The 288,358-nt window shown below is 36.4% G+C and overlaps 5 protein-coding genes and 1 long non-coding RNA gene across 10 annotated transcripts; 3 read left to right on the top strand and 3 right to left on the bottom strand.

Moving 5' to 3' along the window:
- Nucleotides 1-1,591: 1,591 nt before the first annotated feature.
- LOC116168794 (retinol dehydrogenase 11-like) lies at nucleotides 1,592-18,703 on the bottom strand. Of its 4 annotated transcripts, none has more exons than XM_031484779.1 (5): nucleotides 18,571-18,703; nucleotides 18,380-18,527; nucleotides 2,287-2,616; nucleotides 1,929-2,236; nucleotides 1,592-1,889 (listed from the first exon to the last, which is right to left on the bottom strand). In XM_031484779.1, exons 2-5 carry the CDS (start codon nucleotides 18,510-18,512, stop codon nucleotides 1,803-1,805), a joined length of 858 nt encoding a protein of 285 aa, XP_031340639.1. In that variant the 5' UTR covers nucleotides 18,513-18,527; nucleotides 18,571-18,703; the 3' UTR covers nucleotides 1,592-1,802. The 4 variants fall into 4 exon arrangements, with proteins under 4 accessions (XP_031340639.1, XP_031340636.1, XP_031340637.1 ...); XM_031484776.1 differs by having other exon boundaries at nucleotides 1,592-1,873; XM_031484777.1 differs by having other exon boundaries at nucleotides 1,592-1,873; nucleotides 18,574-18,703.
- A 10,508-nt stretch (nucleotides 18,704-29,211) lies between these two features.
- On the bottom strand, nucleotides 29,212-58,714 carry LOC116169739. The gene is made up of 3 exons (XM_031485896.1): nucleotides 58,456-58,714; nucleotides 39,879-39,990; nucleotides 29,212-31,004 (listed from the first exon to the last, which is right to left on the bottom strand). The coding sequence occupies exons 2-3, from the start codon at nucleotides 39,985-39,987 to the stop codon at nucleotides 29,362-29,364; spliced, it is 1,752 nt and encodes a 583-aa protein (XP_031341756.1). The 5' UTR covers nucleotides 39,988-39,990; nucleotides 58,456-58,714; the 3' UTR covers nucleotides 29,212-29,361.
- Nucleotides 58,715-69,866: 11,152 nt separating this feature from the next.
- On the bottom strand, nucleotides 69,867-71,021 carry LOC116169788 (coiled-coil domain-containing protein 97). The gene has a single exon (XM_031485959.1). The coding sequence runs from the start codon at nucleotides 70,985-70,987 to the stop codon at nucleotides 69,950-69,952; it is 1,038 nt and encodes a 345-aa protein (XP_031341819.1). The 5' UTR covers nucleotides 70,988-71,021; the 3' UTR covers nucleotides 69,867-69,949.
- A 37-nt stretch (nucleotides 71,022-71,058) lies between these two features.
- LOC116169787 (multidrug resistance-associated protein 7) lies at nucleotides 71,059-95,956 on the top strand. Of its 2 annotated transcripts, XM_031485957.1 has the most exons (17): nucleotides 71,059-71,200; nucleotides 71,324-71,966; nucleotides 72,014-72,305; nucleotides 79,843-80,106; nucleotides 80,157-80,380; nucleotides 80,427-80,664; nucleotides 82,928-83,196; nucleotides 83,247-83,504; nucleotides 83,550-83,667; nucleotides 83,714-84,675; nucleotides 94,154-94,286; nucleotides 94,335-94,508; nucleotides 94,568-94,774; nucleotides 94,830-95,052; nucleotides 95,096-95,287; nucleotides 95,339-95,582; nucleotides 95,629-95,956. In XM_031485957.1, the coding sequence occupies exons 2-17, from the start codon at nucleotides 71,328-71,330 to the stop codon at nucleotides 95,869-95,871; spliced, it is 4,680 nt and encodes a 1,559-aa protein (XP_031341817.1). In that variant the 5' UTR covers nucleotides 71,059-71,200; nucleotides 71,324-71,327; the 3' UTR covers nucleotides 95,872-95,956. The 2 variants fall into 2 exon arrangements, with proteins under 2 accessions (XP_031341817.1, XP_031341818.1); XM_031485958.1 differs by lacking the exon at nucleotides 71,059-71,200 and having other exon boundaries at nucleotides 71,314-71,966.
- Nucleotides 95,957-114,558: 18,602 nt separating this feature from the next.
- LOC116169766 lies at nucleotides 114,559-264,675 on the top strand. Its single transcript, XR_004145065.1, has 3 exons — nucleotides 114,559-114,728; nucleotides 214,568-214,677; nucleotides 264,550-264,675. It is a non-coding gene; the product is annotated as an uncharacterized LOC116169766 (long non-coding RNA).
- LOC116169765 (facilitated trehalose transporter Tret1-like) lies at nucleotides 256,784-258,417 on the top strand. Its single transcript, XM_031485931.1, has 2 exons — nucleotides 256,784-257,039; nucleotides 257,087-258,417. The coding sequence occupies exons 1-2, from the start codon at nucleotides 256,979-256,981 to the stop codon at nucleotides 258,388-258,390; spliced, it is 1,365 nt and encodes a 454-aa protein (XP_031341791.1). The 5' UTR covers nucleotides 256,784-256,978; the 3' UTR covers nucleotides 258,391-258,417.
- Nucleotides 264,676-288,358: the final 23,683 nt, after the last annotated feature.

The following is a 288,358-nucleotide window of genomic DNA, read 5'->3' as shown; positions in this document are numbered from 1 at the left end:
ACCAAAAAGAACGCAAATTTCTAAAACCTCAAGATTTCAGTAGGCCTAAAATTTTATTCCTATTAAAAATCCCAAAATTTCAAAATCCCAAAGTATATTTTCAAAATCTCAAATTCACTTAGTTAAAAAAATTCTATTTACCAAAATTTCAAGTTCTCATACTTTCGGTAATCTGAAAATTTCTAAAACCTTGAATATATATAGTAAATAAGCAGGGAGCAATATAGCGTGATGCGCACGACGCGACTACACAGACGCACTGAAGAGGGATCTTGAACTGGTTTCCAGAGGACACAAAAAGCATACAAACGACCAACAAGAGGGAGGGGGAAGCCAGAGGCCCCTTTCTAAAATAAGGACAAAGAAGCATCCGTTATGACCGGGACCGAGGCCGCCAGAGATACCCGAAACTGCGCGTATAGCGCCTTATGCCAGTGCCGTCGCGCGGCGCCAGGAAGAGAGGTTTTGCGCTCGCCCCCTCCCCCTCCTCCCCCCCTTCATCGGCTCCGCACACGTGCACTTTCCGAAGTAATTTTTCGTCTACTTTCATTTTGGTCCTTTGAGTTTTTTCTCTAAAACCAACATTTAGCGAGTTATTCAGAGAAATTCAGTTTTTTTCACGTTTTCCAACAAAGTACCCTTTTTTGACCCCCCTCTTATCTCCGCCCCCGTTGGTCCTAGACCAAAAGTGTATATATCACTTTTCCTGCAAATTTTGTGTACTTTAATTTTGAACTAAGGTACTTTGGGCCAAAAATCTAAATTTAGCGAGATTTTTCCAAAATTCTGAATTTTGGGCCGAAATTTTGGGGTTTTTTTGCATTTTTGGGGGGGTTCCCACCCCCTAAGGTTGGTGGGAGATTAAAAATTCGGAATCTACGCCAAAAAATACATAAGAATCAGTCATAACCTCTTGGACACCAAATTTTTGACTAAACTTTTCTCTATTGACTGGACTATGTGGGCCTGTAGTCGGTTTGCACTTGGAGGCATGACCAAGCAAAGGCGGGTCCATATATAAGGTGCGGACCCGTGTTCAGCGGCATAAGTGGAACACCTGTAGTTACGCCACTGGGCACAATACTGGGTGATCAAATCATAAGCAAACGATATATGAAATTGCAGTGGCGAAACCCTGTGCATTTGTGCAACCTAACTTCGGGATCTCTAAATTCGCACACATTTGCAAGAAGTATCGTTATATTCTCTTTGGTATTAGTCGATGGTATTACCATTGTTTAAATAGTATTTAAACAATGGTATTACTGATAAGAATGATAAATTGTTGAGATGCTTCATCAAACAGTTGTACGCAAAAATAAATAATTGCGTCATATTGCAGATTAAAATACTGTGATTATATGCTGTCCATATGTAATAACATTGAATTGGATAGTTATAAATTCAATAATAATAATAATAATAATATACAATTTATCACTGGAAGGATTACAAACTACAAGAAATAATGGTGTTAAACCACTTCGCAGCATCTACTGGAGACCCCGTCAATTTGGAACGAGATAATTGAAGTCAACTTTCTATTATTGCCAGCCGCAACTTGCAGATGGCGCTAATAAATACACGGGAATCACTATATTCCAATTTTGTATTCAAAGTCAAGTATTTTACACAACACAATAAACTACCTACATTTTACATTGGAACCTTTTTTATTTAGTTAAAACTTTTGCGTATAATTCTTCATTACTAACTGTTCACTCAAATTCCAAACCCGTTTAGCTAAATTTTCGTCGCGAGCCAATCGCGGCATATATCCGATTCCGCAATTAACGAAGTATTCACCAGAGACGTTCTCTATTTCCCGAGAAAGCGAAACGTATATTGAAGTTTGGGCTCCTTCTTCTACAGTCTGCAAATAGGTAAATCTAAACGAATCTCAAAGAGTTTAAAGTATAGGTACCTACCTTCAATGTTAAGAATGAGAGGATTTGGTATAGGCATTTGACTAACGTATTTGTGTCCCTTAAAAGATCAGTATAGATTATACCGGGATGAAGGGAGTTGGCGGTCACACCGCAGTTCTTCAACTGCCTTGCCAATTCATTGGTCCAGAGAACTACACACAACTTGGCATTACCGTAATTCACGTAGAATGTTTGTGACAAAAACGACGTTGAGAAATAATTTAGGTCGTCGGGATTAAGGTTAGCCCAATGGGCAGTTACCGAAGCTAAATTGACGACTCGGCTTGGCGCAGATTTTTTTAATAAATCTAAAATTGGCAGACATCAGTCAATCATTACTGCCCCTCGATGCGCTTACCCAGAAGCAAAGTTGTAAGTAGAAAGGGGCCGAAATAATTCACTTGCATCGTGGTGCTAAGACCGTCGACGGTTGTGCTATCTTCAAGGAAAATAGCACCGGCGTTATTAACGAGGATGTCCAGCCTTTCTTCTTTAGCGAGAATTTCTTGCGCAAATGTTCGTACGGACTCAAAAGATGAGAAGTCCACAATCTCGACGTTTACGTTCGCGTTACCGGTTGCAAAGACGATTTTTTCTTTGGCCTCTACGGCCTTGTTCCTGTTTCGGCACGCCAAGATGACTTTCGCGCCCCTCTTTGCAAAGTCTTGTGCGGTGTAGAACCCGATACCTAAAAAACATTACATGCGGCAATATTATTGAATTTAAAACACGTTTTTTTAAATATTATATTGAATTATTGATAATACTGTCTGTTAAAGTAAATCTTAAATTCAAGTGAAACGGTTTTCGCGCGCGCGTATGGGAAGGAGAGTACGGGTGGTGATAGAGAGACGACGAACGGAACGTGCCGCGTGCGTGTGTTTTACCGGAGAAATGACCATAAACATTTTATACAGACATTAAGTTTTATATTATTCATTTTACATGCATTTAGTGTTATCATTGTTAATAGTGTTAAGGGATGGCCATCCACATTGGTAAGTTTTTATTAGCAATTTCATTCTTTTTCAACGTGTCGTTCACATTGCAATTTATTCCTACGCCGCCCAAGTGTCATACGTCGAGTCATTCGCAATACTGTCGACCAGGTCGAAGCAATATGGTAGTGAATACTATTTATCACTCAACGGAGATGCCCAAACTATTAAGCAAATCCATGGGTTAATCGAGACCAAGTGAGAAAATCTTTAGTGACATGGCTAGTCGAGGAATAATTGAATCGTTTTCCACCGTAGATATGAAAAGCGGTTACTGGCAAATTAGTTTGGATTCTAAACAACGCGAGAAGGCAGTATCTATAATGGAGTCGGGTTTATGGAAATTATTTATTTATTTATTTATTTATAGCCGGCAATATGCTCGAAACTGATCTAAGGAAATTACCACTCTGCCACAGATGAAAAATTCTTACCTCAGCCCAGGTTTGAACACCCGACCTCCCGACTATGTAGCCCAATGCTCTACCACTGAAACTCACAAACGACAAAAAACTGGTCTGGAGAAGTCTGTCCTTGAAGACGTGCCTTGTGTAATTGTGATTGGCACGACAATAAGGGTGCACCTAGTGGTACCGGAGAGCGAAACAACCTGAAGTACTACGACGGATGCACGATGGTATATCGGGAGGACGTCTAGGAGTGATGAAAACGCTGGTGAAGATGCGGGAACGATTCTACTGGGTAAATTGCAAACGAGATTTGAAGGAATGGTACAATACAATGCGGGCTGTCCATTTGGAAGAATAGCTATAGATATTGCAGTCCCCTTCCCAGAGACAGCTTCCAGAAACAAATAAATTTGGTGTCCATGGACTACTTCAACAAATGACCTACCACATTAAGAAGCGACAACTATTGAAAAAGATCTGGTGAAATATCTTTTTTGATCATAGTGGGAGCGGCTCGTGATAAATATTGGTATTATTCGGCATTTCGTATTAAAATTGTGCCACTTGGAACACATGTTCCCTAGACCTATTGGAGTGATTTGAGTCGCAGAGCCGGAAGTTCCATCCCTTAGGATTGAAAATGGCGCCAATTTTTAAAACTTCAGGAAATATATGTTTTTAGAGCGATTTATACGTTTGGGGTGACGTTTACGAGGTTTCCGACGGTGAATATGACAAAAATAATATCCAAAGCTAATTTCTGTGTGGGAAGCATGTTTCATTTATCATATATAGGCCAATTGTATGATATCTTTAACGTCCGACAAGATTCAAAGGTTTTGACCGATTTTCGTAGTTGAGGTGGCGTTTCTGAGATTCTTTTGGGTGAAGATTACCAAAAAAGACCCATTAAAGGCCTTTTTTATAAATTTTTATGTATTTTGAATAAAGAGATCGAGGTTAACTAAGTGCAAAACTGAAACTTATTCATTGAATCCTGTTTTTAACTAAAAATTGTTGATTATTGAAACATATTTACAAGTAAAAAGCCATGAGTCATCAAAGGGGAATGCCTCATCATCGCTCAGATCTCCTGTTGCAGTCGAGCTATAAAAAATATGTAGTTAAAATCATTAAAAATAAAACGCTGACAGTCATGTTTATAATAGTCATGTAGGGTGCAGGGAAGGCTGTTTCGTAAGCATGAGCACCTCATGGTCTCACAAGACTTGCAGCCACATTTTCCTACGATTGAGAACGCTTTCCCTTTTGATGGGATACAAGTTACGCAAGAAGAGGCGGACGGGCGAATCATCCTCCATGCGAAAGATATGGTGGAGCATGGAGCCCAGAACATCCTCGTCCAGTCTTGAGATACTGACGTTCTGATGGTCATATATATTTTGTTTTTTTTCTGAAAGAACTCGGACTGAAAGAAGGATATCTGTCAGGTGTTGGGGCCAAGCGTCGATATATAGCGACCCATTTGATTGTATTAGCACTTGGAGAAGAAAATTCACAAGCCCTACGAGGCTTTCATTGTTACACAGGTTGTGCCACAACGCCCTGCTTCAATTCTATTGGAAACAAGAAGGCGTTTATGACTTGGATGAAACGCCCGGATGTGACACCAGCTTTACGTGAACTCTCCAATTCACAAAGAGGAATAACAGAAAAAAACAATTAATATTTGGAAGAATTTACTACCGTTCTCTATGACCCCGAAGCACAGGAGAAATCCACTACTATGTGGGAAAATATTTATTTTGTACCAAAAATAAATTACTGCAGTTCTTGTCCCCAATCAAGCAGGTCATGTGTTGTGGGGGCACTGCTTCTATCCTACTGAATGCCCTCCACATCCGTCAACTTGAGGATGGACACGAGGCAAAGTGGGCTGGGAACCAAACTGGACCAAATAAGTGTAAATATGAAAGGAGCTCACAATCCTAGGGAAATGCGGCTGCAAGTGAACTTGCCTTCAGGTCCATGTTCCCAGCCCCCCCAGTATTAGAAAAAATGGTTATGACTAATTTAAAGTATTGATCACGTTTTGTACCGTTTAGTTCCAATAACAAAAAATTTTGTTCTAAGCGTAACATTAGATAAGAACAAGTTGAATTTGGGTGGGGGGGCCGATAACACGTCATCCCCCTGTGATAATCCACCCTGATGGTTAGGCAACACATTTACAGCTGAAACAAAAATATAATATGCTCTGTATATAACCAACGTCCGTTTTGCGCAGATGCCGAATACTAGGGGATTTTGGTAACGAAGCTAGGAGAGAATGGAGAGAAGATGACGGCGAGGTCGACGGAAGGCACACGCTTTCCCGGTTTTTTTTATTATTCTTGATTATTTTTGGTGGTGGTGTTTTGAAGATGTATTTACAGGTAGTAACAATTTTATTCTTTCTTGTACTAGCTATTGACAATTGAATTTCTTGCCACAATTTGATATTATTTACATTTTGCTGATTTTGCATAAACTACGATATCTGAATCATGGCGTACTCCATGCATTTGTTTCATGTACCTTTAGATGAATCCTGGTTGTAGTACTGTACATATGATTATGCCATTATTTTGTTTAATTAAGTAATTTATTTCTGTTATTCATGAGGAGTTGATTATCGGTGTGATGTTGCTCTGTTCGATTGACCCGTAACTTTTCCGTGAGGGAAGTACCTAATACAGTTTGATGGTTCGCTGTATCTGTTACTTGCTGATTCGTGGCGCGCTGCATTTCTGTGCGTTAGCTATACGAAAGGGGGGCTCTCTTATTTGATGTTTCGATGTTTGCGTGTGCGAGTGGGTTATTCTGTCTCCGTGGAGTAGGTACCTAATGCAGTTAGATCTTTCGCTGTATCTGTTGCCTACTCGTCTCGTGCGGATTGTAGTTCTTAACATCTTAGCAATACGAGTGGGGGCCCTCTCATTTAGATTTCCTCTATTTAAAATATGTTCTGTTTGAGCGATAATCGATTTTCACCTGAATACTTGCTATTTGGCCAATGGCATTCTCACATGTACTTTTCGTGTTAAATTAAATTATGTTAACTGAAGGATGGAGTAGAGCCCCACCATTTACATGTTTCATATGTACATGCAATTTGTTTATTTGACGAGTTGTGTTATTTCTATTGATCGTACAGGTATTTTGATGTGTTTTTGTACTGAATTGATTTATCATGTTTTCCACTGCACTTATGATGTCTTGTGTATTTTGATTTTATGAACTTGTTTCTGGATTCTGGATTACGATAGGAGGGTGAACAGTGTCCACGCGTACTTAGGCCTCAAATTCGGGCCCTTTGTACTACCTCCCTGACTAGGGTCGCCCGACCCCTCAGCATCACTCAAGCCATCCCACACGTGAGATGAACCTTAGGACGCTGGAAGGGGAGGCGGCTCTAATCGTAGCCATGTCCGGCCAGGATTCCCCCAACATGGATCGTCTCAGTTGGACTAGAGCGGGACATTCACAGAGTAAGTGGTATGCCGTCTCGTCGTCTGTGTAACATCCTCTACAAGATGGTGATTCCACCAAACCCATGCAGTGCATGTGCTTGTTTAGTTTACAGTGCCCAGAAAGTATGCCCACGAGTAACCTCAGGTTCTTCCTTGATAGCCCTGTACAAAAACGCGCCAAGCTACGAGATGGTCCTCTGAAGGCTTCTCTCGCATGGCGACAATCTAACATCAAGTTCCACCTAGCCCTGTGCTGGGTTTGGGTGTCTTGAGTTATTAGGTTGTTTACAGTTTTAACTGTAAGTGGAAGAGCCGGCTCTGGACCATAAAACGCCTGTTTTGAGGCCAGTCGGGCTAATTTATCGGCTTTCTCATTACCTTCCGTTCCAGCATGCCCTTTGACCCATACGAGCTCAAGGGTGTTGCTGCTTGCTACTTGCTCTAGTACGTGGTGACATTCGGAAACCATCCTAGAGGTAATTTTACAGTGACCAAGTGACTGCAAGGCAGCCCTGCTGTCACTTGAGATTCTGATAGTTTTGTTCTTTATGTTATGCATAAGAACTGTTCTTGCACTAAGCGTTAATCCTACCAACTCTGACTGGAATACAGTAGGAAGTTTACCTAGTGGTTGGGTGACATGGAAGTTCAGTTCTTTGGAGTAAATACCAGTGCCTGTACCTTCCATTGTCTTAGATCCATCCGTGAAGATGAATATATCTGGTTGGGATGCCATATTCTCATCAAAGAAGATGTGATAGTTTTTCCCTAATATGAATTGAGGAGTGAGTGAGTCCGATCTCCCCTCTAGGATAGGCAGACGCTTGATCGCCTCGCCCAGAATTCGGGAGTGGCCCCCCTCAATGCCTCTGCTATTCAACAACCCCTTATTTTTCAGACGCAGGAATGCCAGAATGGCCTGCTCTCTCACGTGGAGATCTAGTGGAGGCAGATCCAAGAGGGCCTCCATGACGGCTGTGGGGGTCGTTCGCATCGCGCCTGTGCAGGCAAGGCACGCTAGTCTTTGCACATGATTAAGGAGTGCTACAGTTGTGGAGAGTCTGGTTCTAGGCCACCAGACAATTGCTCCATAACAGAACATAGGTCTAATCACGGCAGTGTACAGCCACAGGACAGCCTTCGGGGATGGTCCCCAAAGTTTGCCAATAGCGCGGCGACTTTGCCAGAAAGCCCTATTTGCTTTTTCGGCTTTAAGCTGGATATGTTTGCTCCAATTCAGTTTTTTGTCGAGTGTGATTCCTAGATATTTCACTGACTCTGAAAATTGGAGGTGTTTTTGGAATAGCAGGGGAGCTCGAATACCCTCTACCTTTCTTTTTCTTGTGAAGAGAACTAGCTCCGTTTTTGTCGGGTTGATGGACAAGGAGTGTTCCCTACACCATTCTTCGGTTACTGTAAGAGCTGATTGCATCAGTCTGCATAAAGTAGCCTCAAATTTGCCGGTTATAAGTATGGATATATCATCCGCATACCCCAGCGTATAGTACCCACTGTCATTAAGGCGACAGAGGAGCCTGTTTACAGTCAAGTTCCACAGAAGTGGTGATAACACCCCACCTTGGGGGCATCCTCTCACTACTGTGCACCTTAGTGTTTCGTCGCCAACGCTGATGTGCACTGCTCTGAGATTCAGCAGCTGCGCAATCCAGCCTCGTATGACGTTCGGTACGCCGTGGTGACATAGAGCCATTTCTATTGAATCGAAGGTTGTTTTGTCGAAAGCCCCTTCTATATCTATGAATACTCCCAGTGCGGACTCTTTATAGTGCAGCGATCTCTCAATCTGCCCTACAACGCAGTGCAGGGCTGATTCCGTAGATCTTCCTGGGCAGTATGCGTGTTGGTTAGGATGCAGCGGAAACCGTGTTAGCGCCGTATCCCTTATGTATCTATCGCACAGTCTTTCAAGTGTCTTAAGAAGAAAAGACATCAAGCTGATTGGACGATATGCTTTAGGTGTGGAGTAATCACCTTTTCCAGGTTTGGGGATAAAAACAATTTTTATCTCCCTCCATTGTTTAGGTATGTATCTGAAAGCGATACAGCCTGTATATATTCCCACTAGGTAGGTAGCAATAACATCCAGTCCCCATTGCAGGAGAGCCGTATTATGCCGTCCAAACCGGGTGACTTGTATGCTGAGAACGATTTCACCGCCCAGGTCACCCTCGCCACGTCCACCACCTGACAGGCAACCGCCCAGTCATTCTCCGTGGAAGTGAAAGGGATTGTCTCAGGCCAGTTGGGGTAAGGCGTGGTGGTGGCTCCAGGAAAGTGAGCGTCTCTTAGTACCTCAGCTGTCTCTGTGAGGTTGTCCGTATAGGAACCATCCTCTCTTCTGAGGCTAGCTGGGTTGTGGTATGAATCTTTGGTAAGGATTTTATTTAGGCGAGATACCGAGGAGGTGGATTCTATAGAGCTACAGAAATCCCTCCATGCCTCTCTCTGACGCCTTCTAATGTCCTTCTTGTATAGCCTTAGGTTTGCCTTGTAGGCTCTCCAGTCGGCTGCAGCTTTGCTCTTCCTTGCCTTATTAAACAGTTTGCCCAATCGAGTTTTCTGCTTTTCGAGCGCCCTGCACCACCAAGGATGGTTATAGGGAGTCTTGGCAGTTCTCAGAGGACACGCCTGTTCAAATGACTCCACAATAGAGTTGGTAAGGAGATCTACTACGTCCTGTATGTCGGCAGGATCAGAGAGACGTCCCCCGAAGGGGTGCTCTCTAAGTTTTTCTCCAAGGAGATGTTTGTAAAGGGGAATATCCGTTACCTTGGGGTTGCGATAGCCCTTTTGAACGGTTCCTTTACAGATGAACTTGTTTAATTGCATTTGATTTGATTATCTGATTTTTATCAGACAATTTGAGATGTTTTATTTATGTGTATTTTCTTTTGCATTTTATTGCTGTAGGTGATTTATTTCATGTATTTGTGTGGTCTATGCCAGGGTTTTAGTCCCGGAGAAGGTTTCCCTGGCATGGTCTTGTGTGTGCGTTAATATATTTATTTGATCTTGTCATTTCTTACGCACAAAAGTTCTGTCTTTTATTTAATTCCCTTCCGATTATGTCTCACGGCCCAACACATAAAGGAACCGATTACACAACGTAGGAGTCCATTCGTGCCACTCATATCGAGCCGGCCATCCAAATTGAAAAGCGCCGCGAGACTACCATCGTTTCGATTTGAAAGGTAGGTGGCTCTGCTTGTAGTTTTTGCCAGAGTTGCCAACCGTAAGTATAGGGTAAGTCAACGTCTTCCGTGTCGGCTTGATAGACCCCCCCCCCTAGGAACATTACACCCCCAACTTGATATTTTACAACTTACAACTTTGAGGCAAAAATTTTGTATCGCTTTTGTGCCGTTTTGTTCTTTTCTTAGAAAGTTTTGTTCTTAAATCGTTTGAGATACGAAAATGAAATTGGGGGGGCGGTAAACATGTAAGCCCCTCCACATTGTTTTTTAAATATTGTTATCAACGCAAGGTTTTGTTCTAGTTTTGTGCTTTTTTGTTCCTTTATTAGAAAGTTTTGTACTCATACCGTTTCATAGTAAAACGCAATTCAAATTGGGGGGGCTGCAGACATAACCTCACTAACATTCTTTTATTTTTATTATACCCATACTTTCTTCTAGTTTTGTACAGTTTTGTTCTTTTATTCAACAGTTGTTATTAATCCATTTGAAAAATATATCTACTTGATCGTTCTGGTAAATTTAAAAAGTGAGTACTCAAGTAAGTACCAATCAATGCTCATTCACTGCTCTTGTATTTGATGGACCTCTTTAGAACATCCTTTGATTTAGGGTATATCGCCAAACGTTAGAGAAATGTAATAAGGGTTGTGTACCTACTCAAGCCAGGTAGTGCCAAATACGACACCGCGAAGACCCATAAGACGATCATCGTGTTACGTTCACTTTGAGCAAGCTTAACAAAATTGCCTTGAGATAAGCATACGGTAAGCTCAGTCAAAGTAGTGGTGGGTCGGGGTGAATCTTCGGGGTTCTTATACAGAAGCAAAAATAAACATAATGCGTCTTTTAGAGGAAAAATATCGATGTCTATGATGATGGCTCTTACAGTGATCACTCGAACCTTAGTGTTATGAGCAAGCTTTCTTCTACTTTCACACATCTTCTATAATTAGTGTTTCTTTTTGCAATTCATCGTCGAGCAAGGTCAACCAAAAGGAAAAAAGACTATTTTTAGCGCATTTCCACAAAAATAAAAAAAAAAATGCGCTATTGTGGCCACTTTGTCCGTCCGTCCGTCCGTCCGACCGCTAACTTTGCGACGCTACTAGTTTTTTATCTTAAGAGCTATTGTTCTACTTTTTTCGCTATTTGGTTCGTTATGGTGTCGAGTCTTGTACCAAGGAAGGAATTTTTTCTGTACCGCTTACAAAAAAAAGTTATTGTAAAAAAAAACAAAAAACCGTTTTTTACATGTTCCATAATTTTACACTTTTGCCGTTTATTAACGATCCTAGAGATCGTTTATAATTTTGCATTGCTATCTGTCGCCTGCCGGTTGGTCTCTCCGTCTGTTCCTTTGTCTGTCTGTCCATCTATCTGTCCGTGTGAACGATAACTTTTTTTAGAAATGTTCGATCGCTTTTACATCTCCGTTAGTTATGAACTGAATTGCATGAAATTCAATATGGGCATAGATTTAGCCATATAATACGCAATGCCAAAAGTTGGATCGAATCGATTCAAAATTCACAGTGCCCTTTTCGCATCTCGACCATTTATAAACCGAATTGCAAAATTTTTTACTTATAAAAGTATTTGAATGAAATTTGATACATAGGCACTTGGAATAAAGGAAAATCAAACGCCAATTTCAAAATTTGGTTTTGCGCATGCGCAGTGCCAACTTTTTTTATTTATGGAAGAATTTAAACGAAATTTGATACATAAGCACTTCGAATAAAGGAAAATCAAACGCCAATTTCAAAATTTTGTTTTGCGCATGCGCAGTGCCAACTTTTTTATTTATGGAAGAATTTAAACGAAATTTGATACATAGGCACTTGGAATAAAGGAAAATCTAGCGCCAGTTTCAAAATTTTATTTTGTGCATGCGCCGTGCCAACTTTTTTATCTATGGAACTATTTAAGTGAAATTTGATACTTAGGCGCTTGGAACAAAGGAAAATCTTAGTTTATTAGTTAGTTATAGTAAATTAGTTTTAAAATTTAGGTTTGCGCATGCGCAGTTCCAACTTTCTTATTTAGAAAGCATTGAAATGAAATTCTTCTCATAAACTGAAATTGAAGTAGCACGTCAACAATGGATTGCTCATGTGCAACGCTATATTTGTGGCCGGATTTTTACGATTTTAACAGAAGTTGCATCTTACAAATGGGAAATGAATGCAAGTGGAAATGCGCTTTATGTAAATCGTTTACGATTACTTTTTAACTTGTTGATCATGCAATACATAGATTTAAATTTTTGTTCATAATAGGTAAGTTCACGGGTACAAATCAAAGCACCTCCGTTCCTATTCCTTATGTATGGATGTACATACATAATAGGTTTGGTGGTGAATTTTCCTTCTTCTGTGGTACCTACAAAAACAGAAGTCCTTCGTCTTCACTTGACTTCTCATCGAAGACTAATGTCAACCCGATCAAAATCATAAGAAAAACGACCGTCCTTAGGACACGAATTGCCGGCTTTAATCAGCCCGATCAATTTGGATAAACGATTCCAGTTGGACCGATATTCGTCGCCCCGATGCGGGGCACATCCGGCCTATTTGTAATATTATTGAGATCATTGGATTAAATCGCTATCCATTGTGACGTCAATTTATTATTATTTATGTTCTATTTTATTCCTTTAGCCTAGCACGACCAGAACAAGGATCTCATAGTCTGCCTTGTTTCCCTCTTTTGGTAAGTAAGTATGTCCTTTTCTTTTGACATTTACTTTTCCATTTATGCTATTTTTGCTTCTGTATAAGAACCCTGAAGATTCACCCCGACTCATCACTACTTTGACTGAGCTTACCGTATGCTTATCTCAAGGCAATTTTGTTAAGCTTGCTCAAAGTGAACGTTACACGATGATCGGCTTATGGGTCTTCGCGGTGTCGTATTTGGCACTACCTGGCTTGAGTAGGTACACAACCCTTATTACATTTCTCTAACGTTTGGCGATATACCCTAAATCAAAGGATGTTCTAAAGAGGTCCATCAAATACAAGAGCAGTGAATGAGCATTGATTGGTACTTACTTGAGTACTCACTTTTTAAATTTACCAGAACGATCAAGTAGATATATTTTTCAAATGGATTAATAACAACTGTTGAATAAAAGAACAAAACTGTACAAAACTAGAAGAAAGTATGGGTATAATAAAAATAAAAGAATGTTAGTGAGGTTATGTCTGCAGCCCCCCCAATTTGAATTGCGTTTTACTATGAAACGGTATGAGTACAAAACTTTCTAATAAAGGAACAAAAAAGCACAAAACTAGAACAAAACCTTGCATTGATAACAATATTTAAAAAACAATGTGGAGGGGCTTACATGTTTACCGCCCCCCCAATTTCATTTTCATATCTCTCTCAAACGATTTAAGAACAAAACTTTCTAATAAAAGAACAAAACGGCACAAAAGCGATACAAAATTTTTGCCTCAAAGTAGTTGTAAATATCAAGTTGGGGGGGATGACGTGTTATCGGCCCCCCCAAATTCAACTTGCTCTTATCTAATGTTACGCTTAGAACAAAATTTTTTGTTATTGGAACTAAATGGTACAAAACGTGAACAATACTTTAAATTAGTCATAACCATTTTTTCTAATACTGGGGGGGCTGGGAACATGGACCTCTTGCCTTCCCTGCACCCTACATGCTTCCAAATCTGTTCCACTTTTTAATCGCAGCATTGCTTTAGTTTTGAATGAATGCACCAAAATATAGAAGATTTAAATACCTTTGACATTTCCTTCATATATGCCAGCATTAGGGATGCATTTAAGACTCTATTCGTAAGTAACTTCCTATTCGTCCATGGAAACAACTTTTCATATTCTTTATAATAGGCTTTACTGGATTTGGATTTTACACCTACCAAAGTTTGTTTAGATTTTACAACAAGCGATTTAATGGACGGTGTATTATCTTTTTCAACGGAAATCGTTTTATTTACAAAGATTATGATGATTATAAGCAAACGGTAAGTGACAGTTCCATGGCAATCGTGAAATTTCGAATACCCAGCCCACTTAATTAAACATGTATTCGAGTATAACGTCAATATGACTTCATTGTATTTCCTATTTTTAAATTATACTGCAGGTATAATAAAAAATACTATAAGATACACCTGTATAATTGGTCTTTAAAGCACTTGCAACGTTAAAGGCACTCCGCTTTGCGTCGTGCCCTTAAACTCGTTGCGCGTGCTTTAAAGACTTGATTATACACTTGTATCTTAATATACTATTTTATATCTCGACTGCAGCAGGAGATCTGAGCGATGATGAGGCTTTCCCCTTTGATGACTTATGACTTTTTACTTGTAAATACGTTTCAATAATCATAGTTAAAAACCGAATTCAATGAATAAGTTTCACCTTTGCACTTAGTCTACCTCGACCTGTTTATTCAAAATACTTAAATAGTATATTAAGATACAAGTGTATAATCAAGTCTTTAAAGCACGCGCAACGAGTTTAAAGGCACGACGCAAAGCGGAGTGCCTTTAACGTTGCAAGTGCTTTAAAGAACAATTATACACGTGTATCTTATAGTATTTTTTATTATACCTGCAATATAATTTAAAAATAGGAAATTCAATGAAATCATATTGACGTTATACTCGAATACATGTCTAATTAAGTGGGCTGGGTGTTCGTAATTTCACGATTGCCATTGAAATGTCACTTGACGTTTGCTTATAAAAATCGTCGTCTTTCTGAATAAAACGATTTCCGTTGAAAAAGATAATACTCCGTCCATTACATCGCTTGTTGTAAAATCTAAACAAACGTTGGTAGGTGTAAAATCTCAATCCAGTAAAGCCTATTCTCAAGCATATGAAAAGTTGTTTCCATGGATGAATAGGAAGTTACTTACGAATAAAGTCTTAAATGCATCGATAATGCTGGCATATATGAAGGAAATGTCAAAGGTATTTAAATATTCTATCTTTTGGTGCATTCATTCAAAACTTCACTTATTGCTGGGACTAAAAAGTGGAACAGATTTGGAAGCATACCCTAAATTACGCGCGTTTGTAAAAGCTTCAACCAAAAGATAGGTACAAGCCAAAGAAATGTTCTGCATTTACAGAAAGCGACCTAAGAGGATTTTTTATTTCAGCCTCAGATGACAGTTTCAAAAGTCATACTTGAAGTATCGTTACTTAGCAACTTTAAAGCACGTGTGTTTTAAAGGCCTTTTTTCGCACGCATTTGAGTGTTTAAAACGGAGATTGTGATTCAGGTATAATAAAAAATTCATAAAAAATAGCTATTTGTGTACTAAGAGCGCAAAATGATATATTGATTGATTGAAAGAGACATTTGCCGCACTAATCTCTTGAAATCAACATTCATTTGCGCTCGAATTACACATAAGATTTTTTCTACAATCGAGCAGTTCACATATTTCCAAAAATTTAAATTTTTCACTCAAATATAGATTATTAAATGTCATTTACTCGTTGTCATTGGATACTCTGAGCAATGTATATTTGATTTATAGCTTATAATTGGGAGAGCGAGCGTTTTTTTTTATTTTGTCGCTTATAAACGACAAATTGACATTCCTCGAAAAATATGACGTTTGCGTTGTCAAATAGGAGCGCAAATGCCTACTTTGGATATCGATTGTAGAAAAAGGTCTTTAATGGGTCTTTTTTGGTCATCTTCACCCAAAAGAATCTCAAAAACGCCACCTCAACCACGAAAATCGGTCAAACTTTCCAAGAAACTTTTGAATCCTGTCGGACGTTAAAGATATCATACAATCATGCTTCCCACACAGAAATTAGCTTCGGATATTGTTTTTGTCGTTTTCACCCTCGGAAACCTCGTAAACGTCACCCTAAACGGAAAAATCGCTCCAAAAACATATATTTCCTGAAATTTTAAAAATTGGCGCCATTTTCAATCCTAAGGGACGGAACTTCCGGCTCTACGACTCAAATCACTCCAATAGGTCTAGGGAACGTGTGTTCCAAGTGGCACAATTTTAATACGAAATGCCGTTTGTTCTCACGAGCCGCTCCCACTGTCAGATTCGCAGTAGGTACCCCTGGAACTACATTCTGGCAATGTACAAAACTTTGGCCCGGTGCTATTCCAAAGCCTGTGGGCATTGGCAAGACCACTGCCCTATCAAAAGTTGTGTCGTATCACTAGCGTGATTGGATCCAATATCTACATTCGTAATGGCGAACCGCTCTGTAGTGCAGGAAATCACAGGGCAGAGCTCGTCTTCCGTGTGATTTAAAATTTAGAACAAGACCTGATTTTAAGTTGTCAATAACCAAATAATGATTGAAAAGCAATCATATTATGGGACTCGCTCAAGTAATAAACAAAAAACCCTGTGGAACATTATAAAATATAGAAATCAGTCAAACCCCCAAACAAAAATAAGTGAAATTAAACTAAGTGTACCCAATTTGTACCCAAAAAGTGTGTGCAATAATGTTCAGCAGTCACTTCTCAAACCGAGTGACGATTTCCAATCGGGAGCTTTGCACTACATCCAAGAAGAAAAATAGTGAAACTATCTTCGCATCTTCAGTGTATGAACGCGAAATACTTGATATTATACAGAAATTGCCCAACAAAAAATCCTCGGATTATGACGGTATAACCCCAAACGCCCAAACCATCTCAAGACCCCTAGCGGATTTAATCAACGCCTCAATGTCTCAAGAAATATTCCCAGCACACTTAAAAGTGGCATTAATTACACCCATATACAAAAAAGGTGGCTCGACCCTGGTCGAAAATTACAGACCCATCTCCGTACTGAGCATCATTGCTAAAATATTCGAAAAAGTCGTTAGCGGCAAATTATGGTCGTTTCTTAACAAACACCATATCATCTCTAACAGACAACACGGTTTCCGCCCTGGATTCTCTACAGAATCCGCGAATTTGCAATTCATTCAGCATCTCTACGACGAGCTAGATAAATCTTATCACACTACAATTTGACCTCACAGGTGCATTCGATTAAGTGGATCCTGCTATCGTTAGTGAAAAAGCAGAAGCGTATGGAATTAGAGGAGTTTTTAATGAGTGGCTTCAATCATATTTGACGGGGAGAAGCATCCGAGTGAAGGCTAATGGATCGATCTCCAATACGTACAACCCAGATATCGGCACACCGCAGGGAGGTGTATGCGGACCCCTAATTTTTTTATTGTTTATCAATGACCTTCCTCAATTTATTAACTTTGGTGAACTGTTTATTTACGCCGACGACACTACAATCGTCATTAGTGGAAAAACGGTAGAAGAAGTGAGAATAAGGCAAAATCTCTAGGCATAATAGTCGATGAAAAACTGACATGGATGGACCAGATTTCAGAAGTATGTAAAAAGCTAAATAAGTGGTACTATGTACTACTAAATCTAAAAAGCACCTTAAGACAAGATGCAGTGTTAAACGCATATTATGCACTAGCATATTCGATCTTAACTTATAACAAAATTATATGGGGAAACTCTGTTTACTTAGACCGAGCATTCGTACTACAGAAGAGGTTACTTCGGCTGATATTTAACTTATCATACAATCACACGTGCTGCAATGTATTCCGTGACCACAACATACTGACCGTGTTTTCAATATATTTACACAACTGCCTTATCTACACGCATCAAAACAAATTACACTATGACCTGCACAGTGATATTCACAATCATGATACGCGGAACAAAAATAAAATTTATTTGCCCAAACCGAAACACTCTTTTTTAAAAAATCACCGACATACCGCAGTATATTATACTATAACTTATTAACCCAAACAATATAAAAAGTAGCCGATCACTGAAGCAGTTCAAAACTAAATTCGACGTTTCCTAGCGGCCAATGTTATTTACAATGAGGGCGAGTACCTCTCTGTATGTGAAAATGTTAAATGTTTGTTAGTCTGACGTTGTAATACAATTGTACATTGTTTTTTACAAAAAATAAAAATGAAATGAAATGAAATGATTAGTGATCAAAAAGAAACTGCGGGAAACGGACAAGTACGTCAGTACGTAGAAAACCTTCGCTAGATCGCTTTAGCTTCAAATTTTCAGGATTTGTTCTTGTAGCTGATTACTGTTTCGAATATAAGCACAATCCCTCCACCACAATCCATAATCAAAATTAATGTTGGTTAGAGAATAGAGTTATTTGATGAGATGTATGACACGTGCCATCATGAACCGTTTAAGCATCCCTGTGAATCCCCTTGAACAACTCTGCCTTTTTTGGGTAATATTCGTGATATTGGGTTATTATATGGTGCAAATTATAGTTATGTTATGACATCCTGTATGTCCACTTACCAGTATTGGCACCGGTCACGATGACCGTTTTTCCTAAAAGGCACACATAACTTCTATTCCATTTCCTATGCATATTCAAACCCATTCGTGCCAGCAAAAGTAGAAGGAGACACGTAATAATATACAATACCATCTTATGTCATTTAATCTACAAACTTCCTTGAATCACTGATCACTGAAATGGTACTTACTACTGTTGCGCGAAAGAGCAGGGTTAGATATCAATAAAGAACCAACATACGACATTGAACGTAATTTAAAACTGTTCACCAAAGTCACCCGCTAAAAGGACACCGTCCGGTAAGTTGCCTACTTCCTGCAACGTTATAATAGGATTTAATTAAACCGATTAAGAATAATCAGCCGTCTTGAAGTAGAAATGTAAGAATAAGAACTGTGTCAGGTATCTGCTTCAATAGTATTTAATTTCGCGTTCGCGTTATTTTTCACAATTGTTTGCTGTAAGATCTTCATCCGGAACTTTGTTCATATTTTCATAAAAGATATTCAGGCTCGCCTCACGTCACAAAAGCGGATTTTGACGTTAGATTTTCTTCACTTCGCTAAAGATTACTTCGCTTTTATCACATAAAAATAGAATCTTTGTTTAGACTTGGAATTCATTATCATACTTACTTATCTGCTATTTTGTGGATTGGCAAATTAATAGCTTGGTTTAATTGAAGTACTAATTCATATTTATAAAAATACGAATTGAAAGTAGGTAACAAAAGCACCGTCATAATCATGGAAATGTCGTGCATCATACGCGGATGGTAACATTTTATTTTTATAGGTTGTTGCTACCCACCTAAGGGAATGACGTGTTCAAGCATTGAAACTTAGATTAAATTTAATATCCACCGGTTTAGGAGAATCTCTAGCACTGTAATTGAGAGCGTGTATGTCCTTGGTTTTCCTTCGAGTATCATAGTCTATTAAACATACGCTGTTCAGTGCCCATTATTTTTCATAGTTCTTTGTTTTACCTATGTGCAGATTACCCCCGAGAGTTAAATTTAGGTACTACCAAAATGCCTCGTAGGCGTGAACCTTCAATGCACAAGCTGTAAGATAGATTGTCGGTAAAGATTTCACTTCTTAGTTTCTTATTCTACCGCTAGAAGTCACGCACAGTATCATTTTTTATTGAAGACTTCTCTCTTCTGTTTCATTTCTCGTTGTTGGGCAGAACGATCCCGTTTACCTTTAGAAGAAGAGTTACACGGTTTACTTGTAAATTAATACCACGTCATTTTCTATATGACTATTCCTTTTGAAGGATTTAATGGTATTGTTACATTGACATACTTAGAAATTATTAATCCTTGCAGACTTATTGATTGTTCCTGAATTATGACTACAAACCAATTAATTTCGATGATACCCTTCATTGGAATACCATGAAGGGTAGAACATGTGTTTACAACCCCCCCCCCCCCATTTTCTAAAGTTTAATTTGGCATCACTAAAGGCATGCGTATGCAACATCTGAGACTAATTCGTCGTATGTAAAAGTTATACACGTTTCTCAGGAAATTCGTGGAGGAGGGGGGGCTTTTAGAAAGCGAAATTTGATGGCCGTCTAGCACACCTTCAAAGTATAGGCTACCTACTGCACAAAATTCCAGGACTCTAGGACCATTCCCCTAGGAGTGGTTCAAAACGGCAGAAGTGGGTTCGGACGGACGGACAAAACGCAAACAACACATTTTTTTTAATTCTTAAAAAATGCGCTAAAAATACTGGAAGAGATCAAAGCATTGGAGGTAGAAACAAGGATAGATAGGAAATTGATTTAAAAGGAAGATAAAAAGATTAAGAAATGGAAAAGATACAAGGACGACGGGTGATTATCAACAGGAGACACTGTGGAGACATCAAAGGAAACTACAGGAATAAGTTTGCTCCCTTTTTGTCAATGAGCGATATTCTGGTATTTAGTTGCCCAGTTTTGCGCTCTTTGCAAATCGTTTAAAATTTTGAAAAGTATGCCACAATATGAACATCCATAAAATTGGGGAACGAGTAGTTTTTTGACTAATGAAGGCAATTGAGAAGGAACTATAAAACCTGCATCTAACTTTTCTCTCATTTCGAGTAGGTTCACGAAAAAGCAAAAGTTTATCATGACAAATTTCACTAACGTGGTCGTGAAGGTTAAAAGTCATATTATTTATACAAATGTGGTTCCGAAGTTTCTTTAATGTACGCCACAAAGAAAACTGTTATTATAAATCACTTTCTAATACGTGCTAATTGCCTAAGAATACTCCACAGTCTATTATTTTTGTAACAGATCTTTTGCAGGACCTCAAAATGTAGCTGAAAGTTATCCTTTTGTTGCAGGACAATGAAGAAGTCCACTAATGCGCGAGATAACTGTGTACACTTTCTAACATCAGAAAAAGAAATTTGTTTCATTGAAGAGTGACAATGTACTGGTTCCGCCTGCCCGATTCCCAAAATCAAAAGGATTTCCACGAAAAAAATAATTATTTTATTTAATGAACGCGAGAAATAAAGTTGAATGAAATCTCGCGAAATATGTTGAACTTAAATATTTCAACTTCTTTCTAACAACTTTTTTATCGTACGATCGAATTGTCTCTCAGACTACTACCGCATTTCAAAGGGCAATTATTGCGACTTGCTCAAATCGAGTTTAAAAAGTTAATTGTGGTACATCACCGACGAACAATGCAGTTCGACCACCCCGTCGAAATGTTAAAATATTTTTCTTCCTCTTTACAGTTTTATATTGGTATATACGCATGCATAGTATGGCGATAGATCAAAAAGTTGATTACAAGGTTATAAATTGCCGGCAATTCACATGCAGCGGTATTTAAAAGTCCTTCCATTTATTTTCTCTTATTTAAATTGACGTTTTTTATTTTGATTTTTATCTCTGGTTAAAATTCCGCGTAATCGGTTGTGCCTATTAATTCAACTCAATTTTGATATGACGTTCTCCTACGTCAAATTTTGCCTTGTTGGTAATGGGTTTAGGGGTAATATCAAAGCGTGATGCGTTTGAACAGATGGAAATGGATCGGTAGACGCTTTCAGTAGGTAGGTAGGTACTGTTATACAATAACATTACGGGCCGCAGGGCTATAATTTAGTAAATGCACGCAGTGGAGGATGTAGAGATATCGGGGTGGCCTGGTGCAAATACTGTGGGAAAGCTCTTCAGTTATACTCTCAGAATAAGTGGACAAACCTTCCAGATTACGAACACCTCTTAAGTTGGTTTTATATATCATCCCAATTTAATGTAGGTTGCTGCAGAAGAAATCGTGATGAAACGTAAACGTGAATCAATACCCAAAGCGGCGCTTTACTTTTGAATACAAAAAGATTACGTATACCAAACGCAAATTACCTTCTCTTCTCTTCTACGCTAGCAATTATAGGTACGTCGTATTGGTACTTAGGAAATGTCAAGTATATACGATGCATAACAGCACCACCAAATTAAATCCTAGGACTTTCATTTCGGCATTCAGTGGCGATGAGCAGGAAACGCTTTTCTATTAGTATCTACTAATGATAGCTTCTGCATCTGATGTTCGTTATTAAAACGATGGTGTCATTATTAATTATTGTTTGATTATTTGAAACTTACAAGCGACTATTTATGAATACGTAGGTGATTCCGAAAAATTTATGAAAACTATCACAAAAACTCCTCAGATATCAGATAAACTGATTTTATTGTTTTCCAAAATATTCTCCTTTCAACTCCGGTACAAAGTTTTGAAACGGTTGGATGGGACCATTTGGGATTAAAAAACGATGACCGTGTAATTTTTCTTTAAGTTTATGAAGTTATGCTGGTACAAAGAACGGACAGGGTAGGACAAATTATAGAGTCTAATCCCGACTTACATCTCGGGATTGTAATCCAGGTTCTGAAAACATTCCCCCAAAGGAATATTGTTCATTGTAGCTTCAAGTTTCATTTTGACAATTGGAATAAAAGTGAGAGTTCTTCCCACAGTTATCAGTAGGGTAATTGTTCCAAATTACTAGTGGTCGCCTCATTGTCTGATCTGGTTTTAAATTCCACTCTGTAAATTAGCCTTTTTTAGTTACTTTTGCAACTCAGCTAATTGGCAATCAAGCTGTGAGAAAATGCTAGTTCTGCAAATTTAAGATTCAGCCCCAACAGCTGTTTAGTAATGGTGGAAATCAAATGACTAACCAATAGAAATTAAGCCTTGGGCGTTAAGTAATACTGAACAATTCAGAGAAGAGATTTTTTGCCCGAAATTAATTTATTAGCGATCTGGCAGTCAAGTTGTTAAAAGTATATTATTCTTTTTGATCGGGCGTAGAAGTTTCGATATAAAAAATTTAATCTCCGGTTTACGATAACTAGAATAGTGATTATTTATTCTACTTACACTAAGGAATATTTGTGTGTCTAACCGTGCGAACCGTTCGAAATTATAAATTTATTTAAAAACACAATCATCAATTCCGTCGTATTCGCGCAGCATAATTCAGTTGCGGAGGAAGTCTAACTAACCCACCTTATGTAAAGAAATTTTTAAAAAACTGGCATTCAACAAGTAAAACCAAGTCAATCAAAGTTCATTGTTAGAGACCATAAATGGCAAATTTAGTGCAAGCGCAAGTGCGTAAGCGCAACGCATCTTTAGACCAATTTCCATTTTACCACTAAATAAGCCACACCAAAAGCAGGCCTGTAGTATCCATCAATATTCACATTCAACCCAGAATATCGTCGCTCGAAGATTTCCATTCCGTCGTGTTTTAAGTATACAGTTCTCTTAGAAACCAACTGATATCAACATCCAAATTGCCCAATAGTAATTAGCAGTAAGGATTTCTATCGGGTCCATCCACGAGATGAATTGTAAACAAAGGTTAGTTGTATTTATTTCTGATTATTTCGCAAAGTTTATTGGATACTGTCAGAACAAATATTAATCTGTAGAATATTTGAAGCTAAAATTTTAGTTAACGGACCTGAAAGGATTCAAATAAGTTAAAATTTTTGTATTTTCAGTGTATTTTACAAGTAAAAGAACCTGTTGAATTTGGTGTCAATTCTTAGTTTCATTTCTGTCAGGAATCAAAAAGGAATTCCGTAAAACTTTTATATTGAATCTCACCGAATTTAATGGTTTAATAATTATATATTTTGTCTAAAAGTTTAAAAATTTAGTTAGGTGTAAACGTATTTGCTTGTATTAGTCGAAATCAAAGTTAAAAAAATTAAGGTTATTAAAGGTAAAAAATTAGATGACCGTTTCAAAGTAAATTTTATTACCCAGATTGTAACAGGTATAAATATTAGACAATGAAATTTCAATGTAAAAGATAGATGCATTCTTAAATAGTATTTGACATTTTTTGATTATTTTTATAATAAACACTTATACGGCCTTCTAGTGATTCCAGCTTTATTGAGCCTTATTTTTGGTTTTACTAATTAGTCACTTCACATGTAACTTATAACGGAAGTTGTCCAACACGAAATAATAATATGATTCACGAAAGAAACCAAAATACAAATCAAAATTGATGTAATTTAATAAGGGAAACAATTCTCAGATTTCGCAATCCATGCAACCATCGAAGACATTGGAAATGATAAAGAAGAAGAGTGAAGGAGAGAGGTGTACAGGCTATTAAAGAAGCTAGTGTAGATATAACGAGGGAATGAAGATTATCAAAAACTCCACAAACCATCTTCAAGACCGTCTCCCGTGCTTGCAAGGGAGGATGCAGCACTGCAGGTTGCTCCTGCAAAAAAGCAGGATTGAAGTGTTCCTCAGTTTGCAAGCACTGTGTGACACTTGAGGGGACAACGAATCCAGAACAGGACAACGACTAAACGTGCGCTCATGAAGAAATTTGCACAAATGTTAAAAGTTATTCTTGTATAGAAAAAAAAAGTTTAATTAAAATACAGGATTAAAAAAATGTTTACTTTGTTTACTTCTCCTTTATAACTCCTGGTAAAGAAACTTTCCATATTCAGACCAAGTACTCGAGCCAATAAACTATGTACCTACTATTTTTTTTGGATAAACTATGTCTACAAATTCGCCCAATTAAAAAATGTTGGTAATAGTTGAACTTTGGTTGATGCTCTATAGCCAGGTATGGGCAACCCACGGCCCGCGGACCTGATCCGACCCGCCGATATGTTTTGTCCGGTAACATAATTCATAGCTACTACTTCATACGGCCCGCCAAGTTACATTAAAAATTTGAATTAATTAATTAATATGATTATGTTACACGTGCAGCATCTAGTAGACACGATCCGAAGCTTCCAAAACGTTTGAAAGCCACTTTGAAGATGCATTTCTTGTTTCAGAGATATTTCAGGTTTTTCGAGAATTTTCGTCGCGATATGTACCGGGTGGGGCAATAAAACGACACGTGTTTTGGGATTAAGCAGCATTTGGAGCTATATATTGCAACAAATCTTAAGAGCATAAATGAAAATTTGGATACAAGTTGAATATGGGGATTGATTATCCACATCTGGTACATTTTGTATGCAAAATCGTGTCAATTTTCAGGAGTACTTGTTTTTTTTTAAAATGATTTTTACGAAAGCAAAAATAAGTCAAGCTCAAGACCAAAATGAAATAGATAATTATTGATTTCTTTAAACATACTTATTTTTATTTGGATTTTCAACTGAGGCCCGTGGCTCATATAAAAATTTTATTTTGCCCCATGTCTGCTCTATACGTATAGTTTAGTGTCAAAATATAAACAAAAAAACCACCTCTAGAGCCAATTTGGTAAAATCCCATTTTTGAAAAAGTGGTAACTAGTGGTACTTTCAAAAATTGGTCCAATTTTAAATTTTTGGTACTTTTTGAACTCTCTGATTTATGTTCTACAATCTTTAAAGAGGGGGTAGTGGATTTTATAGTTAATTTAGGAGCCACAGCGCATTAAAAAAAAGGTCAACTCAGTTTTTTAGAAAAAAAAGCCTGTAAATATTTTTCTATTGGACCGATTGTTTGTTCATCTTTTGGTCGACGCAGAATGTTGTTTCCCTTAATTTACTAAAGAAGTATTATTCATAAAATAAAACGGTCCGTTTTTAAGTTTTAAGCGAAAAACTGAAAAAAGTCCAAACATGTTGTGGTTTTTTGGCTGCCAAAAGTTGTGCCGGGAAGAAATTGGTATGCACTCTTCAAATACATGTTATTGGGACCCAAATGGACCATTTAAAACAATAAAATCTTTTACACCACCCTTTGCAGGTCAAAATTATCTGCATACTGCACTAGTAGACTAAATGCAAAAATTATAGTATTTTACATTATTAGCCAGGTAAGTGAATTTTTACTGGCGATAGGAGAAGTTGACTGGCGAGCCGTCAGGCGAGCCTGTCATCTCCTGGAGCCAGTAAAAACTATTACCTGGCGTATAATGTACAATATTTTATTTGTTACTCATTTGTAAACAATACTAAACGTAAATAATTAGTTCTTAAATTGATCTCGAAGAAATGTCTAAAATATCATGTTATCCATGTAACAGAGACTTCGCATTAATTCTGGCCAATGAAATGACTAGATTACTAACTTGTAAAATTTTTACAGGTCAGCTGTCAGTTTTACAAGTCAGTAGCGTTTAAAGATGACGTTTACCCGTTTGCGTTTTGTCTTATTAATCAACGTTTACAACTGAGTAACAAATAAATAAATTTTTTTAGGCTATCATCACAAAAACGTTGATTTTATGGTCGCTTTTGCGGCCATAAAGTTTCACTTTATTGTACGCTTCTGTCAAACTTTACTTTATTGTACACATCTGTCAAACTGTACTTATTTGAAACTGATGTGTGGGAAACACTAAACAGTAATCTGTTTGATACAAAGCGTCTATCTGGTCTCGCCCCATCAAGGATTGGGCCATCCACGTGCGTTTTTTTCATTTTCGGACTTGTAGGAATGTTTCACACCATTTTGCATTAATCACAATGTTCACATTTAAAATTATAGTTTGACGTTTCAATCTTTGCTGCTTGCAGACCTTTTTGAAGTGTAGAACCAAAACATGAGGAAGATGTTATTGCTTACATTATTATACGAAGAATCACCAGCAATTAACCGAGAACACAAGTAGCTATACCTATACCTACCATCAAAGTAGGAAATCAGGTTTCTAATAATTGTACAGCATGTTAACTATAAGGTCTTGGAAGCCACAGTTACGAAGGACCTATCGCATTTGACATTATTAAAATCTTGTGCAGCGGAGGAAGTTGCGATTGTACCTTTACTCTCAAACGCCTGCTCTTATATCACATATGACTTAGGGTCGCAACGCTTGCAGCTTCCAAAATTTCATTTTTGGTATCGGAACTGTCGCTATCACCCATTTTGATACGCACAAAACACACGCAAAGGTGCTAATTATAATTTATTACATATGACAGGAAATGCTTTGTTTTTAATTAATAAACATATTTTTTCTGAAAATCATAGTGATCTTAGACAATTAAAAACAAAGCATTTCCTGTCATATGTAATAAATTATAATTAGCATCTTTGCGTGTGTTTTGTGCGTATCAAAATGGGTGATAGCGACAGTTCAGATACCCCAAATGAAATTTTGGAAGCTGCAAGCGTTGCGACCCTAAGTCATATGTGATATAAGAGCAGGCGTTTGAGAGTAAAGGTACAATCGCAACTTCCTCCGTTGTACAAAATTTTAATAATGCAATAGGTCCTTCGTAACTGTGGCTTCCAAGACCTTATAGTTAACATGCTGTACAATTATTAGAAACCTGATTACCTACTTTGATGGTAGGTACATGCAGCTACTTGTGTTCTCGGTTAATTGCTGGTGATTCTTCGTATAATAATGTAAGCAATAACCTCTTCCTCATGTTTTGGTTCTACACTTCAAAAAGGTCTGCAAGCAGCAAAGATTGAAACGTCAAACTATAATTTTAAATGTGAACATTGTGATTATGCAAAATGGTGTGAAACATTCCTACAAGTCCGAAAATGAAAAAAACTCACGTGGATGGCCCAATCCTTGATGGGGCTAGACCAGATAGACGCTTTGTATCAAACAGATTACTGTTTCTCACACATCAGTTTCAAATAAGTAGGTACCTACAGTTTGACAGATGTGTACAATAAAGTAAAGTTTGACAGAAGCGTACAATAAAGTTCAACTTTATGGCCGCAAACGCGACCACAAAATCAACGCTTTTGTGATGATAGCCTAAAAATAACTTATATCGGATGGACGACGTGTGTGCAAATACAGATCCTAAATTTGGTTTTCGAACCTGAAGGAAAATTTTAAGCCGTTTTGCTAAAATTGAAATCTTTTAAAAATAAAGCGATGCTCAGTATTAACATCCGTTTTTTAACCACCATTTATTTTAATCTTACAAAATACATATTATAGTTATTATAGTTAACAAAAATGCACCAAATCCATGTCATGGGCATGAGAAAATGCCCTTAGTCTCTTCCCCAACAATCTTGGTGCATGAATAACGTTTTGACATATTTTGATCAAAATCTATGTGGTCTATAAAAATACATCAAAGTCGTGTCTTGGGCATTGAGACAATGCTCTTGGTCTTTTTCCCAACGATCTCGGTGCAAGAGTAACGATTTTTACATGTTTTGATCAAAATCCACGTGGTCTCAGAAAAAGAATTGAACATCTTTGAATCACAGACACGCGGTTATCATTATCAAGACAATGCGCTTGAAAGCTTTTACAAACTCCAAATTCATGTGTAAAAAATAATTTTGAGTGCATTTTGCTCTAAAACTTTTGACCTAGACTACAGAGAAGAATTACATATACACATCTAAGGGTCATAGGGTATAATCTACTGAACATGCGAAGTCGATACATGACCTAGGGAATGAAATATGTTGATTTCTATTGTAGTATTGAACTCGCAGTTTTTCCTGTTCCCAATTCACTCCAAGTCCTATAACTTTTGTTCCTGTTGAACCAGCTTCCTGAAAACCAATAGCATCCGTGCTTAATGCCCAAAGTACCCGTGCATCAAATTTCAACACAATCGGCCACATTTAAAAAGAGTGATCATGATAGCGTACACGGGCGACAATACAAAACTATATAATTGAAAGCAAAGTGGCAGCACAGGTATATCTGTGGTGGTAGCATAAACCTGGTAGATATCGTGCACGTTGAATACCTATATCCGTGAAAAATTATATGAGCGTTTATATAAAAACAAACATTTCCAAATGTGTTACTTCCCGTGGTGGAGCAAGGAAATCATTAGTTATATTTTTTGTATCGCGCAGAACTAGATTATAAATTAAAGTCATAAGCGTGCTTAGCATTAGATTGAGTTTGACATACTAACACACACTAACTTTCATTGATATATCATTTTATTTCGTTCACTTCATTTGCAATAATGTAACAAAAAATACGCCGTTTACCTACCTACCTTGTACGCAAGTTGCACTTTTCTCAATTTGGGGTTTAGCGACTTTTGGCACAATTCCTTCTGAAAAAGTATTACGCCTTCGTAATACCCTGGAACGCTTATGAATGCGGTTGATCAAATAAGGAAGATAATATGACAACCGAGTTTCTTCTTTGACAGATGAGCTCTTATATGGCAGTGTCGTGTCATCAGCACTATACATCCGACAGTATTCTATGTTTTACACTAGAAATTAATTCTCGGAATTTGTGATTGACGTGCTGTTTTCTTCGAAAGCTTTTTAGAATTATTAGTAACTGGAATCCTGAGTTAATTGATCTTGAAAACGTATTTAATATTACAAAAATAAAACAGACGAGACGGCGACGGTTTTTTCCTTAAATTTATTAATAAACAATTTTTATAAATAATTTATTTTTGCTTAATTAAAGCACTTTATAGAAATGATTTTGTAACCTACATTTAACTTAATCTATGCGTAAAAAAATGAAAATCCTAATATTTAATCAGAACATTACCTCTTACCTATTCCATTCTTAATATTTCTAGCCATGTCTCCAGCCTCCACGATTCCCTTGTAGTATCTTTCGCTTGTAACGTCCCCCTGCGACGAGACGTCATAGCTGACGACAAATTCAGTTTCCTGTACGTCATTTTTCTTGCGATTCGCCTCGTTTTCTGAGAAATCTATGGCACCCAGACCAGTCTGGACGACGTGCGACAGCGTTTGTAGCATGCTAGATCTTCCTTGTCGCAGTCGACCTTCGTTGGATTCCTTTTTATAACCGTGTAAGTGTTTCACTACGTACTGATCATCCGACGTTGGAATTTCGTTTAATTCTTGAACGGAAATGCCGTGCAATTGCTTGCTGGGGCCGTAGGTTTTTACTTTTGAATGGCCTTGTATGATTAGATACATGGGACCTCTGAGTGGCTCGTTCGGTTGCTTGTAATGCTTAAAAAGTGGGTCGGTGGTTAGAGACGTAGTAGTCGTAACCGGTGGAGAGGAAGTTATGCTTGAAGGCACCCTGAATGGAGTCGCTTTAGGCGTATTTGTCGTGAGTTCGTTTTGCAATAAACTATGCAGTGAGTTTGAAAATACTGGAGTGTGTACGACTGGCGGGGGGTGCATTGTTTGCATGGTGTGGATAGTTTGCATGGTCATAGGCGTCGGTTTGGAAATGGTCATGTCTGGGTTTACTAGCTGTAACAAGATCGGCGAGTGCTTGTAAGCCCTGGGCGGCTCAACCGACACACTTGAAATCTTCATGTCAGATGGCGAATGCATTTGAGCTTCCGGTTTTCCAATATTCACGTATGTGTTAGCGATATCAAGATCGTCGTCGCTTACTTGACCCTTGTGCATCACTTGGGACGTATCGCGCAAAATGGGCACCACGTTGTCTATTATAATATTTTCTTTATACGTTACGCTATCGTTTTGTTGCGGATTAAAGTTCGCAAGTGGGGACCTCCAGGTAACCTGACTGCTCGACGCGCCGGCGGTTCCAAAATAATTTTGATCTCGAAACTGATTTTGGTCTCCCACTGTTGTGGAGTGGTACAGTAAATTGGATTGTTGCACTGTAAACCCGGATGGGCTCGTAACACTAAATGTGGTGATGGGACCCTCCGTTACTGGGGGCGACGTTAGTGTTTGAGGAAATATTGCCAGACTCGACTCCTTTGGTTCTACAGGTGGTGGCATTAGAAACGTGTACGGAATACTACGGTCATCTTCGCTTGATACCAAACCTTCAATCTTGTTTTTGGTTTTGAAGCTCGGCTGGTGGTAGTAGTTGTAGGTGGGCTTCGACATCCTCTGGTAATTGGTTTGAAGTCCAAATTTAGGTCCTTCCACAAATTTCAAAAAAGGATCGTAGGTGTCTTTTCGCGAATCCGCAGATATCGACGTGCCGGTGCTCGGTTTTTTAGACGACACCCCTAAAACGAGTATCTCTGTCTTCTGGCTTTCGCCTGTTGTTATAGAGTCTGGCTTTCTTGAGGATGGTTCTATCCAGTAATGAACGCGGTCTAACACCGGTGGAACGTAATCGTACGTGGGATCGTTTTTTAGGGGATCCCCTCTCCCTAACGGCGTCCACTGATCGTAATCCATGCGAGGAGTAAAAATACCACGCGCTTCCTTAGAATGATCTGCAAAAACGTAAGTCACTATAAACCCAGGCAACAGAATACATAAGTGTTAGTATAACAAAACTCGAATTAGTATCAATTAGTACTCTTTATTCAATTCTCGGTTGACACACTAACCCATACGTAGACTTACAGTTTAACTGCTTCTTCCCATTCAATGTCAACGGCTTCTTAATAAATCAACACGCAACCTTTAGATGTGGGAAAGTTTTTTTTATGGTATTAAAGCTGTCGATACTTACATATGCGTGAAATTTTAAAAGTGCGTCGAAACGGACACCTGGAAAAATTAGGTGAAAGTTTTTCGGTGACATTTAAGCTTACTTTTGTTAACATGAAAACCAAATTTTCTATCTTATTAAGATAACTGTTTGAATAATGCAAAATGTAATCGTTTCCATCGTTAAGGGCTTTGTATCGTGTTAGGGAGTTTTACCCAATCATGCTTGTTAACGACTTTCATTGTACCAAGAACAATGCACCAGTAGTTTCATTAGTAGATTTTTATCGTGATTCCACTTTCACGTGTAAAGTGCAGTCAAAATCGAATTTGTCCTATGTCCACTAATCCACTCATGAGGTGAATTTTGTCGCATTATAGCTAGATAAAGCCGTAAAGATAGGTAACATCAAAGAGTGACATTGTTGTATACCTTTGCACAGCATTTGTGCGATGGCCCAAGCACCATTGGTTTTTCGACCAAAAGTGTTTTGTGTATTTGGAGGACGTGGATATCCCTTCTATAAACACAACAAGAAGTTGTTTGCAAACATGTTCCGAACGAAATCCACAAGATAAGTGCCGATAGATGAGGTAACAGGTTAAAAAAACCGAGTGAAAAAATTGTTTTGTGCTCTTTGGAGAGCAAATTAGGTACCTGATGAGATGCAGTCAAGGTATGTTCCTGAGTAGTCCAGTCAAAGAAGGAGTGCTTAGGTAGTGAACATACAAAAGTCCTGACGCCTAGGTGGCTAACCGAGGGGTGGGGCAAGCTACAATTTTTGAGTTGTTCTTATATTCAATAAAAGTTCATTAAACTTGCTACTTTTGGACTTTTGGTAGTTCTTCATGGGCGGCCTCGAAAACAGGGTTACTGTTGAAACATTTTCCTTGAAAGTGGAGGCACGCCGCAGAACAGTTAAGCAATCACATTTGGTACTGACACAATCATTAATGCAGCGGTAAAATATTATTTTCTCTAGGAGCTTTGGTGCTGGTGGTTTTTCTGTAGTGCGAAATTGTCACTAGGGCACCTCCTTCAGGATTCCACCCCCAATCTTATGGAGGCAGCTAATTCTCAAGCGTGTCGGGAATGCTGCTTAGCTTCGCCTTCTGTTGGTGGGAGGAAGCTGATGTCAGGCTTCATGTTTGCCTCTGACCTCGTAAATGATCGGAACGGTATACTGACTGAGGAAGGTCTGTGTTGATGGCCCCGCAGACCATTTGAGGAAGCATAGTTTCCCAGCCTTAACAACATAACATCTGATTTCAAATACAATTTTAAGAAACCCCACTTTGCTCCTCTTGTAAGATGCGAATGTTGTGTCGCCACCAGTGAATAAATGTCAAAATGTTAAAACAAGATGTGGTGAAATCCAAGATGCTGCATCTCTTGGCTGAATAGTAGCATTGTTTTGGTTTTCCCTAGGCCAGGTTTTAGCAGGGAGGTAATTAAAAGTACAGCGAGATCCACATCATATCCAACGATAGTCACGGTCATTATTGCATTCTCCTGGAGCTTTGTACGTAGCATGGAGAAGCAAAATTGAATTCATATGTTCAATTCTGCTTATTTGAAAATCCGGATTTACACATTGAGATACTTACCTACCTGGCGCGACTCTCTGATTGATCGTTCCTGGGATTATTCTGCGGTGCAGCATAATCATCGGAGTCGGGCTCAATGTAATACCTACAGACAATTAAATCCTTTCGGCTCACTCGATGAACTTGAAAAAACTAGTTTGGAACCTCGTCGTGTGTAATTCTGTGCAGGTTTAGATACCGCAGTCGTATTAGCTGAGGTATCAGCAGCTTTTTTTATATTATAATATATAACATTTTTTGACAAAAAAATTAGTGACCGATTAAAAACCAGGTTTTTCATGCAGGTGAAATGATTCGAAATTGGGAAAAAATAATTAAAACAGCTGATTTTTTCCGCGGGTGAAATCCCGGGGTTGAAAGTAGTATTTTGCAATTTGTGGCAAAACTATTGCTCTGTTATTTCGTCTGGCAGGACAAAATTTTGGGATTCATAACTAGGATGGACAAGGGCGGTTTCCTATTTTCTATGTAATTAATTTTCATAATCTAAATTTTTGATTTGTGTCGTTGGTTAAGTACTTCAACAAAAATTATTGTTACGAGAAAGAGGTCAAGGTTTGTTTTTGTGTACATTTTTAAGTTCATTTTTAATTTTCTTTAACGTAAATTTCCGAGAATTTTATATCGCTTTTATTCTATTATCATTGTAAACGCTTAATTTGATTGACAGGTGGATGTTATTTATCGCCTTTTCATTGTATTTAAAAGAAAGAAAATTTTATTTTTTCTAGAATTTTAAGCTTTGTGTTATCTCTTAATGTCGGTTAAAAATTGATTATAAAAATAATTTTCTACCTCTAGTTTAACGTACGTTAGGGGGTAAATTTTCTGTTGTCAACTGCCTATCATTGGCTATTTTAATTTGTAATTTTGGAAGAAGTGTTTCCACTTTAAATAGAACGGACGGAGAAGAGGAAGGGCTTTTTGCCACGTTGAACGCAGAACTACGTTTCTTCGAAGAAGTGATTCAGCTTTTTGCCAAGTTCAGAGCGGCACTACGTTTGTTTGAAAATTGAAATCAGCGTTTTGCGAGATTGAGAGTAGATCTACGTCTGCTGAAGTTTGAAGTTTTGTCTTGGAGCCTTGAAGTTTAATCGTCAGTTTTATTGCCAGTCAGGGCAGTTTTTGAGTTTAGTGAAGAAATTTATTTCGCTTCGGCGAGTTACCGCCGTATTTTGTATTGTGTTGAAGCCAACCAGCTTTGAAAGTTAGAAGAGGTTCCGTTGTACGGAGTAACAAATCGAATTCGCGGCAAGTTTGTGTTGCGGCATTTTTTTCGAGGAGTTTTTGGAAGTTTGGGCCTTTAATAAAGTGCGTCACTAAGGTGTTGTCGGCGCCGACTTAAGTTTTTTTTTGTGTAATTTGAAATTTGTTGTTTTTGTGTACCGTATTTGGATTAGCAGTTCTGGACATGTACCTAATGTAAGTAGATAAGTTTTAATTTTAATTTTCTTTGTCATAATTGTTTATTTGTCTTGTTGTTTTTTTTTATTGTGTGTAACCATTAAAACTGAAATTTGTAATTCTCACATTAATTTCTGTGTATGTCGTTCGAACGATTTCATTTCCTTTAATTTAATGTTCTCTTTGGATGCTTGCCCAAGGTCCATTTTATTTATTCAAAATTCTTAAAGTTCAAATTGGAATTTAAGGTATTTGGTCTAACCCACTGTCTGGTAGAAGGTAATGGTTTAACTGAGAAAAGAGTCGAATTCCTCCTCTGTGCTGGGGAGAAGTTTTGTTCCGAGAAGGATAAAGGTTGAGCTAGTTAGGTTTGTTTTGGTGTTTTGTGTACGGTGCACACAGCATTTTTAATTGGCGCCCAACGTGGGGCCACAGCACTATCTATTAATTTTAGGCCAAAATGTTCAATATATATGTTATAGAGAATAAAAAAAGGAACAACTTTTGTATCTGCACTATTTTCACATAACCTCCAATTTTCCTAGAAAAACCGGAAAAACTGTTTTTTTCGTTTTTTGTTATTATTTTTGTGAAAAAAGTTGTAGGGGTTTGAAATTCGGAGGAAACATAGCTTGTTTTATCATAAAAAAGGAGACAACGGTAATGTTGAACCGTTTCCGAGATCTCACGATTTCTGAAATTTCAAGGGGATGAAAAATCTATTTTTTTCCTCGTACATCGATGCGCGTGGTAGCAAAATTTTCGACTTCTATTTTAATAAACAAAAATTAAAAAAATATTATTCCTATAGGAAAACTTCGAGAAAGTCGCCACGTGTTAAATCAACGTGTGGTAATAAAGATTTTTTCGAAATCTGTCTTCTTGCTTCTCTTTAATGTTTGCTACAATGTTGTCTTTTGTTTCCTTATGCTCAACTGTTTTAGTTAAAACGTCTTTATTATTTCTTTTTTCTGCATTTTTACCGGAATAAAAGCAATTCGAAGTAAAATCGAATTATCTTGCTTCCTGAACAATTTGTTTTTGTTCACTACTCTTCTTCCTGACTGTTTTACAGCTGATGTAATTGCGTTGGGCCTGTTGATAAACTTGCAAAATCTGCAATAAGGATGTTAGTTTTACCGGCCAAAGAAATAAATGATTTGAGGTATAAAACCTGGACTAAACTTCATGAGGATTTTATTCATAATTCCTGTAAATTAACGATCACCAAGCCCACGCTGGAAGAAGAGTTAGTGAACAAAAACAAATAATTGTTCAGGAAGCAAATGAATTCGATTTTACTTGCTTTTATTACGGTAAAAATGCAGAAAAAAGAAATAATAAGTTGGGCACTAGGAAACAAAAGAAAATATTAAAAAGGAGAAAGAAGACAGATTTCAAAAACTTTTTATTAGAGCGGATCCAATAGTAAACGCAAAAAAAGCTGGACATTTACCACGATACGTGTATTGTGGTATTTACTATGTCAAAAACCTTGTATATCTTAAAACTATTCTCCCAGTTTTTGCCGCTTTTCTTGAAATTTTTCTATTGGAATAATTTTTTATTTTTGATTATTAAAATATAAATCCTTACGAAAATGTTGCTACCTGGAACAACTGTGTACGATAAAAAAAATACATTTTTTACCCCCTTGAAAAAGTGGTAGTTTTTTTTCAGAAATCGCGAGATCTCGGAAACGGTTCAACTTTACGGACTCAAAAAATTATTTCCTTTTTTATCATAAAACAAGCGATGTTTCCTACAAATGTTTCGCAATAATAAAAATAAAAATCGAAAAAAACAGTTTTTCCGGTTTTTCTAGAAAAATTGGAGGTTATGCGAAAATAGTGCAGATATAAAAGTAGTTCATTTTTTTATTCTTTATAACTTTTAACATTTTCGTCTAAAATTAATAGGTTTGCCACAATTTGCAAAACACCACTTTCCACCCCTTTCAACCCCTGGGAAACCTGTGGAAAAATTCAGCTCTTTGAATTATTTTTCCCCAATTTCAAATAATTTCACCTGCCTGAAAAACCCGGTCTCGCCTGGTAACCAATTTTTTTTGAAAATAAATTATTTTAGAGCTATTTAGCGTGGACTATAAAAGCCTTATATACATTTTCCATCTAGAAGGTTTGTACTTGTTTATGTATGTAATATGATACACTGGAAAACAGAAATACGTGTCTATACCATAATCGATATTTCCCTATAATTTCCGCTACATTTTTATATATGTATTTGCGAAATATTCGCATATTTGTGCCATATTTGTGTTATATTTCCATATTTGTACCATATTTTTGTATTTGCACAATATTTTCATTATTGTGCGATATTTTCACTATATTTCCATATTCACCCTTGTGTAGATTGTAGACCATATTTGTCACCTTGTTAACCCCTCGCCGTGCCGTTACCTCAACGTCGTTGTGTTACGCTAAAAATCAAATCTACTCTAGGTTGGTGTAACCCTAAACAAGGGTGAAAAATCTTGCGTGTGACTCGTTTTTCGGTGTGCACTTTCTGATTTTGTAGCTCCCACACGAAACATTCTGACGTCCAGTTTACTTAAAACAATTTTTTATTTGGGTCTTTTCTATACCTACTACTCAATTTTTTCACCTGTTTTGTACCCTTTGCAATTGAGTAACACCCTATAGATATGAGCCAACTCGGGGCCCTTATAATAAAATTCTATTTCCCCAGTGGCGTAACATTGAAGTAAAAAAGGGTATCAAATCTTTATTACTCAAATATTTTTTGACAATTGTTCATTATCCTATCAAGTTTATTACTCAAAAAGGGAACATAGTTTTGCCCATGACTTGGCCATTGGTGATCACCGTTAGGCCATAATTTTTCAGTATGCATAGCATTCGGTTTTCCCATTCAAATTTGCGAATAAGTAACGATATTTACATCTTTGATCTTGTTTTTTTGTCTACTAGGTCATCCTTTGGAGAAAAATATATTTTAACCCTCTAACAAAGGACCTATCCCACGATACCCATATTGCTATTATTATGCTTTAAAAACCAATCACAGTTTAGTTTGGAAAAAGGGTCTCTGCTCCAAAATAGTTTGGGAATCCCTGCTATAGATTGTCAGTAGAACATTTTTCACTTCAGCCTTTGACGCCATATACTAGAAAATCGCGAAAACAAATTTCAAAAAGCGTCCCATAAGCGCTTCTTCCAACACAACAAATGTTTCTATGGCTATCACAGTTCACAGAAACCAGCCCCACACAATATTCTACCCAAAAGCTTTTCAGCCCTTTAGTTTATAATATGTTTACCAAATTTGGTTCCAATCGGTTCAGCCGTTTAGCCGGAAATGACCGAACAGACCGATAGACTTCAAAATTGTATTTTCGTCAAAAAAATGGGGGGTCATTTTTTACACCAATGCAATACCTCACTTACTAACGTGCGGGTGTTAAAAACAATTCGGGGTGTTATTTCCTCACAATGTGATTCACAGGGTGGAATCAGCCCTCAACTCTTTGAAAATTGATAACAGATGTTTGCATCAAAAGAAGACATTCATACTTAGCTATAAAATTGCTTACTCTCGCGAAACGACAATTCGGAATGAAATCGACCTTGCAACCCTCAAAGGAAGTCTTAAAAATAATGCAATTATTTTAAATTTATATACCTGGGTGTTTATTCAACTTCAACAAAATTGTGAATCTAAAGTTACATTTTGAAAATTTGAGAAATCACTTGAACTCCAATAATTGGATGGACAACAAGGAAATGCCCACACACAATGTTTGGTAGATACACTGTTTACGTATTTGCGCCTAGTAAGTGGTTGCAACAATGTGCAAATCGAATATATGCTTACGTTTTTATGTGTGTACATAAATAGTTATTTATTATCATACAAGACGATAAAGGGATATTCCCTTTACAATACAATTATATTGTATTCTGTTGTGAACTTCATTTTATTTCGTGCGCCGCATATCATTTTTAATAAGAATGATAGATGTGAATGCACAATGATTTCTTCCACTTTATCTACCCTTACGGTTAAAAAGAGCTACTCATTCAAGCCTAATGAAATGTCAATTTATATGCTAAAATTATTATTTTGTACTTATTATATTATGAAATTTATTCTGTGCATTGAAATAATTTTATCATATTTTTATTGTTCGACCAAGACTTGTAAAAATTTTCTCCGATTATGAACACACCACATTAAGGTAGGGATCTTCTAAAACTAATTACAAAGCTATTATGGTTGTAGAAAAAAACATAAAACAAACAATTTGGGGCCTTTGGAACCTGTTACAACAATTTTTAAAGTAATCGAAACCCATGGGTGGATACTGCGAGTGCCTAAATGTTACTCATCAGGCAGACACGTCTCGTTCATATCCTTTCTACTTTACCCACTTTCGATACTTTGTTCTCGAGATATTCGCAGGTGAAGATTTGACACTAATCTAAAAGGCAGGCTACGGTAGGAGAACCATCAAATTTAGTTCTCACTTATCGAGATACGAGTTCTTTTTTCCATTTCCTATCGTGAACAAATTTCTCTCACCTTATGGGTAGCTACCACGTGACAAGAGTCCGCATTGTCATTCGCGCCGAGGAAACCAATTTTTGCATTATTAAGCGGCAGAGCAAAGCGATGCAAGCTTTATAGGGGAGTCGATGGTGTCCGTCTATCCGTCCGTGAACACGATAACTGTCACGCCTCTCGGTCTTTGGCAAACGCTTGAACCTATTCGGTTCAAACTTTGGACAGTTAACATATATACCACATGTAACAATCCAATTGAAAATGGGTCAAATCCAGTGACGCCGTAGCCAACAGACCCCACATCGTCATTTCATGTTGCAGTATGCAATTATAGTCAAGTATGAATGTTCAAGTCTTCCATGCAAATCTTTGAATTTTTGAATGATTTAGGGGTTCATATTGCCCTGCATTTCATTGCAGCACGATTGTACCCTCAGCTCCTTGGGTACATTACGTTCCCCCATTCTTGCTCAGTTTTTAAGGGAGGGTTTGATGCAATTATCATCATTTTCTGTACGATTTGATAACTGCTTTATTAGTAGGTACAGTTAGATAACTCAGATTTAAATTTCCGTGTTAGCATATAAAGTACCTTTAGCTGTGCATTTCCGCACGCTTATGGCCATTCGGTTATCTTTAGAGTTTTTATAGGCTGTATTTATCTGCTGGTCAACACCTAAACAGCACAATAAAATATGCGATTTTTTTTGTAGTGTATGGTGACAAATTCCCGGACCTTATTTTTGCCTATGTACAATAATAACTCCAAATCTGTTCTTCGACAATCACTGACAAACATGCCTTAAGAGTTAAGACGTGTTATGCAGTAGGTAATCAAAAATAATTTAATAAAATAGCGTGGGCTTAACTGGTAGCGCCTTTGGGATGCCGCTCTGATCGGATTAATTTACGGTATCCGTATCGTTAATAAAATCAATAAAACATCCAAATAAAGTAACGCAAATTGTCACGTACGTTTTATAACCGTTATATCGAATAGTGAGAGTTATTGTGTTAATTAAAGGTAATATTATGATGAGGGTAATTCCCGTCCATGTTAATTTATAATAATTAACGCCTTTATTTATTACTTTTTGATGCGTAATCGTGCGGCTGGGTGGCGACCTCGTATAGCGTAATGTAAGGGAATAGGGATGACAATGTCCATGCCAGCAGCCATCGTCGATTTCTGCTTCTCATGCTCTGAAACAGAATAAATAAATATTAATTTAAATATATGCCTGTCGATTTATGCAATCATTAAGTTGCCTCGTTCAGACAGAAATTTTAATTAACATCCGTCAATGAATTTAACCGCCAACATAATTAGCATGTTGAAGATCAGAGAAAGTAGGTGTAAAGTTGATGTAATCGGTTCTTGATAAGTTTAGAATGCTGTCAAGTTTAACTATCGAGCGAAAACAATTTTGCATTAAAATTCCGTTTATCTTTATATTCATATGAATTGATTTCGACTGTTTTATTACAACTACCTTCAAGTTATGTTCATGCTTTTTTTACATGTGTATGATGACTGTAATTTGCTTTTTCTTTGTCACGATTTCGTGATGTTAAAGAGCTGTGCGCCTAACATCATATTTTGCAGAAATGAAACAATACCAAACAAGTTCCCATCATTTTCTGATAAGACAAGATGTACTTTCTAAATTGTTCTTCATTTACTATTTTCATCCTATAGGCACATCAAATTTTAATTTTCTCCCGGTTTCGTTTCAACTATTACACCTTCGAAAAATGTACTGAATCACCCGATAAGAATAGTCAAATTAATTTTTATAGCATTAACGGTGTATTTTTATATGACTGAAGATTCGCCCGAAGCTAATGTAGTAACCTAGACTGCATGACGCCAAAACATACGAAAACCAAGAGGCAGGATTAAGAATTTATGATAATGATATACTTTCGCACGATTAAAAAACGGCCTGTCTTATTAAGAGCGATGCTCTCGTATCGTATTAATTCACCGCTGTTTATATGTCTACGTCCAGGGGTCAGCGAAAATTGCCACGCCAATTTTTTGTGTACAAAATTTGTATTTCGATTGTGTGGCTTAAATACACCAAAAAGAAAGTCCGGGCCACTTGTAACGGCACTTTCCAGTATGGTCCTAAATTTTTTGGCTTTTGTATATAATTTTAAACGCGTGGGAGCGGGAAGGAAGAACCCTATAGCAGAGGGCACTGCTTGTCGTAGAGGGCGACTAAACAACAGCAAATCAGCGCTGGAGTTTAGAGGGCGAATTCGGGATTAACGGAAATTTGTGACGAGTTTGGACAATGATAGTCTTACACGTGGTAGTACCCTAGGTGACGAGCTCGAGGATTACTCTCCAGCTTGGGAACCGTGGTGCGAGGAGACACGGGTACTGGTGATATGTAAGGTTTTTTGTGTAGTATGCCACCTGATGGAACGATTAAGACCCTGGCACCGCCTGTAGGGGATGTAATGGGAGTTTAAGGATTCAGACACTGCAGGATAGAAGATTGTGTTTTAAGATGACGTAGTGATGACTTTTAGGTTCTATCTGTACGTTCTTCAAATCTCGACAATCGAGAGTAAGGTTATGTCATGCCATTAGTTTGATTGTTGAATTTATGTCGAATGAAGAGTTTCTTCCGGTTGAAGATCTGAAGTTATTTTTATTTTGTAGTCCTGAAATACTTTTTGAATGCGTGCAAAAGCTGGCGGCGCCAGTGAGTTGTGGGACATGACGCGAGTAGTTCGAATTATAGGAAAGACGTCTGACAGAAATATATCCATTGGTGATGTGAAAACGTTAAGAGCGAATACTATCAAAGGCAAAATGAATGGCCTAGACGAGACATACTTATTAATTGGCGACACCAAAACTTTCAGCGTAAATGTCTGCAGAACGGAGTGTTGGAGGAGTATCACAAAAAGCGGAAAGATCGTCTAGACCAGGGTTTCTCAAACTTAATTGTTCCACGTACCCCTATTAGACTGTCAAGCCCACGGCGAACCCCTTTAAAGAATACAGACTACAGGTAGGCATTTTATTAAAAAAATCATGTTTTAAATTTGGGAAAACAAATAAGGTATTTTCTTAAAAAAAACAAAAGAACTATTTTTAATAAAAAATAAAATAATTTAAAAAATAACATAAGTAGCTACTAAAAGGTTTATTTTTCTTTCGGCCTTAGGTGGTGTTGAAGTGAAGGTTTGTAGGGTGAGTAGGTTCAAAAAAATTTGAGCCTACTCACCCTACAACCCTTCACTTCAATAAGTAGCTACCTTATACCTACTGAAATTAATGTGGTGGGTGGGCTTGTTTTTTTTCGCAAATGGAGTCGATTCTCGGAGCAATTTTGCTCAATTTTTTAGTCTTGATTGATATTCGGCGTTCAGTCGATTCCTATACGTCTTTAACATGACCAGGTGTGAAACCCCACTCTCACATAAATAAGTGCGATTTTGCCCGTGCGCCGTCACGCTTGTTGTAAGCTGCCACCATTACGTAAATTTTTTCGCGTACCCCCTATCATTCAATGGCGTACCCCCAGTGGTACGCGTACCCCACTTTGAGAAACGGTGGTCTAGACTAAACATATCTACTGGCGATGTAAAAACTTAATTGTAAATATCTCAAAAATGTTAAAAGAAGTATTCAATATTTCAGAAAATTTCTCTAGGGGCTTAATTCTTCTTGCATTATATAGCGTAGATTTAGAATCTATTCCAGGCGGCCTTTAAATGTTTATGTGTAAAGAGCCCCCCTCCCCTAACTACGAGTGTCTGCCAAGAAAGATAAATCGATAAATATAGCATGCCAGTACCTTTTTTTTGTATTCAAGATAGGGATAAACCGATTCCTTTAAGATTGTTGAACCTTAAATTTATTTCATCAGTTAAATATTAAAAGAGAGCTGTAATAGTGGTCCCGGCTAGCTGCGAGGTTGCGTAGAATAATTTGGGGACGGGTGTGAAATACGGGCAGATTTTTAGATCACAACGTGCTTGATTGCTTTGGTTTCCTTTCGCTATTGTACTCGGGCAACTACATATAGACAGATTATTAAAGGGAGAAGAGGGAGTGTTCGCGGAACACATATAAAGCTTCTATGACTCTGAATTGTAGTAGGGCCTAGTTAAATGCTTGTATAAAATTGTGCGAATATTCGAAAATAGAATACGTAACGCAGTTTTAGTGTTCAGCCTAAGAGCGATCCAGTTTTCAATTTTTCATGCAGGAGGCCTTTTTCAAGGAAGAGCCGTACCATTTACAAACCACAAGAAAAACACTGCTTCCAGCGATATCTATAAGTTACACTACAAATTTCTATTGAATTTATTTATTATAATTGGATTCGTACAAAGAATAATTTGGTTATTTTTTCATTAGCTGGGAATTTTATTTCTTTCAGGTGATAATATTCCTTTCCGTTAATGCAAATTTGATTTAACTATAAGGCGTGAACAGATATTTTGTGTAAAAAATTGCTTGGAGTGTATCGTGCATAAAATATTTAGTTACGCGGAAAATTGGTATTTTAATTTTAAATCAGAAAAGAGCAGATATCACTCGAACTCGTTTTTCAGTACTTCCTATACTACAAGGACTTAGAGGTTCTACGTTTATGGGAGAATATAAGAGAAGCTTACAAATAATAGAACGAAATCAGGAAGAAACCAAGAAGAAGCAAAAGAAGAGCTGCAAAGCTTCACACTAAAGAAATGTGGGAGGCCGTGAAACATGAATTCAACGCGAGCGAAAGAAAATTGGAAAAGGGGTTGAGAGATAAAGAGGGTCAAGTGTTATAGGGAGTACAACCGGTCCCACAATTCTGTATAAAAATAAGAAAGTTAGAGAGGATTCTCTCAGCTTTCATTTTGCGACGCATCGTTTTGGAAATATACTTAAGCGAAAAACCAAAAAAAAATTTCTGATCTCATCCTAATTTATTAGTTAAATCTTAGGCCCCAATTCATATGTTCTACAATATCTATATTGACTGGACGATAGTAATAAAATAAGTTGCTCCACTTCAAATTTGTAATGTGAAAATCCGGAAATCGGTACATTAATGAATGTTCTGGCCTTTGAATAATAATAAAAGGTTCTGACATCAAATTTTCACTATGTAACTACAACTTAAGCCTTACTGTTGAAAAATGAACTCAACGGAATTTTTGTAAGTGCGATGAAGAATAGTAGTAGGAGTCGTAGGTACAAGGATGCAAATAACTTAAAACATCAATATGAGAAATTTGAAGAAAGAATATTAAAATAAATTTGAATACGAAATTTCATAAAATCAAGAAATATTAGGTATTAATTGATTATACGACGATAACATCAAATGTGCTACAGCTGCTAGTCTTCGCCTGTTCAGGTCAGCTGTTCCTTGAACCTTATGAATTTTTGTCTTATAACTTAACAGAAGTATTGAGAATCTCCATACACTTGCCTATTACCATACTCATATATACTTCTCTTATATATATGACCATACTGCATGCCGAATTTTGACAGCTATAACAAATTTTGCAAGAAGTTCATTACGAGATGTCACATGGAAACGACACAAAGCTATTTTCGAGTTGTTGAAAGTAAATTTTAGAAATATGCCTGGATAAAGTTCAAATCTCTAATATATTTCTAAAGTAAATAATTTGTTTACAAAACTTCGTATCAAAAGTACGCTTTTTTTATTACTAAAATTTCCACAAACATTTTTTTTTTAAATTGACTCTGTACCTCCCTACAAAACTAAGTGTTAGCAAGGTATAGGAATTCACTGCCATTGTAATAATTTTAAGGGTCACAGTGTAACTGTATTTAATCCAACTAAACGTTTCGCCCAGTTTGCATTGTTTCTACCACCCGCGCGTTAGTAGGGAGGTATTTTATTGGGGTAAAAAAAAGTTTTGGAGTCTCGAGGCCCAATTTTTACGCCTGAACAAGAACAAGAGTTGGTACAATACATTTTAGAACTGAAAATGCGATTTTAAGGATCGACTTTGAAGGATGTAAGGAAATTGACTTTCCAGTTCGCTGAACGCAATAAAATGAAACACAATTTCAACAGAGATACTGAAATGACCGAAAAAGCATGGACTGGTACTTTCATCAAGCTTAGGTACATTGGAATGAATGCACTACCCGACCGATAACAAACTTCAATTTGAAAATTAATGTTGATATTTCATCCAAAACAACGGTACTTCATTAATATGACCACCCATCCATGCTCGTTGCGTGCACAAAAAGATACACCCAAAAAATACCAATATCTGACTAAAATCAAGTTAATTCAAACTTACGTACCCATTAATAATTGGGTTTCGGATTGCGATATAGGTAAAGGAAAGATAGGATTAAAACTTAGAAGAATTAGAATAGAGCTACCTCAGTAAGGATACCAATTTTTGTAGGATTTAATCACTAAATATTTTATTTAATTGTTAAACATTCACACCACAAGAGCATGGAAATAAAATCAACCCGTCCACCCAAATGGCCATTCCCTACAAAATCTAAACACATGCCCCTTAAATTTGAATTCAAAAAGTGGCACTTACGTTAGTTGTAAACAACGCTGTGACCTGAAGTACAGTATCAGCCATATTATGAAGAATGTAAAAGTTCGGGGATTTCACTCGAAATTAATTACATTGTAAGAATAAAATTTGAAAATGGTAAGTCACCAAATACAACTAAAAATAGGCTGGGAAAAAAGAACTTACCAAGAAAAAAACCAGTCGATAAATTAATACTAAATTGTGTAGCAAGATTTTTGCAATAATTTGAATGCATAACATAAAATTGTAGCAACAAAATATGTAGCATGTAGGTTTTGGGAACAATTAGTGAGGTAAGCAGGTCCAAGATTCTGAGAAAGAGCAAAATACACGGGATGTGACCTTAGACCATATAGTACATGGACTGCTATTATCCCTATGCTTTCAATACAAAATGGGTGGTCACGGATAGAGGGCACTGTAGTCGTGGGTATGTGAATCTCAGGGTAAACTAAAGCCGTATGAACACCACTCGGATCGCGTAAAGAGTAGCTTTTATGGGAACCGCGTAGTACGGGAAGCTTTAAATACTCTTGATTATCTTCTATACGTCCACAAATACGGATAGGTTTGCTTTTTTGGCATATCTAGGCGATTAATTAATTGACGTTTGTTAATTTATAGGTTGCCAGTCTCAAATCGTATCTAATCGGACAACTTCGGACAGACTCGTGAAACTCACATACCCAGGCGATGTCCTTGACCATATTTTCGTTACAATTAGCAGTCCATGTACTACATGGTCTAAGGATGTGACTCATCGTTGGCGCAATATAATTCTTGCAAGGCAAATTCAATGTTAGGATAAAATATGTGAATAAACCCCGTTCCTCTTTGCAAGTTTTTGAGTTTTTAGGTTTTTGAGCGTTTGAGTTGATGAGTTTGAGTTTTTCAGTTTATGAGTGTGAGTGTTTGAGTTTTCTTGTTTTTGAGGTTTCGGTTTTTTAAGTTTTTCCGTTTTTAAGGTTTGAAGTTAAGTGCTTAAAAATAGCCTGATTACATTTTGTCGTTCTCCGTCAAATTGTTCTACTTAGAAGCAATACTCTCAACAATTTTCGTGCTAGGCACTCGGGATTTTATTACGTGTTAAATTGACTCGACGTATTTCTAAGCAAAACATTTGACGAAAACGTCAATCGGCTATTTTTATACACTGGGAATAATACTGTTTCAGTTTATTCTTATTTCAATTCTATTTTCTTATTTTTATTATTTTATTACAAAGTATATGCAAGTATAAAAGTGCAGTCAAGGTTTCGATTATTGGACATAATAAAATCGACGTATCATCACCATTTTATTGAGTTAATCGTCTTTTATACAGTTAAATTAAGATCGACTGTCGATAAATTCTTTGTATAAGTCTTGTTTTAATTCGATTCTTAAGGTCACAACTGATGGATCCGTAATTAAACTAAGCATGACAGGACACTTCCGAATACGTTAAATTACAATCAATATAGTGATTTTATGGCTGTAAAATACCTAGGTAGAAATTCGCAAAGTATAAATGTTAACAACCCTTAGCAAGTTGATGAAACCAATTTTTGAGCCATCAGGGGCATATACCATTTACGTTTTATGAACTTATTAAACAAGAGCAACTTAAAGCTCTAAAAAAAAATAAATACGTGGTTTTAATGGGTAACTGATAGCCATCGAAAGAGTAGGAAAACTAATAAAAAATGCATAAAATGAAGAATATTAAAATAATGGCTCTCATTTTACGTTTATAATCTAGTTTATAATTGTAAGCAACAGATGGGAATTTATATAAATTTATGCATGTGGCAATCTTGAAAGCTCCGTCGAGTGCAAGGTTTCTGTATTTAATTTTCGACAGCACCCTTGTATGGAGAACAGCAATTCAATGTCGAACATTTCTGTAATATTAATATTGTAATATTATATTGATTTTCAGTTGATTGAAGTATCCATAATTGAGAAATGGAAAGAGGCAACCTTATAGTTATTTAATATAAGACGTTAATGATATAATGATTTTTTAACCAAGAAGTGAAAGACTTTCACGCCGTGCGTATAATACAAAACTTCATTTTGTACACAGAAGCCATATAAAGCATTGTAACGCTTCGGACAATTCTGAATTGAATTTAGACGTCAAAAATAGCAAGCTTATGATCCTGCCGACGCGGTCTTTCCATAGACACAGCATTGTCATATGTCATGTGTGTGACTTTATAACGTGCTTTGCGATCCATTTGAAATAAGGATGACCGCTGTCATTAGAATGCACAATCATTTGTTTCACTTTATATCCTAGTGATTAAAGAGATCACTTTCTTTACCCTCACGGTTAAAGAGCCTACAAATTCAAACCTATTAAAATGTCAATTTAACTATGTTATAAAATAAACTCATTTTCTCTGCTTAGATCATTGCCTTTTTAAAGGGCAATCGCGCCCCATTTCAAAATTGTTTACCACCTCCGCAGATCTAATTCTTATGATAGCCTCGACCTGCTCTCCAACATCACCACTGTGTTCATACCTATGCCTTTGAAATTTCCGTTTCCTAAATGTGCAAAAATGGAGACACTAAAGATTCTCCTGAGAGTGAACTTTTTCATAACATAATATTTGTCACCCCGACTGAAAATTCCTCTCTGTTTCAATTATCCGCGTATTTGATTTGACTCCATAGTAGATGTATTTGCACGGTAATTGAAGTGCCAAATTCGTTGACCAACCACGATTCTTATTATTTTTTGGGGGATCCTAGTAACATCATTTGAAGTTGAACTTTCTTTATGGAACACCCTTTATTTTATTTCTTATTTATTCTTCCAAATAGTACCTTTAAAAGTGTATAGTCGACGGTTTCTGGGAAAATATTGACAACTTTAGGATGAAATGAACATTGTTTTTATTGGATTGCACACTTCCTTGAATTATAATAGAAATAACCAGTGTCCCCTTTACTAACAATGTACAATCTTAAAAATAGAATGAACCAAGTTGGAGGTTTCTCGTTTTTTAATTCAATGCAACAATTTAATACAATTTAATTTCTTTTTGAATTTTCAATCCGGTTTAAGACGATAAGAGTTCCTACTCCCTTACTATTAAACTGATAAAAATTTGCAAAACTCTTAAAATAAACGGTACTGCTTTGAATACAAATAAACGGTTGCCTTATTCAGCAATACTAACGGCGATATCCTTTGGTCGTTCAAACCGATTGATCCAAAGGAGTGATCCAACTCTTGAAAAGGAAAATCGATGCAAATTCCTAGGTCTCATATAATGAATGGCACCTTTAATTGGTTGTTCAAATATTAAGGTCACTATACATTAGGTGGACAGACGGCAAAATGTAGATATTGTATAAAAAATATTATTTGGGCACAACCGACCTCTTCAGATACGCGGAAAATTAAACATAAAATTTATAACTTCATTCTTCTAGTTGTCAGAATAATAGAATTTAATTTCGTTCGTTTAAAACTTCCAATATTGTTCGTATTTACAGTAATTTATTTATTTTTTATTTATTATCCCTCTCCTGTTCTACGCCCTTAACAGGCCTGCGCCCAATTACAAAGTGACCCGCATAATGTAATAGTTTCTAAGTCGCAAATTATCCCTTGTATATGAACGAACCCCGCTATTACTTTGTTTAAAGAGAGAGGGGCGAAATGTTTGCGTTTTTCCACGTACGAAGTCTCCAAACATTTATCCGGGAAAATGCCAACTCGACGGCGCGAGAGAAATTTTTGAAGGGGCTCTGGAGTTGCATTGGCGAAGCTTTAAGAAAATTGCTAACGCTTGGCACCCGCGCAAGCCAACGTTTCAGATCGTCCATGCACAAGATGAAATTTTTTGTTAATATGTTTTAAGTAACCAAAATTGTACTGTGCATGTACAAAGCATAGTATATTGATGGAGAGGTTTTGCTGAAAGTTTTATTATAGGCCCCTCCAATAAAAATACATAAACAACATGGAGGATAGAGGAATTTGGTTGAAATTCGCACGATAAGCTCCAAAGCTTCCATCGTGAAACGTAAAAATCGGGCATATTAGACGGATACGGATACGACAGGGTGGTCCAAAAACCGCCATATTGGAAGCCATCTTGAATATCTCCCTTCCGGTCCATTTTCAGACTTGCCAACAGGCAGAATCGAATTAATCGAGGTAGAAATATAACTCAATTGTTACAGGAAAGCTTCTTGCATGAGCAAGGAGAACTTTTACTGACGACGATATTTGCAACGTTTAATGCAAGGGGTAATTCCTGGAGGCGGTGTGGAGTGAGGTGAGGGCGCTAGCTCACAAACATCGAAGCGTCACATGCAAAGCGAGGAGAGAAGGCGCAACCATCGATGCCGAAGCCGGTAGCGCAGTGCCCAGTTATACATAGATGTGTACCAGTCGAATCCAAGGAAGAAATACACGAAACGCAATAATCTGTCCCGCTGAGATGAGACTACTTGCATTCGTTTTAGATATTTTCTAAATTAAAGTCATTGATGAGAAGATGCTATTTCGACCCACTGATTACATTAAAACAAATTTATCAGAAACATTAAGGAGCATTACGAAAGAATCTTTCGAGAAGCGAAACACTGCTGTAAATTGCATGAACAGGCCTGGTATATTTCGTATATTATGTAGGGTATCTACTTCATTCAAGATCTTTCACTTCAGCAACTAGCTAACTTGACTTTGTCCCCTCCAGGGAAATGTTGGGTCTCGATTTGCACGTTGTATGTTTGCAAGAAATGCGTAACTTAGGAGTATCACCGTATAATTTCTAGCTTCCAATCTAAAAGCTCGTGATTTATGAAACGCCAAATGGATAGGTCAGCATGGGATAATTTATAATCATTAATTTAATATATCCGACTTGGTTTTAAGCGAATGAAATACTGCCCAGTCGATCAGTTGCAATATCTGTTTGGTGATCAACGATAAACTCGTGAGCATACCTACAGTACGTTCAGGAAGTGCCAATTGATGGTACAGATCATATTTACGAGTTGACATCACTACTCCCTACCCACATCAATTATTCTCACGACACCTATAACTGCGCTTTAGAAGTTCCGCCCGTGCAACTCTTCTGACCTACGTGCACGTCCATTTATTATTGCCATCAAAGATTGTGGCTGGTCCATTTGTTTCTGACTAGAGATAAGCGATCTATCGCAATTACCATTCTTCATTACTCTCGTGCATATATTGACAAAAACCGTTTCCACTACTGTTTGGAGGTTACCTACTTGTATTAATTCGTTATCGTTTCGTTTGATCAACAAACTTTTTTATGCATGTTATCAAAACCTACACTTTTGATACCTTGTTAGAGAATTATTCTACACAAAGTGTCGTGATCCGACCGTGTCTCAACTAATTTAGATCTTCGATTCGCAACTAAATTATCATAATTAAGCGCTGTAGGAAGTTGTTTTTCGATGTTCGCCCTTCTAACGAATTAAAAAGTGTATTTGATTAGGTAAATTTACGAGACGGTTTTCATCAAGCACGGTTTAATTACGTGGGCACTAACTGCTTGTCGGGACAACATCAATCACTTGTTTTACGTTGCCGATTGAGGAATCAATAAGATTTAGACCAGATTTCTTTGCGGTTTCTTGTTATGTGGGATTTTATGCAACTTATAAGTGATTGTTAGTGTTTTAACCGTTTTTACTATCGATATTGGTTATCTCTAAATGTTATAAGATTTAAAATTGATAGCGAATTAGCATACATTAGATGCAGCCTAAGTTTCATTACGTCTACCATACCTTCAACTTATATGATCGATTCTTGAAACTCATTGCATTATTGTGCTATCAATATACTAGCATTCGTGTAATTAGTAAAAAAGCAACCTAGGTATTATTGCACGAAACAAATTTACTATTTTCTTGTATGATGAAGGAAATAACGAACGTAAGTATATATTGCGTGATCACATTCATTAGATTTGTAAATTAACGTATATTTTGCTCTCGATAAAGATACAAAATACCATGTGAAGTGCGGCATACGTGTTTTGTTCGAAATATTGCAACGCAATCATATATGGCACAAATGTTTATAACCGTCATTATTACTCTTATTCTCGCTTTATATTCAAAACCACAAACATAGACTAATGATTATATTTTTAAGCTAATGTATGTAAACGCATGTTTCTAATCCCAATTATTGTAACGAACAATGTTAGGCCCTGAATTCTACAATTTCGTTAAATAAGCAGGAAGTTCCTTTATCAGAGCAATTCGATACCTTCAGTCAGTTAACCAAGGAATCACTTCTGCCATTATCCAGCAACTACAATTACAAAATAACAGTTTTGCTTGAAAAAGTGGTACAAGATGTTCATCAGGAAAAAGTAAAACTTTCTACCTTCCAGCAGCTCAATGTAAGTTAAGCCCCATTGAATTGATATGGGCGAATGTTAAAACAAGTTAAGTCACTCGCCACCGACGAAAGCGAATTTTCCGCGCACAGAATCAGTAATAACTCGGGAAGGAAGTGACCAATCCAAATAAATTTTAGTCGTTCTGGTCTCTGGGCTGTACTACACAGTATAAGAAATAAACCACAACAAAAAAGCTTAAACTGGAGGACTAGTAGTGGTACAGACAGACAGACAGACAAAGTGCGAACAATAGCTTTCATTTTCCTTTTGGAAAAATGCGTTAAAAGGTGTTTGAGCTAATTGTGTTGATCGTGGCAAGAAGGTAGAGATATGTACCGAGAAAAAATAGAACCTTTTGTAATAAATCTGAATGACGATGGTGGATGTTACGAAGAAACTTTGGTGACTATGAAGATCTCGAAGAGGATATTGAGAGGGAATGTGTGGTCGCTTTGCAGATTCAAAAATTTGGTTTTAAATTTGAATTTTGTTACCGCTCCATAGCGAACGTGAACCAAAATGTGTGGAAATAAAAGGCAATAACAATGTGTACCTACGTTTTTAATAAAAGTGCTCTTTTCGAGATAAGGGAATGAAGGTCCCGGATTGTATGAGGGCTTTTGGCAAACGAGGTTAAACTTTTCAAGAGTTATATTAGTGTGTGAGAATTTTATTTTCGCATAATGGCGCGTATTTCGTGGCTAATTTCGCAAACGCCTCCGTACCTATGTATCTTCGTTTGTGAAAGTTTATCTGGTAGCTGCAAGGTTTGACCAGCTTATTTTGAGTAAAAAATTATCTAAACACGAGCGTTGTTGCTATTTTTCAATCGTGTCGTTAAGATGCGCGTAATCAGATTCGGATGCGAGTTACCTGGAATTCTACATGTGTGCGTATAGGCAAATTACAGTACCTATATTTTGGACGAAGACGGAGAAAAGTTGCTTAGCAGCCTAATTCATAGCAAGACCTTTTATTTACGAATGGTAAAATATACGCGAAGCACCATTTTCGAGTCGGAAAACCGCTTTTCAAATTAAAACCGGGATTAAATAAACTGACAACTTAGTCACGCCTTGAATAGCTCATTGGGCATGCGGCAGGAAATTTAAAGACAACTAATGGGTGCATTTATCTGATTTATCTGTAACAAAACCTTGTTAATAAATTGGCCAAACATTAATATCGACACAGCGGAACATTAGCTTATTATTCTTTTGCATAATAATAATCTCCAGTATTACTTTGGCGAAACTGAAACCGGTTTGCTTGGAAATTAATCGTCTGAACCAGACATACAGATTGATGAAGTCGAAGCTAATCTCTTGAAAACGAAGTGTCGGAAGAGGTACTCACAAAGAGCAAATGGAACATCAGGACGAGATATATCTACTGGTGATGTCAAAACTTTCAGGGCGAATATCTGCAGAACGGATTGTCGGAGGAGGGTATTCTCAAAGGCGGAAGGATACTTTAGAGTTTTAGACCATACATATCTACTGGCGATGTAAAAACTTAATTGTGAATATCTGGAAAATGTTGGAGTTGGAGGAAGGATTTCGGAGAATTTCTCTAAGGACTTGATTCTTCTTGCATTTGATAGCGTAAATTACGAATGTATGCAAATCAGCTTTTAATTGTATATCTATAAAGAGCCTCTTCCCCATTAATAATCTACAAATAAAGTAAACATCAATAAATATACCTTGCTACTGTCTTATAACCCAACCATCGACTAAGCTATTTCGATTTAAAAGAGTTGTGTGCCATTTATACATGCATATTAAATTTGTTGGAATAATTTTAATATTCCTAAAGGAATTGGCCCGTGAGAATTATTCGCATAAAACAGATTTTGTATTATATTGATTGTTAAGAAGCCAATCCGGACAAAGAATCATTCAGCTTTAATGATTGGGAACGTTGTATTATATTTCAGTGATACTAGTTCGTTGATTGGATTAATATTTTGTTCAGCATTCAGAGGTCAAGGCATTGCATTTTTATGAAACTAATATTTTACCTCAAGAAACGTGTAAAGGAAAATTGAAGTTGATCGTCCTTATTTTCATTGATATATTTAATTAACTTCCGCAGAGTAAGAGGTATAAAAAACAATTTTTCGAAATATCGAGCGAACGCAACGTTGGGTGGATTCTCATTGCTTGTTAATATTTAAGGCATGCCGTGTGCGCATTTTCCATTCGGTAGATTATAAATTTGTTCATGGATCTAAGCCTATTTGAAGTCGGTAATATAGTCAAAATTTTAATTTCAGTTCTAACCTTAAGAGAATCCGGGACATTTATTTTTCGCCATATCAACGTAGTGGAGGTTAACACAGAATTTAAAGCATTTGCTAACAGGGTGGACCTCAATTTTGATACCATCTTTCCACTTTGTGCTAGATTAGGGTCCTTATTTTCTTTTGTTTTCTCTTGATCGTATCAAGTAGGTATTACATCACCACTACTATTCGCTACTTAAACGGTGGATTTAATTTATTTCAAAGTTATAATTTGCATTGTTTGTGCTGGATTAACTAAAGAAGGTATAATAAACAGTGAGCCTAAGCACGAAAATTAAAAGCATGCAAGTAGCCTATAGTAGGAAATGCTTATTAGTTGCTTATAGGAATATTAGGTATGTTGTAGGTGTAACAAAGAGATTATGTGATATATGAAATTATATACCTACAATATAATGCTCACCTAATAATTAATATACAATGAAGTAATTCCGAAAGTAATACCACTTTGAGCTTTATTACACGATAATAAGCAACTTGCCACTTTGAATATTAGTCTTTATCGAATAGTCTTAAATTATCGTTGTTAGTGATAATTTGATTCAAGTTTTTATGTGGTACTACCTAAGGCAATATATTAAATTGTCTGGAGCTCATGTGCAGAATACTTTGTCTAACGTCTTTAAATAACTTTAAAGAGAGCCAGTTATAATAGGTACAGCGTAGATTAACATTATGATGCGGTGGACATTCGTATAGGTATTTCATCTTTATTCTGGTAAATTATGGTTGTAAATATTTATAGTCAAGAATATGGCTATAATCTAGACATTCTGAAATAATAAAATTGATTATCTTCGTTTGCAATCTTTTTTATTTGCTAATGTGAAAGAAGAATAGGCACTAATTGTTATGAGCTTTCAAAATTTTCTTATATAATCACATTCCAATATTTATATCAATTTAATGTAGGTGCGCGTGATTTTCTTATGATCAACAGCAAGAGAAATCTGCAGATCTAACAAATAGGTACAACGATATCGAGGCATAGAACTTTCATATTTACTCAATGTTAGGCTGTAATTGATTTCAGATTGTGGCCAGATTATAATATAAACTACATTGCAAAGATGCTGTCCAAAAGGGTTATCGGATTATAGGGACTTTCGTGAACGTCTTTACTGACAACGTCCTAAAAACCTAACGAACGGAGAGGTCCTTTAACATGTTGGGAGATCATCAAACAGCCTTGCTTAGGCGAAACCCAAGCTGGAGCTGAGCCTACAAACTTAAATATTTAACTGCGGAAACATAGGGAGCAGATTAAAAGGAGCTATAGAAAGAGATTTTGTAGCTCAATCGATTTCGCTTCCCCTGTGTCTCACTAAACAAAGATTATTACTATCCGGCCAATCCCAGAAGAGTCCGTAAAATCTACATGGACTCTTTAAACTCGTTGCACGTGCTTTAAAGACTTGATTCTACACTTGTTTCTTAAGTATACTATATTGATCAAACTTTTTAACATTTATACATGGCGAAACATCGGTAATTTATTACTGCAGATAACTCAAAGTTCGACCAATTAAATCAAAGTAAGCCTAAACCATCTGTCGAAATTAATTTTTGAACAAGCAATCCACAATTGAAGAAAATTTCCAATCATCTCTAAGAGTAAATTATTTTTGAATTTTTTTTATTGTATACAAAAATAGAAGTCCAGATAAGTACAAGTAAAATACAAATGTATTAATAATATAATGCTTTAGCTTGAAAATTTAAATCCGTTCCAGACAAAGTGGATTAAGAATGATCAAAGATCTGTTAAATCTGATAAAATGTAGCCAAGCTAAAGGTTTCGCTACTTAATATATACCGAATTTGTAACTGCACGAACGAATATCACATAATAGTATCTAAATAAAAACGTAATTTGAAAGAGAATTATACGTTTGTAAATGTTTCTGTTGTAACGGGAATCCGTTTAGGGGTTAGGAATTTTCTATCTACAAAGAATGGTTACCTTTTTGTTGCCATTCCGTTTTCCGCTGCCTTCAAGAGTACCTGACCAAGAATGTTCTAATAACAAAATTGCAATTGCAATACTATAAAAAAGGTTTAAGTATAACTTACGTCCAAAATAGAGGCCAGAGCGACTCTTGAGTTCTTAAATTCTCAAAAGAAAACTTCTGATTTCAGAAGAGCAGCAAGCCTCAATAAGATACTAGAAGATTTAGGTATAGCAAACGTGAAGGCATTGACTGTTCCGGAAACTATCGTTTAAATAGTGGAATATAGACCAGATATTAAATTATAATCAATTATAACGATATTCAATGAGTAGACATTTCCTAAATCTTACTAGTTTGAGTACAAGTAGATTACCTTAGTACACTTCAATAAAGATAAATCATTTTTACCATTATTTGATTCCTAAACTATTGGGGTTAGAATGTGATAGGATAGGCCCTATTGTATTGAGCAAAGTTCTAGGTAGCACTTTCTAATCAAAAGTTGTCTTTCAATGAAACACAAACCTCAAGACCTTTAAGACTTTCTTAAATTAAATTAAATTAAATTAAGTTAAATTCCTCACTACAGGCCCACATAAAAAAATCGTATACAACTTAATCATTTTCAAACTATACTGCATTCATTATAAGAAGGTAGTAGATGGCGCTGTGTTTGAAGATAAACACACACAGGAAAAATATAAAACGGCACCAAATTATTGTAAAGTAGAAATATTCAGCACTCCCGAACAGAAATAAACCTTTGACAATAACAGCTAATGACACTTCGGCAGTTTAGTTGGCAACATAAACTACCACCTTACAAAATTCACCAGTCGTTTTATGTTTCATTGTAATACTGACTCGTGTTTTAACCAATCACAGTGAAGATCAAAGCTTCCCTATGCTTTCTACCGCTACCTTCTTAAAATGAATACAATATAGTTCAACTAACTTTCGGAATCTTTAAGAATTCTTCTTGTTCTTGAAATTCAAATGATCAAAAATAAAATTTTGCAACGCGCTAGTGAAGTCGGTTCCTTGCTGTTACCAATACAATAAAAAAAATTACAGTGTCTTAAACATACATAAATGCTAACGTCTATATTCTTCACTCGTTCAACCTCAACATAGTGATTGATCCAGTTCTTGAACCGGGAAGATCGAAAAAACTTTCTAGATTTCATATAAGGAATTGGGAGTTCAACTCCTATACAGAGGTAAGCCGGCGCCCCGGTGGCAAAGGTCAATAACGTATGAAAATGTTTTATTATTCCCGAAATCAGACAGTTTCAGAAATCAAAGGATCATATAACACGAAGTTCATGCTCAACCTTATCCCGTTACAATATAAATGTCAATTTATCTAGTAAACTCCCGTAACAAAAACCTACTAGCTACTACTGCTGTAAACGAAAGTCGCAGACTTGCTCTTCCACAAAATTGCAACATCTGATTAGCAATTACAACCTACGTACACGACATTACAGCCATTGTCAAGAAACTACCCTCTCAAATTCCTTCATCCCGCATATCTCAACAATACTAAAAGTGTTAGTTTGAACCGGCACAGGAGGTGACGTACAAAAAGTGTAGTAAAAATTGGACTGTCGGCTGGCTTCGTTTGTAAGTCATATACCGTGTGTTCCAGGTTGAACGCGCCATAGGCAAACCGAGTGAATGTATTTTGCCGCGAAGGATCCACGAGGTTTGTGTTTGAAGTTAGCGTTCAACGTACGTTATTGCGCTTGCCTGATGCTAGAAAGAGATTGGAGTAGTACGTAGGCGAAAAAATACTTTGCCGTTTCCCTATGGTGCGTTCTACCTGGGATACACTGTATGTATTTCGATATAAGATATCTCTTTCTATCTAAATTGGGTATTTTATCTGTGCCTCTAGGTAGGTACTCAATTTATTCAATCTTGGAAGCCAGAAAAAGACAAATGTTGGCGGTGATATTAATAACGATCTATAGTTTTTGCAAAGTTCCATGAATGACGCCCTTAAGCCAAAGTTAAATGGCAAGCTCATCGACTCTTTTAGGAAGTTTTGGTAAGTATTCGGAAATTACCAATTACGTTTTATGCGAATTCTTCCGCCGATAATTTTTTTGTAAACTTGAACGTTTTTCAATTATAAATGACTGTTTTCTCGTAAATTGGCGTTACTGTTACTCAGTGAGAATCAAAATTTGCAGTATAATAATATTAACGGGATTTAAAATTCAACCACCTATCAGTTGCACCTACAGGGCTTATGGAAAGACCACGTTCAACAGTTTAAAGTTTCCTCTTATAATCCTTATTAAATATGCTATTGAGACATGAATACAAATTAGGCGTTTAATTTATGGCAATCTATAATGAGATATTGTATAGTAATTATCAAAATCAATCTAGAACGGGCAAAAAAAGTTGAGACAATAAAATTTTTCGCGATACTTACCAGTGGTATTTTTCTAACAGTATCTTCACAGGTGTCTTTAAATTGTTAATAGACAAAATCTACCAAGTTAACCACTTACAGTAATCCATAAATTATCACCAAAAAAATTTAAGCACATCTTCAATAGCACTAGTTTATATTAATTTAGTGATGTTAATGGGTTAGAGCGGCGAAAAACGAAGACGGCTAGACTTTGACTTGAAGAACGATTGAGATAATTAGTGTGATAATTATTTAATTGTGACCACTTCATATACAATCTATGTGAAGACTGAAGATCCATGAAGGTAAACCTATCGGCATGACCCCCTCCCACTTTTCTTTATTTTCTCTAAAAGCACGCTCCCCCCAGTTCATTCATATCTTTGTACATTATTATAATAGTAATTCATTTGTTATGCTTTCTCCGGCACATTTTATGCACCTCCGATGTGACATTTTACCAATAAATCCTAATTTTTATAAACTGGCGATTGTTTCCCCATTATCATTAGTGATTCTAGTCTCCTCCGATCGTTGTAATTACAAAGCTTTTCTTATGCATACGAGTGTAGTATAGGTGTGTCTAGGTATAACTGTGAATATTTGATGTTTCTCATAAATTTCAAGTTAAATACACTTATAAGCTTTACATTCTAGCACTACAAATCAAAAGTGTTCACCGAAACACAATATATTTGTAGAGGAAATTAATTGTGACGGTAACCCTTACGGTCTAACAGCGATTGTCAATAATATAAGAAATATGTATTACAAAATCTTCGCGGGACATAGAAGTCATTAGGTATATGCAAATTTAAGAATAAAGATGTCAAAAGTATCGGTTACATCTGTTTTGTATTAAATTTCTAATAAATATGAAATCTCCCCACCAGTAAGTACAATAAATTACGAAACTACCGTTTAATGCTAAACATACCCAACACCTACGTTACCAAAATTATTGCATTTTCTTACCTAAATTTGACATGCGAGCTATGCGTGTATAAATAAGGCTACGAGAGCAAAATGTTACGCGGTGGAATGCAATTTTTCTAAGGAATTTCATTATTTCCACAATTAGTGATTTCCGCTATCATCGCACAAGAGTCGCTTCCGACGTTTCTTCTTGACCCATTCTCTTACACTTTGTATTCTAATCTGGTATAGACCGATTAAGAGTTATCTTCGAATGCTTTAGCTGCTTTCTCCTAAACCGATCGCGTCTTCGGTAAATGGAATGAAGTAAAAAAATGTGTACCTACACCTACCGGTTGAACAAAATTTGAATGTTAGGCCATGGTATCTATTAATGAATAAACATACTCGAAGGAAGATATTGATCTTGTGCGGTAACTCTTTTTCCTTGCAAAAAATATGCGCGAGAAGACGATTTCTGGTATGCAAAAAATGCCAACATTCTTTTCGGTAATAAGTTACGCCCATACCATTGACATCAACTTATAAAAACTGATTCGTAATTAGAAGCCGTTTAGAAAATCCACACTTCCCTGCGGGGAAGACCTCTTAAAACCACTACATACGCCGACTGTGAAAATTACTGAATTTGCACGCGTCCACATTTGACTTATTGAAATCTCAGAAATTCGAACTGCCGGTACTAAAAACTTTCTTGAAATTATAGCATGTACTTTATTTATGGTTAAGTGCGCCATTTATATTTAATGGGCTCTGCCTATTTTGTAATTTAAACTGAAAGAATTTTAAACTACAATTTAATAATACAGGCACGCACTTTTCGTCTATTATATAAAATGAAAGTACTTAACTTTCATTGACTTTTTTTATCAAAGTAGGAAGGTACTGCAACAGAATTTTAAACGCGTTCAGATTTTTGGTGGTACTTCAATTTAATTGAAAGTGAAATTGTTACCTAAGTGAACGCTATATTTCTTGATCAATGCGTTATCGATGCTTAGGTTAGCTCTAACACTTTTTTTTAATGAATACGTCTGATGGATTTTTTTAATTACATTTTGACATTGGATCAGTGTCCGATTGTTCAGAATTTTTCGATACAATTAGTTTTTGGCCGTTTGTTAGTCCTATAACGGGTGACCGTTGAGCGAGAGTTGGAGAGATTTTTACCTTGAGATATTTAGCCGCCTTATTTAATTAGTATTTAGTTAGTACGCCGTTATTTAGAGCAAGCGAGCAACCCGTCTCACTAGGGTAATAATGAATTATGCCAAGTGTTTTCAGGTGTATTTTTCAAGGAAGTGTAACGGTTTATTACATTTAAAGGGGTTGACAACCTCACCTGCATAAAATAAATTCTAATCTCGACGACACTGGTAATTTACTGCAGAATTAATTTTTTGGGAAATTTTTTGAAAGAAAAAAAATCCTCATGTGTTTTTTCCGTCTATCCGTCTGTTCCTCGTCTAACTCGAGAACGAAAAGAGACAGCGTAAAAATTCCCCTATTGAAAATCGTATCCGATTCTTCGTATCTTGCTCGTAATGAAATAATCCACGGATAGCTCAGTAATAAAATAATGAACTTTTAACGACTCTTGCATTGTAGAATGTTGGTTCTTTATTTCTCCTTACGATCTCAAAATCAAAACCTGATGATCTGATTTGACCACTCTCAAATAAATACTCATGTAAATTAACTTATTTGAATATATTGATGGAAATAATATTATTCCAACTCCTCCATTTTTTTTACATTTTTCATGTTGATGTAATTCATGCAACAAATACAAAATAAAATTTCTTTTCCTGCTCGTGATTACGTTTCAAATCTAATTAATTATCTAGATCTTTTAAAATTCGTAATTAATTCAACGCCTAGTACATTGTCCTATTCAAAAGATTTACACACTTCTGGATGCTAATTAAAATGTGACCCACACAAAAGAATGGTATCAATGAACTCAAAATTCAGCTTAGCAATTAATGAGAAAAACCACCAAAGTCTATTGTTTTGGTCCCCTTATCATTCATAAAAAATATGCAAATCTGTTCACCGAATAAGCTTCCGTGGGTCGATTTCTTCAGGAATGTTAAAATAACTTTAATCCCCAAAACGATTGACTGCTGCTTTTATACAATGCATAAATTTCAAATAACTTACATTTGTCGATAAGTCGAAGTTTTCTCATAATTGCCGTCGATCTTCTTCTTTCGAAAGGTAGCAGCAATTCGGAAAACTGAATGGTGAAACACATAGTGCAACAGAAATTCCACATTTTGTATCGCACGGTATGGTAAATTTGCCTATTCGTTGAAAGTGAGTTTTGAAAGATGGTTGACGATTTGGATCAGGGGCAAACTGGGCGTTTAGGTTTTTGAAATTTAGTAATAATTGAAATTTTTTCCACAGGAATAATGTAACAATGTCCCGCAGTATAGGAAGCGTTCCCCTTCGATACCTTAGGTTTTGACAACTAGGAAAAGCACTAATTAATTGCCTTTAAACTTTTTGCCGGTTGTCGTTCAGTCCAGAATCATATTATTGCCCCGTATACACAAAAGAGCCGCAGATTTAGTTAGTCAACTTCTTTTTTATCGTAACTAACCACTCTAAGTAAAAACGCAATAAAACGTTCTGTACTTTTGACCACAGTGCTTTCATGGTAAAAATTTATTTTTCTATTTCGATGTTGAAACAATACCGAAACCGTACTTGATTGGCCCAGTTTGCGTGCGTTTCTAGACAGAAATGATGCCGAAAGAAATAGAAACGCATTATTTTTTTATTTTGTTGGATTGGTACCCCTCGCTTTTTTGCTGTCAACGGTATCCGTCAAATCAAAACTAAACATAACCTGTAAAGTGTAAATAACGTACGAGGAACTTGACCGATTGTATTAATTCCGATTAATTTTGAATATATACTCCAAAGGGTAGAACTTTTTTTATTTTTACTTAGCGTAGTAAAATATGCCAGCAGTACATTCTTGCTTACTTTTTGAACTCCTTCTCGGCCAGCCAGTTTTCAAAAATGTTGTACTCCTCGTACTTTACTTTCGATTTTACAGGCAGTAAATTTAACGTCGCTTCATTGGCAATCTCTTGGATCTCTGGTGGGGTACAAGAGACGTGTTTGTCATCCGTATTCATCATAACTGCCGCAAAATGGAATTATGACCAAATAATTAAAAGTTTGAAGTTTGAAAATACAGGAATCAGGTTAGCCAATTTTAACCAAAGATTCAAGACAAACATATCGCATATTTTAAACATCAGGTATTCGCATGCGGAGACTGCGCAATGCTAGGTTTCTTATTTATAAGAATATTTATTCATAAACTTATTTTCCTTTTTACGCATAAATCGCCCGTTATTATATAGGTAACCTTTCGGGAAGTACTGATCAATGCATGGATTTTCGGTTAGAATTGGAACTACATGCGAATATCTCGAAAACGGAGTATCGAGAGTCGGCATACACAAAGAGTTGCTGTTTTCAGAGTCCCTTTGAATGAAACAACGTGGACGTGTAGCCTGTAGGATACTGAGACAGTTTTATGAAATATAATAGACTTTCGCTGCCACAACGCAAAGTAGTTTAAAACAATAATTGCTGCATGTAGCTAGATTAATGGTTATTGGCCAGTAGAAATATTACTTTCTATTTCTATATACCTACACCGAAAACTACATTTTCGGTTTGAATCAGGTTAATGGGTAAAGAGACAATGTAACTTGGACATCGTGCGCAATCAGTCACATTTTATACTAATGGGAAAGTACCTACTCTTTCATCCAAAAATTGTTACTTACTATTCAAAACGTTCAACTAAGCTGCAATAATGGACGCGATCGTGAGCTACATAGCCAATGGAATTTCAGTGCGTATACACTTGCATCCGCTATCCATACATTAGCTGTAGTTAAATGTAGTATGTGAAACAGGTAATTACGTTTTGAAAGTAAATTTTTAAGACATTATGAAGAAAAACGGACTTAGCAGTTAGCAGTCTACTTAGTGCATATAATTATCATATTGCTGCGCATACTTCCTCAGTCAAAGGTTAGAAAACCTATTTTTTCGGCATTGGAGGATAGCAGATGCCTCTAATAAGTTATCCTCCGATACGTATATTTATCTTGAATAGTGCCAATTAATACTGTATATACCAGACGTCAGCTCTCCTTTAATTCAAATTACATAACGATCTAATAATGACAAGATCAAGGGATAATCAATCACAAATTGCGTTTTAAGTCGTAGATCCAAAAAATACTTGACTGATAACATTGCATCAAGTCATTTTGAGTTTTCGGTCCAGGTTTCTTATTTGTATCTTAATTTTCTACATACATTTGAACTTGTTTCTCTCTCCCGTGCTACGTAGAATTGCGACCACCGTACGCATTTAAGCATTCCGTATTTATGTATTTCGGACCTAGGGTGATGCAATTGGTCAATTTCAAGTCTGCAGCCAATTAGCATCAAGAGTGCGAGACGGATATACGGAATGCCATTTGGTGAGTAACTCAAGCACGGAATACTCAGGCATATATATGATGTTTTGATTTTCTCAAATCTTCAATTAGGTATATTAGTAAAAAATATGGCACCATAGGAAGCCTAAACACACAAAAATTCAAACGTAAAGAAAACTTATTTAATAATTTTTATCTATCATGTTTCTTTGTTTATACACATTTAGTTACCTCATACCTCAGTAATCAAAATAATAATAAATAAATTAAACAAATATAGCAAACGAGCTCTTGGGTATGGCTATAGCATGTGCAAAACCAAAATTTAAACCCGATGTTAGTTTTGCTTTTATTTAAAGTGTATAAAATTTCATTTAATTCTTCAATAAATAAGAAAGTTGGCACTGCACATCCTATACAAAACAAAATTTGGAAAATGGCGCTTCATTTGCTTTTATTCCAAGTGGCTATGTGTCAAATTTTATTTGAATCCCTCTATAAATAAGAAAGTTGACACTACGCATGCGCAAAACGAAATTTTAAAACTGATGTTATATTTGCTTTTATCCCAAGTGGTTATGTATCAAATTTCATTTAAATCCCTCCATAAATAAGAAAGTTGGCACGGCGCATGCGCAAAACCAAAATTTGAAACTGGCATTATATTTGCTTTTATTCCAAGTGGTTATTGTATCAAATTTTATTTAAATCCCCCTATAAATAAGAAAGTTGGCACTGCGCATGCGCAAAACGAAATTTTGAAACTGGCGTTAAATTTGCTTTTATTCCAAGTGGCTATGTATCAAATTTCATTTAAATACCTACCTTCATAAATAAAAAAGTGTGCAATTTGGTTTATAAATGGTCGAGATGCGAAAAGGGCACTATAAATGTTGATCGATTAGGCTCAATTTTTGGAATTGTGTTTTACATGGCTAAAGCTATACGCATATTGAATTTCATGCAATTCGGTTCATAACTCACGGAGATGTCAAAAGGGCCTTCCTTATTTTTTGGGCTACATTGCTAATTCACGAACTCCGATCTACAAATTTGATAAAGAATCTACTAAATTTTATCGTAATCGGTCCATTCGTTATCGAGATATCGTGCTAACGAACGGACAGACGAACAGACACCGCAAAATTATAAACTCGCTAGGAGCTCGTTAATAAGTATGTAAGTTTAGTATTGTGTGCCATGTTTACTCGCATTGGGCTTATTGACTTTTACATTTGCCGCCAAATTTCGTTGTCCGTTCCTTCTCACTCACTTTCAAGTCTTTAAGCAAAGTCATTTTTGAGAATTTTTTGCGAGCTTATAATATTCACATAAACAGTGACTGATAACAAGAATCATGCTCATTTTGCGCTTGAGCATTCCATGTCTGAGTTTCGCACTGAATGGCATTCCGTATGTGCGTTTCGCACTCTTGACGCTGATTGGCCGCAGACTTTAAATTGACCAATCGCATCACCCTATAGGTGCGAAATACATATACGGAATGCTTAAATGCCCACCGGACCTACTGTTCCGTGTGAAATAGACGGATGCATCAGCGTAACCGCTGATCGTGGTGCTCATCGATGTAACAATGTGGAGTTTTACGACTCGAGCTCGCTACGCTCATGTGTCAATTGATCGAGAGTTGGAAAACACCTTTTTCTGAAATTACTTTAGAAACAACTACTTTCGTCTCTAAAATGGGTGAAAAAATGTCATTTTCTTTTCTAGCGAGGAGAGTAAAAAACAAATGCGCGCTAATCTTAATAATGACATTTAAAATTGAAACATACCCGTATCTAGATCAACCTGATCATATATTGGATACGATAATTTTTCGATTTTTTCAGAAAAAAAATTGTGTAAAACTTGAGAAAAAAGTGTTTTTCAAGTCGAGTTCAAAGTTACGCTCATAATGTGTCAATTGAACACTCTTCTCTAGTTGTATAAATAATTACTATGGTTCTCATGTTTTACACATAATTATTTTCCTGAAACTACTATCAAAATTGAAAAATTACAGTATGCAATGGGTAATGAAGTTTGATACATAGCAAGCTGGTGTTTCAGTCTTAAATGTCATCATTAAGATTAACGCAGCAATTGCTTTTAGCGCATTCTTTTAAGACTAAATAAAATTTATAAAAATATGTGCTATTGCTTGCGTTTTTGCCGTCCGTCTGTCCGGCTCCACTTTGAACTACTTCTACGGTAATGGTCCTAGAGTTCTGGAATTTTCTGCAATAGGTTGCCTATACCTTAAAGGTGTACCAGACGACCATAAAATTTCTCTGTCTGAGGGACATACTGTTTTCGAAAGTAAAACGTGCATAACTTTTACATACGACAACCAAATATTACCAACTTGTTGGTTGGAGAGGAGTGGAACTGGTTCTATCTTTCATAGTACTCTAATGAAAGGTCTCAGATTGTCGGTAGAAGGTACTCACAAAGAACGTCTGGAAGAAATATATCAATTTGTGATGTAAAAACTGTAAGAGCGAATATCTCGAAAGCGGTCATCTACCAAGAAAGTAAACATTGATAGCATGTTACTACCTTACAACCCAACCATTTACTAAGTTATTTCGGTTTAAAAAAATGCGCTTTATCTACAAAAGAGTGGTACCTACACAATTTATACTTGTTTACTTTCCTTACTAGAGAGAAAAACATTTCTTCACCCTTTTTTGAGATGAAAGTAGTTGTTTCTAAAGTAGTTAAAAAAATTTTAATTTTACATTAACTTTAATTAATGGTTACTCTGGACTTAATTTTTTTTAGGCAACCCACTTCTAATGTGTTTGATTAGGTACTAAAAAATGTATTTCACTGGGTAAACAGATGGGCGAAGGTTCACCTTATGTGGAATCTTAGACTAGGTATATGAAGCATCTTCTGCTGAAATTTCAAAAAAATTGTCTATAAATTAAAAAAATACGTCAACAAATAAGAAAGTTAGCACTGTGCATGCACAACCAATTCTTTGACACGTCATTTCAATTTATAAGAAGCGTCTTAGCTTAGAATTTATAAGCACAATAAACGGCAAGAAAACGCAGAAAAATTCCTTCCTTAGTGCAATCCTCGACACCATAGCAAACCAAATAGCGACAGACGGACGGACAATAGCGCAATTTTTTATTTTTGTGGAAATGCTCTAAATATGTGGCACAATAAATGAAGATTTAAACAGATAAATATAGTAGGAAACACATCTATGATCAATCTAGATTCTAGACAAAACTCGTAAAATGAGAGAGGTAAAGTGAGTTGCCTAACCGTAGGGGTATGTTACACCAATATTGTTTAAAGTTTTAAACAATGCCACCATGCGCAATAACGGTGGCGGCACTCCAGCTACGACTTGAATACCATGATCCGACATATCGAATTTTTTGTGATCATTTAATCATAATATCGACTTAAATCGTTATTTTTTTGTTATTTGCAACATTTTCAATTAATTACATGCGAAATTAGATCACTCACTAGTAGACGGGGGTCACTGTAACCCGTAGGCCCAATCTTAAAATGAGTATAACTTTTGTTTTAAAAGTGATTTTTAAAAAACTGTTCGGCAATTTTGTTCCTTATTAACTCATCAAGTACCTATGTACACAACAAATTTCGTGAAATTTTCTCCATTTTCGTTGTCCGGCCAAGACTTGCAGTGGAACTTTTTTTCGAATTTTCAAAAACTAATTCAAGATTCGTGATTTCCATGTTCAAAAACCACCAGATATACCTTGTTTCTCACCCTCAAGTATAGGGGTGCGCCCTTTCGTGGTAGGAATTTAGAAAAAAAATTTTCAAAATCAGATAGGCCATATCCGAAAATCTATTCAAAGACGACCCATCTTTGTAACTCTTATGGTTGCAGAGAAAAAAATTAAATTTCACCACTTCTTAGGGGGTGGCTCCCAAACGAAGTACGTTGCACCCTCGGTTTATTTGGAAAAAGTGCTTGTCTTGATCTCCTCTATCACCTAATTTTTTTTATATACGGTCATAACACCCTGTATGTAGGTATATGACTTAAGTAGTGAACTAATGATATAATTGTATAAATCCACCATTAGGTTTTTACTGTAATTGTTTAAGGATCATCTTTAATTGTTTTTGAGATATTACGTAAGCGATAATTTTTTTATGGAAATACTATTTTTTATGTTAAATTCGAACACAGCATGAAATTCTAAGACCAATTACGCTAAAAATGTATGATAAGTACTGTATATTAAAATATAGGTAGGTATTCGAGATAATTAATAAAACCAAAAACTCAAAAACAATCAAGAGTTTTAATTTAAAAAAATCAAGTAGCCATATGTAACAATTGCGGTGCCATTAAAATGATGACAGTTCTTCATCCGATTGTTTATCTGTTTATGGATAAAAGTAGTCGATTTCCACAGTTGTAGGCAGTATCTTTCGTGTTTTTGAACGACGTTTAAGCATCACACCCCTCTCACTGGGACACGGTCAACTCGCCAACGGACGACTCGCCACTGCGACAACTCGCCAACGAAATATTTTTCCCTGTTTAATGTGTCATAGAAATGCATCCCACAAATGCAATAGTCAATTTCCCTAATTTTGTAAAGAAAGTTTATCGAAAAATTGTAGTCAATATTTGAATGAAGACCCAACCGCCTATACCTGTTTCTATTACTGCATTTTGATTTAACGACATCTACTGCAAATTATTATTTGAACAGAAAATTTGACAATCACATCTTTATTTAAACGACACATTAAACAGGGAAAAATAATTCGTTGGCGAGTTGTCGCAGTGGCGAGTCATCCGTTGGCGAGTTGTCCCGTTGGCGAGTTGTCCCGTTGGAGAGTTATTGTCGCGTTGGCGAGTTGTCCCGTTGGCGAGTTAGTCGGTGGCGAGTGGTCCGGTGGCGAGTCACCCTTGGCGAGTTGACGCGTACCGCTCTCACTGTAGACGGTATGAGGCGCAGGAATATATGTAAGTATTACAATTTTACATTATTATAGTTGGGCCTCTTTACTATTTCTTACTAATAATAGCGTCATAACCAGGTCATAACTTAAGATGCGTACTTGTCATCTCACAGCCTGCTGTGCGTAAAGGATAATAGCATTGTATATACAATGATAATAGTCACCAAATAACTTATACAATATGTGCTTGTGGTAGTACAGAGTAACGTAAATTAAACAAGTATGCATCTGATGGACTTTCCTGTAACACCCCCCTACACAAAGAATGTAACATTACAGAGGAGCAACGGCCCACCACATTCTCTGTGAATGGCTGTCACTCGCACAACAGACTAGAAAATTCATGCTGGAGGATCAGGATTCCTGCTCAGACATAATGAGGTAAGATTGGAGATGCCTACTCCGCCAGTCTCAAGTTTGCCCCGAGAGTGAAGAGGCTTCAGTTATGATGTCAAGGACAAACGACTAGAGTTGCAAAAAAAAGCAGTAATTATAATGGGACCTGGACAGTTCATCTGTGATATCATATTGTACGAGATATTGTAAATAGGTACTTACCTGTCAGTCGTTTTAAGTAAATTTTTGTTATACCTACGCTATATGAAAATCAATATAATGATCATAAAATATGGTGCCAAACCAATAATCTTTGTGGTCAGAATGTACATTTCATTAGAAGTTTTGTTGATGGGGTCCATATTTAGTTATGGACAAAAATATAATGATCGCCAAATAGGTACTGCAGCACACGCAACCAACATTTGACTACATTGTTCAATTTGAAAATGCAAACCAACAAATTAAGGTATCTCCTCCTTGAAGAAACGGTCCGAGTCCGATTGATAGGCATGTTGATTGCTTATGCTTATTACCTTTGTTAATGATAGCACATTTAAAGGTGCCCAATGGTATTTGATATTCCATTCTCACCTTTATTCATGGGCGGAAAAGTGACACTTTCCACTGTAGTACATGGAGTGGGTAATATAGAAATCTTGAATTTTGAATTGGTAATTAATTGCGAGATTTATCAATACATTTTTAATTCTTAAAGTGCTACTTATTACAAAAGTACATTAAAATCATATCACATTTTACAAAAAGTAATTTTGTTGCCACTACAGTTTTTTTATATCCTCTGATAATTGGCAAACTGAGGGATGTTGATTGAGAGCACTCATATAAATGTCTAATTCATCTTCTGAGCTTTCTTCTTTAACATTCGCTGTATTTTCAACGTTCATACTCACATCCTCAGGTTCCTCAGAATCAAAATATTTTTCTTCTTCATCATTAGTGATGATTTCCAAATTATCATATTCTTCGCTGTTATCCACAGCATTGTAGTCAAAATCATCATCTTTGCCCTCTAAGAATTGTTCGTACATTGTGCTTACGAATTCCTCCTTCAGTAATTCTCTCTCTTCTGAAGTAATGAAAAGATCAATATCTTTGGTGGTTCGTCGTGGTTTTGTCGGTTGATTATTCTCCTCGCGAAATTCTCCCCACAGTGTATGCACCGGTTTTTCAGTACCAGTGTCTTCCTCACTGTCACTACTGTCTTCCTCCTCGTCCCGCTCTTCCATCTCTTGGACTCTTCGTTTGGCTTCCATTTGCTCCTTTTCAATGCCCCCCATAAGAATGCTCACAAAACTGTTCACGTCTGAGCAGCCTGAGCGATCACGTAAACGCTTTTCTCTTGTCGACAAGTAGCGTCCGACCAATTGATCGTACAGCAAAGGATTTCGTTTCATCATTTCCGTTTCCGAGAAATAGGCTCCTGTAGACACCAGCCGTTTTAGTGCAGCAAAACGTTTATTCCGTAAGCGTTTACTTGTTTTGAAACTGCTCTCTTTTAAGTTTTTTAAATGATATTTAACCTCGTAACCGTCTTTGGTGTCTTCTTCAAATTGTTGGAAGAGATTAATTTCATCCGAATTTAGGAACCTACCAAAACGTGACAAAAAGTTGGCTTTACTTTTAGTGAAAATTTCCGTGAGAAATTTAAGTTTTTCTTCCGGCGAGCTGTCCATTTCGTCTCTTTGTTGACTCTTACATAAAACTTCGGGGTTGTTTGATAATTCTTCCAACAATTTATCGAATTCATCTTTGCTGGGGGGTTCATTTAAATTTTCCACCAAACATTCCATCGCCATGTTGCGACATCTATTAGAAACTTTGGTATCACCTTTGAGAACTCTACCTTATGACCAGCCAGATGAATCACTGTTCTGTTTATTACACTTTCTGTTGGAAAGATAACCTAAAACCGAAATAAAATACTTCGCCTTTGTGAGTTCTCTTACCAATATGTTTGCAATAGAAGCTTCCACACCATGAAAAAAATCACTGACGCATAATACAACCACGTAAGTAAAAGCAGCACTTTTCTACTGCACCCCTCGCTATTTTCCTTACGAACATTTCCTGGTCCCAAACTTGGTTTTAAATATACAAAGTGCACAAAAATTCAGGCATTTTATTTCTTACAGAATTATGGATATTTCGAGAAGCGTGAACGACACCATTAGAGGGCGCTGGAAGTGGGAGGATTTGTGTGGCGCGGACGGATTTAAATTTTGGTCCTCAACAACACGCGATATCGGATTATGTTTTGAGCAGCTTTGCCTTCAAATACCCACCCTAGCAATGCTCGCGACGGTTTCCGCATTTTACTTCGGTCGCCAAATTCACTACGTAATCAGGGGGAAAACTCAGTTGCTTGCGATTAAAATTCGATGCATTATTGTTTCACTTATGGTTGCATTACCTGTACTTCAAACATACATCGACCTAAACAAAAGTGAAACGCAGATTGAGAGAATTACGTATTTTTTAACAACAGTGGACGGAATCGCTTGGTTAACGCACTTAGGATTTCTCCTCGTCCTAAGGAAACGTTTGGGACTAAGCCCTCGCGGTCCACTTTTTATGTGTGTACTATGGTGTCTAATTGCAGTTTTAAGCGTGCTTTCCTTGCGCACTCATTTTCTTATATACGAAGTTCAAGATCCGAAAACATTCAGTGCATCTTTGGCTTACAGCTTCAGTATTGTTCGTCTTATTCTCCAGCTTTTGTACGGATTAACGCTCATCCCAGGTGAAGGCGATACTGTTTACTTAACCTACACTCATGTAAGTAAAACTCGATCGAATGCAATTGGGCTACCATGCACTTTTAGGATGACGAAACTCAGGCGTTACTCACGACTAGCCCCTACAGCCGTTTTGTAGAGGAACGTGATCCTCTTTACCTTGGAACCGCTATGGAAGATGATAGTTGGTTTTCGAAGTTAATATTTCACTGGGTCAATCCTTTAATGAGGAAAGGGGTGGATGGGCGCCTACATCATCCCGATGATTTATACGATCTTCCAGATTCGTTAAATACCACTACTTTGGGATTGAAACTGGAAAAGGCGCTTCTTGGAAACATCGATGATGTTCAGAAGAGAATTGCGGAACATATTCATGGTACGTGTAACATACAGGGTGCGCCAAATTAGATGTCTTCTTATGTATAAAAAATAGTGATCTTTTACTCAACTCATATTTTACAATGAAGTCAATAGCACAAACAAAATTTGATTATTTCAAAGGTTGCCACTCGGGTTGTCATATATTTTTGGCCACTAGAGGGGACATTTCTCAAATTTTCACAATTCCATTTTTACCTTTTTGTTGTTGACGGTAATTGATTTAGGAAAAAACTGCCTCATTAGTGTTTTTTATACAGTAAACAATGAGACAATCAGTAGGTATATTTTGTTTACTTACAGTGTGTCTTAACTAGTTGAGTCAATGATAATACAGATATATTTTCAAAATTTGACACTATTCTTATAATAAGACGAATTCATTTGAAACGTATTTTAAGTGGAATACCTGACATATTATTTTATTTTTAAATTCTTGCCCTATACCTAAGTACTTAAGTTTTGCAATTTGCCATTTAATGTCACTTGCTGCCTAAATCATAATCGCCATTTTTAGCGAATTTTCCAACTCATTTTAGAAGGCGCTATTGTGGCCACTTTCTCCTATTGCTCTTCTGGTATAAAAATAGTCACGTTAATCATGCAGATAGCCTCCCACTGCAAAATTGGTCGCCTGTGAGTTATACACAAATTATGCTATTATATTTTCTCCTCTATCTAGCCCATGCGAAGAAAAGACATGTGTTGCAGTGGGCGGAGACCTGCGACTGTTCTTATACTAAACGATGTATAATGTGCGCATGCGCAGATTGCGCAATGTCACTTTTTGTAGTTATTGAGATATTTGTTTGACATTTTAACCATAAATGCTTCTTGTAAGAGTAAGCGTATGGTATATAATAAAAATCAGGTGCACGCGTCTCCTATTTCGTGATGCTCTATTTCCTTTTGTTAGGAGATCTACAGTGACTCAAGAAATGTATTATTAAGATTGGATTGCACATCTACACTCGAATCTACACTATTTTCATTGCTCTCTCCAACCAAGTTCTAAAGCACATTCCCTCAATTATTGATACCCTCCTCTTTTCTAATCACAATTTGTTTTTTTGGTGTGCAGTGCACTAACATGCGCAACAATTTGCTACTTTCCCGCACCCATATATGGATAGGTAAAGTATTGTTTTCATCTCAGAAAAAGTACATTGTTGTAGTTGTTATCCAGCTTGTTACCATGATAACTCAAAATCTACTGGGACAAATTGCGTAAATTTTTGTAGGCGTATTACTTGCTGGTTGGATAAAGGTAAGTTCATAGCTCTCCGTTCATACGTTTCCGTTTGTCCGTTAGCCAATCAGAAGACAGCAAATTTTTAAATCGTACGTCGTCCGTTTACGACGGAAAAGTTGGTTGAAGTTGAACATTTACGTTTCCGTTGGTCCGTTTTTAACAAGAGTGAGGTTATGTTTGGTATGTTAACAGCGTTCGCCTATTCGTTCTTCACGGTAATAATCAGATAGCAATGTTTTCTTACTTTCGTACCATTTTCACATACTGAAAATCACGGAGGGTACAGTACAAAATAAAGTTTAGGTTATGGTTATACTTGCAAATGTACAATGTGGATGGATTGCTATAAACCTTAACAAAACGTACTATCCGTTTGACGGATCAACGCAACGTATGAACGGAGAGCTATGAACCCACCTTAAGACAGACCGGTAAGGCATATCCTTCTGCACGTGCGCATTTGTAACTTGCTTATTTACGAACCGATCTTGCTGAAATTTTGCCAGTAACGCCTTTTAATAGAGGCAAATCGGATGACTATAATAAACCCATGAAAAACTGCGCGCGTATGCGCAGAAGTAAGATGACAAAGCGAAAATGTTGGAAATTATTTTTAGTTTCATATCCCACTCCAAAAACAAATGATACTATTGTTAACTGTGGGAGGAAGGGAACAGGATTAGATGAGGTGGTCTTTGGTTTCATAAATTTCAAAAAATTTGTATAAAAAATGTACACCCGTCCCATAATCATCTCTAATTCTATACAGGGTGCAGCACCCCTCAGATCATAATTCCTTTACCATAAGATATATTGTAGCGAATATTCTAGAAATCCCGATAAAATATGAGTAGGTAATCGGCATTAAGAAACGAAAGCAGAGGTGACGCATTTTTTCCGGGAAATATGACGTTCAAGAACAGTCTAGAATATTCAAGAATTCACATTTGAAATAAGTTTCTTTGGGAGCAGGCCGGGAGTAGATACAAACATAAATGTGACGTCACCACTAAACTGTACAATACTACACTACACAATTCTACTTCTAGATTTTTTCAATATGTTTTATGGTAAAGGAATTTCATCCGAGCGGTCTTAGGTGCTACACCCTGTATAAACGCATTGAATTCATTTGTTTATTATTCAAGGATGAGTTTTCCCATTTTTGCTATGGGGATCTCGTAAACTGTAAGAGATACAAAGTCGTTTAAATGGGCAAAGTTGTGCAGAATGTTATGCTGATTAATTTTTCCCTTTAAAGTTCAATGTAGCTACAAATAGCAAAGTTATGACTAAAAAACCGAAACATGCATTTTTCTAAGATACAGTGCCCTTCATTTATTTTCAAAGGTATCAAAAAGTAGTGAATTTTCTCAGCTTTCTGATGGTGCCAAAATAAAATTTTTGCGACTTGTAGGTTATACATAAGAAAGTTGCATTTCTGCGCATGCGCAACACGATTTTTGCGCATGCATTTTGTTTGCTTTTATTAGAGGGACCTACCATCCGAAAATTGCTCCATAAATAATAAAGTTGGATGTTGCACATGCGCAACTCGATTTTTTGCGCATGCATTTTGTTTTCTTTTATTAGGAGGACCTACCATCCAAATTTCGTTTTAATTGTTCCATAAATAAGAAAATTGCATTTCTGCGCATGCGCAACACGATTTTTGCGCATGAATTTTGTTTGCTTTTATTAAAGGGACTTACCATAGAAATTTCGTTTAAATTGCTTCAGCAACAAGATCGTTGCGTTTTGCACATATGCAACACAATTTTTTGACTTTGACAATTTTTTTCTCTGTTTTTTGATAATATAACCCGGCCCAATTTTTGGTAGGTTATACACAGGAAAATAAGGTCTTCCAAATAATAAATAAATTTTAGGTTACTATTTGAAAAAAAAAGTTCGATGCCGTTACGGCGCTCCAAAATTTCGGTATGCCTAAAACATATATACAAAATTTCAACAAAATCCGTCGAGCCGTTTTCTCAGAAAATTGCCAACAAACGTACGATGTACGTACATACAGACGGAAAAAAATTTTATTCTTTAAAAGTTGCTTAAAATGGTCTAAAACGTCGACATTTGATGAAATTTTGAAATGTTCAAAAAACGGCTATCGCAATAGCTACCTAGCACATGCTAGGAAGCTAAAAATTACACTGACACTAAGTAACACTTAGTATTTTATTTGGGAATTAAGCTTTAATATTTGCCTTGAAGTTTACAATGTATTTCTTATGGCAATAATTCCATAGCTTGCTGGAAATTTCGTTTATTGTCCTATATTAGGTAATATCGGCATATATTTTGGCAGATACATTCATACAAAAAACTTCGATTTAATATGTCTAAGTGAGCATTGGTTTATCGACAGCGAACTACTAGTATCTCTTAAACTTGGTGACTACTCAGTGTCGTCCTTCCATTGCAGATCTTCGTTGACTCATGGTGGAGTGGTTATTTTAAATAAATCGTGTAGTTCTTATAAACCTTTAAAATTTATTAACGACTTGTCTGTTGATATGCACTTTGAAATCTGTGGCACTCGCATTAACTCTTACACTGCTGTAATATGTATTTATAGGTCTCCTAATGGAGAATTTGATACCTTTATGAGTCTACTTCAAAATATGCTCGACAAATTAGTTAATTTTAATATTGTTCTGTCAGGTGATTTTAATGTTAATTTTGGTAAAGATTACAAATCACAACTGCTCTGCGATTTTCTGGAAGCAAACGGCTTTGTTCAGACAATCTTCACTAGTACTCGTGGAGAGAATTGCCTGGATAACATTTTCATTAATTTTTCATGCTTTAGTTATAGAAGTAAGACCATAAATACTGGTTTGTCGGACCATTTTGGTCAACTCATCGAACTTAAAGTTGAACGCATCAGCAGTGAAATAACCTGTGCCAAGCTATACCGTCCCTTATCGAGTACAGGTATGTATCTATTTTTTTGTAAATTACAAACGTGTAATTGGAAATCAATCATAAACTCTGACGCAGGCGACTGTAACGCAACATGGACCGATTTTATGAATATGATTTGTAACTTCTGCTATACTTGTTTCCCTGTTGTAAAGATTACAAAAAAGGGGACCGCGAACAAAGTCAATTGGTTTACTGACAAATTACGTAAGCTCCGATCGAATTTACAACTGATCAGTGAACTACATTATATATATAAATCACCAAATTTATATCATTTAAAGAAATCGCTCTCTTTACATTACAAAAAAGAGATTCGACTTGCCAAAATAAAAGCCAACGATAATTTTATTAGAAACTCTGGGAATTCCAGCAGATCTATGTGGTCAATAATAAATTCGCATAAAAATTGTAATATTGAATCACATTCGTCTTTAACATGCAATGATTTTAACAGGTATTTTAGCAGTATCGTTGAGGAGATCTTGGGCAATTTGCCTAACACTGTCAACGACCCCGTTAGCTCTTGTAATTTAAAGATTTCCGATAATTTGCTATTCGACTTTAAATTTGTTTCGCAAGTCGACACACGTGACGCAATCAAAAGTTTGAGAAATAGCAGTTCAAGAGACATTTTTGGTTTTAGCGCGGCCTTAATAAAACGTAACGTTAGTGTTTTCGTCGAACCTTTAACTAAATTAGCAAACATCATTATCAAAACAGGTATTTTTCCTGAAACCTTAAAAGTTGGTTTGGTTATTCCACTTCTTAAAAAAGGAATGGATGGAAAGAGTATTAGCAGTTACAGGCCAATCTCTATTTTGCCTGTTTTCAGCAAGGTCATAGAGAAACTTCTGTATAAACAAGTAATTGACTTTTTTGAATCTAATAAGCTGCTCTATCAGTATCAATACGGTTTCAGGAAAGGTAAATGTACTTCTGACGCAATTATTTCTTTCACCGCGAAGGCTTTACACTATTTCGAAAATAAGCAACACATGATAGCTGCTTTTGTTGATCTCACTAAGGCTTTTGATTGTGTATGCCATGATACTTTAGTCCGCAAGCTTAGTGAGGTGTATCACTTTAGTAAACGGAGTTTGTCATTAGTGTCTTCATTTTTGTCTAATAGGTATCAATGTGTCCTCTTTAACAACGCAGTATCTAACAAATTACACATCAAATACGGCGTACCGCAAGGCTCTATCCTTGGACCCTTGCTGTTTTTAATTTATGTTAATGATCTACCGTCCCATTTGCCACCGCAGACGCAATGTATTTTGTACGCAGATGACGCTACACTAATATCGAGTAGTATGTGTTATGATTCGGCTTATGCCAACATTCAAGACGGCATCAAACTTATTTCTAGATGGTGCACTGATAATACTTTGAAACTAAATCCTGCTAAGACTACTATCTTGCCTTTATCTTTAAGAAAAGATAATATCGTCTCTAATGGTGCTCATTTCACATTTCTGGGTTGTGTGATTGACAGCAAATTAGACTTCAAATATCACTGCGATAATTTGTCCAAAAAATTGAACACGTCGATATTTTTACTTACTCGGTTGCGCAACTGCACATCTTTAAATACCATTAAAGCAGCATATTTTGGTTTTGTGCATAGTTCTCTCTCATATGCCATCCTCGCTTGGGGACACAGTTCTCATTGGCAATGCTTGTTCAAACTACAACGTAGAGCTGTTCGTGTTCTGGCATCTTTAGGTTATAGAGACGATTGTCGTCAAGCATTTATCGATCTCAGAATCTTAACACTTCCTTGTATTTATATTCTTGAAGCCCTGTGCTATGCTAAACGAAATATATCTCTTTACACACAACAAATTGACGTACATACTCATCACACAAGAAAAAAAAACAATATCCGTACTGATCTATGCAGACTCAAAATCACAAGAAGGAGTACAGTACCAATGCAAACATTTATACAACTGCCTTCCCTTAGATATAAGGATTTTAGACTACCCCATATTTAAGAGACGCATAAAAAATTTTCTTCTATGTAACGCATTTTATTCTTTTAACGAGTTTGTGGCTAGTGGTAGATTATGTAATTAGTTAGCGTTTTTATTGCGATTTTACTGTTTTTACCTGTCTGTTTTTAGTTTGTTTGTTATATTGTTTGTTATATACTATTATTTTTAATGTTTAATGTAATTTCCCGTTTCTTTTGACGAGTGTAAGTGTAATTCACCTTCTCACAATTAAATATTATTATTATTATTATTATTATTATATAATTACCAGGAATGGTCAGGGAATTTTACAAATTGGAAGTTGTCAAGGAATTTAATGATTCCCGCATATCTTCATGTAAGAATCCAAAAAGTGGCTGGTCGCGCCTTTTGTCCTATTTTTGTTGAGACTGTGGGGTATCTCAGCTGTTTTTAGTGATAGAGACTTGTGATTTTCGTGACCGGGGTGTCACTTTTTTGTGAAATTACGACCTGTGTAAGATAGAAAAAAGGTAAAACTGTATATTTTAGATAATTTTACATAGATTCGAGTAGCGTGGTTTAAAAAAATGTTTGGGCCACCACCGTAACCCAATATAGGTATTTTTAAATGCAAAACTCTATACATCTTTTTTGCATTCACAACCTGTATGTTTTTTATATACATAATTTCTATAAAACCATGGCCTACTATTTAACAACCCTAAAAGATCAGGTTTTTATTTTTGGTTCATGGCCAAAATTAACAAAAAATATAGGATGTATAATCAGGAAAAATAATTAAAAACAATTTACGTTAAGATATACAGGGTGTTGCATTTCAAAAATACCAGCTTTGAGTCAAATCTCAGAAACGGTGGAATACAATTATTTTTACTATGCCACTGCTTACTACGTAAAAATATCTAAAATATACAGTTTTTACAGTAAAGCCAAGCAAACAAGTCCGTCAAGAAGGCGATCGTTTGGTGTCGCTGTATTTTAGAAGTACAGTCTGTGTTTGGACGATGCTGAAATTCCATATTTACTGTCGCCAGCACAAACCTGATCAATACAATTGAGCATATACCTAAGGTGATACAATAGAGATCAAAGTCAGAAGACCACTTCCACAAACCACTACCCGCGTTAATTGAAGAATGGGACCAAATTCTCCTAGAAAAAATCTCATGCATGCCTTGACGTTTAGAAGCTGTTATTAGAAGTAGTGGCAATACTCGTTACTAAATCCAGTTTTAGAACAAGATACAGATAGATAGTTGCTCCTTGTTGGGAAACTTTACACTTTTCACTATGTTTGTTGTCGGTCTTTTTATATGAATGCAAATTTTGTGATTGTATATTAGTAACCACTTATTTTTTAGAGCCATCTTCTGCAAGTCTCCCGACAACATCAGATGTTTTCTACCAAGGCATCACAAGACCAAACGTATCCTTATTGAAAGCTTTACATAGATGCTTTTGGATTCAATTCTACGGTATTGGCATTTTAAGACTAATTGCCGATTGTGCCGGATTCGCGGGACCATTACTCTTGAAGAAACTCGTCAGCTTTATCGAGGACCAATCCGAAGAGATGTACTTCGGATATTTGTACGCGTTAGGATTATGTTTAACCACTTTATTAGGTATGATTACTCGTATTACTGTACCAATGCTAACAACGTATTTATTTCAGCTGCATTTTGTGATACTCATTTTAATTTTTATATGGGCGTGGTAGGTTTAAAAATCCGAGCTGCTTTAGTAACGACGATTTATAGAAAGACGTTAACTGCTTCGGGAACTGATTTAAATTTGTCATTCTCAGTAGGAGAGATAGTAAATTTTATGTCGACTGATACAGATCGCATTGTCAACTCCTGTCCCAGCTTTCACGCATTTTGGAGCATTCCATTTCAGGTAAGCTTCAATTTATAATATGCAATATTTCATGGAGGTATTTTAGTTGGGAGTTTCCTTATATTTACTGTACAATGAAGTGGGATTCGCTTTCTTAGCCGGGCTCGTGTTTTCCGTCTTATTGATTCCTATAAATAAAATGATAGCCAATAAAATTGGACAGTTAAGTACCAAAATGATGGAACAAAAAGACAGTCGCGTCAAACTTATGACTGAGATACTGAGAGGCATACGGACAATTAAAATTCATGTTTGGGAGCAATACTTTCTTAACAGCATAACACGTAAGATATTAAATTGGCTTCATTGTTATTTTCTATGGTACAGTTTTATCAGTACAGAAAACTGTTACTTATAACACTTGGTCTGTATCTAATCAAAAGCGCAGCTTTTATAAAGTTATCAACGTAAACTGCAGCCACGCAAACATTTTTTATGTGTGCTTTTCTTCAAATAGAGCGCCACCTACTTACTACCTTCTAATAATGAATGCAGTTTAGGTCTTTTCTGTATAACACAATAGACACCCCACATCCTGACAGCACACAGCATGCTAGATTTCTAAATATTGAATTAGGAATTTCTCTGCGTGTTTTTTTATACATAGGTAGGTAAGTATAGCAGAAATTGACCCCCTCATGCTCTGTCGTGAGGGCTTATAGAGCCGGCAACACTATAACGTTTCGACTCTTATGTACTTAAACTCTTGTTTCTTATCTTAAAACGCTTTATTTTCTTCAAGTTCTGTTTTTTTCCCTATGGAGTGGTACACATATAAAATTTCCTATACCAGAAAATTTTGTAAATTTGACACAAAAATCTTTAAAGCCGAAAGCAGCAACCTGTTGCAGGTTCTACTGTATATGGACATATACAGTGAATTTTTTTTAAATGCGAACATAGGAGTTTGTATGTAATGTAATTTTCCTATGTTCGATTAAAAAAAAAACACATCAATCTATTGAGTAGTAGACACAATTGACAGCTGTCACATTTTTAAAAATACCGCCGTCCAATTTAATTCCGAAATCGGTTAGGTTATTGCTTAGAATGTCAAGGAGGACACTTCGAACATTTATTGTAATTGTTTTCGGTATTTATTTTCTTATTTTCTTCATTTATGTATTGAATAAATCAAATTAGTAGAATACCAGGTGCACATGACCTACAAATAATTGAAGGTTGGTTCACAATGAATTGTGATGTCAGCGCGTGCCATGTGAAGTCAAGTTATCGTAAGTTTAAGAAAAATTTATCCTAAAGTTGCTATGGCCTCACATGGCTTAATTAAAAAAATCTTACCGAGTGCTCTTCATCATAAAGACTATGAATTGCTGTTCATAGTCACACAAATTGCGCGTTTTCGGAATGTGAACCGCGCACATCTCATAGATTGATGTGTTTTTTTTTAAATCGAACATAGGGAAATTACATTACATGCAAACTCCTATGTTCGCATTAAAAAAAAACTCACTGTATATCAAATATAGGACATTATTAATGAAAATTAAAAATTATTGAATAAGTTAGAGGATGTGTTTTGTAACTTTACTATTAATTATTATAGTTATTTATGTATTAAGGGCAGAAAAGTGACGTTTATATTCTCGGGGGCGATGAGTTAAAAAGCTTGAGGGCCGACAAATCCGAGAGCTTTTTAGTCGCTCCAGAGTATAAACATCAGTTTATTCCCGTAGTACATACAAAATTTTATCTTACAAATAGTTTTCTTCGTCATATTAAAGGAATTTATAACAGTGTTTTCACACATTTATTACATACAAATGCGAACTTCATTAATAATCATTTTGGCACCAATACTGGAACTAACATTAAACACATTTCAATTTGCTTATATAGCAAACGAAAAGTTTCTAGAACAATGGCGAAACTTCTTAAGAATTCTCAAATAAGCAGCTCACATTTCCTGAAAAGAACGCATCACATCCGTCTTCGTTCCTTATCACAGATGACTGATCTTTTATCGACTTGATGGCACCTCGATGTCGGTCGGTGGCGCCCGATGTCTCTCTGAATTATGTTGAGAAAGCAGCGTAACCTCCAAACTGCAATGGAGAATTTCTATCATATATAAAATGAAAGAAATTAAAATACCTCGACAAATGAAAAAGTTATGAGACATTAAAGTTGCGTTTGGAAAAATAATTTCGTGTCATAAGCGTCCCGCGTGTGACGTCATACCACGGTAATTAAAATCCCAAATAAATTTTGTTTTTCGTATAAATCGAATAAAAGGAAGTTTTTTTTCATGCTGGTAATAATTTACATTTCCAGCCTTATCTGTTGGAATGGCCCCGTGTGATATAATATTTTCTTCGGTAACCAAGGGTTGAATTTCAAAAACTGTGGTTTGGTAATTCCAATTTTGGGTAAATACCGTATCACCATCCTGCGCAATAGAGCAACAAAAAAGAAATATTTTCTGCGTATAATCTATATATAAATAATAATACTTAACTCCATGTGCTAAAATTTCCCATCAGCGAGTCATATAACCAAAACCCTAATTTCATTTATGCATTTTAGGAATGAGAAATGGCGAATTGAAATACTTAAAATATCGAAAATATTTAGACGCCCTTTGCGTTTATTTTTGGGCAACAACGCCCGTTGTAATATCGATTTTGACTTTCGGAACATACGTACTGTTAGGAAATAAATTAACTGCAGCAACAGTCTTCACCAGCATGGCATTAATCAATATGCTAATAGGTCCACTTAACGCCTTTCCTTTTGTATTGAACGGGGTGACCGAGGCGTGGGTTTCAATTAAGAGAATACAGCGATTTTTGAACGTGAGAGTAACCACTTTGAATTTGCATATTTTGTTACTCTGTATTTTTAGTTACATGACTTAGATGTAGAATCGTATTATACAAATGCAGCTTTATTGGAACATCCGAATACGAGCTTAATTTTAAGAAATGCCTCCTTTGACTGGGGGAAATCTCTGTCTGCGGAAGAGCGAGCAGCGCTTCATCATACTCCAAGGAAAAGCGTTAAGGATAAGGGAATCGGGAAAAAATCAGATAGGGGAGAAGGTAGTCCGCAGGAAACATCGGGTGTTTTTAAATTGAATAACATTTCAATTACAATTAGGAAAGTATGTGAAGTATTTTAAGGTAGATGTGCTTCATTTTTGATGTAGGGTGAGTTTATAGGCATTATGGGTGTCGTTGGTAGTGGAAAATCGTCAATTTTCGCTGCTATCCTAGCGGAAATTTCTAAACAAGATGGCCTTATAGCTGCAATTGATTTAGATCAAGGTGTGTTTACCACATCTTAATGGATTAAGTATTTAATGTGTTGCAGGATTTGGTTTGGTGAGTCAACAACCGTGGTTACAACGAGGCACAATACGAGATAACATATTATTCGGCAAAACGTTTGATAGAGAGAAATATCGGAACGTAATTTTCGCATGCTGTTTAGAGGAAGATTTCCTACTTCTACCTGCTAGTGATTTTACAGGAGTTGGCGAAGGCGGAGTGACGTTATCTGGCGGCCAGAAGGCGCGAATTGCTTTAGCAAGAGCCATCTATCAAGATAAGTCGATTTATTTACTAGATGATGTAGTATCAGCGGTTGACGCAAAAGTGGCTAAACACATTTTCAAACATTGTATTATGGGTCTTTTGAAGACAAAAACCAGAGTATTATGTACCCACCATGTGAAATACCTTGCACAGGCAGATTCTATTATTGTCATGGAAAATGGTTCTATTAAGCAGCAAGGCAAACCGACAGACGTGTTGCCTAATATAGATGAATTTCTTCCAATAGATTTAGAATTGGGTAACAACAGTTTCCAGTCTGATAATTCAAGCTCATTTGTTGACAGTATTGACAGAGAAACGACCAGTAGGGAAGATAGCCTACTGAATGAGGAAAACCGCGAATATGGAACGGTGAAAGTTGGAGTTTACATGGCGTATCTGTCAGCAATGGGTTCTATACTGTCGGCATCTATTATATTCTCGCTAATTTTAATGCAGACATCTCGTAATGTGACTGATTGGTGGCTGTCATATTGGGTCTCTAACGATGAAAACTCAAACCACACCAATTCCACTAGCTTTACTACCGATCGCTTAGTTCTGAGCCATCCGCACTTGAAGTTGTTCAGTGCAGAAGTTGACGACTATTTGATCGTATATGCTCTGTTAGCCATATTCAATTCATTTTTCACGTTACTTAGAGCCTTTTTATTTGCATATGGTGGAATAATTGCTGCAAAGAGCATTCATAAGTCATTATTACAATCTGTGATATGGGTAAGTGTCAAGAATATCATCTAATTATACACACAGCTCATTTATAAGTTGTTTTGTGATACACCCAACTCGAAGGAATTACAGTAAACTAAATAAGTACGTAGTTCACCTCAGCAGTCCACCAACGTGGAGTTTAAATGGACGTCATCTAGAACCGACCTTAATTCACCTCACTTCATGAACAAAATATTCAGCGCAGTATCTACTACTGATCCCTAAGCTTTTTTTTTTTTTTTTTTTTTTTTTTTTAGGCTTTTGCCTGCTCAACAATTTACTTACACTGTTATACAAGGCATTGTTAACAAGGATGTGTTTAGTATATAACTAACATGAGCGGTATGTATGACCGCAAGAATGTTTAAATGTTACGTTACGTTCACTTGTGAGCACTGGATTTGTTGGAACTGGTCACTGGTCGCTGTCGTCGCTAAGGAATATATCTTGGGGTAGTTTACGCTTGAGTCGTACATGGATACCTCGTCGTCCCAGTGTGTAGTGAGCTGCACTACTGCAGTTGTTGAGGTTGGCGTGAAATTTTTTAGTAAGTTTCGCTATATGCTGCTCAACTGTATCGATGCCTAGTTCGTAATGCAGTTGTTGGTTTGTGATGAACCAGGGGGCGTTGAATGCAATTCTGAGGATTTTGTTCTGGAGTATCTGAAGTCTTTGAAGATTTGTTTTGGCTGTGTTTCCCCATACCACACACCCATAGAGGATTAATGGACGTATCAGTGCTTTGTACAGGATAATAGTGCATTGAGGAAGTAAGGCGGACTTTCGGTTTAGAAGTGGATACAGCTGGATTAGTCTCGTGTGTCCTTCGTTTAGTTTTTTGAGTATATGGTATTTCCACGTGAGTTTACTGTCAAGGTATATACCTAAGTATTTAACGGGCTCCTCATTGGCGTTCCATTGAATGATGTGACCGTTAATGTTGATGTTTGGTGGGTTATTAATACGTCGTAGTGTGAATATTTTTGTAACGCATTTATCATAATTAATGGATAGGTTCCATTTCTTGAACCATCTACTGAGAATAGTGCTGGCGTCTTGCAGTTTGGAGATGGCCATTTCCAAGCATTCATCTTTGGTTATTATGACTGTGTCGTCTGCGTACATTGCAAGGTCTGCATTGATAGTAGGGAAGTCCCGCATGAAGATATTGAAAAGGATTGGGCCTAGGATACTCCCCTGCGGGACCCCTGATTGTATGGTTTTGGTGGGGGAAAGGGATGCGCGAATTTTAACGGCGAAGCTGCGATTTTCTAGAAAGGAGAATAGAATGGTTTTGATGTAATTGGGTATTTGGAGAAGTGAGATTTTGTATTTCAGACCATTGGTCCATACCCGATCAAAGGCTTGGGCAATGTCATTGAACAGGGTTGTTGTAAATTGTTTGGATTCGTATCCTCTTTCAATGGTCTCGACGACGCGTTGCAATTGATGATTGGTGGAGTGACCTTTTCTGAATCCGAATTGAAAGGGTGGTATAATGTTCAGTCTTTGCACTTCTTCATTTAGTCGAGAATAAATTACCCTTTCGAGGAGTTTCGAAATAGTTGATAGTAAGCTGATAGGTCTATAGCTGTTGATATCTTTCTTTTCCTTTCCCGGTTTATGGATCATAAGTATTGTTGCGTGTTTCCATATATTTGGGAAGTACCCTAATCTTAGGCATGCGTGGAAAGTTGTTGCCAAATACGCGCGTGCTTTTTTGGTAAGTTTTTTTAGTACGATATTGGGTATTGTGTCGTTGCCTGGAGATTTCTTAAGTGATAGGGTTTTGATAATTAGGTCGAGTTCTTTGGGTGTGGTTGGTTTAACGTTTAATTCTGGGATTGGTTGGTGTGTTTCAACAAAGTTGTTTACTAGGTTATTAAAAACCCGATCGGTGTGGTTGTGAGGATTGAAGATTTTCTCGAAATGGTCTGCGAAGGCTTCACTTTTTTCTTCGTCCGAGTTAAGTATTTGAGCATCCGTGATGATTTGTGGAATTTCGTAGGGCTGACGTAGTATCCGCTTAGTGGTTCTCCACAGTCCTGGATCGCCAGGTTCAAGATTACTGATATGTTTTTGGTAGGAGTAGATTCGGTACGCGTCAAGCTGGTGTTTGATACGGTGGGATAAATTATTTACAGCGTTTTTTGTTGCGGGACTTCTAGTTCTCTGCCATTCTCTTCTCAGTGCATTCTTTTGCTTAATTAAGTCGAGTATATATTTAGGTGATGCATTATCATTTGTGCGTTTTCTGTTTACCGTCTCTTTGGTAGCTTTGCGAACGCTATCGGTGACGCATTTTGTTACATGTATAATTGTTTCGTCTATATGAGTTGGGGTTTGTAGTTTGTTGGGATACTTAAGTTGTTTGTCGAGATATTCGCCATAAAGTTCCCAGTTTACTATTCCATTGATTAGTCTGGGCTCGGGGGTGTATTTTGCGGGCGTTATTAGGAATGTAATGATGACTGGTAGGTGGTCCGAGTCCAGCTCGGGGTGCACCTGTTGTAGAAATTGCTTATTAAAATTCTTGCGAGCAAGAATATCCAGTTTGTCGGGTTGATGATCATATCTGTAGGGTTGGTAAGTTGGTTCGTCCGGGGCTTCAATTGGAAAAGCATAAGTTGATGATAAGTCGTAGAGTTTGCTGCCGGCTGGGTTTGTTGCTCTGCATCCCCAAATGGTGTTTTTGGAGTTTAGGTCTCCAATGAGTAGTGTGGGTTCACTTTTGATGAAGATTGCTGAGATGTCTTGTTCTAGAAGCCTTTTGTTGGGTTGCTTATATCATAGACCAAATACACTAGACTGTGCACGGCGTAATGAATCATTGGTCGCATAGATGGCGCACACATTAATTACGATGACCTCAGTAGCGTTTCAAATTTTATTTCGCGAATCGTGATGCTGTTTTCCGTTCATGCAAAAGCGTTGGTTACTCGCCTTATCATGTCAGCTACAGGAAATGTTTTTGCAGAGTCAAATTTCACAGTGTAGAAGCTACCGTTATATACAATATTTTTTCTACAACTGAACCGATTGCTTTTAAGTTCAACTTTGTCATGTGTGCGAAATACTTTTTTTCATTGTTGACGGTTTCGCGCACGTTGTGAAGAGCAACCTTACTTATTAATTAACCGTTTAAAAATCTAGTACTTCGCGTTTCGAAATTCGTCAGAAAATGACAGGTTTTTTTGACAGTTGTAGAAAAATAGGTTTTTTATAATAAAATAAAACAAAATGGAAAAGTGTAAATTTCAAACTGAGTGGTTGAAGAAGCTAGATATTATCTTGGGGTCGAAAATTTAACGACGAGAAGGTGTTTTGCGTTGCGGTAATAAGTATTTTAAGAATGTATCCATTTTATGTTGTTACGTTGTTTAAAATGTTATTAAAATTGCAACGTCTATGCAGTTACGTTTTAACGGTTACTTTTTTTTTTAGATATATTGCCGTTTATGTATCTCATCATTTTCATCTATTACAAAATAAATATTTTTTGCTTAATTTTGTATGGAAATTGGTTCTCGAAGGTCTCGAAATGGTCTCTATTTTTAAATATGTAAATACGTCTCTATGTCTCTATTTTTTTGCTAAAATCAGTTGCGAACCCTGTTTTCAACGAAAACTGTTGATAAGTACTGGCTCCAGTATAGTTGTAAAAAAAATTTGCCAATTTTTTTCCAAAAATATGTTTTAAAGGTTTTCATTAAACGAAAATGCCCGCATGTAATAACACATCAACAATGTTTGGAGCACGTAAAATTTTTATTGATCAATCTAATAACTTTACGTAATTATTACAGTTCAGTTCAGCGTTACGACAGCCTCATCGTCGAATTCATCCTAAAATGTTGATCGTCAAAAATGTGTAAATAATTTATTTGTTTGTATTAGCCTCTATTAGTGATTGTGAAATTTAATTTTACTTTATTGGCAAAAATTTATGTATTGGACTTTGGTATTTACATGGCGTTATTTTATATTCTGTTTAAATGCTATAGAAAAAATAATAAAAAAATAATTCGCAAGTATGCCTTCAGAAGCCGCCAGATTCTGCAAAGAAAGTTATTCAAACTGCGGTTATAAATTTATAATGTAGATGCAAACTTCTTTGAAAACGAGGTACCTTAAAAAAACACTTAAAAACGCATATGCAGCATTTTACATTCCTAAAACGTTACCACTATTTTGGCCCCCGTCATGGCGTAATCTCCAATGTAAAATTCGTAATTCGAAAGAATGTAAGTATATTTTTAGCAAATGCAGTCGCTATAAAACCGGCGCAAACATCAGCAAATTCCTCTGGTGTTAGGTTTATATCGCGTATCTTTATGAATGGAGTAGGCAATGCAATTACGCGGGAGAGGTGATTGTATAATCTTCAAACGGTTGTCGTTTCCAAACGGAACTTCGCGTCGTCGGCATAAGCTGCCGCGGACTTTTTTGTAGAAAATTTCATTGCCCTTTAAAAAAGTCCGCATATATTTTCGTCAATCTCCTTTCGGTTTCTGAGCGTTTGGAAGAATTGGTCAGAGAACACAATTTTTACAACTCTATATTAATAATTCAAAAATCGGACGATATTACACAGCATACAAACCAAAATAATCATATTTACCAATCAAAATAATAATATTGACCACGCAATCTGCCAAATGACGGGTTTTCAGTTGTATAAAATTATTCAGTTTTAAAATTTCTGACGTTAATTCAGTGCGCCACTGGTTGCTGGTAAGCGACTTCTGTTGGTCCAACTCCATCTATACGTATTGGTCCACATTAAAACCGGTGCTCAGTCTATTGTATTTGGTCTATGCTTATATGCACATATGATGTTTACGGAAGTGCCGTCTTGTGCTTTGATTCGAATTCCAACAGTTTCAAGATTCATAGTGTTGGGTGGTTGACATTCGTGGTGTATGATTTTGTGCTTAATAATGATGGCTACCCCTCCTGATGCAATGTTCGCATTTCTATCGGTGCGGTAGATCCGGTATCCAGATATTTTGAGTTTTTCGGAGTGGCCCAAGTGCGTTTCAGAGATGCATGCTATGTCGATCGAATGCCTTGTGAGGAAGCACTTGAGTAAGTTTAGTTGCTTTTTGATGCCATTTGCATTCCAGTTTAGGATTTTTATTTGAGAGATTGTGTTAATTTTATGGTCCATTGAGAAGGGAGGGCAAGAGATTGGATAATATGAATTGTTTGATTTGTTCCATATAGGGTTGGATTAGATTTATGAGGGATGATAATAACGTATTAAGTAAGGAGGATGTTTCAGGTGCAGGGGTGTTTGTTTTGGGTTGCCACGGGTGGTTGGTTTGCGAAGTAGTGCGTGGGAGTTGGGGGAAGTTTATTGTGTTATTGGCGGGTACCTGTGTGTTTTGGGTTCTTGTTGTTTTATATAATTCGTTGCGGGGACGCCTGTCTCGGTTGTTTATTGATTCAGCGAAATATCTGCATCCTCTGAAGTTTGCTGGGTGATTTTCTCCGCAATTGATACATGTCGGGGGCTCTTGTGGAGGTTTGTCGCAATTGGTGTATAAGTGGTGTCCTTGACATTTGACGCATCGTGGTTCTAGTTTGCAGTAGTTTTTAGTATGTCCAATGCGTTGGCATCTGTGGCATTGAGGGGTTTTGTTGTTGTTTCTTCTTGGTTCTATGATGACTGTTGTGTAAAATATGCTGCTGATGTTAAATATTTCGTTTGCTTTTTCGTTGGCTGTTAGTAGCACTGCACACACTGGCATAGGTGTTTTGTCTTTATTCAGTAGTCTAGTGATCCGTATAATCGGCAGGTTGTATTGTGCAAGTTCTTCTTCAATATCTTTCTCGGTTAAAGAAGGTGGGACGTTTTTTATAATTACTGAGAGGGGTCTGCTGTTTGGGTCTTGGAATGTGTGGTACTGTATTTTATTATCAGTGTAATGTTTAGCTATAGTTCTGTAATCTTCCGAGGTTGTTACAGTAATTTTTAACAAGCTGTAACACATAGTTATCACTAGTTTACTTTGTACGCAGTCGGCAGTTAATACCCTTTACATATTTTTGTATCTTTTGTTTCACATCTATATACTCGTATATTTATAGTATATACATATATCTATTTTGTTCTTGGTTTTGCGGCCTTATACTTTAAACAACTACCTATTTGCAATTATATAGTCGGACTGACGACTCACATAATTACGATTTAACGTCTCAGGTCTACTATTGTAATAAAATATGGAGAATTCCATTTAAAATATCAAAGTTGTGCCTAACACCATGTTTATGAAGCACCATGTTTATGGAGCACCATGTATACACTGTGCTCGAGATAAGGAGCCCACTGTGGCATTCTAGAAACGGCAGGAGATACAAATTTGGTTAATAGGATGAAAAGTTGCGCTATTCAAGGTTTAAGAAGATAGCGTGTAGAAAAATTTGTGGTGTTTTGAAATATTTTGAAAAAATCGATTTTTTTGATTTTCCGAACTATTTTTTTCTAGCGTTAATATTTGACATAGAGAAAAACCAATGATACTTCTCCACAGCAATTTTTTAGTACTCTTTTTCTTTTGGCTTGTAAACTTTTTAATTCTACCTTTCGTCTTTGCCGAGCCATCAACTTAATTTTTTTAAAATATGGCCTTGATATTCTAACATCATATTCTTAAAGCCCTTTTTGTTCTGAATTCTATGATTTACAAACTGTTTCAGAGTAATCTCCTATTTTTTTTCAGCCACACTATGGATACTACATTCAAAATATTTTGGGACAATGGTCATATTAGATTTTCAATTAAGTAGACGAATTATTTCAAAATGGCGACTTTCAACTTTTTTTTAAGGAATGCTATCATTTATTAGCGCATTTCTACAAAAATTTAAAAAAATGCGCTATTGCGGCCACTTTATCCGTCCGTCCGCTCGTTCGTTGAGACGCTACTAGTTCTTTATCTTAAGAGCTATTGTTCTACTTTTTTCGCTATTTGGTTCGTTATGGTGTCGAAGCTTGCACCGAGGAAGGAATTTTTTCTGCGTTTATTGCTAAAAAAGTTATTGTAAAAAACCAACAAACCGTTTTTTACATGTTCCATAATTTTACACCTTTGCCGTTTATTAACGATCCTAAAGATCGTTTATAATTTTGTATTGCTGTTTGTCGCCTGTCTGTTGGTCTGTCCGTCTGTTCCTTTGTCTGTCTGTCCCTCTATCTGCCCGTGTGAACGATAACTTTGGTTAGAAATGTCCGATCGCTTTGACATCTCCATTAGTTATGAACTGAATTGCATGAAATTCAATATGGGCATAGGTTTAGCCATATAATACGCAATGCCAAAAGTTGAGTCGAGACGATTCAAAATTCACAGTGCCCTTTTCGCATCTCGATCATTAATAAACTGAATTGCAAACTTTTTTATTTATGGAAGAATTTAAACATAGGCACTTGGAATAAAGGAAAATCTAACGCCAGTTTCAAAATTTAGATTTTCGCATGCACAGTTCCAACTTTCTTATTTAGAAAAGCATTGAAATGAAATTCTTCTTATAAACTGAAATTGAAGTAGCACGCCAAAAATTGATTGCACATTTGCAACGATATCTTTCATATTTGAGGCCGGATTTTTACGATTTTAACAGAAGTTGCATCTTACAAATGGAAATGAATGCAAGTGGAAATGCGCTTTTTGTAAATCGTTTACGATTACTTTTTAACGGGTTTTATTATTGCGATCCCTGTTGAGATCCTAAAAAGATGGTTGTTAAAATGCTCCATTTTTTATTTTAAAGGTTTGAAGTTGTGAGAAAAATTGAAGGTCTTCTCACTACCTAAAAACATTCTTGTCAGGATAGTATTTCGTTTTGCTTGAAAATTCATTTCTTTTTCTATGAAAAAATAAAGTAACATTTTAATGTAGTAGCGTATCAATGGTTTATACTCGATGTTATTTGTATCTAAATATTCAAGTAGCGTTATTGTTTATTTAATGTTTCTTATGTGTCTACCTCTACTTGATATTTGGACAAAAATAACATCGAGTGTATAACATTCGTGCGCTACCAAATAGATTAAAATGTTAGTTTACAATGTCAATAATAAAAAAAAATGATGGCATATCATTAAAAAAAAAGTTGAAAGTCGCCATTTTGAAATAATCCGTCCATTTGAAAATCTGATATCACCATCGTCTAGAGAATTAATACACTTTAATAGAAAAAACAAAAAACCATCCAACCAAATTAAATTACCAGAAGAATTAACAAGAACCAAATTTAAATAAAACAATTAAATTTACAGCATATGTGTGAAAAGATTTCTATTATTTACTAAACACAGACGCATCATCTCACTGTCGATTCTAACACCCTAGTCAGCATTTGCGGAATAATGCTAGGAAAATGCTTCCGAGTGACTCCCTCAGTTCTTCAGTTTCAAAATTTTACTAATAAACATGATCCTTAATGAACACCCATACGAAACAATCAAGCGGGCGAGGATGTTTCCGAATGCGTGATTATTCTCAAACGGCTCTAGAATTATGTGCAGGTACACCATCTTACTGTGTCTAACAGTTGCGATCTATGGCTAGGGGTATGTTATCAAGAGCAACCTCTAAGTCGTTTTACAGGAAATGTAAGTAACGCTCTGATGGTGGTACATAAATGGTCCTACAATTCTTGTACCGACAACACCAGCCCGCATGTTAAAACCAAAACGGTGTCGATGCCTTTACGTTCTATTTAAACGTGGATTTGTTCCCGGCTAATAGTGTACAGTTCGTCTATTGTAAATGCCATTATTCGTAATCATACTTTTATCAGACCATGTTATTTGTTAAGGAAAATTCATATTCTCTTGGCGATTTCTTTTGTACCATTCGCAAAATGGGCGATGTCTTTCTAAATCGCCTGGTTTAGCTTCACCTTAAGTATTTTATATTATATATTAATATATATTTTATATTATTGGTTTTGCTCTAGGTCAAATGTTAACGGCTGAAAAAAATAGTTCTTAATATTGAAAAATTCGATTTTGCAAAAATATTTTGAAAACGAGCATTTGAGAGATTTCTAAACACTATTTTCTTAAACCTTTGAGTACGCAACTTTTTTAACCAAATCCGTATGTCTTGCAGTGATACCATTGAATAAAAACACTATAAGAAGCCTAACCCCGTGGAAATAAAGCGCGACAGAGTTTGAACTGAGAATATAATGGGAACACTGTCAATAGAGTCGATTCTTGAACTGAGAAGAATGAGAATTTGCTTTCCTCCTATTTACCGCAAAGAGAGTTCGGCGGTCACAACCAATGCGGGTGCAAGGGGATTTGTGAGATTTGTCGCGCTTTCTTCCATAAGCGTTAGGCTTCTTATAGTGTTTTTATTCAATGGTGATACTGAATTCTGACATGAGAAAAAATGAGCTGTGTGTGTATACATTTTTGATAGACAAAACATCCATTGTTTTCCATTACGTATGTTTTTTTTTCTAGGCCAAAGTGACATTCTTTGATGTCTCCCCACTTGGTAGAATAATAAATAGATTTTCTAGTGATACATTTACAGTAGACGACTCTCTACCATTCACTGTTAATATTTTACTAGCGCAATTTGTTGGTGTAATTGGTAAGACTTTCGCAGCATTAAACAAAATATATTTTAAACTTTTTTTAGGGTCAGTTATTCTCACGATTTATGGACTTCCATGGTTATGTCTAATTTTAATTCCGTTAATTCCTGTTTACCATTGGTTACAATATTATTATCGCTTAACGTCGAGGGAATTGAAGAGACTATCAAGTATTACGCTATCTCCTATTTATAATCACTTTACTGAAACACTGCAAGGTAAATTTTAAATTCTTGCATATCATCAAATCAAATTAATCCAAAAAATATTGCCTTAGGTTTAGTTACGATTCGCGCACTTCGAGCAACGCACCGATTTCGACGAGATAATGAAGACAACATCGAGGGCAATATGAAGGCTCAATTTGCTAGTCAAGTCGCAGCGCAGTGGCTGAGTTTACGACTGCAATTTATCGGTGTAGCAATGGTGAGCGGAGTTGGATTCATAGGAGTGATACAGCATCAGTTTAATGTGGCAAATCCAGGTTCGTGCCAAGACACTCAACATACAGTAGAGTTTACAACACCCTAATTCTTCAGGTTTAGTTGGTTTAGCGATTTCCTATGCCTTGTCCGCCACAAGCTTGCTTAGAGGCGTTATAAACGCCTTTACAGAAACAGAACGGGAAATTATTGCAGTAGAAAGGGTTAGCCAGTACATCGAGGAAGTAGAACCGGAAACCACGACCTCAATAATAGATCCACCGTATGCATGGCCCATTCAAGGTGTCGTCAGCTTCAATAAAGTTGTTTTAAAATACAGGTAGGTTGATCACGAATCGCTTGAGTTAAACATTACTTCGTAGGGATCACCTGGCGCCTGCATTAAAGGGAGTTACTTTCGAAACGCGGCCGGCGGAAAAAGTAGGTGTTGTGGGACGCACAGGTGCCGGAAAAAGCTCTTTATTCGTGGCTCTCTTTCGACTATCTGAATTACACAGTGGTGCAGTCACAATAGATTCAACAAACATTTCCCACATACCGATATCCGTTCTAAGGTAAAATGTAATGTTTAATATCGTGTTTTTGCATTCATCACAAAATTATAGATCTCGCCTTTCTTGCATACCTCAAGAACCGTTTATGTTTAGTGGAAGTTTAAGAGAGAATTTGGATCCCTTGTGCAACTTTCCCGACTCCGAAATTTGGGCGGCTTTAAGTAAAGTAGATTTAACGCGAACTGTCAAAAGGCTGGGTGGATTGAATTATCAAGTCACATCTTCAGGATCAAATCTGTCAATAGGTCAGCGACAGCTGTTTTGTCTAGCCCGAGCAGTTTTACACAACACCAAGGTAAAAATAACGCTTCTACTTATATTACTTCATTACTATCCTTTAGATTCTATGCGTCGATGAAGCAACTGCAAATGTGGATCAAGCGACAGATAGGCTAATACAGCAAACCTTACATACTGCATTTCGTAAAAGCACTGTCATTATAATTGCGCATCGTATCGACACAGTGTTGGATTGTGATAGGGTGCTTGTAATGGGAGATGGTCAGGTTCTTGAATTCGATTCACCAAATGAATTATTAGCTGATCCATCTACCCACTTCTATAAGTTAGTGAATCAAGAGTAATTTTTCTATTGTGTATATTTTCAAATGTGAATTTTAATATATTTTATATGTAAAACCAGTATTTATTATAAAAGTGTTACATGAATTTTCTAATTATTCTATGAATCTGTATGGTTTCTTTGCCAATTTGATGATCCAAAACTGAAATAAGCAAACTGGCTCAAATATTCATATCCCATTTTGATTGGGGCAACCTTTGACAAAGTAGCCAATCTGTTTGAGATTCATCACTTCCTGGTAACATTTAGCATATTGTTTGATGATTTCTTAAATTTACATTGCATCGCAGCATAGCGTATTTGCATTTAAAAAATTCACAATTTTCTGGATTCGTTCGCCTATCCGTCAGTCTAGACTATTGCGCCTAGGAAGATGCACGCCAAATGGCATCTTGTTCTTCATCAAGGCGTGCAGTTACAGTTACTATAAAGAAATATCCACATTTCATCTCTATGGTTTTTGATTTGGACAATGTTATCAACGCGGGACGATAGATCAAATGTGGATGAATTTAGGTCTTGTGGATCCGAACGATTTGACCAGCAACGGTGACGTCGCCGTAACATGCTAGGTTTAGGTGGCGTTGTGCTAGTTTCACGTCAAGGAGTTGATCCTGCCTGAATTGTTATGGTACTCCCGCGCCAGTGAGAGTGATCACGTTCGATCTGTCATCTCTTCTGTGCGAAGGCGATGGCTTCCGCCTTGTCGGCGTTGAACCTCATGCGCCAGCGGTCGAAAGAGGACAGGATATCGTTTTCGTGACGTTGAAGACGTCGGATCGCACCTTCCGACACCCCAGGGCCTCTCTTGTGGCGCGGACGACCATCTCTACGTGTTTGAGGACAGAAGGGAGATAATAATTAAAGGGCGAAGTTCACCTAGGGCAGTGGCCAGTTAAACTCGGGGGGGGGAGGGGCGCACTGGCACATTGTGAATATAAAAGCCTTAGTAGAAAATTACTGATTGATTGATACATATAGATGGGGTAGAATTTAGGATTCCATTTCAAACAATAAATTCAGGTGTTCGATGTCCACATACAGTACCAGCTGTTGCTACCGGAACCGAAAAGAACCAATTACATTTATAAGTCCTTCACTTTGTACTGAAACCGTTATTTAACAAGTTATGATATCCGGAACCGATACTGCGGTACCGTTATTATTATTAGTCCCAAAGAATTGGTATTCTTCGGTTCTCTCTCTGTTGCGCTTTGTGAGAGGGAAATGCGTTTTTTTTGTTGGTCTTAAAATTTGCTTCTGACTTCTGACTTGCTTTACTTTTCCTTGTTTGAATCATCACTATTTACTTAGTTCTGTAGTATCAATAAAAAAGCCTTGATTATTAATATTCCTTATCGCCGAAGACTGATCCGGTATCCACTAGATGGCCCAGAATAAAATCTTTCCTTCTGAATTACCTTGCTAGAAATTTCAACAGCCAAAATTTCAAATTCTCACTTTTATTCAGAGCTGCCCATTAATTTCTACCATTGAATAAGTAATTATACGAGTACTTATTCAATGTTTCTACCAACTTAACCCTAACTAACTTAATAGGTACTAAACAAAATACAAAATATTTTAGAGTGACCAAAAATGAATAAAAATCAGTAAGAGAGTTTATTTATGTTGGAACTCTTAAAAACCAAAAAAAAACTGGAACCGGAACCGAAAACTACTGATGCCACAGAACCGGAACCGGTACCAGAAATAATTCTACCTAAATAGTGCGGAAACGTAACCTATATTTCACATGGGTTCCAAGCCCTGCATAGTACCTACCTACCTACACATTTTTATAAAGATAGAACGTGGGGAATGTAATGGAAACAATGTAAATGAAGTTGCTTAAAAGAGGGTCTTTTTCCTTTTCGGCAAGCTTTTTTGGGCTTGTCGGAGGGGGCACTTGCTCCCTGCTGTATCCGCCACTGAGCTAGGGGCATCATCGCCACCAGGTGTTCTTCCGCACTTAACCCATTGGAGATTGGAGGTGATATTTTCCTGAACCTTGAAGCAAAATATTCACGTATTGGATTTTGCTAGTATGGTCAGTGAGATGTGCGAGATCGCTTTTTTTTGCAGAGTGGATAAAACGTTATTAGTTATTTCATTTTGATTCCGTGTTCTCATCACGGACCAAGATCTTTAGCACGTCTTGTTTATTGTAGTTTTATTGTAGTTGGTGGGCGGATGGCGCCGTCAAAAGAGAATAGGTACTTCATTTGGCCTTCGTTTACAAACTATAGTTTTTATCATACTTCTTATGTATGTATGTACACTGTACAGCGGCTGATGTTACCAGAGTTCCTTGTTGGTGGATTCCCGCGTGTCATTATGTTTTGGATACGTTCGTAGAAACCCTTCTCATTTGTCTTGCGGCGATTTCTTGTGGGATAGGTACCGTGCGACTAATTTATACTCATGACAATGAGGATCCTAAGTTGGCCTAATCATAAAATCCTCCACAACATATATTTAAGTTTGGAGTTGTAGGGTCTCGTTCATAGAGTGAAGAAGTAGGTAATAATCGTCTAGCGGGGTGTCCGTGGCGCGTGATCCCCACGGTTGATTTATTGTTTAGACCACCGACGAGAAGTATTTTGTTGTTTAATTACGGAGTAGGCGCCCTTCGGAAATCTACTTTGGAGGTGAAGCGGGTTAGCGCAAATAACGTCAACGTTGATCAGCGATAAGAATCGAGAAACTCATGTTGCTTTGCAGATTTCATCAATGGGCTTTAAACCAGAAAATCGTTCAGCTGTTTTAAAGGGTTGAAGAAACGTCAAAGATTATCAATAGTCCTAAAAGTGTGTGTTAAGTAGGTATATCAACTCATCACAAGGTCCGGTGAAACGGTGTCAACGTATCAAGTCGACTTCTAAGAAGTATTATTATGAGACCATGGAACAAACACACATAGAGCACGTGTCCGTTTCAGACTGAATTATTTGTTCTAAATGGTGTTTGTATCACCTCGTTGTCTGGCTTTGATTTTCAATTACACGCTGGAAATAGATCGTGTTAAATTACCTGCGCAACTCTGTAAATTAAGCACGCTAGCAAGTAGTTAGAGAGGGAATTATTTCGCACAAGATCAGGGAATTCTCGTTTTGGCAGTCGAGCTGAAACCAGATTCGATAGCGGCCGTGGGCTGGTAGAGAAAATAGGAGAGTAGAGGTCCCAATAGATTAGCGTTCGGATAACCGAGCTTAGGAGGCGTAAACAAATTCCTAGCGATATACTGGTCCAGTTGTAAAGTTTTTGAAAAATCGGCATTAGTTGTCAACGTGAAAAAAATAAGGTGCCTAGAAAGCGTTAGTTAACGAGTGCTAGTTCAAGAAAAAATACAGTTTTGCTAAGGGATATTTGTGTATTCCACTGTGAGCGTTCGAAAAGCTCATGAATGTAGTATCCATTCAGTCAAAAGATCTCGTCAGGCGTTATACAATGGTCAAAGATGAATATTAATCTGTTGCATACTTAGTAAAAATGTTAAACTAGGATTCAAATCAGTTTCAAGAATTAGCAATTTTAAATGTACCTATGCTTTAATCAGAGGAACCAACTGAATTAGATCTGTGTTAGATCTACTTTTTTTTTTTCTGGGAGTCAAAAAACTTCGTGTATGTGCATTACTGTTTTTTTAATCATTGTTTACATTTGATGATCATACAAATTACTGTGTATTAATTAAAGGTCAATATTGTCGAATGCATAATATTTTACCACGACATGTTCCATTGTTTTGTTGTAATTTAATTTATTTGATACTCAGTTGTAAACGTTGATTAACAAGACAAAACGCAAACGGGTAAACGTCATGTTTAAACGCTACTGACTTGTAAAACTGACAGCTGACCTGTAAAAATGTTACAAGTTAGTAATCTAGTAATTTCATTGGCCAGAATTAATGCGAAGTCTCTGTTACATGGATAACATGATATTTTAGACATTTCTTTGAGATCAATTTAAGAATTAATTATTTACGTTTACTATTGTTTACAAATGAGTAACAAATAAAATATTGTACATTATACGCCAGGTAATAGTTTTTACTGGCTCTAGGAGATGACAGGCTCGCCTAACAGCTCGCCAGTCAACTTCTCCTATCGCCAGTAAAAACTCACTTACCTGGCTAATAATGTAATAGTTATTTACCTAACAAGTTCGGTAAGTTAATTTTCCCGCATGAGCACTTTGTTTGCAGCACGACCGTAGGGAGTGCTGCATTTAGTGCGAATGCGGGAAAATTCTTTCCGAAAGAGTTAGGTACAATATTTTTTGTAACGAATTACGTAAAAAAAAGGTCAAAATTAATAGTTTTGTAAATTAGTTTTTTTTTAATCATGAGTTGGTAACACAATCATATGTTTGGTTGGTAACATAATTTTGTAACTACCATTGCACTGGTCACATTTAAAACTTCCACATCTTTGGTTAATACATATTTTGCCTTTGCAATGAGTGCTACTACTGGTCACGGCATTGCATCGTTTGCACTGAATATCCTTGGAAGTCGTCAATGTTAACAAATATGCTTTGAAAAGAGTGCTCTTATTGGTCGCGTAAGTGTACTGATCGTATTTAATATTCCCAGAAGACATGTGTGAAGAAATGTGTTCTCAAATTTGATTTATCTTGAGTTGCGTAAATACACTCGTTACATTTAAAATCCTTGGAAGCTTTGTGTGTGTTTATGTGCTTTCTTAAACTGCATATGCGAATAGTTGCAGAATATCACTGGTCACATTTTAAGACGTTTTAACAATAAATTTTACTTTTTCTTGAGTTCCAATTTTGAAAAATAATTTGATTGCGTTATAAGTTCTTGTTTATATATTTACGTAAAACTTAGTGTACGTCTGTTTCCGATTAATCGCACTAAATACCCTCAACCAACGGTTTAAGGGGGGATTAACACCAAAATGTGAGGTTAATATAAATTCAAATTTCAAATGTACAAATTTCAAAATATTTTTACTTTTTTCGTAAAAGATCATTCGTAACACCTTCATCTGAGACAACTACGTGATGAGATACATATTTCGCATTAATACAAAAGAAAAAAAAAGATACGTAACCTTTAAAAGTACACCACTAAATAAATATGAAATATTGTAGCAAACTATTAGTGTCTTGTCACAAGTAGTACCCTGAAGAATGATGTAGTATTTTGGTTTCGGATGAAACTTACTTATTTTTCGTTTTGTACATTTTAGTGCCTGATCGCTAAAATGTGAGTTACCGCCATCAAATTCCACATGTTTTTCCTGTAATTTAATTTGTGGATTTCGTGTAAGATGGCGCTGTTAGCGTGTAGCTAAAGTCTGTATACAGTGTGGACGTTTAGGTAACGCAGTAATATAATATACTTACATCAATTTATCACAGGGATATTATCGCCAAAGACTGACCTTGTTCTTAGAGATAAAGGTGGTGTTTGTTTGTTATCGTAATTAGATACGTCCTACATTATGCTACAAACAGGATTGTAATTTATTCCACAGACCTATTCTTGCTCTGTCAAATTTTCAGGTATACAATACATCACCTGAACTGGCTTTGTGTTTGAATTATGATCTATTTTGGGATTCTTATCAATACACTTGATTTATAGTGTGTATAATCAATGTCAATACTTATAGTTAAGTATATTATATATACATAATATATTGGTCAACTTTTAATGTGCTGGTTTTAAAAAGGTCCTTGGGTTTTATAGAAATATTTTATTATTAACGACCCTCGCGATCGTTTATAATTTTGTATTGCTGTCCGTCTGTCTGTCCCTGTGCACGATAACTTTGTGTAGAAACGTCCGATCGCTTTGAAAATAGACACACATGTTCTTCAGGATATAAGAAAGGTCCCTATTGTTTTTTGGCTATGTAGACTAACGGGCCAAAAAGTTACAACCCAAAAACTGCCCAAACCTACAAAAAAAAGGGTTCTGTTATAATTCTTGTTACAAAGAACATATGAATATCCGGTTTTCTGTGTTAGTAGATGAATTTTTAAAAAATTGCGCATGTGCAACCCAACTTTTGTATTTGAGCAATCCCAATTTTTTAATTTGTTATATTTAAATGAAATTTTGTATGTATATGCACCTCCCACCTCGTATAAAAGTAAAAGTAATGCTAATTCAAAAATTTGTTTTACAAGCTATGCTGATCTGGTGGAACAGAATCAATCCCTGCGTTGTAAAAAAGATGCATGTGCGAAGATCTCAAGAATCGTTCGGTATTCAGTTGTATCGGATTTTTTGGTCTAATATTGAGGCTAGAGTCGGGCTCTGATATGTACCACAATAGCGATAATCGGATCTCATAAAACACTTATGTTTTTTACCTCTTAATAATGCCACAGATAAAATGTCAATCCCCTAAGAACTTGATTAAGGGTGGTTAATGGGGGTGGGGCTGGAAACAAGTTTTTAATTAAAAAAGAGGGACATTTTTAAAATTGCAACCAGTACTTGCACGACGCAGATAAAATGTGTCGCTTTGGACATAGATTTTTTAATCTATGTCTTGGGCGAGCTACACCCCCGAACGGTACCAAATTTGCGTTTTTAGTTACATTTTCTTCTTATGAACACAACAAGTAAGACTATCTGGGATTTTGAATGTATTCTTTCTAATTTTGTATTTCCAAAGATGCACCCTTAAACGGGCGTGTGAAAAGTCTGGTCCCCACAAAATGTTATATTTGGAACTGCAATTGCGGACAGTTTCTTCATGTGACTTTAAAAAAAATTATGCGCACTTCATCGTTGAAATAACCTAAACATATTGCACCAAATGTTCGTCTTACAAAAAAGTGGTGCGCATAGCAAATATGGCAGAGGGCAGTTCTAGCGCATTTTCCAATACATGTTGGAAGGCGCTGTTATTGCCACTTTCTCCGTCCGTCCACTCGAAGCTGCATCTACTCTTACAGTTTTCAAGATATTTAGTTCGTTCTGTTTGCATTCGGTAGCTTAGGGTAGGTATAGTAACAACCAAGAACCAAGAAAATTTACACCAATTGCTTGCTCCTGCGCCTGACCAGCGGCTGGTAAAGTTAAAACCAGTTATGTAGGTATTATTATTCATCATACTTTATATCTCTTTTCTTGTTAGAAACAATACCTACTAACCTGGTACCTACATTTAAAACATAATATGCGTATGGTCTGCGCGTACAGAAGACAACTGTTGATTTATTAAGATATTCGCATGCATTTATTACCAATGGACACACAACTAGTAGAATCGTTACCAAGAATATGTTTTCCGCTTGGCGCATACGCATACTGCGCAATGTGCCAACTTTATAGTCATTTCTTTGAAATTAGTAAAGAAAAACAAGGCACATAGTAAAAATTAAATGTGTCATGCGGAAGCTGAGCGATATCATCTTTCTTAATCGGCTATTTTTTTGAAATTTTAACCATATGTGCTTCTAGTAAAGGCAAACTTATCGCAGCATTTACCTATACTACCGGCATATCTGCACATGCGTGATTCTACCCAAAAGCTTTCTGCTCTTTCTTTTATGTATGTCTAAACATATATGTACCAAATTTGGTTCCAATCGGTTCAGTCGTTTACCTGAAAATGATAATACCGACAGATAGACAGATAGAGATAATCCAGATTTTGTTTGATTTGGCTTCGTGGTGCTTCAAAACGTGTATTTTTTATTATTTATGCTTCTCAGGTATAAATATTGAGAAAGGTACCTACACCATATGATGACCAATATATATTATAAGTCTTAAATCAAATGTCATTTATAGCGCAACGGATGTTGTATTGAGAACCGCTGACTCCGTACGGCTGGTTTTGAGAAACTTTCACTCGTAGGGAACGGATTTTTACATTGCATTTCAGGTGCATATTATTAAATACAACTATTGGTGGCGTTATAAATGACGTTTCATTTACGATTTAATAATTTATGTTACATTGCTGCGCATATGGACTATAGTTTACTAACGATATGTACTATATCTTGTCATAGAGTAGTATACTTTAAAAGTTGTGCTGCGTAAGGCGGTAGTGAGATTACAAATTGTGCTGTGTAAAACTGGCTACGTAAATACTTGTACACGTGCTGCCATCCAGTGATGTATAACTTCATTTATTGGGTAACAAAACAACCTTAATTGATTTTACAGCAGATGACAGTTAACCATGACATGACGTTCGTTGACTTCAATAAGTACTACCAACCGAAGAACGCGCATAACCCCTTCTCTCCAGCGGAAACTAAAAAACACCGCGATGCGGGAAAGTCGTTTTCCCGTGCATCGAGGATGCTTGGAAACATTATCTTTCCATTCAATGAGTACAAAAAATACTATAACGTAACGCTCCTTGTAATATTTGACCCGGGTAATAATAAATAGGTATTAATTCAGCAGGGTGGCTAGTTTCGAATACCTATGTGATATAGGTACCTACTCGATTTGAACGCCACGCCAAGGATACGAGTATGTATGTGTACCTATTTGTTTGTATGTGTCTTAGAAAAGGGTCACCTTGCAGATATTGTTAATCGTCCTTTTAGTTGCCCCTTGACATTGACATTCAATGAGATAGTGGTTTTGTGTTAAACTTATGCTAAGTCGATGCAAATATGTCAGTCACCAGATTGTTTAGTCGTCTCTTGTAAAAGACAACAAAAGTGGAATTGAATTTTGAGCGTCTGGGGATCGGCCCTACTTGATGGAAACATAATTTGTGACATAATTTTTGTTTCCAAAAACCATGTGTTTCTTTGAAATTTTCAAAAAGCGTTTTTTGCTAGTGCTCTTTGGGGACGAGCTACGCACAAATGTTATTAAGAAAAGTTTTTCAACGTGCAAAATTTCAGAATCCTAGGCTTACTTTGATTTTTTGATGTTGGAAATGTTTATGGTTTCGTATACAAAGTTATGACTTATGAGTTTCGTTCAAACTGCGTAAAGATAGTTTTTAAACTTACTTAAATGGATTGTTAGAAAAGTGAATTAATAAATATGATTTTAGCTTTGATCGAGGCAGATAAAAATTGTCTTTTTTTTGCATGGCCGCCTCACTATTATGTAAATTACATAGAACTTATTTAAGATTAGAATATGAAAACCAGGAAAACCAAGATATTTCGAAAACTATCAGAGAAATGTATAGGACATTATCATCAAAAGTTGAACGTTTTTGTAGGAGCTAAAAGATGACAGAAAAATATACAGGGTGTTCCAAGTAAAGAAGTGAGATTTTTTAATATGAAGTTTTGTAACTTTGAACTTTGGACAAAAAACACACCATGTAAGCTATTTTTTAATGTTTCATAGTAGATGTATTTATTTGACTTTTACGTTACCCATGATAAACGATATAGAGACTGGAATCAAAATTTAAGTCATAATTTTGGCAATAAATTTATTTTACTTCTTTACTTTATTATAATTCCAAATATTTTTAAAATGTGAAGAATATTCAACCATACCATCAAGTCAAATCCATACATTTAAATATCTTTACAAGCAGCTTTTATTTAGTGCTCAAACGTAAATCATGTGCTGCTAAGTGCTATGTATCTAAACTCTTTTTGTAACTTCAATTCTTTTTTTTTTTTAATTGTCGCTTTATATTTTCACTTCTTAGTTCTTACGTATACGCAAAGACGCAAAGTATTATTTACACATGATACTATTACTCAGTTCTTCAGGATTAGAACTTAGATCAGTTTTAACTGTCTTCTAATCCTTTTTTTGCGTGATTCTCTCTATAACTTTGAATTTGTTTTTTACCAGCTTGCAAAAAAATAAAGCATATTATTATTATTATATATCATAATACAAAAGCACTATATCGAAAAATCTTATCTTCATGGCATTTAGTCACTCCGCGCAATCGTTGACTCACCCTGTACAGATAGTAAAACAAAGTAAATAATAAATCCGGTAATAAATACGGTTATGATAATTGATAAGGACCTAATAGGTAGTAAGTATGTACCTACATATAAATAGTAAACCGACATATGATTTTTGGCTAATACGTAATTTTTTGAAATACCTATAGGTACAAGAAATCGGTATTTGAACCATATAGAAAGTTCAAAAAGATGTATTTGGTAGGAATGATAGGTGCAGTCTTTGATAAGTCTTTGGTAAAGTTAAGAAATAAATCGTGCAAAAAAGTCGCGGATGCAGAGGTACTGCGGTACACATGTAACGAGATTAAACGATCTACCTATGGATTAATGAAGAAACTAAAAAAGATTCCTTTAATCTTGAACTGAAAAGCAAGGTATGTATTTATAAATACGACAGGAAGAACTCAAAACAAATTATCTTACGCTGCCTTCCTGTTTTCGTCACGACTTTAAAAATGTTTAAAATAAAATACCACCTAAGTTCTGCATCATTGGATGGAATGAATTCTGTTTAGATTTACACTACTAATCACTACTAAAAATAGGTAGATCGTATAACAAGACTGCGTAGGTAATTAATTTGGGAAAATTAACTCGACATGGCTTTTACCCTAATCTGATATTAGGGATAGTAAACGTATAACATGTCGTAGGTTTGTACGCACTTAAAGGTTTTCGGTTGTAAAACTGTATAATGTATCGATATCGGTTTACAATTCGCCTTTTGGGTGAATGCATACAATTATTATGAAAACTAATCAATGTGTGAAATTTGTCCGTTGACTGTAGTTGAGAAATTCATTATTACCCCAACGAAATAACACGCTCTCATCAGCAGCTAACAATCCATTAGAGTGGCACTCTTCATCTCGCCATTGTTGAAATAATTTTTTATGTACGAAAATTACGCAAGTTACGTCAGTAAGGAAGACGGAGGGATTGCACGTTGAATGTGAGTCCTTTTTTAAGCAGTCACAAGCACGTTTCACCCTTGTGTACCCGCCTATTTTACCATTGTTAACATTGCGAAAAGTCCGTGAAGTTGCTTCGTAAAGTGCAAAGGAACACGTTGGTAGGACTTGATTATAATACTATATCGTACGCTTGTTGAAGGCCAATATTCGCTTTTTTGTAGGATCAATTTGAAACAATCCACTACACGTACCTACTCATGTAGCTATTACTTTAAAGAAATTGAGACAGAATCCAACAAGGGTGGAAATAGGTCAAATTAATTGCAGGTTCCATTATGAAGTATTTGCCATTATTAACCCGCTAGACCGAGAAGTTACAAGAAAATATGACACACGCTGGTATTCTCATTACAGTATGTTTCTGACCGCGCAATTTAATTTCATTATTAATATTTGTGTCATCTTCCCTTTTCTGTTGTTTATTAAATTACTCTGCCTGCGAATTAAATTGATCATCGTCTGGGAATAAGCGCAGAAACTATGTACCTACTGTCCTACTTTATACAAATTATACAATTACAATTTTTTTTCGCTCGGTTTTTAGCGAGGTTTTAGTGAAAACTTTACAGACAAATTTGTACTTTACTTATTTGGTATAAGCAATAGTTATTTACATAAGAGTCAGGAAAATGATACCTTACTGAGGAGGTAATATTGAAGCGCGAGGCCCCTTTGGGGCCGAGTACTTTAATTTCCGTTTTTTAATCAAAAAAACCACAGAAACCCTTAATTTCACATCGATTTTTGTGGTCCGACCAAGAATTAACAATTTTTTTAGAATCTCCTGAAAAGTACTTAATGTCTGTTAAAAGTTATTAATTTATTTTTTATAATTTTAAATTTTTTTAAAAACAGTTGTTCTCCAAAAATATGTTTGCAAAAACGTTGCCCATGTATTTGTAAGAATAAATAAATCGTTTTATTTACATTTTGCGTTACAGAAATCGTATATATTAATATAGCATTATTTTGATAACATGATGGCCGCCCATTTAATCACACAGTTAATGTAGGAAAGGTAGGAAATATGGCGAAGTCGGCATTTATTACCTAATCTAACTTGGTTGGTTATCGAAGTCGAACCAACGTCCCCCCAAAACGGTACCAGACTGATTTAGTCGGACGCCGACGTCACCCCGACGACGGTACCTGACCGAAACATACCTAGGCCTACTTTAGAGGTCGAAACGACGTTGGTCCGTCTACACATCATAACCTTTACCTCTAAGTCAATACCCAATAAGTAATTGTAACTATTCCGACGTCGCGATTGGTAAGAATTTAGTCGGTAAAATGTTACTTGGGTAGTCACCGGCTGATACGGAGAAGGCGTTGCAAAGATAAGCAGCGGTCGCTAGCAAAAAGGTGGTCTATGGAAGGTGCGAAAGATGTCCCTTCCCCTTTCGAATGATAAGGTGGTCGATGCTAGTCACCGGCTGATATGGAGGAGGCGTTAGAAGTGAATCGGCTAGTAAAGACGCGGTCTATCACAGATGCGAAAGATGTCCCTTTCGCTTTCGAATGATAAGGCGGTCAATGCTAGTCACCGGCTGATACGGAGGAGGCGTTAGAAGTTAATCGGCGACCGCTAATAAAGACGCGGTCAATCGAATATGCGAAAGGTGTCCCTTCCCCTTTCGAATGATAAGGCGGTCGATGTTAGTTACCGGATGATACGAAAAAGGCGCTTGAAAGATAATCGTCGGTCGCTAACAATGAGGCGGTCTATATCTAATGAGGTCGATCTTAAAGTTAAATTGACATACCGTAACAATCGTAACGTTGATTCTACCAATTGATTAAAAGCTAATTACCGGACTATTAAACATGGCGTGAACGCGACAATGTTGAAGTGCGTCATAATCCCTGGAGTGTATTATAATTTACTATTTACAAAAAAATCTAAATAAATATAGTTAAATGTATGATGTGTCGCCTACCCTCCGTCTTTAACACATTGGTTTCTGAGCTGCACAGGAACATTTGGATATTCATTCTCCAGAGCGTTATTTGTTCGTATGTAACAGCATAAGAGTTTTCAGTACAATAATAAAAGTTGGATAAGTAGTTTTTTCTCACAACTCGTGGTAAAGAGTATACGCTAAAAACAAAATGAACTGAGACGCATATAAATATGCCTGAACGCATTTGCAATACTTACATAGTTAATCATTGTCAGTGGGGGGTGGTACATCCTGTATAGTAATTAATCTGCCATCACAGGTATATTAATGGCGTGCATGCATGGCGTTATTATGACTGTCAGCACACAGCACAAAAGAAACGACTTAAATGTTTAATGTCGAAGAACTGATTTTTTTGACGTAGGTATATTAACACAAACATGCATTTCGTTGCGTGCAGTCCCCATTTAACGCGTTTCCCCTCACAAATGCATTTCATAACTCACGACGGTTGGATTAGTGTTCGTGTTTGTTGAGATTTCTCTGTTGGAAATAGACACAAATGTCGCTTTTTTCGTTTGATATCTCTGGCCTACCAAGCTGAGCACTGAGAATCTATGGGGAAAATTACTGTGAATGTTCATTAAACTAATTACACAAATTATCTACATCATATATTATTTTCTTTTTGTGTACCGTGTCGTGAAAAGCCGATCGAATAGATAAAAATCTGCACGACAGAAGCTTGCATTTGATCCAACTGAAAGGTGCCGTAAGAAACAAAATGAATAGGTATTTTTGATAGTTAGATGCAGAACTGAAGTGTGACAATCTGTGAATGTAAATTGAAGTGTAACACAACTGTATTCCTATTCGCAGGCATACAATGTTTACAGAAAGCTGCATCGATGCCATAAAATACGTAACATCAATCAATCTGCCAGAGTTAATATTTACACCGTTATAGTTTTTCTCGATATCGATTAATCCAATTTTTCAGAAAACACCCTGTATATGCTCAATTTAATTTTCGGTCAGATGGCTACGTAAATTCCCAAAACATGCGGGTTATGAAGGGTAGGAGTATTCGAGGCTATCTCAAGACGAAGATTAAGTGGGCCCATTTTCATTCACGGTATACAAGTATCAAAAATCCCCCCTTCCTCCTCCACCCCACTAAACACTACTTGTTGTTCAAGAGCTTTAACAGTTGCAAGATATCGAGAGATTTTATAGCAGTTTTTTCAACAGTTGCATGATGAAATTGCGGGCGGATAATATTAGTGCAGCCCAATAGGGAATTTTGGGATTTCCCCAAGCGCGGCAAGCGAAGCAACCTGCTAAGTACCCTTCACCACATATATAGCCCTTACTACAAGATCGTGGATCTAGGGCACCCAATCAGAAAAGTAAAAAACTCGATCGTTAGGAATACTCGAGCGCATCAGATTCAACTAAGGTGGGTTGACTACGTGTTGTAAAGTGTGCATTTTAATAACATGACGATTTCAGCGTGACGTAAAGGAGTGAGAAGGTCACAAACTTGCAAAAAAAATAACGTTACCTTGACATTCTCCAGCAAGTTGGAATTTTTGTTGTTGAAGGAAATTATTCAAGAATAGCAGAAGAATTTCGTCTCTCGTAACCGTAAAATGTGTTAAATTACCTCGGATGGCCTTGAAAATTTACGGGTTCAATGACCTCCGCAGACTTTGAAAATGTATAGTCGATGACTTCGGATGACCTTGACAATGTAATTTGACGCCACAAAGGACGATGACCTTGGATGACCGAAAATATATGGGACAATTACGTAGGATGACTTTGAAAACGTATTACCTTAGATGACGACCTCGAGAATGTAAATTGACACCTCAAACAATTGGTTCGCTGACATTGAATTTCCAAGGTCACATTCGCTAACCTTGACCTACTTTACAAGGTCCCCGCCAGATGGCGAACTGGTCCAGGATCGGCTTTGTTTATCTACTCGTGTGTACGTCCCGAGATTGGGCGCTTGTTTACCTGTACCAGTGCCTAACTCTTACTTTTCTGATTACTCTGTATCGGCACCTTTTTTTCATGCGAATTTAGAATTTACTTGCCATCATTCTTACCGTTTTAACCGTTCCGCTTCCCAGTGTCACTTTCGTTAACCCGCATCCCGATTATCCCTCTGTGTAAAATGTGTGCCTGCTCACCGCGCCTTTGAGTTGAGTGCGTGTGATTTAACGTCAATAAAACAACAACCCCCTTGCGAAACTTTATTCAACTGTATCTCCTCAACCTGTCCGTTCTCCCTGCCGGTAATTCTAGTTCCCAGATGAATTCCCTAGTAAAGAGATTACTGTAACAAACAACTACCCAAGTTCATCTAGCTTTACACCTACACCCGTTCCATTAATACCTGTTCCGAGTATGTCCAGAATTGCGAATAGCTCTCCGGTTTGACCTACACCGCCTTAGTAAATTTCTGCCGACGTGCCAGGTATGACCTATTGGCATTCTCTAAATACTTTCATTCATTTTAGTTGTGGTTGTACATACTCGCCGAAATGGTTTTGCTGTCCCTGCTCGGGTAGTCCAATCAAATTACGGTTTGGGCTGGATGTTGTCACTTCACTCAACGACACCAAGCCAATCCTATGTAAAAAAATCCGCTGATTCCGAAAATCATAGTCCCCCTGGCCGGAAACGCCCGGAACATATTGTTATAAACAAAAAACGAAGAAAAAATGGGAAAATGTCGTGTTTTTTCACATTTGACTTCAAATATCTCGTTAACTATTGCTCGGAGGGAAAAATGAATAGAAATGAACTTGTTTAGAATAAAATTTTCTATAAGATACAGTTGGTCCGGAACGCTCATTTTCAACTGTTATTGTTATTTATGGAAAAATGTAAAAAAGTAATCTCGAAAATTAACACTGTTATTACTATGTAAAATTCATTCGATCTTTTTGAAAATCCGTATTTAGTAACTTCTTTTGATAACAAAACAATATGACAAAACCAGATCACCGTAGGTTTCATACTCATTGATTAATTAAATAAACAAGTAGAAAAAGGGATGCTTTGTCTTTCAAACTGGGGGAGTACAAGAGTGTTCCCAATTTTGTTATACATAGTGGAACCGTAAAACAATCTTTTCCAATAATTGTCCCGATCATTTTTGCAAATCAACGGACTGTGGAATTTTTTTAGTTAACTAACAAATCGAAGAGCTTTCGAGATTTAACAAGAAAAGTAACTCTATAATCGGCCCTTGGCCCTCGGATTAATAAAAATCATTCATTTTGGTGAAATAGAGCTCATTTCTCGTGAACTATTAATCGGATTTGGACGTATTTTTTTTTAATGTACGGCTTTCCGAGAGCTTTAAATTCGCCTATTATAGAGTTATATTTTTTTTGTTATATTTCGGGAGTTATTCCATTTGTTAACTTAGAAAATTCTTCGGATTTTGAAAAAAAAATTGCACAGTCCGTCGATTTGCAGGAATCATCGGATCAATTATTGGAAAAGATTGTTTTAGGCTTATAATATGTATAAAAAAATTGAGAACACTCTTGTATTCCCCCAGTTTGAAAGACAAAGCATCTCTTTTTCTACTTGTTTATCTAATTAATCAATGAGTATGAAACCTACGGTGATCTGGTTTGTCATATTGTTTTGTTATCAAAAGTAGTTACTAAATACGGATTTTCAAAAAGATCGAATGAATTTTACATAGTAATAACAAAGTGTTAATTTTCGAGATTACTTTTTTACATTTTTCCATAAATAACAATAACAGTTGAAAATGAGCGTTCCGGACCAACTGTATCTTATAGAAAATTTTATTCTAAACAAGTTCATTTGTATTCATTTTTCCCTCCGAGCAATAGTTAACGAGATATTTGAAGTCAAATGTGAAAAAACACGACATTTTCCCATTTTTTCTTCGTTTTTTGTTTATAACAATATGTTCCGGGCGTTTCCGGCCGGGGGGCTATGATTTTCCGATTCAGCGGATTTTTTTACATAGAATACACTTGGTTTCGTTCAGTGAAATGACAACATCCAGTTTATACTACTTTTAGAGCTAATTTGACTGGACTAGGGCGCCAAATTATGTGGAGGTCCGACTGTTGTCCACTGCATCTGGTGGCTTCAGTATAAATAAGTTGGAGAGCAAAATAAATTGTAATTCTATTAATAAATAAATATAAAACAAAACTAGTATATCAATACAAAAATAAATCGGTACTGCGGTTTCACGTGCAGCCCTCGTATCGGCCGGTACCTCCCTCTAGCGCCCTCAGGGGGTAAAAAGTCGGTGGACGGCGAATCGGCCGGCTGTCAAATTAACGGAACCAAGTGATAGAACAAAAAATAAATATTATTCACTCGCTCTCAACTACTCGATGGAATTTTTAGGCCTCTGAGTTACACTGACGGCCATTTCATTTAAAATGACTCTCTTACATAAAAATCACAATAATACAAAACAAATGACAACTTTGGCATTCCACAAAACGGAAGAAATGAAGGCAAAATATTATGTTGATGATTTCTTTAGTCTTAAACCTAAATAAATTAAAAAAATTCAAGTATCGCCGAAGGATAATAAGCTCCTATTTGCACATGAGACGTGTAACCATGGATGAAATTGTATCTAATAAAATGCAGTCAAAAAGCTTCTCTTGATCATTGTCCTGACTGGAAAATGGTGGGTAACCGCATAATAAAATATGTAAAATAAGTCCCGCTGCCCAAACGTCAAATGTTAAACCGCAAGTATCTCTGGGGCAACGTATGTGGATGTTCCACACACTGTATATAAAGACCCTGTAACCTGACAAGCTAGCCCAAAATCACCCAGTTTTAAACCCCTAATTTTGGACCCATCGATATCCACCAGTGAATTTTCAGGTTTAACATCTCGATGCACAATATCAAGGTTGTGCAGATACACTAATGCCGAAGTTAAATGGTTGATCATTAGAGATGCTTGTTTTTCGGAGAATTTCTGGGCCATCGAATAAATCGCCACCGTTAACTAATTCGCAAACTAAATGCAACATCGGCTTAGTATCCTGCTCGTCTACAAGTCTCATGATATTCGGATGATTCAATCTCCTAGGTATCCGTACCTCATTCTCGTTCATATACCCCCACGCCCACCCAATCAAACCGGCAGATTAACATACCTCCAATATCAGAGGTGCATATTATACACTGTCGATATATGGTGCTCGAGTATTTTCATGTGACTATTTTTGTATACAGTATTTAAAAAGGTGTAGACGGCCGTAGAAAATACTTATTAAAATCAATTAATCTTGATAGGAATCGGAGTGTAACTAATCATTTGTCAACAGTTATTAAATATTGATATAATTGTTGAAAACTTCTGCAAAATGCCACAGGTCAAACTGGCGGCGAACGTATTTCTGGATAAAATATAATTTGTCGATAAAATCAATGTCAGAAAACAATAGCCCTTGAAGAAAGTCTATTTGGATTTAAGAAGCGCGAACAAAAGATTAAATCTGCTAGAAATTATTCCCTTGTAAGCACTTTTTTACATAGAAGGAACGAATAAAGGAATAAAAAGTGTATTAGTGGATTAATCATTAAATTTATCATCTCTGCATAAGCTCGCATTGCTTGCTTTTACCCTTTACATTCAGGCGCCGAATAACTTGAGCAAATTACGATTTGAAAAAAAATGGGGGTTGGATCTGTGCGCTTTGGTGTAATCGTCATCGAGAAAGAAAAGCAGAATGAAGGGCTGCAAATCCGACGACCGCCTTCGGCTTCGGTTGTTGACGAAGAGTTGGCGGTGCCCTTACCATGTGCCGGCAAACAATGTTGTGGTGGAACCCTCACAGAACGTTGTTTGACGTGCGAGTTGATGCATTTGAATTGTGCGTGTCGTATTTTCGGCGCTCTTCGATTCGATTAACTTTTTTTGTGCGTGCTTTATTAACTTTATATAAATATGATGTGTTTGTGTATGTGTTTCGTACTAAATTCCTAAGCAAAATGTGATTACATCTCGGAAGATCCAGTTTACTAAATCGGTAAGTTTAATGTTGTCGGGCACTAAATTGTTATTGTTTATTGTACCAAACAGGTGCGTAAACTTGTTATAATTGACCCACTTGAAATGCCGTTAATTGTTATGTTCTTGTTTTTCGAGCGAGGAGGACGTGAACTCGACTTGCTACCTTCAGTTTATCGGATTAACTTTTTTTTATTTATTTACTTCATGGTTCACAATTGAAATTTACTTTGGTGCAACCGGAAATGACCAACGCGATTCGCTTTAATGTTGGTAAAGTTGATTAAACATGTATTGTGATTGCTAGCCCTCCGCATGCCAGAAATTACGTGCTCGTTTGTGTATTATTGTCTAACGAAACACAAAAAAAGTTGTTCGGCCAATCTTGATCCAATGCGAAAAGTGCATCTTGAATACAGATTGATTGCAAACAAAGATGATTATTTGCAGACAGTCGACGGAAATGCAAATTATAACCACATTTAGTGTATAATGAGTGACGGCCGTAACGAGTATGAAAACTTGTATTATTTTGCCATCATTAATTATGCTGCCGTTTTTCTTAAACATCTTTAAAAGCAAATTTATGCTCGCCTCTTTTTTTGTGTTGACAACCATCCAGCTTAAAAGGCAATAAATCTGTTCTCTTGACCGTCCTGAAATCTCTTCCAGAGACTCGTTTTAAACGATATTTTGATTAGACACGCACAGGCTATATTAAAGTCAAATATTTATTATTGTAATTGTGTTGTTTACACTATTCTGGCATTCTTATGCGTTTTAATTAAACGTCATTAAAAATGATGGTTTAAATGGAAATTTATTCAATTAGGAATGGGTTCGTTCCGTGCTTTTAATATTTGGTGAGGGGTACGAGTACAATGTAGAGCACAAACTATCAGAAATTACGGAAAGGTTTTGGAAATGATTGTCGAAAGTGTTTTGGGACTGTCAAATGTTCAAAAACTGTTTCGGGCGAGGGGTAGTTGACTATTGGTATTAGGAATTAGAATTTAGAAATACCTGTATTATCTATGAAATTAGAAGTAAACAAACTGAATCAATCGTACCAATAACAATAATCTCGAAAAATTGAACAAATGACAATGGTAGTTGGCAAGCGTGAAGGTAGCCAGTACACGATAGCCAGTACGCCCCAGTACATCAGTACTCTGTAGTACCGTTTGAGTACTACATCTTATGATGACAAAGACAGAAAAAGTTTGCTACCTACAAAAAACGCCGATATTTGATGTATTGGCTGACGGTATTTGACAGCTAGCCAGTAACTGGGTATCGAAAACCAGCACATTAATATGCAACAGTACTATTTAGTACTTCTTTGGATTGCCAGTACACGAAAAATTGATAACTAGGATATAAACAAACAGCAGTATTATTTAGCACCGCTTAAGAACTGATTAAATGTGCGTTCACTTTTCTGATCTTTGGGACTGTCTGAGTGTCTACTTTGTAAATATCGCCACCAGTATAGGGGATATTGGATGTACGGTACATAAATAAGCAGATGAGCGGAAGTTAGAGAAGGGAAGGAGGACGAAACAGACGTGACACGTTGCTTTTTGGTGGTCATTTTTAGTATTTTTTAATATATGACGGTCAGCCGTAATCAAATTTGTTTTTGAAAGACAGTCAGTCTTGGCGATAGTAAAGTTGATGTTGAAGGAAGTTGGAATGTTGTATTATGAGGTGCAAATCGTTGTGATATAAGTGAATAGTCTGTTTCGAGTTAAGTTCAGCAGTGCATCACGTGTTCAAAAAATTAGTTTGCGTGTTTTGTCGTTCTTGCAGTAATCGCATAAGTGAAAGCCTCGGTGAAAGCCTTTATTTAAGGTTATCTAAGTTACCTGTTAGAGTTTTACCACAAAAAATCCAACATTACGTCTAAATGTGTCAAAGCTAGTGGTGTTTATATCAAGACTAAAGCGAACTTAACGAAGTGCAGTTATAGAAGCCTCATCGGCTTTGTGTTTGGGGGGTGAATCGCAGTGGACCAGATGTTAAGGTTGTTAACTTTAAGATAATTAGAATTTTCGTTTAAATTTAATTTGTTTCTATCGATCGCTTGTACGTGGTATTTGATCGGTGACTACTCAGTTGACCCTGAGTGCCTATTTTTCTTTCAGCTATATTTATTGACTTATGTCGAATAAATTTGTTTTATCCGTAAGTGATTACCTTTGTGTTATATCGAGTCGAAATTACGACCTAGATAAGAGATCTCATGTCAAATTTTCCCCAGGATTTTGCCCAGGATTATGCCAGGAGTTAATTAAAAATTTGTTCAATAATTCTTTGTAATTGTGAGAGTGGACAAGGCTGCTGAGTTTCTCAAATTGATACAATTAAAATCTTATTGGTTTTTTTTTGTAATATCAGATGCCGGACCTGCTTTCGGAAATGTTATAGTCCACATTTTCATGTAGGTAAAAGGTTTTGTTAGTACCTACTTGAGCCCAATTGAGCTAGCTGGACAGGTGTTTATATGGGTTATTGACCGTTTACCATTGCACATAGCAATATATAAGCATATAAGCAGTGGCGGACCGGCGGACTAGGCACACCGAAAGATATGCGCCCCAAAATAATCTTTAAATTGCAATAAATTTTAAGATGCTAATAAAAATCAAATTATAACTTGAAATTTTTAAAACTAATATTAATGAAATTCGAAAGAAATACAGTATACCTAAGATTAAGTTTTCACACCCGTCAAAACTTGGAATTATCGATTATCGTTCTTACAGTTACAGTTTGCTTAAACTATCTACCAATTCCAATTTATTTCATAATTTTACTTACAGATTTTGGTCATTTGTAACTTGTTAGGGGATTTATTTTAAAACGAGTTTTAAAACTTAAAATGTTACCTAAAATAAATATAGTGCAAAAAATGCCGCCCTCTAAAGCTGCCGCCCCTAGGCACATGCCTAGTGTGTCTATATGTAAATCCGGCACTGCATACAAGGTATCTCAACGAAAATTCTACCCTCCTTATCTGGAAAACCAAACATTTGCGGAGAATTTCCAAAACGGTTCAAATTTTTTTTTGATGGGGAAGATATATTCTATAAATAGAAATACAATTTTTTTTTAAATTAACCAGCTTCTAAAAACATACGTTGAGAATTACGTTCATACAGGTCGAAAACGAGGGGTCTCTCACTGCCGGCAATATGTGTACACATTTTGTTTTTGCACTGTACAGTGTCTAGCAGTGTGTTGCAGTGTGCCAGGGTGCGTCACAGTGTGCCACAGTGCGTCCCAGTGTGCCACAGTGCGTCACAGTGTGCCACAGTGCATCACAGTGTGCCACAGTGCATCACAGTGTCCCATGTTTCCCTCCACAGTGCCCTTCCGAATGCTGCAGTGTAACGCAATAAATTTATTTTATGATTGTGCGCAATGTGCTGAATTTTGCGTAATCGACCGTTATCGATGTGTTTATTTTTGCGATTGCCTTTGAAGGGCCAAGTGTATATAGGTAATTCACAACGTTTTCGTTTTTATTTTTAGTGCACATCTTGAGGAAGGTCAGTAAATCTTAATTTATAATTAATGGTTCTAAATCAATAATAATAAAAAAAAAATAAAGCTGGGGATCAAGTTTATAAAGGGGCAAAGTGTCGCATTATTAGTGATCCTCGTAGTGATCCTAGAGATCGTTTATAATTTTGTATTGCTGTATGTCTGTCTTCGTGTCTGTCCGTGCGCACGACAACTTTGTTTAGAAACGTCCGATCACTTTGAATATTGGTACACACGAGGGTACACATATATTCTTAAGGATATAAGAAAGGTCGCCATTGTTACAAAGAACATATGAATGTCTGGTTTTTTGTCTTAGTACACATTCTTTAAACCTCATGCAACTATGCAAATGAAAACAAAAATTGCGCATGCGCAACCCAACTTTTGTATTTGCGCATGCAATGTTTTAAATACGATGCTGATCTGGTGGAACAAAATCAATCTCTTAAGGTGTGTTGTAAAATTTATGGCTGCGTGAAGATCTCGAAGATCGTTCAGTATACAGTTGTATCAGATTTTTATCAATATATTTCTTTGTGCGACATGGTAACCCTTTACATCTGGAATATATTAACAGAGATTAACTATTTATTTTAAACTGGTTTTACATCAACAATAAATCGATCAATTTCTTGAACTCAATTTCTTGTCGGATTAGCTCAAGTTCTATTTTTCTCACAATTTTTACTAAAATGAATGACAAATGATACACTGACTGATGCTGATGTACAAGAAGAAACAAGTAAAAAGGTTTTCGTCCTAAGGCACGTGACTAGCGCATTTTCCATGCATGGACATGTACTCCCCAAAAGACCATAGCTATCTTTTTTTACTTTTTTTCCATTTACGGAATGGTTAAAATTTCGAAGAAATGTCTCCATAGATAAGGAAGTTGGCACTGCGCAATCTGATTTTCGCAATAATATGCGATAGATAGCATTACTATTATAGCAGCATCTGTGGTTAAAATTTCAAAGACATATCTTTATAAACATGGCAGTTGGTACTGCACATGCGCACATCCAATGTTTACAATATGACATGTTGCCTTTAAGAGAAGCAGCTGTGATCAAAATTTCAAGAAGATACATACCTCGATAAATAAGACAGTTGATTTCGCTCATCCTGCGCATGCGCTAATTAATCTGATGTTTAAAATATGCGATACGTTTGCCTTTACTAAAATCATGTTTGACGTGCTACTTCAATTTCACAAGAATCCTGCCCTAAGATTTTAGAAGGATTGGTTCACAAATAACGAATGTGGGGCTGGGCATGCGCAATAATTGTTTTACGTGTTTTTAGTCGCATCGGGTTACGCATGCGCAAAACACATTTATTTTATTTGGCCTTAGTTTTGCCTTTATTCGAGCCTACATACAAATTTCATTTTAAGTATTTTAATAAATAAAATTGAATTGCGCAAATACAAAAGTTATCGAGCACAACTGCACACAGAAAGACAGACGGACGGACAGACTGACGGTGACAGAGTTCAAAATTATAGACGATTTCGAGCATCGTTAATAAACGGAAAAACTGTAAAATTATGGTAGGTACATGAAAAAAATTAAGATTTTACAATAACTTTCTTCGTAAGCGACGTAGAAAAAATTCCTTCCTTGGCCCTTGGTGCTTGCCTCGACACCATAACGAACTAAATAGTAAATAGCGGAAAAAGTAGAACAATACCTCTTAAGATAAGGAACTAGTAGCGATCGAACGCCGGTAGGACAGACAGGCGGATGGACGGACAGTGGCCACAATAGCGCATTTTTTTAAATTTTTGTGGAAATGCGCTAAAAAGGTAAAATACAATATTGGAATATTGGTGTTTGAGTAGTCTTATTTTTTTATTATCTTCATTTCTTTTAACAGAAATACCAAAATATGCAATGCGTCGCAGTGCATCACAGTGCCCCGCAATGCATCGCAGTGCCTTGCAGTGTTTCCCTTTTTTTAAAACACTGCGGAGCATGTGTACAAATTGTTTTGAGTGAGAGACCCTCGGTCGAAAAGGTTTCGTTTATTTTTTTTAGCACTTCTGCCTATGATTTTGGGTATTTACTTTCCAATTTTGTAAATTGACAAACATTTCAAATGCGTTGTTTAGTCACAAAACAGGGCAACGTTTCCCCCATTTAATCTACACTGTATCTATTAACGTTGCTGAGATCCCAACGGTGAGCCACGAATTTGAACCACCTTGTACATGCAAATAATTTGCATTTTGAGCATGTTTCTTTGTTAAACAGAGCATTTGTTTCTGACATTTTTTTTTGAGATTCATTACTTGCACATTCAAAAATCAAATCTCTTTGACAAACGAAACTAAACAGTTTTGACTTATGACATAAAATTAAACATTTTCTGACTGTGTAGAAATCGTGTTCCAGGTTTTTATTGAATCTACCGTATATTTTCAATTCGAAAAGCCAATGTCAAATATATTTAGATTGCACGAACAAGATTTATAAGTTGAGATCCCGCACACTCAATTTTCTAGTAGCTCTACACCACACTATAGTAGTCATTAATTCTTTCTTACTAGATAAGTAAGAGTATATCCCATTCCAGTAACGAATATTATTTTAATTATATATAAGCGAGTATATAAGGGATGTGACAAGTAAGTAAAAGATCACAATGATAACCCTCTAATGCTAAATGTATAATTTTTGTTAATTACGAAAATTAAAAAATATGGGCGAAGTTACAAAGAAAGGTATTAATTACTGTCACGAAACATAGAATGCTATTAGAGTAGTCTCACGTACCTAACAGCGAAGCACTTGTGAACACACCCCATAACGGTCCACTTTTTATAGGCCGTATGTGCTATTTTGCAGTAATTACACGCCGATGTTACATAATAATTGTATGTTGAATATGACACCGTATCGTATTTAGGACAGTACGCGAAGTGTCATCATCAATCGTTCATACGTCAAGCCGTAACATCCGCACTAAATACTCAACATTTTATTAACAATATTAAAATATTTGGTGGCGATACTACAATATGAAGAATCAAATTTTTTAAGCAGTGGTTCAATCCGCAACGACATAATAGTAAATTATTTTACCCTCGATTTTACCTATAAGGTTTAAAGGTGCCACATATACTGTGGTGGCAAAAACACATAAGCCACAAAAAGGGACTTCTAAGCCGATTGAAATATATTTTTTCTTCAAAGGTATAGATTGCATTTAGAACACTATTTTGAAATAATACATTACGTCAATGAGTCATTTTATCAGTTAACCAAGAATTTTCACGTGTAAGATACGATGTATTTATTAAGAAGTAGACATAGAGATTTACGTGTATTGTTTTTCCCTATGTCTACATTTAAATAATAAATTTTTTTTTTGAAGGGCGCCTAATTTTAATCAACCAAAATAACTTCTTGAAACAAATAGATAAAGATCTGGCTGCCATATTAATTAATTTGAATATTGTTGCTTTGGCTTCCGTATTTATATTTTCGTTCATGTGCGATGTATTAAACTAAAGAAAAAATTGATAATGTCAATTGGTATAATTCCGGTAACAGTTTAAGGAGTGTAAGACATTTCTTTTCTCTGAAGCCAGAGAAGTAGACATAGGGAAAAACAATACAGTAAATCCCTATGTCTACTTCTTAATAAATATCACTGTATGGTTACAACCGTACAGATACAAATTCCCTCCAAATTTCATTGCAAATTTGTTGAATTTTGAAAGTAAAATCCCTCAATTCAACACAGGTGCCCCTTCATACTATTGTAATGAAGGCTTTCATTTCATTTCAGCGATGGTGTTTCCTACATTATAGGTAAGGTTTTTATATTGTTACTTACACCTCCATCGAGACCTCCATCATCGATGCGAATTTTTGCTCGTGATCATTTTTTGTCTTTTGGGAAATTATTGTGAATTTTGTAAATTAACGTGGTCGATCATTATTGAATTATGGAATTGAGGAATTATATTCAATTTTTTTCCTGTGTGATCGTAAAAATTTATTTCCGGTCTTTGCAATAAGAGTTCGTTATCATTGCGTAAAGTTAATTACTTTCAAGATAAGCAGATTTTTTTACCGTAGTAAACACAGGTGTTCAATTTATTCGAACGCGCGCAGTTTTTTGTTACATAAGGAGAAAGGAAAGGAAGGGAAGAATGTTTTAAACAGCGAGGCTGACGGGAAACGAAGCTTTTTGGTGGGCGTTTTTTTTTATTGTGTGTAAGGCGACTAGCCGTATTTGACCTTGATTTTAAAAGACAGTCAATCTTGGTGATACTAAATAGTTGCTATAAAAGAGAGTTCGTTAGCCTTCTAAGAGATTTTATTAGTCGTTATAAAAGGGAACATTCCAGTTCGAGTGTAGCTCAAGTTTGCGTCACGTTTAGAAAGTAGGCCGAGTTCGTGTCCATCGAGCAGTTTTGTGCTTAGTGGAACCTTTCTATAATTTCTTCAGGAACCCGTTAAAATGAAGTTATCCAGTGCAAAATAAGCCACCATTACATCTGTCCATACAACGAAGCCAGTTTGCGTAAATCAAGTGAAGTAGAGAAGCGAAATTTCTAAAGCAATTTCACGTGGTGTTTTGTGTTTGATCGTCTGTTTAACCAGAATCGCAGTACTGACTGGATTTGAAGGATTATTCACTTTAAGGTAATTAGAATGTTCTTTTAAATTTAACTTGTTTCAATCGATCGCATGTGCGCGATATTTGTCTGCTGGCCTTGAGCGCTATTCTCTATTTCAGTCTTATTATTGATTGATTTATGGCGAATAAATTTGTTTCATCTGTAAATGATTAGATTTGTGTTTAATCGGGCCCAAATTACGACCCATAATATAAGATAAATTCTATATTCGTGTTCAGGATGATGTTAGTTGTATTAGATGGGAAAATTTAAGTACATTTAACGAAGTTACATTCATTTTTGTTATGGATTAATGTACCAGTAGCCATTTCCCAGTTTTATACATTGAAAGTTAAGCATTTAAAGTGCGACGTACTTAAATGTGGGAAGGAAATCCTGAACCTCCCAACACGGCAAACTCGTCTGATAACGCTTAAACATTAAAACTTCTTTAGTTAATTGTGCGGCCTGCTGACGTCCTAAAACCAGTAATTGGTCTTAAAATTTCAATTAATTAAGAGCACTTCTTTTAAGGCCACTGCAACTCATGTAATTAGCAACGGTTAATTATATGGCCGGATCAAAATTTCCAAATTCGGTAGTCCAGAAGTGTCCATTCTTACCTGGAATTTCGGGTCAAATGTAAAAGGTCTGCGATAATCAATAAACTTCACGACCTGTACGCTGTAATGCTCGTTATCGTTTATCTTTGGGAAATTAAAATCCAAATATTAATTCTCTTCCTTCTTCATTGGCAAGAGAGTTTTGGAACCCTACAAAAGCAATTAAAATATCTCTACGGGAACGGCTGCAAACAGTAAATCAATTACAGTAGAACACAATTACAGAAGAATTTGTAACATTCGTTATACTGTGAGAGTGTGAGGTACAGAGTTGCTCACTCCCTCCGTTAGTAATGTGCCTCTGGAGAGTAGACATTTTTGCAGAAGCAAAGAAACATACTCAAAAACCTAATCAACATCCCTGTGCACCATATTGAGAAAAAGTTTTAACTGGTTTGTGAAGGTACTGACCTTATTAGGTAGAACGTTTTCACCCGTGAGCATTTTTATCCTTGGGAAATGCCCTTAACTCAACATAACTGCATGTAATAATAAATTTTATTCCGTGAACTAAAGAAATTTTACACCTTTCTGTATAACATAGGAAGAATTGTGTACAGACCATTCTTAAGATTAAAAGTAGGTAATGCAAAAATAAGACAAAAGCAATGAGTGCCGCCGCCTCTTCTAGAATAATGTTTCCTTAAACAGCCTCAACCAAGTCGTCTTGTAAAGTTCACGAGGTATTGAAAAACTTCCATATATTTCATTTGTAAGCGTACCTACTCTTCAACTTTTTCAACAATTTTCCAGCTGTGCCTTAATGCGAAAAGCGTAAAAACCTATTCATTCGTATTTTTCACTTACCCGAACTACTCAAACATGGAAATGATGCATGTGTTTAATAGCTGCTAAATCAATGCCATATTTTAGTTGGTTTTAGGTTACTGTGATTATTTACGAGTGTGCACCAACTTGCTTTGAAAGGATTCAGCAATTTGTAACATGACGATTTAAAATATCAGAATAGCTCGCCGCTTATTAGCTCCTTGAACATATCGTCGAGGATTTCCATAAGTGAATCGTCCTGTGAGAAATAAATTTAATTACAAATCGGTTACACTTTGCTTAATATGCCACGAGAATTTGGGTTAAACCCCATTAAGTGATCTTGAACCTTGTACGCGGCCAAATTAAAACTTCAGCGTGTTTACACAGGCGGAATGGTTACGCACTTCACATAGTCTTGCACTTAATCAAAATTTATAAAACTCATCCCAAGTAAACATATCATAAATGTGTCTCGGTTAATGACGATGAACAAAATTAAGTGCATCGTCCGATTTATAAATTACATTTTTAATCTATTTCAAAGGGTGATACTTTATATTTTTTTAAGCATAGTAACCTTATAAATTTATGGTTATTCGAAGATTTCCTAAGCTAATTAAGAAAAGTGCCAGAACTGTATTATTAAAACTGACAGCTCGCGTGCTCAGATATGCAAAGGACGCTGCTGTTTGAGATGTTATTTTCGTGTTCTGGAATACGATTTTAAATCTAAATCTTTATGATAGTTCGATTTTAAATTAATGAACCTCTTCCATAAACAATGAAGAGTCAGTGTACTTGAGATAAATGTTTACAGTGTAGATATTTTAAAGTAAGTTTATTCACATTTCTTGTTCATATACCTTATACGTAAATAAACTCAATTCTAAGATTAGTATAAGAAAGTACTGCACCATGCAACGTACGATGCCGATGGAAGTGTATTAAATTGGAACATAAATCGACCTTTTTTAAAACATGCATATCTTATCTGCCCGAGGAGAATCAAAAGAAGCACTATCAACCAAAAAAGCAAAAGAAGGCGATAGCAGATTGCCAATGTTCTATCTAAACGCCTACAGCCAATTTCATTGTGGTAGTGCAACGTTTTATTTGTTATTTATGCTAATTGAAATCTTTAATCGTTTGTATGCTATTAATTTCATTCTCAATTCGTAGCCAAAAGGTTTTTGAATACCTCACCCACACACTACAAATGCATGCCGAATTATCCACGAGAGAATTTCGCAAGAAAAGTTTACATGCACTAGCGCAAACGGCACACGCACACACACACCTAAACAATAAGCAAGTTATGGCCTTTCGTGAAGAAAGCATTTTGCTAACTATATTTACACTAAACATAGGGGGAACATCAGAATGGTATATTATATCTTTAAAGTACAATTAAGACGCACTTTGTCCTGCAGTACATTCGCTATTTTTTGGGCTCCGGTAAAGTACAAATTCAAAAGACAGAATTTTGCTAGATCGTAGAACCAAGATATCTTGCAATATTCCCAAATAAATGTCCATTCAAAAACACAATTGTGCATTTATGAATATTCAAAATGGCACTGAAGAAGCTGTGGGATAATTACTACTTCTTATAGCAGGCATGGGCAACCTGTTTTTCCAAGGGGCCAAAATAAAATTTTTCATATGCACCACGGGCCACAGTTGAAAATACAAATAAAAAGTATGTTTAAAGAAATCAATAATTTTCTATTTCTTTTTAGTCTTGACCCATTTTTTGCTTTCGTAAAAATCATTTTAAAAAAAAACACTAAGTTCTCCTGAAAATTGACACGATTTTGCATACAACATTTTCCAGATGTGGATAATAAATCTCCATATTCAGCTTGTATCCAAATTTTAATTTGTGTTCCTAAGATTTGTTGCACTACCTATATGGCTCTAAAATGTTACTTAATTCCAAAACACGTGTCGTTTTATTGCCCCATCCGGTATATATCGCCACGAAAATTCTGGAAAATACCTGGCGATATCTCTAAAACAAGAAATGCATCTTCAAAGAGGCTTTTAAATGTCTTGGAAGCTTCGGATTGCGTCCTCTAGATGCTGCACGTGTAACATAATCATATTAATTAATTAATTCGAATTTTTAATGAAATCGGCGAGTCGTATGAAGTATTAACTATGAATTATGTTAGTAGGCCGGACAAAATTTATCGGCGGGCCGTGGGTTGCCCATACCTGTCCTATAGTAAGTGTAAAATGGGTTTTGAATATTATTGTCACTTTTAATTCAAACATGACTTTTTTACACCCTCAAATAAAATACACATACAGAGATCTTGAAGACATGTCAGTAGCTGTCTAAATACGGGGAAAAACCGAGGGAAAAACGATCAGCGCCTTCATTGACGGCTTTTTAGCGCATTTTTGCAAAAAATTTTTTTTGTAAAAAGTAGCTTTTAATCTCACTTTGGCTGGCTGGCTGGCTGGCTGGCTGGCTGGCAGCAAATGTGGGCGCGTAGAAGAACTCTTGTAGAAAGGCAACGGGTGTACGTGTATCTACAGGGCCGTGAAATTTGTCAACCTTAGGGACATGGCTACATGATGTGGGGTTGGCGACATCTGGGCGTCATCCTCGAGCGTAGTATACTAACGTGAAGGTTTTTCAGTTTTTTCCTATCTTCTACTACAGTTTTGGTCCGATTCTTTTGAAATTGGTGTCGTCGGAAAGATGTTGTAAACGCGCACAACTCCTGCGTGGCGGAATTTTGTTTTTTGTCATAGGGGCGAAATTAACGACCTTTTGCGAGGCGGCGCGCGCGTCTTCGAGAAGTAGTCAGGCGCCTTTTACCTTCCGTTGCGAACTCACGCGGTTTAACGTTTCGTGAATCTCGAATCGCTGTCTCTCTTTCTCGTGTCGCCAATAGAAGTGAATTGCGAGTGAACGGGACGTCGGAAGTGGGTACCGTAAAAGAGAATGTGGTAGCCCGCGACACGATCTCACTGATGGTGGAGTCAAATCTTCAAACGCGAATTGCGAGTGAACGGGACGTCGGAAGGGGGTACCGTCAACGGGAATGTGGTAGCCCCCGACACGATCTTCCTGATGGTGGAGTCAAATCTTCAAACGCGAATTGCGGGTGAACGGGACGTCGGAAGTGGGTACCGTAAAGGGAATGTGGTAGCCCGCGACACGATCTCACTGATGGTGGAGTCAAATCTTCAATCGCGAATTGCGGGTGAACGGGACGTCGGAAGGGGGTACCGTCAAAGGAAATGTGGTAGCCCCCGACACGATCTTCCTGATGGTGGAGTCAAATCTTCAAACGCGAATTGCGGGTGAACGGGACGTCGGAAGGGGGTACCGTCAAAGGGAATGTGGTAGCCCCCGACACGATCTTCCTGATGGTGGAGTCAAATCTTCAAACGCGAATTGCGGGTGAACGGGACGTCGGAAGTGGGTACCGTAAAAGGGAATGTGGTAGCCCGCGACACGATCTCACTGATGGTGGAGTCAAATCTTCAAACGCGAATTGCGGGTGAACGGGACGTCGGAAGGGGGTACCGTCAAAGGAAATGTGGTAGCCCCCGACACGATTTTCCTGATGGTGGAGTCAAATCTTCAAACGCGAATTGCGGGTGAACGGGACGTCGGAAGTGGGTACCGTAAAAGGGAATGTGGTAGCCCCCGCACGATCTTCCTGATGGTGGAGTCAAATCTTCAAACGCGAATTGCGGATGAACGGAACGTCGGAAGTGGGTACCGTAAAAGGGAATGTGGTAGCCCCCGACACGATCTTCCTGATGGTGGAGTCAAATCTTCAAACGCGAATTGCTGGTGAACGGGACGTCGGAAGGAGGTACCGTCAACGGGAATGTGGTAGCCCCCGACACGATCTTCCTGATGGTGGAGTCAAATCTTCAAACGCGAATTGCGGGTGAACGGGACGTCGGAAGTGGGTACCGTAAAAGGGAATGTGGTAGCCCGCGACACGATCTCACTGATAGTGGAGTCAAATCTTCAATCGCGAATTGCGGCTGAACGGGACGCCGGAAGTGGGTACCGTCAAAGAGAATGTGGTAGTCCGCGACACGATCTTACTGATAGTGGAGTCAAATCTTCAATCGCGAATTGCGGCTGAACGGGACGTCGGAAGTGGGTACCGTCAAAGAGAATGTGGTAGTCCGCGACACGATCTTACTGATAGTGGAGTCAATCTTCAAACGCGAATTGCGGGTGAACGGGACGTCGGAAGGGGGTACCGTCAAAGGGAATGTGGTAGCCCGCGACACGATCTCACTGATGGTGGAGTCAAATCTTCAATCGCGAATGGCGGGTGAACGGGACGTCGGAAGGGGGTACCGTCAAAGGAAATGTGGTAGCCCCCGACACGATCTCACTGATGGTGGAGTCAAATCTTCAAACGCGAATTGCGGGTGAACGGGACGTCGGAAGGGGGTACCGTCAAAGGAAATGTGGTAGCCCCCGACACGATCTTCCTGATGGTGGAGTCAAATCTTCAAACGCGAATTGCGGGTGAACGGGACGTCGGAAGTGGGTACCGTAAAAGGGAATGTGGTAGCCCGCGACACGATCTCACTGATGGTGGAGTCAAATCTTCAAACGCGAATTGCGGGTGAACGGGACGTCGGAAGGGGGTACCGTCAAAGGAATGTGGTAGCCCCCGACACGATCTTCCTGATGGTGGAGTCAAATCTTTAAAAGCGAATTGCGGGTGCACGAGGAAAGTGGGAAGCGGTTAGTGAATGTAGTAGCCTTCGACAAGATCTGTTATTGATGGTTGAATCGAAAGTGGCTAATAGAATACTGATCTGCCACACAAAAATGCGCTGAAGTCCCTTCGATCTCAAACGAGGACTTTGATAATTTTTAAATATAGTTCCATATCACTCCGGAGTTAAAAAATACGCACCCTCATAAGACAAGAGCTAACATTGACGTTCTGGCATGGCCGCAGTATAGTTTACCATATCTACCGAACGACGGCTGCCGATTTAGGGAGCTTAGAATGAAATATCACAGAGAGGGATTGAAAGCATGACACGCCGTCGAAATAAGTGCATAACAACTTGTGGTAAAGTAAATTTTTGAAAACACACATGACACAAGAAAAACGTTGTTTTGAATTTTTAGAACAACAATTTTCAGTTTAGCTGTTTAGCAGGGAAATGCGGCTTACCGCCACAAACAGCATTTAATGAAATTTTTTATATTTTAAGTATACGGTAAATTTTTTTTTTAACAATTTTATTTGCAATATGTTAATGTTGTAACCTTTTGTTAAATTCATAAATGTAATATTTTAATTAAAAAAAAATCCATAAAGGATAAAATCAGTCCTTCGTTACGGTAGTCGGTAGAAAACTTTTTCTTTCATTGATACCTTGAATTAGAATACCATGAATTATAAAACCTCTAACAGCCACCCACTCATTTCGAAAAAGAGTTGCGGAAGACAGGTATAATTTGTAGACACCAATTCCTATCGACGAGGCCTTTCATTAGAATACCAAATTTGAAAACCGTGTAGCACTTCTTCCTATACTTATGCCCCTATGTATAGGCTACCTATTGCAAGAAATACCAGGACTCTTAAACAAATTCCCGTAACAGTAGTTCACACCCGCAGAAGTGAGTTCGGACGAACAAAATGCAAAGAATAGCAAATTTTTTTTAATCACTAAAAATCAAATAAACAATCTTGAGACTTTTTAAAGAAAACGCGCTTTTTGTATAAAACTAATATCGCATGACAAAATGCGACTACACTAGTCCTATGTACCTTAACAAACCCCATCCTTCAAAACCAACTAGTTTAAAGGTAAAATGTAAACAGCTAGTACGCAAAATTATTAACTAGGCGACAATCTACAAAGCGGCTCTAAAATTTAAAGGAAAATTATTTCGTTCTTAAAAATCTCTTCAAACAAGTGAGTCGCACCTAAAAGGAATGCCATCGTTATCTATTAATGAAGGCATCCGTAATTGACAGTAGTACGACCAGTGATGCTGATTTTTGAGTGCATGTCTTGCTCTTATATGGGTTCTCGGTTTGTAAGATAAGAACGAGACCTTATCAACTGAATAAAGTCTCTTCGAATATAAAGAGCTTGCTACGAGCTTTGACAGTTCAACATTGGGGCAAGAATGAATCTGATGACTTCCTTCTCATTTTAAATAAATTTGCGACCTTATCTTTCTACTTAAAATATGGGTGGCTACTGGCTAGCATAAAGAGTGATAATTAAATTGACTATGTACAGGGTGGCCAACTAAAAATGCGAGGTACTGTATCTGGGAACCTGTCCATCGTTGAGGCTTGCAGTAAAAAAATTTATTACTAAAACGGCCACGAGCAAAACCTGGATAATATTTTTGTTTCGAAATGACCGCTAGGGGGCGTAACTGCAATCTGTAATCTAAAAAAGTGATGTTTCTGTGAATTCCGCTATATTAACCTAACAAAAAAATGTCCGATCTTTGAAGTTGATGATAATCTGAACAATTTTTGTTTGACAATTTGTCCTGTATCTCTAAAAATGAAGTGGTGGGGGTATTCAAAGGTTTCCGTAAAGAACACCCTATATCTTCGAAACCGCTGAGCCGATTTAAACAAACTCGGGTTAGTTCAAAAGAGCTATTATTCAGCTACAAATATTATACTATTTGAAGTTTTGTTAGTTTCACATATCACCGCTTGAGGGCTTTTTTCGACATTCCGACAGAAATGGTTAATTTTCTAAAAAAAATTAAATGCATTGGTTTGATTTTTTTCATGAAAAAGTATCTAAATGATGCCTAAACAAGCTCGCGAAAACAGCATCACAGCTTCCTTTTTTAAGTCGATCCACCTTAGGGCCACAAATTATATAATAAAAATAATTCCGGAAAAATTAGCTTAAAAAAATAAAATTTTGAGGGTATAAAATTTTCTTTGGCCTAAATTTTAGGTTAGGAACAAGATATCGAGATGCGGTTTTCGCGAGCTTGTTTAGGCATTATTTAGCTACTTTTTCATGAAAAAAATCAAACCAACGCATTTAATTTTTTTGAGAAAATTAACCATTTCTGTCGGAATGTCGAAAAAAGCCCTAAAACGGCGACATGTGAAACTAACAAAACTTCAAACAGTATAACATTTGTAGCTGAAGAATAGCTCTTTTGAACTAACCCGAGTTTGTTTAAATCGGTTCAGCCGTTTCGAAGATACAGGGTGTTCTTTATGGAAACCTTTGAATACCCCCCACCACTTCATTTTTAGAGATACAGGATAAATTGTCAAACAAAAATTGTTCAGAATATCGTCAACTTTTAGCGCATTTTTGCAAAAATTTTTTTTGTAAAAAGTAGCTTTTAATCTCACTTTGGCTGGCTGGCTGGCTGGATGGCAGTAAATGCGCCCCCGTAGAAAAACGCTTGTAAAAAGACAAGGAGTGTACATGTAACTATCGGGGCCGTGTAATTAAGAACGTTAGGGATGGGGCTACAAGATTTGGAGTCGACGACATCTGGACGCCATCCCCGAGCGTATTATACTAACCTGGAGATTTTTCAGTTTTTATCTATCTTCTTCTACAGTTTTTCTCCGATTGTTTTCAAATTGGTGTCGTCGGGAAGATCTTGTCAACGCGCACAACTCCTGCGTGGCGGAATTTTGTTTTTTTTCCTAGGGGCGAAATAAACCACCTTTTGCGCGGCGCGCTTCGAGGGGTAGTCGACTTTGGGCGCCCAAAAGTTTCTTACAGCGCGAATCGCGGTCTCTCTTTCTCGTGTCACTAATAGAAGGTCGAGCTATGTGAAGTACCCAAAAGTTGAATACGATTTTATGCCGGGATTTTAGCGAAATCTACCAAAATGTGAATTACGAATGAACGGGACGTCGGAACTGTGTATCGACAAAGGGAATGTGGTAACCCCCGACGAGATCTTACTGATGGTGGAGTCGAAACTTCAAATCCGAATTGTTGCGGGTGATCAGAAGTGGGTGTCGACAAAGGGAATATGGTAACCCCCGACGAGATCTTACTGATGGTGGAGTCAAAACTTCAAACGCGAATTGCGAGTGCACGGTAAGTGAGAAAATGGTACCGACAAAGTGAACGTGGTAGCTTTCGGCAAGATCTTATTGATGGTGGAGTCAATATTGGCTAATAGAACACTGATCTGCCACACAAAAATGCGCTGAAGTCCCTTCGATCTCACACGAGGACTTTGATCATTTTTTTGTTAGGTTAATATAGCAGAATTCACAGAAACATCACTTTTTTAGATTACGATTGCAGTTACGCTCCCTAGCGGTCATTTCAGAAACTTAAAAATATTTTCTAGGTTTTGCTCGTGGCCGTTTTAGTAATAAATTTTTTACCGCAAGCCTCTACGATGGGCAGGTTCCCAGATACAGTACTTCGCATTCTTATTTGGCCACCCTGTACATGAAAATTGTTACGAAAAGGCAGCAAAAGCGGCGCCTGTCGGTAGTCGGACCTCGGATCGGGCTGTCAGAGAGTGTCATGGATAAGCGGGAGGGTCGGGCATTTATCTCGTATGCGTCAATACTGTAGCGAATTTTCCAGAAAAATCAAGGCGCCATTAAGTCGATAAAAGGTTAGTCGTCGGCGACAAGGAATGAAAGAGGACGTGACGCATTCTTTCTATGAAATGTGATATGCCGACTTTCACAGATTTTCCGTAATTTTCTAGAAACGTTTCGCTTGCTAAATCAGCAAATCGAATTGTGTTCATTAGAAGTCCCAACATCGACGCCGAATTGATAAGTACTGATTTCGCCGTTTACGATGTATTCCTCACGGCAGTAATTCCATACCTTGTTGAAATTATTTAACATTTTTCCCTTGAGAGTAGTTTATACCCAAGTTTGGATCGCCGAAAATACTGTGCTACATACAGGATGTTCGAAAAACCGCGAAAGTAACGTTGTTGCAGTTTCCCCTTCGCAAACAGAGCATACGATATAGAACTTGAGCCTTGCCTTTCTGCAACAACACGACCCTTAGCACCCTTTTTTGCCACCATCGTTAAGCAGGATCTGAGGAGTGGAATTTGCCCACATCTTGACGGGCATGAGACCTTCATTGGTGATGGTCGGTCCTCCAAGAATGATATTTTGCAGCGTCTGTGACTAGGAGAAGGCGGTCAAGGTTGACTTTGATCGTTGCTGCCGATTTTTTAATGTTTCGTACCGCAGGACGTTCACCGTTCCTTCATTTCTTCCGTAGAGGATCATCAAGATCTCCTCGCCCTTCTTCTTGGTTTCAGCTTGGATGAAGATCTACCCAGCCGGTTCTTTCGGAAGAGTGCACCACTTCATCATGCCTTGCCAGAAAATGGCAGAGTTGGTGTCACATTCACTGATGGCACGCAGGAACAAAACCATACCGCCTGGAACCTGCACTAGGATTTATTAACATTATTTTTTGAAGTTATCGCCAGGGCGTATTCTCGAAAATGACATTTTTCGCTTTTTTGGCCATACCTTCGCTATTTGTAGAGCTACAAGAAACTTTGAAAAAGGGAAAATTATTCAGCATAAAATATTGCATATCTTTGCCTATTTAAGCGACTTTTTTGTATCACGGTTTCCAAGATCCCGACAGCGAAATGAAAAAAAAACTCATCGTGTATATTTTTCGCTCAGACGTTCCATTTTTTGTGAGTATAACCGATTTCAATCAGGGGTAAGAGCCGGTAGTTGGTATGGTAGACATCAAGTCTTTTTAACTCTTCCGCCCAGTTCAAAAAATTCCACCGAAACAGAAGGAAAATGATCGGCACCACCAGAGGCATACGTATGCAAAATTCGACGCAAATTGGTCGTCGTATGTAAAAGGTTTGAACGTTTTACGTTACAAAGCAGTTTATCCTTCATGATGGGGCAAACAAATTTTAAGGCAAGTCTCACCTTCAATGTATAGGCTACCTCTTGCAAAAAAAGTTTAGGACTCTAGGAAAGTTCCCATAAAAATAGTACAAAATCGCATAAGTGTGCCCGTTGACAGACATAAACCGTGGAATTATTGTAATTATTGACCAGAGACGAGTATCCCCCAGAAATAGCGGTTGGAGAGAAAAAAATCAAAAAACGAATACATAACGTCGATATCGCATTTTACATAATAAGACTCTTCTGATTTTCGTAAATTGCACTAAAAAGGAACTTTAGGATAAAGTGAAATGAAGTGATTTAATTTTGTATTACTTAGACTTCTGCCATAAGAAATCATATCATATCATAGGGTTAGGGTGTCTTTGCATATTAAAAATGACATTAAAATTAACGTTTCAATTATGTACCTTGTAGCACCCACCTTTTTTATTGTTCAAACAATAGTTCAGTGTCATGAACAAAATGCATAGATTTCCAATATTTTGTGCTGGTAAGAGACTCTTTCACTAGAGGAATTTCGCTTAAGCGTTACGAAGCGTAGTGCTAAATTGACTGCTGATTATTAGCATCCTAAGGCAGATTTTGACCCTCAAGTCCCATTGGACGAAATGTTTAAAGAGGCCAAGATAAAAGTGCAATTCTATTCTTTTACATAACACAATATCAACTGCCATAAAGATCGTGTTCAACTAATTAGTGTCGATTTTGTAACTCATACTGTAAACCAATACAGCAATGATACCCTTCACAACAAATCTGAACAGCACTTTTTATCCCTGTCAATTTGTTCCGCATGATAGATACCTTTCAATTCAAGCTATAATTATACAGGTAGTTTCCTTTTGATTGGACCACTTCTGTTCACTCTTTGACGTTCACTAACACCAATAATGGTGTAAGATAATTATATCGGTAGAAGGCTCCCTTTAGAGTATTTTCTAATAGATTTTTTATTATATAACGTTCATTATTATTTCTAAAGAAATTCTATCCACTAACAAGAAACTATTCAGCTCCGTAACTAGAACGAAGGTATTTAAAGTAGAACCCACGAATATAATAGATACCTGCCATGGAAGGTAATTAACTTCATAATTACCGAAATAACTAAGGCGAGTATTTCAAAGACGTCATTAGGCGGAGGAGAATATAAAATTAAAAAAGAAAAGTATCTTGGAGATTGTCGGTAAATATTTGCAGTTATAAATAAAAATAATGTAAGTGTAGACAGAACTCTTTAGAAACGATGACATATTGAGAAGCATTTTAAAAGCAGACCGTCTAACTGAAACATATCCCTTGATAAGATCAGCATTGAGGTTCATTCAACGGTGAATAAGTGCAAGCTGAGAGTACCATGACTGTAGTCCATTCATGTGCCCTTCTGTCTGACATAGACCTTATAACCTATCGGTTATTACTACTATTAGCTTAGTTATTTTCGTCCGTCCGGCTTTTAGTATTGTGTATCTTGATGGTCTGTGTCAGATTCATCAAATAGGCACGAGGCGGGTACGTTTCAAAAAAGAAGAGAACTCTGGTATATTGAGTTTAGTTTAAATGCGCCGGCTAATATTTTATTCGAGATCAGATTTAGCCGGTATTTATAGTCGTAATATATTATAGTGCATTAACTGCATGTAGGACAACGTTTAAGCCTTTAAATTCCTGGGTAATTTAGTACGTCTATGATTAGTTTCATTAATAAAGCGCGACTCCGGACTAATTTAATTTTAAAGTAGAATATTAATCGAATTATTTCATTAACTAACAATGAAAGCTTTTCTAGTCTTATTATTTATTACTTCTTTTCGTTCATCACTCTAATTAAATTGGGGGGGGGGGAATTATAAAATTATTCATTGGCATGTAAAACACCCCTTGTTAGTGACAATTGTTTCACAAAAGTATGATAAAGTCAGAGAGAAACCTCTTTATAACGTTGCTTTGGGTAGTTTAAACGGTAGGTATTATTAAACGGTAGTATAGGTATTTCATAGGAAATCGTTTATAAACATTTCGGATCAATTGCTCTGACCAAACCCTCTTTCCCCTTCTCTTTTTCTCAAACAAATGGCGAGCCTAGTCCAAGGCTCTCAACTTCAAACTCTTACCTCGACAGAATTGCAGGTAAAACACCTCCGAAATTTAAGCTTGTCCTTACAGTTGAATTAAATTGAGTTTGTAATGATTCTTTAAACTTGTATCAATTAAAATAGGACTTGAACCAACACCACTTGAACTGGTACCATAAATTAAAACCCTAAAAGAAAATCAAAGGTAACCTCTCTTTCTTGATAAACAAAAAAACCTGAAACATACTTCTTAAATAAGAGGGCTAATTATAGATGAATCCAACAATCATCGATAGAAATTGTAATATGTTAAATATCAGCCGAAACCTAAAGAAAAGGTACACTTCAATTACCTACGAAAAATGCAAATGACGTGCTTACAATAAAGAAAAACACAATTATTAAATCCTTTTACGGAGTTAAAGAGCGAATCCGTTCACTAAAAGTATTTCCGGAATCCCCAAATTAATGAATCCAATCGTCAAAGATTACTATAGGTATATTGATGATGGCAATTAAAATTCCAGGCGCTCTCAACTAACGCCTCAGCTGTGCACTCTGTTACAGCTTACAGAAGAAAAAGGAAGACGAAGGTGGACAAACGAAAAGCACGACACTAGCAAAATGCGCGCTAAAATTGAGTGGTTCAAATTCCAACAATAGATGGAGTCATTTATTAAACGGATGCCCAAAAGGTACGAGAATCTTTCAACAAAAACTACTGTGAACAATTATAATGCTTTGCAATGAAGAAAATAATCCATTACAAGTGTTCAGAACGAAGATTGGTAGTAGATAACCGATAACGACAAAAACGTTAAGGCTGCACGTTCTACATTCACTGCAGTCGACGAGGTGACATGGCGCTTTTTAACAGCAATGTCCTTGTTGACGGTTTTGGATGAATTCTAAGTTGTCAATGCGAAACGCGCTTTCCGCGTTAAAGAGTGAGAAGTGTTTCTATCCACACATTGCAATCACATTTGGACTATGTTAAGACAAAGGTACATCATTAAACTCTTTTGTTCTTTGCGGTATTGATTTTCACTATCTTTTCTGTAACCATGGACTAATTACACTATAGTCTGTAACTAAATTCCCCATGCTTATTTTATTCCCTATTATCCTGATTTCTCCCATATCTGTTATATTATAGTTATTCCTATTACCGATTACTTCGGTAGTTGTTTGCTTCTCTCGTCCTTGCGTAATTAAATTGTTTTTGAATTTTTTGAGTTTATTTCGGGTAGCTCAGTATATTGGGAGTTATTCCAAAATATTGTTATTTTCAAAGTTTTAAAAGTCAATAGCTTCTGAATTAATTATGCGATCTGTAATATAATAAGTTGTTGGCTTCCGCATGCGTAGTGACAGGTCAATGGCTTAGGAAAGTAACCGGCGCAAGTCGGTCGGGCGATAATACAATCTTAATAGTTTTACATGCGCATAACTGCCTAGTCACGATGACGCGGAAACCCTTTTTGGAGGTTTGGGCTGTAACTTTTTGACCCGTTGTCTACGTAGCCGAAAATAGGAACCTTTCTTACATCCCGAAGAACATGTGTATCAATTTTCAAAGCGATCGGACGTTTCTACACAAAGTTATCGTGCACACGGACAGATGGACAGACAGAGAGGAATACAAAATTATAAACGATCTCGAGGATCGTTAATAAATCAATTACCAGGAAATGTGCACTTCAAGGCATTCCCTCCCTTTTCATTCATGAGATTAAAATCAACCAGTTCCCCAATTTGTTCAATGACTGCGGTGCTAACGGCGGTTTAACACAAATTCTAAAAAATCGTTTTCATAATATTGTGCTTTCTTTACGCGACACGGTTCCGCTTTGTACAAAACCCACTATACGTTTATGTTAATAGATGATAATGAATATGGTTACACATAATAAATTATTATTTCTCTTTTCAACGCCATGTAAGTAAATAGCTTCAAAGTTCCGAATTTCCTGTTTCTTAAATTTTTACGCTTTGACAATTTATGGCAAATCAGACGTTATAAATTTCCAAGTCACATTTTAATGAAAAATTGCCTTTACCCGCGTTTTACGACCGTGAAGAATTAAAATTGATAGGTAAGTTGATTGTGAACCCTTTCTATTATAGTCCTCGACCATTCACGTTTAATAAGGCATATGATTTAATTCTGAAGCGTTTTGGTACGTGATGAAATCGACTTTAAATTGCAGTTTATCAAAAAGAATTTCCTGCTGTAAAGTATCCAAGTTGTTTATGCATACTATTGCTATCGTAACGTGAAACAAGTCGATTTTTATTCTAAATTTGACAATTTTATTGATAGTAAAAAATGTTACCTCATTCACCTCTCTAAACACTCTCTCATACGCATCCCTTTCGAAAATATTAAATTAACAAGGGTATCGTGTGATTTTAATTCTTTGTTCCCCAGTTTTTTTTTTAAATTTGGATCAATCTTGAGAAAATCAACGTTAATTTTGATAAATGTCTCCATAGTCCATCAGAAAAGTTTACGTAGAATAAAACAATTTATCTAGCACCCGTTTTGCGCCTTGAAGTTACCAGTTTTAGTAATCGCTCTGTAGATGAACACTCGGTATCTATAATTGTTTTAAGTTTGGGCGCTTTGTTACGAAAAGTGTAATGTTTGTGTTGGTACTAGGAGGTAAAGGTAAATTGATTTAATTTATAGAGTTGTGTTTCAGTCGCCGTTATCGTAAACAAAAGCTGTAATTAATTCGCCGTTTGTAACCGTTCTGGTCAAGATATTTGAATTAGCTTAAGACCAGCCGAGGCCGTGCAGTCTACCTGTTTATCCCTAGTGCCTGGTAATTGGAATTTTTATCCTGTATGGTGTCTGGTTAAACAAATAAATAAATAAATAAATAAACGAAACAAAATAGAAAACGAGCTCCTGGGTATGGCTATAACATGTGCAAAACCAAATTTGAAACCTGATGTTAGTTCTTCTTTTATTTAAAGTGTAATGTATGAAATTTCATTTAATTGCCTCCATAAATAAGAAAGTTGGCGCTGCGCATGCGCAAAATAAATTTTGAAACTGGCGTTAAATTTGCTTTTATTCCAAGTGGCTACGTATCAAATTTCATTTAAATACCTTCATAAATAAAAAAGTTTCCAATTCGGTTTATAAATAGTCGAGATGCGAAAAGGGCACTGTGAATGTTTATAGGCTCAATTTTTGTGTGAAACACAGAAAGCAGTTGATGAATTGTAAGAACTAATATATGGAAAAGTTGGAAAAGTGCAGGAAAATGTGAAAATGTCTCTGAAATATTTAAAGAATTATGAAAATGCTTCAAAACATTTTTCAGATATGCTTCGGTAATAACTAATAAATAAATTTAGTAGATTTTACAATGTTTAAAACATGTTGGAAATGCTTCTGAAATTATTGAAAATTTGTAAGAAATTATAAAAATGTTGGAAAAGTGCAGTAGATGTTTCAGGAATTTTCAAAGAATTTTGGAAGTATTTTAAAAATGTGAAATATATTTTGGAAATGTATTGAAAATGTGTACATATTTTGATACACTTCCCAAATTATTCAAAAGCAAAAGAAAACTTAAAAATATTTCAGGGATTCTTAGGGAATCTTGGAATCGTTACAGGAACGTGTAGAAAATTTTTAGGATAGTGTAAGAATGGTATTTTGGAAATATTTCGAAGAACTCAGAAATATTGCAGATGTGAGCTACCGTTTTAGAAATATGTAGCAAATTTTTGAAATGTGAGGCAGTTATGGAAATGTTTAAGACATTTTGGGAAAGCTTTCTAAATTACTGAAAATTGTATATAATTGTGGAAATGTTTCAGAAATGTTGGAAAAATGAACTAAATTCGAAAACTTTTCAAGAAATTCTAACAAATTTTGGAAATGTCTTAGAAACGTGTAGAAGATTCTGAAATGGTGTAAAAACAATATTTTGGAATGCTTAGAAAAATTAGGCAATATTTTAGAAGACTTTGGAAACGTTTCAGAAATCTGCCTCGCGCGAGGAAATGTGTACGAAATAAAATGACATTACTTGACTCGGAAATTCAATATTTCCTCGCCGGTAAATGTGTCATTTGTGTTGGCACACCTTTCGCCTAGTTTTCTGTTAAACAATATGTCGGAATCCTGATTGATTTTCTTCTACAAAAAAAGGTGCACAAAACTGCGACTTGCTGCACATAGCTAGTACCATGTTTTGGATATTTGGAAAAGTGGCGTATTAGATTAGTGCATTTACATACATACAGAAGGTACATTTTATTATGCCGCAATTTTATATCTGAGGTTTTAACTGAAGACGCTAAAACGATTGGTTCGGTCAACGAAACAGCAATTAGTGTTTCCATTTCCAACAGGATTTTTTCGTGTTTAACCCGAAATAGGAGGCGATAATGGATTCCATGTTAAATATCCATTAGCATTTATAGCGGACCAATTGTATAAACATTACAATGGCGAAAATGAATGCCATTAAAAGGGAATGGAAGTCCCTAAATGCTAATTCTTAGTCGGCATAAATTAGGTTGGACAATTTAGACCTGTAATGATTCTATTACGTACTATAAACAAGAACAAAGCTACTTCCCTAGTGTACTTAATTGAAACTTCACGAATATAAAATTAACATCACCCCAAGTAGGTAGATAGATTACCTCTTGTAAAGTAATTTCCACATTAGGTTTGCTCGTAAAAAGTGGTAGGTAACAAGGAGATTATTTAATTTGATTAAATGTCTTAAGTGAACAGAGGAATTTGGGGATTAGATTTCAAAGAAAACCCACCAAGTTTTCGCTCAGACGTAAATTTCGTGGTAGATAAATGAGCAGTTAATTTAGTAAACAAAGTCTGTTCTTAATCTTTCCTAAGTATTCATATATCATCTTTAATTGCTTATCTATATGGTCTTAGACACAAACATTTAGGGTTAATTGATGCTGATTAGTGTTAAGGACTGAAGTCAATGTCGTTAGACTCTGATTTTAGTTACGGCATGAGCCGCTCTTATCACAAAAAAAGGTGCGCTAATGAAATCGAATTTGGAGCTTTGTCATTATATTCCCGACTTCGTGGTAGGAAGTCCACTCAATTATACTAAAACAGTTACAGATTACAAGTATTTATGTCAGTCACATAAACGTGAGTAGTATGTAGCTTTGAAAAATGTTTGGAATTCCTACACATAACATTGACGTTGAAGCATTAGCATTAGAGGTACAGAAAGTGGTTTTTTAGAAGAAGTGCCGCCTATAAATTTTAATTCTAATAAATGGTTAAAAATAAAATTAAATTCGTGGGAAATCTTAACTGTTGTATTCCACGTGCGAACATTCACTACTGGCTAATAATAAGTATTAATTTCATTTATTGGGGTTTGGACCATCGATTTCCAATCCTTTTTGGTATTGAATACAAACATTTCAAGCATGACTCCCAAGATATGGTTAATATACGAAGACCTTGTAGTTGTAATATGGCATTTGCAAGCGCCAGTTTATGGTCAAAATTACTACTTACCTACATTTTGATTCCAGTCTCTATATCTTTTATCCTGGGTTTAATATGAAGTTTTGTAACCTTGGACCTACAAAGAAAACACCCTGTCAATTTATGTTTAATTGTTTCATAGTGTAATGTTTATTTAATTTGTATTAATATCAAATTTCTTACTTACAGATATTTTTTTGAACCATAACTGGTAAACGCAGCAACATATACCAAGATTTTTTAAACTTTAACTACAGATGTTTCTAACAAAAGCAAAAATTTCAGTGGTGTCACTAGAGGGGGGCAAAGGGGCAGTCTGTCCCCTCCGCTTTTGGACTGCTTGCGCCTTTAGCGTTTGTGTTGCATATTATAAATTATTATTACTTACATTATTTTTAAATTACATAAATGGTAAGTATAATTATTTTCACAAATTGGGATTGAGGTAAAAATGTAAAATATACCTATTGCAAATTAAGCTATGAACAAAGTACCCCCGCCGTTATCACAAGCTGGGTACGCCACTGCTCCATGTTTAAACTCAAATACGTACATGCCGTCATCTTTCCTATTTGTCAAGATAATAAAAATACTTGTCCATATAGCCTTTCGGGACTTTAAAAAAAAGGAAAAATGTTATTTCAAAAACACGGAGTAGCAATACCAGATGGAAAAGTGTCATGTACAAACGTCAAACAAATGCATTGAAAACAGTTCTTTGCAACCTTACTTAATGTATATGCATAGAATTTGGAATGTTGAAGTTTACACAACGATTCAACAATTTATGCATCGATTATATTGTCATTTATTCCCACACAATCACATTGAAAACGTATAAATTAAAAGCCGAACACAGGAAAAGAAAATCTATTGTTTTTCATTTCTAAAACACGACGAAACATGTAATTTATACAGCACATGCCAATGATCCTAATCGGAAATTCCTTCGGGCCAGTAATAAAAGTAAACAATATTCAGTCGGCACTATATCATCTGCGGCTACAAATTCGAACAGGAAATATTGAAATCCTTAGAAAAGCCGCTTAATAAAATAAACATAGTAGAATGTATTTACCGACATTAGTCAGAAAGTAGTACATAAAAATAGCAATAAATCATGGTCCGTACGTACAGCGTTACAATGTATACACATACACACTAACCCTATTTTTAAACCAAATGGCTCCGTGGATAGGGCGTCCCCCATTTTATTGAGGAATTAGTTACATGTGGGAGTTTATAATGTATACCTAAGCCTAAATGCGATCGTTAATAACGAAAAGGTAATTTCAGTTTAAATCGGAGAGGGCTTAACTGTATGTGTTCATGGGATTTTGTATTAGAAATTTTGCCCTTAGTGTGTGCTATTGTCCAAATTTTACACTTTGCTTGCAGAATTCCCGCTAAATATTAGGAAATGTAATGTACCTGTATAGACAATGAAGCTGGCCCCCAGTTACCGTCAGATTAACTTTTCTTTTTCATGTGATATTCAAGTATTCAAAGTCGTTACAGATTAGGGTAATGTATTAGTTAAAGATTGTCCATTATAAAGACATATTGTCTTAAATGTGCAAAACTTAATAAATGTGAACTGGATCGTATACTGCCTGCAAGATACGTACGATTTATTTAAATGAGTAGAGAAACAAGTATAAATTGTGCCCAACTGTTGTGCAGATAAAGCGCATTTTTTTAACCGAAATAGCTTTTGTTTTGACATCACCAATGGATATATTTCTTGCAGATGTCTCAATCGCCCTTTGTGAGTACCCTCTTCCGAAAATCCGTTCTTGAGGTATAAGGGAATATACTCGATCACGATAAGAGGTCGAGGAGGAGGGCTATGTTTGGTAGAAATTAATTCCTTTCGTTGAGACCTTTCATTAGAGTACCATGAGGGATAAAACTAGTTCCACCCCCACCCCTCTCCCCTCCACCCCTTACTTTGATAAGAGGACAGAAAGAAGGGCAGTAGTTGGTAGAAAACGCAAACAATAGTACATTTTTTTTATTCTTAAAAAATGCGCTAAAAACCACCGTTTGGATCTGAAAAATAACTACTGTATTCATATAAGTGCAGTCAGTTATGTGAAATACATATTGGGTTTGTGAAGTAAGTTTATATTAGCTTTGTAAGTACACTAGTCCTTTTTATGAAAGAAACCTTAAAAGATCTTTGGAAATCTGTTTAATATTTGGGAGATTCTGTAAAATCTTTTGCTATTTTTTGAGATCCTTCGAAATCCCAGATTTCCAAATATTTCTATTAAGTTTAACATTTCATCTGCCAAAAGTAGGATTTTTAGATATATAAATTTTCACGAAAATTCCAAGAATTTCAAGATTTTAAAAACTTATAATTCAATATTTTTGAATCTTAAGTTCAAATTTTAAACAAAAATTCTTAATGATCTTCAAATCTCACAACTTCCATCTGTTAGGATTTCACAATCATAAAATTTTTTGGTTTCAAAACGGAAATTACAATTTATTTTCCTTTCAAAGCTGCAAAACATCAAATATATTTTTGTGTAAACAACGTCATGTAGTCGTTATTTCGGTTTAAACACCAAAAATAATGACGGGGCACGCTGTATTATGAGATTATTTCAATTTTTAAATATAAATCGGGGAGGGGGATTACGTACGAATAAACACAACGTTGGTTTATTTTACTTGAATTTATGCCTCAGTGTTATTTCTCTTTTTAGAATTATGTATTTGTAATTACGTATCATTTTCGTGTGTAAATTTTTGTTGCTTGTGTAAATTGTTTATTTATATTTGTGTATTTAATTGTAAAACTTGAAATTGTGTGTTAAAATGTAAGGTACATCTGGTCGTTTTGCGTTAAGGAGTGTTTTCGGAAGAAATTTAATTAACGCCCGTGTTCTTATCGATTACAGGAAGGAGATTATCGTATGCTAGAAGTGGTATTTCTTTATATACAGGAATCGATGTGGAAACGTGGCTGCTACTGCTGCCAGCTATCAGTTTTTCCGACAGTAAAAAGAGCGTGTATACCTATGTACGAGAAATCCCATGCAGTGCGTACTATATTGGTCTAATTGATGACGCTTTTATTAGAGGAACCTACCACACAAATTTGTAATGAATTGCTCCATAAATACGAAAGTGACGTTTTGCGCATGCGCAGTAAGATTTTTGCGCATACATTTTGTTTGCTTTTATAAAAGGAACCGACAATACAAAATTCGTTCAAATTGCTCCATAAAGTTGTCTATTGCACATGCGCAGTACGGCTTTTGGCGATGCATGTATAGGCATTACATTCTAAAACGTGACCGATGGATATAGGAGACCAACGTAAACAAGTTGTAAATCAGCATACGCATGATGAAAGCGTATTTTTGGTAATACAGATCAGTATTTTATCAACAAGGTTTAGTATTTTTTTTAAAATGCGCTAAAAATCGCATCGTTCTAGCTCTCGGCGGGCGTTTCCGAATACACTCCAAAATATGCCAATGAAAGGCAATTGGGGGATGGGGTAGAGGTTAATAGATGATTCGATTATAGATGCCACGTTGTCACATGTTGGTACTGGACCGTTGGCGTAATGCCGGGTTTCACTTCGCATATTAAAATACACAACCGAAGGCACCGTTCACCTCTGCGCCGCCTCGCCTCACACATTTACTCTCATTCCCGTCGATTTTAAAACGCGACCGATCGATTGGGAACAACGACATCGTTCTAGTCCTCGGCGTTTTCGAATAAACGACAAAATATGAAAAAGTGCCATTGGTCAGCAATTGGGGGTGGGGGGTGGATGAACCAAATGTAAACACCACCTCTCAAGTTGGTATAGAATGGTTGGCACATTGCTCGACTTTGCGGCTGCACCTCGCCTCGCGCATTTAATCACCGTGGATTGTAGAAGGCGACCTATGAACATAGGAATCCAACGTAAAAAACCGCATTTTTATCCCTCGGCGTTTCCGAATAAACGCCAAAATAGGGAAAAAGCGCATTTTTTTGGCAAATCGGTAGAGCGCTTGACTACTGCGGCTGCATCGCCGCCCCTTCCTCGTTATTCAACTTGCGGTACAGTCTAGAACTCTGCAGGTCGATATGCAATACCAACATAAAAAGCCCTCGACGTTCTAGCCTTCGGCGTTTCCGAATAAACGACAAAATATGAAAAAGTGCCTTTTTAAGTAAGGGGAAGGGATGGGGGGGGGGGTTGAGAGGGAGTTGTTGTGTTGGAGGGTACGAATACGATACCAATGTACAAAACCGCATCGTTGTAGCCCTCAGCGTTCTCGAATAAACGCCAAAATATGAAAATGGGACATCTAAGATAAGGAGGGGGGGGGGGCTTAGCTGGTCTTGGTTGTGAGCTGAAAGGGTACGAATACCAGATGAACGTCGCAGGAAAGGCGTCGGCTACTTCTTCAAGACTTACCCTCCCCGATGCGGCTTGGATGCCGTAAACATTTTTTTTGAGGATTATCGAATTTGGTCATATTTTCGGAGGCGGGTGGTGCACCGTTTGATGGGGGACGTTTTGGGCCGCATTTGGGCAAAGGAGGTTTTTTCTAGGTCCTCCCGTTTTTGCGCCGCGAGGGATAGCGTTTCGAGGGGTGGGGCACAGGTCTATTTTTTGAGCAATTGTGCGTTTTTGGCACTCTAGCTTTTACTAGCGTTTACCCTCTACGAATTTTTTTCGAGTACGCGCACCCCCGGAGGGACCACGCGGGGGGGGGGGGAGGGAGAACGAATTTTTTCGGGATAGCGGACCGTAGGAAAATATACAGGGTGTTGTATTTAAATAAATTAAGTAATATTTTGTTGAAAATAGGCAATTTTTTCCCCCGTCCTGTATAGCTAGGACATTTTTTTATTCTGGTTGCGAAAAAACTTTATGATACTTGAAACTCTTTTGCAACCGCAATTTCTTCTTGCTTCGTTTAGTCAATAATTACGTTTAAAATGTTGGTACGAATAACTGGGTATTTCGGGCTCAGAAACCCTTCTTCACATCGAAAACGAACTGTAAAAATTGCGTAAGTAAGTATTTCATCGAAGAAATCTCTCTATCTCTATCATTCCTTAGGTTGATTATACACGATGTGCATTTATTATTGTATCTCGTTCCAGTGTGTGAGGTGTGTAGGATCCCTATGATGACCAATTCAAACGGCAAAGTATCTTAAAATTGTAATAAACCGATTCATAAACTCGATTCAATCAAATCGATTGACCTACATCTGAAATAAAAAGAAAAGGTCACGCACGACTGATCTGAAAACAAAGCCCATTATTTGTAAAACCAAAGGAAACCAAATTCACATCGTAAACCGACACGTCGCCCCCACACGCGTGAAGCACGTGACTATCGCCGGTGTCTTTCATCGAATGAATAGAGATTTTATAGTAATTGTCAACACCCGCCGGGGAGCGTAATGTACTTTCAATTCACAAAATATTATTAGTTTATTAGTTCCGACGTTTCTGAATCAATTTAATTCGAGAAGTTCAAGATTATTAACGCGAAAATTAATTAGTGGTTTCATACATTGTGTATTTCGAGTTCAATTCGAATGCTAAATAAACTTTACATAATTAGTGAATATTACAAAGTGGGATGATTAACATTCATGCGATAATTCTTAGAATAATTTTATAATATTTAATAGGCTCTTCATGTTTGCAAGATGAATATGCGAATGAGCAACGATAATAGTTCTTTCACGCAAATTTTTAATGAAATTTAGATCTTCCAAAGTAAATCTCGGCCATAGAGTCTACGTGCATGAATGTCAATAAAATTCTATAAAACAATGCGCAATTCATTCCGAAATCAAATAAGCGGAAAATGGAAATACTGGACATTTTTCTGTACTCATCGATCATCGAGAGTTGGTATCATTGAAAGTTATCAGTTAGAAAATCGCTTTTGAATCTGAAATAGTCCAATTAGTTCCAGTTTTACAAGCGAAGGTTTTTTGTGGCGTTCATTTTTAAACATTTGCCTATCGAAATTTCATCATTTGACTTGTGTATGACATGATTTTTTGTTCAGATTTTAAATGTCGTTTAATTGGAACGCATCCAGTGCAGCTGTCATACAATGTGGATACAAAGAACTGGTGCAATTCAATGTGAATAGGAATTATTCGTAGAGCATTTCAATCTTCGGGTACGATTGTTTGTTGTCCGTGTTAACCCTAATTTACAGGTCTGGGGTGGAGGCGCACCCCACAGCCACTTTCAATGTTCATAAGTTTTTTTTCTTTCAATATTTTGGCCTGGGAGCTCGAGTACCTTCCAAGTTTAGTCTTTTCTATAGTTTTTGGCGTTCTTAGGATTTGAGTTTTTATTTTATCACTACTTTTAGAAAAACTTTCAAGTTTACAGGTCTGGGGTGGATCGCACCCCACAGCCACTTTCAATGTCCATAAGTTTTTTCTTTCAATATTTTATATGGGGGTTCGTTCCACCCCACGCCCGTAAACTTGAAAGTTTTAGTGGCCAGTAAACTAGGGTTAATAAAATCCTGCAATGACCTTATTACGAGGCAGTTGATCTTGATGATATTATATTAGGTAGGTAGCAGGTCCATATACGTGTCTGACGAAGTAAGGTTGGGTTGCGAAAAGAGAAAGTCCGATCACTCAAAGCAAAGAGTATCATACTTTTTGCTCAAAGTGAGTTTGAGTTGAATTTATAACTCGGATTGGATCGTGAAAGGATTGTAATAGAAAAATGTAAAACTAAAATGAGAAGAGGTCTTGAGAAATCTAAGATCTGGGTTTGAATCAACGTTGTATTATTGTATCAAAATTAATGGAGGTCGTTTCAAGCTTTATTTTCGGCACTAATCGATCTCTTGTAAAAAAATACAAACGGTCGTGTAAATAATCCCTTCCAAATAATGATTCATTTGCCCCTTGTTCCATTTAAAAATATGTGAGGGTTTGCAACTTCTATAGCAGAATTAAACTTGCAAGAATTATTTGGTTATCCCCATAGGTTTTTTGATTTTTTTAAAATGTGACTGGTTTAACATAACTTTTATTTAATTTCCCTTTGTTGCAGGTGAGTACAAGGATAAAGGACAACATAATTCATCACATTATGGAGAAGGTTCCTCTACTCTAAGCATAGTGGAAAAACTCTGAAAGAACATTTTTTATATCGCAAGTCGATCACCGTTCCTACTTTTTCCGTGTGGGGTGACAAAAGCAGAATTGATTCTATTTCTTACGTTCAAGCCATAAATATTACAACTCCTCGGAGTCTGACTCCAAATTAAGTAGGCATCAGTGGCTAGTCCCTGGGGCCGCCATTACCCAGAACTCGGGCCGATAAAGAGTCATTTATCACCTTTAACGAGTCATGGTCCAATTCGCCTTCTCGAAACTTCTGTATCGACATGTGGCAATCATTTACCAAAAAAGCTTTGAATCAGTAGCTGATCAAATTTCGACCTCAGGATCGCAACGTACGGGAGAATGTAATAAACTAATAAAGCATTCCTGCTGCTCATGTTGATAAAACTGTTGTGATAACAGGTTTCATTAGTAACTGTTGAGTATACTTTCCTTAATCCCCTCCTCCATGAAGCATTTGAATGGTACGGCATCCATTGAACCAGATTTACTGGAATTGGGTAGCTCATGCACCAAACTTTATGGGTAAACGCCATGGATTCTAGCACTTAGGTACCCAGTTAGGTACCCACTTGGGTACTTAGCTTCGCCACTGAAAATTCCGGTTCACGCCCAGGGGTGTTTTTTGGATCTTCTTTCAAAATAGATTGTCTCGAATTGTATATTATTACGATGACAGAAATTTGTTTAACTTTTTCTTCTTGTAGGTAATTTCGTATTCGGTTTTCGCTCGAAAATGCACGTCACTTCTTTACTTCGCGTTTTAATAACTTTCCTTCCGAATTGTTTTAAGAAACATCGGAACTATTACTTTTTGGTCCCAATTACGACACTAAATTTTTAACTCAACTTTTTCTAGGCTACGTGATTAATACTTTGACTGGCAGCCGATGACATACTATAAATGTTAATGGTTGAATCCCAGAAAACAAAATGGCGAGATTAATTGAAAATGACTACCTCTAAATTCCCTAGTGGTTAGTGCTTTCTTTTCAACCAATCCTGAACTAGCTCTAGGGCCCTTAATTACTCCCATCTTTTTCACAGAGAAAGCTGCCTCCGAAATTATGCGTTATGCTGATCTAAGCAAAGCAAATCTTCGATAAAACGGTTGTAACTTCATAACTTGATACAAAAAGTAGATCTCCTGCCGTGAACCCATTGAAAAACAAACGCAAAATCATTTGCTCGAAGGAACAACACGATCCATATTCATCTGGGAGAACATTCTAGAACCTTGACATTTTTGTACTGATAAAAACTGCTTTACGTATTTCTGCGGGAAAAATTCACAAATTTAAATCCGGATCAAACGGTCTCCTTACATGTATCACTAAAGATTTTGAATTTCATGTAATAAAACGTTTAGATGCCTAAGCACATACGGAGTGGATATGTTCAGAGAACTGTAACTTAGAGTCAAATATATCTCCAAGATCTTTAACTAATGAAAATCTAAACAAAGTGTCAATCGAATATTTATACAGAGTATTTTTGCGTTTTCCGCTCTACATCATTACCTTACCTTTAGATATGTTTCAATTGAGGGAATTGCATTGCAATTGCAGCGAATGTAATCAAATATACCTACTACAAATTTGTGTATATATTGCAAATCAACTGCAAAAAGGAGATGACTTCGAGAGATTGAGTCCAATCTTTTCAATTAATAGAAGAAATAAGAGTGGTTCCGGATTCGGTCCATGGGGTGCCCCAGATGATGCAATAAACGAATCCGGCTGCAATGAATTCATTAAACGCGACGAGTTAATATGTCTGTTACATATATACGACGAAAAGAAAATGAAAAGCGAGCAAAGACCATAGTTTTTTTTAAATAGTTTGATGATCTGAACAAAAGCGCATTTTTACTCATCAAATTTTAACTCTTTTATGAAAAGTGCAGTAACAGTGAAGCGATCTAATCAACCAGCTCTTCTAATGTAATGGGAAATTCTTTCCCTTCTTCTGACGCCTAATATAAACTCCAGACAACCGTTTCGAACTATTCCAATTCGTCTTTTTCACAGGAATCCAACTAGATACATATACGACATCACTATAGTTCCAATTGGATAAAATATCACATAGCACCTTTGAATGCTGGTTTAATAATGAGTGTATGAAAATACACCAATTTCAGTGTACAATATGAATTTTGGATTAATTTGGCAATATACAACATAAATTGCCAATCTGAATCCATAATGAGTCCAAGATTCTTATAGCACTAACGTATAGGTACCGTTCATGGATACTCGAATGAGATTTTTTAATGACAATTTATACTGAGTGCTATTATACAGTGATATTTATTAAGAAGTAGACATAGAGATTTACGTGTATTGTTTTCCCTATGTCTACATTTAATAGACAAAATCTTCTGAAGGGCGCCTAATTTTATGCACCCAAATTATCCCATACAGGGAAAAATAATACACGTAAATCCCTATGTCTACTTCTTAACAAATATCACTGTATGTACTGAGGAAAGGGTAACTATATTTCAACAGTATTAAACTGATATCGTGAACGTCAGTAGCAAAATAATTTCCGTAATATGGTTAGGGATGTTCAGATAAACAAGAATCTTCGTAATTAAAAATTGGTAAGTGGAGTTACAGGTACTAAGTCAATTTTTTTGGTGAAACCAAATAAACCTTATAAGTTCATATGCATACTACTACGAGAAATGAAAGTTCCTTTATATCTAATTAATCGTTACGTTAACTACAGGATTCAACTACTTCTTTCTAAAACGCGCAAGGAACAAAAACGGATTTTGTGCGAGGCCATTTTAAAAAAAATGATGAAGATGATTTAACTCCAAATATGTGAAATAATGTCAAATATAAACGTTCTAATTTTCATATCTATATCTCAAAAGGTTTGCGCGTGAGAGCTTTGGTTCCATCTTTAATAGCCACCCTGTATATTAACCGAGATTAACTTATTGTGCACCATTACAGTACTCTCTAAAACTTTGAGAGAGAAAAGTGTGTAATGTGTATATTATTTAGGTAACTATTTTTGATTGTATTATTCTATGAATAGAAAGAGATGCATGATATAGTGAGCCCTATATACAGATCTTGATGGTAGGTAAAGCAAAAACCAAAGATAAACCTTGGGGGTTAAATTACAATCCCAAATTTTGAAAAATAGTTTAATATAATTACCAAAATGTGTCTTATTCTTTCTCCAAATCTCCTAGATTTTCTGCCTGAGAATGTTATTCGGGAGATCCCACTGGGGAGTTAGAGTGGAGACGGTAGTAGCATACAATTCCTTTCAATATGGTACCGTGAAAGCCAAAAGCAACCTTCCCTCCCCCCATTTCCAAAATGATCATGAAGCATCAGTTATTAATTCAATACTGCAAAGTCAAATTCCTTGCCAAATACCGGGAAATAGTTCTTTGGGTTACAGAAAGGAGGGTAAGTAAGAAAAATGAGATTTCGCATGTGCGTGCAATTAGTTCGTCATACAATGTAAAAGTTCGTACCTCAATTGATCCAAATTTGGTATATTAAAGCACAACAATTTATGATTATTATTATTAAATTGTATATACTTATGGCCTGCTAACTTTTTGGAAGCCTTTGGGAGGACAGCTACGGTTAGAAAACTTTGTGTACTATAATTAGTAAATATTTGAGAAATCGTGCGTAACTCACATTTAGCCATTAGTTGCAGACCATTAACGCCACCAGAGCGTTGGTGTCTCTAGCATAACAAACGGTATGTCTTGATTTATACAAAAATGAAACCCGTTCCTTTGAAAGAAGTAATGGTAGATTTCTATGTATGAATTCAAAATTTTGGGAACCCGCGAAGCATTTTATGTGCGAATAGAATGACGATATTCATTAAGTACCGGAAATAAAACTTTACTGTCGCATTCGACGCCATGTCCTACCGTTAGATTTTTTCATAACACAAAGAAAATCAAATCTTTACATTCACGACGGCACTCGTTAAAATTGTATTAGATCGCTTAAGATTACTTCCAGCGCATTTAATCTTGATTCGTATAGATTCATACCAAATATGGTAACTCGATTCAACCCAGTGACATCCTAAATTTATAGATCCTCCTTTGCATTGCCAAATCTGGAAAGGAATTACGCGGTCCGGTTCGCATAAATTCGTTGCTGCTGCTTTTGTTCTAGTTGTGTATGCGAGAAACTTTTTACCTGCTGAAGAGCTTTTGGCAAACTTTTTTTGCCCACGCAATCATTATACTGTTATTTTAAAACGACCGATCTGTTATCCTACTCAAATGCTCAAAAGAAGTGCGTAAAATTGCATTTTTGTCTATTGGACCGTTTCTTTAATCCATCCTTTGTGTATATAAAATCCTCATTGTAACAACATGCGTAAATTACATAGTGAGGGTACGACGCGTTTTTCGTACCCCGAAGCATGCCGCTCATTGTTAAATGACGAGAATCTAATTTACAATAGCAGATACCCAATAACCCATCTGTTATTAAAATAACGTTTGTATTCCTTCTACTCCGCTGACGGCGATTAGTAATTCTATACGGCATATTTCTGTCTTTACATGAGCTGTAAATGATTGCGAGATTCGTCTTAAGAGACAAGTTAATACCATTTTGATGAATGGTGCGCATAGCTTGTGACTTTCGTAGCGCCTTGTGGCTTCTTCCAGCTAATTAATTCATAAATCAACGCTCCTGGGCTGTTTAACTTTTATGCATATACTTACCATTTTATTTACCAGCTGCGGCAAATATGTCATTTACATTTTAACCACGATTAATGCAGTGCAGCATACAATTAATTGCACATCCGATCGTGTACTTATGAATTACGTGTGTAACGTTATCATATGCATGATAATGTGACATAAACCCAACCATTATTTTTAGCCATGCTCTCTCTTGCGCTTTTGCGAAGAAAATTGGCTTTCTAAATTACGCATAGTGAAATTGCCTCCACTATTGTTACCAAGAGTGTTCTCTGATTAATCTAACACCAAGCGCACATTATTTATTGATTTGTGATTTACTTGTTATGTACACTTATTAGAATGTGGGTTTTTTTCTATTAATTAATTAATATATTTATTTATTTATTTATTTATTATTCCTCTCTTGTTTTGGGACCTCATCAAAATGATGTCTACTTTCTTCTTTGTTATTGGCGCCATATTGGTTTTTTGAGAAATTAAATAGAGGACAAAAAGGAAGGAAGGAAGGACGATGTGAAACCGAAATTTCCGTTTTTCGGTGATATCTCCATTACTGTCAAAAAATTGATGCGTTTTTTTGACCACAAAAAGGGACAACTTTGCCTTGCCCCCAATTAACCTACACTGAATCTCTCACCGTTACGAAGGTCCCAATGGTGAGCCCCGAATTTGAACCACCCTGTATACATATTTACAAGAATTGACTTTCATTGTCAAATACTTTAACAAATTGTATTAAAAATGTATAAAAGAAGAGGTTATGTATACAGGGTGTAGCACCTAAGATCCCTCGAATCATAATTACCTTACCATAAAAGATACCGAAAAAAGTTTTAGAGCAAAATTGTAGGCATAATTACCGTCACTATATTTCTAAGATATTTTTGATCACCAGGGGCGCGCCGTATTCCAGTGGCGTATCAAACTTGCGTTTTTTAAATGGAACACTCCATATTTTATGTAACATGTTATACCCCTAAATTTAACGATTTCGCTTTTTTTCGTCAAAATTTTTTGGGGAGAAACTAAATCGCGTAGGCGGCTAAGTTTTGTACTGAAGCATAGGTTTAGACCTCTTCTACAAAATTTTATTTTTTTATTTATTGTCTCTCCCTCAACAAGCTTGTTCAAAATTACAGAGTGGCCCGCCTAATGCTTTTTAGAGGTGCCTTTGCAGAAGGTCTTAAGGTGTTCTATACTACTCCGGTACTTACCTTACGAATTAGGAAAACTGCAGGACAACCTAATTCGGAGTAGTCGACAGAATGCTTGAAACTGATCCAAGGAAATTCCCATCTTTGCCACAGATGAAAAATTCTTACCTCAGCCTAGGTTCGAACACTCGACCTGCCGGTAGCCGGTAGCCTATACTGTTAATTGTGAGAATTGAACATCTTTTGTTTCATCATGGCACACTTGGGTTCGGAAAAGAACGTTTTTTTTACAAATTGACGTTTTGACTTGGTTTTTCTCTGAAATTTTCCTATGGAATGTGTGGTTTTGTTTATATCAGTGGTAAATTTATAGTTTTGGCTACCCAGAGGCATAATTTGTTTAGAGTAGTGTCGTTTGAAATTTTAAACCAGGTGCCAAATTCTTGACAGAACAGGTTCCTAGCTCAAAACCAACATTTGTTTGTGTTTAATAATTATTATAATTATTCCTAATAATTATTCATTTATTTGAATTTATTTGAATGGGAAACGCTCACGCATTTTATTTGCTTTTATTAGAGGGACCTACCATCAAAATTTCGTTTAAATTACTCCATAAATAAGAAAGTTGAGTTTGGCCCATGCGTAACGCGATTTTTTCGCATGCATTTGATTATTAGAGGGACCTACCAAAAATACATTTTGCGAAGGTCAATCAAAAATTTTATTTCTTCGAGTACCTAGAAAAAATTATGGGACTGTAGAAGAGGTCCTAACCTATGCCTCAGTCTAAAACTTAGCCACCTACGCGATTTAGTTTCGCTCCAAAAAATTTTCGAAACACTGTCAAATTTTGACGAAAAAAGGTTATAACAGTGAAATTGTTAAAGTTGGGAGTATAATTTGTTACATAAAAAAATAATTAATTTTCAAGTACGTTCCAAATCAGTAATAAAATATGGGGTGTTCCATTTAAAAAACGCAAGTTTGATACGCCACTGGAATACGGCACGCCCCTGGTGGTCAAAAATATCTTAGAAATATAGCGACGGTAATTGCGTACAATTTTGCTCTAAAACTTTTTTCGGTATCTTTTATGGTAAAGTAATTATGATCCGAGGGATCTTAGGTGCTACACCCTGTATACATAACCTCTTCTTTTATACATTTTTAATACAATTTGTTAAAGTATTTGACAATGAAAGCCAATTCTTGTAAATATGTATACAGGGTGGTTCAAATTCGTGGCTCACCATTGTGGTCTTCGTAACGGTGAGAGATTCAGTGTGGGTTAAATGGGGGCAAAGTGGTCCCTTTTTGTGACCAAAAAAATAAATTTTTTAACAGTAATGGAGATATGTATCACCGGAAAACAGAAACTTCCAAATTTCGTTTTCACATCGTCCTTCCTTCCTTTTTTCCTCTATTTAGTTCCGCAAAAATCCAATATGGCGCCAATAAAAAATAACAAAGTAGTAGCCTATAGCTTTTACATCTAGCATGTTATGGAAATTCTGGCAACAAATTCAGATTTTCAGAAAAAAAGTGCCCTTAGAAGGTGCTAACGGGAACCGTCCATTTCCAACCGTTTAAGCTAGGGAAAATGAAAACGAAATTTGACATTTTTGGTCTTGCGGTGATATCTCAGTTATTCTCAAAGATTAAAAATGTCAAACTCACACTGTATCTGTCACCGTTACGGAGATCCCACTGGTGAGCCACGAATTTGAACCACCCTGTACATAATATAAAACTCATGTGCATAACCTTTCGATCGAATAGTTGCATGTATTGATTTCAGTGAACATTTTACGTACGTAGGCAGTTTCTAAATCTTACAGCTGATGATACCTGATGATTCATTTGGTATCTCATGAAATGTATATACTCAACTATTATATCCCAAGTGCACGCCATATAGATATACCTGAATATTTCGCGAGTGCACGTAGTGCACGAGGGATAGACGGGATGACTATTGCCCGACAAAAATTTTGCAAGATAAGAAGAATATAATGTTTGTTTCGATCCTTTCAAAGACATGGTTTTTCAAAAAGCATCATGAAACCGAAAATAAGCATGGGTTCAGTTACAAATTGCCATTTTACAAATTGTAATTTTCGTTAATACAATTTGGAATTATTTATGTAAGTTTCATTTTAGGTATTTACACATAAGCAATACTCGCGGGTATTGCACAAGTGCATGAATACTCGAGGATATTTGTCTGTTGCTAGGTGATTTCTGTAATATGCATTAATATGATTGGTTGAAATTTTCTGAGGGCAATAGTCCATTCTACCTTTTAATAAATGCATTTCGTGACCTGAACCACGCCATCATTTTTTCTTTGTGTGCCTAAGTAAAGAACAGTAGCACAAACCACAAACTGCATTAAGGGGTAGTATAAAATCTTACAAAAATAAACACGCATCTTATGAATCGTCCTCACTTCGGTTCTAAAGGCTGTTAGCGTGTCACTTCCAAATTGGGGTTGTTTTTCTTAAAATGTGTAGAAAAGTTGAACCGCATTTGATAAAATAAATAATGATATCGCTTATGTCAAAAGTGTTCTAATATTTACGCTAAAGGGTTAACTACTTCCCACACATCTCCTGTTTCATTTGCAGTTAATGGACAGTGGTGAGTTTTTTATGTAAATGTTTGTTTTAATATTACAAATATCGAAACTGGACGCAATATCAACAGTCGGATCGTGTTGTATTAAAACAATCCATGTTGAAGTCACCGCTTATTCATTGTTTCAAGGTAAAGCTTTCCCAAGTATCCTAACCTAGTCTGAAATAAAGTTCGCTTGCCATTATTCAGGGATATGAAAATAAATGTACCAATCGGCAGTAGTGAAAATAATGGCTTGATTTTCACTTTGTTCCTTATCTTTCTAAGGTATGACTTATGTAGTATTTTTGTGGGTGTACCACCATTATGTTTTTATCTGGTGTGGTGTTTGGGTTTGGGTCTTGATCGACGTAATTAATTGCCTTTGGGGAAGGTAGTGGAAGTGTTCCCTGGAAAGCATCTGAAAGAAAGGGCAGTAAAACGTTCAAGCTTCTACAGGAATTGACGGTCGGCCAGTTGTGAAACTGTAAGCTTGAGCTTCCAGGGACTGTGGACGCAGAGGTGGTAAGAAGTGAACTATTTTGGGTTTTCAAATGCTTTCAAAGCCGAGGTAGGAGGATACATCGTTTCCATCTAGTGGGATTTAATACAAGGTTTTTTTACCACCCGCACGTTACTAAGGGAGGTATTGTATTGATGTAAAAAATAACCCCCTCCCCTCTCACTTTTTTTAGGGAAATGCGAGTTTTCAAGCATTAGGAATCCGAATCAAACAAAATCTCTATGATGTCGGTCTGTCGGTCCGTCTGTACTCTCAAGTATGCGAGGTGTATTTGACATAAATAAAGTATCCCCGTGTAAACCGTAACCTCGCTTTTAGGCCGAATGATACGAAAAATGGGTTCGAAGTTAATCGACGGTCGATACGAAAGAGTCGGTCTATGGAAGATGCGAGAGGTCAAGAGGTGCCATGTCCTTCTCGAGGCGTTCGATACCAATCGGGGGTCGATACGGAAAAGTCGATCCTCGCCAGATACAAAATGTAACCCCTCTACGGCGTTGTTCTTCTTGAAGGCGTTCAATTTTAGACTGTGCACTTTGAGAACCACAATAATATATTATTAAACCAAACAAGTTGTTTGCTTACGATTGCTATTGAAACATGTTCGATCTATTAATATATTATAGCGAATTTTTTAGAACGATACCAAGGCACCATCAAGTCGATTAAGGATTAGTCACCGGCGATAACGGACGAAAGATACAGAATGTCCAAGATAAGATTCATACGGTATAAAATCAAATGGAATGTGCATACGATGACCTATGAAAACAATGTATGTCATTAACTGAAGAACACGATGTAGTTCCATAAACACGAACCATGTAAAGGTATTGGTACGCCAAGAATTCGAATTCTTCCACCGACGTTCGATGGAAATTCATCGTGGCCCACCTACTTGAGACAGTTTTGAGACCGCTGTCACTATAAATAATAATATAATAATAATAATATTGCTTTATTGAGTTTAGCACATTTTTTTGCGGTGTGGTACATTATATAAATATTAATACTCCTTTGGCTATTGTGGATGTGTACACACGTGCTTGAAATTTACTACTGTGCTATTCTCAAAGGCGAAGTTCGGTAAAGAGCAATTGCTCTTCTCCGCTCTACCACTTAACCTCAAATATGTCTGCGCAAGGAACTATATGCGATGGAAAAGAAATATACATGTAATCATCAAATATCGAGATAATAAGCGACCCATGTTCAGACCCCTTCTTACATACACATTCTTGGGACTTGTCAACACTCGAGCATTAGTGATCGTATTCGATTTTTGAAGTGTTTACTAGAAAGATGTTTCATTTCGGGCAGGAGGGTATTATAGAGTACAACAATGTTATACGAAAATGTTCTAAGATACAATTTCTTAGATTTGTATTTGAAGAGCGGCATTGATAATAGCCCCTTACCACGAATATTAACAGTACGGTATCGGATCTTTCTATTTAGGTATTTTGGAAGACCAGTGATGATTAACGCGTGGTACATACATAGGGAGTGTAGTTTCCGCCTCTGTGTCATATTTAACCACAACAATTCTTTTAATTTATTAGAGACATGGCTGCGACGACGAAGACCTAAGATAAATCTTACACAATCATTCTGTACCGTTTGTATACGTCTGGCAGATACTGAATCAATGCATGGTCCATATACCGTACCATATAATCAGTGGACAGTGAAACTTTCGTGATAGTTGCGATACATGGAGATGCCTTGGATATTCCCTGTACGGTTCCAGAACATCGGCAACAGGATTTTGAGAAAATAAATCGTATCACAGTTAGAAGCTGCAGCATCAACCTATCTAAGCTCTATCCCGGGGACTGCCATCCAAGTCGCTTCACAGAACAGTCAACCAAATAGTAAGTAAGGATAAACGAGTACGAAGGCCATGTCCTGGAGACACTAGAGCAGAATTATGAAGATCAGCACGCACTGCACTTGTAGATGATAAATTGGGTACTCTAAGAACTGTGGACGGCTCGGGAAAGTGACCCTGATTTATGTATGATGAAAAACCGGAAAATGGAAGCGAGAAGGTCAATCTGGGTAGCGGTATCTTGATCCAATTTTAAAGGCGTATGGGCAGTGAGACTCGTTACGGTTGGAAGATGGTCTTCTTAAGAGAAAATGATGATGGCACGATCACAACTGTACAGATATAGGTAGGATACCGGAGAGCAGAAAATCTGAAATACTATACGACACACTAACGATGGTATATGGAGAGGACATATATAGGAGTGACGAAAACCCTGCACGAACGATTCTACTGGGTAAATGGCAATCAAGACGTAATAGAATGGTGCAGAAAATATGCAGATTGTGCCACACGCAATGGACCAGGAGGAAAGAAGAACGCACGAATGCGGCAATATAACGTGGCCCCTTTTCAGAGACAGCTACGAGAAACAAATACATTCAGAGGAACCCTGGAACTACACATTGACTGGAAACAAAATTTGGAGTCGGCGCGGCGCTATTCTAATACTTTTGCCATTCACAAGACCACTGTCAGTTTTACACCCATCAGTCAGACGAGTGGCAGAACGTATGAATAGGTACAATGGGGTAGTACCTGTCGAAAGTTGTGTCCGACTACCAACGTGATTGGGACCAATATCTTGTTCTAATTCCTTTAATTAGAAACGTTTACTTTTTAATAAAATAATCTGACCAATTTGAGTGAATTGTCTTTATATCTCAAAAATCTACCTAGCAACCATAATTGCTACGCCTTTGATCAAAATTTATAACAATCTACATTTATTCTTGATGTCGAACCTTTCTGCGGTGTGGGAAACTACAGGACAGGATAATATTATAGCTAGCGATAGAATGAAAGTGCAGTACAACGTGTAGGTCCAAGCTGGTGGTTATCAACTTGGAGCTTTGGTCTTCTGTATCGTCCCCAAACGAGTCGCGGGCTATCCCCAAAATTACAAAGAGCTTGGGAAGGACCGTATACAGCCGTGAAGAGAATAAACTTATATTCTCGTAGAGTTCAAACTACGGTTTGGTCATTTAAGACCTACAGCGACGGTTACGGTTTCTTTATTATCCTGTAACAAAAGACCGGCCATGGTGTTACAAAGTTAGCAATTCCAAAGTTCGAATGTGCGCAATATGCTGGAGGTGATTTCTAAGGTACGGGTGAAAATATTTGTCTGTTGTTTTAACCCTAGAAGAACCAGGGAAGAGGAATGAAAGAGGAATTCTTTCCATGCTTTTTTTCTCTAGACCAATTTTGTTTGCTATATAAGCAAATTGAATAGTATTTAATTTCAGTTCCAACAGACCGAAGCGATAAATAGTGAAATTCGCGTTTGTGTTATAAATTTGAATACACATTGTATATAATTAATTTACATAAATAAATCGTGTAATTAATTTACGTTACAATATTATTGTGGTGTATTGGTGTTTAGATTTTGTTACATTGCATACGGTCTAACATTTATTTCCATTCTATTCCCTCTCATAACGCAAAATTATATAAGGGCATTAGAAATTTATTTTTCAGGATTACCTATATCATTTGCGGAGGATTAAGGCTGTATAAATTTCAGTGGCACCCTTAGCTATATCTCAGCCTGCTTTGTTTTTGATTAACATACGTAATTTAACTTCCGCACGACACCTTTTGAGTACCTAACAAAGTACTAACCTACTAAAAATCATTATATTACTCAAAATGACACAAATAATTGGACGAAACGTATGGTTTATATTTTACATTATGTATAAAGGCAGCAACGTTTGTTAACATGTCCAAAATCTTCGTCTGGGTGATTCCAGCAGAAACAATAAATGTTACTCAGTACTCGTATAGGCAGAACATGCATAAAAATGCTAAAATGGTTGTTATTCTCGCATTTTTCATAATTCCAAGGTATTGATTTAGCTTCTAAAGTTCTGAAAGTCATCAAAAATCCTTTCAAACAACGTGCTGCCACTTGACTCCCTATCGACTCCTTGAGGATCAGAGCTACTCTACTAGGATATTGAGATATAATAAGTGTCTTTCGAAATTTCTCTGCCATATCGCTCTGTATATGCGTCTTTTTAAGGGGTAGCATGGCAGTACAATTAACAAATTCCGCGTTTGTGAATCGGCTGAACAGCTTAAGAAATAATTATCCCGGCTAAAAGCTCTTTTATTCAATATACGGGTACAAGACAGAATCTTTTAGGCGCGCGAATCTGGGCGAAATAAATGTAACGAAAGGTCATTATAACACTTCACCTTCGATTAGTAATAAACGGCATTAATTTACATAAGCTCCAAGCTGGAATTGCTAAAATTTCTGTGCCGAAAAGGGTTACAAAATTTCATTTACATATTAAGGGAAATGCTATAAAGAATAATACCCCTAACTGGGTAAATAGAGATTACGTTTTAAAACTATTCTGCGTTCATTCAAATGAAGAATGAAATTTTCCTCGACATAAAACCCGGGTTGTAAAATAACGCGCGCGATATACAGTGTGTTGTAGTCATTTTAGTGCGTGAGATAAACACAACAAATAGGGATCGATGTTTACGACACGCACATGTTTCCGAAAATACGACAAGATGTGATAAGATGAGCCAGAAGATCCAATACAGGAACATAAAGTGATAAAAGGTGGGTTGATTTGACATACGCCGCCTGTACTAAAGTGATCCCACAGAAGTAGCGATACTGTATCTCATTTCAGTTTGCAAATTGTCCTCCAAGCTATTAATTTTCTCATTCTTCCTCATTGCAGCGCTCAATTATCGCGGGTGTCTCATTAAACAGATGTCTCCGGTTTCGTACTGTATTATTGCACTAATTTAATTAGTGTATGCTTTAAAGCGATCATTACAATAAGTTTACATTATAAACCTGGCGAGATTTTCTGCCATTAGGTATAATGGAATAGAAGCCATAAAGACTTGCTGTTGCTGCCAAAGGAATGCGGTATACGATACAACATGAAACCACCTCATTTTGAGATTGAAGAGCGCATAAAGATCATGTCTCCGTCAAAAAACACGATGTTCTACTTTGGAGGTAACAATTGACCACCTGAAAGAACGGATAAAAGACGTCGGGCACGCTAATAACCGTAGATCTTCACGGACACTTTTCGGTTGTTCAAATTTCACATAAACTTTTTTTCTAAGTTTAACACTCTCCCAACTGTCATTCGATACAGTTTACATTTCGATGATGTTTTAACGCATTCTTTACTTGAAGAGTAAACGAGTTCGGGGATCGTATATTCACAGCAAATGGGTTGTTTGCTTTCCAAACGTGTAGAAATATAAACACTAAATAGGGGAGAGAAGTCAATGATTAGATTTTAATTTAAAGCGCGCTGCACGAATATGTTAATTACCTATAGGCCAAATTTAAGACGTAAATGAGGAAAGACATAAAGATTAAATCACAGTCTTACATTTTGAAGGATCATTTTTGCAAATCTGCCGGAAAAAAAGAAAGCCTTGTAACCGTTGAAGGTAAACTACCACCACACATTTAAACAAGTTAAAAAGTAATCGTAAACGATTTACATAAAGCGCATTTCCACTTGTATTCATTTCCCATTTGTAAGATGCAACTTCTATTAAAATCGTAAAAATCCGGCCACAAATATGAAAGATAGCGTTGCACATGGGCAATCCATTTTTGACGTGCTACTTCAATTTCAGTTTATGAGAAGAATTTCATTTAAATGCTTTTCTAAATAAGAAAGTTGGAACTGCGCATGCGCAAACCTAAATTTTGAAACTAATGTTAGATTTTCCTTTGTTCCAAGCGCCTAAGTATCAAATTTCACTTAAATGCTTCCATAGATAAAAAAAGTTGGCACTGCGCATGCGCAAAACCAAATTTTGAAATTGGCGTTTGATTTTCCTTTATCCCAAGTGCCTATGTATCAAATTTCGTTTAAATTCTTCCATAAATAAAAAAAGTTGGCACTGCGCATGCGCAAAACCAAATTTTGAAATTGGCGGTTGATTTTCCTTTATTCCAAGTGCCTATGTATCAAATTTCATTCAAATACTTTTATAAGTAAAAAGTTTGCAATTCGGTTTATAAATGGTCGAGATGCGAAAAGGGCACTGTGAATTTTGAATCGATTCGATTCAACTTTTGGCATTGCGTATAATATGGCTAAAGCTATGCCCATATTGAATTTCATGCAATTCAGTTCATAACTAACGGAGATGTAAAAGCGATCGAACATTTCTAAACAAAATTATCGTTCACACGGACAGATAGATGGACAGACAGACAAAGGAACAGACGGACAGACCAACAGGCAGACGACAGATAGCAATGCAAAATTATAAACGATCTCTAGGATCGTTAATAAACGGCAAAAGTGTAAAATTATGGAACATGTAAAGAACGGTTTTTTGTTTTTTTTACAATAACTTTTTTTGTAAGCGGTACAGAAAAAATTCCTTCCTTGGTACAAGACTCGACACCATAACGAACCAAATAGCGAAAAAAGTATAACAATAGCTCTTAAGATAAAGAACTAGTAGCGTCGCAAAACGAGCGGACGGACGGACGGACAGCCGGACGGACGGACGGACGGACAAAGTGACCACAATAGCGCATTTTTTTTATTTTTGTGGAAATGCGCTAAAAATAAACGTGTTTGGGCATTCCCAGTCCAGCCAGGTATATTATGCGATAAATATACATACGAGAGTAGAATCCCTGAAACAAATGCTCATAATTATATTATAATTATCAAATCAAATGCAAAGCAAACTTCGCAGATCTGAGGCGATTTACTGCACCCCTCTCACCTCTTCTGGTAAACTTTAAGGAGTAGTTTTCGAACTGGGCTTTCCGAGGGGCTTTCTATACTGCTTTCCCTAATTTTGATTGATTTCTTTCTGGTCAAATTACTCCATAAAGACAAATTAAAACTGCCCCGTAGAAAAAACAACACCAGCTGTTTTATTATTAATACGTCGCTGAATTATTTAAATGTCCATTTACCAATGAGAGGTTTTATGATGTTGAGAATGAAGCCGAAATGCGTCTTGTTTATTACAGCGTGGCTATTTTTTGGCGAAAAATTTTGGCACTGAACTTCTTCTCTTTCACTCACTGTTATAATTAACTTAGTCCTTAACTATAGGACCAACCCACTTTTTTAAATAACAAATTCTAGCGCTAATTGTTGCATATAAATCGTTTCTGCTTTATGTGTCCGCTGTCAGAGAGCGAATGCTAGTTTTTTTCCCCCGCACATTCCCTACTTACTAAATCATACTGTCGCGCTACAATCTCAAGCTACAATCTTTCCATGCTAAAATAATCTTACTTACTGTAATACATACACTGTTAATAAAATTTAACGTTTAGGTTACACTGTCAAATTCAAATTCTATGTACTCTACTGTAAAAGGCAAAAAGAAATTAATTTCGTGATAGCTCGGTTTTTGGAGTATGGGCCGCAAATAAAATATTGACTTCATCAAAGAATTGATGTTACAATCGAGAGTAATTTAATAAATGATCTCAAAATATTATAAATAGGACAGGAACAGTTTCAAACAGGATTCCGCAGAAAACAACGGAGCTATAATTGTTAAATGATTATCAAGCAAATGTAGTCATTACAATTCGATTGTATCGAAAACCAGGAGTCGTCGAAAATAAAACTCTGGTTGTAACTGCGTTTTGAGCTCAGAAGGGCGCTTTTCTGCCTTATCTGTAACAGATAACAACACAAGCAAACAAACAAGAGGGATAGTGAATAGCGCGGCACATAAATATTGCCGTAGAAATTTCTAACGTCTCTCGCTAGGGTAAATCGTATACTAAAATCAATAATTCGAATGACTTTACACGCTAGCAAAAGCACGAATTGTCCGTACAAATCGGTGAAATAAAAGCATAAACGTGATGTTAACTTCAAGAAAATTACAAAATCGGGTCTCTGAAGGTATATTCTTCGTAGCGACGCAGCAGCGTAAGTAAAATCAGAGCTATCGAAGCAATGATTTCCAAAAGGTTTCGTAATACTTGCAGTTAAACAGGAACAATAACTGTCTCCAGGTGTAAATTTTCGAAAAAGGTCTCACGTGGCGTCGCCAATTTCAGTCTGGCTAAGATGACGGTTCCAGGTAAAAATGCGAAGTCATTCAGGTTCTGCGTAGGTAATAAGCGAGGTAATAAGTAATATCTAGGTAGATAATAACCGAAAAATAATCCAGAAGAGCAAACGATGAAAACTTCGGAGAGAATTTGAGAAAACTTTGAAGGAACTTTGTAGGAAGATCAAGTCCTAAAAAATACGTGAGAAAGCCGATAGGCCCAACTGGCCTCAAAACAGGTGTTTTATGGTCCAGAGCCGACTCTTCCATTTACAGTTACAACTGTAAACAACCTAATAACTCAAGACACCCAAACCCAGCACAGGGCTAGGTGGATGTTAGATTGTCGCCATGCGAGTGAAGCCTTCAGAGGACCATCTCGTAGCTTGGCGCGTTTTTGTACAGGGCTATCAAGGAAGAACCTGAGGTTACTCGTGGGCATACTTTCTGGGCACTGTAAACTAAACAAGCACATGCATGGGTTGGGTGGAATCACCATCTTGTAGAGGATGTTACACACGACGACGAGACGGCACACCACATACTCTGTGAATGGTCCCGCTCTAGTGCAACTGAGACGATCCATGTTGGGGCAATCCTGGCCGGACATGGCTACGATTAGAGCCGCCTCTCCTTCCAGCGTCATAAGGTTCATCTCACGTGTGGCATGGCTTGAGTGACGTTGAGGAGTCGGGCGACCCTAGTCAGGGAGGTAGTACAAAGGGCCCAAATTTGAGGCCTAAGTACGCGTGGACCCTGTTCACCCTCCTATCGTAATCCAGAATCCAGAAGACCAAACTGAAGAAAGGATAGAGTTAGAAGTATCAATGATGGCCTCCAGCGGCGAAAATAAAGAACTAATTTAATAAGCAATAACTTACTTCTTAACTAAATGGGTTTACAAAGGAAATACGTAGATGGCGCAAGAATATTGAATATAAACGAGAGTAAAAGTTACATATACACGGAATTTAAATTTGGATTATCAATTGGTAAGAAAAGAACGTTACACCTTCCTTTTCGATATATTCACAATTCAGTTTTCATGACGCCAGAAGATATGGTTCGTCTAGACGCTCCAACCGCCCTTTGAAAGTACTCTCTCCTCCGCCACTCCGTTCTGCAGATATATGCACTGAAAGGTCATCACTTTGACTTCCACTTGCCATTATGAGTACCTCTTCCGACACTTCGTTTTCGAGGTATTAGTTGCAACCTTACCAAGAGATACCTATGTCTTGTCTAGACAATTCATTTTGCCTATTTGCTGTTAACGTTTTGACATTATCAATATATATATATTTCTTACAGACATCCCAATAGCTCTTTGTGAGTAGCCTCCTCTGACACTCCGGATCCAAAGAAAACATAAACTGATTGTCTGCAATAACGAAATATTAACTCAGGGAATTTGCGTACAAAACGATACATACCTAGGTACATACATAGGTATTTAACGCAAAGAAATGAGAAAAGATAAATTACTTGAGATTTACTCCTACGATTCGATGGGCATCGTTGCTAAGAGTAATTAGCTAAAAATAGGTAAACATAATGGCCCGTATGAATAAAAATAAGCAAATGCTTATACTTGCAAAATTCAAAGTAAATACTCGTGTGTGACCCTTTATACTGGTTTGTTTAGCAGCGCTGCACTGCGTCCTGTCCTTCTGCTAGCTTAATTCTCAGTTTTAATAACCGAGAAGACGAGAAGATAACTTTGAAGACCTACAATTTTGATCATGTCCGTTTTACAGTCGAAAAGGAATTGATATTTAGAACGTGGATTTCTTTGAAGGAGTTAAGGTGTTCTACCATGGGAACGGGGAAAAACGGGATTTCCAAAAACGGCATGAAGTTCAAAAAAGGTTTTGAAACCTCCTTTTTAATTTAAAATTGCCGGATAGTGCTTATAATTCAGAGGGGGTGTTAGTGAGCGATAATATTTTCATACTATAAATTGTGAAATTAAGGATAAAAGTCGACCTGTTCCAGGTGCTTTTTCAAAAATAAGAAATAACACAATATTAAAGTATCTTCAAATTTAAGTAACTATTAACAAGTATAAATTGTGCATAACCCTTGCGCCGATAAAGCGCATTTTTTTAAACCGAAAAAGCTTAGTAAGTGGTTAGGTTATAAGGAGTAGGTAGCATGCTACATTTATCGATGTTTACTTTGCTGGTGGATGATTAATGGGGAGGAGGCTCTTTACACATAAATTTTGGAAACAATAAATTCCAAGGAATTCAAATTCATAGACAACACAACATACCTACTAGTACACCCAAGTAAAAACGAGAAGAAATGAACTGTTATCAATATTCGTTGATTACTCCAAGATGAGCAGGCTGAGTCGCACTAGTTATAGATTTTGACAAAATCTCTAAAAAAATAAAAAAGTTGTAAATCAGCATATGCATGATTAAAGTGCATTTTTGGTAATACAGTCAGTATTTTATTAGCGAAGTTTAAAATTATCGATCTCACGAGTAATTTTGGCTGCGTTAAATAATTAATTTTATTTAATTTCAATTGAGGGTACGTCTTTATTTCGTAAAACAAATCACAAAGTAAATAATTAAGTTGTTATACTGGTAGCGCTATCTAACGGTAAAATTATAGCACCTCCGAAAACCTAATCGAAATTATTTTCTTAAATTATCGATCTCACAAGTAATCTAACTCAAAATAGACTAGAGCCTGCACATCTACACTATAGCAGAAAGCTTTTAGTGAAAATTTGAAGTCTCTAGCTATTGTAGTTGCTGAGATCTCACCTGGACAGTCGGTCAGCCAGCCATGACGAATATAATAGTGCATTTTTTTTCAAAAATGCGCTAAAAATGAAAAAAAATATAATAGTCTACTTATTAACTTATACCATATATTACCGCTCGAGTTAACAGTGAACACATTATACTAATGACGATTGCATTATTTGTAACTGTTCTATATAAAATATTTGGGTATCGCCATATACAGGAACTGTAAAACGTGTACCGATTTTCTTCCTCTGAGGCTATTGATTTAATTAGGTACAATTGCAATAAAATACCAACGTAGTTTATGGCATACTTCCACAAAAGTTATGTGTAACTTTGCTGTTTACTTTACCGCCATTAGCTTTAAATTCCCCATAAAATTATCATTTTCCCTAAACTTACCCTATTAAGAGATATTTAAAGCCATGCTCTCTTTCCGCCGCTTATTGAAACTAATTACATAGATACTGTTGTCATTAGCATTGAGAAAACTGGTTCATTTTAAAACGAAATGCGAGAAATGCCAATTTTTAGACAAAGGTGAAGAAACGGCAAATTGTTATTTGAGAATGTGATTCACATTTTAAATCTAAACTCAATTTAACGTTTTGATTAAAAAATTCCCGTTGCAATTATTTTTAATTACACGAAATACAAGCTCAAACCTATTTCTTTGAATGTGCTACATAATAAGTTAAATTATACGTTCTCGCCATATCGTCGCGAGCTGCGAGATATTCAATTATTGTGATCTCGGGCTGTTTATTTTCTTCGCATCGCTACAAAGCGTCGATCTAGACAACGTCTAATTTCAAACTTTACCTCTGTTAGCGTTCCATATTTTTTATGTAGGTACGGTTGAATGTAAGATATAAGAAAAAAATCAGTACTAGCACGCCACCACTAATACAACAGATTTATATATCGCCATGTTATCAATAATTCATATCATACATAATCAAGCACCTTTTCATACAATGCTGTATGCTGCAATCCTGTATTTCAAAATCCGGCAACTTCGTGAAATAAGTAGAAATAATTTATAATTTACATGAGGTGGAGTAAGAATCAGACATAAGCACCAGTAGCCAAGAGGAGGAGGAAGAGGGGCCACAGAAAATAACGCAGGCAGAGGACAATAAAAAGGGGAAAAACAGGGAAGGGAACGATACCAAAGGATAAGAACATCGGAAACAAATGAACGCCCGGAGAAGAAGCTAGTGCCTAACAGGGGCGTATCCTCACGACAGTTGACTAAATCCTGGGAGAGGCGGCGACGCCAGGCATATGTCAAAGTTTCAAGTTTCAAGACATACCGCTTCCTAGCAAACGCGAATAAAAGTATGTCGCGAATAACAACTTTCCATTTCGATAAGAACGCAAGCTGTTTTTGAGATAACCGCTAGGGAGATCACATTGTTAGCATTTATGTGTGAGAATTTTATTTCACATAATTGGGAGTATTTCGCGGTGAGATTTTTTCAATAATGAGCACGTACCACTTCGTTCGTGCAAGTTTTTTGTTTTATTAATATAGTGACAGTGACGCGTTTAAAAAAAACTTCGATTACGTCGTTGGCAAACATTTAAACGGAATTGAATGTGCGGCAAAGTACGACTTACAGATGAGTTTGGCTACGCAAAAAGGAGAAAGATAAAATGGACTAGCAGCTTAATTCGTCGCTTAAGTCGTTTATTTGCGAGTGATAAAATTTACGCGAAGGAATATTTTCGAGTCGTAGAAGCGCCTTTTAAATAAATGGATATTAAAACTCATTGTTATGAACAAGGAATATCTTTTTTTCCGATCGCTAATAGTAATGGAAATTTGACCGCTTTTATTTTTATTATATTAGTAGTACGTTAGTACATTTATGCGAGTGCAATCAAACCAAACCATTAGATTTTGAATTTCAAACTTTAAGAGGAGATAAGAGGCCAAACTTCCGCAAGGTAAGGGGTACAACAATCTTCGACCCTTCAATGTAACTAAGCCGTTACACCCGCAACTGCAATTATAAACAACAGTATTTTCTTGAGAAAGTGGCGAGATGGTTAAATTGAAACCTCCATGAGCTCATTGTCAGTTCAACCGCATTGAATTGATATGGGTGTATATTAAAAATAAAATTGCAAAACTAAACACCAGATTCAAAATTGAAGACTTATTAGAACGGTGCATTTGCAGTGCAAAAAAACGTATAAGGTAACTGTGTCGTTCCAAGCCGGTAGAGGATATGAACCAAGAAATGGAGATATCGCCATAGAACCTTCTGTAATAAATCTGAGTGACGCTGATGGGAACGATGAAAATAATTACATCGATGACGATAAAAAGCTTGAAGAAGATATTGATAATGAATATTTATAAACTGAGTAACCAATAAAAACCATGTATTTCTAATTATGTACTTAACATACCTGCCGCTTTATAAGCCTTTCATTAGAATACCATCGAAGGTTAACGTGTGTTTAACGATATCCCTTGGTTTTCCAAATGATTGAAAGGGATAGTCGATATTAATTCCTAGTTCTCTTATAATGAATGGCTACCTGATTGTGAAGTTCAAATACGATTACTTAAAATTAGATGATTAGACGTTGTACATTACAAATTCACCTTGAGTGACAAGAGTTTAATTTCGGGGTTCTCGTATTACACCGTTGTCTGCATTGGTAGCAATATTCCTTGTCTCGCAATTCATTTTTATTTTTAATCTTTGTGGGGTAAAATTTCCACTATTGTTCGCATTAACGTAATAGTTCCTACTCGTATGAATGAGGGTTACAAAAACGCGTTTAACTCGTTTGACCATATTAGGCATAATATGCAAAGAAATATTGTTGCGAATGTTTCTTGGCCTATCACTTAACTGGCCACAAGGATTGGATTCATTCGTGATTTTAATTTGCAGGCATCTAACTTCGTGAACGTATAAGCAGGAGTTTTTTCTAACAAAAGGCCTAATCTTCCAATATCACCCCGACTAGTCATGCCACATCCCACGACTCACCGGCGCCGCCAGTTTTCAAAGTCATTTACAAAGTCAGGACCGTATTATTTTCAGGACCACTAGCCCACGTAACACATCTTGCTATATCGGACCGTGCCTAATTGGCGGAGGAAAATGGCCGCCTTGTAGGACTCGGGGTGCCCTCTACACGGGTGTCATAAAAACACAATATAAATTTTTAAAAAATCTAATCAAAGAAATCCGTTCGCGGACTCCCGTTACAATTCCGGTAAAAGTAGTTCAAAAATCAAAAACGCAGAAGTAGGTTCGGAGGGACAGACCAAACGAATAGCACATTTTTTAATATTAAAAAAATGTGTTAAAAACTAACAGCACTAAATGGGAGCGAACCTCGGGATTTTGACCCGTGTAGTCTTTATTGGTGGGGTTACTTGAGTGTCTAATTCAGGGAGTAGAACGGATAGGAGAATTTTTCCGCTTTTTGGATCCGTATTTGAATTGGGCCGAAATTCTGGTGTAAGATTTACGATGTTTATCACGAGTCTTCTCGATAGTTCAGGTAAAAATTAACTGCAACTCGAGTCAAAGTCACTTACACATTTATTTTTCAATTTTTTTTCACAAAATTCATCCTGATTATTTATTGATGTCAAATGTTTTGACACCGGAATATTCTGCACGTTCCAAGCTTGAATGTTAAATTCACAGAAAGAGTTGTATGTAGTGAACTCGAGCAATTATTGATCGCGTTGCGTTTTGTTTAATTAAATTTGCACGACTTGTCGGAGGGATAAAATTAAAAAATCTTTTATAATCGTTTCTTTTTGACAAACAAAGTTGTCCACGAACATTTTCCACGATGGATTCAAGCGTTCTCTATTCCTTGTGGCGTTTGAAAATAAAGAAATAAGTATTTTTGTGTTGCTCTCTCGTCAAATAATTAAATGATACATCTTTCAAAAAGAATAAAAAAGAATGTAGGTGCAATTTCTACAATGACCAGTTGCCCCTCACCTCTCTACTCTAACCCATATGAAATTCGTGAATAATGTCCTTTCCCAAAATGTAACCAAGCCAAAGCGTTCTACCGTTTCACCAACGAAATTGGTAATCAAGTTCTTTCTCGCAGACTTCATTGATTATACGGAAACATGTTACCTCAACTTCGTTGTGTTACGCTAAAAAGACACTTAGAAACTGCTATGTTATGCGGTTGATTTAAATTTGCATCTGGTCACTTCCCAAGATTGGGATTTGCTACGCTCTGTATTCGTAGTGCTTGATAAGAACTTAACGCAATAATTGCGCGAACTCTATGAGGATTTACATTACAAATAGGACTTGGTCGCGTGACGTTAACCAAATTGATTCCTGCGGAAATAACCTTTTTTAAAAGTTGAACACCCTTTATATTCTTTATTTTTTAATACACAATAAAAAATCTGTTCAAAAAATGCAAGTAGCGATGTCTTTTATCTTTAATTTTTCATGAATCGCAGTTATTCGGCGTAAAGCAGTTATACTTTATTGCCATTGCTCGATATTTATATAAAAATCACCTGAACAGCGAACTGGAATTACCCACACATAATTACTCTACCAGATGGAAGATATCCAATAAGTGTAATGTACCGCTTACAAAGAAAAAGATTGGACAAAGAAATTTTTTATTCAATGCTTATAAAGTTTTTAATAAGATACAAGAATATTACGGCAATCACTTGGTAACTTATTCATACGAATCTTTTAAAAGTAAAATTAAAAATCTGGTCCAAACAGTGTGCAGTGGAAAACATTACTTTTTAATTAAAATAAATATAAAGAGATAGAGTTACTTTTATTATTTTATTTTTTTACTAAATGAAGACGTACCGTCAATTGAAATTAAATAAAATTAATTATTTAACGCAGCCAAAATTACTCGTGAGATCGATAATTTTAAACTTCGCTAATAAAATACTGACCTGCATTACAAAAAATGCGCTTTAATCATGCATATGCTGATTTACAACTTGTTTTATTTTTATATTTATGAAGGCGGTTTGAGTTTAAAATAAAGGGATATTATTATTATTATTATTATTATTATAGAAAAATAATTAAAAACATGGTACCAGTTATTATTGTATTAAAATTTAAATGAATTAAAATGTTTATATTGATAGTGCATAGCTTTGATTTTAAAATACAGTCAACGGTCAAAGGTACATAATATTTTTGAAGGTAATTTTTATTCAAAAATAAAAAAAATATAGGGAGTATTGTATTAAAAAAATTGGAGTTATTTCCGGCCAAACTGAAAACGCACTTCAGTAGAAGATTAATTGAAAACTGTAGCGAATTCAAAAATGCAATCAATATTGTAGAAATTAGTTTAAAATAAGACCGTCTTTTTTTCATCATAAATATGGTTCCGATTTCAGTTTTAATTAATGTTCGAATCACAAACATTTCATACGGCGAATTTTCATTTCACGATGTATAACGTGAATATCAAACTGAATAGCAGTTTTTCTGAGAGAGAAACTTTATTTACTAAATAAATGCCTGCTTGTTATGGTAACAAGTTGCCTATTTTAAGACACAGGAGTATAAATGATTATTAATGATATTTACTGAATTTTATTGTATGTTCGGTATATATTAATCTCACCACACCATAACTTATCCCCTTTTTGTCAGACGATGGCACTTGAATTGCTTAGATACGTACTTGAAACTACATTGAAAGTGACGGAAACCAAATATTTAACTGCCGACAATACATAGTGTATATATAACCGCTGAAAAAAATGAAAAAATCGTTATTCAATGATATAACCTAACGTATAGGCAGAACTAAAATTTTGTCGCTCAGCTACGTCTTCAAATTTGCAATGTCCTACAACTTACATAGTTTGGCCACCAAATTCCTTGCATTTTGCACAGATTTTAGAATCCATTGACCACCTGACTCGTATTTTACAAATGTGTACATTAATTACGGCGAATAAAACGTAAATAAAATTTAAATCTCAGAGTCTTGAAGTCACGCTGAACATTTACATACGTGAAAAATATTTTCTGCATGTTTAAAGGAAAGTTGAAAGGACCATTAGAATCCCTGAAACAATAAAGGTAGGTGGGTAATTTTCTGCAGTTTGTCATATGTAGGTAATCCAATATAAAACAAAAATAGTCCCGCCATAACTTTTCATAAAACAAAGGAAGTAAGTGGCAATGACACTACACACCATAAATTGAATTGTAATAAGGACGAAGAAACTAATTGAAATTGGGTTTCCTTAGCAATACGTGTCACTTTATTGTCCACGTTGCGCGATAGATAGTGTAATTAGTGTTTGCCTGTAATATCCTCTTTTGAATGTTCAATGTTAAATGAAAATTCTGCTCGAAATGTTTGGAATTACAGTAATAAATCTTTCGCTAAGGTTACTTGGAAAAGAAATAGAGAAACTGAAACATATATTAAATATTATGGAAATCACAATGTCATCTTTATTTTGATATACGACAAAGTTCTCCCTTCCTTCCCTTTTAACTTTTTTACCGATACATTAACTTTTCATAAAAAGCGTAGGTTTCGCATCACTCAACTGTACGATTTTTCAAAAAGAAAACTAATCCCCAACTAACTCCAGTCATTTCCACTTTATGGAATTATCGAAGTCTGACGAGTGATGAAATTTTTGAATTATGTATCTATAAAAAACGAAGTAGGTCAAATCTTGAGCAGCAGGGCACTAAAAATGTTACTGCATATTAGATTGGCTCCTACATTGATAGCATGGATATTCCGGAAATATTTTACTTTATTACCTTTAGGGACGCTGCTTTTTTGCAGCATCAACATGTTTTCAACGTTCCATTTATTCGACTTTCCTTCGACAGGGATATAATCACTTTAGTGGTAGTGGCAAATATAAGCTTTAAGTGACCATTCGACGATTGTGAAAAATTACAAATCATTCACCTTTTTTACTAGTATATTGCCACTAAAAACCTTTTCCCAGTTCACTTTATGTAACCTAATTAATTTATTTGCACCAGCTATACACTTTCCAGTAGAATGAGCACAATTAGATTAATGCGGTAGATTGTTCACGTTATACGAAGAGATTTGACCTACTAATGTACAAGAAAAGCTCGATGCATTGGCTGTCACGATATTGCCAATACAATTTCTGATTCTATTTATAGGTCAAATTTAATAAACCATTTTAGTATCGAGTTTATTTTCGTACAAATTTGCTGAAATAACAAATCGATGATACATCGGGATATTGAATCCTCATAGGCATGTAAATAATAAAAAATCTAATTTCTGTTTAAGCATTTTACTCACAAAAATTTCCTTTTTTTCCAAATTCCTTCTTTTGTCGAAAATAATTTTGCTACGCGTTTAAATTCACAAGGTAAGGCTAACTGGCCACACATAATATTTTTTTACTTCAAGTTGAACTTCAACCGTACAGTTAGGTAAATAAAGTCTATTATTTTTATAAATAGAAATTTTCGATAAGGGCGAGGACGTGAAGATTTTCAGGGTAGGGAATTCTGAAATTCTATAACCGGTCCGTGCGTTCCGAACTATATGCAAGTGCCGGAGGCGGAACCAAACCATTCCACAATGAAGCACCGTCGAATGCGCATGGCCATCGCCTACTGCAGTGGTTCCCAACCTTTTACTAACAACGAACCCCTCCTCTTTAGATTTTTTTTCTTGCGAACCCCCAATTTATTCTTGTTCATAATTTAACGTCATATTTTCTCTTCTTTGTTTTCATGTCACTATACTCGCATTTCTTTTTACTAGATTGGGGAAGTGCTATACTGCTACGTCACTACTATCCTTCTGTGTCACTTCACAATCCATAACTGATGAACGCTGCAATCATGTGCAAACGAGTTTAATGGATTTACTCATTAGGGCTATACATGATTGAAATATCTAAATTTACCTTAAGTAAATTAATTTCGCCATTATTGTTTTTTGTTCTGCGAACCCCTTGGAAAGCGCGCGCGGACCCCCAGGGGTTCGCGAACCACCGGTTGGGAAACGCTGGCCTACTGCATACATAATAATATTGTATTTAATTATTTATGAACAATTGTTCTGTCGCGTTGTAGTGTTTCGTCGTTTCTTTGCCATTAGTCGTAGTATTCCTTCTTTGTAGTTTGCCTTATTGTGATTTATGAAATAGCATTGTAGCTTTCAATGAAACTGCTATTCCCAGCACTTACTGGCTTCTCTTTGACGAATTTGTTTAATAGCGAAACAAGCCAACTAACTCTGCCACCAATGAAACCTAGATACGCGTGCCTTCTCAAACTTCAAAGCAATATTTGACCTCAAACTTGACGAAGAAACTGGCAAAAGGCCTCATAATTGACAAAAGGGCTTCTTTTAAGGACATTTACATTTAGCATGTCTGAAGTGACCAATTACACGTTGCACATCGGAAGAAGGTGGTTAAATTATATGATTTGTGGTGGAGTTGAGTTTTGGGTTCTCTTGATAGGCCCTTCAGGTCGCTGCGCTTCTCGGCAATCCACCAACTGTGTTTATTTGTGTTTAGGGTACCTATAGCTGTGTAGACCTCGCCATCTGGTCGTTGTATTTGTATTCGGCATCTGAAATTCTATTTGATTTTGTTTAAATAATTGTTTTTTTTTAATTTGCTTTGGTAATTGTAAATTGTTGTGTTAGAAGACTAGCTTTATCCAGTTAGGAATTATTTGCGTAGTATTTGTAAAATTTTATCTCTGGTCGTTGCGATAAGAAGTTCCGTTATCGCAGCAATATTATTTCTGGATCGTAATAAAAGTAGCGTTTAAACACGGAAACCCTATAAAGTGGAATCCAAGATGATGAAGTCCCTAGGGCTCCCCGCAAGGGTGATCTGCGCCCGCGAGGTTCTAGTTTGGTGACGTGTATTTGACTGGAATATAATAATAATAATAATAATAATAATAATAATAGTTTATTGACCAACAGAACGCATCCATTTACAGGTCAACTTAAATATATATAGAACATACAAAGCATTGTGCATTAATAACAAAAGAAAATTGAGAGAAAAAAAAAGAAAAGTGAAATTTCAAAAAACAAAAAAACAAAAAAAAAGTTAACTGCCCCTGAATACATTTAAAGAAAAACAAATTATAAAAATTGTAAAACTAAGAATACTATATATAATATACCTATCTATTTGACAAGCTTTAGCAAAAAAAAAAGTAAAGTTACACAAATAATAATTCTACAATATGAGGGGTACAGAGTACAGAATAGAGGGGAGTTCGGAAAATTATTGAAAAATTGAAAGTTCGAATACTCACTTGTAGCGCCCCCAATTGTTATCGCAGCCTCACAAACGCGGCGTTTTTTTAAAGAAAATACTTGCATTAGAAGGTGCTCACCTAAATGCGTTGGGTCTTCTGGGACGTTGAAAATCTGCTATTTTTTACATGCTCCAGTTTGTAGCCATCGGTTCATTTCAGGTAATGTTTGATCTATTTTTTCTTAAAATAAAGCGTGTTTCCATAAGAAAGTGTCCAATTTGGACCTCGATTTGAACCACCCTGTACATTGATGTAATGGTACATGCACAAATTAATTACATTAAGCAGTATTTAGTCGGATAACGCTTTTCTGGCATCTTTTGGCAAAGTATATAGTGCGATTCACCAAATGCACTCATTGGGAATAAAGATAATGTGTTCGAAAGTAGGAAAGTTTCCCATGCTCTCCAGTGTTATACCGCCGCTCAACTACACTAAGGCCCAGATGTCCTAGTGCCTATATGGGCAATTTGTCTGAATCTGCCTATAAGTAGTTACCATTGGCGCCGACGCGACCTTAAACTTAAAGAAAATTAGGGTATTTTATTAGTATACGAGAATTGAAAATTGTATGTGTGCGCTTTTAAATTTAAATTATTTGCCAGTTCTTGCACTTTGCCGAAGTCCATGAGTTGTTGTCCGGGATTTGCGCTTACTTAATCGTGTAATTTACGAGGGGGGGGGGCAACATTTTGGAGGCATTGCTTATTTATTTGGTGCGCATAATCTAAAACGGTGTGGTGTACTTACTCTGAGATGCACAATGAATAATTTAGGTTTTTTGTCTGTTTTAGCTTAACCATTTGGGTTTTGCGAAATACAGGGCGTACCAGTTCAATATGCAGCATTTTGCCTATTAAATCGCGATATTCTCAGGATGATATTCCTGTCGCTAATTACAGATTTCGGACCCTCCAGAATACTTAACGAAAAGAAAGAGAGTTTGTGTAAAGGGTATTAGATGGGATCCTAACATTTTTAAGCGATAGTAATCGTCTTAATCTAAAATTTAAATTTTTAAACTTATCTACCAAGAATAATGATCTAAAATAACCCCATACAACACAAATCCCTTCTAATTCTTTAAGAAACTCATTTTATTCTGCACGACGCTTCCTCAAAATGCACCCGATGTTTAATTCAAAGTTTATTTATCAAGTTTGAAACATTTAATTTAAGTGTTCTTGTACTTTGACAAAAGTAATCACTCATGCGAATGTAAACAACGTTTATCACTCCCTTTGCAGCCATACTGCCGTTATTTCTTATTCTTATTAAATTAACTGTAAATTCTGACTAATGGTACCCTTAAAATCACAATTCACCCTCTTCTTTATACTTCCCGCGTATAAATCCATTAAATTATGCTCCATGAACACGGCATCTTTAATAAGTACATCTTTCCTAAGATGCAATCGTTCTTAAAATTCTTTTGTTTGTCGGTGAAAGGCTTATATGGGTCCGCAATTTGTCATGAAAGTCGCAGATGTTGTCGGAAATGTATTGATTAGATTATTATAGCCCTGCGTAAGTGTTGACTTTGGCAAATTCTGAAAATACTGCAAATGGCATGTTTACTTCGATATGTGTAACCTAATCACAACCCCTCATGTCATAGACAGACTGAGTGATGCGCTGCTGTATTAGTTTGATAGAGGGTTATTGTTCGTGGGGTCCGTATTCTAATATGCGCGCGTGCACTTGAGGCTACAATAACCTTCGCATAAAAAAGAGTCATATAAAAACGAGTAGGTACCTGCCCGTTTGTTATTCTTTTGACTTTATAACCGAGGGAAAATTGAAACAAAACACGTACAAAATAAATATTGGCGTAAACTGCATTCGAAATGGATCTATGCAGCTATTCAAACAGTGAACATTAGTTTAGTCCGTGTTACGACCATAAATCCTCTTGTAAAAGTTCTGCAATCAAAAAAATCCCGGTCCTTATACTTTATGATTGTTAGAAAACTACCCTTTTCTTGGCTTCTAATTCTAACTTTCGAGATATACACGAAGAATACCTAAGCGGTATTAAACCGACTAGTATGGAGTAAACGCAACTTTTTGAGGTGAAAAAAAGGCATGGATTAGTTCTGAAAAATTACTCATGTTGGTTTCGTTTGGATGCGGTTTTTGTTTGCATGAAAGTTTGATTGGACTAGTTTTCGCGATTTTAACGCATTAATTATGGAATCTGACATCAAAGCACTTTGTTCTAAATATTAATCAATTCTATCTCACGGTCGATTTAATGCGAACGAAAATTATGCCCGCATACTCCCTTTAATCCCCACGTGAATATTGTAGTTTACAATTTTGGCCGGGCAATTGTCTGGTAAAACTACATAATCCATAAGCAGGCAACGATCCTAAACTACCGATTTCCATGCCCTATTTATATAAACATCTTTCCTTCCCGTTATATGCGTTTATTCCCTTGTCTTGGTGAATAGATTTGATGGACGTATGATAGAAACACAAGACAAGTTAATACAAGAAAACTTACCATCCTACTGGATTGCTACAATACTGTCCAATTACTACAATGTTCTTTGCATATGTTTCTTATCTAAAAGTTGTTCAAGCTTACCATGGACCCTGTCTAGCTTAATAAAGAAGCTTAAATCTCAAAAACGGTGGGTCCGATTTCAATAAGTTTTTGATGCTAAATTGTAAATTGTTTACTATAAATACATTTCTTTACAAAAAAGCACATTGCTCAACTGTACATGTTCATAAATGGTGTATTTTTTAACGAAATTTGATACATTTTGGATATTATGTAGCACAATTCTTGCTGAAGCTGATATTTTTGGAATTATCATATTTCATTTTGACGTAATTGGCAGTTCAAAGACAATATCGATATCTCTCGCACCTACTAAATCCACGAGGACGAGGTGTACACTTTCAAAAACGTCACGAATTTCCTCGGCTTGTTATGGGCTTTTCTATTTATGATAGACCACCAGGGGAACCAACGCAATTTCGGACACTGCCGTCACTTTTTAACTAATAGCCGTTCAGCTTCTTTTTTTAATGCAATTTTCGTCTCGGATCGACGTCAGTAAGGTCCGCTACTCTGGTAACAATCCTTGGGTTCCAGATGCGTATGTAACATACTCCATGCGTACTGTCCGTATAGAACGGTTTGTATGAAATTTTACTTATATATTTAATTCGGAAAACGTAAACGTCAAGGCAAAAATGCAAGGTTGATTTCCACATGAAATACTAAGGTGTTTAGTATCACTGGATTTGTAATTTTTTTCTTTATCGAGTGACATAAAATCCAATATGGCGTCCGTTTAAAATAAAGAAGTTGATGTTAATATCTCGAAAACCGGCATTTTGAAAATGTTTTTTCTACACCTATTGAAATTATCCCATCGAATCTTGCAACTTTTATTTGAAACTTTTTTCTATAGCTCTCTTTGTTACTAAAATATTTGAACTTGAAAATGACGATTTTAAATTTTTGCCAATTATCTACGAAACGATTTATTTTCTTTTCAAAATATCGCACCGGAATATTTATCAGCATAAAAAACTACACAACTTTGCCACTTTAACCGAATCTGTAAGTATATATAATAATAACAAACATAGCCCTGTTTCCTACTCAATTTAAGACACCCTGTATTGCTTAATGCAGCAGATCAGGTTGAAGTTCTTTGACAATTTGCCATAAATCCATCAATGTCAACATTTAGTTTTTTTTTGTTAATTATTACATTTTTGTTAAATTGTCGTAATGAATATTGACTTTATTGGTACCACTGGAAACCATTTTTCAGTAGCTTTTCAACGATGTGTCACAAGTATGGGGTTGCCATTTAGGATTTTTCAAGAGGGGGGTTAAGGGGTTGGGGGGTTGTCACTCATAACGTCATTCGCTTCCCCCTCGATACCCCCCAAACGATTTTTCGCGATTTTCAATATCTTCTTTAGTTTGGAAACTATGGCCGACTGCAAGTTTTAAAATTGACACCCTGTATATGCGATGTGTATATTTCAGTATTACTGTTATTATTCATTTTGGCATCGCGGCCACTTGCATGGGTACACTTGTTGTACAATAGACAGTTGTATACTTTGTTAGTTACAGACGTGAAAATCGGAATTTCCAACTATTCTTCATATTTGAACATCTAGTTATCAGTATTGTTGTGTAGCGGTCGTTTTATTTGGAATCAGCACTGTGCAGTTATGTTGGGTCCGAGGTTGGGTGCATGTCTCTCATTTCAATTATTTGTAACGTTGAATGTGGTTGTTGTTTGAGATTGAACACAATCTCAATCATATCATTTCATTTGAAAGTCATTAGAATTATTTATTTAATTATGTGTAATTTTGTTTAAATAATCAGGTAGCCGTACTGTTTTGATTTTATTGTTCATTTAGAATGATTTGGGACGTTTGGAAATGATGTTTTGTGAAACTTATCTCATTTAAATCTGGTCATTGCGATAAGAATTTTGTTATCGCTGCGTAAGTTAATTAGTTTGAAGATTTCGCCGATAAGAAATTCAAGTAAAAGGAAGGCGGAAACTGATAGAAGGAGGAATGGTTTAAATACAGAGGAAGATGTGGATCGTGACTCTTTTTGGTAGTGTACGGTAACCGTTGCTTTGACTTTCTAGTGGAAGTTAAAACGTAACTACTATTGTTTTGGTGATTGGCAGATTTGCCGTCGTTTCCCGTCTTGCCAGTTGTAGGTGTTAGTTGAGTGCCCTAAAAGATTTTTAGTGCGCCTCTTAAATTGAATTAAATAAGTGAAGTTTACGAAGGAGCTAGAGGAATGTTGTGTTTATCGAGCAGTTATCTCTTATGTTTAATCTTTCTTTAAGGTCCTCGAGTTTTGCGCCAATTTTACATCTGTTATTTCAACGAGCCCAGTGTCGTCTGCATCGAAGGTAATTAAGATATCTTTAATTTATTGTTTCTATCGATCGCTTGTTGCGTGGTATTTGTCTTCTGGCCTATTTTTATTTCAGCCTTATTGATTGATTTTGTCTAATGAATTTGGTTCATCTGTAAATGTTCTATGTTGTGTTTAATCGACCTAAATAACATGCTAAATTTTTCTGTTGGCATCTAGGGTTAAGCCAGGTGCTTAATTAAAAATGTGTAATATAATTCTTTGGAATTGTGGAGTGAATCAAGGCTGCTGAGTTTTCCCAAATTTAATAAAATTAAAGTCTTATCAAGATTTTTCGTGGTACCGGATGCTGGACCTACCCTGCAAAAACTATCATCATTTCGTATACAATATTTCTTTAGTACGTGTGTTTACTTGAGCTAGCTGGTCAGGTGATTGTGGGTGGTTTACATACCGTTTTCCATTGTACATAGGAATATGTACAACTTTTCAATGTTCGTTAGAAACCATGCATTTTCGATAAAATGTCCACATCTCATCCTCTACCCGTAGCGTTTCCCTATTGGACGTGTAAATTGAATCTAAGAACCGCAAATGAATTTTTATATAGAAATGCAGAAATGGGTGCAATAGTATAATACGTTATATTGCAAGAAGACAGCTCGTGGCGAATTTGCTACACGCAAAACTTTTCCGACTATGTCGTTCTACTTGTAGTTAAACTAAAGTTGCGAAACCGCCGCAATTAATTCAAGATATTTACATGGCAAAGAAACTTGTTTACATAAGAAATTATTTTATGCAACCAATACATCTGTTCATTTACAGTACTTTTTGTTAAATTCCAAGGAATTAATAAACTCCATATTGATTCTAAATACTGTCGCAGGCCAATCTAAATATACACATTATTATACACATTGAACAAACTGTCTGTGAAGATCAATAAGAAATAGTTCCAGTTGCAATTAGCTAGAATGGTTACCTAGAACTGGTCGGAGTATGGGGCACCCCTTTTGATTTTTGCCAATAAGTAAACACTCTTAAAAATTATATTTAAAGTAAGATATCAGTGGTAATAAATTGTCATTACTTATCGTAATACATCGCCAATATTATGCTTTCCCAAAAATTAAAATCAGGCATTTATTTTTTTCTTTTATTTGTAAAAGATGCAACTTTATTGTCGCTGAATTTGGTATATCAAAATATTCTTCATGAGCCCACAAATGGCTTCTTTCACCCTTAATCCAAAGCTCCCTCTGGTGTCTTTTGAAAACCGTTCTTCTCAGAAGATGCATTCTGCATCACTTTATTCATCACATTTTGGCGTTCCTCAGACAAATCTTCTGCGCTTACAAGTTTTATTCGTTTCCTGTTTGTAGGGGGAGGAGGGATATTATAATTTGAAATTTACAAATTCTTCATCCTCTTGTAGCAACTTCTTTCTTCACAGATGAGGCGATACACAGGGTTAATTTCGTATGAGTATAACAACAATGTCTTCCTGAAGTTCATGGAAGGTACTGTCTGGATGTCTGGAGGTTCCTAGTTGTGTGGTTGAGGTTCCACCTAATATGAAGTTTCTGGATGTACTTGATCGGAATTTCTGGATCTGTCTAATGAGCTCCTGTTTTTCCTGGCTTCAATTTCAATTTCTTCTGCGGTAGGATTATTCTTTCCCGTCCCTACACGGGTAACTATATACAACATCCGACAAAATCGAAAAAAATCAGAATCGTACTGGAAAGTACAGTTACACTTAACGCAATAAAAAAAAACCAAAAGATTCGGATATCTTTTCGTAAATGGAACGTGGTCCTGTGGTTTTAAATATACCTCCATCCTCCACCATAATCCCACCCAAATATGTGCGCCCATTTGATAACTGCTTTACTGTAATACCAGTAACATTTGCAATAAACTACTTGTTATATTCTTTGAATCACATCTTAGATTAAAATGAAATTAGATTGATTTACAAATTAATGCTATGTACTCAGAATCCTGTTAATAATTTATCATACTTTCACACATGGCAAATCGATTACAGTTACACGCAATTCAAATTCCCTGGCGGAAATCCAATACATACATAACGAAATGAACTGTACTTTGATGATTTTCGCAACCTCAGATTCAGTAAGTGCAAAGTCAATCAAGACTCGTAATTAAACAAGCTGGCAGGTATGAGAAGTTTATTTAGTTAATCCGATCTCTGCTTGCATTGAATTATAATCTTTTCCAATTTTATCTTCAAAAACCATTTAGCTTTGGTAAACAGTAATTATCTTCGATTTTTACTCTTAATTCCTTCGTGATGTATGCAATCAGGGATAATTTGGTGTGGATGTATCAGATGCCATTATGTTCGGTATCGAACTGCACTGATTGAATCTCGATTACAACTAAATTTGTTTGCATTTTGACTATACAGGAATCATTTCTGAAATTGCTAGCCCAGTGCATCCAGTTCTTCTGTCATCAAAGCGTTTCAGGAACATTTTTCGGTCACAGTACGTCAACGGTATAACTATATATAAATCATTGTAGGTAGCAAATGATAAAGCTATTTTGTTTAGTTACCGTGAGATGCCGCCACGTATCCCACCTTTCTGCTTCTCTTAAATACCACTTCTAGTTATCCCTTCTAGTTATCCCTTTCCTCCTATTACCACATCCAGTTGTCCTCCAAATGTATCCAGTCGCATGATATAAAAACAAGCATACGCCTCTGTTGTGCTTGTGTTGCCGACTGCTATTCGGTTCGGGATGTTGTGGGTTCGAATCCCGCTGCCGACTGCCTTACCTTTTTTCACGAGACATTCGAGCTCACCTTCCTTCAACTCGAACAACCCTCCTGAATGTTGTCTTCTCCAGAAGGTTAGTTCGGTACTGCGTATATCTATGGTCTAAATTTCGATCGTTCAGAACCCAGTTTCCTGTTAATCTACTTATACGGCCCCTAGATTCCAGTATACCAAAACCCATTTGAATTTTGTTAAGTTTCACTTTAACTAAATCCTTTTTTTTTATTTTGTTAAATTCAGAATTACTTTTCTTTTGTTTCAACCCCAACACAACAATAAAATCTGGAATAAAGAAATAATATTCATTAGCTAAATAACTTACTATAGTAGAATATATTTGTTTTAAAACTCATTCTTATTGTTTAAGCAGGTTATTGATTAACTGCTTCCCGCTGCACTCCATCTTCAACATCGGCTCAAGGAGGTGCGCATCGATTGAGGTGCATTAATTTAAATTATTATAATTATGTCCAATTTACCTACATTAATTGTTATCAGGCACCGAAAACCAGACCGAAACCGGTATTTTTTTCTGGACCGAAAACAGGACCGAAACCGTTATTCCTTCAGAAATGGAAACATATTGAGAACCGGGACCCTTATTATTATTTTCGGTTCTTTTCGGTTTTTTTATGGTCCTTAACAGGTTATTCATGTTATTAGAAGTTGAAGGACGCGCCTGCAAATACGTCCTGAAAATTGATAAAATATTATTTATTTATTTATTTATTATAATATACAGTGTGTAAAGCGATGGGGTATACAAGAGGGAATTTTTTTTAATACTGATTTAGGAAAAAATTTATTCTTCGTGATATTTTTTGCTTGCTTTGAAAGTATCAAAAAACGTTTCGATTGTTTGTGGATTGATAGCAATACGCTATCTTGATTATAATGTAGCATGATAACTTTCAATAAAAAAAATTAATTTTATTATTTGTCCAGATTTCTATAAATAAATTTCAGATTATCGAAACGTTATTGGTACTTTCAAAGCAAGCAAAAAATATCATGAAGAATAAATTTTTTTCATAAATCAATATTTAAAAAAAAATTCCCTCTTGTATACCCCATCGCTTTACACACTGTACTATATTATAAAATATTATGATTGCCATCGGTGGATTATAAATGTTTAATAAGCTGTCAGAATTGAAGGCAGTACGGGTGGCGGGCGCGGCAATTTAGCCACTACTGTAAATGTATATAGTAAAAGGAGGAGGTTTTAGAAAATAAAAATAAAAACTTACATAAGTTTTTTACATAAGTTTTTGTGTATTTTTTTGTTTTTTATAAATTAAGTTTAAATACATATTTCCCTCTTCCTGCTTTATTCTCCTTGTCGTTGTAAATTAGCTACACTGACGATACGTCACGTTTTGGTATTCATGACTTCTTACTTCTTTTTCACAGCTATTAATTAACGAATTATGTTGTTATGCCATACTTTCTAAAACACTAGAACCGAAAAGAACCGTTACGAACCGAAAAAAATGCGCAGAACCGAGCCATTATTTTTTTAGAACCGAAACCGCACCAGGACCTTTATAAATATTTTTGCTTATATATAAACAGAACGGAACCGATATTTTATTTGGGTCCGGGTCCCTGATATTGTTATTGAGCCAAAAACATATGTATGAAGCAGCCTTCTCTTTTATCTTGTTTTACTGCGAGTCTACGACTTATACCCGAACCAGCACTTTTAGCGCTAAATTTTCCAATCCGAGGACGAGTACCCGTGAAATCGAAATACTAAATAGTGCCTACATCTACAAAAGGAGATTTTCAGTGTGTGCCACCCAAAAAAATAAACATTTGCGTAGCGATTCTTCCATCTTAGATACATTGTAAGAGACCAGTTCCAGTTAGTCGACAGTCTTCAATTCGAAAGCAAGTATTTGCATTTCACCCAGAACACGGCACTTCTTTAATACAATCAACCCAATGCTCGTAACCTATACAGAACAATCGAGAGAACAATATATCCAAAAACTACAATGTAAAAAATAGACCTAATTCCAATTAATTCGAACTACGTACCCCATTAATAAATGGGTTTCAGATTACGAGATAGATGTAAGATGTAATTAAATTAACACATATGGAGTAATCTAAAAAGAAAAGTGTTAACAAAGAAGAATTATATAAAAATAACTTTACCCAGGAATACAGCCCTTTTCCATTCGCGTAAAGACGCTTAGATAATAATTACTGAAACAATTTTAGCGCGATGACTCTAGAATTTTCCAATTAAAATCGACATTCTTCACATGGTGCAACATGTATCAGTCTTCTTGCACCCACAGCTAGCCCTCCGGTTGGTAGTAGAACAACGGCAAAAATGGCTTGTAAAAAAACTCAGCAGTGACTGGAGAAATCATTCCCTCCAGAAAAATGGGGTTCGCCCAGTAAAGAACACAGTTCCGCCACAGCCCCAGAGAAACAAGCCGATTGTTGCCGTTGTTCTACTACCTCTTCTATGTATTGACCATGCCGATGTTCATTATTTTCTTGAATGAATTATGATGGCAATAAATTATTATTATAATTACCAAGTGCAGAGCTAGCTGTGGGTGCAAGAAGGCTGTTTTAACTCTCCACCAATTAGCCGGAGATGAAGAGCACGTAATTGATCCTCATGGAGAGGAATTGTACGTACCTACATCTGAATTGGACATTATCTTCGCTCACGAAATTTCACTTTTTTGTAGGTAAAGTCGAACTGTCAAAGCCTCGAAGTATAAACACTATAAGGTAATGAGCTAAAAGAAAAGTTCGGATGAAAGCGTAAAAGTTTTGAAAATTGCTCACCTTCAAGAGCCTGTAGCTGGAAAACGATGCGTTTTTTTGGAAAAAAAAAGAAATCAAGCTGTAGAAAATTTTATGAGCTTTCGATTTTCATAAGAAAATGTTTGTCTACGACCCACCATTTTTGATATATATCTGAGAAACTGCAAAACTGTGCCTTCAACCCCCTCCTCTCCCCCCGGCGGCACCGAAATCGCTCCGGACGTTATTACACAATGATCAGGGGACCTTGTACCACACATTCCCGAAAAAATTTGGAACTACACGAATTATTTTGTCTATATTTCCTATGACTGGACTATTAAGAACAACTCATTCCCTGAACGAACAGATCGTAGTCCAGGGTTAGTTCCATGTATTTCAAAGTAAACATTAAACAGGTACTTTTAAGAAAAAATGTAGAAGGAATTTGTATAAAAAGTATCGGTTTGATTGATTAGTTTTACAGGATTCAACCAATTTTCTGATATTAATATTAATTTCTAAATATTGAATTTGGTTTGGATTAGAATTAACTTTTATTTTAAGGAATTTTTAATCCACAATTTCAATGCAACAATTGCCAAATTCAAGAGTTCACTTTCTTTTTGATTTTAGTCCCAGAAATAAGAAAATTGGTTCAGTACTTTTTTTCTTAATTTTTTTTAAATTTTTCCCGTTCCCCATCCGCTCACTCCCAAAACCGGAAACCGATGAAATTTATTTATTAGTCCTCTTTTTGATTAAGTTGGTCAAATATTCTAAAATTTATCAATTTTGTCGGAGAAACGACAAAACCGGAACTATATTTTGTGCTTTCCCTGGCTTGCGATTTCTTTGGTTAAGTAAGTAAGTAGTGCCTGTTGACAGTTTTTTTTATGAATAAGAAGACGTGCTACAGGCAAGATGCTAGTATGTACGTAGATTTTTCAGCTTGTTTTTAAACAACGAGATGATTGTCTAAATCGCGAGCGTTCCACCTCGGCAATGTTTCTGCAGGACATGGTGACAAGTATAATCATTACAGGAACAGTTAAATGCACCTAACAGTAATGAATAATAAATATAATAAGTAGGTATTTGAAATTGTACTCGTATAACCGCCATACTGGTCCTTGTGTTCATAAAATATTTATGATATTGAATTGTATAGTACTTTTAACGTAGAAACAAAATCTGGCAATTTCCTAATTTTAATTTCGGGGCTTCAAAAATGCATAAGAACGCTGTCGTAACACGTGAAAGATTTCACATTCGCAAAATCCAATTTCCTACTTTAAAAAGTAGGTATTTTAAAGTAACATTCTCAAAATTTGACACTTTACAGTGTATGCACGTCGATAAAAATCTGAGGAATGCATGTTGCCCAAGAATATTGAAAGGAAGTAAGTGCAGCCTTCGCGCTATCAACATGTCACCAATGACAGCGCAATAACTTTTCAATTCAACAAGCTGGTTTCTTTTTCTAAAATCACATCAAGATATGACGTACACTGTACAACATACTACTTCATAACTTACTGTCATGACTCTTCTTTTCTTTTGACTGTCAATGGATTATTATAGAGCCCTATGCAATGATCGCTAATAAAAAATTAGTTCCGCTACATACACAAAAAAGGAATTTTCTCAAGGGTCGTGTGCATTTAGAACTTTATTCACTATCATCCCGATTGGAATCGTTAGTAATTCCGGAAAAAAACCGTAAATTTCCTGTGGGGAGAAGTGTAACATGTACACTTAACTAGGGAGCTGCTGCGAAGTATACTGCAACTTGCTTAATTGCTTAGGTGCAGGGGATTAATTAAATGCGGTAAAGTGTAGACTTTTGTTTTTCGGAAAACTATGTAACTCGCATTATACGTGAATTATTTCGCTGGCGTTTTGCCCTCAAAAAGGTTTTTCTACTTCTTTCCACTAGTCAAATTAGCTCTGAATCGACGCTGATCAGCGCAATTTCTTGCTGCAATATTTTCCTGCACTCGAGTCTTTTACTTTATGAATTCAACTTTATGGCGTGTGGCTTTCTGTACCTTTACGTTCCATATTTACATTGTATTTAAAAGGTAATTATCTTACGACGTATGTATGGATCCATCTCGTCTGAGAATATCCTAGCATCAAAATAGGTTACGCTTAGGACAAAAGTTGTCAAGGACTCTTTATTAAGGATCCTCAGATCCTTTATAGTTTTGTATTGTCGTCCGTCCGTCCGTCCGTCCGTGTGCGCTCTAACTCTTTTTATAAGTGGCCGATTGTGTTGAAATTTGGTATACGGGTACGTTGGACATTAAGAACGGCCGCTATTGATTTTCAGGAAGCTGGTTCAACAGGAACAAAAGTTATACGACTTCGAGTGAATCGGGAACAGGAAAAACTGCGAACTCAATATAATAAAAATTAACATATTTCATTCCCTAGGTCATGTATCGAGTTCGGACTTTCGCTAGATTATTCCCTATGACTCTTAGATGTGTAACAATTCAATATAACTCTTCTCTGTGGTCTCGGTCAAAAGTTTTAGAGCAAAATGTACCCAAAATTATTCTTTACACATGAATTTAGAGTTGTAAAAGCTTTCAAACGCATTATCTTGATGCTGAAAGAGTTGATAACGTGCACGTTTGATAACCGCATGTGTGTGATTCAAAAATGTTAAATTATTTTTCTGAGGCCACATGGATTTTGATCAAAATATGTCAAAATCGTTAATTATGCACCAAGATCGTTGGGAAAAAGACTACGCGCATTATCTCAATGCCCAAGACATGAATTTGATGCATTTTTGGCGACCACGTGGATTTTGATCAAAACATGTCAAAATCGTTATTTATGCACCAAGATCGTTGGGAAAAGACTAGGCGCATTATCTCAATGCCCAAGACATGAATTTGATGCATTTTTGGCGACCACGTGGATTTTGATCAAAACATGTCAAAATCGTTATTTATGCACCAAGATCATTGGGAAAAAGACTAGGCGCATTATCTCAATGCCCAAGACATGAATTTGATGAATTTTTGGCGAAAACGTGGATTTTGATCAAAACATGTCAAAATCGTTATTTATGCACCAAGATCGTTGGGAAAAAGATCAAGAGCATTATCTCAATGATCTAAACATGAATTTGATCTATTTTATGGACCACATGGATTTTGATCAAAACATGTCAAAATCGTTATTTATGCACCAAGATCGTTGGGAAAAGACTAGGCGCATTATCTCAATGCCCAAGACATGAATTTGATGCATTTTTGGCGACCACGTGGATTTTGATCAAAACATGTCAAAATCGTTATTTATGCACCAAGAGCGTTGGGAAAAAGACTAAGCGCATTATCTCAATGCCCAAGACATGAATTTGATGCATTTTTGGCGACCACGTGGATTTTGATCAAAACATGTCAAAATCGTTATTTATGCACCAAGATCATTGGGAAAAAGACTAGGCGCATTATCTCAATGCCCAAGACATGAATTTGATGAATTTTTGGCGAAAACGTGGATTTTGATCAAAACATGTCAAAATCGTTATTTATGCACCAAGATCGTTGGGAAAAAGATCAAGAGCATTATCTCAATGATCTAAACATGAATTTGATCTATTTTTATGGACCACATGGATTTTGATCAAAACATGTCAAAATCGTTATTTATGCACCAAGATCGTTGGGAAAAAACCAAGAGCATTATCTCAAAGCCCAAGACATGAATTTGATGCATTTTTGTTAACTATAAAATGTATTTTGTAAGATTAAAATAAATTGTCGTTAAAAGTGATTGTAATACTGAGGATCCTTCGATATTTCGTTGTATCGGTTTATTTGTAACATTTATGAATGCGCTATTTTATAACATACACATAACCCCTAATTGATTTTTGTGTATATTTATTCCACCAATATTATTTCTATTCGCCATTTTCGTCTTTTCCTACATCGAATAACTCCGAAGCATGTAAATTACATTTTTTGCTGTCTTAGCTTGCAGTATTCTATAAACTACCTTTTACCCTTGAAGGGGACAAAATGATGTTGCATTCAAACTGGCTTCGCATAATGGCGAAAAGAAAATTACATTTTTACACGTCAAAGTTACAAAAATTCCATTCCAAAAGACAGTTATGTTAATGATCAAAATTAGGTATCAAATGTACGTGTTAACTGGACTACCGAATTTTGGAATTTCAAGACGACCAATTGAGTAAGCATAATTAGCAGTAGCTAATTAGATCTGTTGCACCAACCTCGTCTGATTAGGTTTTGTTTGGTATCATTGGAAGTGCGCTAAATTATCAAGATGTTAAAGAGGCTGTCATCTACATTAAATACTTACGCATTTTCGGTTCATTTCGTAGTGAACATCATGAAAGTTACTTTGGATTCTGAAACCCTTTTTACGTCTCTCTTGTAACAGATTTTTGATATTTTTTGAATATTAATAATTACGGCACTTAAATATTAAATCAAAAATCTGTTACAATCGAGACATAGATGTGTCCTTTATCTTTACATCGGTACATAACATCAACGGATAGATTTCCATTTACTCAAAATTTTCCACCTCTGCAACGATATTCGACTCGTATAATTTCTGCGGAAGCACTTTTCTAGTCGTATGCAGAGAACACACTCATAGGCCGTTTCTCAGATTTTTAGGATGACAGTGAACCGAGCAGTTTAATTAAAGAGTTTTAATTTGGGCGTTACCATACGGGTTTGCCGCGCTTTTTGGGAAGTCCAGCGTTCCCTTTTCGAATTTGTGAAATTTGATAAAAGGTACGAGGGTACTGTAGGGGGATCTTTTGGTATTTTTTTAGTTTAATTTAACTGGACCGTTTAATTTCAAGGTAGGTGTTTACCAGTTCTTATTTCCATTTATTATATAGGAGGCGGGAGTGAGGGGAATTTTCTTTCCTTAATGTTATTTTCCCAGTGGATACCTGTAGTTAATTTTGCTTCCGTTCCCGCTTGGAAAAATTGCTACCGTTTCCGTGTGCCCTAATTCTGGGATTCGCCAATGAGCTATCGTTATTACCTGGGTCGCCGTGCTCTGATATACTAACCTGTGGCAACCGCATCGTTCCGAAACCGAGATCAGGAGCAAGGTAACAGCTACTGGTGGCGCTTGAGAGTTCCACCCGTTTTCACATTTTGGTTCAAAGATTATTGCTCTGTGCATATAATTTATTGTGTCTAATTGTCTAATTAAATTTTATTTTTTGTTTCGCCTGTTTAATTTTCGAGACACCGTGTGGTATTTATATTGATATGCTGATCGTCGGTTAATAACCGGTTCTTATTTTCTTAAAATATCCCCTTTGCTGTAAGGTAACACATATTAGTAATTGGGGTGGAGACGTAACAATCCTGTAAGGCAAATGGTTAAACCACTTTCATTCGCAGAAACAGACTTTAAATTCCTTATTCCAAGCAAAAAAATGGCCATGATCAAACACCTTAAACTCCAAAAGGGTTACTTGTCTAATTTTGAAGTAACTTCAATGAACTTTGGAAGCGGATCAACAAAATTAGTCACAATTTAAGCATATGACACTTATCCGAGTTGTAAAAGTGATCGGAATAAACATACGACACTCCCCTAACTGATATTTGAAGACTCGCACAAGAGATAACCGCTCGACAAACACAACACTACGACTAACTCCTTCGTAAACTTCATTTCTTTCATTCGACTTAAACATTCGCTTTTTTTTTTTTTTTAATAAGGCTTTTTTTTTGGGGATCTAAGCCCATTTAGCCACGGTAACATACTATGGGAAGAAACAAGGACACTCGCTTCTTGCCCAGAGGTCTATCAAGGCTTTTCAATGACAATACTGTACACGACCATGGTTAACGAGGAATAGGGTGGCACAGAGGATAAGACAGCGGAAAACAGAATTTTATATGAATTTATATACGGTCAAATATTTAGTTTGATTTTATGAATAAAATCCACTAGCAGATCAAACACCCCTCGGTCGTTACTTCTTAATACGGTGACTATATTTAATGGGAACACAATTCCCTTGTTCTGCAGTCCTTCGTACAATTTATATGTATGTGTTTTATTCAAGGGACAGTTAAAAAAAATGTGATTAAGGTCTGCAACAGGTTCACCGCAAGCACATTGCGGGCTATCCAACACTTTGATCTTGTGCAGGTGCGCGGGAAATCTTCCGTGGCCAAACTTCAATCTGGCTATTATGACGTCATATCTGCGAGAAACAACGTTTTTGGAGTTACTCCACGGACGAAGTGTTACTTCCGGATGAATTAAGGCATACTGTGTGGGTTTTATGCTATAAGCATTTTTCCAATGTACTGTCCATTGGGTCTTTAAAATATCGGACTTTGCCAATCGGCGCAATAAAAAGTCTCTTTGAGCACGCAACTACTTGTACAAAACTGTACAACTGGCAAGCCGGCTGTCTTGAATATTACGTTCAAATACTGCAAAACTGCCAATCACCACAATAATAAGTGGCTACCAAAAAGCAACGTTTAGCGTCCACCACCAAAAAAGCCACGATTCACGTCTTCTTCTGCTATTTAAAACATTCTTCCCCTTCTGTTTCCGCCTCTCCTCTACTTGAATTTAAATAATTGTGTTTTCTTATCGGCGAAACCTGCTTATCTTTAAACTATTTAGCTTGCGCACTGATAAAACATTTCTTGTCGCAACGACGCATTTAAATAAGAACAAAACTTTATATTCAAATGTACCTAAACGTTCTAAATGAACAATAACATAAAATCAAAATACTACGCGATTATTTAAACAAAGTTCACTTCAAGTTCGAATACCATGATCGAAATTGTGTTCAATCTCAAATTAATGACCACATTTACGTTTAAAGAAATTTGAAATTCATACATACAGGGTGATCTATCATTATTATAACGTGTCCTAGGCCGAAGTGGTATAGAATTTTAAAGATACTTCCAGTTAAAATTAATCTGAGCTTGTTTGGTTCATTAAATGTTTGTCTAGTTTCGTTTATGGTAAATTGGGTAGTCCAGAAGCGAAGAAAGACAGACATCTGCAACGTAACTCGTAACATGAGTCACTATTTTTAACTTGCATCCGAAGGGACTATAAGGTAAGAAGTGAATTTATCACGAAGGGACCGTGAAAGATGAGTGATGAAAGCGTATATAAGCGATCTAAAGAAGACAAGATGTACAACAAAAAAGTGACAATTCAAAACGCGCCAAGGAATGACACGGGAAGGACTTGCGAAGTAGAAACACGACAGCTTAAAGTAAAGGGTATCTTAAGAGGGTTGGTGTCAAGGAAGAAAGTGTGAAGTAAAATAGTGAAAGGAGGATGAAGAGAGGTGGCGTAAAAGAAGAACGCGTGAAAACGGAGGAAGAAAGAGGGCGTAAAGGATACACAAAATAGCAGAAGCGGTGTGAAGAAAGCGCACATAAGTGAGCGTGAAGGAACGCGTAAAAGTCGCGTGACCGAAACCGAAGCGCAAAGGAGGAAAAAGAGGCTGGGAACGGTACATGCAGAAGGCGAGGAGGAGGCGTCAATTGAAAGAAATAAAAGCGAAGGAAAAGTGGGGGAAGGGGAGGGGCTCTCTTTAGACATAAACATTTTAGCCGCTTGGCGCACATTGAAAGTAAAGAATCACGTCCTTAGGGAAAATCTGCGCAACCGCATAAGTGGGTCTGAACGTGACCGATTCACAAGGTTCCATGAAGATGTCGGCTACCACAAATGAATTCATGGCAGCACCAGAAACTTGTTCGTAAAACTTTCCCCCGAGTTGAAAAATAGAAGACTAACACTTGTTGATCAGGGTAACTAATCCGACGTCCTTGTCATTATCCTACAGAATCTGCTTAATGATGAGAGAATCCTTGATGGGAACCTTGGTAAATAGAGATGTAGCATTGATCCTGAGGAATCCAAGCGAACATCTGAGATGCATTGAATGAAATGATCGGAGTTCAGATTGTGAGACGACGTACGACCTGTGAAAGTAATTCGCGAGCTTGTGGACGGGCGAGTTGAGGATGCTGACTATGGGGCGAAGAGGAATTCCTTTCGTTCAACATTGACAGGCTCCTATCCCGGAAGTCGCTCGCATATTAATGGCTCTGGCCGTGGAAGCGTCCGCTCTGACGATATATCGATTATTTTCCGCAGCCCTAGAAGCGACACTCAATGTGTTATTTTAGGGATGTTTTTTTTATATTATTTGCGATAATTCCTCTTTAAATATTCAAACGTCAATTCAGTATTTTAATGACTCCAATGACGTAAAGAAAGGCAAGGAGCCCCGTATACCGTCAAAACTGAAAATGTCTAAGCGTCTCGTCTATTCTTGTAACACCTTATTTTGTTCCGACGTGCTATCCTAAAACGAACTACTTGCGCCCTACTTTAAAAACACTTGTAAACAAAATGTTATCAATTATTGTCTTATCCAAACCCATTAACTAACACACTTGTCCATTTTACACAAAAATACGGCAAACGAGCAAATTTTATCAACTTAAAATTCCGTATCAATTTAAATAAAGGCAATAATTTTGCATTTTTAATCTGGCCTTGTAGAACAATAAACCTTTCTCAGAAACAAAAAAATTTATGCAAACCAAGGTTCGGCCGAAACTACCCGACCGATTTGGTTGAAATTGGAAAAGATGATCTCTTAAATGGTCTCGAGAGCTGAAAAGCGATTCAAAAATGGCATATGCCTTTTTGGCAATAAAATCGATATTTATTGAATTACGTAAACTTTGTAAGGAGCAGACAGATTTGTAATTTTGTACCAATATTCTATCTAATGGGCCTGAAAGCTGAGAATATTTGATTGCAATATGGGAATTGTATTTTTGGCTATAAAACTTATATTTGTTTATCAAGGTATGAGCAACAAAATTGTGATTGAGAGACCGTTGAAATTTTAGGCCAGCCTAATATTAATTAATTTGACAGTTCGGGGTAAGAAGGTAATTACCCAATGAGTTTATTCTGTGATTAAATACAGTTGTGGACAAAATAATGGCCGTGTACATTTATCGGCGCGATTGGTGAGGTTCCATTTTTTCAATTTCAGTCCATGCAGTTCTAGAAATTTGTCGTGTTGATAGTCATCTTAGTCTTTTGTCAGATTTGAGATAAAAATTGGCTGGTGCTCAACAAGTTTAATCCCTAGGAGGACAGTTACACAACAATATAATCCATTAAGTAGCACTTGACGATGCGTTAATTGGTTAACATGTCTATGCCACATATTTCTGTCAAATTATTGATAACTATTATTAGAGATTATTTACGATTGTGACTAATAATTACAATAGAATTAAGGTATTTTTAAACCATTTCTTTTCTAGGAATGGGGCCAACGCTCGAAACAAATCCCAACGTATAAAATCGATTCTGACTCAAGTGCGAATTTAATTAAATTTCCATCATTTTCATAATTCCATTTCCATCTTGAAAACGTTAAAGCTTGTAATCCAATATGTTTAAGAAAATATGCTCTTATTTCTGTAAAAATGTAAATAAAAAACGCGGACTCCGATTACCCTTTTTCTTCCAAGACAGGTCGATATGTTCGAGCTTGATAGTTTTCTTATTAGCCGATTGAAATTCAAGACTAATTGTTCGTGTCGTATTTATGGGACGAAACGGTAAGAGGTGACGTTAATAAGTAACGGTGATACTTTTCTCCAGACTTAGTGTCTTCATTAAAAATTACTAGTGAAAAACCAATTAAACACATAACTTTTCACGACATGAACATCTAAAGCGATCTAATAATAGACGAGGTTTAAATTTAAAATAAATAGAGCCGAGAAGCTTTTTTATTGCTATCTATTTCTTTTAGGTAAATAGGTGTAGGAGCAAACCTTTCCTTCGACGTGCCTTTATTTTTTGTATTATTATCATCATTATCTCTCACAAACCGAATGTTGATTTAATGTAGTGGTTTTGCATTACATCGTACATCGTTACTGAGACCACCGGGATCGCTAACATTTTATTAACTTAAAACATGGTTACTTTTGTTTCTATTTGCATATAAGATGAAGACGAATAAAATAGAAATTTACGGTTAGTAATGGCTGGAGATCGCTTTACTTCTACGAAACGAATACGCAGTGTTCGCACGCGATGAATCCGCAATGAGGATGTAATATTGAAAGCGTAATACGAAAAGGATGTGAAAATTCTGTTTTAAAGCTCGCTTGTGTATATATGGTAGATATGTTGATGTGTGTCGAGTGTGCGAAGCTCTTAAAAGGCCAGCACGATATACAATGGAACCAGCTAATAATGTAGTTAGTTTGGGTGATGTTAAAGGGGCAATATCAAATATGTTTTCAAAAAATGAAGATCTAAAATGTTTCCCACAAAATCCCAAAATTTGCGATTCTTCTTTAATTGTCTTCTCAGCAACCATCACTGCGGGGGGTAAAACGGACTTGTCTACGTCTTTGGTATTTTCAATAATCCGACTCTTATCGAGCGCACTGATAAACGGAGTTGCGAAAAATTGCGATCTCGCCGCGGTTGGGTATCTCTAAATCCAGTATATAGGTTGCACGAACATCATATAGTGACCACTTTTGTCGCTAACAAGGTTTTCTTGACCAAAAAAAGAAAGGGCTAACTATTCCCTTTACTAACAATTCACAATCTTAAATTATTAATTTTTTTTTATTTGAAAAAGAAAGGTGCACCAACTGCCGAGGTTATACGGCACCTATACCAATTGACATTACAATATTTAGATCCTTGAGAGCAAATCAGTAACCTTCAAAAAACAAAACAGCTTGTTAATGTCACTTAGATCTGACGAACTCAGCTGGAGGATTCTTGTTCTCGAAATTTATATTCAAATGGAAAGCTTTACTTTCTTCTAGATGATTCCACACATGATAAATTATATACCAGTTGACATACTTTTAATTTTTCAATTCGGTTAATGCTCGAATCTTTAAGAATTTTTCATGACTATGTAACGAGAGCATTTATTGGCTTTTTTTTGCGATTTTTTTCCATTGAAGTATGCAGAACCTAACATTCAACCAAACAAATATTACTCATAATAAACAAGTTCAAGTTTTTATTTTGTCCATTGTAATACGGTGAGTTTTTTTTATTTGTCGTGAATGAGTTATTTGTTCCAAATTGAATCTGGCGCCCCATTGTCGAGTTTTGGTGTTGATTTACAGGCTGGAAACAGGTCGTATTAGATTACATATGCTACGTTGCGAATGCAAAGCATTCCTTGGGAAAAAAACAGCTGAATTTGCAGTCATCACTTCTTAGACAACCCTGAAAGGCGGTGAACCAATGAAAGTCAATGGCCCGTATGAATAAAAGTAAGCAAATGCTTATACTTGCAAAATTCAAAGTAAATACTCGTAAGTGCTCCTTCCCACTGGGCGACTTAGCAGCGCTGCTGAGCAGCAGGACAGGACGCAGTGCAGTGCTGCTAAACAGACCAGCATGAAGGGGCAGTTACGAGTATTTACTTTGAATTTTGCAAGTATAAGCATTTGCTTATTTTTATTCATACGGGCCAATAACACATCTCCGTCATTACTATTCCACCATTAAGTAGGCGTAAAGAAATTGGCATAGAGTTGAAAGAGGGGATTATTTAAATATAAATTTGAATTGGCAGCCTTTGAGTTAAAAACCATAGTAAAGTTAGCGTTCGGAAATAACAGAGCTTAAAAAAGGAACAACAGTTTGAAGTAGTTTTCAATGCGACCGTAGTGTCCATTTTTTAACCAGTTGGTTTTTTGAAAGATCATAATTTGCTCCAGTGAAAAGGTTACGTGGTAATAAAGTCCATTCATTTTGGAACATTGCAAAAAGAGTGACCGCGATACTCAGCGTAAATTGCGTTCATAAATCGCGACGAATAGTTATAAAATGGGTGCCCGTCACAAGAGATTAAAGTGGTATAAAATTAAACCAAGGGATCCTTAAGCATTCCAATGTGGGAGTTGGAAAAACTCGTGATCGTATCAATTTCAGTTAGTAAAGAACACAGTCGGTCTTTATAAACAAATGTGTTGATCAGTAAATTTCTCAAAAAACTTTACTGAATATTGGCAGTGTAATAATGTAATTTGGAGTTTATTTCATGTGTAAAACGAAATTACAACAAAGAAAACTGTTAGTAAAATCAAATCATATTCAAGTTCAATTTTTACTTTTTTAACTGTCAACCATCTCGTGAAGCAACACGTTTTCTACCAGTAACACTAATCACGCAGAGTAAGTTCCCGATGAGTTCGGAAAACCTACGCTACGTAGCAGGCTAAATAAGTTTTATGTATGAGGTATTCAAAAAATCATGAACCCGGTAAACTTCCCAAGTTTGGTATGCAGAAATTAAACGGTAATTATGCGCCTTTTAGCACCGTTAGAATGAAATTATGTGCACTAATCAAAGGCCTCACTATTCCCAAGGTTTCGATCTTTGACTATTCGTCTTCAATATATTCGATGAAGTGACATGGACGGTGGTGGTAATGGTCGATTGACAATATAGTATGAAAGATTAAAGGGAAAGCGGATGTATCGTTTCATGTGGGAATAGTAGTAGCCACAGATTAACTACAGAATCTGTGGTAGTAGCTATTAAATCTGGCTTTATTTAATACGTATAGGTATAGTCAGCGGACTGGACATTTTGCCCCAATTTCCAAAAACCTAATCTAAAATACAGAAAAATAAACTCAAGTTGGTGTAATGTTACATAAATGTTGACAAAAAAATTAAACTTTATGGCTCTTCTTATAAGGAAGGATGAAATAAAGATAGAGAAAGTAAGTTTATGTTCGTTCCCGTTTGTAAGAACGACTCAAAATTTAAAGTAAAAATCGTGTATGTCGAATATATAGCAATGAGTTAACGTCAAATTAATGGTTAAGAGTTAATGAAGTCTGTGAGAAAGTCGCGGCAAGTCTAATTAATTATAGCTGACTAACTGTTTTACCGAAATAAATTCCGAAAGCCATCTCTCTTAATGTGCCAAGAGACGCATACGGCATACTTAACGTTACTTTAACTGAAAAGTCAAATAAAAAGTATGTAATTGCGTTACATTAAAAAAGAAAATCTTGGTAAATTTTTATTTCCACTCCCCGAACTTCGAGTACATTTAAATCTCTCGAGTTGAATAATGAATTACTCGCAAATGAAATTATTCGCCGTTCCGACCGACAATAAATAACGTCAAGCCTTTAAAAGAACAAGGAATGATAGCACTGAATATGCAGCTAAGTGGAATCAACATCCAATAAAATAAAATTCAATAGCGTTCCATTTAATTTGGGAATTGTCAACGTTCCACGATTTACAGCTACCAATTGTTTGGGATGCCCCCGAAACAGATGATTATTGCATTTCTGCGAACTAATAAATGTTAAACAGGAAAAAGTTCGCCAATCGATTGGGATTATCCCTTTTTACGAACGTCTCGTATTAATAAAACAATTCGGGTGTGTAAATTAATATCTAGAGTTCGACATAAGCCCATTATTATTTAGGGATAATTTTGTCAATAAACCCCATCCCGATCTAGTATTGTATTACATCACATTCTATTCAGCGGCGTATTGAATATTTGGGAACGCTTGAGGAAGCAACGAGATAGTTAATATTCCCATCAATTCTAAGTCTAATCGACGATCTCTCTGCAGTAGGAAATATTATTATCAAATGCCATTCATAACTTTAGTTTAAACGTTATTCCATATGCAATTTAAACTATCTTGATATATAAAATTCTTCTGTAACGTGCGTTTGTGACTGAACTCCTTCTAAACGGTTGGACGAATTTGATGCAATTTTTCTTTGTCAATGTGTGTCCCCCAGATGGTTTAGATTCACAATTGGGCCCGATCTTATTATAAGATTTTTTGAAAACTTTTTTTTTCCGTTGATGTCGCACTCTGCCTTTTCGCATACATTTATATTTCTGTATGTTGAGTTTCCGTTATCATATATCAGTCCAATATCGAGCGTAAGAAGTCACGCGGGAAAATGTAGTATTTAATAAATAATCTTATCATTGACGTTAAAAATTACGACGGCCTTAATCAAAATCCGTAAATTTCCATGAAATCAGGTACTCAAATTTTTAATTGAAATTAACAGTCTTATTAAAAGAAGTTTGTAAAATCAAATAGTGAAAATTAAACTTGACCTGGATCTCAAATAGGGATTCAAATGACAAAAATCAAATTCAAAACAAACCTGTAAGAAAAAAATTAAGCTTAACAGCATGTTTTTCTTTGAACAAGAACAACCCGTTTACAAAACGGACAAAAAACCAACAATTTAAGAGATCTGTAACGGATGGTTACAAATAAAAGGGTGGTTCGGTAATTTTTCCCCGTAAAAGAGTTGCTAACTTTTAGTTCCGTTGCTTTGGCTAGTTGAGCCTTGCATTCCTCGAAGGCGTCCTCTGCATCTATTGTCCGTTGCTTTTGTACAGTCCTTAGTATTGTGTGCACAGAGTTGCGGTAGCCGGCTGGTCTGGTTATCGCCAGAAATGGTTTCGGAAACTTGTGGCAGTTGTAATTTCCATTGATGGTGTGGATGCGCCCTTGGCGGGACTTGACTTTCTTCCCGTTGGTCTGCAATTGAGTCTGCGAGTCTATTAGGTTTCTGCGCCTGATCTCCACATAATGGGATCTGCTTCGATGATTGGTTTGACGTCTGCTATGATGAATCTCCAAGATAACGCTTTCTTAGGTTAAAGTCGAGATTCCTATTTAATATTCTACCTATATGTTCTGATCCAGGTACCATTCTCAGTGCGTCGAGAAGCAGCGTCTCTGGAACCGCAGTACTCACACTACCCAAGAAGTTGTCTATTGGAGGGTACTCAACTGTGTTGAACACTATGCAGCAGATGTCCACCAAGATTATTTTTCGAGCTGCCTCTACAATTCGACGTCTTAGACTAGACGAGAATTAGTTATCGTAGAGATTTTTTTCACCAACCCTCTTCAATCCGACAACAGGCCCTTTTCTTGATTCTAAAATGATACTTTGATCTTCATAGTAGGTATATAAAGGTTGGTAGAGTTGCCGCTGCGTTTCCTAAAACCCCCCGCATAAACGGCCAACTAGCTCTTGGTTAAACACAAAATAAGAGCGCTTTACGCGTAGTAAGCTTCTATTACAGGTATGGTACTTATTCAACCAACCGCTTCAAAAGGAAGTGGCAGACTCCAATAGCATTCGCGTGTCTAACTCATAATATAACCGAGATGGCAAAGATAATAAATAGGTACTGATGTTAACAAATTACTTGAATGTGATAGCACATATAACCCAGAAGGGGCAAAAATAGTTAATACTAATATGGTAAAAGTTGCGGAAGTTGTCTCTTTGTTGAGGATCGATTCTTGCTATCAAATGTCGTTCATAACCCGGTGACCCAATTCCATAAAATGGCCGCTCGTTATCCTGGTGTGGAAGATATGTCAACAGTGTTGGCACTCGCAATGGTGAGTTTAATCTAAGGGTACCCAAATGTAATGTATGTAAAACGTCTCCGAAACTTAATCTGGTCCATTAAAACTAGATTTTGAATCCTACAATTAAAACCCTAAAAGAAAATAAAAGGTAACCTCTTTTTTTATAAACTAAAATGTACATACTTACTTCTCAAATAAGAGGGCTAATTATAGATGAATGCAACAACCGTCGATGGAAATTGTAATATGACAAATATCACCCGAAAGATAAAAAAACCGCAATTATATCCTCCTACGCAGTTAAAAGCGAATCCGTTCACTAATTATTCCAGAATCTCCAATTTAATGAATCCAAATACCAGAGATTAATAAAATATGGATAATGGCAATTAAAATTACATGCGTTCAAAAGAAAGAGAAAGAGGAAGACTAATGTCTAGAATCGATAACCACGGCTCGTCAAAATTGCGGGGTTTAATTCCAACCACAGATGGAGTCATCTATTCAAAAGTTACGAGGATCTTTCAACAAAATGTACCGTGAACACTAATCATGCTTCTAATGAAGAAATAAATCGTTAGAAGTACGTCTGAAGACGACTTTTCACAGTTTTGCTGTGCGGTCGACTCTCTCAGTCAGCTCATCAAATGGAAAACTGGCAATCATCACTGTTCTCGTCGATTTATCAAAATATCACCTTCATGGCCTCGTCAACACTCGGAGAGGGCCGGAATCCCCTTTGTGCGCTGACTGTGATGGATAGTAAAAACTTGCAAGACACTGGGCATTGACGGCAACTAAATCAATGTTCAAATTGGGCAGCTGGCTGATGCGTTCTTCGACTTTCTTACCCTCGTCTCCGCGCATCCTCACCTTTTCGATCAATTTATTAGCCATTTCGAGTAGAGTCACTTTGACCGGACCATTGAGCCTTTCTAAGGGAAACGTTGCCTGAAATCATTAGCGATAGCTTCCTCAAAAAAAATACACTTGATATCGAATTTCGCAACTTGTGACCGCCGGGGATGTACAGGGTGAGTCAACGATTACGCAGAGTACGTTGATGCCTTGAAGATAAGATTTTCTGATAGGATGCTTCTGTATTATGATATGGTTGAATATTAAAAATATTTGGAATTATACAGGGTGCGCCCACAAAGTAGGGCGCCAAAATGGTACATTTTTTTAAATAGAACCGCCTGTATTTGAATGCATTTTTGAATTTTACGTGTAATTGTACGTCTTTTTTATTATATGGTTAATATCCGAAGAACTAGTAGTTTTAAAGATAATCAAAATTATTACTTAAATTTTTGTTGCAGGTTTTATATCTTTTATCCTGGGTTAAGTAAAAGTCAAATAAATACATCTACTAAAACATTAAAAACATAGCTTACAGGGTGTTTTTGTTGGTAGGTCCAAAGTTGCAAAACTTCATATTAAAAATCTCACTTTTTTTAAATGAAACACACTTTATATTTTTCTGTCACCTTTTAGCTCTTCCAAAAACCTTCAACTTTTCATAATAATGTCCTATACCTATCTCTGATATTTTTCAATATCTTGGTTTTCCTGGTTTTTATATTCTAATCTTAAATAAGTTATATGTAATTTACATAATAGTGAGGTGGCCATGCAAAAATGCCATTTTTATCTGCCTCGTCCAAAGCTCAAATCATATTTATTAATTTATTTTTCGAATAATTCAATTAAGTCTAAAACCTGGAGAATAAATTTGATAGTAAAAACAAACAAATATCTTGGTTTTCCTAGTTTTTATATTTTAATCTGGAATAAGTTCTAATTTACATAATAACGAGGTGAATATGAAAAAAAAATGAAACTAATATCACTGACTGGATGACATCAGCAGTTAAATTAAATTTGCTTTTACTTATTCTGGAGTTTTTTTAATTGTTTGAAAAATAAATTAATCGATATGATTTATGTTTTGGACAAGATAGATAAAAATTCCCTTTTTTGCATGGTCACCTCACTATTATGTAAATTACATATAACTTATTTAAGATAAGAATATAAAAACCAGGAAAACCAAGATATTTCGAAAACTATCAGAGATAGATATAGGACATTATTATCAAAAGTTGAAGGTTTTTAGAGGAGTCAAAAGATGGCAGAAAATATACAGGGTGTTCCATTTAAAAAAAGTGAGATTCTTTAATATGAAGTTTGCAACTTTGGACCTACCAAAAAAACACCCTGTAAGCTGTTTTTTTAATGTTTCATAGTAGACGTATTTATTTGACTTTTACTTAACCCAGGATAAAAGATATAAAACCTGGAATCAAAATTTAAGTAATAATTTTGACAATCTACTGACGCTTGCAAATGTCCAATTTTTCTTACAAATCGAATTATCTTTAAAACTACTAGCTTTGCGGATATTAACCATATAATAAAAAAGACGCTCAATTACACGTAGAATTCAAAAATGCATTCAAATACAGGAGGTTCTATTAAAAAATGTAGCATTTTCGCGCCAGACTTTGTGGGCGCACCCTGTATAATTCCAAATATTTTTAAAATGTGGAGAATATTGAACCATATCATAATACAAAAGCACTCTATCGAAAAATCTTATCTTCAAATTAAGTTACCCCGCACTTTTGTAGACCTCTGGAATTTGAGCCTAATACAATCTTGGCTTGAACTTGATTAACTAAATCGTGATGAAAAAGGATTGAAATTGATTTCGGTGGGGTTTGCGCAATTTCCTTATACCTGCGTGAATTCTGCCCATCCGAGGGTTTGAGATTTCAGCACTTCAACATGTAGGGTGGGCGAAACGAAAAAAGAATACCGAATAAGTTTCCGTTATTGCGCAAGCGCATTCCAACTTTGTTATTTACTAAGATATTTTACTGAAATTTTAACTACACATATTTCTCATAAATGTGAATCAGCAGACATATTGTGAAATGTATTACCGCATGTACAGAACCTCGTACAGAACTAACATCTTATTTATGGAGTCTTTTTTATGAAAATTTGATTTGATATTATGCCCTTTTGGGAAAAGCAATTAAACCATTCCCGAAATTATGCGCACTTGTCGGTAGGGCCAGGTGTCAAATGCGAATATCTCGAGAACGGAGTGTCCGAAGTCGGTACTCACGAAGAGAAAGTGATAGGTCTTATTGAACGGTACCACATTCGTCCTGTTTGGAGCTTAACAAAAGCGTACGTTCAAATCAAGACCTTATCAATTGATAATGATAAATTTGGGCTAACAATCCAAAGGTGAACCGCATCCGTATACAACCACCTACTAAGTTTTTTATTAAATGTAATTATTTCGTTAGAAAAATGTGAATCTTTCACTTGCTCTGTTTAATAACTGTAGTTCCTTGATTAAACGAGCACGGCTAATATGCGCCGGATGTGCCCCTAGCGAGCTGAGATAATTACGAATGACGTTCTAGTTGAAAAACTCGCCTAATTATACGATATAACTAATAATTTTGATAATTACGTAAGGCGTTATATCATATTATTTATAGAGAGCATCTTTAGATTATTTATAAACTGGGCAACGAATTTGTCGTTTCTAGACGCGGCAAGTGCAGTTAGACGACTAAGAGTGCAATGTAATTGGCCACCCGGACCTAACTATATTAAAGGAAAGGGTTGTAAATGTAATTAAGCAAATCTGTATAATTAATAAACAATGCGCAAATGGAGAATTACGCGATTGCCTGCGCGGTACAGAGCACATGTAGGTACCTGGTTACAAACGAGCATTGTCTGCGGATATGTGCACATCATTACCAACCTTCGCGAATGAATGAGACTAACCCTTTATGTTTTCCAGTGAATACATTTTAGTGTCTTTCAGGGAAGGCACGATATAAATACGTATCCATTACATCCCCTAACCGATGCTGACTGCTGGTCGCTGCAGCATTTCATCTATTTAGATATGCTATGGGGAATGAGTCACGAGTGTGGCCACCGCGAGAATTTATAGCCTCTTGCTTCAACTCCGATAATGTTAAATCTTCCCGAGTGTCCCTAATGTATGTCTCTTGATATCGAATACAATCATAAAAAGGCCAAAGGGTGACGTGATTTGCTTTCGGTCTAAACGTCACTGATTAAATTAAACAGTAACGGAATTTATGTGACCTTTCTCTTAGATTAAGAGTTTACTTAATGGATTACCGGTTTGCATACTCTCTGGAAATAGATTATCATAATCTAATTTATCAGGACACGATTCGCATGACATGATCGCAATCGATGGATTATGAAAACGCAAACACTTCACGATGGTAGAGGAGTAGGTAAGTTGTAGGTAATTGATTTCTGCAAACGGTACTAAACGGGTAAGTTCTGTCGATCCCCTTCACTGTCGTCAAAGCAAACACATTTTTATTCTATTCAATTGTGTCTCATTTGTGCTCAATTGCGTTTTAAAGCATTGCATACATGATTCGAGGACTACCATGGGGATCTTGGAAACTGTACGAGATAGGTAGGTAGTTTAAATTTGGCAACCTTGCGTATTTTGATGCTTTGCAGGAGCAGTTTTGAAAAATTTTGTAAAATCGTTTTTATTTTTTACGGGTAATTTAAAAAGATATGTCAACATAAGTGAAACATTATTATGGCTACTTTGTTTCCTCTTCTTTGTTTCAAGAAGCTAGTTTTCAATTTTATGTTTGACGTTTCGTATCCTGTTAACCAACCAGCATTTTGTTCTGATTTCAAAACTGTAAATGTCGCTAATTCTTAATAATTCCTAAAAACGCAAGAAACTACAAACATACACTATACCCAAGACAAAGTTTGCAAGGCAAAAAAAAAGATATTTTAACAATATTTAATAGTGTTGTTTACATTTTTGAAATCAGAAAAAAATGCTTTCTGAAATGACACAAAAAGTAAAAATCTTTATTTCATTTTTTTGTAGTTGTGAACACTTGCGGCAAATCTGGACTTTTATCCTTTAGTCTTTGATAGAGGCCGGCTATGCTTGGAAATCGTTTTTTCATACAAAAATTAGATGTTTGTTGTTTAAATAATTATTTATTTTGTTTATTTGATTGTAAAGAAATTACATGTAAAATGTTTAAATTGATTGTTAGTCCTTATCGCTGCGTAAGCTAATTAGTTTCAAGGAAAGCACATGATATCACTGAAGTAAGCAGATGTTAATTCTATCGAAGTTATAAGCAGGAAGCGACGAAAGTGAGAAAGGAAAACGTTAAGAAGACATTAATCGAGGCCTTTTGTAGCGTTAGGGTAGTAAATCCTAGCGTTCCCAAGCGAATCTTACACAAGGTAAAATATCGGTCGGGGATTATCAATTCGCAACGGTCAAGTAAAGTACCGAGTCGTCGAGATTTCCCCGACCGATATTTTACCTTGTATAAGATTCGCTAGGGAGCTCCGAAGTATTTTTGTTTGGTATTTGTGCGTCAGTTTTAAAGAGATTCTCAGTTACGACCGGAGATTTTGGATTATTGATACCTTAGAGTAATTAAGATTTGTTTAATCAATTGTTCTACCGATCGCTTGTTGCGTGGTATGTGTTATTCTGGCCCTAAGTGCCTATTTTTCCTTCAGATTATTTCATTGTTTTGTGTCGAATATTATCTGTAAATAGTCGGTTTTGTGATTAATCGAACCCAAATTACGACCCAGATAATAATTCTCAAGTTAAATTTTTCTATTTTGTACCAGGAATTACATCAGGTGTTCTTAATTTTTAATTAAGTCTTTGGACTTGTGGAGGCGGTTAAAGCTGTTGGATGTCTCAAATGATTAAAATTTACGTCAATATGGAGATTTTAGTTGGTGGCGGGGACTGAACGTGCCCTGGGGGAATTATAATTATTTCTGTTAGGGCCAATTGTACCGTCAAAATTAAGTATCCCTTAAAGTTAAGCATAACTTAAATACTTAACTTTAAGCAAGGCTTAATTTTGTTGGTGGAACTGGGGCTTAAAGGTTTTGTTAGTATCTGTACTTAACTGAGCTTGTGGGTGGTTTTAGTAACCGTTTGCCATTGAGCATGAGGTAATATACATGTGAACGTATAATCAAACGCTGAATTCGGACAATGGCCGAAATTTCTAATTACTTTGCGATGTGGACATTGTGAAATACTAATGTTGCGATTAGTTCAGTTTATCATATAACCTAATAGTATAGATTTATAATTTGCTTTATTAGAGGAAGGGAAGCTGTCAATCGTTTTAAGTCATTCACCATTTCGTTTCAATAGCTTTTGTTTATCAGAATGTTACTTTAGTGAGAGATGACAGTATAGGAACTTCTTAAATTGAAATTATGGTACTTTCCTCCTACGAAGTTAAGGGCGAATCGGTTCACTAATTGTTCCAGAATCCCCAATTTAGTGAATCCAATTGCCAGAAATTAATAAAATTGGATGATAGCAATTAAAATTCCATGCGTTCTCAACTAACGCCTCACAGTTCACCGAAGAAAGAGGAAGACGAAGGTCGAGACACGATAACCACGCCGCGGCAAACTGCGCGCTAAAATGGTACGGTTAAGAATTCCAACAATAGATGAAGCCATCCATTCAAAAGTTACGAGGATTCAAATAAATATACCGTGAGCACTAATAATGCTTGTAATGAAGAAAATAAACCGTTACAGTTTTCCTTGTCAAGCCCTATATGGTTAACTACGGGGACGTTTTTTGAAATTGTACAGAGTACGTAAAAAGTCGATGATCTCCGCAATTTTTATCATAATTGGGTTTATTAATAATATCCATAAAATATATAAAACAATGTCGTTTCTGTTACACCACTTATATCTCCTGGAACGGCTGGACGGATTTTTATGATCTTTAATTGACAAAAATATAAAGAAAATTATTATAGAAGTAAATACGAGAACTAATAACACCACCCGTCAAAAGAAAGTTTTCAATCCACCCACCCATCTTTCGGTAGGCGCCTCGCGCTCTTTAGTCGTCTCTCCCTTCGCTTGACGGGAAAACCACATGACAGAAAGTGAGACAGGAAAAAGACGAGTGAGAGGTGACTACGAAATACGGGTAGATGTTTTTATTGTTACGGTTATGAAGAGGAATGTCTGCCACTAGCTGCGACGCATAATGCGGGTCCTCTGCGCCCTGGACTGTATGTGGAGTATGCTCTGATCTTGAACTTTATAGATCGTTATCTCGAATACTATTGGGCTTACAAACGTTGGCCATAGACAGGGCGTTAAAATGGCTTATAGAAGTCAATATATCACAAAACGCGGTTATTCTGTCTGACTCTAAATCCGTTCTTACTGCACTAAATAATCTAAATTTCTTTAAAATGGGTAATTCAGAGATCATGTGTCAACTAAAGCAACGCATATTTACATTAGAAACCTCAAAACGTAAAATTGTATTTGTTTGGGTTAAGGGGCATTCGGGAATTGCAGGAAATGAAAAGGCAGACGAACTTGCCAAAGAAGCTGCGTCGGGAACTAAATTATTCAAAATTTCGCCTTTTTACGACCTAGTGAATTTGGCAAGGAAGAACATGAGATTAAGCTGGGATCTTCATTGGCAAGATTTTACGACAAAGTCCAAGAACCATTATACCTTGATACACCCCAAGGTACCATGCAAGACACCACATATTTCAAATTTCAATGTCACCAGAAAATACGCGGTCTCAATCACTAGATTAAAACTTAACCACGGGAAATTCCCCGCTCACCTTAATAAAATTGGCCTAGCCGAGTCGCCCTACTGTTCATGCGATAACTTGCCAATAGGTGATTTAAACCACATCTTCTTCTCATGCAAAAATTTTATCCACGCCATTAAACAACTGCAAGAAATTTTGATAGCAAATTCAATTCCTCTACCGGTAAACATAACGACATTACTTGAGACTCAAAACAAAAACATATTTGATGCTCTGGTCAATTTCATGAATAGCATTCAAATGGACATTTAAAATTAGTTCGCGTTAATTATAAAACCAGGGAACATAACAAAAGTCTGTGGCAAATGGATAACATCCAATGCCAACCCTTACTACACACACACGTGAATTTCGCATAGAACATTTTTTTTTCAAAATTTTGTAATACACTTGTTTATGATCCCAAAATTACTGTAAAACCAATAGTTAACGAGATTTTTTTAAAACTGTTTTTTACGACCTTTGAGCTTGAATAATTTACTTAGCCTACACAATTTCACAATGGACTTTTTAGCGCATTTTTGGAAAAAATATGCTATTATATTCGATACGGCTGGCTGGCTGTCCGGCTAAGATCTCAGCAATTACAATAGCTAGAGACTTCAAATGTTCACTAAAAGCTTTCTGATGTAGTGTAGATGTGTAGGTTCTAGTCTATTTGGAGTTATAGGTATTACTTGTGAGATCGATAATATTTAAGAAAATAATTTCGATATGGTTTTCGGAGGTGCTATAATTTTACCGTTAGATAGCGCTACCAGTATAACAACTTAATTATTAGCGCATTTAATTTTACCGTTATAATTTTACCAGTATAACAAGTTATTAGCGCATTTTTGAAAAAAAAATACGCTATTATATTCGTTATGGCTGTCTGGCTGAGATCTCAGTAATTACAATTGCTAGATACTTTAAATTTTAACTAAAAGCTTTTTGTTATAGTGTAGATCTGCAGACTTTAGTCTATTTTGAGTTAGATTACTCCTGAGATCGATAATTTTAGCTAATGAAATACTGATCTGTTACCAAAAATGCTCTTTCATCATGCATATGCTGATTTACAACTTTTGCCACCTGTACTTAAATGATAGTGATTTCGATATAGATTATCATTAAGATACAGCGAATTGGTGGTTCATTTTCTTATGAATTAATCATAAAATTCCAATCGGCGGTCATCTTGAATAAATTTGACAGTGAAACTCCGCTGGAACGGGTTACCAAGATTGCTCAGTGCGCATGCATTGAGGTCGCTAACTTCGTTATCTGCACACGTCTTAAAATTTTGAATCGCTTTCGAAGCCATCGTAGTATCACATCACCTCTTTATAGCTCATCATAGTTGTAGAAACAAGAGTGTATGAAACTCGCATTTAATAGCTATTAAGACACTCCTATTCATTACGAAACTCGTCATGGCGAGCTTCGTAATTCTCTTACTCGTGTGGTTATAGCCGTCATTAAATGCTCATTGCATAATATACTATTTACACATTGTTTATAATGCCAAAATGAAGGAGTATGCCAAAATCCAGCTTGATCGGATTTTTTTAGAGGTCGGGCCTGTTTTTCACCTAAAGTTACTGGACTATTTAGTTGGGATGGTAGCCACGTGGACAAATATTTTTTAATCTTGTACGCTTTCCGTAGAAAATTAAGCTTACGCCCACATATTTACTGGAAAACGTGTAAGGTACTAGAATTACGTCTAGCTAGAGGCTAAAATTGTTTTCCCTTTCAGATACTTTATTTATCCACCCTTCTCGAATGAGATCCATCACAACATTCACAACAGATACAAACGATATAGGTTTGCCCTGAATGTACTGTTCTGCAGTCGAATCAAATATTAATTCATTAATCAATATAATTTATGCGTTCAGTTTAATTTGTTTTTGGGGTCGGTACATTTAAAATCATTCTGCGAGCACTCATCGCTTGCGACAAAATACTCCTAGTTTTTGTTTGTTGTGTTGTCAAACTACGAATGAATAATGATCTTGACGGCAATAATTCTTACGTCAACGATACAATTTATACTGCAGGGAGTTTCCGCGATTTTATTTTCACCATCCGAATTCACTTAACGGCATCTTTTTACAACCAATTTCGTTGACGTTTTGTATTTATAGATACCACCACCGTTTCAACAACCCAGACTTCTCGCTTTGTTTATGTGAAAGTAGAAAAAATATTGCGGAGTTCTTGAAAGATACGCTTGTCATCACACCATACATAATCTTCATTAAAATCCTCGCGGTAAAGAGAACTTATATACCAACACGAAGACATATTGTTAGCTATCCAAGTTTAAAGAGTATACAAAGGTTTAGGTTTATTTGTACAATTCCCACTGTAGCATGTTTCTTTATTTGTAGTACGAGTTCATATTTCTTTTCGCTCGAACGCAACTTCTGAGAAATGTCAGTTTTCGTCTTCTGTTTTAGTAGACAAGAAAGTTTCAGACATAACTTCGAACATTTAATGGTAGTCAAGAAACTATCGGCAATTCCAGAATTATTAAACCATTTCCCCTTTTTCGGCGTATGACGCATACATCTTAAATCCCTCTGTTGACTCAATCTGATTAAACCAATGCGTTCGGTAATATTCATCAAACTCATTTGCATAAAATCCTGTAAATCATCCACTACAAACAAAACTAATTTATTTACTTTATTTACGCGATGTTTATTTTATTTAAACGCGCTGAATACGGCAAATATTTACATTTTGGGCCTATAGTATGTTCCTCGAATTAACGACTCTTTTTCTTCTGATGCAGGACAAGATGGAATTCGGCAGGCCCGTCGGCAGGAAGAAGACTGCGGTGCCTGTGTTACCACCTCGAATTCCAACTCCTATGCCGCCACCAAATAATAATAATTCGATAAGGTAGGTAAATATTGCCAGTTGTTACATTTTTCGGTGCTCCGACACGACCCGTATGAGTTAGCGCATTGAAGCGTAACAGACTCGACAAATAACTCGATGTGCATGAGGGTCTTTGCATTGTAGGGTGCGAGCATCTTAAGGCAGGATATAATTTTACCGTACAGCGGGAATTATTGTTTACTGCAGGGTTTCACGTTTGAGACCATTGACTAGTGATCAAGATAATAGATATTACATTTTTATGAAAAACAAAAAAAAGGCACCATCGTGAAGCTACCCCCTCCTGCACCTAAACTTTGCTTGCACATTTCGACACATGTAAACTTTTCGTCTTCAGTCAAAGATATTACGAGAGCAGTAGGAGGCAACCAACCTCACACTACCGTGGCTTTCTAGGAACAGTGGCGACAATAGAGTGTCTAATTTCTGATTGGTTGTTGAGATCGGCGGCCATGTTGCATCGAGTTTCGCAGCTTACTTACTATTAAAGCTGTGTTTCTACTACATGTATATGGTTATTGTGTGCTTATTGGACGAATAATTTGAGATCTGTGTTGAAATACTTAAAATTAGATCAATTAAGGTGTTGTTGGAATATCTATGGGATAAAGTAGCCAGTTTAGAGAAAATAGGTTAGTTAGTTTACAAATCAGTAAAATCGCAGACGATGAAAAATTTGTGTTTCGACGAAAAGTAGCTGGAACGAATGCAGCGAAAGCTATAGAGGAACCTGATGTATGTGACAGTATGGCCACGATGGCATATTTGAGAATTAAATGCTGCTTTTTTTAAATTATGACATGTTCTGTCAGGTGCATATAAACTCATCAGAGCACTACCTCAAAAAACCAAGAAAATGAAACGTGAACTAACTATAATTAGGTGCTAATTAAGTGCCCTATCCCCGAATTAAATGCTCCTTTTTTTTTAAATTATTACATGTTCTGCCAGGTTCAGAATTTAAAAAAAAAGAAGCATTTAATTCGGGAATAGGACACTTAATTAGCACCTAATTATAGTTAGTTCACTTTTCATTTTCTTGAGTTTTTAAGGTAGTGCTCTGCTGAGTTCATAGGGACCTGGCAGAACATGTCATAATTTAAAAAAAGCAGCATTTAATTCGGGAATAGGGCACTTAGGTTACGTTGCGCTAATAAGCCCCCCAGGTATGATCATGAAATTGATAGAAATGGATAGAGGACACCTTAATTACACGTTATCAGTTAAAAAATTTGCGGAAGAAGCCTTACATTTTTCACAATCTTAATTCAAAGTTCACTTCATTTCGTCGTAAGTGAGGTTATATTACTCCAAATTTCATGATTGTTTTTCAGTTGGTACTAGTGTTCTTAACATTCCTGAGTGCCAACTTTAGTTAGTTTCTTAAGAGGTTATGTTATTTTTCCACGATTTAATTAACTTTAAACAATGGTATACAACTTTATACATGTGTTTTTAATTATACCATAATAGCAGTAAGTAGTTCTCTACATCCTACATTGCTAAGCAGCGATTCATGGAAAATGCGAGAGATGTTCCTTCCCCTCTCGACCGTATTAGGCGGTGGATGCTAAGCGGCGATTCATATGAAACATGCAGGAAGTGCCCGGGTTTCCCCTCTCGGTGATCGATACCAAGAAATTGTTGCCACATGCAACCTTCCCTACGACATCCTTCTTCCCTAATGCATTCAAGTTTAGACTGTATAAGCTTCAAAAAGTGGTGTTATTAAAATGTCAGTCACATGGAAGTGTCGCTTATTTGGTGTTTAAGTCGAACAAAACCTAAAATTGTATTGTATATTATACCTGTTGTACTACTTTTATTACATTCTATTAATATACACGTTAAATCCAGCATATTTCATTTTAGTAGACGAAGAAGTTAACATAACCTCCTACAAAAATTTACTGTCACCTTTGTTTATTAGTGGAACAAGAGCTATCACATAAAATTTTTCAGTTTCACCAACTTAAGAATTACAAAATATACGTAAAATAACACCAGATTTCCAGAAAATGAGGTGAACTTTTAATTAAGATTGTGGAAAATTTAGGCCCTCTTCCGCAAATTTTTTTATTCTAAACGTGTTATTAAGGTGTCCTCTATCCATTTCTATCAATTTCATGATCATACCTGGGAGGCTTATTAGCGTAACGTACCCGGGCACTTAATTAGCACCTAATTATAGTTAGTTCACTTTTCATTTTCTTGGTTTTTTGAGGTAGTGCTCTGCTGAGTTCATATGAACCTGGCAGAACATGTAATATTTTAAAAAAAAAAGGAGCACATAATTCGGGAATAGGGCACATAATTAGCACCTAATTATGCAATGTGTTTGATTGTGTTCTGCTGACCTTGGTCTGCCAGGCAGACGGTTTGATCAAAGGAGAATTTGTGGACAAACTGAATAAGTTCCTGTACGGACTTAAACAAGCGTCTCTAGTTTGACTTAGTGTGTAATATCAATGATAAAACGTTTAAAATAGACGTAACACCACCGCCGGTGGTATTTTGCATTTTCGATGCAACATGGCGGCTGGGCTCCTATTTTCACCACTGTCTCTATAAAGCCACTATATCTCACACTAACCTCTGATAATAATCGATTTCGTTGATTTAACAATATAATCGAAGAAGACGAGATAGCATTTGATTTTAAAAAACGGGGAAAAATTATTGTGTTTATAGTACCTACATACATTTAAACCTTAAAACATGTTTGTTATTATTGAAATGCTTTTGCTTTAATTGCTGTTTGAGATAACAGAGATATTCCAAAAGTAAGTAAACCCAAGAAGTGTATATTTCCTTAAAAAATATCACCCTTTAATGAGTTGGCTGGTTACATAAATATGTTGTTTAATTTATCTAAGACATACTGTATTCCATGTGAATAAATTACACAGGTCGTTGATCATGTGACAATTTGTTAATCTTTCAATTGACGCCTGATGATTACCTTTTTAGGTGTTTGGGTCAAAATCAATTGCTTTTTGAGGTAATATCAAAAATAATATAAATGGAATCATCCATATTCAAAATAGATGAGAGTACCTACTGTCTCAATTCATTGATTAATATACCACTCACCATGTGAGGGAAGTTCGCAACACTTTAGTAGCAGGATCATCCAAGTCCCATCCTGCTTATGATGCTATCATCCTGTCTCATCCTACTTCAAATTTTAGGTGAGCAGCACCACTCGTTCGAGTGATATGAATTTTTAGCGCATTTTAGGAAGTAAAGAAATGTGCTATTGTTTGCGTTTTGTCCGTCCGTCCGGACCCATTTCTGCCATTTCGAACTACTTCTAGGGGAAGAATGGTCCTGGAATTTGAAGTAGGTAGCCTATACCTTGAAAGTGTGCCAGGCGGCCATCAAATTTCGCTGTCTAAAAGGGGGGCTCCCCCACGAATTATTTCCTGAGATGCTGTTTTTGAAAGTAAAACGTGCATAACTTTTACTTACTTACGTTACTTTCTGTCCTCTTATCAAAGTACGGGCTTATCGTGATCCGGGTATATTCCCTTATACCTCAAGAACGGATTGTCGACTGCAAGAAATATATCCATTGGTGATGTCAAAACAAAAGCTATTTCGGTTAAAAAAATGCGCTTTATCGGATCAAGAGTTGTGCACAATAATTTATACTTGTTGAAGTTTTGTTGCCAACTTGTTTCTCAGCAACACTTTGGAAGCAGGATCCCACAAACATTAGCCTGATTATGGTGTTATGTCAGTGTCAGTATCATCCTGCTTCAAGTCTCAGGTCAGTAGCAGCGCCCGTTGATGATTTTTTAAATTTTCTTTTGCGATTTCCTTTTTAGCAACACATTAGAAGCAGGATCGTTTTAAGCTTATCTACCAACGCTATGTACCCGCATCATCCTGCTTCATATTTTAGACCAGCGGCGAATGGTTACCGAAGTGAAACGGTTAAAAAAATTACGGTTACTGCTAGGGTCATATTCAACAGTTTTTTCAATTTTGTGTTAAAGCCGAAAGCCGAAGGTGGGTTCGGCACAAACCTAGGCAGAGTAGAAAAGCCGGCCCATGTGGCGCAGTTCAGTTGAAACTGGACTGTGATGCCTGGTTCGAATCCGGGATCGGGAATGTATAGTGGGTTGGGTTGGTAGAGCAACCTTGGCTGAAACCTCGCCCACTCAAAAATAAAGGCAAATAAATTAATAAAAAATTTTACTTATTCCATCAGACATTTACTATCCCTAAGTTTGTGCCGAAGTCGCCTTCGGACATCGGCTTTAACACAAGATTCAAAAAACTGTTGAATATGGCCCTAGCAGTAAACGTAATATTTTTTTAACCGTTCCACTTCCGTAACCTTTCTCTAAGAGATGGTGCTGTTGGTCTAAACTCTAAAATATTAGCTTCAAACGAATTTGCTTACAATATGTTGCTAAGAAGGAAATCGCAAAGAAAAATTAAAAAAAATCAAATCTCTCGAACGGGCGATGCTGCTGACCTGAGACTTGAAGCAGGACTATGTGGACCCATAGCAGCACAATAAGGATTATGTTTGGGGGACTGTGCCTACAAATTGTTACTGAAAAGGGAGTTGGAAACAAAACTTGTAAAATTCATAGGTATCTCTCGAACGGATGGTGCTGCTAACTTGAAATTTGAAAAAGGATGAGGCAGGATGATAGTAGCATAAGCATGGGGATTGGATGATCCTGCTACCAAAGTGTTTCCAACTTCCCTCACCTCCACTCACCTTCCCCTATCTTACGTTGTATTTTGAGTTTAAAACGAATGCGTTTTTAATAATTTTCTTTCTAACGGGCGATCAAAAATGAGTTGCTGTCGAGTCGCCTTTGGAAGTTCAGGTTAAAGACGATTTTCCACGTAAACAAAAATTTCAAAGACGACTCGACAGCAACTCATTTTTGATCGCATAGTACAAATTGAATTATTTTGGTATTAGGAAGGGGTCTAATGAGTGTCGTATCGGAGTGTTTGGGGTTCTCGACGAAACGAGTGCTGGGGTGCTCCGGTGTCTTTATTCGAACGTGGAAGAGGATACTCGTTACACAATCACGTACGGCCCGTCTCGTTTGGGGTTACCGAGTGTATGCGATTTTAAAAGGACTTTCTCTTCGATCTGGTAATTTGGATCTCTTATCCGTGGCGAGTTTGGAACGATATGTTCTAGGGAGACATCATCTCGAATGCACGCTAAAACTTTGGAAAAAAACCTTCAAATAAGGCATGATGTGGTCGCCTTCGCTATAATTCCTCGGAGGTCACGTTGAACATCATCCGGAGTCCGAAGTTCTCTACTAAAGGTACTATAATTCTGTTCTGCAGTGGTGAGTAGCCTACCCGCATACTCGATAGGTTTTTCATTTGGTGACTCTCTCTGGAATAAACAGCTCCGATAGCATAGGAACTTGCATCGGTTTTTACCGCCTCGCCTGTATCAATATAGGAGCGCAAGTTAGTTCTTTAAAAGCCTTTGCTTCTCTGACTGCCCCGGAGCGTTTTTTCGTGTAAGATCACACAAGACGGAGGTCCGCTAGATTGTTGACGATAAAATCATAATATCGTGCAGATTAGAATGTCCTTTATTTAATCCCGACCGCTGACGATCTATAAACAGTTGAAAAGTTGAAGGTGAGTTCCTCAACCCAAACGGCATTCTTGACCGGAACCTACCAATAATGGGACCGTAAGTCGGCAAGTCTAGCGTAGTTATATATTTGGTTCTCTTGGGCGATTTGCAACAGCTCGTCGATGCGCGGTAACGGATAACGATCCAGGATCCTAACTACGTTCGTTTTCCGGTAATGGACACATTCGATAGGAACCGTTTTTTTTTTGGAACCAAAACCACGGGTGCAACAATAGGAGATTCTCATAGCTCTATGATGTCTGCTGCAAGCATGCATTGCTCTTCTTCTAAAATTTTCATTTTCTCAGGTTTAATCATATGGGTTCAGAAAATACATCCGCATATTCATTCAGTAATGAATTGATGCGACCACGTTCGCTAGGGTTCAGCGTCTCACCCTCTGCTGTTTCGAGTGACACGTCAGAGAGATAGAATTCGAAGTTTCCTTCACCAAGAACCCGTACCGTTTTCCTGGGTTATCTAAAAAGAACCAGGTGGTAAGTGAAAGGTCTAATATTATGCCCGCATTTCAACTGAAATCTGCACCCAACAACGTGGACGCACAATTTCGCGCTACTTAATTTTAATTAATAATAATTAACATTAGTTGGAAACACAATTTCGCAAATAATGGATTTTAAGTAAGACAAAGTAATTAACATAACCGTAATGCATAATTGCGACAATCTAAATTTTAATTAAGTTATGTTCTTAAATTATGCCCCCAGTGGGTGTATACCCTTGATGGGAGCAAATTAGAACTAGAATACACCCTCGAAACGTAAGTTTTTTCGCGGTTATTTCTTTTGTCACATGTCCGAATTCTGTACAAGCATGACCTATGATCATGAGAATTTATGGGCATAGAAGCCGTATAACACCAATACTGTTCTCTTAGAAAAACTGGCTTACATAACGGTAACCTCTACGGAGGTTCTCCCGGGTGCAGGTCATGATTGCTAACATCTCTGCCTGAGATACGGTGCTACACTGATCAAGGGAGAAGCCGATGTCAGTTCCCGTCGATCATTATATACACTCATGTCCTTTTCTCTTTCTATTAGGAACCCGTCTGTAAACTACACGAGCCCCTCAGGTTTGAGGAACGGGCGACCTGAGTTTAGGGACTGCTCTCTGTCCAGGAGAGTGACTTTATAACTCTTTGGTCTTAGTAAGGCAGCCCGGATCACATCCCGTCTTGCGAGTAACCAAGGCTGCCCCGATCCTTCCACTCGTCCCAATCGTTTAGTAGTATGGAAACCTTCCGAGCCTCTGCCTCCACAGCTAAGTGTAAAAGCTCTAGTCCCAGAAGTGCCTCCGTGGCCAAAATTGGCTCCAACGAGTCTCTGTACCTTACCTAGCTGCTTCCTGTAGGTTGCTCGGCGCATGGCACGCCACCAGTGTACCGTCCAGCATTATTGGCATATCAACAGTCTAAAGCCAATACATCAGTCGAGGATTGAAGTCCCATGTACAGCCAGAAACCCTTCTACACGCCACGTCAGACTCAGTTGAAGTCCTTGAGGAGGTCCGCTCTCCTTCTATTCGTAAGTGGAACAACCTCGACCTTTTCCGGGTTAACAGAAAGGCGATAGCTACAGAACCACCTATCCACCTGTTTTAGAGCCTTTGAAATTAACTGAGATATCACCGAAAAAATGAAAATGTCAAATTTCGTTTTCACTTTCTTCTAGCTTTAAACGGTCGAAAATGGATGGTTCCCGTTGGCACCTTCTATGGGCACTTTGGTTCGTAGAATCGGAATCTTATCAGAATTTCCATAAGACGCTAGATGTGGAAGCTACAGGCTACTGCTTTCTTGTTTCTTATGAACCGCATATTTTTTCAACTTTTCACAACAGACCAGTTTGCTATTTGTATAAAATTGGGCCCAAGTGATTAGTTTTGAATGAAAAATGTAAACTTTGCTCTCATTACAAGTTTCTGATGTTATCTACCTACTAAGTTACACTTATGCTTATTGAAGGTTTGTCAATTTTGTACACTTGTTTCGCTACATTTTTACCAGTATTTTCTACCCATTTGGATAGGTAGAAACTACCAACCAGTCTTGCATAATTACGGTAGCATATAGGTACTTTAACCGAAATCTGATTACCTGAAAAGCTGTCAAATCAAATAATCATCCTCATTTTTTCCGGTCAGTCATTCTTTATCGCTTCGTATTTGTGTTGTGGCGTAGATAATTGCCGTCCGTTGCTAATTACTTTTAATTTCTTCGGACTGCTGTTGCCATACTTACTTATACGCAAAATCCGGTAATAACATTCATTTACAACGAGTTATAGCAAGATGAAATTAATTTATTGAAGATTAAAAGATAATTTATAACACCTTTAGTGCCTGGACGTCTGCAAATATTTTACGGCCAGATTATGAAGTAAACCAAAAGGAAGATTGTGCACATTAAACATGTTTAAAAATAATTACCATTCGAACTGAAATTCTTTATGGCGGGTAGTTGAAACTCTACTTTCTTTTTACGTTGCCAATTAATATATTTTACGTCAACCTTGTATAATTTGTACATATATCATAGGTATTTTCAGTACGCTGCAGCGCCACTTAAGAGGTTGATCACGAACTGATTGTATTTCTTTTACCTGAACGTTAACTTTCGCATTCAAAACCACCAGAAAAATTGTCTTTCATACGTACTTTTTTGTGGGGATTAGTTTCATAGTTTCATATGCATTAGGGTTTAAGGTCAGTTTTGATATATGGGGCATATTTTTGTTTTGAGGAGGGGGGGGGGGGGGAATTGAATTTAGTTTATTGAAGTGATATTGATTGTCGTTCAGGAAAGATATATCAGTATTTCCTTAGTTCATTGTTACTTTCCTTGGCATCTTCTCAGTTTTATCATTGAATAATATTTATTATTCAATGGTTTTATACAGGGAGAGCTACTCCACTCCACCTCCACCTCTCATTAGAAATATTTCTTATTGTATCAAAGTTTTTATTCATAGAAACGTTAGAAATTTACTTAATGAGCATCGTTATACTTTAAACTACAATTTTTTTAATACATACTTCAGGAGACCAACGAACTGCAGCAGTACAGGGCGATATTTCTTGTTGAGCTTTTTTTACCTACATAAAACGTTTTCGGTGTCTCGTGTCCGTGAATTATTTGACTCGTATAAATAGAGCTATATTTACAAAATATTGAAGTATCATGGGGACTATTAATATTAATTTATTTTTAATTAAAAGGATATTTTACGAGATATTTTTAAAATCCAATTGACGGGTTCGTTAGGTGATGAAAGGTAGAAACTTCGACTATTTTTAGAACCTTTGTTTTAAGAAAAAGCTTCGCCCGTATGTTAGAGGGTGCTTTGACATTATGACAACAAATACACAGATTCATGAAAGGGACCTTCCGCATTGAATCCATGCATGAAGACACCTTAAAATTCCGTTGGGAACATCCGTACATCGCGCTGCAGATGATTTGGGTATTTTAAGATTTGGTTTAGGATGTACAAATTTGACACGCTAATAATAACGGGGCGGTAGTTACTCATATTTCACGTTAGATCTCTAAATCATTGTCAAATTATTTTTAAATATTTCACTTTGATCAGGTGTCAAAGAAGGTTTGGCAACTAATAATCTCGAAAGTGTCGAAAAATTAGTTTTAGGCGTCAAGTTCATGCTATTCTGGTTGTGTCTAGTTTCGCTCAAGGGTCTGCATTTACTACATCGACTTATCATGTTTGGTACCTACTTCAGAAATGGGAAGCCGTTTGAAACACGTGTAGGTAATTTTTATAAATACTGCACCTGAAATGAAACCGCTCTATCTTTAACGTTACCCAGAAGTATTGTAAACATTTATTTTTAATTGGTTTGGAAGTAATAGTTTACCATCATATTTAGATGTACACAATCTAAAAACGCATGTAAAACAAGTTAAAAAGTAATCGTAAACGATTTACAGAAAGCGCATTTCCACTTGCATTCATTTCCCATTTGTAAGATGCAACTTCTGTTAAAATCGTAAAAATCCGGTCACAAATATGAAAGAAAGCGTTCAACATGTGCAATCCATTTTTAACGTGCTACTTCAATTTCAGTTTAGAAGAAGAATTTCATTTCAAAGCTTTTCTAAATAAGAAAGTTGGAACTGCGCATGCGCAAATCTAAATTTTGAAACTAACGTTAGATTTTCCTTTGTTCCAAGTGCCTATGCATCAAATTTCATTCAAATACTTTTATAAATAAAAAAGTTTGCAATTCAGTTTATAAATGGTCGAGATGCGAAAAGGCCACTGTGAATCGATTCGACTCAACTTTTGGCATTGCGTATTATATGGCTAAAGCTATGCCCATATTGAATTTCATGCAATTCAGGCCATAACTAACGGAGATGTCAAAGCGATCGGACATTTCTAAACAAAGTTATCGTTCACACGGACAGATAGAGGGACAGACAGACAAAGGTTCAGACGGACAGACCAACAGACAGACGACAGACAGCAATACAAAATTATAAACGATCTCTAGGATCGTTAATAAACGGCAAAAGTGTAAATTATGGAACATGTAAAAACGGTTTGTTGGTTTTTTTACAATAACTTTTTTAGCAATAAACGCAGAAAAAATTCCTTCCTTGGTGCAAGCCTCGACACCATGACGAACCAAATAGCGAAAAAAGTAGAACAATAGCTCTTAAGATAAAGAACTAGTTGCGTCTCAACGAACGAGCAGACGAACGGACAGATGGACAATACACAATATCGCATTTTTTTTAATTTTTGTGGAAATGCGCTAAAAATTGCATTACTATCTACAAAGTGATTCTTTTAAGAGAATAGATACGTATAGGTAATGATAGAAATTTTAGATGAGATTTTAGGGAACTTAAATAAATTGACCAGTGCCACTCAAAATTTGCTAAATTTGGCACTTACTTATTTTGTGGTAACCTCTGAATTAACCAGAGCGCACATACGGAATATGTAATAAACGAAACTTCAACTTAAAAACTAAGAAGGGTCGTGTTAAACGGCGATATTGTAGCGAGTATCTCAGACATCTGGGCGCCATTAGGCGCCATCAAATTGTTTTGTGTTTTTTCTTACGCTATTGTATCTTTTAGAAAATTTACTTTAAAAATTGAAAAAATAAGTCAACTAAAAAAATCAACAGCGGAGCAAAAAAAATGAAATGATTTTTTATATTTACATTACTAAATATTTTATTGCCATTGGACAGGCAAAGAATAAAAATATTTAAAAACAAACGTCGATAGTCTTCGTTCGTGCAATGTGAAAGGATTAAATTTGACGTTATGACGTTACCACTTACACTATCTAGTTGAATTTTCCACATCTACTAAATAGCTTATATCGTTTTGTTTTGAAAAATTCTGTTTTCGACCACTTGAGACTGCACGAACCGAAAAATTAAAATATACCTATACTATACAGAGTGTCCATTTTTCGATGAGCTCCCTTACCGTAAAGGCGTAAGAGATAGAAAGTTGATTAAATGAGAGCTAAGTTGCGAATTTTCGTGCTAAATAATAATCTGAAAAGAAATTAAAAATATCATAATAGTTTTGAAAATATCACAAAAAAATTTCTGATTTTAGTTTTTATCTAAATTTTTCATGATAAAACCAATTTCTAACCAAAAACCATTATTCAGGCACTTTTTGTGGAGAATTCGAGTATGGCACCCGTTTTAAATTATTTTCAAGATGACGGAGAAAACCGTACGTACCAACTTTATCTTTTCTTATGGACGCCATTTTGGATGTTGACATTTTGCGATTAGGTCTTTTTTCTCTTTACAGCGATTGAGAAATATAAATTGCCCAAGGCCGATAATCGTGTTGTTAAAAGTTCTCCAAACAATTTGATGTGACTGCAAATTCAGCTGAGCAATAGCTAATATCCTAATTCCTAATTTCCTAATTAAGAATTAAATGATGACTATTTTAATTTTGGTGTCCAATCTCTGTTGAACTCGAAATGGGGTTGTATGATAATTATTAGGAAGTGAACACAAAACCTTCCCCATACACTTGGAATAATCTTTAATTGTAATGCGACATGTTTCGGCTAACAAGCCATCATCAGGCCTAAAATGTTGTACGATTACAAATTTGTCTCACAAGAGTGATAAAACTTACAAGATGTTATAAATATTAATAATACAAGTTAAAAAATTAATCGACCCTGACGGGGACGAAGAATTGAGCAAGTTTTAAAGATTCCCTTCAGGACTCCCGATCTTTAAAACTTGCTCAATTCTTCGTCCCCGTCAAGGTCGATTAATTTTTTAACTTGTACCAATATTATTAACATTTATAACATCTTGTAAGTTTTATCAATCTTGTGAGACAAATTTGTAATCGTACAACATTTTAGGCCTAGTATGTAATTCGTACCCTATTGATGGGCACAATAGCCAACGCTATCAGGAAAGAAGAAAACAAAACAAATCATTATAATAATTCCTGTAATTTTATTAAATGGAGTTTATTGTGTAAGTGTTTCTTTGGCTTTGCGTTTGGGTTGAATACGAGTGGGTTGTGATAACGTGGTGTGTTTCTGTGAAGAAGGAGTTTTGTGTTTTTTAATTGTATTTATGGTGTTTCTTTGTTCTTGAGGTTGTATTTGTGAGGTTGCTTGGGTTTTTGGTGGAGATATTATAGTATGTTGTGAGCCTGTAGTTCTGTTAAGGTTTTTGCGTTGCGGTTGAATACGAGTGGGTTGTGATAATGTGGTGTGTTTCTGTAAAGAAGGAGTTTTGTGTTTTTTTAAATGTGCTAGGGCGTGTAACTTTATTGGATGGACCTGTCTTTGTAGTGCATGTTGCGTTACTTGTATTTATGGCGTTTCTTTGTTCTTGAAGTTGTATTTCTGTTGTTGCATGGGTTATTGGTGGAGACATTACAGTATTTTGTGAGCCTGTAGTGCTGTTAAGGTTGTTGCGTTTGGGTTGAGTACGAGTGAGTTGTGTTTGTGATAACGTGGTGTGTTTCTGAGAAGAAAGAGTATTGTGTTTTTTAGCTGTGCTAGGCCGTGTGGGTGAGGGCGTCTTTGTAGTGCGTGTTGCGTTACTTGTATTTATTGCGTTTGTTTGTTCAGGTTTCAGGTTTTGTGTGGTTGGTTGAGTTAAGGGTGGAAATATTACAGTTTGTTGTGTGTCATGTTGTGAGTCTAAAGTGCTGTTTAGGCTTTTGCGTTATTATTATTATTATCGGTGTTTCTTGTGAGAACTCAGGTCTAGCCTGGTTAACTAATCGCACGGATTAAAATCAAGTAACGATTAGTGTCTGTGTCTGTGTCTGGTGAAGTTATGTAGCGTCCTTAAAAAAAAAAAATTCACACACGTACATTGGACATCTAGGGATAGTATGTAATTCGTACTTACCAANTAACTTATTTTTTTCAGGAAATTGGTGGTAGATCAGTACTTGCATTTATTTTGCAACGACTGAACCAATATCCCCTGCGATTTTCACAATACAGCTTAGGTATATGCATTTGTCTCCTTATTACACTCTCAGCCTTTGTTTCTAAGTTGTTATGACGTGAAAATAAATGCATTATTATTATTATTATGGTCGGTGTTTCTTGTGAGAACTCAGGTCTAGCCTGGTTAACTAATCGCACGGATTAAAATCAAGTAACGATTAGTGTCTGTGTCTGGTGAAGTTATGTAGGGTTCTAAAGAAAAATAAAAAATAAAATAATATTCGCACACTCACATTGGAAATCTAGGGATAGTATGTAATTCATACTTACCAACATAGCTATTAATGGCCCCAATAGTCAACGCTATCAGGAAAGAAGAAAACAAAACAAAAATATCATTATAATAATTCCTGTAATTTTATTAAATAGAGTTTATTGTGTAAGTGTTTCTTTGGCTTTGCGTTTGGGTTGAATACGAGTGGGTTGTGACAATGTGGTGTGTTTATGTGAAGAAGGAGTTTTGTGTTTTTTAATTGTATTTATGGTGTTTCTTTGTTCCTGAGGTCGTATTTGTGAGGTTGTTTGGGTTTTTGGTGGAGCTATTGCAGTATTTTGTGAGCCTGTGGTGCTGTTAAGGTTTTTGCGCTTCGGTTGTATACGAGTGGGTTGTGACAATGTGGTGTGTTTCTGTGAAGAAGGAGTTATGTGTTTTTTAAGTGTGCTAGGGCGTGTAACTTTATTGGGTGGACCTGTTTTTATAGTGCATGTTGCGTTACTTGTATTTATGGTGTTTCTTTGTTCTTGACGTTGTATTTGTGTGGTTGCTTGGGTTTTTGGTGGAGATATTGCAGTATTTTGTGAGCTAGTAGTGCTGTCAAGGTTTTTGCGTTTGGGTTGTATACGAGTGGGTTGTTTCTGAGAAGAAGGAGTATTGCGTTTTTTAACTGTGCTAGGACGTGTAACTTTATTGGGTGGACCTGTCTTTGTAGTGCATGTTGCGTTACTTGTATTTATGGTGTTTCTTTGTTCTTGAGGTTGTGTTTGTGTTGTTGCTCGCATTATTGGTGGAGACATTACGGTATTTTGTGAGCCTCTAGTGCTGTTAAGGTTGCTGCGTTTGCGTTGAGTACGAGTGGGTTGTGATAACGAGGTGTGTTTCTGAGAGGAAAGAGTATTGAGTTTTTTAGCTGTGCTAGGCCGTGTAACTTTATTGGGCGAGGGCGTCTTTGTAGTGCATGTTGCGTTACTTGTATTTATTGCGTTTGTTTGTTCAGGAAGTTGTGTTTGTGTGGTGTGAGTCTAAAGTGCTGTTTAGGCTTTTGCGTTTGGGTTGAATACTAATGGGTCGTGATAATGTGGTTTGCTTCAGAGGTGAATCTCTGATTGTAGTATATGTTGTATCATTTGTTGTACTTGTTTGTTCGGTAAGTTGTATTTGTGTGTTTGTTTGGGTTAGAGGTGGAGATATTACAGTATGTTGTGTACCGTGTTGTGAGCGAGTGCTGTTGTTTACATGTATACGTTGTGGATCATTTGTGTATGTAGTATCTTGTGTTATGTTTAGAAATTTACGAACAATATGGCATGTGTTGATAATGACTGCTTTTTGTAAATGTTTGTATGTGTTTTTGTCTAAACCTAATAGTTGTAAATTGTGGTGTATTGTCTTTGGTATAACTCCAGTAGCACTAAGAATAATGGGAACTATAACAGTAGATTTCATTCTCCATTGCGTCTTAAGCTCGATAGCTATATCGGTGTATTTGCGGTGTTTTTCTGCATGTGTTTTAGTTAAGTTGTTAGTGTTGGGTATGGCAATGTCTATAATACAAATGGATTTTTGTGTTTTATCTATAAGTGTAATATCTGGTCTATTATTGTGGATAGTTTTGTCTGTGAGTAGTGTCCTGTCCCAATATAATTTGTGTGTGTTGTTTTCAAGTATGATCTGTGGCGTGTATTTGTAGTATGGTGTCGTATCTGTTATGAGATTGTGTTTAAGTGCTAATTTTTGATGTATGATTTTAGCTACCTGATCGTGTCGATGTTTGTATTCAGTTTGTGCAAGTCGTGTGCATGCCGATATTATATGTTGGATTGTTTCTGATGTTTGTGAACAGAGTCGACAAGAATCATTTGTCACTGTTTTGTCTTTATGTATGTGTTTTTTATAGTTGCGTGTATTAATGACCTGGTCTTGTATTGCTAACATGAAACCCTCAGTCTCCGGGAAGATATCACATTCAGACAACCAAGTGTGCGTTGCTATAGAATCAACACAATCCTGACTAACCTCTTGCGGAAATCGTCCATGTAACGGCTTTTGGTTCCATATCTGTATGTTATTTGTGATGTATGTAGTTTGGATGGAGGTGGGAGTATATTAGTTTCGTGTAGGTTAAGTGGTGTGTAAGATTTATCTGCATATGTTACTGTTTTGTGTAAAACTGAAGTATCTGATTTGTTATAAAAGTATTGTCGTAAATTGTGTATTTGTGTTTGGTGCAATATTTTTATATCTGTAAGTCCTCTACCTCCTTCCGAACGAGGAAGGTAAAGTCGTATAGTAGAGGAGTGAGGGTGATGTATATGGTGTTTTGTTAATAGTGTACGTGTGTTTCTCTGTATTTGTTCTAAATCTGTATTTGTCCAACGTATAATCCCAAAAGAGTATGTAAGCACTGGTGTGGCATAAGTGTTAATAGCTTTGATTGTATTTCTACCGTGTAATTTTGTTTTAAGTATACTGCGTACTCTTTGTAGGTATTGTGTAATAAGTGTTTGTTTTATACTCGTATGTTTAATGTGTGTGTTTTGCTGAAAACAAGATACTTATAAGTTTCATTCTCGTCCATGGAATTTATTAAATTACCCTGTTCTAGCTCATAATCTAAAAGTTGTCTTTTACCAGCTGTGATGTGTTGTGTTTTACATTTATCGATTCCAAAGTCCATTTGTATGTCACGTGAGAATGTTTCGGTAATGTGTAGAAGGTGATTAAGTTTTATGCTTGTGGAAGAGTATAATTTAAGATCGTCCATGTAAAACAGGTGTGTAATGTTGTGATGTATTTCGTGGTTGTGTTTAATATTGTACCCAAAGTTAGTAGTGTTTAACAAATATGAAAGTGGATTAAGAGCAAGACAAAACCAAAGCGGACTTAAAGAATCGCCTTGACCTCTAATTTGTATTGAATCGCCTTGAAAAATTCCTCTTTTAATTTGTATTGGGTCGGTAATAAGTTTTGTGTCGTTTAGTGTAAGTGTTAACGTAGTGTTCCAACATGACATTATGTAATTGAGGAATTGTGTAATATTGTTGCTGACCTTGTATATTGAAGTACTTGTTGTAACCAAGAGTGTGGTACTGAATCGAATGCTTTTTTGTAATCAATGTATGCAGTGTGTATGTTTCGTTTGTTATGTCTGGATTGTTCAAGTATAACAGAGTCTATAATGAGTTGCTCTTTACAGCCTCTGGAATACTTGGTACACCCTTTTTGTTCTTCGTATAAAATGTTGTTATCAGTACAGTGTTGGTATATTTTGTTTGTAATGCATGATGTAAGGATTTTGTATATTGTAGGAAGGCATGTAATTGGTCTATATTTAGATGGGTCTTGTGTATTGTTGTCTTTTGGGAGCATGTAAGTGATACCTTGTGTAAAGAATGCAGGAGTGCGATCTGGTGAATTAAGAAGTTCAGTAAATTGTTGTGCAAGGTAAGAGTGAGTGTAGGTAAAAGATTTCCACCAAAAGTTGTGAATATTATCAATGCCTGGACATTTCCAGTTATGTAAGTGATTAATAGTTTGACTAATGTCTGTTGTAGTGATGTTTGTGTTATTCATAGGGGTAATGTATTCAGTGCGTGTGGTTTCTGTGGTAATCCACGGGGCGTGTGGATTGTGTTTAATGTCTTTGGTCCATATAAGTCAGACCAGTATTGCTGGAGTGAGTGTAGAGATGGTGGAATGAGTTTTTCATTAGTGCTGTTTTGTGTTAGTGATCTGTAAAATAGTTTTTCGTTATGTTTAAATTGTGTGTTATGGCGCTTTCTATCTGCAGTTTCCCTATAGCGTTTTAGACGGTTTGTGTATATTGATAGTTTTTGTGTCAGTGTATCTCTATGTTCGTTATAATTTGTATTTTGTTCTCGTGTGGTGTGATTGTTTAGTTTTGTAGTTATGTGTTGTACTTGTCGTGTTAGTTTTGAAGAACGAGTTCCTTGTATGTATTGTGTAATCCGACGTCTGATGTCATCGATGCGAGTTATCAGGCGTTTTTCCCAGGCCGGGGGTGAGCGTTTTTTTGTTGTGTGCTGTTGTTTGTTTATTGTTATTCTTGCACCGTTACATCTAGAAACTGCAACCGCACCGCAATACACAACAAAGTGTAGTTGATGTAAGCTTGTGTTATCGTTAATGTAATTTGGTAAGATGTGGTCATTTAATGTTTGTGAAAGTGTGCGTAATTTTGTAGTGTGACTTTGTTTAGGTATTCGTGGTCTTTGTGTTGGGTCAGTGTTTGAGAATTCTAATAATGCATTGTCGAATTCTTTTTGAAGGGATGTGAGTGTTTGGTTCGTGTGATTATTTGTATCTATCGATGGCTGCAGTGTCGCAAATGTCTGTATTTCAGAGTTGTTTAGAACGGATGTATTATCTTGTACGGTGAGTGTGTTGTTTGTGTTGAGTAGTGCTTCAATTTCGTGCCTGATTTGTTCCTGTGTGTCTAATGTAAGGAGTGTATTTTTAATAATAACTCTACGTTGGTCTGCAATGCGTTGTTCTGTTAAGTGTGCTAAATGTGGGTATTGTGTAATGAACGCGTGATATAGTTTACCTCTGTATGCTGTCCTGTCCGTTTCCATCTTCGTGATCTCCAGATACGTACCAAAAATGAAGCGATTCATCCCTTCGTCCCATTTCATACGTCTTTTGGAGGTTTCCTTTGCGCTGGTCCCATCCACAAGCGGTTGAGAAGCAGGCACAAAGGTCTCTTCATGGCGGTCCTCTTCAGGTGGTCGTTGTCCTCTTCGTAGTCTTCTTTCGGCTGTAGAGGTTTCGGGTATCCCGACGAGCGGCCGCCTGTTCACCAACTCGTCACTATCGGCTCGCATGCTGCAACGCCCAGCGATAGCTCCAGACGTGCCCTGACGCTCCTCAGGTAGCGGCATTTTTCCGAGGCTTTGTTTAAACTCCATTTTCATGAGAATATGGGGTGACTAGGAACACGTGAAGGCGTCACTCTTCAAGATATTCGCGTAAGCAAATATCCACCTGCGTGTGGTTGGACTTGTCACCTTTAGTGCCCATTGATCGCCTTTTACGTTCTCTAGGGCGAGAGTGGGCCTATTCTATCCCCGAACCCACAGGGGGGGGGGGCGTATTATTATTATTATTATTATTATTATTAACACAAATGTAGCTTGGTACACAATAATTAGCCTACTCTCTACATACAATTTTAACGATTATTTCAACACGAAGGACCGAGCAGAACACACAACAAATAGAATTATTCCAATCAATTGAATTTAATTGTGCTTTGTAATAAAGAATAGAATTTATTCGTGGGAATGCTTTGAAACGCCATCGTGTAATGCGATACTGACATCAATTGCGTACCTGCATGTTTGAGAGTATTTAATTACTTTGCAATAAACGTTTTCCAAAATTAGCACTGGCCATAAAAAACACCCCTCAACTTCGTTTTAATATTAAAACGTGGCCAAGCAGTTTTAATTACCCCCAAATTCTATTACCTGCTAATAATAACGCAGTATTACATTGCGGCAAGTTACGGTAAAATTACAAAGTTGATTTGTAGAAGTCATGCTTAATGTCCTACAGTTAGTTAACCCTTTTTGTTGGTTAAATAACAGCAACCAGCAGGGATACGTTTGTAATCCGCTGTAATATATCTAACGAATGGGGCCGTGAATCATAGTAAAGGTGTGCTCATTTGTTAGTTACTGAAAGAAGTACGTTAATTATGGCTCACGTTGTAAAAGTTATGCCCTATTTTACAATCGTTGCCCGTACACACACACGACAGAAATGAACGTCGCGCCCAGATTATTTATTACGATTAGCGTGTCTCGACCTAACACCCAAAATATCTAATAATAATAATAGACTGCATTTCAATAAGGCAGTTAGTCAAGTGTCTACTTTAAAGATTTAATTAGGTAATTAAATGAAAGCTTTCTCACGTCGAATTGAACTTCATAAGTAAGTGTAGCTCGACCGTGTGTAACGTAAAAAGTGGTTTTCCGTTATGAACTGAACATGTTCATCTCCATGGGGCATTAATTGTTTAAGTTATGGCAGGTACCGCATGCTGATCAAAGTCAACACAATTCGAAACTTCACTGATTATATTACCAATGCAATCCTTGTTACTTGTATTTATTTCAATAACGGATGTGATTTTTAACTTAATAGATATAAATGGAATATCCTGTGCATGCGGTAAGCCTCCTAGGTACGTATAAATAATAGAAATTGTTCCTACTAACGTTGTTACCGCTTCATTAAATTCCCTTGCACCCACGCTTGCACACATAATGAAAGGTTTCATAATTAGCTCTGAAAAAGAGAAAAGTGCAAAATGTAAACAGGAGCTGTCACCTACAAATGATTATTATTCTTTTTAGATCCTTTGGCGTTATTGGAATGTGAGAAAAATGTTTTTTTCAATGATCTATACACTAAAGTTAACGAAAATCCGAAAAATTTTAGTAAATATTAGGTATATTTCTTCGTAAAAATGCCGAAGCTTCCATTTCATACGTTTGTTGCTACTGATGTTTACATAGGGAAGTTTACACATATACCGCTTCATAGGGAACGTGAACAAAAAAGAGGTATCGTTTCAGAACTTCTAATGGGCGAGATTTAAATATCGAGAGAAGCGCTAGAGCGGTAATTCTAAGCTGGTTTTCGAGAACGATACGTGAAATTAAATTCTTAGTAAAGTTACGAGTGTGATCCGCACAAATACGGTGTGTGTAAAAAAATTGATTCGTGGTCGACATTTTTTGGTGCGTTGTGAGAAATATCTTCGCGTATGTGTGAAGATTCGTGGTGCAATTTCAAGAACCAGAACGGACATTAATTAAGCGAAATCTAACGCAATAGTAGTAAAAAATTTAGCAGTTTACCTTCGGGCGAAAACATATTAACTAGCAAAAACGTACGTCGTGGAGAAACCTTTAAACAAATTCGAGTTTGAAGCTGTTGAAATACCCCCTAGTATTAGTTTCATTGACCATGAAGATGAGGTTAGTTTTAATGTAGGAGCTGCGCATGCTAGTCAATCTTCGGATGTTGAAGCTTGATCAAGTACACCTACGATAAAAAAAATCTACAATGCCAAATAAATGGAGATAAATGTGGGACGTCTCTTAGTGCGTTTTTGGAACGCGTTGAAATTTTATGCAAAGCGCGTTATATTCCTTAAGACATTTTGTTAGAATCTGGCACAGACCTTTTCAGTGGTAGGGCATATCAATTTTATCTAGTTCATAAAGATAGCGTCATTAGTTGGGATGATCTTGTACTCTTATTCAAAGAAGAATTTTAGGCGGTAGACTATAACGGAAAATTATTTGAGGAAATTAAGAAAAGAACACATGCCCCGACTAATCTGTAGGTGTTTATTTAGCAAAAATGTCCGGCTATTTCAAAAGGCTTACGTGTCTAGTATCGGAAGCGGTCAAACTCAAACTAACCTTAACGATATATCAAAATCAGATAGGTTTGGTAGACATTAAATCGATCGATGAATAAAAACTTTGTCGTAAGTTACACATCCGCAGAGTCGCAGAAGAAAATTATTCAACTTTTGCTCGGCGAACAAGCTCATTAGAACCTGACTTAGTGTACGTGGGTTCAGAAACTGAATTTGAGCAGTTACACCCCTCGGCTACTACCGATATGAAAACAAAGTCGTCTAGTACCAGTAACCTGCATCTAGGCAGCAAAAAAGGCTTCGCTTCCAACACTATACGCAGACCTCAATTGAGATGCTGGAATTGCTGCAAGTTGAGTCATGTTATTCGGCACTGCACCGCACCGCACCAAAAACTATTCATTGCTACAGATGCGGCACTTCTGACGTTACTACACGCGAATGCAGAAATTGCTCTTCTTCTTCGGGAAATGACTCAAGGGGGAACCAGTATGTAGTGAGGCTATCTCTAAGTCTATAATACAACGGCCGATAATACATCTTTTCCAAATTCAGCACTACTTGCTTTAACACGGCTCCAATTATGAAAGGCCATATCTGAAAATTTCAATTATGGGTCACGTAATCTTAGGTTTACTAAATCTGGGGATACTCACGTGAACGTAACAGTAGCTAATGGACAATCCCGCCATGCCACTGGAATTGCTACTCCAATTAACTTAATGAGAAAAATTAAGATAATTGACGTGCCTGTTCTACCTGGTTTAAACCATACATTAATTCTCTGCGCTTTACTAGTGATGATGATCTTTCGTTGATCTTTTCGGGTTCTGATGATGTATGTGTCTGCCCAAAGATCGCAATTAGATCAGCTAGTAAAAGAAAAACTACCTCTCGGATTAGGGTTATACAATTAAATCCTGAGGTAAACCCTATCAAGCAGCGGTAATAACCCCGTGTTGCGATACAAACAACGCATTATTGATGAACAATTACAGAAAATTACAGCATGGGAATAAATAGAACCATCTTCTAGTTCCTGGTCCAGTCTAATATGTTTGGTTCCTAAGAAAGATAATACATATCGTTTTTGTGTCGATTATATACAATTAATTTCCTGCACAACAAAGACGCATACCCGGTCCCCTATATTTCCTCAATACTAGATCAATTGAGAGATGCTAGGTATTTGAGTATAGACAAATATTCCTCTAGCTCACACCTCGAAAGACTAATACAGGTTTTACGATACCTGGCAGGGGAATGCCGTTTGGGCTTACAAATTCTCCCGCTACTTGGTCACGAGTCATCGACGATGTGATCATTATTTTTCGGGAATTCGATGAACATTTGAATCTTTTAAATACAGTGCTCGTTTACGTTTACGTACTGCTAGATTATCCATCAGCATGGAAAAATGTAAATTTGATGCCCCAATATTTAGGACATTGAAAATCAGGTCAAACACGAACTTTCTCCGTAAGTTTTGTAATGGTCCTAGGGATTTATCAAGCCGACACTGAAAACGTTGACTTACCCTATACTTACCGTTGGCAACTGTGGGAAAAAACTACGAGCAGAGTTACCTACCTTTCAAGTCAAAACAATCGACGTTTCTCGGCACTTTCGAATTTGAATGGCAGTCGGCTCGATATGGGTGGCACGAATGAACTCCTACGTTGTGTAATCGGTTCTTGTATGTGTTGGGACGTGAGACATAATCTGGAAGGGAATTAAATAAAAGACAGAACATGCGTAAGAAATGACAAGAACAAATAAATATATTACGCACACAACAAGACCATACCAGGGAAACCTTCTACGGGACAAAAACCCCGGCATAGGCCACACAAATACATGAAATAAATCACCTACTGCAATAAAATGCACAAATAAAACATTTCAAATTGTATGATAAAAATCAGATAATCAAATCAAATGCAATTAAACAAGTTCATAAAAACAAAATACACAAGACATCATAAATGCAGTGCAAAACTGATAAATCAATTCAGTACAAAAACACATCAAAAACCTGTACGATCAATTGAGTTAACACCACTCGTAAAATAGCAAATTGAATGTACATATGAAACATCAAAATAGTGTGGCTCTACTCCAGCCTTTAGTTAACATAAATTAATTTAACACGAAAAGTACACGTGAGAATGCCAGTAGCAAGTATTCATGTGAAAATCGATTATCGCTTAAGCAGAACATATTTTAAATATAGGAAATGATAATGAGAGGGCCCCTAAATATCTCGCATTGCTAAGATGCCAAGAACTACAATCTGCACGAGACGAGTAGGCAACAGGTACAGCGAAAGATCGAACTGTATTAGGTACCTACTCCACGGAGACAGGTTGAACCACTCGCACACACAAACATCGAAACATCAAATAAGAGAGCCCCCCTTCGTATAGCTAACGCGCAAGAACTGCAGCGCGCCACGAATAAGAAAGTAACAGATACAGCGAACAATCCAACTGTATTATGTACTTACGGACATTTTTTTGTTAGGTTAATATAGCGGAATTCACAGAAAAATCACTTTTTTAGATTCCAGATTGCAGTTACGCTCCCTAGCGGCCATTGCAGAAACTTAAAAATATTTTCCAGGTTTTTCTCGTGGCCGTTTTAGTAATAAATTTTTTTACCGCAAGCCACTACGATGGACAGGTTCTCAGATACAGTACCTCGCATTCTTATTTGGCCACCCTGTACATTCTCAGAACCTAAGAATATATCTGCGAGAGGTTTTACATAACAATAGTCTAATAAGAATAACATGGCCGACATGATGGCCCGCCACAATTCACTCTCCACCTACACGTGGGAAGTACTCAAATTAGAGGGAGTGTTGCGAGAGACCTCTGTTTCTGCTTCCCCAAGTGCGGATGTTCTGCATATTTTTTTCATTTCCGCCTCCGGTTCCGCTATTTTATAACGGAAGTATAGCGGAATTTTTCACATATGGCAAGGTGCCATGTGGCGCTTTGATTGGCCACGACCACGACGTGACTCGCGGGCGGGGTTTATCAGCCTAGCCGGCCGCGAGACCTGTCGCGACTTATTATGTTTACTTTCATTCATCTCATTAGACCATAAAATAATTATATTACATTTTATTGCAACATCCCCCCCTCCACATTAATTGTATCAAGGCATGTAGTAAACTTGGCCGTTGTTGATACCGAACTCTTGGTTTACAAACCCACCACTTCATCTTAAATGGGAAATAAACGATTGTTGGTGCTTTAAAAAACGTTAACAAAGAAGTTTCTAATGCAACTCCGGCGAAATGTATAAATTACTCCGGAATTTTAATGCGAAAGCTTTTAGAAGCTTCCATTTTATTTGTGAACGAAAGGCCAACACAAATATATTAGCGCTTTGAACTAAAAATGTGAATAAATAAATATTTGCAATTCCTTCTCGTACAAAACTCGATCGCTAATGATGGTCGTCGTATTACGAGTAAGACCTACATTAAAATTTAAATAATAATTTTTACCGTTTATTAATTGCGTACTTCCTGTGCCGTGCCAGGAAACTGTAAAATTCTCATTTTACAAACATAAAACATTGCCGGTTTTATTACCGCGTCTTTCAACCGATCGACGCTCGTAATTTGCGTAAAATGTAAGTGGGCAAATAAGAAACGTTAATTACAGTGTAATGTTCTGAAAAAAGTTTTCGTTCGCTGTGAACGATGGGTATTTAATGTGATGCCGTTTTGTTTGAAGTTTCGAGTGGATCTGTCTGCGATAGGCCCTCAACTAATATTCTTTGATGTATACAGTTTACAAACATGCGCTCTGATTGCTGAGAAGTGTTTTGTCTCATGGAGTACGTTTTAAGTAACCGACTCCAAACTGCTTCGAGCGTCGACTAAATTGGAACAGGTTCAACGATGCAACATAACCAGCAACTGCATGTGGAGAACACTATAATAACATCAACATCACTGCGCTGCCAGGCGAGGGGATTTTACTCTATTTTAATTTTCTAAATCGAACAAACTATTAACACAGATGCGGCGCTAGTGTCGTGGAAAAAAATGAATAGCATATTATCAATTAAGAAATATAATAAGAACTAAATTGACCATGCAGTAACGAGTCTGTCGACGTTAAATTTACATCACAATTGCAAGTGATGAATAATAATAGCACCGAAAGTGTACTCAGGAAGGTTAGTTTTGTTATAAACGAATAGGTTAGTTTGTGTTGTATACTTTTGACTTTTTATGTCACTCTAATGGCAAACCCTTTTTGCATTAAGCATTAACCATATGATCAATGATTCCTGACCGGCAAAGAACTATTTTCAAGGTAGATACAAGTGGCAATGGCTCATTCCATTTTTGACATGTATGTTATGAAGGAAACTTGAAAAGTAATCTCCGGTACTCTGTTTTTGCTTTCCTGTTTATCTCTTCAAACGTCGTTATTTTCACTGAAAAACAATTAAGTCCATGTTAATAATTAAATTTTTATGGAGTGAGATCGAAGTTTGTATGTACCAGCTTAGTGTAAAGAATAGAATTACACTATGGTACCAGGTGCCCAAATAAGAATGGCACGCGACTGTTTCTCAGAATATAATACAGATAAAACTTTGAGGTACACTTTTCTCGCTGGAAGGGACCAAGAGGAATTGTGGTTAGTTTCGTAGCATCACCTATAGTGGACGAAACAATCACCCCGAAACTGATGAAGGGGTTTTGAATTAAAGTTTGTTACGCATTGTAAAATAAACTTTACAAGAGGAATATTTAATATTACGAAAACAAACGTTTTAGCGTCTTCTTAGGATTTTGCAGCTTGGCCTGAAAATTCGGCAAAAGGCCCTCTTTCAACAAACAGCAATCGGCCGCGAAATTGGCCCCTTTCTTACACCAACGCTAGTATTTAACGTGTCTTCTCTACTTCCAAAATTCGAAAGAACTTCATCCAATTAACGGGACGTAGCAACAAGACAACCAATCAGAACTCTGTTTCTTGACGCTCCTGTAGTCACGGAGGTATCAATATTTTTCGTGGAATTGTCTTATCTTATTTCACAATTATCTACGCATTTTTTTGCCGATCAAGTGCATTCTTATCGATACAAAATTATATCAACCTTTTATAAAAATAATCAAAGTGCCTATAGATTAATTCAGAACTGTCACATGAATGATTTAACAAAGCAAAATTGATAACCAAAATAAGCGATAAATTACCCTACATTTAACAAATCTAGGAAATAATCTTTTACAACGAAAAAACAAACCGCTTGGATACAAATAGAAACGCAATACTCGCTTTGTGTTTACACGTAAAAACCCAACCAGATTAATTAAATAAGTTGAAACGAACATCTGATTATCGATTAGGTCATGGCCCTTCATTAACTTGAGGTGTCTGGACCAAACCTCAATGTTCACATCGACATTGTTTACATAGCAATATTGCTGTTTAAAAAATATCATTTGGCACGTTGTAGTTTGTTTTGAGACATTTGGAATGTCAAATTTGTGCTCTGAGCATTGTTATATTATCTTCATTAAAACATTTTTTTTCTAATCAATGTCGTAATTACCTTTTTAACATAACACAATTTTACGAATGGAGGGTGTAGACAAGGTCTTATTTGTTTATTTCCTTTGTAAATGATAGAGTATTTCTTGGAACTGTTAGATTAAGGAATTTTTGTACCTCAATTTTATTTGCTATCAAGATGCTTATTAATGCGAAGGTGACAGTTTCGATATGATTTATTAAGCTTTTCGTTTATTTGAAAAATATTGTAATTTTAAAGTATAATTGTTAGGGATAACGTCACAATTTTATTCATTAAGAAACAAGCATAAATTGTAAAGCGCATTTATTAAAACCGAAATGGCTTAGTAAATGTTATAAGGTAGTAGGTTGCTATATTTATCGATGTTTTCTTTTTTGGTAGATGATTAATGAGGAAGGGGCTCTTTACACATAAACATTTATAGGTCGCCTGGCTTACATTCAAAACTGCGCTATATAATGGAAGAAGAATCAAGCCCTTTGAGAAATTCTCCGAAATATTGCATTTCCCCTTCGTAGGTACCTTCCTCCAACATTTTCGAAATGTTTACATTGAAGTTTTTACATCGCCGGTAGATGTGCCTCGTCTAGACGTTCTGTCTCCTTTGAGAGTACCCTCTTCCGACTCTCCGTTCTACGCTGAAAGTTGTCCTTCCCGACGTTCCAATCTCCCTTTGTGAGTACACTCCTCTGACAATCTGTTCTTGAGATATAGGGAACCGATCACGATAAGGAGTCGAATGGTTGGTAGAAATTAATTCCTTTCGTTGAGACCTTTCATTAGAGTACCATGAAAGATAATTTCTACCTCCTCCCTCTAAATTTATCCTTGAAGAGCTAGCTAGGTTTCAAGAAGTGTTTTGTGTATGGTCCTTTTTGGCCAGGGATCATTCTATTCTATTCGCAGGGGAGCCCGGCCGGGCAGCACTTAGGCACACCAGCGGCCCATTGTGCCTACCCCCTTTCTTCTGCAACTGAGTTCAGAACCCATTCCTCTCAATGAAGGATAGGATCCTGTTTAGCCTAGTTTCGGCCGTACTTTATGACCTGCCGAACTCACGCCGGTCCAGTAGCATCGTGTCACAATACTTTGTGGTGTCGTTTCTTCTCCGTAGTGCCCTGTCGTAGAAAGATCGCGATGTTCCTGTACAATGCGCTCCCGTTTTTGCTGGATCACGACCACCTGTGGTTCTTCTTCATCTTGATAATGCGTGGAACCTGTAGAGTTGCTGAGACTTTGCCATAAAATATCATTTGGTGGTCTCTGTGTTGGGATTGTTCTTTAAAGTGTCAAATCGCTTTTTTGATCTCTAGGTTTGCGATTTGGCCATTTTCGATTTTGTCTGCCGGGCGCGTGGATATGCAAATCGTTGGCCGTGCATATTGTACAGAGGGCTTCACTTCTACGATCTCCCAGTTTCAGTCTTGTAGATCTATGGTATACGAGATGGGTGCTCTTCCATAATGTCCAAAGATAAGAAGGCATCAATTTTGTAACGGAAGCCCTTTAATGAAGTATATTTTTTTCGAATTTTCAACATAGTCGCAATCAGACTTGCCGTGTATATACGACTATTTTAAAAATTTAGATTTTTCTTCCCTCTGTATTTCATTAAGTATCATCATGACTTATATACTGTGCTATATCTTTTTGTAGGTAATTTTATGGTGTTTAATTCTCTAGAGCAAAATTTTTAACTAGGGGCAACCGTTTTCAAATTATTCATGAAAAACTAAAAAAAAGGGACCTTTAACCCCTCCCCCCTCCTTTAGCTCACACCCCACCCCTCAGTACTTTTAGTATGTTGTTCAGGATACCTTCCCCTACATCTGTGCCAAAATTGGCTTCTACATAATTTTTTTCCTCTATTCAGCCTTTTTTGGGCTTCGTTGCCTAGACTATTTTGTGATTTGCATAAAAAGTAACGATCGGTTCTCTTTAACAATTTGCGTTAAATTTTTATTGAGATTAATCAGGAAATTTTTAAATGGATTGATTTTTGTAAATTGACTGAAGTGAACCACATTGTAATATATAAAATACTTATGTTTGGATTCATTTAGAAGGGGTTATAGTTTCGGTATTTCTTTTCTAATGCAGCTGCATTTTTTTTGTGCCGCTTAAGAAAAACATATGCACGATAACTTTTGTATTTGCGCAATTCAATTTTCTTTATTGTTAAGATCTTTAAATGAAATTTTGTACGTAGGCACCTCGAAGAAATTTGTTTTGTACATGCGCAATCTGATTTTTTTTATTTGTTAAGATATTTAAATCAAATGTTGTATGTAGGCACCCGGAATAAAGGTAAAACTAATACCGAATCAAATAAATTTGTTTTGCGCAATCCGATCCGACTAAAAACACGCAAAACAATTATTGCGCATGCCCAGACCCACATTCGTTATGTGTTAACCATTTCTTCTAAAATTTTAGGGATGATTCTTCTTATCAACTGAAATTGAATCAATTAAAAATCAATATCTCCCCATAATAATTTAATGACGATTAACAAAAACGGAGAAGTGACGACTAGTTTCAGACCTCCACACTGAGTCCATTTTTAAGTATAACTAACATTACAATAGTTAAATTAGGGGTACACATGTACTTAATAACAAATATTTGAAAGTATTTAAATTAAGATTATAACAACAACGGTTAACATGACTAAAGGTGAGACATAATTTGAATTTGCATAAAATTCGTTCTCTAATTGGGCAAAAACCGCACATTATCGCAAGAAAAGCCAAAAAGGAAGTGAACCACCTCAAGTAATGAAGAAGGGTTAAACAATCTGTCCTGTCAACGTGAATGCAAAATGAAACCACCAAAGTGGTGCCAACTTAAATAAACTTGAAAACTAGGGAAATTTTGTGCACATCAAATCGGTATTAAATTCAACAACCTCATTGAGCAAACCTGGATTAGATTTATGAACTGAACTGAAATTGAAGTAGCAGGTCAAAAATGGATTGCACATAATATGCAACGCTAACTTTCTTATTTGTGGTCGGATTTTTACGAAATTTTAACAGAAGGACATGGAAAATGAATGCAAGTGGAAATGCGCTTTTTGTAAATCGCCGCCTCTCTTTACAACTGGATTTGTTAGTTAGTATTTCATGCACTTTCCTATTCGAAAAGTCTATGAGTGTATTATAAAGCGTCTTTTTAAACTTTCAATGCAGGTTTCGCGCCTTTCAAAAGTATAAAGTTGGAAAACAACAAGCGTCGTCATCTAGACGCCCTCATTAGAAACATCCGGCGCATTTTATCAATATTGAGTTTCGTGGCGCCGCGTCTACACTAATGCTGGAACCATCGGCGTCGCGACGCTTTGAGTGTTCAGGTGTCGACCTACGCTGACAGATGTCGCCGACAGTTTCAGTTCAACTGATTTCGGTAAAATATCATTCTCATTCAGTAATTCATTACACTATCGTGTACCACTAAGATGAGATGAAGCACGCCTTATTTAGTGTAAATGCTTTAATTAGATTGCGATACGAGTTCTTAAAATAGTACAATCGGGATTGCGTTGCCGTAGGCAATATATACTCTTGACACGGAGTAATTTGTCTATTAATTTATACAGTAGTCATTTTATTGTAGCCATTTATTGTTCGTCTTTTAATTCATGGCCGTAGTAAAATCTGGATGTGTAGCAATTTACTTTACTCATATCCACCATCAGCCGCTTTTCATTTGGTGATATTTTACAACTTCTGTAAAGCAGTAAAAACCTACTCTGTGTTAATTTGAATTTTACAGCTCGTTGTATTGTCGATTTTATTAACTTTACTTCAGAATTACACGTATGTACCTTTTATAAGACATTTTCAACATGTCGTACAGCATACTTTATGCGAATAAAAATTCTAATCGCAATATTTTTAATTAGTGCCCACACGGGTAGCTTTTTAGCCGATTTACGTAATTACATGGTAAACTGTGATGGGGAAACGTTTTATATAATGTGAACTCAATGGCTTTGTGCAACGGTAGCATTGCGATCAAATTGGTATTGAAAAATTTTACCGGTTTTACGGATTATCGTGACTGGTTCGATTGAAAATCCTTCAATAATTAAGCTGTTTAATGGAAACCTCATTTTTCTGTCTGTATTGGGGGTCAATTACGCCGATAACCTTCGGATTTACTTCTTCAATTAACAATTCCGCTTTTTTTAGCTATAAGAACTACCGTATTTGGTAAAACTGCCATTATTGTCCGTCAATTTTAACTTTAATTTACATTTCTCATGCATGAGAGATGGCAGCGCTTTTTGCCTCGACGCATTAATAATGCACATTATAATCGTCCCATTAGGTAACTAAATGAAAATAGGGAGATTTTGTTTTTGTCGCCTTTTAATGAGATAAATCAAGATATTCCACATTTGTGGTGAGGAAAATTGTTTTCAATCAAATTGTATTGTATTGTTTTTTGGCGGACGAAACAAGAAAATAATGTACTTGCAGAATCATAAGCGACTTAGCTTTATCTCAGTTTATGATTATGATTGTATTTATCTTTATGATTGAAGTTTAGCGGTATGCTTTTTACACCTAGCTTTACACCAATTTCCCGGATTAGCCAATTTTGTTCTCGCTTTACAGCCGTCTTGCTTAAAAATATGCATGGAATTTGGAAGTCATGTCGGAGTAAAATGACGCATCAAAGTCTTCGTGTAAGATCGAACCGAGGATCGAACGCATTTTTGTGTGGCAGATCAATGAGACTCTCGCAAAGGGAGCGCCAGCTATCCTAATGGAAACTTCGGAGGGAACCACTAGACGGTTATTCTATTAGCCAGCTTTTGACTCCACTATCAATAAGATCTTGTCGGAGGCAACAACATTCCCTTTGTTGGTACCCATTTCCGACGTCCTGTTCACCCGTAATTCCAATTTAGTGGATTTCGCTAAAAATCCTCCACAAAGTAGGTAGTACTCAATTTTTATGGCACTTCTCCAAGCTCGAGCTTCTATTGGCCACACGAGAAAGAGAGACTGTGATTCGATCTATAAGAAACTGTTGGGCGCCCAAAGTTGACTACCACTGGAAGACGCGCAAATCTTGCAAACGGTGGTTAATTTCGCCCATAGGAAAAAAAACCAAAATTCCATCACGCAGGAGTAGTATGCGTTTACACCAATTTGAAAACAATCGGACCACAATATATTGTAGAAGAAGATAGGAAAGAAACTTAAAAATCACCACGTTAGTACAACGCGCTCGAGAATGGCGCCCAGATGTCGCCGACCCCCATATCATGTACCCCCGCCTCTAAAGTTGCTAATTCCACTGCCCCGGTACGCATCATGTACACTTCTGGTCTTACTACAAGGGTTCTTCTACGAGTCCGCATTTACTGCCAGCCAGCCACCTGGCCAACATGAGGTTAAAAGCTACCTTTTTACAAATAAATTTGCAAAAATGCGCGAAAAAAAACTACTAATCCGATTTGTATCAAATAAAGTTTTTGAGCATGGTTGCATGGGTGGTGTTTCATAAAATTGTGATCGTATCATTTCTTCGGAAATTGCCTTCATCCTAAAGCATGTTCTTCGGCCATCTAGTAGATTTTCTTTAAGAATCTTGCTCATCTTTATTATAGGAGTGCTGTTATTTTCTGGTTCAACTGGTTTCGACGAAGAAACATCAAAACGGCGGATAAATTTGTCAAACAATACCTGCGGTACTCCGGTTCATTACATTTGTTTCAAATGTAGACTTGAGATTGAGATACTGAAGTACAAAAAATAACGTATAGGTACAGGGTGTCAATTTTAAAACTTGCAGTCGGCCATATTTTCCACACTAAAGAAGATATTGAAAATCGCGCAAAACCGTTTCGGGGGTATCAAGGGGGAACCAGAATTACGATATGAGTGACAACCCCCCACCCTCTCTTAACCCCCCATACTTGTGACACATCGTTGGAAAGCTACTGAAACATGCTTTCCAGTGGTACCAATATTTATTTAACAAAAATTTAATAATTAACAAAAAAAATAAAAATTGAGCCATGCCTATGTTCAAGATTTGGTCGCTAAATTCGAAGAAACGGGATCTGTAATCACTAAAAAAAGAAAGCAACCAAGATTGCTTAATGAAGCAGCTCAGGTTGAAGTTCTTGGCCAATTTGCCATAAATCCCTCAATGTCAACATTTAGTTTTTTTTTGTTAATTAGAAAATTTTTGTTAAATTATCTTAATGAATATTGACTTTATTGGTACCACTGGAAAGCATTTTTCTGTAGCTTTCCAACGATGTGTCACAAGTATGGGGTTGCCATTTAGGATTTTTGAGGAGGGTAGACTGGGGGGTGGGGGGTTGTCATTCTGGTTCCCCCTCGATACCCCCGAAACGGTTTTGCGCGATTTTCAATGTCTTCTTTAGTTTGGAAAATATGGCCGACTGCAAGTTTTAAAATTGACACCCCGTATACTACAGAACTAAAGCCCTCGAGATTAAAACACACCGTTTAGTCCCTTTTATTTTGTACTAATGCTATTCGTTCTGAGGACTAGAAAAATAGGAGTCACTTTTTCCCTTTTTGAGACTCTTTAAATACTTCGCATTGCATCGGGCAGGTACAAATTAAAGGGTGGTTCGGTAACGCTGACCCGAATTGGAGGGGTGTCAATTTGTATTGGTATCTTGAAAAGCGTTGAAGGTTTTCGTTCGTAGTGTAAATTCTTCTGGTAGTTTCATCATCTTGTTTGGAACTTACCTCTTTGTACCTTTACTTCCAGCTAGCTGAGGTAAAAATAGTTTAAAAGTGGAAAGAATTTAGTTCATTTCTATTTCACTGATGATAACTTACACCCTAGTGGTCAGAAATATTTTAACATAATTCACATTAAACAACTAGAGGTATCGCCTATTCTTAACTTCAAATGAACAAATCTAAATCCAATAAACTTTGGATATAACGCACATAAATAGATAAAGTTCACTCGTATTTCGCAGTCGAAACGCAAGTAATGAAAAATGTACCTTTTTAAGTGTTGCAATTATAGCAGTCGCTGAGCTCAGGCGGATGGAAACGTTTTATGCCTCATTGCTAATTTTCACAGGTCTGCTCTCTGGAAGATTTCGCGTAGTGGGCCCTGGGATGTCTATACTGCTTTCCCTCGATTTTGGCTTGGTGGAAGAATTTCTCTAAAAAAAACAAATTTGAAGCTCTCTCCTAAAAACAGCGTAAGCTGGTTAATAATACTTCGCAGGCGGGTAAAAATAAAGTGCTGAATTATTCATATATTCATTTTCCAACTAGAGGTTTTATGATGTTGACAATGAAACCGAAGCAAGTCTTCTTTGTTACAGCGTTGGTATTTTTCGGCGAAGAATTTTGGCATTAAACTTCTTTTCTTGTACTCACTTTTTTAATTCACTTAGCCCTTAACTATAGGACCAACGCGCTTTTTACACTACAAATTGTAGCGCTCGTTGCTTTTTATACTTTTATTATATTATATGATCAATATTGCTTTCTGTATATTACCTACTTCGTGAGTTATAATTTGTTGCAACATAATTCAAAATCCTTTGCTTACTATGTTAATAAAACTAGGTACTTGACTGTTAACTAAATGTAACCTTTAAGTTACACTGTCAAAATTCAATATCTACTCTACTGTGGAAGGTAAACAGAAATTATTTTTTTAGAAACCAGACCAATCCAGCATGCTTCAGACTTTTAACACGTTTCGGGCTCATAAAATTTATTTATTTATTTACTTTGCCTTTATTTTTAAGTGGGGAGGGGGGCAATTAAAGAGTTGTTATCATGATGTAAAGAAAACCGGAATGTTAAGATTACTTCCCGAAGATATACAACTTTTAAACTGAAGGGCATCAAGAAGAAAATCAATTTAATTGCTTTATTTTGTTAATATTTAGTTAAACTTGAACTAAGTAATCCATAATGTTAATAGAATATTAGTGTAGTAGTTTCATAGTCTTATTTTTAATAAAATAATAGTGCACATTTATTTTGTCAATTATATAAGACACATCAACAGCCTTCAACCAAGAAGCTTTAGTGGCAAAGAGAAGAGAAGGAAACGGGAGCAAAAAAAAATTGGTTGCGAAGGGGGCATAGATCTTCACACCTACGTCACTTATGACTGCAATCAGCCCATCATCCAATTAAAAGCGTTTGTAATCTGTCCCATTTACAAATAGGTAAGTTAATGGAAGCAAGTGCGAGAGCAAAATTACTGAGTTAAAATAATAATTAGAATCCACACGTAGATGTCTAAAAGTACAGGACTACCTAAAGTAAATGATTTTTTTTTTTATTTATTTATTTATTGGGCGTGTTTAACTGCTTTGGTCATTACGCCTTTAAATTGGTATTAATTTCTCGATTTGCATTTTTTACATTTTACATGTTCAACTGTTTTTTAAAAAAAGCTGCACTCATCCTCATTGCATGTGTGCACGATACACATGTAAAGCATTTCAAAATATTTATTTCATTGCAATTGCGCACCCTCTCACCATAAGTTTATGCACCCGGCGCGATGGGTGATGCGAACATTATTCTTAAGCAAACCCTTAAAGGAGTGTCATAGAATACAATCCATCAAGGCAAAAACAATCTCGAATGAAATTACGTTCCCCACAAAATAGGAAAAAAACAATAAAATAATTTAAGATTTAAGTCACGTTTGAAGAATATGGTGTTCCCCTGCCATAAATCATATGGATCTTTAGTCGCCCTCTGGCTTAGCATAAGTCTCGCCCCCGCAATATGCAACCCCCTATACTTCGTAATCGATTGAGTGACTATGAATGGAATCTATAATTCAGGCTGCGACTAAAATGCAAGCCCAGCAATAGGTTTTGCGTATAGTTTGAAAGGTTAAACCATTAGAGGTAATGAAGCGCGAAGGCATTATTAATTGGATTCTTTCTTATACGAAAAAAAGGTTGAATGTCGACATTAAAGGGCACAAAGGGTATTATTCGGCTAGGTGCGTTTAATTAATTTTTGCATAAGAAGGTCTATAAATTTCGACGAACAAAAGGTGTACATTTCGATATGCAACTTAAAAGGCACTCGTAAAAGTCAATATCGCAGTAAATCTGCGAATTTTATGGTACTGGTCGTAAAGTTGCGCGAACTTCATGAAATTTTTTATTACCGCATCTTCCTACCGGCTGTATAAATTGTAAAACATTATTTCAATTTTAATTGTTTCATTTTCAAAGAGATAATCGCTAATCTGCAATACAAGGAAGTAGGTGAACGTGTCCGTTCAGTATAACTGCAAGCGCTGCATTTTTACCTTTTTCTGGGCAATGTAAAGAGCAGAATTTAATGTAATAAACTTCGATTTTATGATCTCGATATTAAAAACTGAAGAAGACCGTACTGCGAAAGTAACATATTTGTTCCACAGTTGTGAACGCTCGAATCTGCTTTCTACATTGACTAGTTGGCAATTTTATCGCTACCACCTCATTTATTTTTCCTCTTCCATATTTAAATTTTTAGGAGTCTTCCATTTCGGTATCTGTACACTCATCGACGCCGATATAAAATCCTATTAGGTATTTCAGGCCCATCTTAGCTACCATGCACTTGATTAGAACGGGCTGAAGTTCGTTTTTTCTACATTTATTGCAAACTCAATTTTAAACATCAGTAGCATAATTGCTGCTCCCTAGTCGGCTGGCCAGAGATCGAAATTCGGAGTTATTAAAGACTATTTAATTAAGATAAAAAGTATAAGAAATTTTGTACTGTTAACGAAACGGAGGGTCTGGAAACACCGCCACTGGTTGTCGCTGTCAAATGGAATGGCGCCAAAAAAAATGTTGGTAGTTTTATTTCTGGTACTGGAACGTGGTGTTGATGTTAAACAGGCGGCTAATAAGCTGTAATTATAGAGTTATTCAACGGCAAGCCCTTTCACCAAATGCAGGAAAACCTGTCGTAAATTACAGCGCCACGACGTTGCGGTAGGGAGTGTCAACAGTAAACTGTCACACTTGGTTTGAACTTTTTTGGTGTTTCTACGTGCTTTGCTATTGTTATTGTAATAGATAAATGAATATTATTAAGGTGTTTAGTAATATCACATATCTTAGCTATTAAATAACCTTAGTAATATAGTTAATTTAAAATTCGCAGGATGGAGACGACAACGGCGACATCTAACGGAGGAATTTTATAACACATACTACACGACGTTTCTAAATAAAAAAAAGTCGAGAAGTGAAGGTTCGAAGCAGGTGATCCTAGTGTTGTGTTGGTGGGCCATTTGTTGTCAATCTCTGTTAGGACCGGAGATTATTGGCACTTTAATTTAATTAATATTTTTTTAATCAATTGTTCCATCGATCGCTGGTTGCGGAATGCTGTTTTTCTGTCAGCTTATTTGATTGTTTTATGTCGAATAAATTTGTTTCATCTGTAAATAGTCGGTTTTGTGATTAGTCGAGCCTAAATTACGACCCAATGAGTTTTTGTTATTAGGGTTTTTACAGGGGTTTTTGGGGGAATTTTTCGATAGAAAAAAATTCCCTTTATGTGATGGTCTTGTCCATCTGTCTATTCCTCGTCAAACCTTCGCCAATCGAGTTCAAGGATAGGTGCTATTGAATTCGAGCCGGATTAAAAGTCGAGCTGAGTGGCAAAAAATTCCTCTACTGAAAATCGTATGCTTGTTTATAACAAAAAAGAATATTTAAGGAATAGCACACATTCATCCAATATGTTCTCGATTTTAAAGGCGCCTACGGACGTTAAAATAACGATTAGTTTTTAGAAAGTGTATGTACTTTGAACTAATAGCGTTGATTTTAAGACAGAGCCCTGAATAATAGGAATATTAGTGTAATTAACGTATAAGGAAGGTAGTCAAAACATCAAAACAACCACATTTTACTAGAAGGATAATTAAATGAAACCTGCAATTTAATATGGAGTATAATTGTCACACTACGGTTTTGATTACTCTTTGGGATACCGGAGACCGTACAGTTCAAACAACACAAAAAATGCGGGTGTAATTTTCGGCATAAATGCACGAGCGCAAAGATTTATGTCGTATAATTCACGCACGATTGCGGAATGTGTTACAATAAATCAATCGGGGTGTAATTCTATGACAATAAAGAAATATTACACCGAGCAGACCAGTCCTCTGTATCGTATAAGAAATTAGCATTAAAAGTAGAACGTGGTAATTGTTACATGCCGTGAGTCCATTTCGCTAAATTGTAATGCGCCATAACTCGAAATTGATTGTTTAATAATTTTTCGAGGGCGAAACGTAAACGTAAATACTGTACCACGCGAGCTTCATGGAATATTAAAATTTTCAATTTAATCCTTATACTACCACCATAAACTTTCAGTAGTGTACACATAATCGGTCGTGCTGGAATTCTAATTAAATAACGTACTCGATGTTTTTAACTAAAGATATGTTGGAATTTTCATGTTGAACGTAAAGAACATTTTGTTGCTTTTATAAAACGTAACTGTGCCCAAACACGTAATAAATTGTACCCGTAAATTCATAAACATACATTTACAATAACAAGGAAAACTTTTTAATTAAAGTACGTACTTATGACCCTCAATCACATTTAATTACGGAACTTTTATTTTAGTAAGAGAAAGTTAGTGTATATTTTTGCTCGCGAGGCACCTCTCATGTAGGTAGCCACCTTATTTCGGAACGAAAGAAGTTTGTCACTCAAACTTTATTTTCAATTAATATTTATTAGCTTTCGCAATTTACAGCCTGAAACGAACATTATAATAGCTGGGGTTCGGTACGCTCGTCTTGGGAGTATGGGTGGCAGGCCTCGAATAAAACAAGCAAACAATACAAAATTGGTTAAAATCATGCACGCCACTGGGATTTCCGAGGTGATTTTGATGGATTCTTAGGCAACTTGCCTAATCAAAACGGTACGTACCTCTAAGAATTAAAAAAGGAGAGAAAGAACTTACGGAAGCTCGATGCGCATCGTTGGTGAGAGTATTTACCAAAAAGAAAATCCGGAAATGGTTAAAGCCATCGTTTTAGAAGAATCCATAATTTTTTATATACATAAAACGATCGGCGTAAGTTCCTTTCTTAAAGATGTATTGTTACTTTTCTGTCATCAGGGTAGTATCTAGCACGTTAAGAATAATTTGAGTTAAGCTACCAGCGATTGAAGAGATAAATCCCAACATAGACGCTTTCGGTGAAAGAACAACGCAAGTGCATTCGGAAAACTAATATTTGAAGACAAAACTTACCTTCGGTGAAGGCTCAGTTAACGAAATAACAACACAAAACCATTCGTGTTTCGCCAATTGCGATTTAAAATTAAGACGATACTAGATAAAACAAAACCCTGGCGCTCTAGCGATACGTGCGGTTCGAAGGATGAAGCATGAATGAATTCTATGTGCACTCAAGTGGTCAGATGAGAAACGGAACATTTAGCCGTGTATGACAAGTTTCTATTCGTCAAAGATGCACGTTATCTGAACCAGTGAACAATTACAGGGTGAAAAGGTCTTAAGGGAGTTAAGCAACTTACACGCTCTGGTCACGATCGTGGTCAATGCGGTCAATTTGAAATGTTCTTAACATATTTACAATGAAAATTATCGCTAATTTAACTAAGCACGTGACAATCTTTCAACAACTTTTTCTGAAAATCAGTACATCATTGCTAAAATGATTAGGTTTATGAGCTGGACTCGTATCTAGGTAGTAGTTCGTAACATACGGACCGCTTACAGAATTCACAAACTTCATAAAAACGCCAATACACTCACTGGGTACAGTTAGTTCACAGAAGTAACTTCACTGTCTTTACGAAAATCTTAATAAGTGTCAATCATATAGTCGAGAAAATTAAGTACAAATTAGAAACGGTGATAGAATAGTAAATAAGTACATATCAATAACAGACTTACTACAATAAAAATCATAACCGCGCCGTTATTTCAATTTAATTTAAATTATGACCATTACCTTTTATTTTTCATTTGGAACACCCAAATACGTGCAGTATATTCCCAAACTTAATTATTTACATTGCTATATGCAATGGCAAACGGTCACTAAACACAAGTACCTGTCGAGCGAGCTCAATTGATCACAGGCATACTAACCAAATCTTTTATATGAAAACTCAACGGGCTTGACCAACTCCACAATCCCAAAGAATTATATTCAAATTTTTATTTAAACATCTGACATAACTATGGGTACCAACGGAAAATTTAGCCTGAAAACTCTTATCTAGGTCGCAATTTGGGCTCGATTAAACACAACATAGAACATTTACAGATGAAACAAATTTATTAGACAAAATCAATCAAATAAGGCTGAAATAAAAGTCGGCACTCAGGGCGAGAATACACATACCACGCCACGAGCGAACGATTGAAACAATTAGTTAAAGAAATCTTAATTCCCAGTCTTAGAATATGAATAATTCAAAATATCCGGTTAGTTGCGCTTTTTATAACTGATGCACAAACACAGACACCGAACGATGAAATTTCTTCGATACTCGACTTCTTTACTTGAAGTATTGCACTTCAATTTCGGTTTAGACGACACTAGGGTCCTTGTAATTACTGATGTAAAATTGGCTTGGATGGTGCAAAAACTCCCTTTAACAGGTACTCGGAAAGTTTCGCAATAAACGCACCAACCACAACACGCCGAGTAAGCTTCCGTTAAACTGGTCTTAAACATTCACTTTGAACGATGGATTATATCAAATCTCTTAGAACACAACTGACTTTCTTCTATAATACCTTTATTACTGAACGCTTATATACGCTGACTGCGATACACCAAAATCCTTAACCACCAAAAAAACAACGATTTGCATTTTCGTCCGCTATTTACCATTTCCATTTCTTTTCAACTTTCCGAAACATCTCTTCTTTCCTTAACTTTCTGTACATCTTCGAGTAAAAACCTGTAAACACAGGTCAGCCAAAAACATCTGTATATTTAAAGTTATCGCAATCACCGGAGATAACATTACTAAAATTTAATTCACATATGCAGGGTGACCCATCATTATTATAGGTGCGGAAGTCCAAACAAAGCCACCCATAAAGCTCCTGCCCAGCTAACTCAATTAAATAAACTTCATTATACATTTCTCAACACGTCCGGTCTCCGCTATAATGGAAAAATCTTAATTTTATGAATTTGCAGAGACACTGACCTCGATCAACTCTCGACATTTTCAAAGAATTAACTAAATACAATATTAGATAACACCTGACATAACTGTTAGGTACGATAAGAAAAATCTGACATGAAAACTCTATCTGGGTCGTACAAGCGGTTCGATTAAACATACAGCTAATGAAATGACAATAATACAAATTTATTTGGCAAACACAAAATTAAACAATAATTTCGGAAGAAAAGAGGCATTTAGAGCCTGTTTTTACAGATACCATGCACGCAGGTGTTCAACAGACATTGAAATAAAGATATATTAATTACACAAACTTACAACGTTAACTTCTCACAAACTTTACTAAATCACTTTACAACATAATAACTTCAATCTCTCAATGCGATTACTTAACATCTTCTGAAAACTTTATTATGATCGGGAAGAATTTCGTCTCCAACCAAAGAAATAGGGAAAACTGACCAATATAAAAGCGTAACAAAATGTGTATTGCTCTCCGACCATTACTAACAAGCAATCAAACAAGCTCCGTTAAAACGTTGTACCCAATATTTGAAGGATATACCATTTCCACCATAAAATAATCTCCCGTCCCGCGTTCCCACTCAAACACGAAATTTGCGTCTTCGCAAAAACTAACACCTATTTTCATAACTTCGAAACACCTCAATTAAATTTCGCCTTGCAATAAAGTATCTCATCACAACGAAGATGTGCCACACCTTATTTAGATTGAATAATTTACAAAAGCGATAAAATTAAAACGAATTATGCATTTATACAAATTTATTTCAAAACGGGAAAACAAATACGGAAATACAAATTCAAACGAAACAATCGTGTTTATTCGTAAAAACCTTTAAAAATTGAAATATTCACATATCGGGATGACCCAACATTATTGATGATGCTGAAGCCAAAATAACGTCTACATGATATAGTTTACGCAACAATGCACATATAACATTTTTTTGTTGTCAAAACACGTTCCAGTACAAATGAGAGCCAAACACAATGAAATGTCAAACAAACACAATTTAATAACTCGTGGTTACAATTAATGCACATTAGTCATTTTACCCTTTTCCATACATCTTTTTGAATTTGGATTTGGAGCTAGTGTTTGTCTCATAGCTCCTTCAGTGAAGTTATAAATAATTATTTCTGCACAGTTTTTTCGCACGTTTTCATGTAGTTCTTATAATACAAACGTGGCGAAGTTCCTGCATGGATAAAATACTGCACAATCTTTTCCGCTATTCCAGTGGAAAGTTCCTTATGTAAAAGGAAGGAAGAAAAAAAGAAAATACCGATAAAACCCAAATAAGCGTTTTTAATGACACTGATTCGAAGGATCCTCGTCACATCCATAAATAAGAAAAGAAGCTCAAACAAAGGTTTGTAGACATATGACAATGTAATATTTGCAAATCGCAAATATGCATTATATTTCTTGATAAGATTAGAGATTTCATAATTAGAAGGATTAGATATTGCAATTATTTATTATTGCACAACTATTATTAACATGCCATGACTTTCCTACCTACATCCTTTACATAATGAACCTTCAGGTCCCTAACGCAATAGCTGCTACCGCTTCTAAATCAAGTGCGAACCATAGTTAGTAACAGTTACGATAATGCAACCTTCCTTTTTCGTACTGAGCGACAACGTCAAGATAACCGAAAGCTATTTATATAAGTAGTTGAGTGGATACTTGCCCTTTAAAATGCAAGTTAAAGTTTTCACCTTAGAGAAGAGGGTTCTCCAATACAGAGCTGCTGTCTCAGGTAAGTATTGAATGCACCATTCTTGTGACATGTGCGATATTCACTAGGTTTACTGGTGGCTTTCTGTAGTGGGTTAATCTTAGGATGGACATCGCCGTATTTGCCCACTCTTCTATCCGAAGACTCGCCAATCTCAATGACGTCAGATGAATCGTCTTGGGTGGGAACCTCTTACCTGTTGGGCGGACTGTGCGGCAGTCTTTTGCTGAGCGTCGTTGGGCGTTCAATTGGAAGAAAGACGATTTTATTGTGGTCGAGTGTTCCATTCTGCACGTCATGGATAGTAATCGCTTTTGCAAACTCTCTACCGGTACTTTTAATTGGTCGAATTATAGGAGGCATCTGCCAAGGCTTGGCGTTTGCGACTCTTCCGATGTATTTAAGTGAAGTCTCAGATAAAGAAATTCGGGGATTGTTGTGTTCATCGGTATCTATCGCCCTTTTTTTGGGCGTAATGGTAATCAATATGATCGGCGTGTATATGACTATCCAAACTTCGTCGTTGGTTTGTCTAATAGTACCACTTCTCCTCTTCTTTACTTTCGTTTGGATGCCCGAATCGCCGAATTACTTACTGATGAGGGGTAAACATGAGGAAGCAAGACAGAGTCTTACTGCGTTAAAAGGACGAGATGACGCCGACCGCAACTTGGACGTACTTGTAAAAGTTATCGAGGAAGAACGGTTAAACAAAACCAATTTCCTTTCCATGCTCGAGAAGAATAACAGACGAAAGTTGCTGACGTTAGTAGGACTACGTGTAACCCAACAATTCAGCGGAATTACCGCTTTTAACATTTACACGCAAACAGTTTTTCAGGAAGGCGCCGATTCAATCTCGCCGCTGTTGGGAACAGTAATTCTATATACAATACAAATTGTGTTTTCTGTCTTGAGCTCACTATTGGTAGACAAACTCGGCAGAAGACCTTTACTGATAACATCTACGGTAGGAGCAATCTGTGTGTTACTGGTGGGAGGTTCATTCTTTTTGGTTCGAGATGTGGCCGACTTGGACACTTCCCACGTTTCTTTCTTACCAGCGCTGATTTTGATCGCTTTCACATTCAGCTACAGTTTAGGCTTACAAGCAATGCCCAGTTTCATGGCCTCCGAACTATTTACCACAAATTTGAAGCCTTACGCTTGCACCGTCGGCGACGTAATGTATTATGCATTTGGAGCGATTGTTTCTAAATACTTCCAAGTTACTAAAGATAATTATGGCCTTTACGTACCTTTCTGGAGCTTTGCAATATGTTGCAGCATGGGACTCGTAATAATTGTAATGTTTATGCCTGAAACAAAAAACAAAACATTGGAGGATATACAAGCGGAATTAAATCATTAAAGAATCAGTAAACAGTTTTAAAAGTTACTTATTGGTGTGATTTTAGTACCCCCAATAATTTAAACAACCATGAAGCTATTTCTCTGAACCCGGATGACACATTTAATTCCTATCTTGCAGGTAAGCGCCTAAATTCCACGTTTAAAATTGTGCAAAGCACACATGGCCATACAATTAGTATCTAACACGGTATTTGTTTCCGGGGAGAAAACTTTTCCGATTCTTGTTATCAATCCAAGAAAAATAACGAAGAAGGGTAACGTCTGCGCATTGTAAAAGATCTGCTGCCCAGAATCTTGCCCCAAAGTAGAAGATTTTTTGGGAAAAGTGGAAAAAAGACATACCTGAAACCTTTCAAAAGATCTGTTAAATTGTTACCTTGCCATAACCAATAGCGAATTGAATACCAAGGTCATCTTGTAGCGCCACAAGACTTCGTTCCTTCATCTTGTCATTTTGATAGGACTTGTTTTATGGCGACGTACAAACATTAATGGCTCTAAAGACCTTATGGAGCTGTTGCCGAGTCCTGGTTTCTGTTGTGATATCGTGATGCCAAACTGCTGTGTCCTCGTGTATTGAGCAACCACCTCAGATATTGCTGGAAAGATCATTTAAAATCTAAATGCTAATATGGACACTTTTGACGGCAGCTGAACGTTTCATGCCATGGAAAGGCTGCAACGCATTTTCCAATTTTCAAATTTCTAGTCGCATTGATCAGTATCTATTATTTAAATTCCACAAAATGCGATCTAAAATTTGTAATGCTTTAATGTGGTCCATTTAAAAGGATACATAGGGAAACTGTACTGTACTGACTCATTGATTTGTAGTTGCTCCTTAGGTTATTGCTTGCTCGTTTTTACTTTGGGTATATTTGTGACAAGAAACATTGGAAAACTTGTGCTCAGATAAAGGGGCAAATTAAAATATCCCACTAAAATCGATACGTTACTTGAATTATATCTTCAAATCAATACATACTGCCAAATTCAGGTAACACATTTACTACTTTATTTATGATACAAACGTTATCGGTTACAATGAAGGGTCCACAATCTATGGAAAAGTATAACGACGACAGAGGCAGAATTATTACAACGGAGGCTTGCTTCCAATTCATCCTTTTCACAGCAATCTTCGATTGAACTATTACTAAAATCTTGTAAAACTTCCATATAAATTGATTCTCTACGTATTACATACTATCTACACTCATACGTTTAGTCGGGGCTCCACATTCCATAAAAAAAATCATTGTTTGTGCTTCAAAGTATGATGCTACTGAGCTTTTCAGGTCACCATCTAATCAACTTTGTGGCCCCTGGGGTATTTTTTAGATGTTCAACGAAAAAAAGTCGCGTAGTGCTTAATTTGGGCTGTAGTCGCCTAGTGCTTAATTTGGGCTGTAGTCGCCCTACAGAAGAGTAATTTCGTGAAGTCATTGTCGTGCAACAACGCACTTTTTGTTGACCATGAGTTCGGCCGGTTTGATTAAAGGGCATTCTTCAAGGGTTCAGTAGTGCTTCCATAAAAACCTCAACATTAATCGTTTCATAAATATATCGGTCGTGTAGATAGCGAACAACGAAAGCTTCACTTTACATGCAAAGGGCTGCTTCTTCATACATGAATTGAAAACGTTAAGTAGGTCAACTCTTCTAAACTGGTCGGTTGGCGGTGCAAATTGTTTCTATTCGTTGATCAATTGTTGATGTGTATGGAAAAGCACTCTTGGAACAATATTAGCACCTTTTCCACCAAATATTAATTAATTAGACGCCACAGCTTGTTTTACGTACTTCATACGTCTTCCTTACTGAATGAATGCGCGCGCACGTTTTGTTCTTCCCGCGAAACCGAATTCGTTTCTTTTAAATTACGAGAAAGACGCACTATAACGTTTGGTATTGCAAATAGTTATGCACATGGTAATTTAAAAATATATATTCAGGTACCGTTACTAACTTAAAACCAAAACGGCCGTTTTGAAATGGTCTAACAATATTTGCAATGGAAATTAATTATATTAACTTAAATGAGCACGTGAAAGTTTATACGCAAAGTTGTTAAAAAAATAAATAATTGTTTGCCTATAGGTAAACTTCGTATGTACGGCTTACAGAATTCTCCCGGTGTTACCGTGTCACCCTACATACAGGGGGTTGCTTGTCAACGATAGTAATGGCGAGGAAGGAGAGCAGACACTAAAGGTGGTGCGTGGCCAGTCCCCCTTGAGGAATCTTCATAACTGGAAACTCGATTGAGTTGCATAGTAGTTTAGAATAATGACGTTTGGAGTTGAAACCGCGCTGATCACCTTCCAAAAACTATTGACACAAAAAGTTCCGCGTATCTACACAAGTTCGTGATGGCCTACCTTCATGGCTTAGTGATATATTCCCACAACATCGAAGGTCACCTCCACGATCTATACCTAGTAGTCAAACGACTATGCAGGCTGCGACTTTCAATCAACAAATGCAATTCGGGATACAGTTCGTGCAATACCTTTGACATACCATCCGAACAAACGAAACACGATGAAGTAATTCGAACAGGCAATTAACCCTGAAGACGCCAAAGCGCCCTTGTTCTTGTTGCAAGAACGGCAGCGCTAACAAGATGGGCACTGTGACTACCGATGAACTCCCGATCACCTCTTACGGGTACACTCCTCCCGATAATCCTGTTCACACTAAGATCCCTCTCTAGTCGTTTCCCCGCCCAGTATCAACGCATACTAGATTTGTCGGGACAAACGAGAAATCAAAAAAGGTTCACATAGATGACCTCCGGCACCGCGACTATGCCGAGAGGACCAACGAAGACCACATCAACAAGAGGGAAGCAATACCAGCCATTCCTTCAGAAAGGATAATATCACGGACGCCACCACGACAAAGCCATTGCAACCCCTTTGAAGTGAGGGGGGGGGGGCTGTTACCACCTTACTAATACAGGTAGGAGTTGCTCCTCAACGATTGACTGCAATGGCTGCAGATACACACACCATGAGCTCGCAAATTTATCATCACCGCCTTTTCACATCTCGTTGCCTATTACAAGCCAACCATCGCCTTTTGGAAATCTCGTTTTTTCCGTTACCCCGTTCCCATGGGAACTTCGGAAAGTCTCTTGTACACCTTAACGCCTTCAAGGAAACTTACGGTTTAAATGTACTGTTTTTTTCCTGCTCCAATTCGCGGGGAATTGTTGAATGGAGGTGTTTTACTAACACACCTTGCACACATTTACTACATGAGAAACCTTTTCGGGTATACGTAATTGATACGCGCCATTTATTAGTTACCTATATTGTGATTTAACATGACGGCAAAGAGAAAAATGTTTTTTTTTACGTACAATTCCGTACAATTTTTCGGAAATTATCTTTTATACAAACATTATCTTGTTAAATAACACACCGCAACAAAAAATAATTATCTAAATTGGTGCAATCGTTCTGAAGTTATGCGGGTACATACAGTGATATTCATGTAGAAGTAGACATAGGGACTTCCATTTCCTATAGGAATTTCCTATGTCTATTTTTACATGATAAAAAGTCTCCTGAAAGACGCCTAATTTTATGGAACCAAAATAACTTCTTGAAACAAATAAAGATCTGGCTGTCATATTATAATAATTTGAATATTGTTCCTTTAGCTTCACAGAAAATAAATCTCTTAAGCTCCTTTAACAGTTATCGGCACTATACCAATTGGAAATATCAACTTTTTCTTTAGTTGAATACATCGCACACGAACCGAAATTAGAATAGGAATAGATAATATTCAAATTAATTAATATAACATGCAGATCCTCATTTGTTGTAGGTAGTTACTTTGGTTGCATAAAATTAGGCGTCTATCAGGAGACTTTTGATCATGTAAAAAATTCCTATAGGAAATCTCTATGTCTACTTCTACATGAATAGCACTGTATACATTTTTATTTATACAGATTGGTTGCACCGACTTAATCAATCGAACAATCGAAACTATTTGAACTTACCTTGTCGTTCTCACTATAGTATCAAATTTAATTTTTAGAAAATCCTTGACATTGAAACGCTGATTCCATTAGAGCGCCCTCAACATAAATCACTAATCGATCCGATCGACGATAACAACTCAGAAATTACAAAATGTTGAGTATATTGGATCCAAAATTTTAAATGGCTTCAGTTCCTTCACACACCAAGATACAAGCCACATTTTCATAAATTTGAGGTTCGTTCATATTCAAAATAAAGTGATGAACTCTACGGATTTACACAGCTTCAGCTTTCCTGATGTCAAGGTGCTTCTTTCTTGAATAACGGATTAATTACTGCATAGATTAGTTCATCGACGTAGTTGCGGATTATCATGTAATGCATGCGTAGAGTGTTTTATATAGTGCGTATATAACTTTTCTATTTTTAGATTCGGCGATTGTAAAACGAAATTAATTTTCCTTGTTCAAATCTGGAAAGAAAACCACTCATATGCCGATTTTCCGAAAATGCACCTACCCGAGTACGGTGTCACATATTTCCCAATTAACTTACTTTATCGCTATTGGCTGCACTTTGACGTCCGTCCGTCCGTCTGCCCGTCACACGTACTCATTCTAAACCACTGAACCGATTTTGGCGATATAGGACTCATTTGAAAGGGCTTAGTCCAAGGATTCCGTGCATACCCATATTTTTTGCGTTTTGCGCAATTGCAGTGTCAAAAATTTGGTTTAACGCATGTGCGATCCTAACTTTTTTATTTATACAGATATTTAAATGAAACTTTACATGTAAACACTACGAATATAAGTAAAATTAACGACATTTCAAAATGTTGTTTTGCGCATGCGCAATGCGAACTTTCTTATTTATGAAAGCATTTAAATGAAATTTTATACATAGCCATTTGGAATAAAGACAAATCTAACACCAGTTGCAAAATTTGGTTTTGCGCATGCGCAATGCCAACTTCCTTATTTACTGAAGCATTTAAATGAAATTTAATACATAGGCACTTGGAATACAAGCAAATCTAACACCAGTTTTAAAATTTGGTTTTGCGCATGCGCAATGGCAACTTTCGTATTTATGAAAGCAGTTAAACGAAATATCTTATGTAGGCACCTTGAATGAAACTAAAACTAATACCGGTTTCAAAATTACTGTTAACACATGCTGTATATTTTATTTATGAAGGTATTGTATGTATTTGTATACGCTCCACTATTTTTCATTAAACTGTGTAGACTTCGGCGATAGGCGGCCCATCTGAAAGAGAATGGGGTAAGGATGTCGTGCCTACTGGTATTTGTTCCTGATCCTAGCATTAATATTATTAGGAGGAAAATACGCTCTCGTCATTTATGTTTGCATAATGACTTTTTAAACTTTTATTAATACAGCAACACCCCAGCTTGCTTGAGGAACTGCACGCTAGCGATTAACTTTATTAAAACGTTTTCGATACCAAATTTTTTTGGTATTTGCAACTATCCCTTACGGAAATGGTAGTAACTTCTGGTAAAAGCAGTTACATCAAACGTGTGCAAGGAGAACAAAATTTGACATCGAAAGGGTAACTCGAGTTTCCCTCAGTGCGAAGAACGGATTTATCATGCAGGGAATGTTGCTATTTAAGATTTTTACTATTTGTATCCTTTATAATAGGATTAGTGAAGATGGATTATAAAATTAAGCATGTAAATATCAGGGGGTGTTGTTCCACGGTCACAAGGCAAGAGCGCCCCAAGGAATTTATTTAATCCGGTAACTAGACATATGGGTACCGTTTAATACCGCATTTTTTCACGCTCGTTAAACCCGTCATTGTATAATTAATTTAATTTCGAAAATCGCTGCTACTACGTAAAGTTTTCGTATTACCCCATTAAGATATCGAGTTTTGTCTGATATTCTTGTTTAATTAATTCCGTACAGTGGTTAAGTCTCAATAAGTGCAATAAAAATATATTGCCCATAAACTATGTCTGTGGGCTGATAAAACTGATTTCATTTTCATCGGATTAAATAAATAACCCGATTTGATTTTCTCGTGCACGTGCACACTTCCTTACATAACACGATTGAAAGTTTTGTTTTCGGCCTAATAGTCATTTAAAAACGACTAAAGTTTGAAATTTCTATCGTTTCAGATCTTCACGTCCGAGAGAGCAGAATACAAAAGTTCATCCCTCGTCAGTTGGATCAGACATACCGAAACTTATCTCAAAGGATTCATATAAGCTCTTGGATAATGATGTTAAAACGGCTTGGATCAACCCTAGGCTTATTTCTAAGGTACGTTGGATATATTTTTATAAATGAATTTCAGGCTTGTTCAAATTACGTAATTGTATGTTTGAGATTATATGACCCTCCTCGCTACCGTTGATGTTTATATAACGACTACTACTTTAATTTTTTCGAGATTACTAATCATAAATTAGTATTATACACACTTATTTGGTGGGATAATAAAGGTAAATGTTTACGATCCAATATAAAATATAATAACTCTCGGTTTTATGCTTCTAGGACTGTTCACGTTATTCTTCTTACAATGTAAACCGTGTCATTTCGAGTAATCGGACGACGACTTTACGATTTAGCCAAATATTTAAGTCGGTAATTAGTAATTAAACGAACCTCTTTTATTACCTGCATTAAAGCGACTCCCGGTTTCTAACGTGTGGAACCAATTAATATTCGGAAGACATTGTATATAATATACAAATCCCGTGAGAATTCGAATAACTTTTTCTAATATGTTTAGCGCGTCCATGCATAAAACAATTTACTACTTCCTTTTCATTTGTTGTTGTAAAATGACTGTGTATTTATTGTGAGTGCGCTTTTGTTAGGTTAAATGTGGTTCAGTGTAATGCAGATTTAAGTTCACGCTATTGTATGTTTTCGAAAAATGTTGATTAGGAACTACTTCGCGATAGCAAAAACTCGACACATTGTTTATTTTCGTAAAAATTGATGAAGTTTTTTTAAAATTCGGACACAATTATAGCGCGCCCCTGATCTACGAGAATATGGTGTTTATTATTATGAGTCTAGTAAGCGACTATTCGCTGGTTATATACAGGGTGTTACGTATATTGCTGTGTTGATTTCGTCCGACAGGATGAAATTTTCGGAAATGCTAATTAAGATGGACAGGGCGGTCCCCTTTCGTGTAATTATTTCATTCGTAATTAAATTTTATTAATTGTCGCTGGTCTATGTAATGGCATAGAGATTATTGTGTTATACATGAGAGCGGCCAAGATTGTTTTTGTTTAAATTTTATTTAAACGCAGAAATTTTTGGGTCTTTATCTGTTATCAAATGTAAATGCTTAATTTAATTGACAGGTAGATGTCATTTATCGCCTTACATGTTAATAGAAGTGAAATTCTCCTAGAATTAAAGTAGGAATTTATCTCTTAAATGTCTGATAACAAATTGATTTAGAAAAAAGAATCTATCTCTACTTTCGTTGGCCTACGTGCGTTGCTAGGATAGATTTGTTGCTCTCTTTGTTGTCAACTGTGTTGTGTAAGATGAGTTGTTGTAATTTTTATTATCGGAAGAAGGGATTCGCCTTAAATAGGACATTAACAAGAAAAGCGTCCCCAGTCTACGCAGAACTACGTTTAATTGAAATTTTTAATTCGGCTTTTTACCACGTTGACAGCGGAATTACGTTCCGTTGAAGATTTATTCGCTTCGTTGATTTACGGTCAGTTTATTATTCATTTGGAGCCACAGCCAGCATTGAAAGTTTTCGTTCAATGTGAGATTGAAGATTGAAGAAGTTTTTTATGTCTTACGGGTTGGAGGATTGTCGCAAAGTTTTTACCATCAAAGTTGCTGCAAGGAGAGGTATTTGTCGCCGCTTCCTAAGATTTTTTTGAATGTGACTCAGTTTGAAGTTGAGTTTTATTGTGAATGTCCTTGTCTACACAAAGAGAAGATGCTGCCATTGTCATTTGTCATTGTCATTGTGTTAATTGAAATTTTAATTTTTGTGAACTGTGTACGGATACCTTTTTTATTGTATATTTCAATTCCCGGACGAGTAATCTAAGTAGTTAAGTCATAATTTTAGTCTATTTGTAATAATTGTTTGTGTTTTTTTGTTGTTTTTGGCTTTGGCAGTACCAATAAGCCAGCCTAGTTTGTGTTTTTGTACCATTTTCTTCTTGTGTGTCGAGATTAAAACGCACTTTTGTAATTTTCACATTAATTTCCATGTGTTTCATTCATAATGACAACGATCAGTGCACATAGCAATTGTACGAGTATCTAAAACAACATTGGGTGATCGAGAGGACCAATTTTCAAAAGAGTGATTAAATAAGAACTGTTCCGACAATGTTGTTCATTAACTCAAGTATGTACAACAGATTTTAGAATTCGCTCCATTTCCGTTGCCCGGCCAAGAATTGCAGTGGAATTTTTTTTAAATTTTCAAAAACTAATTTCAGATTTGTGATTTTCGTGTCCCAGATACCAAATTTTGTCGAAATCAGAATTTTTTCGCACCCCCATTTCGGGCACGCCCTTTCGTCTGGGAATTTTGACAAAAAAATTGTAAAATCGCAAAGGGCACAATGTCGATATCATCTCTTCGGACATCTATAGGGCTTGTTCAAAATATACTAAAATTATTATCGAAATCTGACCAACATTTCCTCATAACCTTTTTATATCAGTATATTAAAAATTTCTTACCAATCTTCCAAATCTCTTCAAAATATCCGAACATAACCCCTTTAACAATCTTTAATATCTCTTGAGGTACTCTTTTCAAAATGTCGGTTGAATATGTCAACATTTTTTTTTAATGTTTCAAAGACTCTTTGAACGCCCTCTCACTATCTCTTCAAGAACTTTTAAGAGCCTCTCCCACATTTGCTAAGCGTGCCTTTAAAATCCCAATACCCTCTCTTCAAATTCTCTCCAAATTGTTTTACAATATCTCTCCAAAAGCCTTCGCTCCAAAAAGCGTTCTTACTCTAATGTAAATTTGATATTGTTACGCCATCTAGGTATTTATATTGTAATCTACTAGTTTAGATGCAAGGTGTTCCTGTACTAAATTTGTTCCAACTGTTTCTCATTACATTAGTTCTTTACTTTTGGTGTTATCTGATCATTATAAGAGTTCTTTGTTTCACCGGCGGAGGTCGTGCAGAGTTCTTTAATTTCTTTCGGCGCACGCACGTCGTTGTACAAAACACATTCATTACTTTTAGAAGAACGTATAAGCCTTGTTACTCTACAATTGTTTGCCTTTTTGGGATATATTGTGGCTGTATAAGTTTAGTGAAGTTTTTCTTTTGTTATTTTGCTTTCGACACTTCTCTGGCGCATTTGGGGATATATTTTACAACTTCTAAGGACGTTATCGGTAAATTACGCATTACCCTTGGCTTCGAACAATCATTTTCTAGGTTTTTTAGTTCTGGCTTACTCTTTTCTTCATAATTACGTACCGGATTGTTGCTATATCGATATTCCTGAGTGCAAACCACCGAATTTGAATTTTCACTGTATTGCGCAAGGAAAATTAAAGAAACGTTGGAGACTACTACTCTTGTAAATCGATCCGTTATACCTGATCCTACATACTTTGTTTTTGTCGCTACTGAAGATTTGACTTTCCCGATATCGAGACCCGCTTTTGCCTACGGTTACTTTTTCTGATTACTACGAAGATTCATTTCTGTTAGTTTGAATACATTGTATCTTTCCGACTAGCTATGTTCTTTAAGATTTTAGCTAACCTTGCTTTATGAACTTTTTTTTTGTTACCGAAATATCTACAATTTTAGTGACGTTATTTCTGTTCCGAAGAATTTGTTCATGCTACCCGATTTGCATTCTGAATTGATTAAATTGCATTGCTATTGAATAGAAATTTAGTTATTTTTGCATCATAAAGTTGTTGAATTTAATATCACGAAAGACGTGGAGCAATTTTCCGCCGACTCCTCACAACTCACGCTACGCAGCAGCTCCCATAACGACGATTGCAAGATAAACAGAAAGTTTTCTGTAACTTGAACTAATCACACCATATCCCACGACGCACCGGCGCTGCAAGCTTTCAAACGGATTTACAAAGTCATAAGCGTACAAATTTAAATAAAAAATCCGTTAACGGGCTCCCGTTACAAAATGCAAGAAGGACCTTTGACATAAATAATAATTCGCTTTGAAACAAGTGCATCGAAATATGTGCTATGTGTAGAGGGTGACCAACTAAGAATACGAGGTACTGTATCTGAGAACCTATCCATCGTAGAGGCTTGCGGAAAAAAAAGTTATTACTAAGACGGCCACGAGAAAAACTTGGAAAACATTTTTAAGTTTGTGAAATGGCCGCTAGGGGGCGTAACTGCAATCTGGAGGCTAAAAAGTGATGTTTCTGTGAATTCCCTATATTAATCTCACAAAAAAAATGCCCGGTCTTTGAAGTCGATGATAATCTGAACCTTTTTGTTTGACAATTATTGCTGTATCTCTAAAAATGAAGTGGTGGGGGATATTCAAAGGTTTCCCGTAAAGAACACCCTGTATCTTCGAAACGGCCGAAACGATTTTAACAAACTCGGGTTAATTGAAAAGAGTTATTCTTCGGCTACAAATATTGTAATATTTGAAGTTTTGTTAGTTTCACATACCGCCGCTTGAGGGCTTTTTTCGACATTCCGACAGAAATGGTTAATTTTCTCAAAACAAAATATATTGGTTAGTTTTATTTTCATGAAGAAGTAACTAAATGATGCCTAAACAAGCTCGCGAAAACGGCATCTTTATATGCGATATCAGAAACATGGCTCTTTTAGATTCCAAATTGCAGTTTCGCCCCCTACAGGCCATTTCACAAACATTTTCCAGGTTTTTCTCGTGGCCGTTTTAGTATGCAACTTTTTTAACCGCAAGCCTCTACGATGGACAGGTTCCCAGATACAGTACCTCGCATTCTTATTTGGCCACCCTGTACAAAATTTTCATAAATTTGCTAATAGGAAAAGTAAAACGGGTAACGATAAAGTCCAGATTTCCTTGACCATTATATTACGTCCAATATACGTTGTAATTGATGTACTAACAGGGTGTCTTCGATATTACAATTTTAGGTAAGTGCCAGAGAACGGCCGTCGTCTGGCACTTTTACGATAATTGCAATTCGGAACTCATTACTTGATTATTTGTATTGAGGGGAAAATCCATTATCAAGTATTCCTTGATGAAGATATAAATCATCACCTTAGCGGGGTTCTCTATACGCATTCCTACGGCAACCAAATTAAAATGCGTGCCGCATTTAACTTTAAATGTCTTTATCTATTACGTTGGGCGCGAGAAACGGTACCTACAACAGCGATTTGATGATTAAACGAGTAAGGGAAATTTCTTTTACGCTTTGAGTAAGTGTGTGTTTGTGGAAACAAAGACGACGGACAATCTACAAGGGAAGGCACTAAAACCAAATATCAAGTAAAAGTTTATAGCAGTTAGTAAATGGCCTTTACTTCACGGCACTTTGGCGGAAAGATGAATGTGTCTGTATAAAAAACGGCGTTCCCTAATATAACTTGTGAAAGAAAACCGCCACATTTCATCGGATTTTCGTATTTAGTTTGGGACTTCTGCAGCTATTCTGAGTCATAATAAGAATAGTTGAGGTCTGATCTTAACGAGCAGTATAAGCGTCATTAAGTGGCCATAAGGGGTCTCCCCCTTGATTTTTGTCCAGTTTTCTAGAAGACGCAACATGATGTATTTCTATTTCTAGTTTTCCTTTGCTAAGTGCTCAATGGTCCATTTCTTTCGCTTCGCTAAATATCGCGGAGTGAAGTGTTCTGCCTACCCATTATCTCTTCGATTGCCGTCTTCGAAAAAGATTATAGGCGAGCTTCAGTAGATTTCTGATAAATAGCTTCTAATAATAATCAGTCTTGCTTAAGATATTATTTTCCGCCCACATATTTAGGTAAGTGTATATACTCTTAATTTACGACTGAATAAAAAATATCTTCTTTGATAAAATTTATTAGGAAATTTTGAATCAGGAATTTGGAATTGTCGTCACCTTCTCTATTATAATTTATTTTGGTTCGTGTTTTACATAGACAGAATTATTTCAGTCAAAAGCATTACTCGGATGATGAAATGTGTCGTCCTAGTATTAATGTATGATCAAGCAACCACATTTGCACGATAATTACTAACCTAAGTGTAATGCTATTTGGTATGGTTGGAAAGCATTTTTTTAGAGCTTTCCAACGACGTGTCACACATGGGGGGTCACTATTTAAGATTTAAAAGTTGAGGTGGTTGGGGCGCAGGGGGTTTCAGGGGATGCATCGCCAACTATGTCATTGTGATTCCCCCTCCGAATTACCGAAACGGATTTTGATTTTTTAAAATATCTCGTTTATTTACTAAGACATGGGTGGTGGTAAGTTTTCAAATTGTCACCCTGTGTATCTAGGCAAATAACGACTGTATACAACAGTTATGTATATAAAGGTTGTTTAATATTTTATTGGCCATAAAAGGCAGCCGTCAGTTATTTTTATTTCATAAAACAAATGATTAACAAAAAACAATTGAATTTTTAACATTGGAAATGTTTATGGTTTCGTTGAAGGCTAAAAGACAACAGTCAAGTGACGAATGTACCGTACTCGATCGTGATCGGTAGGTGAAGAGAAAAGTCGCGGATACTGTCGATACGGTACTTAATAGTGCTCAATTGTTTTGTTAATTCCAATCTAAATTTCTCGTACACCTCCTTTAATAGTATTACGAGCATGTGACGACGCTACTATTCAGAAGGGTGGCGTTTGCAACGCGGGCCAGCTTGCAAGCGAGTGAAGTAAGTGATCAGATTGAATAATAGTCTACGATGGTTGCATGGATTCGCCAAATGTGTGAATTTTTTTAAATAGCAATGTGTTTTGCCGCGAGAGGTCACGCTATGTACATTTATGCACATAATTCTATCCCTTCTTCTTTACTTTTGTCTTGTGTACAAGCTGTACTTGTTCCTTTTAAAGAATATTTTGCTTTCATAGTGGTTGCTTGTAAATTTTTCTTAATACGCTATTGCTTTTAGTCTACCTGAAAAAGGGCTCTTTGTATTGGGTATTGCCACAGTTCTTTGGAGTATCTCTGTTTCCTGCTCATGTGTTGTGGCCGCTCCATTGAATACGTTTAGTGGATTTATATTTACAATTATTTACACGATGTGACGTATGTACAGATTTGACAGCATTATTCTAGACACGCAATTTTTTAGGGGTTTGTTTTCTCTCATTTTCTCTCCCAACTTTCTCTTTTGGTTTACTCTTCTGGCTTACTTTTTCGATATTATCTAACTGAGTATTTCGACTTAAATCGACGCAGAACCTGGATTGCTTTGAAACTTCTAATTCTACGTACATTACTTTTGCCGTTACGAAGAACACATCCGATTTTGTCTACGATTACCTTTGACGGTACGAAGATTCATTGATAGTACGAGTATACTTTGATTTCTTCGGTTTAGTTTTGATATATGAAGATATTTAGTTACCTGTGCTTTGTAAATTAGTTTTTGAAGTTACCGAGACCTTTTTCGAAACCGATACTATGATTTTTATTTACGTTACTATTGTATCATTATGAAAAATTTTGTTTGTGTTAATTTATTTACATTTTGAATTAATCATCAGTCATTGTTCTATGGAAATGTGCATCGTAAAATAGTTTTCTTGAAGTCACGCTTTTGTTTTTTATATATCACCGAATTGTACGGACAATCCGTGGTCTATCCAAATTTTGCTTTTGCTCAGTTAACGTACATTGAATTATTGATTCTTATTGAGTGTTAATTGCGGTTTTATTATTCGAGTTGACTCCACTTCTACTTTGCCTGAGTTTACCGTGCTCTTCAAGCAGTTTATTGCACCTTTCTTCAAGGTTCTCTTCGTTAAAACTAAAAGTGTGTCACTTATCGAGATTATGTGTAATAGAAAAGGAGTGATTGAAGCTGTCAGCGAGTGTTTGTTTACTTCTTTGTATGCCAGTATATCGAAGTTAACAACCAGTTTATTGGATAATTTAAACTGTAAGTCGAGCTGTAAGTAATTAAGGTTTTTGATGAATTGTCTATCGATCGTTTTCAAGCGTGGCATGTGTAAAACAGACTCTGAAAGCCTCTCTCTCTTTCAGATTTGTTAATTTGTGTGTACCGAATAAATGTTACTTTATTTGTCAATGAACAACTCTGTGTTTAATCGAACCCAAAATGTTACGACCCAGGATTAGAGTTCGCATATTAAATTTGATATTCGTGTCCAGAGTTCTTCTAGCTGTGATTCAAAATGTGTTTAGATGATTTCTTGGAGGTAGTTCTAGAATATGTTCAAGGTTGCGGAGATTTCTAAATTAATAAAATTAAGTCTTTATCGAGATTGTTTTTTATCGTAGGGGATGCCGAAGGGATCTATAGAAATTTATAATCAAGTTTATTTAATTAATTGTGTTTTGTGGGTGGCTTTTCACACAGCAATATGAGCCCGATCTTGGTGATTAGGGTACTTACATGTATCAAATAATGTCTCACCGACTTGAACGTGGAAATGCAGCTAGTATTTTAGAAGCTATTCCCAAATCAGCATCATTGGAAGAATTCATGAAAAAAAATTTTAGGTAAAAATGTATTGTGTATAGAAATCACTATCTACTCTTAATAATAATAATTTTACATCTTCTTTCGTTTTCTGGCGAAATTGGTGAATAAGTGATGAACATAGGTGGAAGGAATGGTATCTTAAATTTGGACAATATAGTAGAATGAAGCCTGGATCTCCGGAGGGACTACCTACTGGTACGTTAACCACTACGTTAATTATTCTTTTAGTAATATTATTTGCTGGTCAAACATACAATTCCGTACGTGCTATCACTACGTCGACATTTTTGTTTCTTGTTGATTTATTTTTAAAAAGGTGTCGCGTACTCTGTTTTCGTATTTAATTTTTTCGCGGTTCTCTTTCTAAATACGATCATTTGTTTTCTTCCGATTTTTACCAACCGACGGCCGTTGCGCTAACTTATAATTACGGGTTCTTTCACTTGAACTTCCCCGGGACTCCTTGCAAAAAGTGACTGTGACTTTTCCACTGGCGGTTTCACCCCTGACGCCCGAAGAAACTATTACTTCGAAAAATGCACTGGTTCAAAACCGAATGCCCTACCGCTCTTTCCGGAACGTGTCCTACTTTTGCAATCTTACTAAGACTTCCCCTAAAATGACCGTAGTTAAAATTGGCCATCCTTAATCATTAGCCAATGGCGTCAATCAAAACCCACGGCCGTTTAAAAACTTAGCGTTTCTTACGATGCCGTATGATCTCATAGTGAGTAATCCTAATCTAAGTGTTTTGGTCACGTAAAACACATTAAGATTGTATTACCGCCCGTCAGACTGACGCTGGTAACTTTCCCGACGTACCCGTAAAATATAGATCGCCAAATTGATTCGGAAACTATTGACTTAAAAGAAATTTAAAATACCAAAATAACCAACTCTCTAATAGGCACATCCTGTATACCTCCTAATACTTAACCCTTAGAAAATGCGTAACCCTACATAAAATCAACCACATTAATGCACTTCATGAAATTTGTTGGGCAAACTCTTGATTTATTTACCAACAAAACTGTAAAACAGTTTTTCAAAACGACTCTTTAAAAAAAAGCAAACAAGAATATTCGAACATTTTCTTGGTACTTCAAAAAGTGGCCTAGCACGTGTAAATCGAATGTGGAGGGTATTGTTTTAGTGTAAAGCGTCACAACAGTTCATGGAATATTACAGTGAAACTATCTTTCTTATAGCGTGTTTCTTCTTTCGTGTTCTGAGATACCTGAATACAAAATTTCATTGAAATCGCAATTTTTTTCGTCCCATTTTGTAATACGATTTTTTGCAAAATCAGAAAAACCCAGGAAAGTCCGTTAATTTATCCACATGTGCTATATTCCTGAAACAAAAGTAAAGGAAAAACGTATGTGTTTAATTTTTATGCAGCCCGGGGGGTGAGGGGGTGATCTCCGAAGTCATCTAATCACTTCTTTTCTAAATCATGGCTTATCTGTGTACCACATTATTATTATTAATTTGAACTTTGTACGCGACGGTCAGTCGGACGTTTACACTCTTTTGACCGTTTTGAGAAAAAACCGTCTATTATCACCGCTCCTGATCTGATTGAACGCCATTACATTTGTTCCTTTTTTCGATGTTAAATTATTAAATCACCATATTTTTCGGAAGTTTGTTAATTAACCTGTATACAAATTACTTTAATAACATTCAAAGCAGAATATGAATATTGAAAAATGGGGTAGTAGAGTATATAATTAGAAAAGTCAATACTTAACGAATAAGTTCTGTTTTAACGTCACGAGGTTCTCGTTTTAGAAAAACCGTTTTAACAAATTTGTTCCAAATTAAAATAAATTAACACCATATGGCGTAAGCTAACTAAATAAATCTTTCAATCACTTTGTTTCGAGGGAGGGCGAAAATCAAATAAGGTGTCCTAAATGGGGCCTTCGGCGCTATGAACGAGTACTGGTAACCGCAACCACCCCGATGCTGATTGATACATTTTCCTACTTCCCTTTCAATGCCACTGCAGGCGATATTCAAGCGCAGAAATCATTACAATGCACGAAAGTCGTTGAATGTCAATTGTAAAAAATGCTTAAATTATGCGTTTTAAAACGCGCCCATGTCGCCTCAAGCTAAATGAAGTAAGCAAAATTTCGCAAATGTTTCAACTTGAAGGAGTAGTAAAATAAATTAAAAGATTTTGAACGTCCCTAACCCTACTGATTCCCCCATCATTTACCGGATATAAAGTAAGTGAGTCAAGTACCACCCCCAAATGCAGCCCACCCTAACCTTGTTCCTATCTCCCGCAATCTCATGGTTCATCCCGTCAACGCGGTGGAAACAAATTATTACAGTTCCTGCTTCTTAATCTTAAAGCATCCACAGATAGAAAAATAAAATCGTTACCTCGCCGTCGGAAAAACAATCCATCATTTTTCCACGACGCGCATTAATTAGATCATAATTCATCAACGTTTCGTCACTGGCGTCGTTGTAAAATACCGAAAGGCAACGAAATACTTCATCTCGCCATTGACAAGCTATAAAAACTTTTCACCCCTTACAAGGGTCACGATGATTTAATGGACCGATATGAATATTAGATTATGTAAAACCGAAGAAATCCCTATCACATTACCGAAGTTTGCCATTTTCTAAAACAGCGTACCTGAATAGATTTTTCAGTTTTATGAAACTGAAAATTACAAAATCTCGCGCGTCGTAACCCAACTTGAATTCACCCTCCTTCCGATAACTTTACTATTTTCATTCTGAGCCATCAATTCCATCATGCAGTCGTAATGTGAAATATGATTTTTACGAAAAATATTAGGGGTGTTTCGACAATGTAACCAAATTCAAGTCGAGGGACAAGTTCTCGTTATAGTCGCATTAAAAATTTCGTTTTAGACGAAAACTTATTTTACGTTCATGTTTGCTATTACGTTTTCTAGCTACATGAGCTTTATGACCTTTCTCTTATTATAGAGAAATGTTTTAAAGGAAATAATGTTCATAAAATTTAAAACTTCTCCAATAAAAGCTTATGTTCTAGTTTGGAACGTTGGGTTAGTTAGGATTTTAAAATTATTGGGACAGTTTCAAGTTTTCCTAGTAAAGGGTACAAGTTTTCATAAGAGAAGACAGACTCCTTTCTGCGATTTGCGTTCTTACAAAGTTGTTCTGCTTAACTTTAAATTTTTTTAAATATTAGATTCGTAAAAATGTGAATTTATTAAACATTCAGCCCTGTGATTTCTCAGAAAGGTTAAACTTAACGTGCAGGAATTTTACGTTATTTAGTATGGTCAGAATAACGCCTTCTACAGATAACCTGCAACTTAAGTTTAACGTTAGTGTTACATTAGAGGGCTGATATGGTACTTGATCAAAGGCTTGGTTATCAAATTATTTTTTCTTGAGCCTTTACAATGATGTTGAGGATCCTGTGCAGCAATTCGAATGGATTTGTCTACGCATTTTTAGCATCATTGAAAAAAATCGTTATTTCGAGCTTTTCTTCGTCCGCCCGTGTGAGGAACGAGACTCGCCACCGGAAAGTCGTAGAAAACTTGTTGATATCTCGTTTCATAGATCAGGTCCTCCAAGAGTGCGGCAACAAATGCTTTTTTTTCCTAATTAGTTCGGGATGATCCTCAGTTTGGGCAAAATTTTCAATTATTCACCAATTTCGTCAGAGTAATGGCAAACAGACATTGCAGTCTTCGTGTCATACTCCCTTTTTGGTTAAGTTAGTAGGGCAAAATCGTTATTTATTCATCAAGTTGTGACGATTTTTTGTGTGTTTGATATTATCAATCTGGATTTCGCTGGGTGCTTTAGGTTGAATGCGACGCTTTATTTAAATCCTTACCCCATCTTGGTAAGTTCTTTGTAATTCACTAGTTAGACTTAGTTTTATAATTCTTTGTGATTTATGTAGAACTCCATGATAGGCTTTGTCGTGTTAATTAATAGATCAGAGTATAATAAAGTACAATAAAATTATAGGTTTTTATTATACTCTGATCTATTAATTATAATTCTTTATTCTCTTGTGATAGATTTCTTTGAATCATTCATTCTGTTGTCGTTGGAGGTCGCGCTGAAATTTCTTTAATTTCTTTCGATGCACGCACTCCTTGTACAAGACTCATTCTCGATTATTACTTGTAAGACGACACACGCCATTGCTTACTTGACAATTTTGTCGACTATTTTTGGAATATACTGGCGCTGTGTTAAAATGAGTGAAGTTTTCTCTTGTTATTCTACTTCCAAGCTTCACTGACGCTGTTTGCGGATTTATCTTACACGTTTTAAGACCGTTTTGCAACAACTATTACGCATTCACTTTTACTTTGAATAATCATTTTTGGGCTCTTCTTCTTACTTCTTACTTTTGATTTACGATTTACTTCATTACTAGTATTACCTATGGGATTGTGCTTTCCACATCGATATTTCGGAGTGGAAACGCTGAATTTTGGATTTTCTCAATATTGCACTAGTAACACTAGTTTGTGAAGGTCCACCTCCATTTAGAGATTAGACCCGCGGATATTTCTACCTTACCGGCAGAACTACGACGCGGTTTCGTCACAGTGAGCATAATCTGTGCAGATGCATTAAAGTTAAAGTTCGTGCAATGTTTAACGAGTGTTTTTGTGTTAGTGCTACCTGATTATCGCAAGACCGTTGTTGTCACCAGATTAAGAGCCGATTCTACAATGCAGATATATACCAAGAATAAGCTATATAAATGTCGAAGGTTGCGTTGGTTACCATTGCATCACCCAATGATATACATGTTGCTATGGCAGTTATTCTAAGGATATCTTATTCTGCGTAAAGGAGTAATTGTAGAACTGACTCTAAATGGACGAGAAAGCTGCAAGTAATTTTGAAACATTCTTTGTTTATTTGTGTGAACCACCTGCGTGTAACGAGCTTGTGTCCTTTTATTTCTGGTTGTTCTTGTTGATTAACTACACATGTTTTGAAATAAACTTTTTTGTCATTGTCAATGAATTGACTGACACTTAATTAAGTGTGTGTTTATTTGAACCCATCGTACGACCCAGATAGAGTTTTCACGTTCCGTTTTTCTTTCTATTTCTGTCCTGTTAAAAATTGTGTAATTAATTCTTTGGAATTTTCGGAAGTTGGTTGAGGCTACTGAGTTTCCTAAATTATTAATTTCGAGTCATTATTAGGATTTTGTTTTGTAACGAATGCCGGATGTGTATGAGGAGAGAAATTCGAAGTTTCAATTTTACTTTGACCTTATTTTCGTCACATTTTGAGAAACAACAACCCTCGGTAAAGTATGGCGCCTTCACCATTACATCCAAATCATGCAGAAATGTCTAGAATTGGATCTTTGGATCATTTTCAAGGTTTTTTGGCTTAATCTATTTCACTTGCGCTATAATGAAGTCGTTACGTTTCGTTTCTTTACGGAAATCACGATCTCGCGTATTCAATTGAAAACGGAAAGAGGTGCACAGAAATCTATAAGAGATAATTTGTAGAGCATTAACTATTCGTGACATAATAAATCTATATTAAGCCGTTTAGGAATATTAAGCATCAAATTAATGTTTGTTTTATAGTAGATGTTAAATTGACATTTTAATAGGTTTGAATCAGTAGGCTAAGTGTTTCTTTAACAGTAGAGGTAGATGAAGTGATCACTAACGGCAAGGGTTAAATCAATCATTGTGCATTCTAATGACATCTATCATTCTTATTAAAAATGGGACGCGGAGCACGAAATAAAACGAACTTCATAACAGAATACAATATTGTTTCTATGGAAACGACGGGAGAACCTAAGCGTGCTATTTTGGACGTCTAAATTAAATACCTGCAAAATTTTCAGAAGTTTTTAATGATTTCTATGGCCTCTGTTATAAAATAAAGGCCATGAAGGGAAACTAGATGGTTAAAACATTCCTTTTTGTGTAATAAATATCTGTTATTCTTTTTAAACGATACGCAAAAAAATAATAAACCATGTAATTTACACAACAAAAAAGATGTAATGTAAGTAAACTAAAATGCTGATTTGATATTTTTGGCTATGCAATCCTCACTGGACACTTGTAAACCATACGCAGCAAGAAACAAATACAAATTATACATAGCTTTTGTTATTGGGCTAGTGGCCGACGTTGATAAGGATTGACACAATTGGTAGTAGCATGCAAAAGCTATTGATGTTTTATTTATTAACTAATTGGAGTGGAGGCACTCTAAACATTTGACCCCTCCGATAGATACGTTTCGCCCAGATGTTCCACGTTCCCTTTGAGAGTGACCTTCTGAGACCCCGTTTTGTAGATATCGGATCTGAAGCTTTGATTCCGTCTCGGCACGACCTTCCATTTTATTGTCACTCCGTTTGTGACACGTTTTGACGTCACTGACAGATGCAGGAACCGGCAGCTAAGAAGGCGAGACATGACACAACCCCACCATTCATATTCTATTAATTGTACCTATTGGTGCGCTACTGAGCCACACCGGCTCTCGCCTTTGTAGCTGCCGGTTATTGTACCTCTCATCCAGACCTCTTATTTTCTTTTTGTTAGTACCTCCTCCGATGCTCCGTTCTCGAGATATTAAGCATTTGGTTTGATTTGTAATTTTGACATGATTGACAAACTCGTCTCGTCCAGCCATGTTATTTTTCCTTTAGGAGTATTCTCTTGCAACATTACGTTTTCGAGATATTAGAATTTCAAGTTTTAAACAGACCGACAGATACCATGTATAAAAAATAATTCTGACAAAAGCAAATTTTATAAAATAAAAAAAAATAATTCTGACAAAAGCAAATTTTATAAAATAAAAAAAATTTATGTTGACTGCGAGAGTACAGTTATAAATCTAAAAAATAAATAGGTACAGCAAGTTTCTGAATCCACTGCTCGAGGCTAGGCTCGAGGTGACAGTTTTTGAGTTCCTATTGTGACTATCAATTAACATAAAATTTGAAAAGTTGCCCATAATTCTGTATGTGAACTGAACGGTAGCATTTTTAAACGTTATTTTGTTAACTGCCTGAAATAATAATAGCTGTAAAATACCGAAATGTAAAACTGCATGTTAATTATCTCATTACATGGAAGTAAATTATGTAACTTTGTATAAAATTGAGTTGAAAAGTTGGTAATTTCTTAGATTGTATAATTACAACCTGAAATAAATTTTTACACGAACGCATAACATTATTAACATTAAATGAAATTAAGAACAAAGGTACAAAGTCTTGCAACAGGGAATCTCGTTTTAGGAAATTTCAATTTTTTGAGTAGTTGGCAGCGAAGAACATTTTATGCTGTCATTAAAACTTGAAATTTACGTCCATTTAACTACGATTTAAATGCTGTAAGTAAAATAAAACTTGACAAAATTAATTACCGTTCCCTCTTTGTTTACGTATTTAACACAAAACACACCTACATAATTGCCGGCATTGCAAAGTTAAGGTATACAAAAACAAAAGAGAGAAAGTATGTAAGTTATGTCCGTGTTGTTCCGCAAAAGTATTTTAAAATAAACGTGCAAAGGAATATTTCGCTATGGTATTTAATTTATGAATTTCGGAAGCAAGGAAAGCAACGAACCATAAAACTGCGGAAGGAACATCAATGAAAGAAAACCATTAAAACAATCCTATAAATCATCATAATTGAATCAAAACAAAAATTACTTAAAAGTTTTACAAATTGGTTAAACTGAGAATAAAAACCACGCTTTTTTCTACCCTTCTGACATCTTGACAAATTTGTTTTCCTTTCCAGCATTGTCATTCGGCTAAACTATGGATAGTTAACGGGAAAGTACGTCGCTAATCAAGACAGAGCGTGACGGCTCCCAAATAGTTTTCAGGCCGATAGTGATAAAAAATTAAACACATAACGAGTGGAGGTGGAGGATATTTTATGACCCGATAATAACGCGACTGATACTTTGATTGATAGGTTTATATTCCTTACTGCGTGCTCTAAATCCTAAACTAATCCTTAATTCGACATTGGGTAAACTAAGGCGTCTGCAGAAGGGACCTGAAAACTGACACTAAGAGTGATTGATAGAACGCCGCTGATAGATCCAGATCGAAAGAAAAGAATTACAATAACGGGCAGTATTACGAAATTACTGTGCTCAGAATTTTAAGCATTCCTTAATCGTTCCTTTATGAAGTAGAAGGAAGGTGAGTTTAAAACCGACTCCGTTACACTCACCATAGACGGGATTCTCCCCCGAAATACCGCCAAGTCATAAAAATCAATAATCAATCCCGCTTTTAATTATCTCGGAAAGTGCAAATAAAAACTCTCACTAATTCACGGCACACGCACATTCTATGTAATCATCGGCATCTCTTAGAAAACTCCTTTCAACCCTCCTTTTTCGTTTTGTACAGAAATTCTTTGTTAATATTATACAGGAAACACTAACTAGACTAGAGAGCGTAATTCCCGTTTTTAATACGTGCATCGCCGTCCCGTTTTACTTCTGCTAGATTGTAATTTCCGAATATTACTACTTCAAGAAGTGTTCTATAGCTCCTCGTATATAACTTTTTTACCAATTTTTCGTAAAACTACTGCTTTTCTAAGGAGAAATGTAGTGCTTTATTCTAATACGTGCACTTCTAGAATTGCGCGAAATGATTTAGAGAAAATGTCGCGACTTTTGTGGCGTCTGGTAGTACATATAGAGTTTATAAAATGTCACTGTAATGCAAAATTTAAACATCTCTAGTTACTTTTATGCTCGATGACATATTAGAATCGAGAATGGTAAAAATTCAATTTTGTATGTGAACAGTTGAAAGCTGTAAAACCGTTGGTTGAGCAACCTATATGTAGTTTTCGGTTATCACAAAAGTTAGCTTGGCGTATACCGTACCGCTTTACATTATAATTTTCGTTCTAAAAGGCTCACTCATTCAGTAGGAATATTGGAAATTATTCGCAGGTTTGTAAATAATCCTAATTTTGAAGTAGTGAAAGCGCAAGGTTACTGGAAGTTTCGATATATTGCTAGTTCTAAATTGCTCATCTTTATATTTCATTTGTATAAAAATCCTAACATGAATTCACTTGCTGTTATCATAAAGTAGAACGTAAATTTGATACCTGATTTATTTAAATGTTTATGTATGTATATGTATAAAATTAATTATTAATATTTACAAGAACTAACACTATTAACGATAAACTAAACATAAAATGGCCCGTAAATAGATTAATTTATAACTTACTTGCAACCACCATGTAAGAAAAATCGAAATTGGTAACGTAAAAATGTTCTTTGTAAACACCTTGTAATAATACCAAGTGTTGTAAAATTCCTCCGTTAGATGTCGCCTGCTGTCGTAATATTTTCTTCTTTGTTCCGCCCACATTCCTTTTTTCTACATTTGGCTCCATTCTTTTCTTCATCTGTTCTTCTTTTGTTGCCATGAGCACCGCGTCGTCCGCGTATACCAGGGACCATATCTTTCTTCTTTCCAATACTATCCCTCCAACTTGGCACTGTCTACATACTTTTTCCATGTCTCGTAAGTAAAGATTAAATAAGATTGAGCTAAGTGGGCATCCCTGTCTTAGTCCTTTACATGCCCAAAACACTTCAGACTCTTTTCCTTTTATTCTTACCCTCAACCTTGTCTCTCTATATAATTCCTTGATTCTGCCCGTTAACTTTCCGGCTACCGGCTTTGTAGCTCAGTGGTATAGCGTTGGACTACACAACCGGAGGTCGGGTGTCCCCTCCTTTTCCTGAAGCCCATTTGTGTTACCTCTAACGCCCTCTTCTCTTCAATTTCTCTATCTAGTGTTTCGTTCAGTATCATTGCATAGATTCTATAATCCGTAGTCGTTATAGTAATTTCTCTTTAATTTACCACACAATCTTTGTTCCCTCTTTTAAATATCAGCACAATTCCCCCTTCTTTTCATTCTTCGAGTAAACCCACTTTCCATACCTTGATTACTAGATTCCTCATTCTCTCCTTGGCACTATCTGTGGTGAAAATCAAAGCTTCATTACCTATCTCGTCCCTCTCTGTCGCTTTCCCTTTCTTCAGTCTTTTTAATTGATGCTCAATCTCGTCTCTTGTTATCTCATCTCCTTCAATTTTTTGTTTATATTTTTTTGTACTTTTTTCTGTTCTCTCAGCTATTTCTGATTGTCTTTCTCTTGTATTTCCCTTCTTTTTTTTCTTCAACATTTCTCTATATCTATTTATCTCTTCTGTGCACCCTTTGTCCCATCACTCCTTTAATTTTTCTTTCCCATTCTCTTTAGTTATTTGTTTCTACGCTGTTGCTTTCTTAATACTCTACTTTAGATTATTCCACTTCTCCTCCTATTTCTTCTCCTTGTTTCTCTAGTCTCCCTTTATACAGCTCCACCGTGCCTCTTGTCCATGCGTATTTTCATTTCTTGATCTTCTTATCTTCCGTTTTAGACTCAATTCCATCAGTTGGTGATTCGATTCTATTCTTGCTCCTATCTTAAATTCACATATATCTTCTAGTATTTTTTCATTTACTATTGTATAGTCAATTACCAACTTCCCTCTTCCTCTCATGTATGTGAATTCCCTTTCCCTACCCTTCTCCATATTTTTGTTTAAAATTCCCCAAATTCTCTTTTCCTATAATTCCAGTAACATTTCCCCCTCTTTGTTGCGTTCTTTATCCCTTGATTTTTCTATCTCGCGTTCCTCTTCCCATCTCTGCCAATTTTTCATTAATTCCTGTTCTGGCATTAAACCTCCCTCCCCCCTTGATATACCATATTTTCTATTTTATTTTTTAAATCCTTCATTCCTTCTCTATTGAATATCGTTATCACTCTCATTTTTTTTCCCTCTACTTCCACTCGTCTGATCCGGATTCCTTCCTCCTATTTGGTTTCTTCCCCCCATTCCCTCATTCTTTTTTTACCTCTGTTAATATCCCTCCATTTGCCCCTCTCTTTATATTGTTAATTTGTTCTTCTGTCTATATTCATTCGGAATCCCGTTTTTATTTTTTCTCAATTCTTTTCGTCTATACATGATTCTACCATCCTCGCTACATCATATCCTCTTACAAACTCCCAAAATTGAGCGTCTTTATCAATTACAGCCGCTACATTCCAGAATATCATTTTCATGTTGCCCTTCTCCGTTTTGGTTTTCTCTTTTCTTATATTGTTTTTGTTTGTATCTCCTCCCTCTGTTTTCTATTTTGTTGTTAGTTTCTCCCTCCAATCTCGCCGTTTCCTCTTCCTTTCTTTTCTTCTCTGTTCTCACTAATGTCTTTGGTACTCTATCTGTATTCTTCATCTTCTACCATTAGTTTTCTATATTCCCATCTTACTTTCTTGCCCTTTCCTCTTTCTCTTCCCGCAACTTCTCTAATTTCTCTTTCTACCTTTCTTTTTTCATAGGTGAACTCGTCATCTATGTATAACCTGCTCCCTTTCCTCCCTCATAACTTCCCTCCTTTTTTCCCATGTTAGTTCCGCGATTACTACCTTTATTTCAAAAGTTCTCGCCTCTTTTACATCCGCCTCTACTTGTAGGTTTTCTTTTAGCCATTCTTCCGTTCTCTGTCTTTCTTTCCCTGCTTCCATCACTACTCTCTATATCCTTATGTTGTTCTCTATTTTTGCTCTTTCTTTTATTCTTCGAATTATTTTTATCTTCTCTATAAGTTATGTTTTTCTTTATCCCCACCCTTCACCGGCAACTTTGGGGATCGCGTGGAAAATTTGAAGGAAAAACGTGCCGCACGTCCACGGCGAAACTTGGAACTCTAACCAATCAACTTCCGAAAAACTTCCGAACATTTTTTCAAAAAGTGTTTCGAATTTCTTCCAACTCGCTAAAAAAGTGTTTTATTTGAAAAAAACTTTGTAATTGGTGATTATAACATTCGAATTATTTATTCAGAGTGTTACGAAATTCGCGCCCACGGATCACTTGCTGAATAATAAGCATAACCAAGCTCGTAAATAACGTGCAATCAAAAATGAGTTGCTGTTGAGTCGCCTTTGGAAATTAAAGTTAAGTACGATTTCCCATGTAAACAAAAATTCCAAAGGTAACTGGACAGCAACTCATTTTTGATCGCATAGTACTATCAATGAAGATGTGCAAGAATTGTAGAATGAAATTAACAAAACAATTGAGCAGTACCTACCGACTTTTTCTTAACCTACCTATCACGGTGGAGTACGGTACTTGATGCGACACCGTTGTCTTTTGGCCGAACGAAACTCATAACTTGGGCCCAATGAAAACATAAACATTTCCAATGTTAAAGTTCACCATTTGCCGGTAAACATGCTTCTGCACGTGTTTGGACATGTTAAATAGCATGCATTTGGTGTTATTTCATGTATTGCTTCAAAAATAGTCATTTGTAAGGCGCTATAGTATCCACTGAGCGTTCGGTAAAGTAGAGTTTTGAAGAAACCCCATAAAAAAATTGCATAATGGCAAATCCGAGTAGTGGGATGGCTAGTTAACTGAACCATTTTTCTTATCGCAAAAGTGCAATAGGATTTTCTATTCAATTTTATCTCAGAAGTAAGCCCTCATTGTCTATGGGCGCTAATTTCGTAGCACCCTGTATTGTAGAAACGAATATTTTTTTAATATCAATTACATATACACAATTAACGTCGTATATTATTATTCCACCAGAGTTGTATGACAAGCTAATGTTGATTTTTCATAGTAATAAACTCCAATGGACGTACTTGACGGGTTGTTTATTCTGTTTAATTAACAGCTTATTCGAAAGCGAACACTGTAAAACCCATTGTATAGATAATAATAATCTCCACGCTACTATGTATGCAACAAATATTATTAATAAAACGTATTATTAATGGTTCTTTGTGTATTCTTTGCTACCTGATCTTTTGTTTGCGTGTGAAATGATGTACGTGTGAACTGTTACCCGCTTATTAAGTGTTAACCTAAACATTCATAATTAATGTACCCATACATAATAATTTGATACTCTATTGGGAATTGGAATTATTGCAAACCGTATGTTGGAAATAAGGTCAGAGCTTTAGTGCTTTCGGGGGAAATAATTTGTATTCTTGTAAGTTTACGAAGCCAAGTAAGATTCGCGCTTACAAAGGAAGACTATGTTTTCAAAATCAAACAATATTATGTTCCATACGGTATTTTTACTGATAGATCAAAGTAAAACGTATTATTTTTATCATCGTATAAGATGCCGCTTTCAGAAGCCCATTACTTATTTAAGCGCAATTTCAGAAGTACCTACTCGTTTTCTTTTTGTTTATTTCAGTCTATCGAAAATCGCATTTTATGTTGAGAATATATCTTCACATGTCATTTTATTAACTCCGTATCATTTATAGGGTAAATCCAGAAGTAGCTATTGTAGACATTTTGTCAGTTTTTATTTGATTGGTCCCACCCACAATTTCAAATTTTGGTATGGTCTAAGGTTCCACTCTGATTTCTGTTCTTGTAACTAAAATGTTTAGACATAATTATTGATAAAGGGATGCGTTTCTGCCATGTTGTCTAGGAACATGTGTCAAAAGTACGGTGTATAATTTTGATGTATGGGGTTCGTCTTCCATTCCTGATTAGAATTTTTTCTTGTCTACTCAGATTTAATGCAGAATAACAATTGGGTACACAAATTAGAATGCGGAGTGGACAACAACTACTGATGAGATGACTAGATATCGAAATCGACGAGGAACTCGTGTCGATAAGGTTAACGAAACTAACGTTGTCGGGTTTCTAGTTTTGTTGAAGTTTCTAAACTGTCTATAGTTTCTCAAGTTTCATAACATTCTAGTTTCTAAAGTTTCCAAGTAGTCAAAGTTTAAGCAATTCCCATATTTTCTAAAGATTTTATAATTTCTATACTTTTGAATGTTTCTTCCGCTTTTAACTATCCAAGTGTCTAAAGTTAAAGTCACCTGATCATTATGCATTGTGCACAGCCAAAAAATTGAAATCCTCTTCTTGTACAGATTGGAAACAGACATGCGAACGGTTTTCAATGAAATTCATCTCAATAAGGGAGTCAGACAGTCAGTCATAGTAATTTCTGATTGTGTCCAATTTTACATGGTTAATTTTGCTCGTTTTATGCTGTTCTGTGCATTTACTAATTACTACCACTTTATGTTCGTAAAAATTAAGAATGATGGGAGTTGTTAAATTGGAATTGCAACTCTATTTAGAAGCGAGTTGTGGTGGGGTGATGCATGGGCCTAATCGCCCAACATCCAGAAAAAATTAGCGTGTGTTGCAAGAAATGAAATTTCCAATTTAACGTTGACCCATCCAAGTATGGAGATTTTTTATCACTTGCACAAGAGGTTTGTATTTTACCGAGTAAATTTGGGTTGTTTAGGTAATGAAAATCTGTTGCCTGTTGTTGAATGCGAGAAAAACTGTCAACTAATAAAAATGCGACACCGTAGGTGGAGTATTTTTAGGTTGACAGTTTTTCGAGTTCAATTGCTAAAAGGAAACAGATTTGAATTGCAACAACCCAAGTTTACTCGGTTTAACTACAAACCTCGAGTGTAATTCGGCAGGACAATTTAACGAACAAGAAATTCACCAAACTAATGAATTATTGACAGGCGTCAAACCAGTCATATGGGAAAGGATAATGCGATAATTGGTTCGAAGATGAAAAACCACTAGTGCATTTGTCGCTGGAAAAGTTGCAGGTAACTTTTGCCGCTGTCAAGGTGACAATTACACTGCGGCTTATGCGATTTTTTATACATGAGTTGAATTGTCATATATAATACCATAAGTAGTCGAAGTATTGTCGAATATTTTTGAGGTGCTGTCACGAATGCTAGTTACGCTGATTAATACCACGAGCGCTTGCGCGAGTGGTATTAAAAAGCGTAACTAGCATGAGTGGAGGAGCAGATCAAAATTAATAATCTACAAATACTTCGACTACGAATGGTATTCGGAGGACTATTCAATGAATCAAAAGAAAAATTTACCACGCGAATGTATTTCCATGACAACAACAAACGTCAAAATAAATTATGGAAGTTGCTTTTCATTTTGCTATTGATTCTATTCGAACTTTTGTGCTCCAAGCTAATTCGTTATGAGTGATTAAATTAAAAGATGTGGTGATAAGTCGGTTGTCGAAATTGATTAACAAACTAAGAAGAATGTTCCGGTTAATACGACAAAATTTCGCGTCATTTCACTGGCGGAAGTTTGACAAATGTCA

Source organism: Photinus pyralis, unplaced genomic scaffold, assembly GCF_008802855.1.
Source record: "Photinus pyralis isolate 1611_PpyrPB1 unplaced genomic scaffold, Ppyr1.3 Ppyr1.4_LG4, whole genome shotgun sequence".
Classification (NCBI taxonomy): domain Eukaryota; kingdom Metazoa; phylum Arthropoda; class Insecta; order Coleoptera; family Lampyridae; genus Photinus; species Photinus pyralis.
The sequence above is the reverse complement of the archived record's forward strand: the minus strand, read 5'-3'. Positions and strand labels throughout refer to the sequence as shown.

Bases quoted from the DNA above. Each gene is read 5' to 3' on its own strand.
- LOC116168794 (XM_031484776.1), bottom strand. From the start codon at position 18,512: ATGGTATTGTATATTATTACGTGTCTCCTTCTACTTTTGCTGGCACGA. The intron at 2,237-2,286 runs GTAAGCGCATCG...TGCCAATTTTAG, and splicing joins ACTTACAACTTTGCTTCTGG to ATTTATTAAAAAAATCTGCG. The intron at 1,874-1,928 runs GTAGGTACCTAT...ACCTATTTGCAG, and splicing joins TCTCATTCTTAACATTGAAG to ACTGTAGAAGAAGGAGCCCA.
- LOC116169739 (XM_031485896.1), bottom strand. From the start codon at position 39,987: ATGAGAAGCAGAAATCGACGATGGCTGCTGGCATGGACATTGTCATCC. The intron at 31,005-39,878 runs GTAATAAATAAA...ACGTTTTTGCAG, and splicing joins GCACGATTACGCATCAAAAA to ATCATTCTAAGGAAGCGCGT.
- LOC116169788 (XM_031485959.1), bottom strand. From the start codon at position 70,987: ATGGCGATGGAATGTTTGGTGGAAAATTTAAATGAACCCCCCAGCAAA.
- LOC116169787 (XM_031485957.1), top strand. From the start codon at position 71,328: ATGGATATTTCGAGAAGCGTGAACGACACCATTAGAGGGCGCTGGAAG. The intron at 84,676-94,153 runs GTAAGTGTCAAG...TTTTTTTTCTAG, and splicing joins TATTACAATCTGTGATATGG to GCCAAAGTGACATTCTTTGA. The intron at 94,509-94,567 runs GTAAATTTTAAA...ATATTGCCTTAG, and splicing joins CTTTACTGAAACACTGCAAG to GTTTAGTTACGATTCGCGCA.
- LOC116169765 (XM_031485931.1), top strand. From the start codon at position 256,979: ATGCAAGTTAAAGTTTTCACCTTAGAGAAGAGGGTTCTCCAATACAGA. The intron at 257,040-257,086 runs GTAAGTATTGAA...GATATTCACTAG, and splicing joins ATACAGAGCTGCTGTCTCAG to GTTTACTGGTGGCTTTCTGT.